The sequence below is a fragment of the Elephas maximus genome, chromosome 26 (assembly GCF_024166365.1).
Source record: "Elephas maximus indicus isolate mEleMax1 chromosome 26, mEleMax1 primary haplotype, whole genome shotgun sequence".
In the NCBI taxonomy this organism is placed as follows: Eukaryota; Metazoa; Chordata; class Mammalia; order Proboscidea; family Elephantidae; genus Elephas; species Elephas maximus.
This window is the reverse complement of record NC_064844.1, coordinates 8,360,516-8,648,873: the sequence shown is the minus strand read 5'-3', so window position 1 is coordinate 8,648,873 and position 288,358 is coordinate 8,360,516. Positions and strand designations below refer to the sequence as shown.

Sequence of the window (288,358 nt, the reverse complement as noted above, 5' to 3'; positions counted from 1 at the left end):
TTCCAGCACTATATGGGTGTCATGGATTGAATTATGTCCCCCCAAAAATGTGCATATCAAGTTAGGCCATAATTCCCTGTATTGTGAGGTTGCCCTCCATTTTGTGATTGTAATTTTATGTTGAGAGGATTAGGTTGGGATTGTAACATCACTCTTACTCAGGTCACTTCCCTGATCCAAGGCAAAGGGAGTTTCCCTGGGGTGGGGTCTGTACCACCTTTCATCTCTCAAGAGGTAAAAGGAAAGGGAAGCAAGCAGAGAGTTGGAACCCTCACACCACCAAGAACGCAGCACCAGGAGCAGAGCACATCCTTTGGACATGGGGTTCCTGCACCTGAGAAGCTCCTCAGCCAGGGGGAGATTGTAGACAAGGACCTTCCTCCAGACCCAACGGAGAGAGAAAACCTTTCCCTGGAGCTGACGCCCTGAATTTGGACTTGTAACTTACTAGACTGTGAGAAAATAAATTTCTCTTTGTTAAAGCAATTCACTTGTGGTATTCCTGTATGGCAGCACTAGGTAACTAAGACAATTGGACAATATTCTGTTGTGATCCACAGCGTTTTCATTTGCTAATTTTCAGATGTAGCTCACCAGGTCTTTCTTAGTCTCTTTTAATCTGGAAGCTCTGCTAAAACCTGCCCAACATGGGTGACCTTCTAGTATTTGAAATATTGGTGGTGTAGCTTCCAACATCATAGCAACATGCAAGCCACCACAGTATGACAAACTGACGGACGGGTGGTAGAAAGTATACTGACAGCCTCTTTTAAATAAAAGAAAAATAACAGAGCGAAGTAGCAACCCTTTTCCCAGCACAAAACTTGCACTAATACTTCATAGACTTTCACCTCGCTCCTTTTGCTTTCTCTGAAGAGGAAATCCACAGATGGGACACAAACAGAGGAGGTCCTGAGCTTGATTTATGCAGCCATGTCTCAGCAGACTCCCATCCAAGAGACGCTTTCAATGTGCCCTTGAATGAGGGACCCAGACGAGATGAGAAGTTTTTGTGTTTCCCTCCGGCTGTTCCACTGCCTCATGCAGGCACCAAATGGTCTCCTAAGTGATCATTAAGAGCTTGGTTGAAATTCTCCTAGCACTTTTGGCAATTAGTTATTAATTGGGCTTGCCACTTCAGCCCCTTCCTAATTGAGGCTCCTGAGAGAAGAACTCAGCAGGGGAAGAACCGAGGAAAGCAGGTCATTTCCTGTTGTGATTCATTCAGCGGGAAACACGGCATCCATCTCTCCTGGGGAGGGCTTTCACACTCACCACACATCAGGTATCCTCACCTCAGTCCAAGTCAGATCACCCAGTCACAAAAAGTTGTGCCTACCAAAAAAAAAAAAAAAAACCCAAACCCATTGCTGTTGAGTGGATTCCAACTCATAGCAACCCTATAGGACAAAGTAGAACTGTGCCATAGTGTTGCCAGGGAGCAGCTGATGGATGCAAACTGCCAACCTTTTTGACTAACAGCTGAGCTCTTAACTACTGCGCCACCAGGGCTCCTAAAGCTGTGCCAAGGCGATAAGAAATTTGTTTTAACAAACGTTCCTGAGCTTGTCATTGTTTTTGTTGTGATTATAATAAACAATAGCACATTCAACCACTCCACAGTTTAAAAAACAACTTTGTATATACTATCTCATATAATCTCAGCACCATTTTACAGATTAGTAAACCAGGACTAGAAGTCCCTGGATGGTGCATATGGTTAACACGCTCGGCTGCTAACCAAAAGGTTGGAGGTTCGAGCCTACACAGAGGTGCCTCGGAAGAAAGGGCTGGTGAAATACTTCCAAAAAATCAGCCACTGAAAACCCTGTGGAGCACAGTTCTACTTTGACATACATGGAGTTGATTTCAGTCAGAATCAATTCAACAGCAACTTTTTTTTTTTTTAAACGGAGATTCAGTAGGGTTAAGAGGGTGACCCAGATTCATACAACTTAGAAGGTGCCAGTACATGCCGAGCTGTGCAACCCCAGGCTAGCTGGGCTAGCTGTCTTCAGGGCCAGTAATCCGTCCACCTCCCCACACGACTTCAGAGTATGACAGCTGACTCCAGACACATTGAGGTGCCACTTCTCTATAGAGTCACAGTCTGTAATTACAGGACTGCACCAGAACACGTGGTTGTTGTTGTTAGGTGCCGTCAAGTCGGTTCCGACTCATAGCGACCCTATGCACAACAGAACAAAACACGGCCCGGTCCTGAGCCATCCTTACAATTGTTGTTATGCTTGAGCTCATTGTTGCAGCCACTGTGTCAATCCACCTCGTTGAGGGTCTTCCTCTTTTCTGCTGACCCTGTACTCTGCCAAGCATGATGTCCTTCTCCAGGGACTCATCCCTCCTGATAACATGTCCAAAGTATGTAAGGCGCAGTCTCGCCATCCTTGCCTCTAAGGAGCATTCTGGATGCACTTCTTCCAAGACAGATTTGTTCATTGTTTTGGCAGTCCATGGCATATTCAATATTCTTCACCAACACCACAATTCAAAGGCATCAACTCTTCTTCGGTCTTCCTTATTCATTGTCCAGCTTTCACATGCATACGATGCAATTGAAAATACCACAGCTTGGATCAGGCGCACCTTAGTCTTCAAGGTGACACCTTTGCTTTTCAACACTTTAAAGAGGTCCTTTGCAGCAGATTTACCCAATGCAATGCGTCTTTTGATTTCCTAACTGCTGCTTCCATGGCTGTTGATTGTGGATCCAAGTAAAATGAAATCCTTGACAACTTCAATCTTTTCTCCGTTTATCAAGATGTTGTTCATTGATCCAGTTATGAGGATTTTTGTTTTCTTTGTGTTGAGGTGCAATCCATACCGAAGGCTGTGGTCTTTGATCTTCATTACTAAGTACTTCAATGCTGGAGATCCAATGATAGAATTTTGCAAGACCAACGACTTCTTCATTGCAAATACCTTCCTTCACCAACATAAACAGCAACTATACACATGGACCTCGCCAGATGGAACACACAGAAATCAAATTGACTACATCTGTGGAAAGGGACGATGGAAAAGCTCAATATCATCAGTCAGAACCAGGCCAGTGGCTGACTATGGAACAGACCATCAATTGCTCATATGCAGGTTCAAGCTGAAACTGAAGAAAATCAGAGCAAGTCCACGAGAGCCAAAATATGGCCTTGAGTATATTCCACCTGAATTCAGAGACCATCTGAATAATAGATTTGATGCATTGAACACTAGTGACCAAAGACCAGACGAGTTGTTGAATGACATCAAGGAGATCATCCATGAAGAAAGCAAGAGGTCACTGAAAAGACAGGAAAGAAAGAAAAGACCAAGATGGATGTCAGAGGAGACTCTGAAACTTGCTCTCTAACGTTGAGCAGCTAAAGCAAAAGGAAGAATTGAAGAAGTAAAAGAACTGAACAGAAGATATCAAAGAGCAGCTCTAGAAGACAAAGTAAAGTATTATAATGACATGTCCAAAGAGCTGGAGATGAAAAATCAAAAGGGAAGAATATGCTCGGTGTTTCTCAAGCTGAAAGGACTGAAGAAAAAATTCAAGCCTCAAGTTGCAATAGTGAAGGATTCTATGGGGGAAATATTAAACGATGCAGGAAGCATCAAAAGAAGATGCAAGGAATATACAGAGTCATTATACCAGAAAGAATTAGTCAACATTCAACCATTTCAAGAGGTAGCATAGGATCAGGAACTGATGGTACTAAAGGAAGAAGTCCAAGCTGCTCTGAAGGCATTGGCGAAAAACAAGGCTCCAGGAATTGATGGAATATCAATTGAGATGTTTGAACAAACAGATGCAACGCTGGAGGTGCTCACTCGTCTATGCCAAGAAATATGGAGGACAGCTTCCTGGCCAACTGACTGGAAGAGATCCATATTTATGCCTATTCCCAAGAAAGGCAACTGAATGTGGAAGTTATAGAACAATATCATTAATATCACACGCAAGCAAAATTTTGCTGAAGATCATGCAAAAACGGCTGCAGCAGTATATTGACAGGGAACTTCCAGAAATTCAGGCCAGTTTCAGAAGAGGACATGGAACCAGGGATATCATTGCTGATGTCAAATGGATCCTGGCTGAAAGCAGAGAATACCAGAAGGATATTTACCTGTGTTTTATTGACTATGCAAAGGCATTCAACTGTGTGGATTGTAACAAACTATGGATAACGCTGCGAAGAATGGGAATTCCAGAACACTTAATTGTGCTCATGAGGAACCTTTACATAGATCAAGAGGCAGTTGTTCAGACAGAACAAGGGGATACTGATTGGTTTAAAGTCAGGAAAGCTGTGCATCAGGGTTGTATTCTTTCACCATACCTATTCAATCTGTATGCTGAACAAATAATACGAGAAGCTGGACTATATGAAGAAGAACGGGCATCAGGATTGGAGGAAGACTCATTAACAACTTGTGTTATGCAGATGACACAACAAAAAGTGAAGAACACTTGGTAGGTAGTACAAACTCTTTGTTCAGCCAAAAATCTTGATGGCTTCTCCCAAAGGAAAGGAGAAGACCCTGGAGGCATGGCCTGGATGAGCTGAGAGGAAGTAGGAGGAAAGAAATGGGTGGAGCAGTGCTAATACACTAAAGAATAGGAAGGAATGATCCAGAGAGAGAGCAGAGTCAGGAGAGAAGTAGACAACGGCTTGTACAGGAGATGATCAATGAGACACTTTGGGGATGAGGATGGCTTGGAGATTTCAAGAACAGGAATGTTTATTATTCAATTTTAAATTTGCTTCTCTGTGATGGGAAGTCATCCCTACAGCCAGGACTAGGGTGAGGTAAGAGAGGTGCCTGGGGTGTAAAATTTCAGAATGTCGAGGAACACTTTCCTTGCCCTAGTTCCAGCTCTAAGAAGTCCTGGTGATGCAAAAGGTTAAGCACTCGGCTGCTAACAAAAAGGTTGGTAGTTTGAACCCAATTAAAAGTTGGGCAAAGATATGAACAGGCACTTCACTAAAGAAGATATTCAGGCGGCTAACAGATACATGAGGAAATGCTCACAGTCATTAGTCATTACAGAAATGCAGATTAAAACTACAATGAGATTCCATCTCACTCCAACAAGGCTGGCATTAATCCAAAAAACACAAAATAATAAATGTTGGAGAGGCTGCGGAGAGGTTGTTACTCTTATAAACCGCTGGTGGGAATGTAAAATGGTACAACCACTTTGGAAATCTATCTGGCTTTTCCTTAAAAAGCTAGAAATAGAATTACCATACTACCTAGAAATCCCACTCCTCGGAATATATCCTAGAGAAATAAGAGCCTTCACACGAACAGATATATGCACACCCATGGTTACTGCAGCACTGTTTACAATAGCAAAAAGCTGGAAGCAACCAAGGTGTCCATCAACGGATGAATGGATAAATTATGGTATATTCACACAATTGAATACTACGCATCGATAAAGAACAGCGATGAATTTGTGAAACATTTCTTAACATGGAGGAACCTGGAAGGCATTATGCTGAGTGAAATTAGTCAGATGCAAAAGGACAAATATTGTATAAGCCCACTATTATAAGATCTTGAGAAAGAGTTTAAACTGAAAAGAACACATTCGTTTGTGGTTATGAGAGGGAGGAGGGAGGAAGGGTGGGAGAGGGTTATTTACTGATTAGATAATAGATAAGAACTACTTTAGGTGAAGGAAAGGACAACACTCAATACAGTGGAGGTCAGCACAACTGGACTGGACCAAAAACAAAGAAGTTTCCTGAATAAATTGAATACTTTGACGGTCAGCAGAGCAAGGGCAGGGGTTTGGGGACTATGGCTTCAGGGGACATCTAAGTCAATTGGCAAAATAAATTCTATTAAAAAAAATTCTAGCATCCCACTTTGAAGTGTGGCGTCTGGGGTCTTAAACGCTAACAAGTGGCCAAGATGCATCAATTGGTCTCAACCCACCTGGATCAAAGGAGAATGAAGAACACCAAGGTCATAAGGTAATTATGAGCCCAAGAGACAGAAAGGGCAACATGAACTAGAGACTACATCATCCTGAGACCAGAAGAACTAGGTGGTGCCCGGCCACAACCGATGACTGCCTTGACAGGGAGCACAACAGAGAACCCCTGAGGGAGCAGGAGAACTGTGGGATGCAAACCCCAAATTCTCATAAAAACACCTGACTTAATGGTCTGACTAAAACTAGAAGAATCCTGGCTGTCATGGTCCCCAAACCTTCTGTTGGCCCAGGACAGGGACCATTCCCGAAGCAAACTCAGCAGACATGGATTGGACTGGACAATGGTTTGGAGAGGGATGCTGATGAAGAGTGAGCTACTTGCATCAGGTGGTCACTTGAGACTGTGTTGGCATCTCCTGTCTGGAGGGGAGATGGGAGAGTAGAGGGGGTTAGAAACTGGCAAAACGGTCACAAGAGAAGAGACTGGAAGGAGGGAGCGGGCTGACTCATTAGGGGGAGAGTAAGTGGGAGTATGTAGTAAGGTGTATACAAGTTTTTATGTGAGAGACTGACTTGATTTGTAAACTTTCACTTAAAGCACAATAAAAATTATTAAAAAAAAAAAAAAAAAGTTGGTAGTTTGGACCCACACAGTGGCTCCGCAAGAGAAAGAGCTGGTAATTTGCTCCTGTAAAGTGACACTCTAGGGCAAGGGAGAACTGCCTCATAGGGTTTCCAAGGCTGCAGTCTTTGCTGAAGCAGACTGCCACCTCCTTCTCCCAAGGAGCAGCTGGTGGGTTCAAACTGCCAATCCTTCGTTTAGCAGCCAAACACTTGACCACTGGGCAACTAGCTTTCCTTCTTTGTAAATGTAACAGTCTAGGAAACCCTATGAGGCAGTTGCACTCTGTCATATGGGGTCGCTATGAGTCGGAATCAACTCGACCACACCTTACAACAGTCCCAGCCCTGGCCGTCTCCTCCACAGCACCAAAGCTTAGATGAAGTCCGAGTCATACACAGCCTTGTGCAGGTGATATATACGTGTATGTATATATATCTTTATATACATATATATATATATATTTTTTTAGTGGAAGCATTAGAACAGTTACCAGCACAAAGCAATGAGATTCGCAATAGAATTGCATAGAGTTTGGTAAAGTAAATCATAAACTAATCAAGCAAAAGGAGAAAAGCAGAACCAGGGGTCAAAGCAAAAATATATGCCGTCCCCCCCAGGAATCCCCAGAAACATAAAGAGGGACACAGGGTGACACAGTTTCTAAGTCATGGTCTGGGGATCGCAGGCAGATGTAATTAACGGGGTGATCCTGGCCAGCTGGAGGGTCTCGGGACCCCCAAGTGACCAGCAATTGGGCTAGGGTTGCATGTTAGTTTTATTGTGCTGTGATTGTTGTTTCTCCACAACTGAATACATTATCAAGCTTCCTGGATGTCTTATTACAATTTCATTATCAGTAAAAGAACCCTGGTGATGCAGTGGTTAATACACTCATCTGCTAACCAAAAGGTTGGTGGTTTGGAATCGCTAGCAGCTCCTCAGGAGAAAGATGTAGCAGTCTGCTTCCGTAGATTACAGCCTTGGAGACCCTATGGGGTCACTATGAATCGGAATCGATTTGATGGCAGTGGGTTGTTTTATGATCAATAAAATTATCTTATTTCCTCTCAGTCTACAGTATCCATCCAGCTGCAGGGGGAAGCGGGAGAGAGAATTACAGCAATAAAAGGGGAAAGGGCCTCAGCAGTGGCACTGGGCTTCTCTAACCCTTTTCTGCTCCCTACTTACCTGTGACCAGGGACAATGTTGCATGACTTAACGGACATCCTGGCACTCGAGTCACAAATTTTAACTCATCTACAAAGATTCCAAGGCTCCAGAACTTGGAACAGTAACCATTTCGGCATTTGGACCAAGAGCCACGCAGTCCAATGGAAAGAGCTCAAGGCTGGGGGCAGGAGACTTGAGATCTTTGTCATGACCCACTCATGTCCTGGTCACATGGGCAAGTCTCTAGAATCAGATCATTCCAGCTCAGCTACTAACTAATTTTATGACTTTAGGCAAATCACTCACCTGCTCCTGGGCTCAGCTTTCTCATCTGTCAAAGAACACCAATCTCATTGGTTTGTGGTAGGATGGAATTTTTTTGTAAGTGAGAAAGGACTTTTCAAAAGTAAAACAATGCTGTAAAGTGATGAAGCATTATTTCTATTGCTCTATTATTTTTACAGTTGCCATTTTTAACAGCAATAATAAATGCCATGGTTGAGACAAAGTGGCATGATCAGGTGATATGAGTGGTCAAAACTGTAGGTCAGCCGATCAAACGTCCAGTCCTAAGCCCTACGTTTCGCCTGTCTGCACTGTAGATGCTGAAGAAAGTAAACACCCACTTTCCCGGGCACTTAGGAAGTTAGGGGTGACCCCACGATGCAGTTCTGGTGAATAAGAAGTAATAGGAAGTCTTTTGTTGAGTTTTTTTGGTTCGGTTTCTGCTTTCTTGATGAACAAAAATCAAGGTAGATAGCACCCTCCATTTTTTCTTCAGTGAAGGTGGACATGATGCTTGGAGTATGAAAGCCATCCAGCAAACAGGAGGTAAACCCAAGAGAGTTAGAAACACTAGAGCTAACGTCATTGAGCTGCTGAACCAACACCTTCAGTTCAGTCCCATCTCCAGAATTTCTGTTATATAAAATAAATAAGCCCTAGTTGTTTAAAGCCTGTCTCTGTTCATTAACCAGTTGCTGTCAAGTCAATTCTGACTCATGATGACCTCTAGTGTTTCAGAGAACTGTGTTCCATAGAGTTTTCAATGGTTGATATTTGAAAGTAGATCCCCAGACCTTTTTCTCAGGCACCTTGGGGTGGGTTCAAACCACCAACCTTTTGGTTAGTAGTCGAGTGCTTAACCATTTGCACCACCCAGGGACTCCCCCTGTTCAATGTCTGCAGCTAAAAGTATTCCTGGCAGATGCAACGTATATTCTATGTACTTTATAGTCTTTTGTCTTCTAATAGAAATCTCTCTCCTAGTGATTCGCTCAAATAAAAGAGTTTAGCTCTAAGACCTACTAACCCACTGCCGTCGAGTTGAATCCCACTCATAGCAACCCTATAGGACAGAGTAGAGCTTCCCCATAGGGTTTCCAAGGCTGTGAATCTTTACAGAAGCAGACGGCCACATCTTCCTCCCACAAGACCTAGTAAGGAGGACAGTATTTTTCTCTAAGGACTTTTAAGAAAAAAAGAGATAATAAAGAAAAATGAACTAACTTCCTCCATGAAGTAGGTTAGGCTATCATTAGGATTCAGACCACTGGATTTCCCCATCTTCATATATTTTGTCTTGCCAAGACTCCCAGGCTATAATGGAACCTTCTCTACCTACTCCACAAGGCTCTAATAGTCAAAAGATATAATGGTGTTAAAGCTCTGTGTAGACTATAAAATGCTCCATAAACATTGGTGTGCCCAGAAGCCCAACCTTGGTTCTCTTCTGATTCTGTAAGATCTGCTCCTATGAATTCTTCTATGCTGCTGACTCATATATCAGCTTTCATCTCTTGCAACTTCAGGGAGCTCTTGGTCTTTATTTACAGCTACCTCCTGAACATCTTCACCTTGATATTCTAAAAGAACCTCAACTCAGAGTGTCCAAAACTGAACTAATCATTGTTTGCCACAAAGCCATCTCTCTGCCTCTTTTCCTGGTTTCCAGTAATAGATGCCACCATCTACCCATTTTCCACAGCTAGGAAACTGAGTCATCTTCAACTCCTTCCTCTCTTCTCCTCTAAGTTCTAACTCAAAAATAACTCCCTCTCCATTGCTCTCATTTTATTTGGACAATAGGTTAGGAAGTGTGTTGATAGCTCTCCCAGCTGCCAGTTTCTCTGAACCCCAGCCTAGCCAGGGGTCCTCCTAAAAGACAAAATGGAAAATATCAGTCTCACTCAAAAGCTTCACAGATTCCATGTACCTAGTACGTGAAGCCCAGAGCCTTCAGATGGCCCACAAAGTCCTTCTGAGCCTGACCCCACTTTCCATCTTCAAGCTCATTTCTTGCCCCATCCCTTCCTAATCAAAGCCCTTCTATCTCCCTAGGCCCATATATCCAAAGGGCACCTGATGATTTTCCCTTCACCCCATTTCTTGCCTTTTTTCCTTCCTTTTTATTTCCTTACCATCATCCAAGTCCAACCCTTAGTATACCACATCTGGACTAGTCCAAGAGCCTCCTAACAAAAGTTGCTCATCTTTCTTTGCTCTGGTTCACCCTATAGCATTCAGCCAAATCACCTTACTTAAAACATCCTGTGATGGTTAAGGTTGTGTGTCAACCTGGCTGGGCCATGATTCTCAGTGGTTTGGCAGTTGTGATGTAGATTGGTACCTATGTAATAATGTAATCACCTCCATGATGAGGTCTGTTATGAGCAGCCAATCAGTTGAAAGGGAGTTTCCTTGGGGTGTGGCCTACATCCAATACAGGTGGACTTCCTGGCAAAGTTCATTGGCTCTTGCTAGCTCAGGATTCTGCAGCTGGCTCCTTTTCATCTGACCTCCGCTTCTTGGAACTTAAGCTAGCAACCTGCTTGCTGATCTTGAGATTTGTCAGCCTTCACAGTCTGTGAGCAAAAGGCCTGCTGTCTGGCCTGCCAATCTTGGGTTTTCCAGCCCTTGCAGCTACGTGAGTCAGGAGAAGCCTCCCACCTGATCCACAGACTGGAGACGTTCCAGCCTGTACAACCAAATACGCCTTTCCCTTGATATCATCTATGTATTTCTATATATTTATACGCTTCACTGGTATTGCTTCTCTAGAGAACCCAGCCTAAGACTCACCCCTTTAGCAGAGGTCTCCATAACCTACTTCTCAGCCTGGCTTTTAAGACCCTCACAGTAATGTCTCTTCTGCCTATTCCAGCTTCATCTTTCACTCTGCCTTACACACACGCTCCAGGGACAGACTAGCCAGATTATGCTTCCTTCCTTGAACTCCACTAGGTCTGTCCCATTCCATGACTTTGCTCACATTATTTCCTAAACCTGGAATGCTGTCTCCATCCAATCTGCCCAGGCTTTAGACTTGGCTTTCCATGGGCAGCTTTCCATTAGCCCTCAAACCAGAAATTAGCTCTACTTCCTCTAAAGTGACTCACCTCTTCATTTAAATTGCTTTTTGAGGGTTTATCACTACCTGCCTTACCTTGTAGGAGTCCCTGGGTTAACGTGCTCAGCTGCTAACCAAAAAGCCGGCAGCTTAAGTCCACCCATTGGAGCCTCAGAAGACAGGGCTGGAGTCTGAAAAATCACCCACTGAAAACCCTGTGGAGAACAGCTCTACTCTGACACATGCAGGGCTCCCATGAGTCAGGATTGACCCAATGGCGACTGGTTTGTTGGTTTTCCTTACATTGTAACCATTTAGACTCGAAAGCCAGGTATTGCATATCATTGCATTACCCACATGTATTATGGATACTAAATTATTAAATACTTGCTGCAAAAAACATACTTTTCAACTGAGAGTACTGTTACATCTATTAGCTTATCCCAACCACCACCCGAGGGAGGTAGAGCAGATATTATTGTCCCTGTAGAACAGGGACCCAAAAGGTTACGTTATTCTCCTTGGATCACTCTACAGGGTTGTAGCAGATGAATAAAACTCACTTCTCCTGGCTTTCAGCCCTTAAGTGGGATTTTTTCTGCTCAACTCCGCTCTCATAGTATTAAGCCTTTCTGGGTCTTTCCTGGCCCCAAAGCAACTTGCATCATCCTCACTTTCCTCTTCGCCTTCCAATCTCACCACGCAGCCTCCTGCCAGAGCGTCTCCTCACCCTCTGTGACATCTGTCTCAGGGACTCGATGAGAAGCAAGGAGCTAATGTGCAGGAAATGTGCTGCCCTCCTGTGATCAAAGGTGCAGTCTTCATTACTCCCCAAGACAGAGCATCCCCATGTCTGTCGCAGAGCAGATGCTGTGCCTTTCTAGCTGTTCCCCGCCAGCAGCAGGAAACCATTACCCCAGCCCACTGTTTTCTTTGTTTGACACTGTCTTAGAGATACCATTTTTCCCATTTTCATTAATAACCCTTCTTTGACACCTGATGCACCTTGCTGTCTGCTCTAGGCTCCAGCCTACTATCGCATTAGAGTTTGGCACTTGGAGTGCAATGAGGCATACATGCACAGGTCGTGCCAATGGAGAAAATGGCTTGAATCGAAGCTTTGTGCACAATGCAGTTTGGGAAATGGGAGGGGTCAGTAAGAACAGAAGGCTGCCTCCACGCCAGCCGCAGGGCACCGAGGCCAAGACAAGCCATGTCACTGTCAGTGGGTTCGGGACACAGATGTGACCTTTTCTGCCAGCTGGTGGTATTTATCAGGCAGATGTATCTCCTAAATCATATGTCTAGAAAGGAAATTAAGCAAGCTGGCTAATGACAAGTCAGTGAGCCTAGAAAAATGTAATTGAATGTGTCTGCTTTTTCAGACTCCAGCTCTCTGGTAATCGGGGCAGCGAGCTACTATGGGGACGTCAGAGGACATTCGCTGGACTTGGTATTGTTCACCAGGCTGACCCTTTGTCAGGTGAGTGGAGAGAAATCATCTGGACTAGAGGAGCCACCAAAACAGAGAGTGACATCACCTCATGTGAGGAATTCAGTGAGTGTATCTCGCGGTTTTCCTTCCTGAGCCCATCAAGCAAAATAACCACTTATATTTTGTTCATTTATTCAACATTTATTGAAGGCTTACAATGTTCCAGATACCACAGTAGATGCTAAACATATCCTAGCCCTCACAGAACTTGTTGTTGTTAGGTGCCGTTGAGTTGGTTCCAACTCATAGCAACTCCATGTACAACAGAACAAAACACTGCCCAGTCCTGCACCATCCTCACAATTGCTATGCTTGAGCCCATTGTTGCAGCCACTGTGTCAATCCCTCTCGTAAAGGTCTTCCTCTTTTCCACTGACCCTCTACTTTACTAAAGCATTATGTCTCTCTCCAGGGACTGGTCCAGGAGAAAACATAGAACTTACAGCTAAGCTTTCCCCATTTTCACTTTCATTCTGACTACAGCTCCTCCACGTGAGAATGAGAAATGTCTTCTTCAGTTCTGAGATGGAGTGAGAATGAAACCTCAGTGAATGTGAAAACTTCAGTTTGCAAGAAATACACATTTCTTAGATTTATAGCAATCAATTTAATTCCAAATCCCCATTTTACCAGAGAAGAGGGAACTTCAGTCTCAAACATCACTGGTAATGCCTCTCCACCCAAGGACGCATCAGAATTGAGCAGCTGGTTGTAGTACTAGGAAAATGGTGGCAGGGACTAACACTTAGCTCACTTTGACTGTCAGTGCCTGATGCAGTGAATTACCTAATATGGCCCTTCTAGTCATAGTCTTTGTGACTCCCACAAAATGACTGAGTGGGTCCATGCAAATAAGGTGCTTGTGGCCCACCAAGGGGATTGGACAGCTTGCTAATGATGCAAATAAGTTGTACGGTACCCTTGTGAGCATGGGACCATGCAATAAAGTATATGGAACTCTAAATGAGGGTGTTAGTCAGTTTTGCCATCCTGCTAGGCTTAAAATGAACCATCCCAGAAGCAGAAAGATGGGACCTCACCAACACCAAGAAAGAAGAGCTGGGAGCAGAGCACATCCTTTGGACCCAGGGTGCCTGTGCTGAGAGCCTCCTAGACCCAGGAGACATAGAGCTGTAATACCAGAGATGGCGCAAGACAGTGAGAAGTGACAGCAAGCAAGACAGAGAACCAGCAGCGGTAGAACCAGGAGACTGGCAGGAATATGGCCCTGTGGGCTTCTTGGCCCACAGGGAGAGAAAGCTGAGCACCTTTGGGCAGGAAGCTTGCTGGTCAAGTGGGGTGCCTCTGGCACTTGTTGGCAGAGCTAAAGAGATTTGTAATACTTGTTTGAACAGGGCAGAGGCTTGGCTGGCCCAACAGGCCTGATGGGCTGAGGAGCTGAAGGCCAAGATGCTGGTGTCCAGGGAGAGGCCTGCCTGCGAATATGGCCAACAAGCTGTTCTGACCGAAGAACTGTATCCTGAGTCATCCCTGATCCAGAATTGCAACCTGTTACTTCCCTAATAAACCCCACAATCATTGAGTATTGTCTGTGAGTTCTGTGTGGCCACTGCAATAAATTATCGAACCCAGCAGAGAAGGAGAGAGTGCCGTGGGAGGGACGACTGATGTCAGAATTGGCAAAAAGGTTGGAGAGAGGAGGTGTGTCTGACCTCTGCTTCATAGGAGTCAGCTTTGGGCTGATGCTGATTCTCTGTCTCCCTCATGAAGTTAGAGTAAGTCAGATGTCCCCATCATGCCATTTTTACAGTGCCATCCTCATTGATCAAGCCCACTGTGGTCCTGTGAGATATGATGGCCCTCTGCTTCTATGTCACAGATAGGGCCCAGGAATCTTTGCTGAGGCTGGCACTCCTGGTGCCTGGAATCCTATCTTCCCAGGCTTGCTACACTGCTACCCCTTCTCAGTTTCTGCAACCTTCCCAGGTACCCTGTGGAGCTGGGTGCAGGTTCATGATGAAGGTGAGACATCCCAATTTCTGGGACTCTTTCCCTCCCCTCTTCCTTCCCTGTCAGGAACACTAGGCATAATCTCGTGAGTTTAGCTGTTCTAAAAGAAGAAAGAGACATTGACTATCCAGCAGCTTCTATTTTCCACACAGCCATAGATTTCTGAATCCTGGATTCCAAGACTCACTAAAGACCCAGCAGCCTGCTTAAAAAGAAGAAGGAAACATAGAGAACGAACACTTACCAACAGTCAAATTAATTATCCTGCCACAGAGATGAAGAACCTGAAATGCTGAAATAGCGTCCATGGCCTTGGGCTCCACCACCAATCGTGGTCCTGTTGCCCAGCTCCCATATCTGGTGGCAAATGTTGGGAGCTGCTGCTGCTGCTGCTCATGGCTCCCTCCTATCCATCAGCAGTTCCTGAAACTTGGGAAAACCTTCCTTAACCTACACAGAGCAGCCACATGAGAAGAGAAACATTCACATGCATCCAACAGTCATTCCCTCCCACTCCTATCAGATCAAAGTGCGCCTTAACCTGACCCCAATTCACATTTCAGCTCTTCCCTTGCCCTATCTTCCTGCATCTCTCCCAAAACTGTTTGACACAAACCAACACATCTATTCTGCCCTTTTTTTTTCCAGTCTCCAGCTCCCTCCATTTCTGGTGAGGCTCAGGTGTACCAGATAATAACAGCTTTATCCAAGACTACTAAATGAGGTGCTCGCTGGGAGGGACCATGGAATCCTGCAGAGCACCCCTGTTTCCAGTCACCTCCAAGACCTCGGTTTCCTGGGACCATAGCACATTGAGAGGGGACGAGCATGGCAAGATGGAGAGCAAGAAGCAAGTGTAAGTGGGGCTCATGCTAAGCTTTCAGGCTGGAGGGAAGCTGTGAGCACCTAAGTATGTGGAAGCCACATTTTTAAAGCTTGAATTGATTAATTGGCTGATGTATTGATTCAAAGACTTTATTAAAAATTGTGTATGGAACTTGTGCTACCACCATGTGGTCACTTCCAAAGGAGAAAAGAAGCATAACACATGTTTTTAGTGTTCAAAGAGTCCAGTTATGGAGACAGGGTATACACACATGTATCTAAATGTCAATAATGATAATACCAACTCTTTGCCATCCAGTCAATTCCTACTCACAGTGACCCTATAGGACAGAGTAGAACTGCCCCACTGGGTTTCCAAGGAGCAGCTGGTGGTTTCGAACTGCCCACCTTTTGGTTCGCAGCTGAGTTCTTAACCACTGCGCCACGAGGGCTCCAATAATGATAATGACAAAAGCTAAGTGCTCAACTTCTTGATAATGACTACAGCCAGTATAAGTTGAGCACTTACAAAGTGCTGAGTGCGGGCTAAATATCGAGCTATTCCCAAACAGTATTTTACTTACTCATCACAGCATCTTTATGTGGTAAGTAATTAACATTAGCCCCATTTGCAAATGAGAAGACTGAGGCACAAAGAGTTTAGCTTCACCAAAGTCCTGTATTAGGGTAGTCTAAGTGAAAGAGTGGAAATTACATACGCAACATCGAAGGAATGTTAAATAATTATAAAGTAACCATATGATAGAATATGCAACTCATCTTTTGAAAAAAATAACACAGGAAAATGTTCGTCATAAAAGTTAACTACATAAAGATCAGGATAGAAAATGTATATGCCATATAGTCCCAGTTACGGTGTGTGCATGTGTGTGTGTGTGTGTGTGTGTGTGTGTGTGTGTCTGCATGTCTGTGTGTGTGTAGGAGACAGAGAGAAAGAAAAAGGGTGATCAGAAGGAAATATATAAAAATACTGATAGAGTGTCCAGATTTATCAATTTATTCACTTCAAATATGTGCATTTTATTTCATTGTCAATCATATCTCGATAAAGCTGTTAAAAATGTTAATTAATGTTGGATTTCTTCGTGGTGATATCACATATGATTTTAATTTAATTTTTTCTTTTCTTTATTGTCCAAATATCCTGTATGGATTATATATTACTTTAATAACCACAGAAAAAAATTCATGGTAATGTAAAAAGTTTCTAAAAGGGGGCTCTGGGAAATAAGATGGAAAAGAAGATTCTGCTCTAGTTGATCTGGGACAGGACCCCTGCATAGGTCTGGTCTGGTGTGGTCTGTTCTGGTCTGGCCTGGTTTGGTCTGGTCTGGTCTGCTTTGATCTGGTCTGGTTTGGTCTGGCCTGATCTGGTTTACTCCCCAGGTGATTCTAACACGCACTCATACTTGGGAAGCATTGATGTACACAGAGCACCCAGCCCCATGACCGGCCTATGTTGAGCTTGATAAATGGTGGCCGTCACTGTGATCATCATCAGTACTGTCGCTGTCATGCTCATCAGCATTATTGGCATATTTACATTCTTACATTAAGTGGAAACAAATGTCTAGGTGGAGCAGATGGCTCCGGCATTGGCAGATTCATTGGAAACTTCAGTGAGTAATCAGGTGTTGGAGCTGGTGCTATTTTCCTGTCATACACTCTGTCAGAGGCTTCCATGTCCCTGGGCCTGTGGGATTAGTAATGCAGAGCACTTCCAGACTATTAGTGTATAAAACTACCACGCAAAACTTTTTGCTAAAATTAATGATGCCGGGCCAGCCATAAAGAAATTCATCTCCCAAGTGACACGCTCAGCAGAGCTGCACCAACTTCTATAACAGATGTCTAGACAATTTGACTTTGAAATACAGACCTGAACCTGAGCAGCCTGAAGTTTCCCTGCCAGCAACCAGCCAAAGTTCAAAACAAGAGACCAAGTAGGAAGGCGGGAATTGGAAAATTATAAATAAACCTATTCACAGGGAAAGCAGAGGAAGTACAGCAAACTAAAAATTGATTGCCAGAGAGGATGACTCATCAATGAGACCATAAAAGATGGTCTTGCAGCGAATCACACAGCAGGACAGTCCATTGTCCTTAAACATTAACTGCTTGTCACACCAGGCCGCCCATCAGCAGCCTGTGCCGCCCAGAGCTGGCCTCGTTAAGCTTTTTAGACATGCCTGTCCAGCAAAGAAGCCATCCATTTCTCCCCACACGGGAGTGAATGAAACCGAATCCCAACCCAGCGCCCCAGACTTCCTGATGAGGCAACCAGTTGAAAGGATTTGGCCTGGGTCGCTCAGCCTGGCCTGTTTGATCATTTTAAGACATTAGACTTTTGATTTGACTATTTTAGGGCTAATGATCCCAACAGGTGAATGGGGTTAGGCCAAGAACCTCAGACAGTCTCCAGCTGCTGTAGCAGTGGGAAAGCCATCCTTCCTGCCTTAATCATGTCTCTGGAAAGGTCACAACAACACAGGACAATCCAACCAGGCCATTTATAAAAGCCTGCCTTCCTGTGGCCTGCTCCTGCAGCATAGTAGGTATGTTTTCGAACACTCAGAGCTCACTTCTAGAGCCTTGAGACTTTACTATGATGGCAAGTCCTAAAATAATCGTAAGGTTCTGGGGTGCTGTTATGGATTAAATTGTGTGCCCCCTTGGAATCCTAACCCCTCTACCTGTGGATGCAACCCTGTTTGGAATCTTTGTTATGTTAAGGTGATCATACCTGAGTACCAAACCAAACCCATTGAGTTGATTCTGACTCATAGCGACTCTATAGGACAGAGTAGAAGTGCCCTACAGAGTTTCCAAGGCTGTAAATTTTACAGAAGCCAACGGCCACATCTTTCTTCTGTGGAGTCGCTGTTTGGTTTCGAATGACTGACATTTTGGCTAGTAGTGGAGTGCTTTAACCACTGCACTACCAGAGCTCCTTTTCCCGAGTACAGTGGGTTCTAAATCTAATCACTTCTGAGTTACAAGAAGAGCAGATTAGACACAGAGACATGCACACCTGGGGGACAACAGATACCATGTGAGGATTGCCAAGGAACCAAGGTACACCCAGGACTACCAACGAGGAAGGAATTGACGTAGCCAAGACCCTGATTTGGATTTGTAGCCTCCAGACCTGTTGGAATATTCATTTCTGTTCTTTAAAGCTACCCACTTGTGGTATTTTGTTACAGCCCTGTAAAAAAAAAAAACCCGTTGCCGTCGAGTGGATTCCAACTCATAGCGACCCTATAGGACAGAGTAGAACGGCTCCATAGGGTTACCAAGGACTGCCTGGTGGATTCGAACTGCTGACCACTTAGTTAGCAGCCGTAGCTATTAGCCACTGCGCCACCAGGGCTCCTTTGCTACAGCAGCACTGGGACAGGTGCCATGAACAGTCATTATGAGGAACACCAGCAGGAACATCATTCATCTCACAAACATCTCCCTGGCTGTGAACAAATACTGTGCTCACGGGTTGGGAGACGGGTCAGACATCAATCCTTTTCTTAAGGATCTCAAGGCCTGGTGAGGGGTGATAGTGTGGGCTAAGAACAAAAAGACGGACAGGAAATGGTAAGGTCGCACAGGAAGTACAGGCAAGTGGCTAAGTTGTTATGATGGAGGAGACATGACTTCCATTTGGTAGAGTATGTCAGAGCAGACTTTGAGCAGTTGGTGGTATTTGAGCTGGGTCTTACAAGATGGGAACATATGTGGACATTAATTCTTCATGCCTAATAGAAGGTGGTGTCCTTTCAGATACCTGTATCTGCATGAGAGCTGCAAAGCTTAAACGAGGTTCAAGAGGATGCCTACCAATAGGTTAGTCAAGAATCATAGGCAAGTCACCAAATTAGACTAAAAGCCACCAGAGAGGAGCCACATTCAGGAATAAGTCATCTGATGTACACACAAGAGACAGCAAGAGCCGGAGTCAAGACTCCATATGAGATACTGGCTGGCAAAGGCTCATAGAGAAGAAAAGGGATTGATTAAAGACATTGTGGTACATCTGTACAATGGACTGCTTATTAAAAGTGATGATACAGATGTGCATTTGTTGGCGAGGAAAGGGGTCCTTCACATGTCCAGGGAAAGAAAGATCATCTACGCATGCAGCAAGACGAATCCTACTCGACTAACTTGTGTATGGAAAAAAAGTCTCATTTCTTCTTGCCAACTTTGGACCCCCAATCTGGCAGAAAGTTCCAGTCGGGTCAACAATAGGGCTCGTTTCACCTCCCTAAGGCTACACAGGAGCCCTGGTGGTGTAGTGGTTAAGAGCTCGGCTGCTAACCAAAAGGTCAGCAGCTCAAACCCACCAGTCATTCCTTGGGGCAGTTCTACTCCGTCCTATAGGGTTGCTGTGAGTCAGAACTAACTCAACGGCACCTAACAACAACAAGGCTTCAAAAGAATCTCAGAGCTTAGGTGGTTCCCACAAAACAAAATACGACCTCTGTTCTTCAGTCCATCATCCTCTCCCCAATCACTCACTGTCCATGCCCGTGTTCTCCTTGAAATTCACCCTCTCTGCTCACCTGTACAAAACATGTGACAGGAAAACCTCAAATAGCAACAGCTTAAACAAGATGGAGATTTCTCTTTTGTATAAAAGAAGTCAGGATGTAGGCAACTGGGCTAGTATGGAAGCTCCACAGCAGGGTCTTGTCTTTCTGTCCCACCACTCTAGAATATGGATTCCATCCTCCAAGTTATCTCATGGTCCAAGGGTGCTACTGGAGTTCCACCATCACACCCTCATAGCAGTTAAGGAGGCAGACAGGCAGAAGAGTAAAAAAACAAAAACAAAAAGCCTCCTCTTCCTTGAAGTATCACACAAAATAACCTCTGTTTATTACAAGGGAGGCTGGGAAATATGCCTTTATCCCAGGTGGGCATGTGTCCATCTGAAGTCATGTTTCTGTACCAAGAATGAAGGAGAGATTAGATGTAGAGGTAAACAACTAGCTCTCTCTGCCACAGCTGTATAAGTTGAGAAAAGAGTTGACAACAGATCCTTGAGAATCATCTATGTTTGAGTACAGACAACCCACAGAGAAGATTGAAAAGAAACCATCTGTTATGGGTTGAATTGTGCCCCCCCCAAAAAATGCATATTGGAATCGTAACTATACCTGCGGATGTGATCCCGGTTGGAAATAGAGTTCTCTCTGTTACGTCTATGAGGCCATTTCAGTGAAGACTGTTCTAAACCTAATCACTTCTGAACCATGGAAAGAGCAGAACAGCCACAGATTCGAGCACAAACTGGAGAAGACAGAGGCTATGTGAGGATCGTCTACAAGCCAAGGAGCCAAGGAATGCCCAGGGCTACATACAAGAAAGAAATCCACGTGACCAAGAAGCTGATTTGCTCATCTGGCCTCCAGAACTTTGAGAAAATAAATTTCTGTTCTTTAAATCCACCACTTGTGGTGTTTTGTTACTGCAGCACTAGCTAAGTCATCATCACAGAGACAAAAGAAAATCCAGGAGAGAATGGTGTTAAGAAAGGCAAAAAAAACAAAAACCCATTGCTGCCAAGTCAATTCTGACTCACAGTGACCCATAGGGTTTAAGATAGGCAAGGGGAAGAGTTTTCAAGGAAAGAGAATGATTGATGTGTAGTATTAAAAAAAAAAAAAAATGCCATCGAGTCAATTCTGACTCCTGGCAGCCCTATAGGACAAAGTAGAACTGCCCCATAGGGTTTTCAAGAAGCAGCTGGTAGATTAGAACTGCTGACCTTTTGGTTAGCAGCCAAGCTGTTAACCACTGCACCACCAGGGCTAGAAAAAAATGTTCTTTAGAGATAATCCAATGGTCTGAAGGAAATAGATCTCTGGAAAACAAAACTTCAGGGACTATTCCTTTCATTACACTCCTCCTGGGTGCTCAGGAGCACCCTAACTCAATAGTTAGATAAATTCCACACTGTCAAAGAGGCAGTGCTGCAGATTAGTGTTCCAAAGGTGGCCATCATGCCTGCTTGTCCACAGGAGCCAGAGCCACACAGTTCTCGTGAATTCTTCATGGCTTTGCCTGAAGTTTTCCTTGGATTCTCTTGGTTTCAGTGGCTGAGGCTTCGCGTTAGGGATTATTGAGCTACTTACTCAGGGAGAAAGCCACTCACCTATTCATAGTGTAACATAATAAGGAAAACACCTAACATTCGCTGAATGCTCATTACATGCCAGGAACTGTGCTAACCGCTAATAACAGCTGTGTGTGTGTGCACGCGTGTGTGTGCATGTGTGTGTGAGTAATCCTCAAAAGTCTCTGTGAAGCAGATGCTCTTATCCTCATATTACAGGTGAGGAATGAGAAAGTCAGAAAGGTTAAATGGTTTGCCCAGGGACAGAGGTCCATTGCTGCTCCTGTGCACACTGGTGCCTTCGTAGCAATAATACCTTTCAGCAATTTTGTTTTTGTTTGTTATTTTTAGGTACAATTTCTTTCTTCCACACTCCAACTTTGTCTTTCACTCCCTGGGCTATGATGAGGTGGAAATGTAATTAATGAGCTAGAGACAACGAGGGTTTACACAGAGCAGATCATTATTTTCTTCCCAGTGGGAAGCAATTCAGAGGGACTTAGAGGTCAGGGGTTCTCCAAATCCCCTGGATTCTCAGACATCTTTGGTCTAATCAATCTGAATGATGATGATGATGATGATGATGATGATGATGATAGTGGTGAACTTCTATTGGGCATTTATATTCTAAGCATTTAACTTGTATTAACTCATTTAATCCCCTCCCAGAGACCTTATGAGGTGTTGTTAGGTGCTGCCAAGTTGGTTCTGACTCACAGCAGCCCTATGTACAACAGAACAAAACCTGCCCGGTCCTGTGCCATCCTCACAACTGTTATTATGCTTGAGCCCACTGTGGCAGCCACTACATCCATCCATCACATTGAGGGTCTTCCTCTTTTTTGTGGGCCCTTTGTCTTATGAGGTACCCAGCACTAGACATTGATTTTATCACTATTTTACAAATGAGAAAACTGAGGTACAGGAAGATTAAATAACACATCCAAAAGTCAGAGTTAGTGAGTACTAAAGCTTGAATTTGAACCCAAGTTGAATAGCTCTAGATCCTGAGCATTAACCTCTCTGGTGCTTTTTTTTTTTTTTTTTTTTTTTTTAATGGGTGAGAGAGACTAGGGTAAGATCAGGTTATTTGAAAGGGCAACATGTCTGAACCTCTCTATCACCCCTCGACAAACCTAAAGGATCAACTCCTTGCAATTCTCCCAGGGGTTCTGCTTCACTGCCAAGCAAGGGACACTCTAATTTCACCACCTTCCCAAATACAGTGCTTCCAAACCTCCACCGGCCTTTTAACATTTAATCTCCCAATCACGTTAGCAAATGCTGGTTGCAAGGTCTGAAGACCCAGACAGCCATGAACCATTAACTGGGGCTATTTTCAGATTCTAGCAATCAATTCCAACCGTAAGAGGTAATAAAAGCCTGAGCACTCAGCTGGAATGGGGAAAGGGCAGATTTCAGAGCTCAACAGGAAAAGATAGCCTCAAAACATTCAGGCCAGAGGAAACATGCTGGATGGAATGAAACAGGATCTGAGAACACGTTCATTCAGTCGATCAACAACCTCAACTGAGACCTCCACTTCTCCTGCCAAGAGGGCAGGCATAGGTGTTGAGAAAGAATAAAAGAGAAATAAAATACATACATGGTCTCCTCCCTCTAGGAACTAATGATTCACTATAAACCTCAGTAGCCCAGAATAGCAGTGGAACACTGATATAGTGCTGGAAGATGAGCCCCTCAGGTTGGAAGGCACTCAAAATACAACAGAGGAAGAGCTGCCACCTCAAAGTAGGCTCGACCTTAATGACGCGGATGGAGTAAACCTTTCTGGACTTTTTTTTGCTGATGTGGGTAACTCAAAATGAGAAGAAACAGCTACAAACATCCATTAATAATCAGCACGTGGAATGTACAAAGTGTAAATCTAGGAAAATTGGAAGTTGTCAAAAATGAAATGGAACTCATAAAGATTGATATCCTAGGCATTACTGAAATCGACTGCTACTGGCCATTTTAGTGGATGATCACATGGTCTGCTATGCCAGGAATAACAAAATGAAGAGTAACGGCATCACGTTCATTGTCAAAAAGAACATTTCAAGACCTATCCTGAAGAATAATGCTGTCAGTGACAGGATAATATCCATATGTCTACAAAGAAGACCAGTTAATACAAGTATTATTCAAATTTACACACCAACCACAAATGCAAGATAAAGAAACTGAAGATTTGTTACTAATATCTGCAGTCTGAAATTGATCAAACATGCCATCAAGGTGCATTGATAATTACTGGTGATTGGAATGGGAAATTGGAAACAAAGAAGGATCAGCAGTTGGAAAAATATGGCCTTGGTGATAGAAACAACATGGGAGATCACATGATAAAATTTTGCAAGACCAATGACTTATTCATTGCAAATACTTTTTTCAACAACATAAATGGCAACTACACACCTGGATCTCACCAGATGAAATACATAGGAAACAGATCAACTACATCTGTGGAAAGAGATGACAGAGAAGCTCAATGTCATTAGTCAAAACAAGGCCAGGGGCTGACTCCAGAACACAGAATCAGTTGTTCAAATGCAAGTTCAAGTTAAAGCTGAAAAAAATTAAAGCAAGTCCACAAGAGTCAAATAACAACTTTGGGTATATTCCACCTGAATTTAGAGATCAGCTCAAAAACATATTTGACACATTGTACACTAATGACTGAAGACCAGACTAGTGTGGCATGACATCAAGGACGTCATACACGAAGAAAGCAAAAGATGATTAAAAAGATGGAAAGAAAGAAAACACCAAAATTGATGTCAGAAAAGGCTTTGTAACTTGCTCTTGAATGTAGAGTAGCTAAAGCAAACAGAAGAAATGATGAAGCCAAACACCTGAAAAGAAGGTTTCAAAGGGCAGTTCCAGAAGACAAAGCAAAGCATCATAATGAAATGGACAAAGACCTCGAGTTAGACAACCAAAATGTAAGAACATGCTAGGCATTTCTCAAGCTGAAAGAACTGGAGAAAAAAATCAAGCCTTGAGTTGCAATACTGAAGGATTCTATGGGCAAAATATTGAATGACACCGGAAGCATCAAAAGAAGATGGAAGGAATACACAGAGTCACTGTACCAAAAAGAATTAGTCAACCTTCAACCATTTCAGGAGGTAGCATATGATCAAAAATTGATGGTACTGGAGGATGAAGTCCAAGCTGCACTGAAGGCACTGGTGGAAAACAAGGCTCCAGGAAGTGACAAAACATCAATTGAGATGTTTCAGCAAATGCATGCAGTGCTGGACGTGTTCACTCATCTATGTCCAGAAATTTGGAAGACAGCTACCAGGCCAACCAACTCCAACAGATCCATATTTGTGCCCATTCCAAAGAAAGGTGATCCAATAGAATGAGGAAACCGTCAAACAGTATCATTAATATCACATGCAAGTAAAATTTTACTGAAAAGAATTCAAAAAATGGTTGCAGCAAGACATCAACAGGGCACTGGCAGAAATTCCAACTGGATTCAGAAGAGGATATTGGAACAAGGGATGTCATTGCTGATGTCAGATGGATCTTGGTTGAAAGCAGAGAATACCAGAAAGATGTTTACCTGTGCTTTATTGGCTATGCAAAGGCATTCGACTGTGTGGATCATAACAAATTATGAATAACACTGAAGAACAGGAATTCCAGAATACTTAATTGTGCCTATGCGGAACCTGTACATAGACCAAGAGGTAGTCATTTGAACAGAACAAGGGGATACTGCATAGTTTAAAACCAGAAAAGGAGTGTGTGAGGCTTGCATCCTTTCACCATATTTATTCAATTTGTATGGTGAGCAAATAATCCAAGAAACTGGACTACCTGGAGAAGCATGCAGCATCAGGGTTGGGGGAAGTCATTAACAACCTGCAGTATGCAGATGACACAACCTTGTTTGCTGAAAGCAAAGAGAACTTGAAGCACTTACTGATAAAGATCAAAGACTACAGCCATCAGTATGGAAGAAAACAAAAATCCTCACAAATGGACCAATAAGCAGTATCATGATAAACGGAGAAAGTATTGAAGTTGTGAAGGATTTCATTTTTACTTGGATGCACAATCAGTCCCCATAGAAGCAACAATCAAGAAATCAAAGGACATCTTGCTTTGGGCAAATCTGCTGCAAAAGACCTCTCTTGGGCATTAAAAAGCAAAGATGCCACTTTGAGGACTTAGGTGCACCATGGTATTTTCAGTTGCATCATATACATGTGAAAACTGGACAAGGAATAAGGAAGATTAAAGAAGAATTGATGCCTTTGAATTACGGTGTTGGTGAAGAATATTGAATATACCATGAACCGCCAGAAGAATGAACAAATCTGTCTTGGAAGAAATACAGCCAGAATGTTCCTTAGAAGCGAGGATGGTGAGACTTCATCTCACATACTTTGGACATCTTATCAAGAGGGATCCGCCCCAGGAGAAGAACATCATGTGTGGTAAAGTAGAGGGACAGTGAAGAAGAGGAAGACCCTCAATAAGATCAATAAGATGTGTTGACACAGTGTCTACAACAATGTATTCAAACACAGCAACAATTTGTGAGGATGGCACAGAGCCCGGCAGTGTTTTGTTCTTTTGTACCTAAAGTGACTATGAGTTGGCTATGAGTCAATGGCAACTTGCAACATGGAATTTAGGCTCAAAGAAGTTAATTACCCATATTCACTTAGTAAATGATAGACCTGGGATTTCGTGGAGCAGGGAGGTAGTCTGATTCCAGAATTTGCTCCCAAGTATTACATCTGAAAATTTTTAAGAAAATTCCTCTTAACACCTCCATAAAGCTGTGTTCACATGATTCTTTCTGCCCAAACACTCTTCCCAACCCCCCTCACCTAAATGACTTCTATTCTTCCTTAGCTCTCAAGTACAGGCTTTCCTGACCTACAAGTCTAGGTCTGGATCCTTCATTATGTGTGCTCACAGATCCTGGTACCCTCCTTCCAAGCACTTTCATGATTATGGTAATCACATACCCTCAGGTGTGTGACAAGTTACTTAGTATATGTCTCCCAACTAGAATAATGTACGTGAGGGCAGGGATCACTTCTGTTTTTGTTCAACATTATATCCCCAGCACCTTGAAGAATAAAGAACTGAATATATAAACAAATGCATGAGTGGACAATTTAAGCTTCTGAAATATGGCTTTAATATTTTTTTTCAAGACAAAGGACTGCCCTTTATGGTCCTTGTCATTTCTAAGAATCTAAGCCTCTGGCCTCTCCAGGGAGGTCAGTGAAGTCAACCTTGGTAATGGGAACCAACACACTCTTCCAAAGAAAAACGTTCACCTGCCTACACAAATGAAGAAGACAGCTTGTTTGGTGGTAGTGGTTATTTGGTTTGGTTTTTAATGAGACCAAGTGGTTAAGGTTTATTATGAGTAATGAAAGAAACCGGTATTCCCTGACCTGGGATTCTCTTGTACCTTCCCAATATTCTAGACATGTGTCTCTAAAGAAAAGGAGATGCTGATTATTGAAAGAAGATTATTCGGCCACTGAAGACAGATTCTGAACTCTAGTTATGAGAAACTAGGGAACAGTGGAAGAGAAAGAAAGGAGATAGAATGATTGAATCATTCACATTTCAGCTAGATGCTTTGGTATTATGTACGCAGAAATTTCCATTACTTTTACCTACCCTATTTCCATTGTGAAAACAAAATGAAAAACTCCTCCACACTGGTTAGTTGATTATAAACCAAGGAATGGAAACAGTTGGTTAACTAAAATTTTACTTTTTAAGCAACACCAGCAATAGCATCATATGTCTCAGCAAGGGTCACATGTCCCCACATTTAAGCATTTGGTCTCTGGAGGGCCTTCTCTGTAAGGCAAAATTTGTCAAAATTTGTCTTTAGGTGACTCTAGTTACATGTCTGGAGAGATTAGCGTATCTCTAAGGTTGCCCATTTGACTAATAGAAAACCCATTTCCATCATCATGTCATTTAGTCCCAGACAACTGGTCTTCCCTGGACTGGTACAAATTAGGACTCCCTGGCTGGTACAGATGATTAAGCTCTTGACTACTATCTGAAAGACTGGCAGTTCAAATCCACCCAGAGAAACCTCAGAAGATAGGGCCTGGGGATTTGCATTGGAAACATCAATGAAGACGCCATGGAGCAGTTCTCCTCTGCACACATGGGGTCGCCACGAGTCAGAATGAACTCGACAGCAGCTGTGCTGTTGCTTGTCTCTTTTTAACTAGCCGGATGCTAAATCTATGCCTCTGACAGACACACTTCATTCCGTATAACTTAATGAATGCATAGAAGATCTGGTAACATCTCCCTCATCAGTGGCGTCAATGAGGCTGCGTACGGATGTAGGTGTCTTGTCTTCCGTGGTGTCACCACTAACAGAACTCAAAGGCAGCGCTTTTTGCTTCTTTGGGTCTGCTTTATAGCAGCATCCTTAGGCTGACGTGAAGAAGATTCATCAAAGGCGTCGTGATTCCATGTTTCCCTGCCCCGACTGCTCTCTTTCTCATCTGTCAGCCTCCCGGAGATCTAAGCCCCTGTATTTCTGGCTGCACTTCTCTCATTATCTGACATTCCACTCTTGTCCAACGCCGATGAGCACTGCTCTTTGTTCTCTGGTTCTTTGTCTTTCATCCCCAGAGCCAAATATCAATACTGCTCACACAGCTCCAAATGATCAGAATCAAGTCACGTTAGTGATTCTTTCTTAATATACTGTCCACTTTCAAAGTTTTGTTTTTATTTACTTTGACCCTTTTTCACATTTAAAAAATATACACACATTTGCTTGAAGAGGCGGGTCCCCTTTGATCCTCCAAGAGGCTGAAATGATGCCTTTGGGCCCTGCCAGCTCGTATTTAATGGCACATACAGATTTGACTTTCACTTTGTCCCATCTTCTTTTGGATCATTCATATTTAATGTTACACAGATTCGACTCCTTGACTTTTTTTTTTAATCTCATATACTGAATGGTGCACAAATTAGTCCCCTATTCCACCATCCAGCGACTTGTCACTATTTATCAACACTGACTATCATTGTCATCTATTCATTCACTTTTGAGAAATTTAAGACTCTTCTTGTGTATAATCTAGCTGTGTTATTTATCATATTCTGTCAGTAACTTCTCTTTCCAGGGTATCAGCTTTACGGCAATAGATCTTCTTCTGGGACAAATCCTCATGAATTCCAGAACTGCCACACTTTAGCCATTAACGTCAACCTTGATGGGTCTCACTGCTTGGACTGATCAAACTCTGTTGTCCTCATACCCCAGTAATGGCTTCTCATCACTAAATAGTCTTGCAATAACAATCTAGTTTCTGTTATTCCCACCAAAGAGAGCTACCAACTGCCTTCCAAAAAATGTTCTAGGAGAGCAGACCCAGCCCTTTAAGGAAACTGGATTCTGTCTCTTTGCAGGATACCCTCATTCCATAGAATATTCAGAGTACATGGTAGGGTAGGTGCCAGCTAGCAACACAGCCCCATTTCTTGACATTTCAAGGTTTTAAACAGAGAGAAAGGCCTGAAATAGTAGTTTTATTGTGTTCCTTTCCGTGCTGTTTTTGAATCTCCTGAGAAGTCTGTCCTCTTGACTGAGTCTGACTCATCATACACATGAACAATCAGCATTCACCCTGACTTCTTAATGGCATCAGACTCAAATCAGGCTTCCGAGGTGCTGCTCAACCCATGGCTGAACACAGAGTATACATAATCAGAGCATGCTCTCTGAGCACTGTCAATAGCATGGTGTCCTTGAACTAAGGGTATGATGCATTTCCAACGCTTGGCTTCTTCCCGTGCCATGCTGTTGTCTCTTGGCATATTTCCCCATGAGCACCCAATTAGCCCTTGGGAGAGGGAGATAAAGCAGGGCCAATGGATAGGGTAACCTCAATTTAAAAATGCCCACATATCCTTTAGCATGAATCGTAGCAAAAAACGGGTTCCTCTATTTGCCAAAAAAAAAAAAAAGAGAAGAAAATGCAAAAAGGAGAAGAAATCGAATATTGAATTTAAAACAAAAAAAGTCAAGGCTCTGGAAAGAAAATAGAACACAGTCTAATTCTTATGGTCACTGTTCAGTAGTCATGGAGTGGCGCAAATAGATAAGCATTTGGCTGCTAACAGAAAGGTCGAAGGTTCCAATCTACCCAGAGACATCTCAGAACAGAGGTCTGGTGATCTACTTCCAAAAAATCTGCCACTGAAAACCCTATGGATCACAGCTGTACACATGCGATCACCATGAGTTGGAATCAACTCAGTGGCAACTGGCTTATTTTTTTTTAATCAGTGTTCAACCAACATTTGTTGGATTGTATCTTAAAAACTATATCTTTGCAGCCAGAGTCATTTTAAGGATAAGAAAAGCAAGATTCCACACAGCTCAGCAGGTCCAGCTCCTTGAGGAAGGAACCATGTTTTGTGTTCCCTCAATGTCATGTAAAAGGTAGGTGATTGATAAATACGCGTTGAATGAACAGATGAGTGAACAGATGAACATCAAAACCTTGGGTGACCTACAGCAATGCCTGTAGGAGACCCCAGTGATATAACCACAATGAAATGTTCCGTTCTGACACCACTATAAAACCTGAAGTTTTCTATCATAAACTTAGTTTTTATGCTTCAAGCTGAGAGTGATTTGATTGTAATGACAGCATCTCCTCTGGCCTTTTTCTCCCTTGCGTAGATGTTTTGGTTAGTGTTTAGCATCTACAATGTAGCAGACACAGGTGCTGTTACAAATTTCCTGTTACACAGCACTGCAGGACTTACAGCATGTTTTATCATGGAACCACGTTTTGGCCTTAATAAAACACAGCACTGCACAGCATGACACCCACTATAATCTAATTACATACAATGCCAAGGGAAATATGTCACTGTGAAGGCAAAGCACACACGCTATTTCCTTCTCCTTTCTATGCAAGGGGCAACAAAGGCACCGCTGAGGAAGAAGGTATTTAAACACAGCGAGGGTCTGCAGCTTGCCAGCAAGACCAAAAAAATAAATAAAGAATGAGGATATAGGGGACAGGACATAGAAAAGAAATACAAACGTGGAAAGGAAGATGTAATAAGTGAGCAATAGTATTTCAAGTACTTTTTCTACTTAAACCAAAATCTCAGATAATGTCCGTACTTAAAGATTAGAGAGAAGCAGAAAATATCACTGAGCAATGGAGAAAAGACAAAACAGGCCTGTTCATACCCTGATTACTGGCCAGTCTCTAAAAGAATTGGTATAAATAGACCCCACCCCACAGGGAGAACTCATTTTGTTTCTTCAACTCTTGTGTGACAATAGACAGCTGAGGCAAGACACATCACCACCAGGCAGTATATCTGGATTGCAGTCCTGGTTACATCTTTAATTTACTGTAACCCATTGTTGTATCAGTTGCCGTTAAATTGGATCTGACTCATGACTTTACAGATGACAGAATGAAATGTTACCTGGTTCTCCTCCATCTTCATGTTCACCAGCATGCTTGGGTCCACTGCTGCCTTCCAACCTAGAAGGCATACTAGCAATATACTGGGCAATCTTTTGTTGTGATCCATCCACATTGTTATGTGACCCTAGTTGCCCTCTCTATAATGTGACAGCACACTCCTCCTTTCCACCCCGGATTTTCTTTGTCCATTCAACCAGCTCCTATCCCTTTCTGCCTTCTCATCTCGCCTCCATACAGGAGCTGCCCGATTAGTCTCATGTACCTACTTGAACTAAAAAGCACACTCTTCATGAGTATCATTTTATGTCTTATGGTCCAGTTTAATCTTTGTCTGAAGAGTTGGATTTGGGAATGGTTTTAGCTCTGGGTTAACAAAGAGTCCTGAGGCCATGTCCTCTGGGGTAGAATATATATATTTTATATATATATATATATTTTAAAGAAATGACAGACAATGAAAGGAGAGCCCAATACAAAAGAAAGAGAATAAAAATAATTTACTTAATTTTTTAAGAATAGTATAATGAGCACTATTGAATAAACAAAATAAATTTATTTTAGATCTAGATTTTGGTGAAAGAAAAGGGCATGAAAAAAGAGAAGACAAAATAGACAAGGAAAAGGATAAACAAAGAATGACAGACAGAAATGAGTCAGAAGGGGAGTAGCAGGAGAGAAGGGTGGTGCCATCAATAAACTATTTCCTCCCAGAAAGAGGCGCTGCTAGACAGATTGGTATGCAGGTATGCAGGACATTTAGTAGAGAGAGCTCTTGGGATCAACACACATGGATGCAACAGGAAGAAAGGAGCACTGGGCAGAGGGAATTGAGCTGTAATGAAGGACCAACAAATGCTTCTGCCTACCCTACAAGCAGCTCTGAAGCTTGAATGGTCCTTCTGAGTTGTCCTAAGTTGGAATAAGAGAGCCAGGTTTTTATACTCCAGAGTCAGTCACTTACTGGAAGTGGGCTGCTCCTGCAAGGGGGCAAGACTCTGAGTGAGGCAGATTTCTTCAGCCGAGGCCATCCCCAAGGAGGGCAGAAGGCTGAGGGCCATCTTCAGTCACACTCCCAGCACCTGGGGGGAAGAGCCTTCATTCCAGGGGGAACAAGATTGAGGCAGCACATTACAGAGTCCACACGGAAGTCTAGTATCCAGACAGGTCATTTTCTTTCTTGCTTTTTCCCTCTGCCTATGTGTGTGGGCTTCCGCATATTTCTGTTCTTCATTTTTATGCAAGTGATGAAAGTGTGTATGTAGGCTAGCTTCTCAATATTTCCCTTGACATATCGTTTTGGGTTAAAATATCCTTGAGGGTACAAGTCACACTTTTTCCTTACTGTTTTAGCCCAGTATCTACTAAAATAAAACAAATTTACATGGTAGATGTTCAGTAAATAGCTTTTGGGAATCAAAATGGCACACAGTCTGACCTCCAGGGTTTTTCAGAACCTGGAGCCAACTGCATGTGCCCATGTTCTTCCTTACATTAACCTTGGCTGAAAGAACTGCCCATATTTTCCTTGAATTAATTAATATCCTCTTCTGTTGCCTAAATCATCATTCTTTTTTTCATGGCTGCCCCTGCAATGCTGGTAGCAATGCAGTTCTCTCAGCCTTTGATCTTACCAATAAGAATATACAAGTATCCCTTGTTGCTCATATTTTTAAGAGAATCATAATAGTAATAATAATTAATGACTACTGTTAGAAAAGTTAAACTCCCTCCGAACATTCTAAATATTCATGCTTACATTTTTCTATTTATCTTTCACCTATTTTTCCAAAACTTCAGTAAGTTTACAGCACTTAAAGAAAATGATCCGAAAATGATCCCTAGACAAATTATAATGTAAAAAGCTGTTTGTCTAAAATATTCATTCTGTCCTCTTCTTTCTCTAGGAAACTTGTTACAAATGTATACTAAGACCCATTGGGAAAAATATAAGTCTATTTGCAAATTGTCACTGAAGCCTGACAAAACACAAAAGGAAGCTTAGATTTTTAAGTATTTGCAGTAATTTTCCTAAATCACCATTTTAAAAGCCACTTGGTTTTTAGCTATGTCCGGAGAATGGGTTGTCTAACGTGCCTGGCTGTTAAATGAAAAGTTGGTGGTTTGAGTCCACCCAGAAGGACTTGGTGTTCTACTTTTGAAAAATCAGCCAGTGAAAACCCTACAGAGCACAGTTCTACTCTGACACAGATGGGGTTGCCATGAGTCGGGATCAACAATGGCAGCAAGTTTTACTGGTTACATATATTACATAATATTTATTAATTCTTCTTATTTGATGAAGTTTGTTGGGGTTTTTCGTTTGTTTTTAAAATTTATTTTTTGTTGCCGTTGACTACATACGCTACAGAACATACACCAATTCAATCATTTCTACTTGTAAACTCAGTGACACTGGTTACATTCTTCAAGTTGTGCAACCGTCCTCACCCTCCTTTCCTCCCACATTAACAGAAACTCACCGTCCCCTAAATTTCCTGTCTAATCTTTCAAGTTGCTGATGTCAATTTGATCCCATATAGATAGTTCTTAAGAGAGTACAATGCTCAAGACAGACATTCTTTACTAGTTAAGCTAAACTATTTTAAAACACTTCCGGAATATTTTTGGCTTAAGGTTTAAGGTTTGAAGATTATCTCAGGGGATAATCTGAGATTATTACTTTGTTGGATTGTAATAGTTTCAGGGGTTCATCCAGCCTCCATGGTTCCAGAAAATCTGGACTCCATGAGAATTTGAAATTCTGTTCTGCATTTTCACCCTTTTAATCAGGATTCTTCTATAGAATCTTTGATCAAAATGTTCTGTAATGGTAGCAAAGCACCATCTGGTTCTACTGATCTCATGGCAGAGAAGGTAGCTGTTCATGGAGGCAGTTAGCCAAACATTACATTTCCTCCTGTATTTTTGACTCTACTTCTTCCCCCGGTGCTCCAGGCAAATAGAGAGCAATTGCTGTACCGTGAACGGTCACTTTCAAGCTTTTAAGACCTCAGGCACTATGCAATGAACTAGGAGACAGAACAGAAGCACCAAATACGATACTAGGCCAATTAACTGGGATGTCTTATGAAACCATGACCCTAAACCTCCAAACCAGGGAACCAAATTCCACAAGACATTTGGCTGTACATAAGCAGCCTCACCAGCTGCTCTTGTTTGTTTTTGTTGTTGCTGTAAATATATCTATCACACAACTTTAGCCAATTCAACTTTTTAAAAACAGGTATACAATTTACTGATAGCAATTACATTAATTAGCTGTGCAACACTACCCTTAATCAATGTGATTTTTCCATCATGGTAAGCTGAAAGTCAGTGCTCCATAAGCAATAACCGCCCCCCTTCTTCCCACATATATAACCAAAGTTCTATACATTTGCCCGTTCTTCCCTTTTTACATAAGTGAAGTCATATGGTATTTGTCCTTTGTTGGGTTTTTAAAATTCATAACTTTGTTTACCTTTTTTTCTAATGACTTCAGATATTTGTGACAATTAATTAGATTTTCCAGTCTCCTCTTAGAAGTTTTAGCTTCCTCTTCAATGCCTTGCCACCAGCTGAGAAGAGTCACTAGGTATTTTAGGATCTTTGACAAAACAGGCCAACACCTTCAAAAAATCTAAATGGAGGCATGAAATGTTCAAAAATAAAATTCTAAATATTTCCAGCTATAAGAAAAGTAAACTTCTATGTTACTATGCATAAAAAATTTAAAGTAAATTTTCAGTCATGGACTGAGGCAGCCTAATGGAACCAAATAGATCTGAGTTCAAATGTGCTGACCAATAGTATTTACTGCTGCAAGCCTGAATTTCCTCATCCATGAAATGATAATCTCTAAGGTCACCCTGAGGATTCAGTACACATGAGATAGTACCTGGTACAGATTAAGCAACTCAGAAAATAGTAGCCATTAATACTAACTCTATTATTTAGGGTAAATCCTTAAAACACATGAAATGTCAGTTATGAACATATACAATGTAGTATACTTACATTCCTGAATTGAACACCAAACTATGATTTATAACTATGGACTCCAGACTCATGGTTCCCACCACTAGGAAACACCTAGTTCCTTTATTTACACCATGTCTTGGGCTCTACCAAAAGCTAAGTACAAACTAGTTAATTATTTCTACACCTGTTTATCTTGTTCTTCCTTAAAAGAATAAAGGAGTTCATTTCCTTTTCCCTTGAGAAGTATCAGGCCAAGAGCAGGGCACACACACCTAGGAAGAAACACAATCATAATCAATCTGTGACAAATTACGCCATTAATATGTACAGGTGATTCTTTCCATGGTGTTGTTGGTAGGTGCCCCTGGAGTCCCTTCTGACTCATAGCGACCCTATGTACAACAGAACGAAACACTGCCCGGTCCTGTGCCATCCTCACTATTGTTGTTATACTCGAGCCCATTGTTGCAGCCACTGTCATTCCATCTCGTTGAGGGTTTTCCTCTTTTTCGCTGACCCTCTACTTTACCCAGTACGATGTCCTTCTCCAGGGACTGGTCCCTCCTGATAACATGCCCAAAGTATGTGAGACGAAGTCTCGCCCTCCTTGCTTCTAAGGAGCATCCTAGCTGTACTTCTTCCAAGATAGATTTGTTGACTCTTTTGGCAGCCCATGGTATACTCAACATTCTTTGCCAACACTATAACTCAGAGGTGTCAATTCTTCTTCAGACTTTCATTCGTTGCCCAGCTTTTGCATACATATGAGGTAATGGAAAACACCATGGGTTGGGTCAGGCACACCTTAGTCCTTAAAGTGACATAAAGTGGTCTTTTGCAACAGATTTGTCCAATGTAATGTGTTGTTTCATTTCTTGACTGCTGCGTCCGTGGGTGTTGATTGTGCATCCAAATAAAATGAAATCCTTTCCATAGACAGTTTTAATCTCCCTCACTAGCCATTTGTCTTACATCTTTTTACTTTATCATGCTCCAAAATACTGAAAAATGCATGCATTTTCCCACATATCTGTGGCAAAGACCAACGAGAATATGTCCCTGGGCATGCACTTTAAAATACCAATTAGTATTTTCTTTTTGTTCTTATTAATGAACGTATTTCTTTAATTGGCTCTCACATTTTTTTATGCATGATACAGGCTTGTCAACACTAACAACCAGATTAAGAAAAGCTTTGCGCTATCTGGTTGCTTGCTTACCTCATATAAAAATTGTCTGCCAACTTATTAAGTTAAATTATGACTGAAGCCTTGCTGAATAGCTACAGAACATTAGCTATTTCAGATTCAGTGAAAAATGGGAAAGTTCGAGAAAAGTCTGACCTGCACACCAACCAACTGAGCATCTATTGATCTGGCTGTTTTTCTGCTTTTAATTAGAAATTGACTTCTGCAGTCATTTTACATTAGTAACAGATTAAAGGGAATGGGAAGATTTGGGGTATTCTGACATTTACTAAATACCTGAGATTATATGATGTTTCTACAAACGCAATATTAAGTGGGGCACTGAAGTAATTATCTGGGTAATTAAAAAGCTCATGGTAAGCTATTAAAGGAAAAGCCTGGGAAGTAGGGAATGGAGGCTGAAATTATCCATTAAAAAAGCATTACCTCTATTTTAACCACTATTAGTTTCAGAACGAAATGACTCATTTTGGTGACAAGAATCTCCAAAGCAAAGAAAATATTTCAATGGGATTATGTCTAATTGTTTTTCAAAGGATTTGATGTCTAATTGTTCTTTCTAAATCCTTTGAAAAACAATTATTCACGTATTAAAAAAGAACTCATTCTGTGAAATCACAATTAGAACTTTGGCTAAATTATTTACGCTTTCCCACAATGTTACCTTTGCCCAAATGCAAGTTCAAATAAGAAGCAATAAAACAAGGTTATCATCATGTCTGAAATCCCACTGGAGTAGTTTTCCCTCCTATGGCCCCTCCAATAAGATTACTGTGGGCATAGAAGACATACAGAAGTTAAACAATAAGACCCCCTGAAATTGGCTTGGAAGTAAAAGAGAAGTTGGAATCACTGATACAATGATCGTTGACATCATCAAAGTATTTTATTTTAGACATGACATCCAAATTTACTAAATCTTTCCACTGATGTGGAACTTGGTAAATGTAAGCTAGAAACACAAGCCCAGACCTGCCTTTCTATCTTCCAATCAATGGCCTTTCTATAGGCACTAGCCTGGCTTCTTAGAACAAGATGGCGAAGCCAACTCAGGGGACTGGTCATTGCCTCGCATATCCCCAAATCATTCTCTTTGAGGGAACCATGCATCAAGCTTTCTTCTGACAATTTAACATGAAAAGTTGTGCCCTGCTGATCTGTCCCCAAGTTCACATCCCTTGAACAGGTAGAATGAAGTAAAATAAACACACCATCTGTTCCTGACACTTGTTTAATTTTGGAGAGAATCTAAAATTTGACTCGCTCTGTAAGAGGAGCTGAGAAAACGTAAACAAACCCTCTTAATTTAAAATTGACTAAACGCGTGTTTTTCCCGGCTCCTGACAATCTGCTGTCTTCCAGCTGTGCTTGCTCAATTCCGCATTATTCTGGGAGCTCTGGTGTCACCACCATGAATAGGCAGGGTTCAGCGGGGATGAGACTGTGCCAACCTGGCCTCCCCACCAGCATACAAATGAGTGGCCCTACGAAGGCATTAATAATTCAGAGCACACCAAGTTAGACAACTTGGCACGGCCCCATTGCACATCAACAGAAGCAGCCAGGACTCACCAGCCAAATGTGTCTGCACAGGCTGGCTCTCTGTGTCTATGCCTGGTCTCCTAATCGCCAGTCTCCTTTCCCGTCACCCTCAAGGGCTTCATGAATAAAGATGAAGGACAAACACTTCCTGCCTCTCTGTAGTACCTCAGCAGGCAGGCACTTAATAAACGTTCTTATCTCTTTGGGTATGAAAGGCCTCAGAGATTCTGCAAACCGAAACCTGTCAATTTTTTTTTCTTTTTTCTCCTTCCTTCCTTCCATAAAAATATGCCCAATGCACTGAAGAAGAGAAGAAGACAATGTATGGGCGTGACAATGGTAAAAGAAATGAACCAATCTCAAAGAGATGCGAAATGTCCACACAGAAAATATCCACCAGTCGCAATTGTGTCTTATTCCTTAGCACCCTATTTGCTGTACTTGCCAAGACAGACTACCACACTGAAATGTTTTCATGTGTCAGCAAGGTAGAAAGAGTTCCCAGTGTCTCCAAGGAAGATTTCCAGACATCTCTGGAAAGAGAAATTTGGATTGTACTAATTTTATTGTTTTTGAAGAGCTGGCCAACCCCAAGCCCCAGGACTGAATGTAACCCATGCAAACTTTAGGTGCGCAGTTGTTATGCTATTGTTAGGTGCCGCTGAGTCGCTTCTGACTCCGAGTGACCCCATGTACAACAGAACAAAACACTGCCCGGTCCTGCACCATCCTAATGATCGTTGTCATGCTTCAGCCCATTGTTGCAGCCACTGTGTCAATCCATTTCTTTGAGCGTCTTCCTCTTTTTCGCTGACCCTCTACTCTACCAAGCACGATGTCCTTCTCCAGGGACTGACCCTCCGGATAACATGTCCAAAGTATGTAAGGCACAGTCTCTTTATTCTTGTTCTAAGGAGCATTATTCCAAGACAGATTTGTTTGTTCTTTGGGTAGCCCACAGTATACTCAATGTTCTTCGCCAACACCATAATTCAAAGGCATCGATGCTTCTTTGGTCTTCCTTATTCGTTGCCCAGCTTTCGCATGCATACAAGCATAGCCACCATAAAAAGTGTACAGGGGAAATACTGACATTACAGAGTGCTTTCACATTGCGACTTATAATCAGATTTTGACCTTTAACAGATAAACAATAATATTAAAATAGAAAGGCACAAATCCATGCATAAACAAAAACCCAAAACCAAACCGGCTGCTGTCAAATAAATTCCAACTCATGGAGACCCCATGTGTTACCGAGTAGAACTGTACTCCATAGGGTCTTCTTAGCTGTAATGTTTATGGAAGCATATCATCAGGCCTTTCTTTAGCGGTGCCACTGCCAGCAATTAAACACCGTTTTTGAAAGTGACAACTATTAAAGTGGACGTGATTTTACATGTGCCAGCTTCTTTTATTCCACAGAAAGCAGCACATTGTAGGCCTTTGCTAGATTTTTGAAATGAATGGGAGAATTAACACTGATCAGCTGTGGCTCTTGTCACGGACTGGGTCTTTCCTTCTTCCCTAAGTGCTGACAGCCTCTTTCCACCAAGCAGTTGAGGTGGCTTCCTAAAAACACACACACAATCAAACCACAGTAAAATATAAATAAAAGGACAGAGCATCCAAATCAAGGAAAATACAAACTAAAGTAGAAAGACAAAACAAGGTAAAGACAAAAATGCAAATACATGGTATACAGTTGGCACATACCAAAAAACAAAACCAAACTTACCGCCGTTGAGTCGATTCTGACTCATAGTGACTCTGTAGGACAGAGTAGAACTGCCCCATAAGGTTTCCAAGGCTGTAATCTTTACGGAAGTACCAAGGGCCCATAAAGTTACTTCCATGCTTCCCAAGGGTCAAAGGAAGAGAAGACTTCACTCAGCTATGTGCACACTGGTGTTACCAGCGAGGAATAAACACCCCAATTCCTCAGAAGAAGCCAAGTTCTAAGCTAGCATTCAGCGTTAATTCTCACATGCAGTTCTCTAGAGATGGCACCCCTAGAGATGGCACCCCGTCCTGCTGTTACACACTCATTGGGACAGCTCTTGCCTTGGGGTCTTTGTTGTAACTACTCGCTCTGCCTAGAGTGCTTTCCCCTTCTTATCTATATGACTCAGTCCCTTGCTACCTTCAAGTCTTAGTTCAAATGTTATTCTCTCTATGAGGCCTTCCCCAACACTCCCACCTGAAGCTGCAAATCTCCACTCTGACCCCAAACACGCCCCATCTGCTTTCCCTAATGTGATTTTCAGTGTAACACTTGCCATCTTCTATTATACCATATGACATATTTATTTTCTTTATTGTCTATAGCCCTTTGCCCCATCACCAAGTAGAAGATAAGTTCCATGAGATCAAGATTTTTCTCTGTTTCGTTCACTATCGTATCCCAGGGCCTAGAGCAGTATCTGGCCAATTTATTGAATGAATAACTAAATGAGTACTATTCTCAACAACATTATTTATGACAAATGCAATGCTTTCCCATGATGAAAGAGTTCCATGGGACAAGATAATCTGGTACTATGAAGAGGGTGTCTAATGATCCAGCTTGATAAAAGAGCAGATTTAAACCACCCATAGTGTGGATCTTAACCATATCTTTGAGGCTCTCAAGAAAAAGATAGGCCCACTAACCCAGTGTATCCAATAGAAATATAACGTGAGCCACATATATAATGTTAAATCTTCCAGGAGCCACATTAAAAATTAAAACTAATTTAATAATATAATTTATTTACCCAAGTTATCCAAAATAATACATTTCAACGTGTAATCAATATAAAATATTATTGAGATTTGTATTCCTTTTTATAGTAAGTCTTTGAAATCCATTAACTATTTCAATTTGAACTAGCCATATTTCAAATGCTCAATACAAAAAAAAAAAAATTCAAACTCCCACTGTCAAGTTGATTCTGACTTACAGCGACCCTATAGGGCAAAGTAGAACTGCCCCATAGAGTTTCCAAGGAGCAGCTGGTAGATTCAAACTGCTGACCCTTTGCTTAGCAGCCAAACACTTAACCACTGCACCACCAAGCCTACAAGTGCTCAAGAGCCACATGTAATTAGGAGGTGCTGTATTGGACAGCACACCTCTAACCTGGCAAATTCAGACATAATTCATACACAGAAAATTTCAAAGACAGATTTGGGTTCTCATCCTTTTGGCTATTGTGTCAGTCCATCTCACTAAAGGTCTCCCTCCCCCTCGCTGGCCCTCTACTTCACCAAACGTGATGTCTTCCTTCAGCAACTGATCCCTTCAGATGACATATCCAAAGCAAGTGAGTCAGACAGTATTCTACTGTGATCCATAAGGTTTTCATCGGCTAATTTTTTGAAGTAAATCTCCAGACATTTCTTTCTAGTTAGTCTTAGTCTGGAAGCTCCACTGAAACCTATCAGACATTGGTGACCCTGATGGTTTTGAAATACTGATGGTATAGCTTCCAGCATCATAGCAACATTCGATGTACAGCACCACAATACAACAAACTGATAGACGGGTGGTAGAATAAAATACTACTCAGCAATGAAAAGAAGAAAAAGAAAAAACTAATGATTTCTGCTAGTACATACATGAACTTCATAAAACAAAACAAATGCCATTGCCATTGAGTTGATTCTGTCTCATAGCCAGACCCAATAGAACAGAGTAGAACTGCCCCCACAGGTGTTCCCAAGGCTGCAGTCTTTACAGAAGACTGCCACGTCTTTTTTCAGCTCGCAGCTGAGCTGCTTAACCACTGCACCACTAGGGCTCAAGAGAAAGAAGCCAGATGCAAGAGACCAGTTATGGTATGATTCCATTTATGTTAAATGTCTAGAAATGAGACATTTACAGAGATAGCAGATCAGTGGTTGGTAGGGCCAGAGGTGGGAGCAGAGGTTGACTGCAACAGGCGTGTGTGAACTCTCTGTGGTGATGAAATATCACCTAAAGCTGGACTGTGACTCTGTAAATTCAGTAAAAATCACTGAACTCTACACTTATAATAGGTGCACTTATAAGTGATGTAAATTATACTTCAGCAAAATTGTTACAAAAAATAAAAAAGTCAAAATGAACAGACACCTGCTTTCCAGAAGTTCATAGTCTATGAAGATACAGATAATATTTTTTAAAAATGATGGATACTTGTTAAGTCAGAGTAACAACAAAATGAGCACTTCCATCTACGTCAGGGTTACTGGTATCAGAGCAAGATCTCTGAGGAAACAGTCAGCTGAACCTGACATTGTCTCCTGCTTTTCCCTGGAGGCATTCTCCAACTCTTTGTCTAGGTGGGTCCCTCGGAAGAAAACAATAGCTCAAAGCTTTCAACCAGAGTCTGAGAAACCAAGGTCCCAGAAAAAGGAAACCACAGGCTAACGATCCAACAATCCACACAGCTTTTCTCTAGAGACATTTATGAAGTTCTGAGGTGTGTATAAGGGAATTTTAAAAAATTGAGGTACGTACTAAGATCTGAAATGGCCAGTTTGAGAACTGGGTGCAATTCCTTGCTGGCTGGTTCCATTTTCACCCTAACAGTAGCCATCTTCCGTACTGTTTCTAAAAGAGGAATGTCCAGCAATGATGATGTAATTACCCTGTGATCCCCGCCCCGCCCCCCCGTCACATACCCTTGTAATTGCCACACTGTAGCCAATCTAAGAAAGAGACGTATACCCTTTTAAGCCAATTGCCTTACAGGGCTTGGCACAGGATGCCCTCCTTACAAGTTCCAACTACCCGAACCCAAGCTTCAGGAGTTCCCACCACCAGAAGCCCTGTCTTAAAATGATCTACAAATCAAGTAATGTCTTTTGGTGATCTAAGCTTATAAATACCAATCAAGTAACACATTTTGTAGCCATTGTTTCCCTTCCTATAAAATGTTACTGCTGAGTTGCCATTTTGAGTTATTGGATCCCACTGCATGGAGTTCAGTCTATTCCCAGCTCCAACTGTCTCTTTTCTTTCAATAAATCTCTCAATTGTACATTAATCAGAGTACAGGTGGTTACTCTATGACAGGTGTGCAGGACAATAAGCTGAGAAACAAAGCAGAAAACAGGAGCGAAGAAGCTAAAGATCTAAGGATAGCTCATACCAAAAAAAAAAACCTAACCCATTGCCATCGAGTCCATTCCAACTCATAGCAACCCTATAGGACAGAGCAGAACTGCCCCACAGGGTTTCCAAGAAGCATCTGGTGGATTCAAACTGCCGACCTTTTGGTTGGCAGCCATAGCTCCTAACCCCTGCACCACCAGGGCTCCAGTGTAGCTTACAGCAGACAAATTTGGAGTTCAGGACCCTCAAGGATGAATAGCCTTAATAAACACTGCAGACTTTCAGCTGAAATCCTTGAAAGGCCACAGGACTGGAACCCAGCCTTAAACATGGTCATCACTGATTGATCAAGGTGATCTGCCTCTACTCTACAAGAGAGTACCTGCTGGCCAAAAGAAAATATCTTCCCTGGAAGGATAAGGCACCATCTAGATTACCTACAAGTTTTGATTCACAAAGTCTGGTAACCAATGGAAGCTTTACAGGCAAGTCAAGAGGAAGGATTAAATAAGCAAAAAACACGTGAAAACACAATAAAAACAGGCCCACTGGCAATCTGGATACTGGAGTTATTAAATATGTTCAAGACTATACATAAGAGCTCTGGAGGATTTCACCAGAGAACTGGAATCTGTGAGAAGTAGTCCATCATTTAAAACCTTTCCACAAAGGAAATTCCAGACACCTTCACCAATGAATTCTCCCAAATATTTAAGGAAGAAGTAACGCCAATAATACACAAACTTTTCTAGACAATAGAAAAAGAAGGAACACTTCCCGATTCCTTTTGCAAGGCCAACGTAACCCTGATACCAAAACCCAACAAGGACATTAATAGGAAAAAAATTACATGCCAATCTCTTTTATGAATATGGATGCAAAAATTCTAAACAAAACATTGTCAGATGGAATCCAGCAATGTATGAGAAGGATAGTTCATCACAAGCAAACTGACTTTACCCCAATAATTTAAGGTTGGTTTCACATTTGAGAATCAATCAACATAACTTACCACAGTTACAGAATGAAGGATAAAACTCATAAGTTCATATCAATAGATGCAAAAAAAGCATTTGATAAGAGTCGACATCCATTCATAATAAAAACTCTCAGGGAAATTAAATCTTTCTTAATTCAATGAAGGGTATGTTATTAAATCCTACAACAAACATCGTACATAATGATGAAATATTTAAACTTCTCCCCTGGCACCTGAAACATAACAACAATGTCATCTATCGCCACTTTGATTCAACCTTAAACTAGCCAAGGGGGGTGAGGGGGGGCAAGAAAAAAGAAATTAATGGCCTAAGAAATGGAAAGGAAGAAATAAAACTGTCAATATTAATAATCTATTGAATTGAGTTTAGCGAAGTTACTAGATACAAGGTCCAAAAAATGTATTTCTATATGCTACCAAAAAGAATTTGAAAATCAAAATTTTTAACATAGTATCATTTGCAGTAGGATAAAACACTGAACATCAAGAAATAAACCTAGTAAAAGATGTATAAAACTCAATAAAAAAAAAATTGTTGTTGTTATTTGCCATCGAGTCAGCTGACTCATGGCAACCCCATGTGTGAAGAGCAGAACTGTGCTCCATAGGGTTTTCAAGGCTGTGACATTTTGGAAGCAGATCGCCAGGCCTGCCATCCAAGGCACCTCTGGGTGGGTTTCAACTGCCAACCTTCCAGTTAGAATTCAAGCACTCAACCATCTGCACTATCCAGGGACAACAAAACATTACGGAGAGAAAACAGAGAAGACTTAGAAAAATTCCATGATTAGGTAATAGAAGATCAATATCGCAAAGATGTCAGTTTTTCTCTATATTGATCATGCAATTCCAATCAAAATCCTTGCTTGGTTTTCTCATGGAAAATGACGAGGCGATTCAAAATTAATGTGAAAATTCAGAGGGCTTAGAATAGCCACAGCAGTCTTAAAGAATAGCATTGTGGGAAAATGATAATCTTTACATTAAATGGTTGTTCAGTCAATCAGGTATCCATAGTTCAAAAAATTAATCTTAATCCCTGTTACAGATTAAATTGTGTCCCCCCAAAATATGTATTGCAAATCCTAATTTCTATGCCTGTAGTTACAATCCCATTTGGGAATGGGTTGTCTTTGTTTATACCAGTGAGGCAGGATTAGTGTAGCGTGTGTCTTGAGTTGATCTCTTTTGAAATATAAAAGAGATTAAGCAAGCAAGCAAGGAAGCAGAGATGATGGCTGATGGATCCCAAGGGAAATGGAGATCTCCAAGAAACCAGGAAAAAGATGCTGAAGAGACAAGGATCTTACCCCAGAGCCCACAGAGTGAGAGCCTTCCCCAAAAGCCAGTGCCCTGAATTTGGACTTCTAGCCTCCTAAACTGTGAGAAAATAAATTTCTGTTTGTTAAAGCCACCCAAGTGTGGTGTTTCTGTTACAGCAGTACTAGATAACTAAGACAATCCCTGTCACATTGCTCACACACACACACACACAACAATTGTAGGTAGCTTAGATCCAAATGTGAAGGTAAAATGAAGCTCCTAGATGATAACACAGGAACATATCTTTATGTCCTTTTTTAAACAGAACAAAAAAAGCACTAAAACGTAAAGGCAAATTGGACTACATTATTCTGTTTATCAAAAGACAACTTCTGTTCATCAAAAGACAAATTTAGGAAAGCAAGAAGTGGGAGAGGATACTTGCAACATATATATATTCGGCAAAGGACTTGGATTCTGAGTACATAAAGAGCCCCTGTAAACAAATAAGAAAAACCAGGCAACTGATTTTAAATAATGGGCAAGAGACTGATGAAAGAGACATCCAAATGGCTAATAAGCTTCTGAAATAGTATTCAACATTGTTAGTAATTAGGAAAATCCACTTTAAAACTACAGCGGAATGCTATTACATACCGCCGGATGGGCTAGGTTTTATTTTAGAATAGACTATACCAAGTGTTGGTGAGGATACAGCATGAGAGCAGTGTAAACTCCCCAACACTGCTGGTGTGAGAGCAAGTTGGTGCAACCACTTTAAAAAATAGTTTATCATTATCTACTAAACCTGAACATACATGTTCTTTGACCTAGCATTTCCACCTGTAGTTACATAGATAACAGAAACGCATGCTTATATGCACCAAAGACACGTGCAAGAATGTTCATAGCATATTATCTGAAAAACCAGAAACCCAAAACAACAAATGTCCACCAACAGGAAAAAAATACCTTGCTGTAGAGTCAATTCTGACTCATAGCGACCGTATAGGACAGAGTAGAACTGCCCCATAGGGTTTCCAAGGCTGTAAATCTTTACAGAAGCAGATTACCACATCTTTCTCCCATGGAGGGGCTGGTGGGTTGGAACTGCTGACCTTTCAGTTAGCAGTCAAGCACTTTAACCACTGCACCAACACAGCTCCCCATCAACAGCAAAGAGGATAAATAAACTGTGGTATATTCATAATGAAAATAAACTAACTAGAGCTATTTACAACAACGTGTATAAATCTTAAAAACGTAATGTTGAGAGAAAGAAGTCAGACACAAAAAGGTACCTTTTATGGAGTCACTGAGTCAGTTCAGCGCCTAACAACAATGATAGAGCTTGATCCAGGAGGCTTACGGGATGGTGGTAATGTTCTTTTTTTTTTAACTGAGTGATGGTTACATAGGTGTGTTAACTTAGTAAAAATTCAAGCTTATGATTTGTGCACCTTTATATATATGAACGTAAATATGTACATATGGAGCATCGGTGGCACAGTGGTTAAGAGCCCAGCTGCTAACCAAAAGGTTGGCAGTTCGAATTCACCAGTCACTCCTTGGAAACCCTATGAGGCATCTACATTTTCTCACCTTCCACTCCTGCCACCCACTCACCCATAATCATGGCCACGTATTTCACGCCGCTCAGGCAGAAACAGGGCTGCAGTCTTCGTACCTGAAACAAAGGCGACTGGTCCCATCGAGTTTGAGGTCCAGCTTTCCTGACTCCCAGTTCTACTCTGCACCACTTTGGGAGAGTGGTCTGGACTGGAGATAAAGCCATGGAAGTCATCATCACATGGATGATTGGTGAACACCTGGCTCTAAAGGAGCTCACATCCAAAGTGTGAGTGTAGCAGCAGAAGAGGGCTGAGGCTAGAACCTAGACAGAAGAATCCCAGCTTAAAGGGGAGATAGAACTAGAAGTACTAGCAAAAAAAGCCTGCAAAGGGGTCCTGAGAGAGGTGGAAGGATACCATAAAATTAGGAGATGGCTGTTGTAATAATTACACACGTTTGGGCAGAAAGACTCTGATTCTATGACGATGAGCCCATAGAGGCATGAAGCAGTGAGAGAGGCGGGCCCGGGATCCACATCCCAGCCCCCCAGTGACGGAGAGGAAGAGAGGCAAACACTCTGCCCTGGTTCCTTGGACCAGTTCTACATCAGCAGAGACACTGTTCCCAACCCTCAGCATAAGTGCAAACCATCACTGAGCACGTACTTCCACTGGGTCTCCCTTCAGCGGCCCTGAAGCCAAGCCCAACTCCATTCAAACAGAAGCAGTTCTCTGTGCATCCGTGGGAATGGCTGCAGAGAGTTAGAGCTGCGGGGACAGTGGCTCATGAGAACAAAAATTAGCCCACAATCGCAAATATTCATTTGTCATATGAATGCAAGCTTTGATACACCCACTGGATGCACAGGCCCTGTGGGATCCTCTTGAAGGAAGGTGGAGAAAGTGGCTTTTCCCTGCCTTAGCATTCAGGAAACCTCAATTTTTATTTTGGTCTTTTCTCTTCTATCCTGCTTGAACCTCAGACAATCCATAACCACGTGACCAAAAGAAAAGGAAGATGGCATTAGCATCTCAACCTCTTAATTTCTATTCTCAAGTGTCTGAATTTATTCTCCTGAACCTCCCTTCAAGCACAGTACTCTCTTTCCCAAATCACATTACCAGGCACTCCTACCATGGGCATCTCCCTTAAACATCCCTGTCATCTTGACATTAGCTCCTTAGTATCTCCAGCACGAGATGTGAATTCTCAATTCCCACCATGGTCCAGACTCTCATTTGCTCACCTGTTCTCCCTCTGCTTTAAGGTAACCAGGCTCTCCACATCCATCCTCTCTCACCCCTTCCAACCTTCACTTCATCCTCTTCTCTCACCTCATTCCATCCCTTTCCATTCAAACACCTCCACCTACATGAATTTGGTGCTAAGACTTCTCACCCTGACCTCCTTCTGGGACCTTGCAGCACCAAGCCTGCAGCCAGTAATTTGCACTTCATTGTATCTCATACAGTTGAGCTTAATGTTTTAAAATATAGCCACTTGTAGACCCAGGGGTTATCTCTAGAGAATCCAGCAAGCTGTCTCCGAAAAAGCCTCACAGGATGACATTCATTGGATTAATGAGTATGACATGGTTCAGGGTTTGTCTTCTGGGCTTGCAGGATCAGGAACCAATTATGCCGTCATACCATGAATAGACAGTTTTCCCAGGAAGAACTTACATGACCCAGTCTCATAAGACTCACTGTCTCAGAGCCAGGACAGGAGAGCGGTTAGGAGCTCAGATTTCAGCCCAGATGGCCTGGATTCAGACCCCACTGCTTGCTGACTGTGTAAACTTTGCCCAGGTAATGAGCCTCTCTGGGACTTACTCCCGCACTTGTAAAGTGGCCTATTAATAGCAACATTCTAAAAGATTGGTGTGATGGACCAATGAGTGAACACATGTAAAGCGCTTAGGATGAGGTCTGGCATGCGGTAAGCACCCAATAAAGGTTATTAAATCAGAAGGATAACTTATTAATTTATAATGAGAACCGTAAGTGTCACAAGGAAGTTATACTCACAAATTCTAGCCAGTTAATCCCTGCTCGGTAAACATGGACCGAGACCACACAGATCTTGTTATAGAATTTAAATAATGAGAAGCACTAGAGGGTGATGATGAAGAACTTGGGCTTCTAATTCTGGCGCCAGCACTCGTTAGCTGTGTAATCTTGGCAACTCGTGTAACTTCTCTAAGGCTTAGTTGCAGCAGAGAACTACCGGAAATTCAAGAAGGATTCAGAAGAGGATGCGGAATGAGGGATATCATTGCTGGTGTCAGAGAATAACAAAACGATGTTTACTTGTGTTTTATTGACTATGCAAAGCCATTCAACTGTGTGGATCATGACAAATTATGGATAAAGTTGCGAAGAATGGGAACTGCAGAACTTAACTGTGCTCATGAGGAACCCGTATATGGACTAAGAGGTAATCACTGAAACACAACAACTTTAAACCTGTGAGGTTTAAAGTTGAGAAAGGTGTGCAACAAGGTTGTATCCTTTCACCATACTTGTATCATCTGTATGCTGAGCAAATAATCCGAGAAGGTAAAATATATGAAGAAGAACGTGGCATCAGGATTGGAGGAAGACTCATTAACAACCTGTGATATGCAAATGAAACACCCTTCCTTGCTGAAAGCGAAGAGGACTTGAAACACTGATGAAGATCAAAGACAACAGCCTTCAGTATGGATTATACCTCAACATAAAGAAAACAAAAATCCTCACAACTGGGCCAATAAGCAACATCATGATACGTGAAGAAAATATTGAAGCTCTCAAGAAGTTCATTTTATTTGGATGCACAATCAACATGCATGGACGCAGCAGGCAAGAAATCAAATGATGTAGTGCACTGGGCAAATCTGCTGCGAAGGTGTTAAAAAGCAAAGATGTCTCCTTGGGGACTAACCATGGTATTTTCAGTTGTCTCATATGCATGTAAAAGCTGGACAGTGAATAAGAAGACCAAAAAAGAATTGATGCCTTTGAATTATGGTGACGGCAAAGAACACTGAATATACCATGGACTTCCAGGACAACGAACAAACTTGTTTTGGAAGAAGTAGAGCCAGAATGCGTCTTGGGAGTGAGGATGGCAAGATTTCATCTCACATACTTTGCACACGTTATTAGGAGGGATCAGTCCCTGGAGAAGGACATCATGCTTGGTAAAGTACAAGGTCAGAGGGTCAAGGAGATGGACTGACACAGTGGCTGCAACTGTGGGCTCAAACATAGGAACAATTGTGAGGATGGCATAGGGCTGGGCGGTGTTTCATTCTGTTGTAGGTAGGGTTGCTATGAGTCGGAAAAGACTCGACAGCACCTAACAATGTCAACAGGCCTTAGTCAGGCGTCCCGGCATGGCTCAAATGGTGAAGCACTGACTACTAGCCGAGAGATTGGCGGTTTGAACCACCCAGAGGCACCTCGGAAGACAGGTCTGGTGGTCCGCTTCTGAAAGCCCTATGGAGTAGCTCTACTCTGCACGTATGGGGTCAGCAACAAACAGCAGTAACAAGAAGCTGTAGTTTCCTCATATATAAAAAGGGGCAGATAACAGGCTCTTTGTCAAAGAGTTGTTGCTGAGATTAATGGAAAGATGCCACATGGATCTTTCCACTGTGCCTAGTACATAAAAAGCCCTCAGTAAATAATGGCTCTCATTGTTAATATTTGTCCCTGAGCGGTGCACTTGATACACTCAGCTGCTAACCCAAAGGATGGTGGTTTAAGTCTACCCAGAGGCACCTCGGAAGAAAGGCCTGGTCATCTACTTCCAAAAACTCATCCACTGAAAACCCTGTGGAGCACAGTCCTGCTCTGACACACGTGAGACGGCCACGAGTCAGAACTAACTGACAGCAAGCAGTTTTTCATTGTTAATATTCAGCTCTGGCCCGATGTTCATTTGACTATACTCAGCTGCCTCTTGAAGCAATCAGCCCCTCCTTCTCTCTTTTCTTGTTTTATTTTCTTCAGTATCCAGACAGCATCTTCTGATCCCATGATTCTTATGGAAACTCATAAAAAAAAAAAAAAAAAAAAAAACTCTCACAGAGCCTAGACTATCAGAGAGAAGACACGCCAATCTACCAGCCAAAGGCAAGTGTCAAGTAAGAAGACCAGTATCTGCATGTGATTGTGACATATTATCTGTGTTCCCTTAGGCTGGAGACTTACGATCTCTCTGCCTCATTTTCCCCCATCTCAAGGGCCACTAGGTAATGAACAGGGAAATGATTTGGAAAGTTGAAGGTCCTAGGGATATTAAGGGATAGAGTTCCATTTCCCTAGAAATCCTCCTGTTGGCTGATAACCAGCATCCTACGACTTACCTTCAGGCTATGACGGCTCTTGAAATGCAGAGAACTCCAGGTGGAACGTATGCTAAAGTTCTCCGACATATGCAGCTTAGTGTTAATAAGGGTCAGGACTCTGGACAGGAGATACCTGGAGAGAAGGAAAAATACACACTGGATCAAAAAGCAGTGGACACCAGCCACTTTAAATTTTGCTTAGGTCAGGCCTCAGTCTGTGGCTACTGAATCCACTGATCAAAGAGGACCACTCCATATTATGGAACCACTTCACCACGGCGAGAACCTTCCACGTTATCTCTACGAGGAATGGCATCACAGTTTTGAATGTGACCACCTGGACAAGATGAAAAGGAATACATCCATTTATTTGAAAATCATTACTTGGAAGGAAAAATATCTTAAGAGAAAATCTAGTGTCTTCATGAAAATGAAGGATCGTTGCCGCCCTTCAGAACACTGACGAGACAAAAGAAAATCTGAAAAGCCTAGAAAGGTCAGTTTAATTCCCTTAATTGAGGCAGACAAATTGTTTTCCACAACCCAGAAGGTACAAGTGACCATGAAATATATTCTGAGGGGCACGAAGTAGTTCTTTGCGGGGCGGTAGGGGGGGAAGAAGCTACTTAAAGAGCTGGGGTTTATCCAAGGCAAGGGAAAATGGAAAGCAATTATAGGTGTGGTATTTCTGGGTTCCTCACCAAGCAAGGCTTGACTTGGGTGGTGGCAGCTGTCTTGCTGCCTGACTGTGATGAGCATCGGCCAGCCCAGGCCTGGAGGAGCCCTGCTGGGAGAGCCACAGCATTAGAAAATGCACCGGAAAAGTTCCAAAGAGAAAGCCTGATGTTTTGTAACCGGAATAAGGTTCTTGCCTCTCACAGGTCAAGAAAGAGCAGGTAAGGCAGTCGGTTTTCCACACGAGCAAAGCTTTATTGAAGAGGCTTGCAAGCGGAGACGAGGAGGGCCTACAGCAACGCTCACCCCCGTCTCACAGAACAAAAGGCCACCCGAGTTTCTAAAAGTTCTTGGGTGGGAAAAGATTCATGTTTATTCACAGACGCAGGCGAGGATATGCTAACTACGGTGTTGCGCAGCAGCTTTCCAAGATGGCTCTTGTCCTGGAGGCCTCCGGGATTTGTAGCAGGACTTATTATGGGGTGTCGTGCCTGCACAGTCTCTCGCTCCCTGGGTTTGATTCCCTGGCTGGGGCTGTATTCCCTCACTGCCCCGGTAGAAGGTCACACAGTGGTCACAGGTAGATGTTCTGCACATGTCCCTGGGCCTGGTCTTCTCCAACTGCTTCTGAAAGGCAGCTTTAAAGAAGTTTGCCGGCTATTTTTAGATACCCTGCCCCATTGTTCTGGGGAATGGCTTTGTTTCTGTGCCCTGGCCCATTTCTTGTTACTTTGTTCGCAGATTTGGGTGCCCCTCTGTTCTCTGCCTTACTAAGTCTCTAGGTTCCACACTCAGCCCCCTATTACCTCCCTGATAGCACAGCCTATTTCTGTTTTACTTGCTTCTCCTCTAACCACACCAGTCTCTTCGCTATTTCTCAAACAGGCACCCTCCGATCTCAGGGCCTTTGCTCCCTGTCTTAGTTTTACCCACGTGACAGGGGAAACCATGGCCTTTTCCTTCTAAACATCTGTTCCAAGGGAACTCTTGGGAGGCCACTTCTTGAGAAAACGACTCTAACACAAGCTGTTAGCAGCCTCAGGAAGGTGAAAAGCTTCCCATGTCTGTAGCTACCGCGGTAAGGGTCGTCAGTAAGTGTTCACTGAAGCCAGGAAGAGTCAGCTGACATTACGCATGCGAAGGAGGAAAACAAGGTGTTTATCTCAGGCATTCTCATTCCCAGATGTTGTTGTGTTGTTATGTGCCATCGAGTCGGTTCCAACTCATAGCGACCCTATAGGACAGAGCAGAACTGCCCCATAGGGTGTCCAGGGAGCAGCTGGTAGATTTGAACTGCCAACCTTTTGGTTAGCGGCTGAGCTCTTAACAACTACGCCACCAGGGCTTCTCATTCCACGCAGGAGGTTAAAAAAAAAAAAATCCTCCCAATTATAACAGGATTGAAGCCTCAGAGCCAACATAAGCGCTCTCCACTATGAGGAAGAAGACAAATTGAATTCCACCTAAGGACAACTGGTCAAGTAGTTATACAGCAAACCAGTCGCCATTGAGTCGATTTTGACTCATGGCAACCCCGTGTGTGTCAGAGTAGAAGTGTACTCCACAGGGCTTTCAATAGCTGAGTTCTTCAGAAGTAGGTCACCAGGCCTTTCTTCCAAGGTGCCTCTGGTGGACTTGAACAGTCAACCTTTCAGTCAGCAGCCAGGCACGTTAACTGCACCATCCGGGGACTCTAGCTGTACAGTGGTGGCTATTAAAAAAATAAAACTTCTCAGGTTGCTGAATCATATTCTATGTAGACTTTTCATTTTCAACGTTCTAATTTGGTTCTCTAAACTGTATTGTATGTTTGGCACCTGCCATCCTGGGTAGAGGTTCCCAAAGCTGACCAATCACCAGAAGAAAGTTTCAAGTTGTACAGAATCACCCATCCCTAGGTTGGTGCTTGGGAATGAAGACTCGCACCCCCATACTATGACAGCTGTATTCCTAATACCCCAAACTGAAACCAATCCAGCTTTTCAGCAATAGGGGAACGCATCAACAAACTGCAACACAATGAAATAACACCCAGTGATGGAAAAGAACAAATCCCTGATACTTGCAATGGTATGGATGAATCTTGGAAGCATTATATTAAGCAAAAGAAGTCAGACACAAAAGAGTACAAACTGAATGATTTCATTCTTCTGAAGTTCACATAAAGGCAAAATAAATCTATTTAAAAAAAATCAAATCCATTGTCATCAAGCTGACTCCGACTTGTAGCAACCCTAGAAGTACAAAAAAAAAAAAAAAAATTCAGAATAGTGGATACTTCAGCACAGAGGTTTTGATTGTACGGGGGCATGAGAGAACTTTCTGGGGTGGTGAATATATAAGTGTATACGTACACAAAAATTTATTAAACTATATACTTCAAACCAAACCAAACCCATCGCCACTGAGTCAATTCCAACTCATACCGACCCTGTAGGACAGAGTTGAACAGCCTCATAGGGTTTCCAGGGAGCAGCTGGTGTATCTGAACTGCCATCCTTTTGGTTAGCAGCCGAGCTCTTAACCACCGCACCACCCGGATTCCACTATATACTTTTCCCATATATAAATTATCTCTTCATTTTTTTAATACATTTTTTTAAAGAAATGTTAAAAAAAAAAAAAAAAGTTAGGGACTATCTATTCCTTAAAAGTTCAGTAAATTCTTTCCACTACAAAATTTTTTTTTCAATTTTTTTTTTTTTTAAGGCACACAAACACTCCAATTTTCCACCTTCCTACTGGTTATAATGTTTAAAGGCTAAGTTAGTCTACGATAATTTACGTCTGATTAAATAAGCTGTGCGATTTGAAATCCGTTGAATTTACTAAATTATATTATTTGTAGTACTTTTGCTGCGTTCAAATTCTTAACAGGTATGTCATCATCTCTTACCAGGCCTTGTAATAAAAACAAGCGTCAGTGTGTAAACAAGTACCGGCCAGTTCCATTCAGGAAAAGCATAAGCTCACTCTTAACGCTGTTGAGAGTTATTGCAACTGCTTTTGCATGTTAGAAGTTATTCTTGCACAAATGTTTTAAAGTAAGGCTTTTCTAATTGCAATTCTTTTAGTCTTCTTGAATCACTGCTAAAGTTTTCCACATTTATTGTTCTCCAAAAATTGAAGGGCCTGAAGCTGCAAGTTGCTTGTGTAACCAATCGCCACAATGGTTCGATTTTTTAAATATTAGAAAGCTTCTGGTGTGTCTGGGGCGTTGGCCTGGCCTCTGTCTACCTGACCACCTGTTCCTTGGCGTGTCCAGGTTTGTGTTGCCTCTAGGGTATTCAAGTCTCCCAACCCCTCCCTACTCATCTGCTCCAGCAAGTGGAGTTCAGGTGAGCTCTGAAGAACCACCGCCATGTTTTACAATCACCCTACCAATGCTATTTGGTAATCATTTTGAAGCTTTAAAAAAAAAAATGAGGTGGCAATTACACAGTTTCCCATAAATATTTTGCTCCCCCATCTTGTTACCCGAGGAGAAGGTTGGCTGAAAACATGCATTTTCCATTTGCGAGGGGTCAGTTCTCTGTATGCTGTAATTTAGTGGCTGCCTGGCTCTCAACTCACACCTGCAAATCCAAATGAAACTCCTGAGCAGACTAATAAACGGTTTCATGAAACAAGCAGGAAAGAAAATAACTGAGCAAATCTTCCAGAGCCCAATAGAGTCTCCAAATATATAACCTTGTTTCACTGAGCAGTACATTCAATATTAAATAAGGAGTCAGAACGCCTTTAAGTGTTCAAGAGAAGGCACTCCTATTCATTGCAGCGCCTCATCTCTGTAGAACATGCACACGTCCTCAGTTCTCCTCTTAGGATTCTGAGCCACCCAGACTCACAGACCCCGAACTTAAACACAGCTGAAACTTGCTCTCGCCTCTGGTATTATAGTCCTAAAAAACCAAACCAAACCCAGCGCTGTCAAGTCAATTCCTACTCATAGCGATCCTATAGGACAGAATAGAACTGCCATAGGGTTTCCACGGAGTGGTTGGTGGATTCGAACTTCTGGCCTTTTGGTTAACAGTTGAGCTCTTAACCACTGCACTACCAGGGCTCCATTACAGTCCTCAAAAAACCCAAAAGCCCAAACCTACTGCCATCGAGTCGATTCCAACTCATAGTGACCCTACAGGACAGAGTAGAACTGCCCCACAGAGTTTCCAAGGAGTGCCTGGCAGATTCGAACTGCCAGCCTGTTGGTTACCAGCCATAGCACTTAACCACTGTGCCACCAGTGCTCCATTGCAGTCCTAAATTTCCTTAATCTCATGAGGCTAAGAGGATCACTGCCTGGATACATTTGCTCAAGGTAGGACCAAACACTCTGCATAATTCCTACCGGCCAACACACCCAAAGTTGCATTTTCAGACATGATGTCCATAATTCCAAGCACAGGAGCAGTACAGATGAAGAGTGAAAAATAGCATGTTCCTGTCAGCCCATCTACTCTCAACACATTAGAAGATTCCTTGCATCTAAATCCTATTTTGGTCGGCTGATTAACTGAACTGATGGTTCCTGGGTTTATCAAAATAGTCCCTGTCAATCCCACCAAAAAGATTAATTGTGTCTGTGTGTCCTCTCGAAGCACTAAAACTAATTATTGGGTTCCAAATATCCTGTTGATGGATTAAGAGTTCCTGGTGAGCCGTTAAACAAGCCACCAGGTGGAGAACAAAATTGTCCACACTGCAATGATCTACTCATGAGCTGGATGCTGCCATACATGAATCAGTTGGAGGGTCTGAATAAATAGAAAATCTGAACTATACTTGTTTTTTGGTTTTTTCTTTTCTTTTTTTAAATTGAGGTATAGTTTACATACAATAAATTAATGTATAGATTTTAAGTGCATATTTGATGAGCTTTGACAAATGTACATATCTGTGTAACCATAACCCTGATCAAGAAGTAAAATATTTCCATCATCCTAGAAAGTTCCCTCATGGCCCTTCTGGTCAACCCCATCACCACCACCAGCAGAGGCAACCACTGCTCTACTACCATAGATTAATTTTGCCTGTTCTAGAGATTCCTGTAAATGGAATCATATGATAGGTCCTATTTCGTATCTGACTTCTTTTGTTCAACATGTTTTCCAGCTTAATGTTCATCCATGTTGTTGTGCCTACCCCTATTTTATTTGTTAATTAAGTGCTATACCACAATTTGTCTATCCATTCTCTGGTCATGAATGCTTGGGATGTTCCCAGTTTTAGGTTATTATGAACATTCTTTCATAAGTTTTTCAGTGAACCTATGTTTCATTTCTCTTAGGTAAATATCTAGGAGTAGACTTGCTGAGTCATGGGCAGGTACGTGTTTAACCTCATGAGAAATCGCTTAACCATTTATTTTTATCATCAGTCACCTCCTCTGATTTCTTCTACTGGTGCCCACATGCCAGGCCCCTACCACAGGACAGGCCCTTTCTGAAGAAGATAATGCATTTACTTCTGTTACGTCTTTCTCCTCTGACAAATAACTTTGCTTGTCTTTGCCAAGAGCAGTCTTAAACACTTAATTCCAACCACCGAATGGGTATGAATGACCTGGTTACCGAAGGTAAGAAGAAGAGCGCTCCAAAGAAGCATGAACTGCCTGGACCAGGCCCTCAGAGGCTCTACCAATAAGGAGATGTTAGGCTCGTTGTTGCAAGGGCATCAATTCCTGGGTTATCCTCATAGGTCGTTGTTGTTAGCTGCCCTTGAGTGGATTCCAACTCACAGCAACCCCATAGTAGGCAACTGGAAACATTTTTTTTTTTTCATAATGCCACTTCGCTTCTAGCAATGAAATCTCTGCTAAAAGGGAGGGCACTATGCAAATTAACGCTATAATTAATTGCTTGTTACTAAGGTAATCTTGGATGAGTCTTTCTGTTTGTCTCTGTTTTGTCGGGTTCCCCAAACCCATTGCTGTCAGTCTTTCCAACTCATAGGACAGAGTAGAACTGCCCCATGGAGTTTCTAAGGAGCGCCTGGTGGATTCTAACTGCTGACCTTTTCATTAGCAGCCTCTTAACCACTACGGGTTTCCATTGTTGGGTTGGGGCTCCCCAGATCTGTTTGGGTGGCTTTCAAAGGCACGAGGAGAAGGAAAGCAGCTGCTCATGTTAACACAGCTCCAGCTTGGTGCCATCAGCAGCCAGGTTCTTCACAAGGATTAAGATCCACCCCTTTGATAATATGAAAAACAAGGAAAGAAAAAGCATGACTCAAAAATAATGATTTCACCACAGAACACATTTTGCTTTAGTCGAACTTTTTTTTTAAGGAAAAAGTATGTGGGCTTATCTTTTGAAAATGCCAGCATGGCTGTGAATACTGGGGAAATTAAAAAACTGAATAGAATGGATTTCTCAGGAAAAGTCAGTGTGAGTGTGAGAGGGTTACATGGCTTATTTACGACGTCCTGTGCTAGGGGAGGATTATCACCTCAGACCTACCTATTACTTCGTGGCAGTGGTTTTTAAATATACGGGGTTTTTTTGCATTGCACAAAGCTCAGTTCAAACGGAACCTAAAACGTAGTAACTTGGGCAGCTTTGGCTCTGACACAGAAATCAGAGATATAAATACTGTCTCTACCCCCAGGCCTCACCTGGAAAAGGAAAAGCTTTGTAGAAAATTTGGTTTCCTCTTCACTAAGGGTCAACTATTTTTTCTTAGAAACAGAGGTCAATAGAACACTAATGGAAGTGTCTAGAGTAATGAATGCCGCCTGACAAGACTGGCAGCTGGTATATCTTCCTTTGGTGCTGTGGCCAAAAAGAACCAAGAGAGACATCTCTGTCAAGCAGAGGAAGAGAGTCATACTTTGGGATCGCATGCTACCAAGCGGGAACAACTAACACAATTATGAATACTGGTGAAGCTTCGAGCCCAGTTCAAAGGTGAGAGTGGTCTCGTCTATTTAATGCGGTAGTTCTGGCTTGGTGCCTTGAAGTTCCTTGCAGCCAGTTAATTGTATTATTCTGCACTAATAATGCTTTCTGTTGCAATACGAAAAGTGCTTTGCAGCTATTAGTCAATCTTCAGAATATTCCTCAGAGACTGAGTCAATGCTCTTACTCTTGTCTTATTTAGGGTGGGGAGATGATCAGCTACCTAAAGGTCACACAGAGAATAAAGGCAAATATTGACCTTCAAGAACAACTGTTCCCAGTCCTGACCAAATTTACCACTTTTAACCAAAAATATGAATCTCTACAAAGGGTCTGTGAAATGCCCTGATATTATTCTTCAAAAGGACATTTTCAAAATAAGCATCCATTTTGGACCAAAAAAATTACAATATGGGACATTAAAAATACAATGGGCCTTGACCTTTTATGGCCCCCAAAGTTACACCTGCATATGTGACATAATACCACTATTTTTCCCAATGTAGCACTTTAAATTTGAGTGCCCTTGAGAGCAAGCCTTGTGCCTCTTAGCAATAACCCAGGTGAACTAGATAGCTGATTAGAATTTCTTCCTGAACCAGATGGGCCTCTTGCTATTAGAAAATATTTTCTGATTGAAGAAAACTTTGTACTTCACGTCAAAAAGAACAAGTGACCTATTATTTCAAGGCAGTGTCCTTTGTTCCCAGGTTTCTGCACGGTACAAACGGTTTGTGCTCAGCTACTAACTTAAAGGTTGGCGGTTCAAACTCACCGAGTGGCACCACGGGAAAAAGGCCTGGTGATCTGCGTCTGTAACAATGACAGCCAAGAAAGCCCTATGGAGCATTTCTACTTTGTAACACATGAGGTCATCACAAGTCAGAACCGATGCGTCCGTAATGGGTTTGCTTTTGGTTTTAGTTTTATCCTTGGTTCTACAGATACCCTGGTCACATTTATATTCTCTCAAGAATGGAAATTCTTACCTAGCACATTCTCACAAATATGGTCATGATTGAGAGACACTAGAAAAACACAAATATAACACAATTCGTTCTACAATCAAGTTCACCGTGAAGACAGTGGAGCTTCAAGTCCAGTCAAAGTGGTTTGGATCCTGTGATATAACAATTTCATCAGAAGGCAGTTACACCCAAAAAACATAAAAATGGCTCTCTGAATGAGACTCTGCGAGAAGTGGCCCTTCTCTACCATGTGTTCAAACCTGCCGGGGGTCCTGATTTCTGTCACTGCTCATTCATGGAATAGAAACCCTGAGGTTCCTCTGCAGTGACCTCGTGTTTCTCAGAGGAAGCTTTGCTGGCCTGACAGACTGTCAGCCTCCTCCTGAGTCCATATCTAGCTCCTGAGTTTCACTAGAGACAGGAAACAAAGAAGAATTAATGGCTCACCTTTGTAAGGTTTATGTAGTGAAAGAGATGCCGTTACTTCCTGTTCATAAAGACCAAAAATAGCACACGGGTTTTGAACACTGTGACTGTTCAGGAGTCTCCAAGACCACTGTCACTCTGACAGTAACTGTAAGTTTGGGGGTTCCCAAGACCACCCTCAAGTGTGGTGATCCACTGGAAGGGTTTACAGAACTCTGAAAAGCCAGTATACTCAGAGATACGGTTTATTACTGTGAAAGCACAGATAAAATCTGTCACAGGAAGAGATGAGTAGCAGAGGGTCCAGGAGTCACCAGGGACAAGTGTCCAGTCATTCTGACCCAGGGGAGTTATGCAGATAGCACCTATTTCTTCTAGAAATGATGCATGAAATATTGCCAGCCAGGGAAGCTCCCTGAGCCGTGGTGTCCAGGGTTTTTACCAGGGTTAAATTGCATAGACATGATTGACCTCCCAAAACTGACTTTAGTCTCCAACTTCTCCAGAAGTTTAGCTAACACTATGTGGCCCAAGGCCACCATAAATCACAGTGTTAGCATAGACTATCCAGCATAGCCCAAAGCCCCCCGATAAACAAAGATACTTGTATTAAGCAGGGCATACGAAGGGCTTAGAGGATCCCTCCTAGGAACCAAGGCGAAAGCTAATGCTTTGAGCAGGGTTAATCCTTCACTGTGCATACACACAAGTCCAACCTTAGAAATAAAATACCAGAGCCAAGAATAGTTCAGAACCATTTGCTTTTAACTTGGTCACCCCATAAGTTGGGTCCAGATGTAGGGAAACCCATAAATTTAACTGCTGTTATCCAGGACTCATTGACACTGTTTGATTTGACAAGCATCTGTCCTATTTGGAGTGAACAATTTGTCCTGGCTTTCCCAGGATTTTCCTAGGTTTAGCACTGAAAGTTCCACATCCCCAGACCCTCTCAGTCCTGAGCAAACTGGTATGGTTGGGCACTCTAATTACTTTAACAACCAGCAAGGAAGCAAGAGTCCCAAATTTCTTTCTAGAACTTCTTTCAAAAAAAAAAAAAAAGAACAGTTGCTGTGAAGTTACTTCTGACACGTAGAAACCCCAAGCGTGTCGGAGTAGAACTGTACTCTCTCCAAAGGGTTTTTGATGGCTGAATTTTCACAAGTAGGTTGCCACGACTTTCTTCTGAGGTAACTTCGGGTGGACTCAAACCTCCAACATTTAGGTTAGCAGCCAAAAGTGTTAACTGTCTGCACCACCCAGGTACTCTGCAACTTCTTTCAAGGTCTAACAAATGTTAAGAGGAATCTTCTTTTAGTGTCTCTTCTGTGAGTTCATACCAGACTTTGAAATGATGGAGAACAACGGCTTACCCCCATCTTCTTGATTCAAGTAGTTCCCAACTATACAGATTAGAATCACTTGGGGGAACTTATAATAATAAAACAATGCTCCTTCCATTCTCCCCACTGCAGCAAATTAAATTTGAATATCTTGGGGAAGCCTGGACATGAGTAAATTTTAAAGCTCCCCAGGTAATTATCACATGCGTGGGGTGGGCAGCCAGTGTTAATAAACCCTTCACGGTGCTGAAGAATGATGCGTATAGCAGTCATGGGTTGGATTGTGTTCCCAAAAAGATATGTTGGATTCCTAACCCCTGGTACTTATGAGTATGACGTTTGGAGCTGGGGTCTTTGCAGATGTAGTTAGCTACTTTAACACGAGATCATACTGCAGTAAAGTGGGCCCTAGTCTAAGACAACTGATGTCCTTGTAAAAGAAGAAAGGACACAGAGATGGAAGCAGAGAGAAGAATACCACATGAAGATGGAGTCAGAAATTGGAGCTGCGCTTCCAGAAGCCAAGGAATGTCTGAGACAGAAGAGCCAATGAGGGATCCTCCCCAGAGCCTTTGGAGAGAGCACGGCCCCGCAACACCTTGATTTCAGACTCCTAGCCTCCAGAACTGTGAGAGAATAAATTCCTGTTGTTTAAAGCCGTGCAGTTTGTGTTCCTTTTTATAGCAATCCTAGGAAACCAATATAACTAAAGACAAGAACTACTAAAAATGGCTTTAACTCTGACCTCTTTTCCTCAAAATATCCTACTTCCACACCCAGCCTAGACTGATTTTAAGATGTAACTCAAACTCTAGTGGTTCACTCAGTAAGTTTTGAACCAACAGTAAAAATGTGTATTTCAATAACACAGAAAAAGCTCCCAACAATTTATTTCACCCAAGAGAAAAAAATATCTGGCAATTTCATCTCTCAAGTCACAATTTTTGTTTTTTTAATGTAAACTTAATCTAGATACATGTTTGGCTGTTTTTACTGACCTGAAACTTGTCTTTGAGCAAAAGATTTCCATGTTGTTCATTCCTGATATCCTAATAAATATTTCCGGCCAGAGGAAACTGTGACCTTTCCAAGACGAATGTCAACCAGGAACACAAAATTTTTCACAATAAATGATTTGGGAGAAAAAAATCCTTGGTTTCAGATAGGTAGTTTTTTTTGTTTTGTTTTGTTTCCTGTATTTTCTTATTAGTATTTTTCTCTCTGCTTAAACTGGGGTTAGGAAAACATTTCTTCGGGGGGGGGGGGATTTAAGTGAAATTTACAAACCAGGTCAGTCTCTCATACAAAAAATTATATACACCTTGCTAAAAAAAAAATAAGAAAATAAAAAAAAATTTTTTTTATATACCCCTAGTTGCTCTCCTTCTAATGAGACAGCACACTCCTTCCATCCACTCTGTTTTCGTGTCCATTCAGCCACCTTCTGACCCCCTCTGCTCTCTCATCTCCTCTCCAGACAGGAGCTGCCCACATAGTCTCATGTGTCTACTTGATCCAAGATGCTCACTCATCACCAGTATCATTTTCTATCCCATAGTCCAGCCCAATCCCTATCTGAAGAGTTGGCCTTGGGAATGGTTCCTGTCTTGGGCTAACAGAAGGTCTGGGGACCATGAGCTCTGGGGTCCTTCTAGTCTCAGTCAGACCATTAAGTTTGGCCTTTCACAAGAATTTGGGGTCTGCATCCCACTGCTCTCCTGTTCCCTCAGGGATTCTCTGTTGTGTTCCCTGTCAGGGCAGTCATTGTTTGTAGCCGGGCACCATCTAGTTCTTCTGGTCTTAGGCTGATGTAGTCTCTGGTTTATGTGGCCCTTTCTGTCTCTTGGGCTCATAATTACCTTTTGTCTTTGGTATTCTTCATTCTCCTTTGCTCCAGGTAGGTTGAGACCAATTGATGCATCTTAGATGGCCGCTTGCTTGCGTTTAAGACCCCAGATGCCACTCTCCAAAGTGGGATGCAGAATGTTTTCTTAATAGATTTTATTATGCCAGTTGACCTACATGTCCCCTGAAACCATGGTCCCCAAAGGAAAACATTTCTTGCTATTGCTTTTGTACTCCCATCACCAGTTTTTAAATTTACATTTTCAAGAAATAGGATTTTCTAGAGAATAATCATGCTGAGGTGATGAGCACCTAGTGTACATGAGGTTCCAATAGCCGAGGCCACCAAGGAGAAATGAAGCAAGATGTTCATTTAAGCAAGTTAAAGGACTCTGTGGGTTGCGCAAACGGTTAAGCACTTGACTACTAGCTGAAAGGTTGGTGGTTCAAACCCACCCAGAGGTGCCTCAGAAGACAGGCCTTGATCTAATTCCAAAAGGTCACAGCCTGGAAACCTCTGTGCAGCACAATTCTAGCCTGATACACGTGAAGTCACCATGAGTCGGAATAAACTGGACAGCAACTTACAACAACGATAGCAATGAATAGCAGTAGCGTATTAAAACACCTACTGAAAGCAGCTCAAAGATTCTCTATCACAGCCCCATCTCACTTCCTTTCTCTGGGTTCTAAACAACCACAAGCCCGCAACGCATTCATCAAGGCACTCTGCTTTCCTGCCAGATCTCTAAGGGGAAAGATTCACTTCTGACCACAGTGTCAACCTTTGTTATTGATGCCCAGAGCCTACAATTACTTGATGAAGCTAATGGGTAAAAGCACTTAGAGGATTATGCTTTGTGGTTCCATGGTCATAATCCTTGTAAAACAAACCAAGCCCAGCACAGCCTGACAGGCTTTCAGCCTATTATTATTTGGGGCTTATTTATATTATAGGCTTGATTACATCTACAATTTCACCATTGCACTCAGCACACTTTCTTTTCCTCTGAAAACTGACCCCAAGACAGACATTTACAAAATTCCTTTCTCTGAGCTGTCAGATGAGGAAAAATGTCAAGTGGCATGGGTGGCCAGAGGGAGGGGTTGGAGTGTACTTAGAATAATCAACGTAAATACAAATGGAATTTCACAGCTAACTACTTTTTACAGTTTTGTCAATGGATACAGCATATGTGTTCATCCTGGTTTTAACTCCTCTCTTAATCATGGCAATCACTGGAAAAGAGTGGTACCAAACAGAGAACCCTGTGGAGTGCCATCCTGCCTTTCTTACCCCTATTCAGTCAGAGAAACATGAAGTTATTGCATTAATTTTTTTTTAAAGTTTCAGCTCAGAAGTAGGGGTTTCGCTCCAGATGTCTCTCTTTAGAGAAGAGGCGTGATGTCGTGAGAGCTTGGCAACACACAGATACTTCTAAGACTGGGCAGTTAAATTTTAGATCATTCAAAATGTGCATCACATAAGTGATCATCAATACCACTCTTAGACAAATATTTTATTGCAACAAACATGAAGGTACCTTGCAAAGAAAAATTAAACTTAGCAAATGGGTGGTACATAGTGAATTTGTTTGTTCATTGATTAGACAATAGTTACTGAGCACTGGCTAAGGGCTGGACATGGTGCTGCTGACTGCTGGCATGCAGAGCACAGCCTCTGCGCTGAGCTCAAATACAGGTTTACAAGTGATAAATTACAAGACACTGATAAATTTTTTAAAAAGGGTGTATACTTTGCTCAAAAAAACACAGTGAAAGGCAATACTGTATCTCTGCTTGGTTGTGGGGTGGAAGGGGTGTTGCTAAAGACTTGAGACAGGAGATGGCTTTGGATTGGATTTTTAAGAATGAATTATTTCATTGTGGTTTTGATTCCCCTAATGACGTCGAGCACCTTTTCGTATGCTTGTTGGTCGTTTATATTTCTTCCTTGGTGGAATGGCTGTTCAAGTCCTTGGCCCATTTTTTAACTGAGTTGTTTGCCTTTTTGTTGTTAGGTTGTAGAAGTTCTTTACATATTCTACATATATAAAGAACTTTATATATATCAAGCCCTTACCAAACATACAGCCAATCTATAGGCTCTCTCTTAACTTTGTTGATAAAATCCTTTGATGAGATATCACTTCACCCCTAAGATGGCTATGATCAAAAAAAAACCAGGAAACAACAAGTGTTGGTAAGGATGGAAAGAAATTAGAACCGTTATTCCTTGTTGGTGAGACTGTAAAATGGTATAGCTGCGGTGAAAAACACTTGGGCGTTTCCTCAAAAAGTTAAACATAGAATCACCATACCCGTTGACACCAAGTGGACTGGGACTCACAGAGACCCTATAGGACAGAGGAGAACTGCCCTATAGGATTTCCTAGGCTGTAAATCTTTACGGAAGCAGACTGCCACATCTTTCTCCCATGGAGTGGCTGGTGGGTTGGAACTGTCAACTTTTCAATTAGCAGTGGAGCACTTGACCACAGCACCACCAGGGCTCCTAGACTCACCACACGACCCAACAATTCCATTTCTCTGTCTATACTCAAAAGAACTGAAGGCAGATACGTGTGCACCATCGTTCAATGCAGCACTATTCACAATAGCCAAGTGACAGAAGCAAACTACGTGTCTACCGACAGATGAATAGATAAACAAAATGTGCTGTTACAAAAATGGCATGGGGGAGGTGTCTAACCTCCTCCAACCCAAGGGGGAAGGAGGACCAAGATCAATAACCCAAGGCTGATTCCTGTGAGGTGGAGGTCAGATACACCTCTCTCCGCCATCTCTACCTGTTCTGACACCAACTCTTCCTCCCACAGCACTCCCTACTGGGTTCCGTAATTCATTGTAATGGCCACACAGAACTCACAGACCACACTCATGCTTATGGGGTTTATTAGGGAAGTAACAGTTAAAATTCAGGCTCAGGAACACTCAGGATACAGCTCTTCCATCAGGATAGCTCTCTCCAGGATAGCTGTGCTTGCAGGCACGCCTCTCTTTGGCCCTCAGTCTCTGCCCAAAGGCACTCAGCTTTCTCTCTCTATGGGCAGGGAAGCCCACCATGCTTTCTGCTGCTGGGTCTCTCATTCCTTGGTGGTGGTGGTGGGCTCCTTCTCCCTACTCTGGAATTGGCTCTCTTTTAGGGCAAAACTGACCAGCCCCCTTGGTAAGCCACAATTACCCTATCACACGATCACCTGGGTGGGAGTTACAAGACCATGGCTAGGAAAAAAAATCAAACAAACCAAACCTGTTGCCATCAAGTGGATTCCAACTCATAGTGGCCCTACAAGGCCACACACAAAAGTAATTAATCGCATCACAGGTATACACATAGAATGGAAGATTGCCCAGCCATACTGAGAAATGAAGTTCTGATAAATGCTACAACACAAATAAATCTTGAAACATCACGCTGAGTGAAATAAGTCTGTCACAAAAGGACAAATACTGCGTGATTCCACTTATATGAAATATCTAAAATAGGCAAGTGTACAGAGACCAAAGTCTATTCGTGGTTTCCAGGGAGGGAGGGAGGAGGAAAGAAGGAGTCATTGCTTCGAAGGCACCAAGCTTCAGTTAAAGGTAGATGACAAAATTCGAAAACAGATAGTGGTGATGACTGTAATTAACATCACTAAATTGTGTATGTAAAAAAATGGTGAAATGGCAAATGTTTTGTTATACATACACTTAATGCAATTAAACCAAAAAAGAATGAATTATTTATAAAATTAAACAAGCCAGGGAAGGACATTCCAAATAACAGTGTGTACAAAAGTATGGAGTCATGACAGGGCAAAGGGCACCTAGGAACAAGTATGAAGTGTGGAGTACCTATGGAGTATCTGAAGAGGAGTAGAAAATGAGGCAAGGGGGCAGTGCAGGCGAAATTGGCACATTCACGTGTAAGTTAAGTAGCTTGAGCTTCATCTTCTGAGCCAGAAGTCATAATCTGATGGCTCCCAGGCATTTTTAATTGATCCACACCATACTGCTGTTGTTGTTTTAACTTTGAGCTAATCTTTAAAACTCAGAAGTTTTCTCCAAAAAGGTCTGGATGTCTGGTTTTTCTTGCAAATGTAGAACTTCTGGCTCGACTGGGCCTGTATTCCCAAGTGGACTTAATCAGCCCGATCTGAGTAGCAGCTGTGCACTCACCCATTTGCCACAGTCCCTACCATTCCCTATAGTCTTCCCAGTACTAAGGACAGTTGTCAGCTACCATTTCTCATTGAGCTTACCCTTGTTTTCCTTGTAGTATAGAACTGTCAGTCTATACTCATGTCTCCATCATAGATGGGAAGACAAGAGATGGTGGGGAACACATTACTCCCAGTCTGCTTTGTTCAGTCATGGTACCTGCCTGGTTTCCAAAGGTTACAAACTTGACTTGGTAACTCCTGCTCTAAAAAACATTGAAAATCAAGGTAATGACAAGACAAAATAGCCTTTTCTAGTAAGCGTTAGAGCTCTGAAGTGCCATGGAGGATCATTAAGTTTGACGAGATAAGTCAGAATGTCTGAGTCCTGTCTCGGATTGTCTTCCCTGTGATGTTCTTGTGGAAGGTAAACATCCACATGTCAAGAGCAAATGGAAAACATGACCATGTCATTATTATGGGAAGGGCTGATGCCCATCACCCCATTGCAAAGCTCTTTAGTAAACTCAGCTATAAAGCACATTGTTTAGGCTTAACGCCTAAGTGGGCCTCTGTTACAGGTTCAGTTATGTCCCCAAAAAATGTGTATCAACTTGGCTAGGCTATGATTTCTGGTATTATGCAGTTGTCCACCATTTTGTCATCTGATGTGGTTTTCCAGTGGGTTGTAAATTCTAACCTCTATGATGTTAATGGGCAGGATTAGAGGCAGTTATGGTAATGAGGCAGGATTCAATCTTCAGAATTAGGCTGTATATTGAGTCACTCTTTTTTGAGATATTAAAGAGAGAGGAGAGGGGCCTCATAACACCAAGAAAGAAGCACCGGGAGCAGAGTGTGTCCTTTAGACCCAGGGTCCCTGCTCTAAGAAGATCCTAGACCAGGGGAAGATTGATGACAAGGACTTTCCCCCAGCCACTCCTTGGAAACCCCATGGGGCAGTTCTACTCTTTAGGTTGCTATGAGTCGGAATCGACTCGATGGCAACAGGTTTGATTTTTTTGTTGGTTTTCTCAGAGACAAGTGGAGACCAAGAAGGAGCCTGTGGTACAGGTTCTTCCAGATCTCCCACATACGTACGTAGCTCAGCTCCTGCCCGTGCTCTCCAGACCACACCACACACACCCAGTACCTTATAATAAACGTGCTTTGGTTTAGTTTTTCTTAAACTGGCTCATGTCCACTGCTGTTCCTTGCAGTTTAAAAAAAAAAAAAAAAAAAAAAACAGTTCAATCTAATGCATTCATGAGGTCAGGTTCACCTGCTAAATTGTACAGACCTTTCAGTGTTTATGTGCCCTTTCAACTTTATGTTGGCAGTTCACTTCTAAGCATTTCTATAATTATGATTAATGGCTTACACAATAATATAGGAAAGGCAGCAATTGTTCATAGAGCATGGACTGCATGCCAGGCACTGTATTGGGCATTTTACATTTGTTCTTGTCATCCTCGCCCAGCCCTGCCGGGTGAATGTCCTTATACATGAGGGCATGGATGCTCAGGGAAGTAACTTCCCTGAGGCCACGTGGCTACTAATGGCTGGAAGCTAGGTCTGCCTGACTCCAGAGCTCATTCTACTCTCTAGGGTTTCCTAAAATGTGACCTGAGAACATCTGCATCAGATTCACATTGCGGATTACTGAAAACTCAGGCTCCTGAGTCCTCCTCCAGACAGACTGTATTAGGATCTTTGAGGTTAAGACTGGAAGCTAAAGTTCAGGAATCTGCAGTTTATACAAGTTTCTTGGGTAATTCTTCTAAATCCTGCTAAAGTTTGGAAAGCACAGCCTCTCCTCGCTGAGGTTCTCCTGGAGTTAGTTTCTGCTGGGATTTTTTCACTGGAGTCAGTAGTAGCAACATTCCTATATTGTAGGATGAAAAAAAATTTTTTTGCTAATTTTTCCTAAAGCAGCTAGGTAGAAAAGGTCCTTTTGAAAATGGTATTATTCATGCCTATACCAGGGATAAGGAGTCCCTGGGTAGTGCAAATGGTGAACATGCTCAGCTGGTAACCAACAGGTTGGAGGTTAGAGACAACCCAGGGGTGTCTTTGAAGAAAGGTCTGGTGATCTACTTCCTAAAGGCCTCAGCCATTGAAAACCCTGTGGAGCAGTTCTGCTCCGACACACATGGGATCACCGTGACTTGGAATCGACTCAAAAGCAACGGCAACAAGAACGTATCAGGGACACCGGTAATGACATCAAGAGCAAGAGACAGACGTATCACAACCCTCACATCACATTTGCTGCATCTTCACCCTTACATTGTGGATAAATTCCCCCCAAAAGAACCTGCGCCTCAATTTTCTCATCTGATCAGTGGAATTCCATAATGACATAACCAGCTCATGGGTGAAGGCACTTCCTCAACAGAAGCTTCCTGTGAAAGCGGTTATCCATGAAAACGGCAAGTTAAAATGATTCTGGAAACCACACTTATAAAAGCACATTTCAGGAAATAACATACAGCAGAAATAAGATACCCGAGACTACAAAGGTTAAAACTGACAACTTCCACCCACAACATCCTTTCCCACAGAGCCCTGGGGAGACTTGCCTGTGAACACTGAGCAGGCCTGCACTCCTGGCCTCAGTGCACACAGTGGATAAGAGCCAGAGGACTTGACCCACAGGAACTGAGGGGAAGCTGAGTCGGGGCACGAAGGTGGGGCACACACTCAGTTCCATCAGGGATGCATGCTTACTTCCTCTAGAATTACAAGAAGAGGGCTCCTACCTTCTGTCATCCTAGCGCTGTCACCTGAGGCAAGTAAAGGAACGCTTGGGTGAAGGAACTGAGAGAAACAAGAGTCAAAAGAAGGCATGGGTTACCTTGCCTTTGAAGCAAAGGAAAACTGACATGAGAGCATAGTTTTCAGAATTCCACCAGACGACAAGCGAGATGTGTTACTTATGTTTATAATAAAAATGTTCACACAATTCCATTAAAAAAAAATTTGCGTATTCTTTATTAAAGAAACATTTATTCGCATGCCAACCACGTGCCAGGCACTGAACTAGGCAGTGGAAACACAAGAATAAAGAGGGTGTATACAATTCTACCCTCATCAAGCTTTCAGTCTAGTGGAGAGACAAACATTCCAACAAATGCCATCATCACCAGTTGCGGTTAAGTGCTCTGAAGAAAGAACAGAAGGGCCGAAGTGACAATACCTGTAGCCCCTCCATAAGTTAGGGTAGCTTGGAAAGGCTTCTTTAAGTGATGGCTCCAGTGGTAAGACACGTTGGTAGAATGTACCCCTGATATGGGGTGATAGGAGCAGCATTTTACCTCTGTGGTCTTCCATCCCAACACCCACAACCCCAGTCGAAGTGTGAGAAAAACAACAGACAAACCTAAATTGACGGGCATTCTACGAAATACTTGACAAGTACACCTTGACATTGCCAAGGCCGTGAAAAAGAAAGTCTAAGAAACTATCTCAGCCAAGAAGAGCCTAAGGAGACAAGACGACTAAATGCAGTATGGTATCTGGATGGGATTCTTGAGCTGAAAAAGGGCCATTGGTATAAAACTGGTAAAAAAAAAAAAAAAAGAAAGAAAAAGTTAATTTCTGCATTTTGACAAACATACATTATAGGGGATGCTAGCATTAGTGGAAACTGTGTGAAGGGTATATGAGATTCTCTGAACTATCTTTTCAACTTTCTTGTTCATCTAAAATTATTCCAAAACAAAAATTTTATTTAAAAGATGTGTAGTCATACTCTGCACACAATGCTTGCCAATTTTGAGCCAGTGCGATAGTTAATTTTATGTATAAACTTGGCTGGGCTATGATTCCCCAAGGTTTGGCCAAATACTAGATTAGTTACTGTTCCATAATGTAATGTAATATAATGTAATCACCTTCTATAAAGTAATTTAATGTAATCAATCAGTTGAAAGAGGAGTTTCCTTAGGGTATGGTCTGCCTTCAGACTATAAATAGATGTTTTGGCAGATCTCTCCCTTTCTCTCTCTCTCTCTCTTTTTACTCTGTACTCTTCACGTTGCCTGACCTTTAGATATTGGGATGGCAGTTTGCAGGAGTCTCCAGCCTGTTGTTAGGTGCCCTTGAGTCTGTTCTGACTCATAGTGACCCTATGTACAACAGAACAAAACGCTGCCCAGTCCTGCGCCATCCTCACAATTGTTGCTATGTCAGAGCCCATTGTTGCAGCCACTGTGTCAATCCATCTCATCTTTTTCACTGACCCTGTACTTCACCAAGCATGATGTCCTTCTCCAGTGACTGGTCCCTCTGATAACACGTCCAAAGTACATGAGATCAGTTCTCGCCATCCTCGCTTCTAAGGAGCATGCTGGCTGTACTTCTGCCCAAACAGATTTGTTCGTTCTTCTGGCAGTCCATGATCTATTCAGTACTCTTTGCCACCATCACAATTCAAAGGCATCAGTTTTTCTTTGGTCTTCCTTATCCATTGTCCAGCTTTCACATGCATATGAGGCAATTGAAAATATGACAAACAGACAAGTGATGGGTCTTCACATATATAGTATCATATATATATGGTTTTTGGGTTTATATATGATTCAGATATACATGATTCGCTTCTCTAGAGAACGCTAAGACAGCCAGCCAAAGGTAAAATATCCCTTTTTTTTTTCTTTCATCTTCTAAAATAAGCTGAATTAACCAAAAAAAAAAAAAAAAACCCAGTGCCGTCAAGTCGATTCCAACTCATAGCAACCCTATAGAATTAATACAGGTCTATTTTCTCAAATCACCTATTTTATTTCACTTATTTTCCACACTGTAAATTAAAAACTCTTAAACCTATATGCATACTACGGATCTTAGGAAGGGAACAGCACCAATTTCATTTTTCATTTAAAATTACCTGCAGTGAAAGGCAATGCATAAGTCCCATATTCTTCAATGTTTTCTATTAAATGTATAAAAGACATAACGATAATCAGAGCTTCTTTACTAAAAATCCTGAGTTTGCATTTTCACTCACTTGCAAGTCAATGAAAGCATAAATGCTGACAGCAAATGTCCTCTATCCTTTTAACACAGGAGTGGACCACTTGCCCAGAGCCTGGGGAATGCTCCCAAATCCCTCATTCATTTCTAATGTAAGTGTAAGGTCTGGGTCTTTGTCATCAAGTATACAGCTGAGAGCTCACCTTAGATCTCAATTTAGATGAATGTGCTTTCTCACCTGAGAAGGAGCATCCAGCCCAGCTTCATCTAATGCTTCTGGTTAATCCTGAGCAGCCCCCTGACTGACTCTCCAATAGCACATGATCAAACTGTCCACTTTCCTCTCCGGGACGTCAATAACGTGGCTACTTTGGGCATTTGGAATATAACTGCATACCTCAGTCACAAGTCAATAAAATTCTTTATCCAAAAGAAAAAAACCCCGGTTGCTGTCAAGTCGATTCATAGCAACCCTATAGGACAGAACAGACTGCCCCATAGGGTTTCCCAAGGATTGGCTAGTGTATTCAAACTGCCGACCTTTTGGTTAGTAGCCAAAAGCTTACCCACTTACCACCAGGGCTCTGTTAGGTAGAAAAGTCAAGGACTTGTTACATAGAGCTCTTTTGGGTGAGTCCAACATGGCTGCCCCCAAAGGGGATGGGAAAACTACATATGGAAGGGGACAAGATTTAATGATCCTTCCTTGAACTTGAGAAGGCTTTTCTTGATACTGAATGCATGACCCACCTCCACTCTGGAAGGTAATGTAGACAGTAAGACTATTTCAGCTTTAATAACTGTCAAACAGCCAACGATGTGCAGCACACACCAGATGGCAGCTTCCTCCTTCACTGATGCGAGTGTGGTCCTGGGTTGTGGTGTCCCTCGGAAGGGCAAGGTGACATATTGTGACTTCGCTATCCTCTCTCTGTCTTACCCTTCCCAGTACCTCTAGCCCCCACACCCCGAAGCAGTGCTGCAAACCAACTAACCATAACTCAAATCTATTGCTACCGGGGAAGGAAACACTCTGGGCCCAGAGAACATTAACATAAGACAAAGCTGAAATAAAAAGTCAATGTGTAGGTACTCTACTTATCTGCCACAAACGATAAAAACTGTGCTTCCTCTCTGCTCGGTAGAGCTGTGATACTAACTTTAAATTCTTTCATCATGCATTATCGCCGGATCTCTGATGTTTTAGGGTTTGGAGATTTGTTTTGCTTTTCATTTTAAACACAGACAGCATCTGTTGGTTGAAATAGTCATCTATTACTAACATTACCCACTTCCCCTATTTTCAGCCCAAAAAATGTGTGTGTGGCTGTGACAGGCAGAGAAGCTTGGCTGTTTGTTCTGCAGCTATCAAAATATTCTGGAAGCTAGCTTGGAGGGAGGTTGGGAAATGAGATAAGTCTGTTGGTCTTCATGGAGCAGTGAACTTGGAGAGATATAGACCATAACATGAGAACATTTCCCTTCTTACAAGGTGGGTGTCCATGGTGACACACCCACAGCGAGGGTGAAGTCGAAAACAGTGTTCCTCTTAAGTGCTTCCAGACAGCCTGTTCTGTGGGCCTCTGAAGGCAAAAATGATAGGGAAAATGAACTATGGGGTATACACCTTTAGCTGTCTAAAACCAAAACAAAAAAACCAAACCCAGTGCCTAGCTGATATTTATCCTCCCCCTTTTTTTTTTCTTCTTGCTAATTAAACCCTAATTTTGTCTGGGGTGAAAATCCATCCCATTCCAGGGAATGACCAGTTTTGACTGGTCTAAGTCAAGCATGATCTCCCCCTGCCTTGCCTACTTTCCCATATATTCTTATATTAAGGGATTGGCCATGTGACCCCATTCTGGCTAATGACCTGCCAAGAGAAGCCGGGCAGGGGGATTTCGGGAAAATTTTGCTTTCTTAATAAGAGAGAGATGTGTTTGCACTGTTCTTTTATTCTTCATTTCCTTCTGTCTTGAACACAGATGTGCTGTCAGAAGCTGCAACATCTTCCTACCATGAAAAAGAAAAAAGGCCAAGAAAGTCCTAGAGACGCCAGCTTTAAATTAGCATCATTGAGCCACTGAATTAATAATACCAGCTTGTTATATGAAGAAAATAAACCTGTAGTCAGGGCTCTGTGTTCACAGCAGAAATCATTCCTGAATTAAAATATTAGCTCATCTTCTATTGCTTTAGGGTCACTATGAGTCAGAATCAACTCAACGGCAATGGGTTGTTTGGGTTTTTTCTATCGCTTTGATAGGAAGGTACGAAACAGATGAGGATTCTGTCGAGGAATACCGATGCTTAAATTGTCTCTGTTTATTTGGGATTCATTTTGTAATCCATTATTTATAAGCTTTAAGACTCATATTTGTATCAGGCCACTAAAGCCTGTTCTAGTGAAGAACTATCCCATAAAGAGATGTTAGTAGTGTTTTATATTCACAGCTCAGAATGGTCTTAATCAAGACAAAGAAATCAGGTTGGGTTTATCTGCTGGGGTCTGCTTTGGCCGTACACAGAGAAATGGTTTTCATAGCCTGTCAACACCATGGTGTAGCGGAAGGCTCAGGTACCAAAGGAAAAATTACTTTCCATAAAAACAAAAATTCAAAGAGCTGCCAATAAGAAGGTGAATCTTAAAATCATGGTGTTCTAATAGGAAATTTGTACAAGAGTATTCTCTCATAAAGAAGAAAAGTCTGCCTAACAGAATGAAAGGCAATATCTTTCAGGAATTGACAAAATCCAGGAAAGATAGCTAAACACTCAAGACCCAGCAACCTATCATAGGCCAACAAGCTGCTCGTCTGGTGGCTAGTTACAGACAGTCTTACATCAGCTACAGACGACTATCAGTGGAAGCCTGACTCCACTTCCCCTCAGTGCGAGGCATTAGGAGAGCTAAGTGCCGCGGTCTGAAAAATACCTCCAAGCACACAGTAGGTCCTCAGTAAATATTTGTTTAATAAATGAATATTTCTTGACATTTAAGGGACAGAGAACCCTCAGCTTCTTCAAAGCACCACCAGCCATATTTAAGCTTATCTAGATTTTTTTTTTTAGAAGAAACACTTATCTTAGGAGAAATACAACTGGAATGCTTCTTAGTAGTGAGGAAGGTGAAACTTCCTCTTGCTTACTTTCCACACATCATCAGCAAAAACCAATCACTAGAGAAAGACATCATGTTTGGTAAAGTGAGGGCCAGCGGAAACAAGGGAAACCACCAATGAGATGGATTGAGACAATAGCCACAACAATGAGCTCCAACATACTGGCACAGGAGCAGGCAACATTTTCTTCTGTCATACGTAAAGTCGTCTTGAGTTGTAGCCGACTCTATGGTAGGTATCAACAACAATAGAAGAAAGAGATAAGCGAGTGGAAAAGAGTTTCACGCAGACCATGACGACATGACCTGGTTTCTGATGAACATCACCAGTGGAAGGCTAAAGGGGAACCCCTGGCTTTGTAAATCCAAGCCTCCTGGACTGAATGACTTACAGCCCAATATACCTAACTTTCTTCTGAGAGCACCAAACCAGCGCCACTCATCTTTCGGAATTTTTCATATCTCAGTGGACAAAATCGTTCATATTAAAATTAAAAGTTTCTTTTAAAACAATCATTCTAAATCCTTGTTCACTGCAATATTATTCAAAAGGCGGAAACAACCCAAGTGCTCAACAACAGATGAATAGATAAGTAAGAAGTGTTACGTACAAATAGTGGAATATTATTTCGCCGTAAAGAGAAATAAAGTCCTGATACATTCCACAACATGGATGAAACTTGAAAACATTATGCTGAATGAAATAAGCCAGACACAAAAGGACAAATAGGACATAAGCAAGGCCCCTGGCTCCTATTTTTCCTCTTTGCCCATTCTGATATGTTGTCTTGTTACTTCATAGTCACAAAATGGCAGCTGTTCCTGTCAACATCCTATTAGCATTCAAAGCAAAGAAGAGGAAGAAGAGCTAAGGACTGTGCCAGCAAAGTCTGTCCTCCTGAATCGTGAAAACAAATAGTTTCCCGGAATTCTTCCAACAAACCTTGCTAAAAATCTCATTATCTAGAACTGTGTTACATGGCCACGCTCAGCTGCAGAAGAGGCGTCCACAATAGAAGTTGGAAAAGAAAAAAGAAGACAGAATAGCCCCAGGGTCAACCAACCAGTAATGTCAGCCAGTCAACCATCCACAGCTACTTTCATTTTCCCAAAATGGCGGTGCTTGTTCTCATTTCCAGATCTTTACACATGTTTTTCCTTCTCTTCTCTTCAGCTCAAGGTAAATGCTTCCTCTTCTTGGAAGTATTTGCGGACTCAGACACCTCCTACCACTGAAATGGGTAAGTGTTTTTCCATTAATTCTCTTAGCACCATGGACTTACCTGCCATTTTTCTTGTCTATATTCTCCACTGGACCCAGCTCTTTGAGGTGGTGCCCAGGTCTTCTTCATCACCACATTCCAGGCATCTATCACAGTGCCTGGCATAATGAGTCTTTACCGAGTGATCAAAGTCACAAAGCCAGGGATCAGACTCAGGTCTTTCCAATTCCAAAGTCCATGGTCTGTTCACTAGACAACACTGACTCCTGGAAACAAAACAACATTAAAAAAAAATTCCATAAGAATTCTCCAGTATCCCCCTCAAAAGCACCACAGTTTTATTGTTGTCATCATCGTTCTTATAATCATCGTTATCACATTTCTCAATTGCTCTCTAATAGAGGACCCAGAAGCACATAAAAAGCATATCCAAAGGCTGGATAGGAGGGCAACAGAGTCTGAAAAATACCCAAAGTGGATGACCAGTCTCTGAAAAATTTAAAGCTGAAGAAAAATATTTCAAAATTCAAGCAGGATATTCAGGTGGTAACCTACTAGCTCTAGTATTCACTGACATTCACTTTCATTTTTCCAAGTGTGTTTTGTATTTACAGACCACAGCTCACGTTCCATGATTTTTTTTTTAAATTGACTTCCAAATATGTTGCCATGGCTCAAAGGTAACTGTTCATTCAAGTGAACATATACCTAACAGCCAGAACTCTCAAGCCAACCAGGAATCAGAGCAGGCCCCTCAGAGATGACTGAGAAAATGTGAAGCACAACCTGTGCAGTGCTTTTAGAAAGATAGGAAATTTCTTGTCATCTTCTGGCAAGATACCATGTCTCTACCTGCTCCCTCTGGCCCCAAGTGAGCTGCCACACCAAATGCTCTGGCCACTGCAATGACAGAAATAATTACCCTCACCTGGAAGAAGAGGCTTGGTTTTCTTTGGCATTTTAATGTGATCACTATAGGTCATCTCGTCTCCTTTTTACATAATCCCCCTCAACACTCATACCTCACACATGCTAAGTGGGCCCTCCACTTATCTGTTTCATAATGTTCTTAATGGAAAGAAACTTTAACTACTGTGGCGATTTTAAATATGTTTGCTTTGATACTCCTCCCTTTAAAAGGTGGAGGCTAATTCTCCTCCTCTTGGGTGTGGACTTAGTGATTTGCTTCTGAGAAATAGAATGAAGTGGAAATGATGGTGCATGACTTTGAGAGTAATCCATTAAAACCTGTTGCCGTCGAGTTGATTCCAACTCATAGCAAACCTGTAGGACAGAGTAGAACTGCCTTACAGGGCTTCCAAGAAGCAGCTGGTAGATTTGAACTCCCAACTTTCTGGTTAGCAGCCATAGCTCTCAACTACTGCGCCACCAGGGCTTGGAGACTTGGGTCATAAAAGACACTTCAACCTTCTCTCTCTCAATCTCTTTCATCTCACTCTATAGGAGAAGCCAGCCACGATGAGGACACTCAAGAAGCCCTATGGAGAGACCCATATAGCAAGGAATTGAAGCCTCCTACCAAAAGCCAAGTAACCCAGCTTGGAAGCAGATGCTGTTGCCTCAGTCAAGGCTCAGATGGCTACCGTGGCAGTCTACGTGATGGACAGCAACCTCATGAGAGACCTTCAGCCTGTTAAGCTGCTTCCAAATTTCAGATGCAGGGAAACCCTGAGATCATAAATGTTTATTTTTTTAAGCTACTAAGTTTTGGGATACCTTATTACATAGGGATGGAAAAAAAAAATACAGCTGCATTAAAGAATTATTTTATACAACTGAGATACCACCAATAGCCCTTCATCCTGATATGGCATGTCCATTTTCACATGTTATTTTCCACATGAACATGTTTAATTTTATCATAAAGCAAATACAATTCTGAATTCTACCATTTTCTCATATTTCATCATAACCATTTTCCCTTGTTGTTATGGTGTTTTCATATTAAGATTTCCAAATGATTGAATATTTGGTCATGTGGATATACAATAATTTATCAATGATTTCCATAGTATTGCACATTTCAGTGGTTTCCAGTTTTTTCTGCTAGAGCTGTTCTTGCAGTGAATATCTTTGAACATACAGTTTCTTGATCCTCTTGGTTTACTTGGTTCGAATATTCTATATTGACATGCTGAATAAAAAGAGCATTGACATCTTTGTGGTTCCCACGACCTAATGTCATATTGACTTTTTTATAAGAAATACATACCAATTTATCAGCAATTTATAAGATTACCAGTTTTACCACAACCATATTATTTCATAATATTGTATAAGTTTTACTAGAAGATGCAAAGCAGCTTCTCAAATTTGATTTAATTTGAATTTCTTAGATTCCTAGTGAGAATGTACTTTTTTTGTGTCATTACTGTTTGTTTCCTCTTTTGTGAATTATCTCTTCCCATATTTTATGTTTATCTTAGTCTTAATGTGTAATTTTTCTTATAAATTTGAACACAGAATTACAGATTAAAAATGTTAGCCTTGGCAAAAAGATGGAAACAACCTAGATGCCCTTCAACAGGTGACGGGATAAACAAACTGTGGTACATACACACAATGGAGCATTACACAACAATAAAGAACAACGATGAATCTGTGAAGCATCTCATAACATCAGTGAATCTGGAGGGCATTTAATGCTGAGTGAAGTAAGTCAATCACAAAAGCACAAATATTGTATGAGACCACTATTGTAAAAACTCATGAAAAGATTTACATACAAAAAGAAACAATCTTTGATGGTTACAAGGAAGGGGAGGGGTGGGGATGGAAAAACACTTAATAGACAATAGATAAGTGGTAACTTTGGTGAAGGGTAAGACAGTACACAATACTGGGGAAGCCAGCACAACCTGTACAAGGCAAGGTCATGGGGCTCCATAGACACATCCAAACTCCCTGAGGGACCAAATTGCTGGGCTGAGGGCTGTGAAGACCATGACCTCAGGGAACATCTAGTTCAACTGGCATAACATAGTTTATAAAGAATATGTTCTACATCCTACTTTGGTGAGTAGCGTCTGGGGTCTTAAAAGCCTGTGGGCGGCCATCTAGGATACTCCACTGGACTTACCGCTTTGGGAGCAAGGAAGACTGAAGAAAACTAAAGATACAAAGGAAAGATTAGTCCAAAGGACTGATGGACCACATCTACCACAGCCTCCACCAGACAGACTGAATCCAGTACAACTGGATGGTGCCCGGCTACCACCACTGACTGCTCTGACAGGGGTCACAACAGAGGGTCCTAGACAGAGCTGGAGAAAAATGTAGAACAAAATTCTAACTCAAAAAGAAAGACCAGACTTGCTGGACTGACGGAGACTGGAGAAACCCTGAGAGTATGGCCCCTGGACACCCTTTCAGCTCAGTAATGAGGTCACTCCTGAGATTCACCCTTCAGCCAAGGATTGAACAGGCTCATGGAACAAAACAAGACTAAAAGGGCACACCAGCCCTGGGGCAGGGACTGAAAGGCAGGAGGGAACAGGAAAGCCAGTAATAGGGAACCCAGGGTTGAGAAGGAAGAGTGTTGCCATGTTGTGGAGTTGTTAACCAATGTCATAGAACAATGTGTGTGCTGTTTGATGAGAAACTAGTTTGTTCTGTAAACATCTAAAGTATAATTTTTTTTTAAATGTTAGCTTTTGTAATCTTCTATTAAAATGTTTTTGCAACCTGTTTTCCATTTTTATTAGTTTTCTTTTTTTATTATACAGAAATTCATTATTTTTTACATTCAAATATATCACTTTTTTGTTATTCTTCTATCGTTTTCTGTTGCTCCAAGGCTAACACAATTGATATTCTTCCTTTAATCTGAATTGCTGTTTCTTCTAATTTCTGTCGAATTTATGAAAAGGGTTTTGTTTGTTTGTTTCTATTTTCTTAAAATCTATCTGGAGTTTATTTTGGTGTTTAATGTAAAATGTAGATTTCTTTTTCAAAATTGTTCTCCAGCTTATTTATCTTTTTAATTAAAAATAGTTCACAGTAACTTGGCCTTAAAAATTGCACAATGTCCCTAGGGCTAACTGGAGATAACCAAAGTGTCACCAAAAAAAAGAAAAAAACAGCAAGGAATGACAAACATGTTGAAACTTCTTCCCTTTTGGTTTCATAAATATAGGACAGCAAGTGCTTCTGGGAGACTGGGCTTCTCCTCAAACCCAGGGGATGAATCATGATTTGTCTTGTTGTTGTTGTTAGGTGCCGTCATGTGGGTTTCAATGCATAGCGACTCTATGTACAACAGAATGAAACACTGCCCGGTCTTGTGCCATCCTCATAATTGTTGTTATGCTTGAGCCCATTGTTGCAGCCACTGTGTCAATCCATCTCCTTGAGGGTCTTCCTCTTCTTTGTTGACCCTCTACTTTACCAAGCACGATGTCCTTCTCCAGGGACTGAGCCCTCCTGATAACATGTCTAAAGTATGTGAGATGAAGTCTTGCCATCCTCGCTTCTAAGGAGTATTCCGGCTGGACTTCTTCCAAGACAGATTTGTTTGTTCTTTTGGCAGTCCACAGCATATTCAGTATTCTTCGCCAACACCATAATTCAAAGGCATCAATTTTTCTTCAGTCTTCCTTATTCATCATTCAGCTTTCACATGCATATGAGACAATTGAAAACACCATGGCTTGCTTGGGTCAAGCACACTTCAGTGTTTAAGGTAACATGTTTGCTTTTTAACAGGGGCCTTTTGCAGCAGATTTGCCCAATGCAGTGTGTCTTTTGATTTCTTGACTGTTGATTCCATGGGTGTTGATTGTGGATCCAAGTAAAATGAACTCCTTGACAACTTCAATCTTTTCTCCATTTATCATAATTTTGCTTATTGGTTCAGTTGGCCTAACTCAAGTATTTCCTTACTTTCTGTGGTTGGTTGAGGATTGGGTTTGTGTCATCATTTTGGTCAATAGTATGTGAGGGAAAACCTGCTGGGAGCCTTTGGGAAGACTTTTTCCTCACTGAACAACAACAAAAAAAACTTACAGGTAGAAAGATTCCCCTTTCATCAAAGTTGCCACCTGCATATGATGCCTGGAGCATGACAGGGACCGTACAACCATGAGGGGACAAGTCTGAGCATAAATACTGAAAGTGGAAAGGCAGACAAATGGCAAGACTTTTGTCCTAGTGATGTTGTTGATCCATGGAATTAACCAGCTCTAGAGTCACCCTGGGTGGTACAAACAGTTAAGGTGCTCAACTGCTAACCAAAAAGTTGGCAGCTTGAGTCCACCCAGATGCACCTCGGGAAAAAGCCCTAGTGATCTACTTCCAAAAACTTAGCCACTGAAAACCCTGTGGAACACAGTTCTACTCTGTCACACATGGGGTTGCCATGAGTCAGACTAGACGCCACGGCAATTGGTTACAGGTTAGAATTGACCTACCTAAGAACACGCTGTGTGAAAAACTACGCACCCTCACTTTTAGATGCCTTTTGTGCTATTTTCAGCTGAAAGCGTCCTAACTTAAAAGAACCTCTTTGCTATTGCTCCACTTGCTCATTTATTTCCCTTAGACCAATCAGGAATCATGGTACAGGTTTAAGAGTCTGGTTCCTAAATTGCAAGGGGTCAAAAGCCAGAGCATGTCTAGGAGAGGGTATGATGCAAACCTCGGTGTGAGCAGGTGCATCAGTTATTCCAGGCCAATGACTTTACAGCAAGGACCTTGAGAACTCTGTTTTTCTCCCACATTCCAAATGGCTTTGTGCTCAGGGCCCTTTGCCTCCTTTTTCAGTGACAAAGCACACCTATCACAACCCTAAGTATTTACAGGCTCCAGCTTTCACGAGGATAGGTTGCAGTGAACTCCAAGCATTCTTTTCCACTGTCGTTAAATGCAAATCTCCAGACACCTCTTTACCAGCAATGATACACTGAAAACTGAGCACTCCGTTAACAAGATCTTGGATAGTAAAGACTCCTAAGCGGCAATGTTCTACAGATCTTGCCACAGAGGAACAAGGGTTGGCCCTATTAGCAACCTTCTTAATAAGGACCGCAAATATTCAAACAACCAGAGGCGAAGTGAAAGCTTAAGTAAATCCGAGGACCGCTCTACACCAGTGGTTTTCACACTGATCTCCATGGAACTTGAGGGCTCTAGAGGTTCTGCAAAAATACCTCGGGTGAAGGTGGGGATTTCAGCAGGCAGAGCTCTGCTTTGGGACTCTCTTCAAACACAAGGCTCTTCCTTTTTTTTTTTTTTTTGTCTTTCTTTCTATTCATCCATCCATTATCTATCTATCTATCTATCTATCTATCTATCTACCTATCTATCTATCTATCTATCTATCTATCTATCTATCTATGTTTTCGTTAGCTGCTGTCGAGTTGGCCCTCAACTCATAGTGAACCCCTGCACAACAGTACGAAATGCCGCTGGGTCTTGCACTGTCCCCATGATTGGTTTCAGTTCAGACCCTTGTGATCCACAGAGTTTGCATTGACTGATTTTTGGAAGTAGGCCATCAGGTTTTTCTTCCTAGTTTGTCTTAGTCTGGAAGCTACACTGAAACTTGTTCAGCACGATATCTATGTATATATGAATATCACATACATACTATATATATGCATATACTTATATACACACACACATATATATGGTCTTCTACAGAATATTCCATGTAAAGAAAAGGCTTTTTGGGTTTTTTTCTTTAAGTTTTAAAATCACTAGTCAACACCTTTGATGTTTGGAGCCTTCCAGATGCTTGCAGTCAGTAATCAGTTGGGTCAATAGGGAGAGACAGAAGATACATCTCTAATTATCCTGTTATTTTAAGTATAATAAACCAGACTCTTTAATAACTTACATACCAGCATTTTACATATGACAACTGAAAAAAATGAGGCCTTCAGCACTGGATCCTGGCTCTGTATCTGGTCATCTTGATACATGTTCATGGGGTGAGGGGCAGTGTGGGGCAGGGCATGGAGAGGTGGGATCTCATTGTGCTGTTATAATACAGTAACCCGACAGCACAAATTACTGGCAGAACTTTAGTCACATTGGCACACAAAGGCTGTTTCTATTGATTCCGAAACATAAAGAGTCTATGACTTCATCAGAAGTATGCGTTTTAATAATTCACTCCATTAAGGGTCCATTAAAATGTCAGAACTGTCATAACGCTTGTAAACACTTAGTTACCTCTAATGTCTTCGACATAATAATGCATTATTGATGCAACGTTGGTTTGCAATCACTCTGCTTCCATCTGACAAAGCCCACATAGCACTTGCTGTCCCTACAGCACAGTACGTAGCTCACCTCTTCAGCATGGATGCTTTGTTCCTGAGCCCCCAGGCTTCTTCAGGATCTTCTCTTATGCCAACCCAGGAAGATTAACTTATGGGCTGACTTATTTCAAAAGGAAAACTAGCATAATTGAAGTGATTATAGAGTTGCCTGGATGAGCCACCAATCAGAGCATGTAAGAGGGTTCTGAGCAATTATCCATTACAAGTCGAAATGTTGCTTCTTTAGATGTGCAAGACTATCACCCACAGAGATTTCTGGAAGGGTTTAGGCTCACCGGCTTGATTTTCCATGCCTTTCCAATGGAGGATGAGCACAAAGAACACCGTTAGCTTGAATATCAGTCAAACCAGGAAAATGAAAGACAATATCCAGTGTATGGGGATTCCCCCCTAAAAGAAGAGTTGCCAGGTAAAACACAGGATGCACAGATAAATTTAGATTCCAGATAAGCAATGAATAATTTTTAGTATAAATATATTCCAAATATTGCATGCGACACACTTATACAAAAACAATTTCATTGTTTACCTGAAATCCAAATTCAAGTGGGCCTCTTATATTTTTATTTGCTAAATCTGGCAATCCTGCTTATAAGGCAAATCTTAATGCCTCATGTCTTAGTCATCTAGTGCTTTATAACAGAAATAAAACAAGTAGATGGCTTTAACAAAAAAATTTATTCTCTCACAGTCTGGGAGGCTAGAAGTCCAAATTCAGGGTGCCAGATCCAGGGGAAGGACTTCTCTCTCTGTTGGCTTTGGAAGAAGGACCTTGTCATCAATCTTCCTCTGGTCAAGGAGTTTCTCTGTGAAGGAACCCAAGGCCCAAATGATGCACTATTCTCATGGCTCTTGTTTCTTGGTGGTATGAGGTCCCCATATCTCTGTTCACTTCTCTCTTTTATATCTCAAAACAGATTGACTCAAGATACAGCCTAATCTTGTAGATTGAGTCCTGCCTCATTAACATAACTGCCACTAACCCCATATCATTAATATCATAGAGATAGGATTTACAACACAGGAAAATCACGTCAGATGACAAAATGGTGGACAATCACACAATACTGGGAATCATGGCCTAGCCAAGCTGACACATATTTTGGGGGGACACAATTCAATCCATGAGACCTCACCTAACATTAAAAATGCTGATGATGCTAGCTCCCTGGTTCCCAGTCCTGGCTATACAGTAGCATTGCCTATGGTGCAACCTGGAGCCCTGGTGGCGTAATGGTTAAGTGCTATGGCTGCTAAACAAAACGTCAGCAGTTTGAATCCATTAGCCACTCCTTGGAAGCCCTTTGGGGCACTTCTATTCTGTCCCATAGGGTCACTATGAATTGGAATTGACTTGATGGCAATGGATTTTTTTTTAATCGTCCAACCTGGAGAGCAATTAATCAGAATCTCTGGAGTGGAGCCCAGTCTTTTAGCTCCCAGGGGATTCTAACGTACAGCCAGATTAAGAACCACTATGCTAGAGGACAGTAATGACCCAAAAGATCTCAGAGGGGCATATCAGAGGCTCCTCAGGGGTCTATCAGGATGTGGTGTGGGCAAGCGCATGTATTTTCAAAAGCATATTTTATATTTGAAAATTAAAAAGCTTTTTTTTTTTAATATTACAAACTACAAAAAATGAAAGATAGCCAAGTGATTCAGACCTGGTGAGCTAAAACAGAGAATGAATCACAGGGTCCAGGACCTGGGGCAACTCCTGGATGAGGCAGAGCACCTGGGGATGGAGAATGGGGTCAGGAGCCCAGAGGCAGGCAGGGTTGAATGGATACACAGGCATCCCGATCAGAGGATAGCACAGACCAGAAGTTCTGGACAGCAGACAAGAATGGGGACCTCTAACCTAGAATCTAGACAGTCACCAGCCAGGCACCAGCGTCTGCACTACTGATCACGTATTCCCACCAGTCACAGGACGTTGGAAGGCACTGATCCCTGCACCTCCCTGGCAGGGGGCTCATCGGTGACATAGGTGTGAATGTTTGGAACAGGAGTACACAGAAGGACAACTGGTAAAGTCACTTGTTTGAATGTGATGCCAACTGACATGCACCTCTGGTGAGCTGAAAAGGGGTTGGCACTTAGAAGGCACAGCTTTTAGTCCTGAGTGACTCTAAGTAAGTTGGGTGATGCTTCTCAACCTCAAAGTTCTCTTCTGAAAAAACGGAAACCCTGGTGACGTGGCAGTTAAGAACTACGGCTGCTAACCAAAAGGTCAGCAGTTAAAATCCAGCAGGTGTTCCTTGGAAACCATGTGGGGCAGTTCTACTCTGTCCTATAGGGTCGCCAGGAGTCGGAATTGACTCAACAGCTACAGGTTTGTTTGTTTTTGGTTCTTTGCAGGGATGCTGCCTAGGCGGTATTTTAAATCGTTAGATGCATGCAAAAGAAATAGGCTGTGCTCTGTTGTTGTTGTTATTGTTATTGTTAGCTGCCTGGAGTCGGCCCTTGCCTCATGGCAACCCCATGCACGACGGGATCAGACCATTGTGATCCGTAAGCTTTTCATTGCTGATTTTCAGAAGTAGATCGCCAGGTCTCTCTTCCTAGTCCATGTTCATCACAGCGACATGCAAACCTCCACTGACAGATGGACTGTGCTCTGCAGGCGTCTTAGTCAGAGCTCATCACTCCCCCGTGACGGTCACTGCACATGTGCCCACGTCCTCCCTTGTCCTCCTCAAGGCTCCTCTGTGCTGTTCCTCATATAGGTGATTTGTTCCCAGGACAATGGGGACCCCAGTGCCTGTCACAATGCCCTGCATGGTGTACGATCAGTGAATACTCAGTACCTTAATTGGACTAAGAAATGTAAGCAGCTGTTCCTCCTTCTATAACACTTTTTGGTATTCCAAACTCTGTATATTTTTATTCTCTCTTCTGTCTACATCTGTTTATGCCTTATATTTACCAGCTGTGTATTCTTGGACGTAACTTCCCAAACCCTCAGTATACTCATCCTGTAAAAGGGAACCTTAGTGCTACCTAAGTAGCCCTGGTGGCACCACGGTTAAGCCTTGGCTGCCGACTGCAAGATCTGTGATTGGAACCCACCAGCCACTCTGTGGAAGAAAGACCTGGTGAGCTGCTCCTGTAAAGATTAAAAAAAAAAATCCTGTGGGGAAGCTCTACTCTGTCACATGGGGTGGCTGGAGTAGAAATCGACGCGACAGCACCTAACAAGTGGCACCTACCTCACAAGGTGATTGTGAGACTTAATTCAGATTATGTATGAAAACCCTTAGCCCAGCACCTGACTGGTCATCACTCCATTTGGCCATAGTCCTGGCAAGCAGGGGTGGATTATTCAATACTGAAGGCAAGCACGGCACTCACCTTGTTTGCCAGTCATACGTAGTGAACAATTTCACATGTTTTTCACCACATCGAAAATTCTGCCTCTAGGTATGGTTGGCTTCTGCCTCTCTCCCAACCCCACAGCACCTTCCTACAGGATCAAAGCCTCTTTTCAAATATACAATCCCTGACGGGGTGGATGACCCAGCAAGCCAGGAAAGCACAGGCTTACCTGTGTTTATTTACTCATTTGTAGTGAACAATTTCACATGTTTTTTACCACATCAAAGATATAATCTGAAGCGAACCATCAAAAATGTGGTGAAACCCATGTGAAATTGTTCACTGCAGATTAGGAAGTAAGCACAAGTAAGCCCGTGCTTACCCTGTTTATTGGATAATCCACCCCTCCTGGCAAGGTTCTTGCTCCAGACCTATCCATTCCATTCCAACCCCTAATCTAACTACCCAGAGCCAGGCTGCACTGAACCCGGGGCCCCGCGGCGGCGGCTGGGCGCTCTGAAGTCGCTTGCTGCCTCAGGAACCATGGAAAGAAGCTGTAAATATTCCACAGCTTTCACTGACTGTACGGTAATAAAATCATCTCGCATTTGCTATGCCCCTCTCCATCTTCATTTTCTGTCTTAGATCTATATTTTACTAAGGTTTCCATTCTCCTAATCAAATAACATCATGCTTTTACAATCTTCTCTATGCAAAAAAAAAAAAAAAAAAAAAAAAGAGCCTCAAACCACCTCTTCCAAGCCACAAAGGCATAAAAGTAACCCTAAAGCCATATGGCACGGAATTAAAGTCAGCATATTGTTGCGTTGTATAATTCACATCATTATAAGTGATTTCTTGATGATATTATGGTATTAACGAGCTCTGGTGTGCAATGATTCATTATAGCTCTGAGTTTTCCTCTGCAACCCAGCCGGCTATCTTTCAAATGGAGCTCAGCTGCATTTAAGCCACACAAACATGTTATATTGCAGTACTGGTCCCTAGCCCAGACAGCTGCTTCATAGAAGCTGCCCATCCACCGGGCTTCTGGCTTTTAGCACACAAAGAATGCTGCAACTCTGTATCTGAAATGTGCCTTCTGGATTTATTGAGGTCTTCAGTTCCTGACATCTGAACTACACTAGGAAATTTGAAGTCACGTGCCAAGCTTCCTAACTTACTAATTTGCAAGTCTGAGGACAGGGAATGGGATTGACAAGAATGACTGGGGAATTTTCCCCAATTAAATGAGGATGAGAATGTCCCTTTCAAGGAGAAAACTTAGTACCTAACATACATGTCAACATATATTACACAGCTATCTAGGTAACCTTTATGTATATATAAAATACGTCATATGTGTATGTGTACAAATGAAACCCAAGTGTGTGTCATCTTGACAGTCCCCTGGGTCCACCTTGTCCTTTGATATTTAAGAAAAATGATTCAAACTGACCAACCCACTGAGAACAGAAAAACAACCCCTGACCTCCAGGAGCCAGCCTGGCACTGGCAGTGAGCCCTTGGTGTTCTCTGGTTGAATATAAACAATTTCCCAGAACAACAATATCAGACAAGGCTGCTCTGTGGCCATGATGGATCATGACGAAAACAAGAGCACTCTGTATTTCTCAATGTGGACAAAACATGAGCCTTGTCCAACCCACAAAATACCAAACATCTCCCTCTCCTGGCCAACATGAGTAACTGCTGCTTCTTTACCAATTACCGTTTCAGTCTCATCGTGGTCTGCCCTCCCTGCAGGTAAGATTTAATAAGATACAGTCGTAGAAGTACTCCCACTTCCGAAGAGCATGCAATCCAGAGCAAAGCCCTGCTTCCTTAAACCCTCTCACAAATTACCTAACACAGGTCCAAGTCCTATAAGTCCTTTTGAACACCCCCTCTCGCCGAGATGCCCCACGGTCCCTCCACAGTGTGAGTGCTCCTTTGCAGCAAGAGTAACAAATCCAACTTTTTGGGTGGTGCAAACAGTTGATGCGCTCAGCTGCTAACCAGGAGGCTGGAGGTTTGCGTCCACCCAGAGGCACCTCAGAAGAAGGTCCTGGCAATCTACTTCCAAAAAAATCTGCTATTGAAAACCCTGTGGAGCACAGCTATGGAGCACAGCTCTACTCTGATACACACAGGGTCTCCATGAATCAGAGTCGACTCAATGGCGACTGGTTTTCTTTTTTTTTTTGGTTCAACGACAGGCGTGTTCCGGTGGTCTCTGGCTGGAGGACATTGTCACCACAAAATTTCAGTCCCTATCCTTCCTGCTTTTTCAAACCTCATCTTCCCCTGGAGGATTGAAGAGAAAGAGGTTAATCTAGCTTCCACACCTGGCTCACTCCTGTTTTGTGGCTGTTCTCTGGATTCTAACTGGCACTCTGAGGAGTTCTGGGACCGTCTTCTGTCTTCCTTCTGCAGAGCATCACAAACACAAGGCTGTGGGCAAAATAAGTATTTGTGATGTGGTATGGACGGGAGCCCTGATGGCGGCGCAGTGGTTAAGAGCTCAGCTGCTAACCAAAAGGTTGGCAATTTGAGTTCACCAGTCAGGACTTGGAAACCCTATAGAGTAGGTCTATTCTGTCCTATAGGGCCACTATGAGTCAGCAACTTTTTTTTTTTTTTTTTTGGTTTTATGGATTGAATTGTGTCCCCTCCAAAAAATATGTATTGAAATTATAACTCCTCTACCTATAAATTTCTTTTTTTTTTACCTATAAATATGACCCTGTTTGGAAAGAAGTTTTTCTTTTGTTACAGTAATGAAGTCACACCAAAGCAGAGTAGGTCCCAAACCTAATCACTTTCTGAGTGATAAAAAGATCAAAATAGACACAGAGACGCACACAGGAGGGAGAGAAAGACAGACAATGGAGACAGATGCACACAAGACGGGGAACACCAAGGATCGCTGGCAGCTACTAGAGGCTGAAATAGACAAGGAAGGGCCTCCCCCTAGAGCCACAGCCTGAATTCAGACTGAACTGTGAGAAAATTAATTTCTACTCTTTAAGGCCGCCCACTTCTGGTATTTCTGTTTACTGAAGCACTAGGTAACTAAGACACAAGGGTTTGGAAGTAACGGAGTGCAATTTAGAACAGGGAACTTCAAACACCAATGTGTGAAAGTTTCTCAGGTAACTCCCTCACAGCACCCCTACACTGCCACCCTCCTCCCCCGCACCCGTTAAAGAACTTCTCACTATCTGGGTTCTCCTTGTTCTCTGTACCAGCCTTGTTTATGTGTATGTCCATCCTCCATCCATCTGTCCTCTTCTCTGAACCCCCAAACCTCAGCCTCCAGCAACCTCTCCCATATTCCTCTCTTATTTATTTGCAGAGACCCCAAACCCTGGGCTCTCTTTCCCATGGGGGAGAGGGGGTGTGAGGTTAGTGGTGGTGACTCTATTATGCCAATCACTTTCTCTCTTGAACACCCTACATTAAGCAATTGGGATGGAATTGGGGAGAGAGGGCAAGGAAATCACAATTTCTATGAAATCATCTGTTTTAGTGCTGCTATAATACCACAAGTGGATGGCTTTAACAAAGAGACATCTATTTCTTCACAGTAAAGTAGGTTAGAAGTCCAAATTCTGGGTGTCAGCTCTACAGGAAGCCTTTCTCTGTCAGCCTTCTCATCAATCTTCCCCCACATTAGGAGCTTCTCCACACAGGGACCCCGGGTCCAAAGGACTCGCTCTGCTCCCAGCACTGAGGTCCCCACTCTCTGCTTGCTTTCCCTTTCTTTCTTGTAAGAAAAAAGATGGTGCAGGCCACACTCCAGGGAAAATCCCTTTACATTGGTCAGGGATGCGACCTTGTTACAACTCCACCCTAATCCTCTTAAACATAAAATTACAAGCACAAAATGGAGGACAACCACACAATACTAGGAATCATGGCCTCACCAAGTTGACATAGGTATCTGGGGGACACAATTCAATCTGTGACACCATTCCAAGAAAACCCATTCAAAAACCCATTGCTGCCGAGTCGATTCCGACTCATAGTGACCCTACAGGACAGAGTAGAACTGCCCCATAGAGTTTCCAAGGAGCACCTGCTGGATTCAAACTGCCAACCTTTTGGTTAGCAGCTGTAGCTCTTAACCACTACGCCACCAGGGTTTCTTATTCCAAGAAGATATTCATAATTTTAAAACAAATGAAAAATGTTTTTCCTGGGCAGAATTTTGCTCTAATTCTACTAGAATGACGGCTGTCAAACTCTCTTGATTGAGAACCTCAGTAAGAAACATGTTTACATCACAACCCAATATATAAACCAACCAGTAACCTTCAAGTCAACTTCGACTCGTGGCGACCCCATTTGTGTCAAAGTAGAACTGTGTTCCATGGGGTTTCAATGGCTGAATTTTTGGAAGTAATTCGCCAGGCCTTTCTTCTGAAGCCACTCTGGGTGGACTCCAACCTCCAACCTGAAGCCACTCTGGGTGGACTCCAACCTCCAACCTTTCGGTTAGCAGCTAGGCACGTTAGCTGTTTGCACCACTCAGGGACACCAATCTAATATTCGATTGGTTGCTTGGTAGGTTGGTTGGTAGGTAGGTAAGTAGGTAGGTAGACAATAGATGCTAGATGGGTAGATAGATGAGAAATGGATAAAGGGAGAGATAGAAAGAGAGATGATAGATGATTGATAGAGAGATGATAGAGACAGAATTCATAGAGAGAGATGATAGAAAGACGATTGATAGAGAGGTAGAGAGAGGTGGAAAGATTGATAGATTGATAGTGGGCTAGAGAGAAAGATAATCTTACCCTTACTAAAATGCTCTCTGATATTTTCTTTTTCTTATTCTACTTCCTTTTTTAATGAAAAAAAAAAAATTTCTAGTTGGCTAAAACCTATTACACTGATTCCCTGACCCACTAATGGATCTCAGGCTGCAGTTGTAACACACTCTCCTAAAGCAACCAACATTTACAATGGCAAAATTGTCCTCCTACTACAGGTAGAGAGAGAGACCTTACACACACACACACACACACATACACACACACATGCCTGACTCAGGTATCATCTGGCCCGTGGAACAGGTTTCTGGGATAGAGGAGTCATTCAATAAGAAAATAAAATAAATGGACTCTTCCACTCTGTAGGTTTCATAAGCAGCTTGGATTCACTTGACTGTGGAGAGGCTCAGAACAGAGCATCAACCCACGTGGTGGCCAGTTCACCTGAGTGGGTCTCAGGTGGTGGAACTTGTGGAAGCCCAGTCAAAGGTGGAGCAGCCAAGGCCCTGGTGAGAGGCGCCTTAGAATGTGACAGTAGTCGCTTCCAGGGACAGAGGCAAAGAGCCCAGTGGCAGGGGAAGCACAGACGGATGCAGGCTGGGAGAAGGCAGTTAGGCAAAATGAAGAATGAGACAGCAATCACAAAAAGGAAAAGTGCGGGGCCAACAAAAACGAGGGAAATGCTCAGTGAGATGGAGTGAGACAATAGCTGTAACAATGGACTCGAGCACAACAAAGATTATGAAGATGGCACAGGGCCAGGCAACATTTCGTTCCAATTCATAAGGTCACCATGAGTTGGAGCCAATGCAACAGCAGATAACAACAACAAGGAGTCCCTATTGATATAGGCATGGAAAGGTGCCTGACGGAAAGTTGGGAGTAGAGAGGAAAGGGCCCCAGGACCAGGAACCAGCTGGGAGGAAGGGAAAGAAACGGCAGGGGTGAAGTGGTACTTACCCTACCTGCTACCAGAACCAGAAACGTCCTACAGGAATGGAAGCAGCTGACGGGTGCTGACGTACTTTCAACCAGTCAACAATTCTCCCTAAGCCAGAAAATCCACTTGTGAGTTTAAAAACCCCGGATATTTTTCAAGGTGGAGCCTCATTTCTATTGAGGCCAAAGACGAATTATGATACATTAAGCCAGGCAAGCTTAATGATGACGGTACATATTGTTTTTAGCCAGAATTTGAAACAGCTCCCTACTTTGGCTAGTCACTTCTTATTCCTCAAAAGCGCGTCTTCTCAAATGGGTTTGAGGTGTGCCTACATTATCTTTCCCTGAAGTTAGATTTATTCCCACTGATTTTTAAACTCAAGACAGTCTTGTGGGTATGTTTACACTGTAGTATTTATTTTCAGAGGTAGAGAGCTGCAATAAATGAAAAATATTTTCCCTTCAGTACAAGAGGAAATATTGCACTTGGATATTTATAAGTATGACTGTTTATTTTTTTAAAATGCTAAGTCAAAAGTAGTATAATTATTATACATTGCTGGCAATTATTTTCTGAGTGCTTCTAGCATAAAGACCGGAAGTAATACTTGTGACACGAACTATACTTCAAACTCTATACGGAATAAAAATGGATTTAAATAACCAGAGTGAAGTATATATCTAAGTAGTACACGCAAATCTGTTTAACTTTTATGTTAGAGTTACTACGACAGGAAAGAACCATAATAAAAATAATAAAAGCTACTATTTTTTTGAGCACCTATTTCAATATGGGAAACCCTGGTGGCGTAGTGGTTAAGTGCTACGGCTGCCAACCAAAGGGTTGGCAGTTCGAATCCACCAGGCGCTCCTTGGAAACTCTAGGGGGCAGTTCTACTCTGTCCTATAGGGTCGCTATGAGTCGGAATCGACTCAATGGCAGTGGGTTTGGTTTGGTATTTCAATATGAGTCGGAAGTGACTCGACGGCATTGGGTTTTTGTTTTTTTTTTTGGTTATTTCAATACCCTGGTGGTTCAGTGGTTAAAGCGATCAACTGCCAACCGAAAGGTTGGTAGTTCGAAACCACCAGAGAAAGACATGGCAGTCTGCTTCCATAGAGATTTATAGCCTTGGAAACTCTAGGGGGTCACTTTGAGTTGGAATCGACTTGACGGCAGTGGGTTTAATATCAAGTATTGTGATGGCTATTTTATGTATTCTCTTATTTAATACTAACAACAACCCCAGGTAGGTATTTTATTCCCTATTTTGTAGATGAGGAAACTGAAATGCAGACAGATTAAGTAATCTGCCCCAGATCACACAGGTCATAAGTGGCCAGACTAGGATTGAAGCCTGTGACCTGGCACAGTCTGCATTCGTTCCTTCCCCCGACACTGCCCACCCCACCCCCCACCCCCTGCTCCATTTCAAGCTTTAGGGGGAAGGTATGGAGGCCTTCATTCTAAGGACAAGGCTTTGCCCAGTCAAATACTATCACCTTTATAACCTACCAAAACGTACAGAAGCAGAGACAGGAGAGTTCTATCACTAAGAGGCAACCAGACAGTATACTCATCCACGTGGAATGAAAGATAAACCCCTGTGGTACGTTCTCCGCAGGAGCCTTCTACAACAAGTGCAATGTCTCCGAGCCTGGTTCAGCCAGCTTTGGGTGTTTCCCCGGAGCAGAATGGCATGGGTCGCCCACTGAGGACACTTAATAAATACTGTTTTTTGGGGCGCGGGGGTCCTCGGTAATATAAATGGTTAACGTGCTCAGCTGCTAACCCAAAGTTTGGAAGTTTGAGTCTGCTCAGAGGCACCTCAGAAGAAAGACCTGGCAATCTACTTCCAAAAGGTCACAACTGAAAACCCCGTGGAGCACAGTTCTACTCTAACACCTGAGTTCGCCACGAGTTGGAGCCAACCCAACAGCAGCCGGTATCTGTTCAGGGTCCCACCCAGTAGAGCACTGCGGAAGGGTTGTGTCCTGCAATGACTCAGAAAGACCCCTCACACCCTCCGCCTGCCCATCCTTTATTTCCATGATTTCCCCTTCCCAGTCTCCCTTCCAGATTCCCTGGGAACGCCCGGTCACTGGTCTGCATTAAAGTTCACATGCTTAAATGAGCGCATCGTGGTGAAAACCGTGTGCTTCATTACGTTTTTCATTTGTGGGGGGAAGGGGGAAGGACAGGAAGGCTGAGGAAGGTTCTCCATCTGCGTAACTTCCACAGCAGAAGACAGGGTGTTCCTTGATAGGAAGGAAAACGGATACCTAAAATGTGCTGGCACAGTGTTGTGCCTTTTCACCAAGACAGCGCTTTGTGTTGCAAAGCTTTTTGTTGCAATACTGAGTCTCACATTTAATGAGCTCCTTGGATTTGGACCCACACGCACTCTTTAATGGACACTGTCCTGTCTCAGGACATAAAGCTGTCTCTAGCTTTTTGTCATGAGGATGCAGCGATGTGAACTAATCGTGATTTTTCGTACTGAGAGTGTAAAATTTTAACGGGGGACAGAAGAAACAAAACAGAGGCCAGCCTTCTAAATTTAACGTAAATGGAACCCTAAACAGCCATGAGGGGAATTTTGATGATACAAAGGTTTTATTAGCTTGATGTGCTGACTGAGAAAAGAAATAGCATCCATTTTTAAGAAGTGATTTTTAAGGAAGGGTTATTTGTTTGCATAAAATATGATTACTTACCCTCATAAATTTTATTTGAATTTTTCGCACTATAGCCAAGCCAACTGCGCCAGCCACAGCGGGAAACCAAATTCTGAATTGCAAAATGAACCAAAGGTGCGACTGGGACACATCAGCACCCAGTGCTGACTCAGAGAAATTTAGGCAGTCAAAATTCTGCTGATTTTTCAGGACCAGAGACTCCAGTGGGGCCAAATCCTTTAGAAACAGGAAAAAAAAAAAACCCGTAACTCAGACTGAAGGCCAACCCAGTGGCTTTGCCCAGTCAAATACTATCACCTTCACAACTCATGTTATAACCCCCACCCCATGCTATTTACCACTACATTGTAGCTAAAACACCAGAAAATTTGACAAATCACCGACTATGAAACACTGGCAGCAACAAAGATCACAGCGCATGCTTGTAGCACGTACGGACAAAAACACGTGATCTGAAGCATCACGCTAATCGGGCGATAGTGACAACTCTGACCGGAGTTCATTAGAAGGTTCAGAAAGTCAATCAGCATAGAGTTTTAGCCTTGTAGGTGTATGGCGGGAGCCCCGGTGGCGTAGTGGTTAAGTGCTATGGCTGCTAACGAAGAGATCAGCAGTTCGAATCCACCAGGCCCTCCTTGGAAATTCTACTGGGCAGTTCTCTGTCCTATAGGGTCACTATAGGGTCACTATGAGTCAGAATCGACACAACGGCGGTGGGTTTAGGTATATGAATGCATGTAAGCTGGGCTTACGAAAAAAAACTTTTTCGTCGTCATAACTAACTACAGGGATATTTTCATTAAGAAATGATAAATTTCTACTGAAATATTGCACAAAAGTTTTATAGACATTTTGATGTCACCCCCTCTGACAGAGTCACCCGGTATGGTCTGCACCCCCCACACCCCCTTAGTGACACCACTGGCCCAACCTTAGGAAAAAAACCCACTGTTATCCAGTCAATTCTGACTCACAGCAACCCCACAGGACAGAGTAGAACGCCCCATAGGGTTTCCAAAGCTGTAATCTTTCAGTTAGCAGCCGACCGCTTAATCACCACACCCCCAGGGCTCTGGACTGGAGCCCAACTGTCACAGGAGTAAGGTTCTTGCCTCTCACTGGTCAAGAATGAGCAGGTAAGGCACGCAGTTTTCCACTCGAGCAAAGCTTTATTGAAGAGGCTCACAAGTGGAGACAAGCAGGGCCTACAGCAACGCATACTCTCGTCTCACAGAACAAAAGTCGGGCTGAGTTTTTAAAAGTTCTTGGGCGGGAAAAGATTCATGTTTATTCATAGACACAGGCGAGGGTATGTTAACTAAGGTGCGTGCGCAGCAGTTTTCCAAGATGGCTCCTCTCCTGGAGGCCTCTGGGATTCGTAGCAGGACTTATTATGGGGTGTCTCGCCTGTGCAGTCTCCTGCTCCCTGGGTTTGATTCCCTGGCTGGGGCTGTAGCCCCTGGCTGCCCTGGTGGAAAGTCACACAGTGGTCACAGGTGGATGTTCTGCACATGTCCCTGGGCCTGGTCTTCTCCAACTGCTTCTGAAACGCAGCTTTCGAGAAGTTTGCGGGCTATTTTTGGATACCTTTCTGCCCCGTAGTTCTGGGGAATGGCTTTGTTTCTGTGCCCTGGCCCATTTCTTGTTACTTTGTTTGCAGATGTGGGGGCCTCTCTGTTCTCTGTCTTACTAAGTCTTTAGGTTCCACACTCAACCCCCTGCTACCTCCCCAATAAAAATTTAAAAAAAAATTGTATAGTCTATTTCTGTTTTACTTGCTTCTCCTCTAACCACACCAGTCTCTTCACTATTTCTCAAAAAGGCACCCTCTGATCTCAGGGTCTTTGCTCCTTCTCTTACAACCTTCCCAAAAAGAACACCACCTAGAAGAGGCTACTCAGCACCTCTATCAGCTTCGCCTGGGTCTCCACCCAGCTACCCACACTAGGGACTGTTAACTGGGAACTGGAGGCCAATATAACTGCAGATGCCTTTTTTATAGGTTTGAATTTATTAGAATAATTTAGTCTCCACCATTTTTTGCTCTCTCGTGCCCCTACCTTCCTTCATATACCTGCCCGCCCCTTGGGCCACTGTGACTCCTGACACATACACCTTACCTCACAAGGACTTGTGAAATGCTACTTCACTGCCATCACCAAAAGGAGTCCTTTTGGCGCAGTGGTTAAGCGCCCAGATGCTAACTGTCATGGATTGTGTGATTTTCCTGTATGTTGTAATTCCTGCCTCTATGACGTTAAGGAGGGAAGATGAGAAGCAGTTGTGTTAGTGAGGCAGGACTCAACCTACAGGATTCGATTGTGTCTTGAGGCAATCTCTTGAAATATAAAAGATAGAAGCAAGCAGAGAGACAGGGGGACATTATACCACCAAGAAAGCAGCACCAGGAGCAGAACATTTTCTTTGACACCAGGTCCCTGCATGAAGAAGCTCCTAGTCTGGGGGAACATTGATGAGAAGGCCGACAAAGACAGAATGTCTTCCCCTGGAGCTGACACCCTGAATTTGGACTTTTGGCCTACTTTACTGTGAGGAAATAAATTTCTCTTTGTTAAAGCCATCCACTTGTGGTATTTCTGTTATGGTAGCACTAGATGACTAAGACACTAACCAAAAGGTCCTCGGTTCCAACCCACCAACTCCCCCATGGGAGAAATATATAGCAGTCTGCTTCTGTAAGGATTTACAGCCTTGGAAACCTATGGGACACTTCTACTCTGTCCTCTAGAGTTGCTAGGGGGCGGAATCAACTTGATGGTAACAAGTTTATGGGCTATCACCAAGCTGAGACTGGAAGCTCTTAGAGGACGTAGGCTCATGTTGTCTCCATCATTGGTCAGAAGGAGAAGAGTACAAAAAAGAGGAGGAAAAGAGCTTTATCTTGACAAATGCTTTTACACTACTTCTTACTTAGTCCTCAAAACAATGTGAGGTGAGGCTGCCCAAGGAACCACAGCAAGTCAGAGGTAGAGGGGGCCCCAAGACATGGTCTCTCCATTTCCTAGGGCCAAGCTTTCCCAAAGATACTCAAGCTACATCTACTCCTCACCTGTTGGGTGGTCTGTAAGCAATTATTGATAAGGAATCAAATTTACTAAGCAATGTCATAAAGGAAGTACAGAAGATAGGCAAGGCCTTATGAGGCAGACCAGGACATGCAGAAACCATGCAACCACACAAAAAGAAAACTTAGTTTTATAGTGATGACATAGGTGTTTGGACAACTTATTTTCATCAAGGAACATCTCTTTAATGCTGTGATTTGTGATATTTAGATAAATAGGAAAGCCTGGTTTCTGATGTCACCTTGTTACTTCTACTGTTTAAATGTGGCAGACTAAAAGTCATATAAAAGAGGAACATGAAAAGGGATGAAAACAAAAAGGTCAAAATATTGAACACTTACGGCGGAGCCAAGATGGCGGACTAGGCAGACGCTACCTCGGATCCCTCTTACAACAAAGACACGGAAAAACAAGTGAATTGATCACATACATAACAATCTACGAACCCTGAACAACAAACACAGATTTAGAGACGGAGAACGAACTAATACGGGGAAGCAGCGATTGTTTCCAGAGCCTGGAGCCAGCGTACCAGTCAGGTACGGCACAAGCACAGAGAGCGGCTCCACCCCCCTGAACTAACCCCGGGAGGGGAACCAGCCGGTTCCACGGGCGGCGTGGGACGCAGCCGGTAGGAGAAGTCCCTGGGAGGCAGCGACTGGTATTGGAGCGGGGAGAACAGCGTCCCAGCCGGGACACTCAGTCACGGCACAAGCACGGGGACCTGCTCCACCCATCTGAACTAACCCCGGGAGGAGGCCCAACTGGTTCTCGGAGGCGGCAAGGCCACGCGGCTGGAGGGACGAGAAGTCCCCGGGAGGCAGCGACTGATTTTGGAGTAGAGAGTGCACCGTCCCAGTAGGGGAGCCTTGACGCTGGGCGTGGGGCTGGAAGCGGAGGATCTGACCGTGACTCCAGCGGGCCAGACCCCCCAGGGGCAAACTCCACACAGCCAGCACACATAGGCGTCGCGCCCAAGGGAATCTCAGATATAATAGTCATTGCAAGCAAGACAAGCAACTCAGGCTATATTCTGAGGTGCTACTCTCCTATCTCTCTGTTCCCTCCCCCACCCTCCCCAGGCGGCTTCATTAACATCTGAATAGCCTGAGCCAGAGGGAGAACTCTGATAGGGATCTGACTGCATTTTTTTTTTAGCGGATTTTCTGGAAAAACTAGTTTCCCAGTGATGGCTCAGAGACAACAATCCATATCAAACCACTTAAAGAAGCAGACCATGACAGCTTCTCCAACCCCCCAAACAAAAGAATCAAAATCTTTCCCAAATGAAGATACAATCCTGGAATTATCAGATACAGAATATAAAAAACTAATTTACAGAATGCTTCAAGACATCAAAAATGAAATAAGGCAAACTGCAGAAAAAGCCAAGGAACACACTGATAAAATTGTTGAAGAACTCAAAAAGATTATTCAAGAACATAGTGGAAAAATTAATAAGTTGCAAGAATCCATAGAGAGACAACATGTAGAAATCCAAAAGATTAACAATAAAATTACAGAATTAGACAACGCACTAGGAAGTCAGAGGAGCAGACTCGAGCAATTAGAATGCAGACTGGGACATCTGGAGGACCAGGGAATCAACACCAACATAGCTGAAAAAAAATCAGATAAAAGAATTTAAAAAAATGAAGAAACCCTAAGAATTATGTGGGACTCTATCAAGAAGGATAACCTGCGGGTGACTGGAGTCCCAGAACAGGGAGGGGGGACAGAAAACACAGAGAAAATAGTTGAAGAACTCCTGACAGAAAACTTCCCTGACATCATGAAAGATGAAAGGATATCTATCCAAGATGCTCATCGAACCCCATTTAAGATTGATACAAAAAGAAAAACACCAAGACATATTATCATCAAACTCACCAAAACCAAAGATAAACAGCAAATTTTAAAAAGCAGCCAGGGAGAAAAGAAAGGTTTCCTTCAAGGGAGAATCAGTAAGAATATGTTCTGACTACTCAGCAGAAACCATGCAGGCAAGAAGGGAATGGGACGACATATACAGAACACTGAAGGAGAAAAACTGCCAGCCAAGGATCATATATCCAGCAAAACTCTCTCTGAAATATGAAGGCGAAATTAAGATATTTACAGACAAACACAAGTGTAGAGAATTTGCAAAAACCAAACCAAAGCTACAAGAAATACTAAAGGATATTGTTTGGTCAGAGAACCAATAATATCAGATATCAGCACAACACAAGGTCACAAAACAGAACGTCCTGATATCAACTCAAATAGGGAAATCACAAAAACAAACAAATTAAGATTAATTAAAAAAAAAAAATACACATAACAGGGAATCATGGAAGTCAATAGGTAAAAGATCACAATAATCAAAAAGAGGGACTAAATACAGGAGGCATTGAACGGCCATATGAAGAGTGATACAAGGCGATATAGAACAATACAAGTTAGGTTTTTACTTAGAAAAATAGGGGTAAATAATAGGGTAACCACAAAAAGGTATAACAACTCTATAACTCAAGACAAAAACCAAGAAAAACGTAACGACTCAACTAACATAAAGTCAAGCACTATGAAAATGAGGATCTCACAATTTACTAAGAAAAACGCCTCAGCACAAAAAAGTATGTGGAAAAATGAAATTGTCAACAACACACATAAAAAGGCATCAAAATGACAGCACTAAAAACTTATTTATCTATAATTACCCTGAATGTAAATGGACTAAATGCACCAATAAAGAGACAGAGAGTCACAGACTGGATAAAGAAACACGATCCATCTATATGCTGCCTACAAGAGACACACCTTAGACTTAGAGACACAAACAAACTAAAACTCAAAGGATGGAAAAAAGTATATCAAGCAAACAATAAGCAAAAAAGAAGAGGAGTACCAATATTAATTTCTGACAAAATAGACTTTAGACTTAAATCCACCACAAAGGATAAAGAAGGACACTATATAATGATAAAAGGGACAATTGATCAGGAAGACATAACCATATTAAATATTTATGCACCCAATGACAGGGCTGCAAGATACATAAATCAAATTTTAACAGAATTGAAAAGTGAGATAGATACATCCACAATTATAGTAGGAGACTTCAACACACCACTTTCGGAGAAGGACAGGACATCCAGTAAGAAGCTCAACAGAGACACGGAACATCTAATTACAACAATCAACCAACTTGACCTCATTGACTTATACAGAACTCTCCACCCAACTGCTGCAAAGTATACTTTTTCTTCTAGCGCACATGGAACATTCTCTAGAATAGACCACATATTAGGTCATAAAACAAACCTTTGCAGAGTCCAAAACATCGAAATATTACAAAGCATCTTCTCAGACCACAAGGCAATAAAACTAGAGATCAATAACAGAAAAACTAGGGAAAAGAAATCAAATACTTGGAAAATGAACAACACCCTTCTGAAAAAAGACTGGGTTATAGAAGACATTAAGGAGGGAATAAGGAAATTCATAGAAAGCAACGAGAATGAAAATACTTCCTATCAAAACCTCTGGGACACAGCAAAAGCAGTGCTCAGAGGCCAATTTATATCAATAAATGCACACATACAAAAAGAAGAAAGAGACAAAATCAGAGAACTGTCCCTACAACTTGAACAAATAGAAACTGAGCAACAAAAGAATCCATCAGGCACCAGAAGAAAACAAATAATAAAAATTAGAGCTGAACTAAATGAATTAGAGAACAGAAAAACAATTGAAAGAATTAACAAAGCCAAAAGCTGGTTCTTTGAAAAAATTAACAAAATTGATAAACCATTCGCTAGACTGACTAAAGAAATACAAGAAAGGAAACAAATAACCCGAATAAGAAATGAGAAGGACCACATCACAACAGAACCAAATGAAATTAAAAGAATCATTTCAGATTATTATGAAAAATTGTACTCTAACAAATTTGCAAACCTACAAGAAATGGATGAATTCCTGGAAAAACACTACCTACCTAAACTAACACATTCAGAAGTAGAACAACTAAATAGACCCATAACAAAAAAAGAGATTGAAACGGTAATCAAAAAACTCCCAACAAAAAAAAGCCCTGGCCCGGACGGCTTCACTGCAGAGTTCTACCAAACTTTCAGAGAAGAGTTAACACCACTACTACTAAAGGTATTCCAAAGCATAGAAAATGACGGAATACTACCCAACTCATTCTATGAAGCCACCATCTCCCTGATACCAAAACCAGGTAAAGACATTACAAAAAAAGAAAATTATAGACCTATATCCCTCATGAACATTGATGCAAAAATCCTCAACAAAATTCTAGCCAATAGAATCCAACAACACATCAAAAAAATAATTCACCCTGATCAAGTGGGATTTATACCAGGTATGCAAGGCTGGTTTAATATCAGAAAAACCATTAATGTAATCCATCACATAAATAAAACAAAAGACAAAAACCACATGATCTTATCAATTGATGCAGAAAAGGCATTTGACAAAGTCCAACACCCATTTATGATAAAAACTCTTACCAAAATAGGAATTGAAGGAAAATTCCTCAACATAATAAAGGGCATCTATGCAAAGCCAACAGCCAATATCACTCTAAATGGAGAGAACCTGAAAGCATTTCCCTTGAGAACGGGAACCAGACAAGGATGCCCTTTATCACTGCTCTTATTCAACATCGTGTTGGAAGTCTTAGCCAGGGCAATTAGGCTAGACAAAGAAATAAAAGGTATCCGGATTGGCAAGGAAGAAGTAAAGTTATCACTATTTGCAGGTGACATGATTATATACACAGAAAACCCTAAGGAATCCTCCAGAAAACTACTGAAACTAATAGAAGAGTTCGGCAGAGTCTCAGGTTATAAAATAAACATACAAAAATCACTTGGATTCCTCTACATCAACAAAAAGAACACCGAAGAGGAAATAACCAAATCAATACCATTCACAGTAGCCCCCAAGAAGATAAGATACTTAGGAATAAATCTTACCAAGGATGTAAAAGACCTATACAAAGAAAACTACAAAGCTCTACTACAAGAAATTCAAAAGGACATACTTAAGTGGAAAAACATACCCTGCTCATGGATAGGAAGACTTAACATAGTAAAAATGTCTATTCTACCCAAAGCCATCTATACATTTAACGCACTTCCGATCCAAATTCCAATGTCATATTTTAAGGGGATAGAGAAACAAATCACCAATTTCATATGGAAGGGAAAGAAGCCCCGGATAAGCAAAGCACTACTGAAAAAGAAGAAGAAAGTGGGAGGCCTCACCTTACCTGACTTCAGAACCTATTATACAGCCACAGTAGTCAAAACAGCCTGGTATTGGTACAACAACAGACGCATAGACCAATGGAACAGAATTGAGAACCCAGACCTAGATCCATCCACGTATGAGCAGCTGATATTCGACAAAGGACCAGTGTCAATTAACTGGGGAAAAGATAGCCTTTTTAACAAATGGTGCTGGCATAACTGGATATCCCTTTGCAAAAAAATGAAACAGGACCCATACCTCACACCATGCACAAAAACTAACTCCAAGTGGATCAAAGACCTAAACATAAAGACTAAAACGATCAAGATCATGGAAGAAAAAATTGGGACAACCCTAGGAGCCCTAATACAAGGCATAAACAGAATACAAAACATTACCAAAAATGATGAAGAGAAACCCGATAACTGGGAGCTCCTAAAAATCAAACACCTATGCTCATCTAAAGACTTCTCCAAAAGAGTAAAAAGACCACCTACAGACTGGGAAAGAATTTTCAGCTATGACATCTCCGACCAGCGCCTGATCTCTAAAATCTACATGATTCTGTCAAAACTCAACCACAAAAAGACAAACAACCCAATCAAGAAGTGGGCAAAGGATATGAACACACATTTCACTAAAGAAGATATTCAGGCAGCCAACAGATACATGAGAAAATGCTCTCGATCATTAGCCATTAGAGAAATGCGAATTAAAACTACGATGAGATTCCATCTCACACCAGCAAGGCTGGCATTAATCCAAAAAACACAAAATAATAAATGTTGGAGAGGCTGCGGAGAGATTGGAACTCTCATACACTGCTGGTGGGAATGTAAAATGGTACAACCACTTTGGAAATCTATCTGGCGTTATCTTAAACAGTTAGAAATACAACTACCATACAACCCAGAAATCCCACTCCTAGGAATATACCCTAGAGATACAAGAGCCTTCATACAAACAGATACATGCACACCCATGTTTATTGCAGCTCTGTTTACAATAGCAAAAAGCTGGAAGCAACCAAGGTGTCCATCAACGGATGAATGGGTAAATAAATTGTGGTATATTCACACAATGGAATACTACGCATCGATAAAGAACAGTGACGAATCTCTGAAACATTTCATAACATGGAGGAACCTGGAAGGCATTATGCTGAGCGAAATGAGTCAGAGGCAAAAGGACAAGTATTGTATAAGACCACTATTATAAGATCTTGAGAAATAGTAAACCTGAGAAGAACACATACTTTTGTGGTTACGAGGGGGGGAGGGAGGGAGGGTGGGAGAGGGTTTTTTATTGATTAATCAGTAGATAAGAACTGCTTTAGGTGAAGGGAAAGACAACACTCAATACATGGGAGGTCAGCTCAATTGGACTGGACCAAAAGCAAAGAAGTTTCCGGGATAAAATGAATGTTTCAAAGGTCAGCGGAGCAAGTGCGGGGGTCTGGGGAACACGGTTTGCGGGGACTTCTAAGTCAATTGGCAAAATAATTCTATTATGAAATCATTCTGCATCCCACTTTGAAATGTGGCGTCTGGGGTCTTAAAGGCTAACAAGCGGCCATCTGAGATGCAGCAATTGGTCTCAACGCACCTGGAGCAAAGGAAAATGAAGAACACCAAGGCCACACGACAACTAAGAGCCCAAGAGACAGAAAGAGCCACATGAACCAGAGACCTACATCATCCTGAGACCAGAAGAACTAGTTGGTGCCCGGCCACAATCGATGACTGCCCTGACAGGGAGCACAGCAGAGGACCCCTGAGGGAGCAGGAGATCAGTGGGATACAGACCCCAAATTCTCATAAAAAGACCAAACTTAATGGTCTGACTGAGACTGGAGGAATCCCGGCGGCCATGCTCCCCAGACCTTCAGTTGACACAGGACAGGAACCATCCCCGAAGACAACTCATCAGAAATGAAAGGGACTGGTCAGCGGGTGGGAGAGAGACGCTGATGAAGAGTGAGCTAATTATATCAGGTGGACACTTGAGATTGTGTTGGCAACTCTTGTCTGGAGGGGGGATGGGAGGATAGAGAGAGAGGGAAGCCGGCAAAATTGTCAAGAAAGGAGAGACTGAAAGGGCTGACTCGAGAGGGGGAGAGCAAGTGGGAGTAGGGAGTGAGATGTATGTAAACTTATATGTGACAGACTGATTGGATTTGTAAACGTTCACTTGAAGCTTAATAAAAGTTATTAAAAAAAAAATAAATAAATATTGAACACTTACAATGTGCCAAGCACTGGCCTTATGCATAGTCTGCCAGGGGATCCTCACTATTCTTCATTTTAGAAATCAGGAAACAAGCAGGCATTAATTAACATGGCCAAGGTCACAGGGCAAGTAAGGCAGTAGCTGGCTAGCCCATGCTTGATCCTTTAGAACTTCTGGCCAATGACCATTTAGACTTGCTGCCTCATTTTTTTTTCAGGTTATATTGCATGGGTTACGCTTTAATTTTTCAGGCTGAAATAAAAACCCAGCATAACCTACTGTGACATTTTCATTTGCCTGGGCAATTTCCACTTCCCCTTAGCACTCCTAGTTATGGTCTCAGCTGTCCATAGTTCATTGGATAGCCACAGTTTCTTTTTTTTTTTTTTTATTGTACTTTAGATGAAGGTTTACAGAGCAAACAAGCATCTCATTAGACAATTAATACAGATATTCTTTTCTGACATTGGTTCCCAACCCCACTACGTGTCAACACTCTCCCCTTCTCAACCTTGGGCTCCTCATTACAAGCTTTCCTTTCCCCTCCTGCCTTCTTGTCCTCGCTTCTGGGCTGGTGTGCCTAGTTAGTCTCGTTTTGTTTTATGGACCTGTCTAATCTTTGGATGAAGGGTGAACCTCAGGAGTGACTTCAGTACTGAGTTAGAAGGGTGTCCAGGGGCCATACTCTCAGCATCTCTCTAGTCTCTGTCTGACCAGTGAGTCTGGTCTTTGTGTGTGTGTTCGTGTGTGTGTGAGTTAGAATTCAGTCACGATTTTTAAACTCAACTCCCAACATTGTTTCATTAGAAAGCAGTTGCAGAAGACAGAAGGGGCTGATGCCAGTGTTAATGCCACTGCACTGAGACAATTATTGGAAATGTAGCCTACAAGGGGATTTTTCTGAACTCTTCTGACCCCTGCTTCAAATTTCTCACTCCCTTTGGCTGTAGAAGGACTGAGTTTTGGTGGACAGTTTCATGTTCCTCTTGTGAAGAGCTCTTCAGCTGGTGTATCTCTCCTGCATCTAGAGCACCAGTAAATAGATCAAGTGTAAGGACGGATAACTGTAGTTCTAGACTCCATGTTATGATGGCATCCACCCTGCAAAGTTGGTTTTTGTCTTTTTAAAAAAATCATCACTTCAAATTGACAACAGCAACTCAAAAGATTAGATAGGAAACTTAGGGGGCAATGAGTTTATGTTCATGGGGAACAATTAGAAAGAGGAGGGTGAGAATGGTTGCACAACTTGAAGAATGGAACCAATGTCACTAAATTGTAAATGTAGAAATTATTGAATTTGATGTGTGTTCTACTGTGTATATTCTCAACAACAAGAAATAAAATAAATTAAAAATCATCATGAAAAAGTATCGTCACAGCCCAAGACCTGACAAAGAGAGCTGAACACCTCACGTGCTGTGTCAAGAGAAGACTTAGTGAAAAAATTACAAATATTTTATCTCCACATTATTTTCCTAAGATCTTCTGTTGTCCAGACCTTTCTGGCTTCTTAAACCACAGGTAGTTGCTGGTGAAGCTTGAGGCAGATGGTGATGTGAAGTTCTTGGCAACCAAGATAAATGTGCGCAATATCAAGCACCCATCTTAGAGCTTCAGAGGCTCACGACACCCCACCCTGTCTGAGGCCTCAGGAAGGTTCGCTTGCTAAAATAATTTTCTGGTTAACAAGAAATCTATGCAACATTTCATGCCTGGGTGTTTCAGAGGCCCCTCTGAGGCTATGCATTTTAATTTAGGTTTTACACATTTCCTTTTTTTAATGGAATGAACTGTGCACAACACATTTCACAATATGAAATGAAAAGCCCTCGATACAGTTCATCTACTTGAAGGTTTTAACTCTAAATCCAAAACAAATAAAGCAAACAAACACAGCAGGCTTCCAACTTTCCCCTTCCAACACTTGGTAATTTATTTGGGCCTGGGTTTGGGGGGGGCAGGGGTTTGGGGTGTGGAGGAAAGGAGAGGAAGGGGTGAGGCACAGGAATGTTCCAGACTTGCTAAGGAGTCCTTAATCTCATGTGGTGTCAATGACCTTTCATGGACCATCACAGTGCGTGAGCTGCCATCCCAAATCCCTCCTGGTCATTTTGCCACCTTCGCTGGAAATCAATCCTTTAGACACCAGCTCAGATTTCAACTAACCTTTGAGAGGCTTTTTACCACTGTGGCTCTGAATGGACGTTTCAGATCCATTTGAAAACACTGTACGAGGGCTAATTTGGAGATAGTAGACATTTTCTATTTATTTGTGTTTAAATCCACAACATTTCGTAGCGTTCCAGGAACTTGTTGATTACCACAGTTTCTAAAAGAAACACGGTCAGGAGCTGGCATGGGCCTGGGAGAGCATCCCTTTGCGCCAACGTGGGACCCATGAGAGCCAGGCCCAGAGCACTTGAGTGATTTGCCTACATTCACACAGTGTACAGAAATGGTATACTTCCAACATTTCTGCAGAAGGCTGTGCTTCACATTTGGCATCTGATTCTCAGCCTCTGTCCTAAAGACCCTGAAAAAGCCAGGACACAGAGGCTGAATATGCTGAGTCGTTCCAGGAAGCTGCTCAGCTGGCAAGACTCAAAGGCACCAGTGTCTCTTTAGCAGACTGACCCGTTGCTCCAAGGACTTGGAGGAGATTGATGAATGGGTCTGAGCCAAAGGCACTTCTTTCAAGGGCTTTTGCAGATAGACCAGCCATGAACATAATCTTGTTTCCTTCTAGAAACCTGGGAATGTATGACAATCTGAAATTTGCCTCTCAATTCTTTTTCCTTCGTGATATTCATGAAAATCCTTTCCCTGGCCCCATAAGGTCATATGCAATAGGAGAAAAATTGCATTGTTTCTCCCCACTTGGTGTGCCTAAAAATTAACCAGACTGTAAACAAGACCAAAAAGACTCTGTTCCTTCTTGTTATTTTCTGAATCCTATTCATTTTTCAAGACCCAACCCCAGTGAATCTTCATGAGGTCTTCCTGAACCATTCATAGCCCATGCCAACTTGCCGTGGACATTAACCTCACTATCAGGTCTCTTCCTAACTTGATTTCAGTAAAAATTAAGAACTAAAACAAAGGATAATTATAGAGGCCAAAATATAAACTTTATCAATAAATGGGTTTGCCAAGACTAAATCCTAGATGTAATCAGACTTACCCCAATCTCGAAATGCCTGGGTAGTACAAATGGTTAAGACTCTAAGCTGTTAACCAAAAGGTTGGAAGTTTGAGTCTACCCAGAGGTGCCCCAAAAGAAAAGCCTGACAATCTACCTCTAAAAAATCAGCCATCGAAAACCCTATGGAGCACAGTTCTTCTCTGACACACACGGGGTCACGACGAGTTGGCGTTGACTCTACAGCAGGGTGGTTTTTACTGCCCCCAATTTCAGCAGCCCTGGGTCAGGGCAAGAGGTGGACCTGTGCCAGGTGAAACACACGCCTTGGAAAAGGAGCACTGAGGAGAGCCCCTGCTCTGTGTGGATAGGCTAGCTCCCAAGATGACAAGGAGGACGGAACTGCCCCAAACATGTTTCAACAATCACACGGGCCACTGTCGCCTGGGGGTGGGAGGGTGGAATGAATAAAAGAGAGAGAGAAACCAGACATGTGCACAAGAAAATTCCTCCTCAAAAAAGCCAGGAGTGGGGAACACATATTCTTTAACACATAGTTTTGTATCAAATTTCTCCATTCGTGTTAGTTCTGTCATTCTATCTGAGTTTTTAAGCTTTTCTGGAACAACAACTATGTCTTAAATGTTGTGTATACCTCACGGAAGCAAACACAATCCTAGGTAAATAATGAGGATTTAATAAATATTTGTCTTTTAAAGGGTCGATAATAAGGGCAGAGGCCGTGCAAAGTTGCTTGTCCCCATCAGGGAAAAACAACTAAACCTTAGATATTCTGCTCTGTTTCATCCCCAGGTTGAACAGCTTGGATATGGGCTGTCTTCGTTATCCAGTGCTGCTATAACAGAAATACCACAAACGGATGGCTTTAACAAATGGAAATTTATTCTCTCATACTTTAGGAGGCTAGGAGCCTGAATTCAGGGTGCCAGCTCTAGGAGAAGGCTTTATCTCTCTGTCGGCTCTGAGGGATGGTCCTAGTCTCCTTTCAACATCTGTGGGCCCGGCTTTCCTTGGAGATCTCCATGTGTCTTGGCATCAATCTTCCCCTGGATCTAGGAGGTTCTCAGCACAGGGACACCAGGTCCAAAGGACATGCTCTGCTCCCAGCACTTCTTTCTTGGTGGTAGTGAGGTCCTTCCCATCTCTGCTTGCTTCTCTCTCCTATTATCTCTTGTAAGATAAAAGGTGTGACTGCAGTAAAAGTGTGATTTGAGTAAGGGTGTGTCTCGAGTAAGGGTGTGACTTGAGTAAGGCTGTGACTCAAGATATACCCCACACTGATTCTGATAAACCAAAAATAACTCTTTGCTATCATGTCAATTTCAACTCATAGTGACCCATATAGGACAGAGTAAAACTGCCCCATAATGTTTCCAAGGAGTGGCTGGTGAATTCAAACTACCGACCCCTTCAGTAGCAGCCAAGCTCTTAACCGCTGCACCACCAGGGCTCTAACAAGAGGTTAGGATTTACAACACACCACAAAATGAAGGATAATTACATCAGATCACAAAATGGAGGACAACCACACAATACCGGAAATCATGGTCTAGCCAAGTTGACACATATTTTTGGGGGGACACAATCCAATCCATGGCATGGGTCCAAAGACAAATCCGCATATCTAAAAGCTCTGACTTATAACTATGCACCTTACTCTCTGTTGCAAAACTCCCTGATTTGATTATTCAGGACACATTATCACCCTAAGACCGTAAGTATAATTTGTCCTAAGGTCATTCTTCACACACTCACAAGCTAAATGTCTGTTCTACCTTAATGAAATATCTATAGAAACTATTGCAAGATTTCATTGAAAGAAAAAAAAGAAATACATACCAAATTGTAAGAAACAGGGACTGGATATTACTACTTACGGTGCAAAGGTGGGTAGGATATACCCAAATTCACCCCAATTGGTTGTTGAAAACCTTGCAATATGCTATAATCAGAACAAAGGAAAACTGCTTGGAAGAAATGTCCTACCAGCTCACCATGCAAACTGTGGGTGTAAAATTCCTGAATGTTTACACACCATCTGCCAAGATATTAAAAATGCAGTTCCAGGCATAAAGGGAAGCATAACAAATTAAAGACGCTTCTAAACTGGAATGTCCTGAAATTCAAGCTCTAAAAGTCCCCCCAGGTGGGAACTGATGAAGTGAAGCCTTCTTTCTGCACAGATACAGATCGCTACAGCGTTAGTGAAACCGTAGCATATATAGTGGTCAATGTCCTCCCCCAGGAAGAGGTAATTTTTAAATATTCCTAGAAGCAAAAAAAACTCCTCGGTTTGCCTCTGTGTTGATCTGTACCTAACCAAGAAACTACCTTCTGTGAAAGAACATCTACAATTCTTAACCATCATTAAAAAAAAAAAAATTGCCATCGAGACAATTCTGACTCATAGCGACCCTATAGAAGAGAGTAGAACTGCCCCACAGGGTTTCCAAGGCCGTAATCTTTATGGAAGCAGACTGGTACATCTTTCTCCCATGGAGCGACGGTGGGCTTCAACCACCCACCCTTCTGTTGGCAGCAAGTGCTTAACCACTGCTTCGTCAGGGCTCCTTAACTGCCATTGTTGTTGTTGTTGTTGTTGTTGTTGTTGTTAGGTGCCATCAAGTTGGTTCTGACTCATAGCAACCCTATACACAACAGAACGAAACACTGCCCAGGCCTGTGCCATTCTCACAATCGTTGCTATGTTTGAGCCCAATGTTGCAGCCACTGTGACCCTCTACTTTACCAAGCATGATGTCCTTCTCCAGGGACTGATCCCTCCTGATAACATGCCCAAAGTTGGTGAGATGTCTCACCGTTCTTGCTTCTAAGGAGCATTCTGGCTATACTTCTTCCCAGACAGATTTGTTTGTTCTTCCGGCAGCCCATGGTATGTCCAACATTCTTCACCAATACCATAATTCAAAGGCATCAATTCTTCTTCCGTCTTCCTTATTAATTGCCCAGCTTTCGTATGCATATGAGGTGATTGAAAATACCACGGCTTGGGTCAGGCACACCTTAGTCCTTGCAGTGACATCTTTGCTTTTTAACACTTTAAAGAGGTCTTTTGCAGAAGGTTTGCCCAATGCCATGTGTCACTTGATTTCCTGATTGCTGCTTCCAGGGGTGTTGATTGTGGATCCAAGTAAAATGAAATTCTTGACAACTTCAAACTTTTCTCCATTTATCATGATGTTTCTTATTAGTCTAGTTGTAAGGATTTTTGTATTCTTTATGTTAAGGTGTACTACATACTGAAGGCTGTCATCTTTCATCTTCATCAGTAAGTGCTTCAAGTCCTCTTCACTTTCAGAAAGCAAGCTTATTGTACACTTTCTATTGTTAGGCACTATTTTATGTGATTTATACATGTTAACTCAATCATTACAACAACTCTATGAAATATGCACTAACATTACCCTCATTTTAAAGAGGTACAGAAGTGAAATAGTTTGCCAAAGTTCACAAGTTACTTAACCTCTCTCTGTAGAGGTGAAGTTTGAACTCAAATCTTGGAATTCTGGCTCCAAAGCTTGCGCTTATAATCACTATCCTCTACAGCTCCTTCATCATCTCCTATGTGACACAAAGTTCCACGTGAGATGGGAACCAGGTGAGTACTGTGCATAATTGTCCAATGCTTTTCTCAGTAACCTTTCATCTCATGAGCTTGTTCCAGACATCACATAATTGTTCCTTTTCTATAGTTGGCTTAGGGGATGTCTCAAGACTCTGCCTCTTGAGCTCATACTCCATCTTGATTTAGTTCTTGCTCTCTATGAACTCCCAGAAACTTGATTTGCAACATGCCCCTTGCTTCCTGAGGCCTTCCTACCAGACATTTGGTCTTTGGTTTTCTTTGCTCGACTAGGAGTCACACATACCCGCCCGCTCTCCCCTTAGCTCAACTCTGGCTCCCAAGGCACCCAATACAAGAGAAAGTACTGGTCACCGTTGTTTGTCTAAGAGGAAACTTAAACAGTAGAAGTGGAAATTACCCTTTTTCTATTTTCCCAGACCTTTGAGCCATGGAAGGCTTCATAGAGCTGTTTGGAAGACAGTCACCCTGAATAATGGATTTCTAGACCATACTCCAGGAACACATTTCCCATGCACAGGAGACCTAACAATCAGTAAGGGGAAGGAAAGCAAACCTGGCACACTCAATATCAGAAGACTTGGGTTTAAGTCCCAGTTCTGCAGTTTAACAGCTAGGTGACCACTCAGTCAAGCCGCTTAAACTCCCTGGGCCTCAGTTTTCTCACCTATAAACATCATGTGGTTGGAGATGATTGTTAAGGCCCTTTCCAGACGGCATCCTTTGCTTCCGTGGTTCACTAAAGAACATTAAAATAAACACCACAACCACATGAATATTTGGGCAAGGTTTTCCAGCAAGATTTGTTTACTGGACTTTTAGATCCTCCATGTGGTTTTAAAGGAGCCCTGGTGGCACAATGGATAAATCACTCGGTTTCTAACCCAAAGGTCAGTGGCTCAAATCTACAGCTGCTCCATGGGAGAAAGACGTGGCAGTCTGCTTCCTTAAAGACTTCAGCCTTATGGAGCACTTCCACTCTGTCTTATAGTGTCTCTGTGAGTTGGAATCTATTCGACAGCAGTGGGTTTGGGTTTTTCTTGTTTGTTGGCTTACATCATTTTAATTAATTAGAACATTAAGTCATGGCATTTATAACTGATTTCACAGCTATTATGCAATTTTACGGTAGGAGGGAATTATTACAAAAGTTATAAAAATTCACCACATTGCCTGACTCTGTCCCAACTTTCTAAGGCCTGCCTCCTTTCTACCATGATGTTCTTTAATTCTTCTCTCCTACAGCATACGCCGGTACTTCTACTTGGTTCCTTCCTCTCTCCCACAGGAAGTCTGGCTGACAAGGAAGCCTGCACATTCCAAGGCTCTCCCTGCACCCAACTACAATGCTGCAGTACAGATGTGGAGGCGGACAGGACACAGCACTCAGTTTTTCTGGAGCCAAGATAGCCTGGAGAGGTAAGCGGGCGCCAGGTGATAAAGTTGACCTGGGCCGGAGGGATTCAGTTCGCAGGACTCAGCATGCACTTCCCTTGCAGAAACCCCCAGAAACTCAGAAACTTCACAGCAAGAAGAAGAACGCAGCAGCAATATGCAGGCTGGATTTCAGTGTTTGTGGTGTGTGTGTGTTTGCGTGCATGAGTGTGTGCGTTTGAGAGAGAGATTTAACGTGTCAGGACTCTCCTTGTGTGCTCATCAAACCATGGATTTAGACAGGGGGCCCTGGTGGTGTAATGGTTAAGAGCTCAGGCTGCTAACCAAAAGGTCGGCAGTTCAAATCCACCAGCCGCTCCTTGGAAACCCTATGGGCAGTTCTGCCCTGCCCTATAGGGTTGCTATGAGTCGGAATCAACTTGACAGCAGTGGGTTTTCCTGAAGCACCTCAATTTTGTAAATTATCTAAAAAGTCAGGACATTAACATAGCCTTGATAACAAATACTGACCTATGTGGCCATGACCCAAGGGAAAGACTTAATGAAACGCCACACATGAAAAATTGAATACCGTTAACCTTGCAGGTTGGGTTTTGGGGAGTCCGGTAGACAGGGAAGGAACTGACAATGTATTTGCTATTGACCGTTGAGCATTTCATTTTTAACTTTTTTTTTAATGACAGATTTTGCTCATTTGAAAAAGCAAGAGACAAAGGATAGGAATCAAGGATAATAGAGTGAACACCATGTCCCTACCACTTGGCTTATGAAATAAAACATTAGAAATACAGGTAAGGCAACTTACGTACCCCTCATTTTCAACATTCCACTCCCTCCCACCCAGAAATAACCGTAAGTAATATGGTGTTTATCACCCCCAACCATTCCTTTATGTTTTAACTACATAGTTGTGTATCCTAAACAATGTATAATACTGTCTTATATGCTTACTTAAACTTCAAATAAATGCTATCCTAGTACACATATGGTGTCATTTACAATTTTCGTTTTATTCATCATTATGATGAGTCTGTGACATGTATTCATGTTGATAGCCTTAACTCTATTCGTATTCTCTGCTAACATACCAAGATTATTCATTCATTTGTTGATGGGCATTTAAATTGCCTTTGGGTTTTCATTATTATAAATAAAGCTACAATGAGTATTCTTGTACTTATCTTCTTGTGTAAGAATTTATTCGTCCAAAGTATGTAACTATTTATATAACATAAGTAGGGATAGCATTTGCTGGGTCATAGCACACATGTTGTTGTTGTTAGGTGCTGTTGAGTCGACTCCGACTCATAGAGAATCTACGTACAACAGGATAAAACACTGCCTGGTCCTGCGCCATCCTCAAAATCGTTGTTATGCTTGAGCCATTGCTGCACCTCTGTGTCAATCCATCTCACTGGGGGTCTTCCTCTGGTTCACTGACCTTCTACTTTACCAAGCATGATGTCCTTCTCCAGGGACTGATCCCTCCTGAAAACACATACAAAGTATGTGAGATGAAGTCTTGCCATTCTTGCCTCTAAAGAGTATTCTGGCTGGGCTTCTTCCAAGACAGACTTGTTCATTCCTTTTGCAGTCGATTGTATATTCAATATTCTTGGCCAACACCATAATTCAAAGCCATCAGTTCTTCTTCGGTCTTCCTTATTCATTGTTCACCTTTCACATGCGTGAGGCAATTGAAAACACAATAGCTTGGGTCAGGCGCACCTTAGTCCTTGCAGTGACACCTTTGCTTTTTAACACTTTAAAGAGGTCTTTTGCAGCAGATTTGCCCAATGCGATACATTGCTTGATTTCTTGACTGCTGTTTCCATAGGCATTGATTGTGAATCCAAGTAAAATGAAATCCTTGACAACTTCAATCTTTTCTCCATTTATCATGATGTTGCTTATTGGTCCAGTTGTGAGGATTTTTGCTTTCTTTATGTTGAGGTGTGACCCATACTAAAGGCTGTAGTCCTTGATCTTCATCAGTAAGTGCTTCAAGTCCTTTTCGCTTTCAGCAAGCAAGGTTGTGTCATCTGCATAGCCCAGGTTGTTAATGAGTCTTCCTCCATTCCTGAGACTGCGTTCTTCTTCATATACTCCAGCTTCTCGGATTATTTGCTCAGCATACAAACTGAATAAATATGGTGAGAGGATACAACCCTGACACACACCTTTCCTGATTTTAAACCACAAAGAATCCCCTGTTCTGTCCAAACAACTGCCTCTTGGTCTATGTAAATTAGCCAGTGAAAACCTTATGAATAGCAGTACGCATGCGTCTTCAAATATACTAGATGTGGCAAAATTGCTCCAAAGTACTTGTTCTAATTGGCACTCCATCAGCAGCACTGGGCAGGACATGTTGCTACACATCTTTGTCAGCACTTGGTTTTGTCAGACCTTTTAATTTTTGCCATTCTGAAAGGCGGGAAATGGTACTCGGTTTTGGTTTTAATTTGGGAATTTTCCTGATCACGAGTGACACTGAGTTACTTTTTATATATTTATTAGACTGTTCGGGTTTCTTCTAGGATTTGTTTGTTCATCTCCTGGACCCAAGGAGATACGAACACATGACTCTTCCTGGGAACAAAAACCGGCAACTCAGAGCTCAATATTAAGGATGCTCACATCTGGTAGGCCAGACAGACAAGGACCAACAACAGCAGCTCTGCAGACTAAACGCTATGGAAGCCCACCAGAAGGATGGAGTCAATGGGCAGGGAAGGCTTTTTGAAGAAGACTATACCCTTGAGCTAATGGCTTAAGAATCCATAACAGCCAGGTAGAGAAGGGGGAAAGAGGGCTCTAAAGTGAAGAAACAGTATGTGCAAAGCCATGGAGGTGAGGAAGAACTTGGTGTGTCCAAGAATAGAACCACTAGCTCTAACTGGCTGGAGCAGAGGCTGCTTGAGCCAGACATGCAACTACAGAGGGAGAAGGGGCAGCCAGACCTTGGAAGCCTTGTGTTCTACACTAAGAGACGCGTTGCTCTGCAGCCGCAGACAGTCACTGAGGGACTGTGAGCAGGGGAGTGTTGAGATCAAATGTGCATTCTGGGGCTGAGATGGGGACACGGAGGTGGAGAGGGATGGGCTGATAGAAGCAGGACTGTCAGCAAGGAAGACAGAAAGCTATCGCAAAGCTGATGAGAGCCCAAACTAACGCAGTGGCAGCGAGGCCAAAAGGAGGAATTGGATATGGGAAATACCTAGGTCAGGGAAGAAATAGAACTTGACAGCCTGCTTAAAGGATACTAAATTCTTTGGGAACCCTGGTGGCATAGTGGTTAAGAGCTAGGGCTGCAACCAAAGGCAGTTCGAATTCACCAGGCGCTCCTTGGAAACTCTATGGGGCAGTTCTACTAAGTCCTATAGGGCAGCTAAGAGTTGGAAGTGACTGACCAGCGACAGGTTTGGTTTGCTTTGGTACATGCGAAAATTGTTGAACCAGTAAATGTTTTGTTACCTATTTACCATAATAATTTTTTTAAAAAAACTGGTTTGTGGTAGTAAATGGTGTTTATGCTTATTCTTTCTCTCCAAGGAATTATTATTGGCCTTTTTAACTACGTTTTAATGGACTGAGCAACCCAATCCAAGACTGCACATTAACAGACCCTAAGTGGAGAAGTGTCAACATATACACACTGCCTGCTAGCCTAATATAACCGATCAACTATTGGATACCCACTGCATGCTCTGTGCAGGCTGCTTACCACATGTCATCTCTAACCTTGCGTCAGCTGACCGGAGTTTTGTGACTAACAGAAAGAAGCCCAGAGAGGTGAAACAACCTGCCCCATGCAACACAGTTAATACATGCAGAATGGAGACATGACCGCTGACTTCCATGGGCTTGTTCAGGGAGTTAGAGCTAATTCTTCTCCAAAAAAAAAGCCAAAGCAGTTGCCACTGAGTCAGCTCTGACTCACGGCGGTCCCACGAGGTGCAGGGCAGAATGGCTCCATAGGGTGTTCAAGGCTGTGACTTTTCAGAAGCAGATCACCAGGCCTTTCTTCCAAGTTGCCTCTGGGTGGGTCCAAACTGCCAACCTTTGGGTTTGAACTGCCAACCTTTAGGATAGAAGTCAAGCACTTAATCATTTGCAGCACCCAGGGACTCCTTCATAACTGTTTGCACCACCCAGGGAGCTATATAATCCTCTCTTTTTCTCAGGGATTATCATCAAAGGGATGAAAACAATTCTGAGGTCACACTTCTTAGAGATTAGAGTGCACTTGTAACACTGCCGGCCAACACGTATTTCCTCTCTGGTGGAATTATCTGACTACGAGAGCCAACCTCAGGACTGAGCCTCTGAATTAAAAAGCAGCCAAAGAGCTGCCAAGAGAGGTTAAGCACCACGTCCTTTGTTTTCATCAAGCAGGTTTCAAGGAAACAAAGTTCACACCTTTTCAACAGGTCCTCAGAAACCCAGGGCGGTGCATGGAGGCCCACCAGGAAGAAAGCTGAGGTGGGGGAAAAAAATATCTCTTATTATCCCCTCAAAATTAGGAAGGAGGCTAGGGAACACTCGCAAATGAAAACTAGCGAAAAAACTCAGCCTCTAAATCCACTTGCGAACCAGGAGGCTTGAGCAGTAGGGGCTTCTGACGACCCAGATGTTGTCTCATTCTCTTTCCGCCGCGCAGTCTACTTGGGATTTTCCTATTTTTCCCTCCTAGTGCTTTACCGCTGATGATATTGTTTGAAATCAGCCTGGGACTGGAGACAAAAATGCAGATGCGGTTATAGAAGCATGAACAGCTGAGGCGTGAAGCTTAATGCGATCAAGAAAATAGAAAAATCCAACAGGCTGGCTTAAAAAAAAAAAAATTTAAAACAGGACAATGCTGAATAAAAATCTTGACTGCGGGGTAAATGAGCTGGAAGGACCATTGCCGGGGAAGGTGATAACTACCCACAAACAGTAGCTGGGACCTGGGGAGCTTTCTTGAAAGCCCTCAGCCAGAGGCAGGAGACCATGTGCAGCTTTGCCATGACAGCCCTCTGTCTTCCACCATCCCTGTGGATTGGTCAGAAGGGATTTCTAGGACTCAGTTCCAAGTCTGGGATCAGATTTGGAAAGAACTTCCTGCCATTTTCTGAGATGTGAGGGGCCCAGCTGGAAACCCCGCGGCTCCATAACAGCCGCACATTGGGCTTGCTCTGAGCCACCTCCTCAGTAGCCCCCAGGACACCAGCCAAGGCTGCCCACTTGGAAGGGAGGTGAGAGGAGGATTAGAAAATGCACGGCAGGCTGCACCATTCTTCCCTCCTGTGAACTCAGAAAAATAAGGCAGAACAAGTATCAGCCAGAGGTTATTTGGCATTCTGGGCAAACTCGTGCCAGGGGAGAACATCAGACAGCAAAATGGGCCCTGCAGGCATCAGTGAAATCTGCCATAATGGGGCTGAGGCGGAGGCATGAGCAGGATTGAGGCAGAGGCATTCGCCTGGCTGTCTGGGCTGACTCCAGAGGTCACTGCCTAACCGTGAGGAAGGAGGCACAGGTGAGTGCCCCTAGCAGGGCCAGCTTGCCCAAGAAGGAAGGTACGCATGGGCACAAGTGTGCCCTGGCACCAATCTGCAGTGCACAATTTCATTTGTCCCGTACCACAGCAAAGACATGAGGAAACCCTGTGAAACTGCTCACCACCGTTAGCAGGTGAATACAATGAAGCCTGTGTGTGCCTTGCTCCATGCAAGCTGGTGCATACAGTGCTGACTGGTTACTTGGCCCATGGGCCCCTACGTGAATAAATTCTCTTCACCCAGCCTCCTATTCCACACACTCCTCGCCAGTCAAACACCCACCAGATCCCCTCCAGCACAGTTCCTCTAGGTCCTGTAATATTTTTGGCAGATGAGGGCTTTCTTCCCCACTCAGGCTTTGCTGAACCAAAACCCAAGCCCAACCCATTGCTGTTGAATCAGTTCCGACTCATAGTGACCCTGTAGGACAGAGTAGAACTGCCCCACAGGGTTTCCAAGGAGCAGCTGGTGGATTTGAACTGTGAGCTTTTGGTTAGCAGCTGAGCTCTTAACCACTGTGCCTCCAGGGCTCCCAGGCTGCGCTAAGACCCTACTTTATTAACTTGAAGGCAACGAGGGGTTAAAGAGGGAGGTCTTGAGAACTAGCATCATCTTGTGAGGATCTGCCACAGGTGAGGTCATTGCAGTCTCTATCCAGGGGGCTCAGGAGAATTTGGGGGATTAATGTTCTCAGGTGCATCCACCAAGCGTCCCCATGCCATGTTCCAGGTCCCGGTCTTTTCAGGGCCTTGACTCTGACACAAACGACTTATTGCATTGGGCGAATCTGCTGTGAAAGACCTCGTGTTGAAAAGAAAAGATGTCACTTTGAGGACTAAGGTGCACCTGCCCCTAGCCATGGTGTGTTCAATTGCCTCATATGCATGTGAAAGCTGGACAATGAGTAAGGAAGACTGAAGAATCGATGACTTTGAATTATGGCTGGTGAAGAATACTGAATATACCATGGACTGTCAGAAGAATGAACAAAACCATCTTGGAAGAAGTACAACAGAATGCTCCTTAGAAGCAAGGATGGCGAGACTTTGTCTTACATACTTTGTTCATGTTGTCAGGAGGGACCAGTCCCTGCAGAAGGGCATCATGCTTGGTAGAGGATTAGCGAAAAAGAGGAAGACCCTCAATAAGATGGATTGACACAGTGGCTGCAACAGTGGGCTCACACATAGCAGTTGTAAGGATGGCACATGTCTGGGCAATGTTTCGTCCTGTTGTGCAAAGGGTCATTAGGAGTCGGAATCAACTCAATGGCACCTAACAACAACAGCAACTCTGACCCAGGAGACCTGACAGGGACTTTCTTTCAGCCTCTTTTGCAGATCTGCCACCCTCATAACAAAAACCAGTTGCTGTCCAGTTGATTCTGCTCATGGTGGCCTCACATGTATCAGAGTAGAACTGCCCCACAGTGTTTCCAAGGAGCAGCTATTGGATTCAAACTCCCGATCTTTTGGTTAGCACCAAGCTCTTAACCACTGTGCCACCAGGGCTCTTCTCTAATATTAGTTATTGTCTAAACCAGTGGTCAACAAACTACAGCCCACGGGCCAAAACCTGCCACCACTTTTTTTTCTAAATAAAGTTTTATTGGAACACAGCCATGCTCATTCATTTCAGTATTCATTTCAGCCTGTGGCTGTTTTCCTCACAACAACAGCAGGGTTGGGTAGTTGTGAAAGAGACCATATGGCTCACAAAGCCTAACTTATTTACTCTCTGGTCCTTTACAGAAAAGGTTTGCTGACCCCTAGCCTACACTGAAGATCCAATGTGAGATTTCTCTCATGGGTAGGATTTCCAGTTCAGCAGTAAACCAAGGCTAGTACCTGATGCCTCAGGCAATAACAACAACAAAAAAAAAAGGTTCATTTCCTAATCAGTGTGTGTCAAAACTGGGCTATTTCTTTCCCTTTCTGTCATGATTGATTCAAAAGCTCTAAGATTATCCACTCTGATACCACAGAGACCAGATTCATGTAGTGAAAACGAGCACAGAGGTGGGGTGCTGGCTACCCTTTCTTTTAGCCAAGAACACAGTTCTCAGATTCTTCCATCCAAACCCATGTTAAAAAAGTCACTTCATACACTCAACACTGATTAAACTCAAGTCATACCCAGGCAATCCCAGGAATTGTGATAAGGTGAGGTAGGTGCTGGGAGTGAAAATGGAATCTCTTTTTAACAGGCTCAATAAATAATAATTCTCACTCTACCTCTGACTCTGAGTCTCAAGAACCTCTATGTTTATTACCCTCCATGAAGGTGAGCCCAATTCTGCCAGCTTCTAACATCCTTCCTGGGTGTAATTTAGGTGTTTTGATAGATAAGCCAACTCATTCATGGCACCAGAGGCCCATCTTGTTAGCACTTCTCAGTAAATCATGTTCCAGTGTATTTCTATGTAATTCCAACTGAACGGCTACAAAAACAGGGTAACCTAAAATGTTCCTTTTGGCAAAGCACAAAATATAAGGAGATGCAATTCTGACAGGTCACAAAACCCCAGGGTTTTAATTTGTTGATTCATTAACAGGCCTAACTAACCTCAAAACTTACCGAGCTATGATGGAAATACAGAAGAATTCCGCCATTTTGCATGTTCAATTGCAGCATGGGCCAAATTGCATCCCCACAAATACAATAGGTAGAAAAATCCTGACAAATCACCTGTAGTCCTTAGAACTGCTCACTTGGATTACTATAACGGCATTCTTTCTGGTCTCTCCGCTTTCCGTTTTCTTCTCCAATTTCATGCGCATTTTCATGTCATGTTTTAAGATGTGGGCAGTGGTGGTTCGGTGGTAGAATTCTTACCTTCCATACCAGAGACCTGGGTTCGATTCCTGGCCAACGCACCTCAAGCCCATCCACTACCCATCTGTCGGGGTGGCTTGCATGTTGCTGTGATGCTGAACAGGTTTCAGAGGAGCTTCCAGCCTGAGATGGACTGGGAAGAAATCCCTGATGACCTACTTCTGAAAATTAGCCAATAAAAACCTATGGATTCCAACAGTCCAATCTACAATTGGCCATAGGGATGGTACAGGACCAGGCAACATTTCACTCAGTTGTGCATGGGGTCGCCATAAGTTGGGGGCCAACTTGAAGGCAACTAACAACAACAACATGTTTCTAAAACACACACCCAAGAATTTCACTCCCCCTGCTTTGAAACTCAGCAGTGGCTCCCTCCTCACTACCTAGGGAGACAGTCCAAGCTCCTGAGCAAACAAGGCAGTTCACAATATGACCCAAACCTAACCCACCAGCCTCATCTCTATTCTTTCCTAACCCCACACAACAGGATGTGGCTTGATTGCTATCAAGTGTGGCCTTTGTCCTGAGTGTAGGTCACACTGTTCTTTGCTTGGTCCACAAACATGGTAAATGGTCTGTCCCAAACAGGTCACCAAGCCACATGGCTAGCATCTGACCACAAAGTATAGGTGAAAGCTTAATTTTGTGAAGGGACTGTTGAAAGCTAGTATGGGGTCTCATCTCTCAGTCAGTCCCCCTAAAGCCCCAGTGGCCTGGACCAAGAAAGCAAGTCTAGTGTTGTCCTCAAGCTGCTGCTAGATCACTCACAGTCCTTCAAGCCATCTTCTCTGCCTGCTGTGACTCACAGAATCCTTGCTCACCCACTCTGTCCCCAAATGCTTTCTCTTGACGATATAGTCTGATGGGTATTGGTCACTCTCTCTTTTACCCCCTATCATTCTGTCTCACTCTCAGGTGCTGAGGGGTCCAGAGAATCTGCGGGAAATCGGTCGGGTATTCCACAACATTCACTTACTCGTTTAAAATTCAACAAACATTTTAAAGCACTTACCACTGTATTTCTACACAGATAATGCAGGCCTTCTACATTTACTTGTCAACTACGCCCTCCCCCCACCAAGGTCTTTTTGTAAATGCGCTATGCTAATTTTTTAACAGCAATATATGAGGGGATGGAACAGTTGGCAAACAAACATAGACGAGGTGCATTATTTGTGTAGAAATATGGTATATCACAGACCTTATGCCAATATGGGAGCCCTAGTGGTGTAGTAGTTAAGAGCTTGACTGCTCATCAAAAGGTCAGCAGTTCAAATCCACCAGCTGTTCCTTGGAAACCCTATGGGGCAGTTCTACTCTGTCCTATAAGGTTGCTATGAATTGGAATCTACTCGATGGTAATGGGTTGGTTTGTTTTTTTTTACCACCAATATGAGTGAATAAGATGAAAATTCAATGTGCATAATATTTGTGCCCTCAGGAGGCTCATAGTCCACTGATTAGCAGCTCTTACTTAACTTGTCAACATTTTTTGCTGTTTTCCCAACTTTCCTCTGTGCCCTGGGAACTTCAGGGCAAATCTCCAAACAGCCAGTATCTGGGGAGCTCTGACCATCGTGTGAGTGTGTGGCTGACCAAAGACATGACAGACTCACTGGACTATAAGCTCTGTGAGGGCAGCCCCAATGATGCCCCAGCATCAAGGCCAAACCTGGCAAGTGTAATTAATTTTACAATAACATCTTTCAAGTTTCTGCCACAAGCACTGTGCTGCCCCTCACTCACAAGAGAAACACATCCAGGACCATGCAGCCTGCTCCTCACAGTGGCTTCTCATTTCAGAGGTTGAGAAACTGAGCACATGACTATGGTCCACCAGGAGGAAAGCCTACCGACTTCCCCTACATGTACTGGTCATCTAACTGTGGCTATAGCTTCTCATCTGGCCAAGTGGTGGGGTCACTGAGCAGGTGAATATGCAGCATTCCCCCCACCCCCCCATCCCAGGCAACACTTATTCAGTGATGCCCGCCCATTGGTGGGTTTGAGGGGTTCTAGAGGGGCCTCTACATAAATATATTGACATCTTTCTACTCCTGGCCTGTGTTGGTGCCTGTGCACCCATATTTCACAATTTTTGAATTTGTATTCTTGCTTGCCATCTCTTTTTGGTGTTTTAAAAATATGCAAGTCCTCCTAAGAGTAAAATACCAAGTCTTGGATGTCTTGGCGTCAATCAATTTTTGTAGAGGATAAAACACTAAGGGAAGACTCAGTCAATTGGCATAACATGGTTTCTAAAGATAATGTTCTACATCCTTGTCTGGTTAGTAGCTTCTGGGGTCTTAAAAGCTTGCGAGCAGCCATCTAAGATACAACTAATTGGCCTCTTCCCATCTAGTGCAAAAGAAAATGATAAAACCAAAGACTCAAAGAAGAAACTAGTTCACAGGACTAATAGCTTACATGAATCATGGCCTCTAGCCTGAGACCAAAAGAACTAGATGGTGCCTGGCTACCACTACTGACTGTTCTGACCAGAGATACAATAGAAGGTCCCGGGTAGAATGGGAGGAAAATGCTAACAAAACTCAAATTCCTAAAAAAAGACCAGACTTACCGGACTGATAGAGACTAGAGGAACCCCCGAGACTATCTCCGTAAGATACCCTTTAACTTGGAACCAAAGCCACTCCTGGAGGTCTCCTTTCAGCCAAATAATAGTTTGGCTTATAAAAAAATATGTCACCCATGAGGAAGGTGCTCCCTTAAACAATCAATTATACAAGACCACGTGGTCAACATTTACCCAAAAGCAAAGATAAAGAAGGCAAGGAAGGGCAGGGAAGCTAGATAAATGGAAACAGAAATGGAAATAATGAGAATGCTGACACATTGTGAAAACTGTAACCCATGTCACAGAAAAATTTATACAAAAATTGTTAAATGGGAACTCAAATTGCTGAGTAAACTTTCACCTACCTCCACCACCCATTATCGTCGAATCAATTCCAACCCATAGCGACCCTATAGGACAGAGTAGAACCGCGCCATTGAGTTTCCAAGGAAAAGCTAGTAGATTTGAACTGCTGAGCTCTTAACCACTTTGCCACCAGGGCTCCAAACTTTCACCTAAAACACAATAAAATACTTTTTAAAAAATCATTAAGGAGAGTAAAGCCAGACGATGTGCAAAAATAGACCAGGTGGGTGAGAGGGCGCAGAATGGAACCTTCACCTCCCCCTTCCCTCTCTCGGCTTTCCCTGACAGCCAGTCACCAAGAACTGTCTGTTTTCTCCTTCGTAAGTTCTCCCAGTGCAAACCCTGACTTCCTCTTCCCTCTCCTGCATTCTTCCCAACATCCTTACAACCTCACTTTCCCAGCAACCTTGGAAACCCTGGTGGCACAGTGATTAACAGCTACAGCTGCTAACCAAAAAGGTTGGCAGTTCAAATCCAGCAGGTGCTCCTTGGAAACTCTACGAGGCTGTTCTACTCTGTCCTATAGGGTTGCTATGAGTCAGAATAGACCCACTGGCAGTGGGTTTGGGTTTGTTTTTTGTTTTTGTTTGTTTTGGTTTACTGACTGTGGATGCTGCCGCTGCATTAATCATTGAAAAATGCCGTTGGATCATGCTGCGATGCCTATCAGAAGCTTTCAAAGGCTCCCCACTGCCTTCAGCCCAGATGCCTTACCCTAGGTATTATGGATTGAATTGTGCCCCCCCAAAATATGTGTTAACTTGGCTAGGCCATGATTCCCAGTATTGTGTGACTGTCCGCCATTTTGTCATCTGATGTGATTTTCCTGTGTATTGTAAATCCTACCTCTCTGATGTTAATGGGGCCATTATGTTAATGAGGCAGAACTCAATCTACAAGTTTAGGTTGTACCTTGAGTCAAACACTTTTGAGATATAAAAAATAGAAGTGAGCAGAGACAGGGAGACCTCCTACCACCAAGAAAGCAGAGCCGGGAGTGGTCCCTGAGTTGAGACACTCCTAGACCAGTGGAAGATTGATGACAAGGACCTTCCCCAAGAGCAAATGAAAGAAAGTCTTCCCCTGGAGCTGGCACCGTGAATTCAGACTTTTAGCCTCCTAAACTGTGAGAGAATACATTTCTGTTTGTTAAAGCCATCCACTTGTGGTATTTTTGTTATAGCAGCACTACATAACTAAGACACCAGAATTCAAGGCCTCCATAATGTAGTCCCAACCTTATCTCCCTTGTTGAGGCATGACAAACCTGGGTTTGTCAACTGGAATCCTCATTATTACCTTATAGGCCATGTCCATTCCCACTGTGAGCCTTTTTAAATGGCCTCTCCTTTTCTCTTCATTCATCAATATTCCCTAAATTACTCAAAACCTCCACAAAGTCCCATTGCCAAGCAGCCTTCACTATGCACTCCAACATGCAGTGACCTCTTCCTCCCATGAGCACCTGCTTTGCCACTGGGGCACTCATTATGGACTGCTCTGTCCTGCTGGTGATTTCTCGTGTGTGTCTGTCTTATCTCCTAGTCAAACTGTAAGGTCCTTTTGGATGCAGGAACCATGTATTCTCATTTCACTGCTTAGCATCTAAAATGTTGTCCTACTGACATTCTTGAGAGAAAGGGAGGGTCTATAATGCTCATAGGAAGAGATGGAAAAATCCCGACCTTTATGGACTGAATTGTGTCCTCCGTAAATAAATGTTGAATTCCTAATTCCCTATGAATCCTTGGAAACTCTGTGGGGCAGTTCTACTCCATCCGATAGGGTGTCTATGAGTTGGAATCCACTCGATGGCAACAGGTGTGTGTGTGTATATTATCAATGTGACCTTCTGCAGAGGAATGGGATCTTTCTTTGAAGAGATCATCAGTTAAGTCACACAGGAACAGGGTGGGTCCTATTTCTAATCCCTTCTGAGTGGTGTCTTAGAAAAGGGGAGAGCACACACAAAGAGGTTTACATGCAGGGGAAGATGCCACGTGAGGATCCATCTGCAATCAGCAAAGTGTTGCCAGCAGCCGCTAGAAGCTAGGTGAGAAGCACGCAGCAGTTTCTCTCTCAGAACCCTCAGAAGGAATAGACACAGCCGATAGGAGGAATAGACAGTTGATTTGGACTTCTGGCCTCTTGAATCACTGTTCTTTAAAGTCACGCGCATTGTGGTATCTTGTTATGGTGGCTGTAGAAGACTAAGACACCGGCTGTCCCTAATAAAGGGAAATAGAGACTGTGGGGTCAGAGTTCACACGGAGCTTCTGCAGGCAACTCTGCTGACCACTTCTCCAGGTCTCCCGACCCAAAGTACAGCACTCAATGCAAAGCCCCAATTGCTAGGAGCCTCACCATGGCCCACATGACAAACGGACCCCAAGCTCGCAATCTGCCCATTCATTACAGATTCCACCCACTCGGTGAAGTCAAGCCTCTTGTTTACTCAGGGGAGACAAGCCACTGAGTAGACACGTGTCCAAACAAGCTTATTGAATTAAATGTATACACAGTTCATTTCCCTCCACGCAAAGGGGCACGGGCCCCTCCTGACCCCTGAACTCATTCACTAGGGTCTTCACTGCATTTGAATCCTGGCAAAGGAGACAGCTTCATAGGATATTTTCCTTTAATGAAGAAAAAAAAAAATTAACCTTTGCACATCAACTAAAAATTTCCCAAAGCTGCGACCTGATTATGCCTAAAGCCATATTAATTATGCATTCTGCTTCAAGTGAGAGAGACCGGATTTAATTATGTTCTGGGAGGGGGCGGAGATCTTCCCTAAAATTAAATGGAAAATATCCTCATTTGTCTACTGAGCTGTTTTGAGAACAGGTTACTGTGGGCTTTTATACAGCGCTGTATGTGCTAGAAACAAAAGAGGGTTCACAGGATTGACATAAGGGAAATAAATCTGAAACCAGAGATAGTCCTTTCCATGACTACACAGAGCCTGCTCTAAATTAAACCCAGACAAGAACGACACCAATACCAACACATGCAACCCTAATAAATTAGCTGCACCCAATTATTAAGGAGGCAGCCTTAGGTCATTTTGTAAAATTGATCTTAAATGAAAAATGTGTAATTACACTTAAAGCAGTTACAGGCTGCTAGTCAATGAAAAATTTATATCTCCTGTGGAGTTGTACCACTTTCTGTGCATATAAAATTAGCTGGACTCATAGAACTTATATTACAGTCGGAAGTGGTTCAAGAGACAGAAACATTTTTCAATATACTTTTGTAAATGAGCCCACAGTCTGGCCAGCCATGCACCCAATGTGTACGTTATAATTTTATTGCTTTTGGCCAAAAGCCACCATAAGACCAAGTGTTCAGAATTCTAAGCAAGAGCTTCACAACGTTTTTTAAAGCCATGACTGCATTTTTTGTTCCTATTTTCCTTTTCTTATTCTCTCTTCTAGATTTGAAAGGCTTATTTTTAGTAAAAGCAAAAATAACCTAGAGGAGAGGGGTACACACAGAGGAAAAGTCATGGGATTCATCCTTGGTTCGTCCCTTACCTCACCCCCATACAGCCTCCATCACACGTTCCTTAGGTTTCAGCCCCAAATTCAACTCAGCCTTCCATCACACATTCCATAGGTTCCAGCCCCAAATTCACCTCAGCCCTCCATCACACATTCCATAGGTTCCAGCCCCAAATTCACCTCAGCCTTCCATCACATATTACACAGGTTCCATCCCCAAGTTCACCATCACACATTCTATAGGGTCTCTTTCCAAGTTCACCTCAGCCCTCCATCACATGTTCCATAGGCTCCATCTCCAAATTTACCTCAGAACCCCACGCCTCTCTCCGTTTCCACAGGCTCAAGCTACCATGGCACTAACTTCATAACTGGGCTTTTTCCTTCTGCTTTTGACCCTTCTCACAGTAGGCTGAGAGATCTTTTTGAAAATGTAATCAGATCATGTCACTGCTCTGCCTCAGACCTTTCAAAAGCTTCCCATTGCCCTTTAAATGAAACCCAAACTCTTTTTTGGCCCACAAAATATATATATATATATATATATATATATATATATATATATATATATATATATTTGTAGTGGTTAGTGGTTAAGAGCTACGGTGAACTAGAGCTGATAACTGAAAAGCCAGTAGATCAAATTTACCAGCTGTTCCTTGGAAATTCTACGGAGCAGTTCTACTCTGTCCTGTAGCGTCCCTGTGAGTCAGGATCAATTCTATGACAACGGGTTTCAACAGGTTTACGGCTTGTTTGATCTGGCCTCTGGTCTGCCCTGCTCCTCAGCCTCACCTCTTTCCATTCTTGCACTCCTTCACAATGGCTCATCACACAGGCCTCCTTTCATTCTTCCAAGACTTTATGCTTAGGAGTCTTTTCCTCTGGAAAGCTCTTCCCCTGGTTCGTGATATCGTAAAAAAAAAAACAGATCTGTTGTCATTGAGTCGACTCCGACGCATGGCAATCTCATGTATGCCAGAGTAGACCTGTGCTCCATAGAGTTTTCAGTGTGTGATTTTTCAGAAATAGATCACCAGGCCTTTTTCCAAGGCAACTCTAGGGGGACTTGGACCTCCAACCTTCTCAGCAGCCGAGCGTGTTAACCGTTTGCACCACCCTGGGATTTCCATGATATCTTAGCCCCCTGCTTATTTCCTGTAGAATAATCAATTTATCAATTTGTTTGCTTTAGCGTTCAGTGAATGTAAAACAAATGAGGGAACGAAATGACATATTTAGGAAATGGTAAATCCCTGAAGAAATAACTCGCGTACATAAGCAAATGATTTAAGGGAATCTCAGGTTTAAGCATACAAGTGTCTGCCAAAAAAAGAACTAACCCTTTCAAGGAAAAACAAATTGCATGCTAAATTATAAATACTACACTTCTTCTTTTTAAAGTTGGTTGAGCACTAAAAATTACACTGTATTAGCAATTTTGCATTTCTTATCTGTGTAAAGACACTTCTAAAGATGAAATTCATGCTACTGATAAGCACATGCAATTCTACAGCCTCTTTTATAGTGAACATTTCAAATTTTACATTTACCCATTAATTTGACCAGAGCTATCCATTAAAATGGAGCCCTGGAGATGCAGTGGTTAACAGCTCAACTGCTAACGAAAAGATTAGGGGTTCGAATCCACCAGCCACTCCTTGGAAACCCTGTGGGGTAGTTCTACTCTGTCCTATAGGGTCACTATGAGTCGGAACCAACTCAACAGCAACGAGTTTGGTTTGATTTTTGGTTAAGTTCCAGTTGGGAAGGTGTTGGTGAGTATTCTTTTGTGAGTGTTTTGGATAAACTGCTTGATTCCATGCTGTAGTTTTGGGAATAATGTTTAAAATTTACCTAAAAAGAACATTTCTGGCCAGTCATGTAAGATTACCACATGATGCCCAAAAGATGAAACAGATGCAAAAATAGAGTTTTACTCATTGTGGATCTCAGCATCCAATTCTGGAGACAAAAAAAAAGAGGGGAGAAGGGTGGGAGGAGGAAAGAGTGGGGCTCCAAAGAGGAAGAAATCATCCAAATGGTGGAGGTCAGGGAAGCCTTGAGCTGTGCTTTGCGTGATGGGAAGGTCTCAGCTGCAAAAGGAGAGCAGGAAGTATCCCTGGGTGGCCACACGTGTCAGACACATGCACAGAGCAATGAGTAGTTTAGTCTGGCTTAAGCAGAGATAAAACTGGTCAGAAATGGAAATTCAACAGGAGCTTGTGAATATCTTGTGGTGAAAAGTGAGATTCATCTGGCAACAGCTGATGGGGTTTGGGCTCTAGAATACTGAAGAGTGGTGGAGGGCTATGGTGAGAGATAAATACTTCTGTGGTGAGAAACTGGGCATTTGGGGACCTGCCCTTACATAGTGGCAAAACATCTCTTATTAACTCATATAATGAAATCAGTACTCAGAATAAATACATACTTTTTAACCTTCAAAGCAACAATCAGTACACTGGTTTGCACTCTTCACAGTCTTTAATTTAGAGAAATAAGGATTTTAGAAACCTGCCGTGAAGCTTGTTCAGAAAGAGGGAAAGTAGTCCAGAGAAAACTAAATCAGGCTGTGACACAGTGACCATCTATGACTGGCTTCTAAAATAAACATCCATGTTATGACTCATCATTTACCTAACACTTTATTTATCAATGTAATTTGCAATTATTAAGTCTTCAAAAAACCCCTGTGAAGCACAGCTTCTGATTTTTCAAATAAGCATGAGGAACCGGGTGACACATTCAAGGTTACAGAAACAATGTAAACAAATAGCAAAGACAAGAACTTTCTGAATTCCTGCAACTTGCTTCCCTCTCTGGACTATTTTACAGAGAGTGGCTAAGATGAGTGGTCATTATTATGTGTAACGCAGAGATAAAATTCTGGCCTTGTAACCATTAGAGGAACATCTTAGATAAAGATGGAGACTGCGAACACTCACAACAATATGGATGTAGGCTCTTGGGTAGTGTCTTAGTCATCTAGTGCTGCTATAACAGAAATACCACAGGTGGATGGCTTTAACAGGGACAAATTTATTCTCTCACAGTCTAGGAGGCTAGAAGTCCAAATTCAGGGTGCCAGCTCCAGAGGAAGGCTTTCTCTGTTAGCTCTGGGGGAAAGTTCTTGTCATCAGTCTTCCTCTGGTCTAGGAGCTTCTCAGCACAGGGACCCCAGGTCCAAAGGACGTGCTATTCTCCTGACTCTTGTTTCTTGGTGGTATGAGGTCCCCCATGTCTCTCTGCTTGCTTCTCTCTTTCATACCTGAAAAGAGATTGGCTTAAGACACAACCTAATCTTACAGACTGAGTCCTGCCCCATTAACATAATGCCTCTAATCCTGCCTTATTAACATCATAGAGGTTAGGATTTACAACACATAGGAAAATCACATCAGATGACAAAATGGTGAATAATTGCAAAATCCTGGGAATCAAGTGGACAGGTATTTTGGGGGGACAAAATTCCATCCATGATGGGTAGATTTATACATGTTCCATATCTTGTAACCATTCTACTTAGTGCTGTGCAACTGAAAGAAATTTGTTCTTTCTAGATTATTTGTAATATGTCCCCTTAAGACATTAAGACCTCAAAAATTTAATGGTATCTTCTCTGCAATGTAGCCATTCATCTCAAACATACTAATTAGTTGTCATGAGAAACTGTAGTCAACCTGGTGTCTGTCTGTAACACCACAGAAATTTCTATCATTTCTTTGTTAGTAAGAAGAGCGCCAAGTCTCTGTGTCTGACTCTTTCTCCCTAGGGCCTGACTGAAGGAAATAAATCAGGGGCTCCAAAGAACCATTTTGAAAACAATGGCATGTGAAAGATTTTGTCAGTACAGACACACACAAACACGGACACCCCAACATCAGAGCACAGGGTAGCAGCTCAGACAGAAAGCACAAGCTGACCTCAGATAACCCCCTTGTGCTCTTTTCATTCAATCTCATCATTGCCAACCCTCGCACTGTATTTGCCTGTGTAACAGATGCACACTTGTGTAACATACGCCTTATCCTTACAAGGACATTTTCTGGGGAAAAAGCATTCGAGCACTTTTCAACATGTGTATATTTGAAAACAATTTAAAGTGACTTTAGAGAGGAAAAAAAAGCGTTTTGTTTGTAAAATAGAGTATATTTTATGCCAGAATACTAATTCTTAACAACAACAAAAAAAAATTTTATAAAATAGCCAAAAGAAATTCGTTGGTATCAGCAAATACTGGTACATGGTTAAGGTTATACTAGTAAAATGTTTACATTGAAATTTTTAGTGGAAAAACCCAGACAGCCTTGATCAGCTGTGTGGCCTGTGGCCCCTTGCTTTTGTTGAGAGTATTGATTGGGTCTGAAAATTCTACCTTTTGCTGCAATGCTTTTATAAGATGGGGCACTAGATACAGGATAATGTTTGGCTACATTGTTAGGTGAGAAGCGGGTGGCAACCTGCCTCTTATACACCAGCAATTACGATACACTAAACGGAAAGAGGAGCCCTCTCCCCTTCCTTTCCTGGCAGGACCAAAGAAGAGCATGGAAACTTAGAGAAAGCACCCCACGCCCAGGGGCCTTCTTTGTTTCTACATTCTCCCCTCACCTATCCCTGTCAATGGAAAGAAATGAGGAGGAAGTGGTGAAATAAATGTTTATATGGCTTCTCTTCACGAGCCCAGTAGGACTCAGACTACTGTCAAGTATGCTGTGAGGCAGCAGCAGCTGGGGCAGGCTCTTTCACTATTACCAGTTATGGCTTCTTCTTCTTCTTGTTAGGTGCCGTCGTGTCAATTTCGACTCATAGCGACCCCAGGTGACAGAGTAGAACTGCCCATAGTGTTTCCAAGGCTGTAAATCTTCACAGAAGCAGACTGCCACATCTTTTTCCCACGGAGTGGCTGGTAGGTTCAAACCACCGAACTTTGGTTAGCAGCCAAGAGCTTAACCACTGCCCCACCAGGGCCACTTAATTCATAGGTAATAGCACACAGCTAGTGAATGGTGAAGGAGACCTTGTGGCTTCTCAAATTCCTAGCCATTTTGTAAAGAAGCATAGTGCTTCAGTGTTCTGTAGCCTTGGTCACTGAATGTTTTGTGTAGAACATGGCATATGGACAAGTGTGGGAGCCCGAGGTGAAAGGAGGAAGATAGAAGCTGTTTATCCATAATTAGGTTTGCCAAAACAGTAGTTTGCAATTTTTCCCTTTCTTCTGGAAGTTTCCTTCCTTCTGGCTATCAATTCACAATACACCCTCACACTTTAGTTCTTCCTATTGTGCTTGCATGTGTACTTGTCTTCTTTGGCACGGTGAAAACTCTTAGTGAACAGATGCTACTCTCCCAGCCTCTTGAGGATCTTACTGTATACCCTGTCAGCAGTGCCAAGTTTTTACACAGCAGACATTCAATATTTTCATGTTGTTGTAGTTGTTAGGTGTCATCAAGTCCGTTCCAACTCATGAAAGAACACCGTCCGGTCCTGAGTCATCCTCACAATCCTTGCTATGTTTGAGCCCACTGTTGCAGCCACTGGGTCAATCCATTGCATTGAGGGTCTTCCTCTTTTTTGCTGGCCCTCTAGTTTACCAAGCATGATGTCCTTCTCCAGGGATTGGTCCCTCCTAATAACATATCCAAAGTACATAGGGCAAAGTCTCGCCATCCTCCCTCCTAAGGAGCATTCCGGTTGTACTTCTTCCAAGATAGATTTGTTGGTTCTTCTGGCAGGTCATGGTACATTCAATATTCTTCGCCAACACCATAATTCAAAGACATCAGTTCTCAGTCTTCCTTATTCGTTGTCCAGCTTTCCCATGCATGTCTATTTCAGCATCTAGTCACTGCCAGCAATCCTTGGTGATCATTGGCATTCCTTGTTGTCTGTCTTCCCCGTGTGTCTCTATTCTGCTCTTTTTATAACTCAGAAGTAATAGGTTTAGGATACACCTTACGCTGGAATGACCTCATCAACATAACAAAAACAGGAGCCATCAAGTAGATTCTGACATATGGAGAACCCATGGCTATCAGAGTAGGACTGTGCCTCACAGGGCTTTCAGTGGCTGATTTTTTTCATAGATCGCCTTTTCTTCTGAGGCACCTCTGGGTGAACTTGAACCTCCAACCTCCAGCAGCTGAGTGCATTAAGCACCCAGGGTCTCCAACATAACCAAAGAAAACACCTATTTCTAAACAGGGTCATATTTACAGGTACAGGACTTTCAATTTCAACACATATTTTGGGGGGACACAATTCAATCTATAACAGGTAACTAAGAAGCTTTCAATTTTGGGGGTGGTAAATGTGACATTTAAAAAGTGAGAACAGGACAAATTAATGGATTAGTCACATCCTGACCTTTAGATAAAATTAAGGTGCCAGTGAGCAAGTGCGTGGGCTGTCTCAGACCCCAGGGCTGATCCTATTTGGACTCAAAGACCCTGGAAACAAGTTCTGACTACATACACCTCCCCAGAGCCTGGGTATGCTATTCTGTAGGTTTGACAAGAAATAGCCATTTGATTCCCAGCACTCATTCCGCCTTATCCTCCTCTGTATCCCTCCAAAGCCCACACCATTAGAAGAATATAAAAAGGAAAACCACCACTGTAGGGTAATTGCTGTGAAATTGCAGATACCACCAATATCTAATATCTTCCCAAGGCTCCTAACATATAAAAATGAAACAATCATGCCCTCTTACATTTTTACTAAAAGCAGGTCATTCATTTTCACCTTGATCAACAGGATGATCACATGTGTAAATCTCCCATTCTGACCCCAAAATTGTCTTTAAATAAATTTTGAGCAATTTTTATGTCTAACAAGCCATTACATTTTTATTACTGAAGCAGTAATAGCAATTTATTAGATTTTAAAGATGCCCGACTGACCATGGAAGGTCTTACTCCTTCCTCAAGTAGCTCTTAAATGAGAAAAGTCATTGTCCATCATAATTGCTAGGTATTAGTCACAGGTCATAAATATACCCTATTTCTTGCAGTAAGTCTTTAGGGGATTAAAATAGGACACGATGAATAAACTACCTTCTGAATCAGTTAAAACTACCTCATTTAGGTTTATAAATACTCTGGAGATGTTGTTAAAGGATTGTCAAGACCAGTAGTATTTGTGTTTTTTGCAAACCAAGAAATCAATAAGCTTAATTTTGATCTTGCATACATTACCCAAGAAATCGTACCACCAACACAGAATGGGCAAAAATGCCTTGTGCTGAGGTTTCCCCCTTTCAGTCCAAATCTCACTTAAAATACTTATGCTTGCTCTTGTTATAGCAAAACTCCTCTCACATCCCTCTTCCCCTGGAGTAACATCTCAGTTTCATAGGTCTCCTTTGTCATTTTGAGAGCCTGTGATGCAAACCATTTTAGGAGCTTTTGCACCTGGATAACTGAGTACTGTGAGAATGAAAGCTCAAGCAGGCTGCAAGGATCAATAATAATCTCAAGTGGAGTTGTTCTAAGGAAAACCATGAAAAACAGAGATTTCACTTCTTTGCCTTGCTCTTCTTGACATCTGTAAAGTCCCCTGGAACTTCGTGGAGGTTTCCGTTCTTTCCATCCTTTATTTTTGTCTGTTTTCTGCCCTGCAGAGACCTCTCCAAATACCACAGTCATTTATGGCCTGGAGATGATAAAAGTTTTCTCTTCCTTTTCTCAAATCTTTATTTGTCCAACTCTTAATCACATTATTCTTTGTTTCAAAGGCTCTGTGTATACACATCTCTTTCCCACTAAGCTATCTAAGGCTATACGTTCATCTTTACAAACTTGCTAAAGTCTTACGAAGCAGAGCCTTGAAAGTGCTGGGAAGACTTGTAGATTTTTTAAGAGATTGAAAGACACATTAATCAATTATAATAAATTTCTTTAATTGGATCTTGATTCAAGCAAATAAAAAAATATTAATAAGGGAAAGCTGAACATCCACTGGTTATTTGGCAATATTAACGAACTGTAGATGTGATAAAAAAACACTGTGTTTATGTTGTTTTAAAAGAGTGTGTATGTATTGGTGTATAAAATAAATGGTATGATGTCTGGAATCTGCTTCCAATTAGTTGGGCGGTAGGTGGGGGTATAGATGAAACAACGTTGGCTACGGGCTGAACTACATAATGTGTACTTGGTGATGGGTACTGTTACTTCAAAAACCACCCCAAACTTAGTGGATTAAAACAATGACAGCACTTATCTTCCTCACATATCTGAAATTTGGGTAGAGGCGGATGGCGATAACTCAAAACAGGAATTGTTTTCTTCATGTAAACTGATGTTTCTTCCACTGACCACCTGGTCCCAAGACCATGGCCATAAGCATTATCCTTTTTGCTATGGTAGCATGCCATTTCTAGATACTAAAATCTTTTCCAGTTATCTAGTGCTGCAGCAAAAACCACACACAAATGGAGTGGCTCACACTAAGGTACAATCTTTATTTGGCTCATAAATAGGCAATTTAAGCATAGCTTAGTGGAGAAAGGTCATCTGTTGCCCACACGAAATCAGCTGAGATGATTCCAACTGGGAGTTGGAATCATCCACAGGCTAGCTGGTGGTTGTTATAAATTAATTGTAACACACAGGTTAAGCACTAAGAAAATAACTCAAAAACATATGTAAAAGAAAAAACAAAAGGAATTAAAATGGCATACTAGAAAATATCCATTAAAGGCACCGAAAAAAAAAAAAAAGCAAGAGAGAAAGGTTGAATCTCATAAAAATGTTAAGGTAAAAATAAGAGAGAATAAGTAGCCAAAGAACATCTTTATGGATAATAAAAGCATGCCAGAGATACATGCCCACAAAAAGGGGAGAAATGTAATAGTTCTAAATGAGCTAACAGAGATTAAGAAAATGATGTTGTTGTTGTTAGGTGCCGTTGAGTCGGTTCTGACTCATACTGACTCTACGCACAACAGGAGGCAACACTGCCAAGTCCTGTGCCATCCTCACAGCTGTTGCCATGCTTGAGCCCATTGTTGCAGCCACTACGTCAATCCATCTCACTGAGGGTCTTCCTCTTTTTCGCTGACCCTCTACTTTATCAAGCATGATGTCCTTCTCCAGGGACTGATCCCTCCTGACAACATGTCCCAAGTATGTGAGACACAGTCTCGTCATCCTTGCTTCTAAGGAGCATTCTGGTTGTACTTCTCCCAAGACAAATTTGTTCATTCTTTTGGCAGTCCATGGCATATTCAATATTCTTCGCCAGCACCATAATTCAAAGGCATTAATTCTTCTTCCGTCTTCCTTATTCATCGTCCACCTTTCACATGCATATGAGGCAATTGAAAACACCATGGCTTGGATCAGGCACACCTTAGTCCTCAGGGTGACATCTTTGCATGTGAATACTTTAAAGACATCTCTTGCAGCCCATTGCACAATGCAATGCATCTTTTGATTTCTTGACTGCTGCTTCCATGGCTGTTGATTGTGGATCCAAGTAAAATGAAATCCTTGACAACTTCAATCTTTTTCTGTTTATCATGATTTTGCTTACTGGTACAGTTGTGAGGATTTCTGTTTTCTTTATGTTGAGGTGTAATCCATACTGAAGGCTGTAGTCTTTGATCTTCATCAGTAAGTGCTTCAAGTCCTCTTCCCTTTCAGCAAGCAAGGTTGTGTCATCTGCATAACGCAGGTTGTTAATGAGTCTTCCTCCAATCCTGATGCCCTGTTCTTCATCATATACTCCAGCTTCTAGGATTATCTGCTCAGCATAGAGATTGAATAGGTATGGTGAAAGGATACAACCCTGATGGACACCTTTCCTGACTTTAAAACACAAGTTAAATCATAATTTTAAAAACTCAAAACTCATATGTGGAAACTGAAGAGATTTGACAAGAGAAAAGAAAAAAATTAGAAAAAAATATTTTTAAAGGAAAAAATCATTTTAGAAATAAAGACTAAACTGCAAGGAACACAACAGTCAACATACATAATGTATAATATACCTTAAGAGAAACACACATAAAAAAGAGAAAAAAATTAGTTCAAAAAGAAATGATGGGGTGGGAGCAGGAGCAATTTCAAGTTATTAATTAAAAATGAACTAGCTATTTCTGCTGTTGGCCTGGGTGGTTACTGTTGAAATGGGCAGGTTCATGAAACCAGGACAGGTGGTGGTGGTCCCAGTGGGACGATACTCTGGACACAAAGCCATCATCATGAAGAATATCCATGATGGCACCTCAGACTGCCCCTGCTGCCATGCTCTGGTGGCTGGAACCACTGCTATCCCCACGAAGTTACAACTGCTATGCCAAGAAGAAAATTGCCAAGAAGTCAAAGATCAACTATTATATGAAAGTTTATAACTATAATTACCTCGTGCCCATAAGGTACTCTGTGGATATCCCCTTGGCCAACACTGTCGTCAACAAAGATGTCTTCAGAGATCCTGCTCTTAAATGCAAGGCCCGGCAGGAGGCCAAGGTCATATTTGATGAGAGGTACCCGACACACAAGAACAAATGGTTCTTCCAGCAGTTATGGTTTTAGATTTCTTTTGTTTCTTCAGTCATTAAAAATACAAATAAACAAAAAATGAACTAGTACTTTTTACCTGGTGACTTTATGGTACACTCACCTCTGATAGTGACTTAAACGGTATATAACGAAGAGGTTAGTGATATTTCATTGCAGCTAAAAAATGGCAACTCCCTTCATGCCCTATGTTTTTTTCTTAAAGGTCTTAGTGCACAAGTGGAAATTCAAATACACGACCTTCCTGTAACAAATGAAAAAGCCTATCTTATTTGAAACATGTTAAATTGGATATGAAGCTCTACTCTTAAAGAGTTGACCTAACCATCTACTTATGCAATCTATTAAAACAACTTAATTTGGCTAATATGCCTTGATCTGACTGCAACTTATTTTTCTGATTATAAGATTTTGTCTTCATTGTTTTTATCCTGTACCTAGAAAGCATGTGAAATGCACGCTTTTAAAAATTGACATTTAACACCTGCCCACTCCCCTTTCTACATCTCTCCCTACCCTTGTGTTGATGATGGTATCTAATCTTTTCAACTAGGAGGTGGAAGCCACACGGTTCCCTCCGAAAACCACTACTGATACCACTGCAAGTACAAACCGGCGACAAGACAGTGTGTAGAAGTTCGTTTGCTCCCCTTTCTCCTAATTCCATGTTCCAAAATAAGCCTTTATTGATCTTAAGAATCTGTCAGATCATATGTTGGGTTTTTTTTTTTAACATAAATAAATACATACACACAATGTTTCCAACTGAAAGCAACATCTCTTAAGGGATTCAAAATCAGTAAATGCCATTGTCTAAGACAGCTAGAAAGTTTATAACTGTAAAAATGAAATAAATAAATGCACATAATGATATTCAAAATGCAAAATTAAGAAAACCCATTGGTGTTGTGTGTTTCTTGTATACCAATAATTAAGCTACTACTGTTGGCACTGTCTGGTTTTCTTTTTTAATGGTGAAGAAGTATATTTCCTATATTTATGGATTCACTACTAAAATCTCAGCAAAAAAAAAAAAAAAATGAATTGTCTGCCTAAAATGTGTGGATAAAAACTGTTAATCAAGTATGTTTTTACTTTCTTCTTCTCTGAGTTGGACACCATCTGTATACCATAGTTTGCTTAAGGGGATTTCACTATTATATGAAGTCAATAAAATAAAAATGGAGTAGTTGTATATATACAACACTTGTACAGAGGTGAGCTATTTGAGTTTGAAGAAGAAAGATTTTTGCCATCCTTTATCTTTAAATCCCTGACATTATCTTTTAATCCCTTCCTAATACATAGTCAGAGCCCTGGTGGCACAATGGTTAAGAGTTCAGATGCTAACCAAAAGGTTGGCAGTTCAAATCCACCAGCCATTCCTTGGAAACCCTATGGGGGGTTCTACTCTGTCCTATAGGGTGACTATGAGTCGAAATTGACTCCATGGCAATGGGTATGGTTTGTTGTTTTTTAAATACCTAGTCTACTTTCTAAAATTTTAGACTTATTGATCTTTGAATTGATAATTCCAATTTTCAGATTATTGTTACTGAAAAGCTGTATCTAACAAAGGTTCTGGTTATTCCCATGCATTGTGTGAAAATTCTTGTTTGCTGACATTTTGTTTGAAGAAAATGTACTGGCATATTTTTGAGAATAAGTGTTATTGTCTTCTTTCTTGTATGATCCAAACTAATCTCCATTTATAGATTCTAATGTGAATTAGACCTTATCATTAAATTATATTTAATATTAGTTTTTGAATGGCAGTTTCTAATGCATCAAATATATACCTCAATTATTTTCAGTATTTCCTTAAATTTAATATCAAATTTAAGTTTCTTATAAGTCATGGATCTTAATATGTGTATTTCCAGATAACGTTGCAGGACTTTCGAAAAAATTCTCGAGAGTGTTTACAAAATTGGAATTACTTATTTATATTCTTTTCTTTTTTTAACATACAGCTTTTCCCAGTTTGAAGCAACTGTTTTACTAACTATAACTTATTTTTTAATTTATAGAAGTTTATTCAGATTTTGTGTGGTTTCCTTTTTTTCTTTGTTAATGGCAGATATAAACATAAAACTTTCACTTTTTTTGTAAACTAGAGCCACACAACCTATCCATTTATCATGATTATATAAAAGGAATTAATCTTTCTTTGCAGGTATAAAATGGCTACTGCTAATAGTCCAGACAGGGACTGCTATGCTCACCTCTGGAAGATACCAAAGTGTAGAGCAGGGGGTCAAAACCACAGCCCTAGCTAGGACTTTATGCTGCTATTCAGCCCAAGATGTAGTCCCTGAAGCAAGCATGAGGAAAAAAGTCACTCAGAATTGTATTAATATGACTGAGCCATGTCTTTAGGAAGACTAGCACAATGACATAAGAAGAGCAAGCAATCCATAAGTGTTTGTAAAATGAATGACCTAAAATTACATTAAAACATACCAGTAGTAAAAACTGAAAAATATAAAAAGAAATGAAAAAAATTTGCAAGACAGTGATCAATATAGAGGTAGACAAATCAGATCCAAAATATATATAATGGGAGTCATTAAAGAAGAGAACAAAAGAAACAGAACTCAAAGACACTATTACACAATTTAAATTAAAAAAAAGAAAAAACTAATCTGTGTATTGAAATGTCACACCACATACCTGGGAAAATCAATCCAGAACTGCCAATATGAAACTATAGTCTAGTAAACAATTAGACTGCATAGAAAAAGGGGAAAAAAAATCCTTTGAACACCCAGGCCAAATGACCAAGTCACATATAAGGAAAAAATCAGGTTGACAACAGATTTCATGACAATAATGTTAAATGTCAAAAAATCAATGGCATAATATATATAAGATACCCAAGGAAAAAATCATGTAAGCCAAGAATTTTATATCCAACATAGCTTATCCTTAGATATAAAGGCCACATATAAACTTTAAGGAACATGCAAGAACCCAGGAAATATCCTTTCCATCAGCCTTTCTTAAGGAAGGACTTAAAAAATCAAAATGACTGGCCTAAGAACTAATGAGGATCACTAAGTATGTACTTACCTAAAGAACCAAGACTAAAGGATTGTTATAAGGGACTCAGTATATTATGTAAAAGTTATATGCTGTCACAATACAAATACATACAAAAATAACAAAAAATGGAGGGGGGAGAAAGGAGTAAATATAAGAAGTATTTTTAAAGTAGAAAAACAAATCACTTCAAACGAGGTGCTTGGAAAGGGAGGGGAAGGTAAGAAGAAGTTGTTAGGTAATTTCAATATTGTTCATGGTAGGAAATCAAAAGAAAATAAACTTAAAATACCATAGTGAAAGACTGGAGCCCTGGTGGTAAAGTGGTTAAGTATTTGGCTGCTAACCAAAAGGTCAGCAGTTCAAATCCACTAGCCGCTCTTTGGAAACCCTATGGGGCAGTTCTTCTCTGTCCTATGGGGTCAATATGAGTCAGAATCGACCTGACAGCAAGGACTTTGTGTTTGGCTTTAGTGAAAGACTGTATGTATATCTGAATATGTATTTCTGTGTGTGTACGTGTTTAGCAATAAGACAGAACTGAAGCCAAACATAAAGATCATTTCAATAAATGTAAATGAACTTAATTCACCTATGGGCTTAACTCATCTGATGAACTTGTCTACAAAAAGAAAGTATTTCTGGACTGGCTAGCAAAGAAAAATCCAACCTTATGCTATTTAGAAGAAACACAGCTACCAGATTTAGAAAAAGGTTAAAATAAAAGGTGGAAAAGATACATTTGGAAAATTCAAATAAAAAGAAAGCAGCATCTATAATCTTGATACTTAAAGAGTAGAATTCAAACAAAAAAGCACTGGAAGAAATTTCTAAAAGACAGTAAATTAGACTAAAAGCTACCATGTACACTGAAGATGGAATAAAAAATAAAAATAAATTTTTTTTTAGATGGAATACTTATGAATATTTATGTACTCAATATTAAAATAATAACTACAGGAGAGGGAGGGAGGGAGTTGGTGGGGATAGAGTAAGAAGGTTGGCCCTCAGCTGACAGTTGTTAAGGCTGGGTGATGAGAATATGGAAGCTTACTACGCTGTTGTCTATATGCCTGAAATTTTCCATAATAAAAAGATCAAAAAGAGTAGGTATGCGTTTACATCACCACGCATAAGCAAACAGCACACTGCAACATTTAAGAACGGGCTTCATAAAGCTAGATGAAGCCCATAAGGGTTTGAATGTTTTGTTGCCTAAAATAATGCAAAGTAAACAATTTTTAAATGTATCAGAACCCAAATTCAGAGTACACATCTACTTAAGAAAATACTCTGGCTTAGAATCGATATTTTTGGCACCTATCTTTTGATCCAGTAGTCCAAAGTAACCTCAGAAGTATCGTACCATTTTTTTAAATTGTTTCACTCAAATCATAGTCATATTTAGTCACCAGATGGACCTTCTTCTTCACCTATTCCATCATGTTAAAAGAAGAGAGTCAATTAGAACCTTATAATGACTCATGATAGACTTTTATCATTCACATAGGAAGGCAGTGAGTAGAAGGTTATGCTAACCATTTGATGGTAAGAGATAAACAGATGCTATTCCCGAGTCTCAGTGCGCCAACGGCAATTACCACCTGTTCTGCTTCATCTATTAGTGCTATGCGTGAAAAAGAAGCCGAGAGAGAGAAATCCTGCAGACACTAATCTTTACTGCAACAATTGGTGCTTAAATCCCTTCATGAAAAATACATATCATACATAGTTATAACAGAGTAAGGCAAAAGACACACCATTGCTTGACTGCTCCGGGCTGAGACCAGACGACTGGAGCAGGTTCACAAAGGTCTCACATCCATTCCCTTCTTTCCTTTAGAAACTGAAGAGCGGGTTCCTCTGCTTTACGCAGATGTGATTAGGAAAAGAACCCACTCAGAATTGATTCTCGTTCTTACCCATCCAGAAATCTGTGATAACTCGTGGCTTGAGCTTGGTTGCACTTATCATTAATATGATAAAGGAAAAGTTGATCGGAGTACAAAATTATGAAAATGGTATGATTTTAACAATGAAAACAAAGTCCTCAAGTTTACATGCAGATTAAAAAAAAAAACTGAAAGAAAGTATTCTGATACATATGTTAACATTAACACTGGGTCTGGGTGCTGAAGCCACAGTTCCATCTCCCTTCCTGTCTTTTTTTCTGAGTTCATAAAAATATTTTCCCTTGAATATCATGTATTTCTTTCATAATGAAAAAGTCAGACATCTAAAATGTGCTATTCTTACTCCTATATGAGAATTTTTAAAGATTTTTATTAGCATAGAAAGAAGTAAATAGATGCTCTTTAAAATTTAAATACATTTTTATCACTAAAGTTAACTGTGGAAGATAGTTATTTTAAATCTGCATCCAAGTTATTTCAAAGTATATGTTTCCATAAAAATATAATTCAGACTGGCCTCTTCTCAGTGTGAATTACAGAAATGTTGTAAATAGAAGCTATACATTTTTCTACCAACATGTCACAGAACTGCTAAGCACAATCAGTTATCTGTCTCATTAAAATCAGAGGTTTTTACCGATTTGGACAAAACATAGTTTACTTACTGCAAGGTCTTACCTGTTAATGGCCATTTGTCATTTAATAATAATAAATATAGATGAGGATAAACAGACAATTCGGTGTCAAAGAGAAAAACAATGAGAAAGCAAAACAAGAAACCTAACCAGTCACACACAGAAAAAGTAAATTTTCCTTAAATGTTTATTAAGAATTAAAAAAGGGACCCTGCTAATTCAGAACTGAAGCCTTTCCCGAAGTCCACCTTGCAGTCAAAGATTAGACAGGCCTATAAAACGAACAGTAACACATGTAGGGAACGTGCTTCTTAGTTTAATCAAGTACATGAGATCAAATGGGCAATACCTAGCCAAAAGCAAAGGCGAGAAGGTAGGAAGAGACAGGAAACCAGGACAAATGGACGCCAGGAACCTGGAGTGTAAAGGGAAAGGGGGAAAGTGCTGACACATTGCAGGGATTGCGACCCATGTCACAAAAACAATTTGCGTATAACTTTTTGAATGAGAAGCTAACTTGCACTGTAAGCTTTCACCTAAAGCACAATTAAAAAAAAGGTTCTTACAAAAGTATCATGATAGTCGCTTGGCCCTCAAATATGAGCCGTATTTGTCTGAAGTCATAAACACTACCTTCTCCTATAGGGAACGTATAGGCAAACGCTCAGAGATCCAAAATTACCACTTAATAGAACACAGAACTCCTTTCCCGATGTAGGCAAACCAACTCTCAGTTACTTGCAGATACCTGACCCAGGCTGTACAGAGGTATGAGCAATGGAATCTCATGGTGTGGCTTTCATCTTCATGTTAGTCTTGATACCCGAGTTATGTGTGACTCGATGCTTGGGCAAGAGAGAAGGGAGAAGACAAATGCTCTAGTACTGGAAATTCAGGGGAAGTAATAGCACCCACCTGTGATGCGCAGATGACACAGCCTTGCTTGCTGAAAGTGAAGAAGACTTGAAGCACTTACCGATGAAGATCAAAGCCTTCAGTAGGAAGTACACCTCAACATAAAGAAAACAAAAATCCTCACAACTGGGCTAATAAGCAACATTATGATAAATGGAGAGAAGATTGAAGTTGTCAAGGATTTCACTTTATCTGGATCCACAATTAACACCCATGGGAGCGGCAGTCAGGAAATCAAATGATATATCGCGTTGGGCAAATCTGCTGCAAAAGACGTCTTTAAGTGTTAAATTGAGAAGATATCACTTTGAGGACTAAAGTGCGCCTGACCCAAGCCATGGTATTTTCTATCGTCTCAAACGCATGTGAAAGCTGGACAATGAATAAGCAAGAGTGAAGAAGAATCGATGCCTTTGAACTATGGTGTTGGTGAAGAATATTGAATATACCATAAACTGCCAGAAAAACGAGCAAATCTGTCTCGGAAGAAGTACAGCCAGAATGCTCCTCAGAAGCCAGGATGATGAGACTTCGTCTCACGTACTTTGGACATGTTATCAGGAGGGATCAGTCCCTGGAGAAGGACATCATCCTTGGTAAAGAAGAGGGTCAGAAAAAAAGAGGAAGACCCTCAGTGAGATAGACTCACACAATGGCTGCAACAGTGGGCTCAAACAGTAGTGACTGGGAGGATGGCCCAGGGCGGGGCAGTGTTTCAATCCGTTGTATATAGGGTCACTGTGAGTTGGAACTGACTTGACACCTAACAACAACAACAACAACAACAGTATCCAAGTGCTATTACTATGTCTCCAGCTCACAGAAGTTTTAAGGATCCTTGAGCTTTTAGATGCTCTTTACACTGAGTATTTACATGAAGCCAATAAGCTGAATTTCATTTGCTCTATAGAGAAGATCGATTCATGAAACTGGAAAAGGCAGTGTGTAGTTTTGCTGGTTATTTCCTCAAATTGTTAGATGTAAAACACTTGACCACAAAATTTTAAAAGGCCACATTACTAGCAGCATCACCGACCCTTCAGCCATTCCCCACCATTTAAAATCTTTCCCCAATAGCAGCAGGCACCTGCTGGCAATAATTATACAAAGAATTCACCTTCAAATAAATATTTCTGTGACTAATCAAGGGATATAATCAGGCAAATATGCCTCTGAAAATATAGGGAAGCATAAAGTTGAAAGGGCAATTTTAGATGAATTTTCCCAACATCTTTCTATGTCCTACCCTAATAGAAGCATCAAGTCTGTTCCAGAGAAGACAGTTATTTATAAACATTCTTATTGAAGTTACTACTCATGATGTAAGCTTTTGAGGACCAACAAAGTTAGAGCAGAATTTTAGGGAGTAAAGACTCATATGTGTCCCAATTGTACCTTAAGCGACACTCGCAAGTCATTTATAAAACATCACCATTCTCATACTGGTTAACAGGTTGAGCTTAGGTGGGAAGAGCACACCTGAAGTTAAGAGATATCAGCTGGTCATGCAACATGAATATGACATCTCGGTTGCCAACCAAGGATTATCACTGCCTTAGGTGGTCATGGGCACAGGAAGAGGGCAAGTGATCTCTGGGAAGAAGGCCACCGGAACGCTGCATATCAAGACACTTGCTATTTGGCAAAATGAGGAGGGAATTAAAACAGTGTCCAAGGTTACCAAAATCGTATCAAATGTTCAGAGAAAGATATTCAATGACAGGTAGGGTCAGCAGGGAATATACTCAAAAGATGTTTACCGGATCAAGGAAAGGTGAATTCTTGGCTGCTGTTATGAACACTGATTGCGTGTATCTCAGCTGGTCTGCGTTCTACTTGGTGGTCATATGTGCACCATGGAAGAACTACAGCATTAGGGTGCTCTCATTAGCCTCACCAGACTTTAAACCGAGAGTATTAAAGCAACACTGTGCACTGGACAGGGCAGTGCCTAAAATTCACATGAACTCGATGGACCATTTTGATCAGCAGCTGTAACTGTAACTCCTAACTTTAGATATTTCTAGGTAGACTTCTCACTGCATCTTCGCTATAAGTCAGGAGAACCATAACATTTCATTATAAATGAGTTCTCTAAAAAGACAGACACATTTTATGCACTACGGTAAAAATGAATCATTTACCGGTATTAAACACGGAGGGCTTTTAAATGTTTCTGAAATGCCAGTATTCAGATTTTTAAGAACAATTGCTCAATGGTAAGTTCTGGATAGTTGAGTTTACTGTATTTTTGAACATGAATAAAACAAAGGAAAATATGTACCCTCAAATATAAACATTCTATGTACATGTGGCTTTAACAAAAACAAAAACTGGTCTTAATTTAAAAATCAGAGACTTAACATTTGGAAAAATAAAAATTACAACATTAAAAATATACTACATGGAACATACAGACTTTGATTTTTTAATTTAGTTATCAGAGTTTGTACCTGGTTTTGCATATACCACCTTACTTCTGCCTGTACACCCACATTCGAACTCCATCTCTGCCCCACAGGCAGCAACTATGGCTGTAATCTAAGAGCTCAGTCATCCCTCTGGACCTTAACAGCGTCCATCATATGGTTCACCTTCATCATGGCTCTTGTCAAACAGACAAGGCCTATCAGAGATGCAGCCAGCTGGCCCATTCCCATCTATTTTAAGCCACAGAACCCCACAAGGACAGAAGATTTGCCTCCTTCAGACACCCCATCTCTGGCTGACTATTGTGACAGTAATGCCTTCGTATCCTTTCCCTCCAGGTTGGTCCCTGCAGCCTGTTACCACATCTCACTTGATCCAGTGATTTGTTCTTCCTGACTCTAGACTCAGATTGAGCAACCATAAAGCCAATGAGGCAGTGCCTCACAAACCTTGGGTTTTGAGGTCTGTGTTTCCTGGATTGTTTGATAACCTCTAGATAATAAGGGAAAGCCACGATATTCACAGCACTAGCCATCAACTGCTTTATAGGATCAAATCTGCCCTCTGATTCTGGGGCTGAATGGAGTTTGAATCTTGTATTTGATACTACATAGCTCATAACATAAACCTGTTTTTCTTGAAAGATGGTGTCATAGGAATGCCAGTCACAGTCTCCTGATTAGCATTATGGCAGAGTGATTGTTTCTGTCAATACTGACCTAATTTTTTTTTCCAACTGAGCATGTCTTTGAGTTCACATCTGTTCCTGCCTTTACAGACTACAAATGGAGTGTCCTTTGCCAAAGAGAGCATAAAGGAACCCCCAAAAAAAGAAAAATCAGCAAAAGAATTGATTTTCTATATTCTTTAAAAAAAAAAAAAAAAAATTCTTCCCTGAGTTTACATGTGAAAAGCCAATGAAAATCAGTTCTTCACAAGTGACTGAATTAACAGATGAGAATGAAATATGGCAAGATAGGAAATCTTGTTCCTTTATAAACAAATAAGGTAATAATCATAGTCCTTTACAGAGATTCAACCCTACGGTTTTGTACACTTCCAGTGAGGTTCTACGCATTCCATTCTGACCTGCTAGCACCAGGTAAACACAGAGCCACAGGTGGAAAGGAAATGTGTCATGTTTAGCACTAAGGCAGCATCATGCTTCATGAACAGAATGAAGCAGAAAATCGTCAGGCAAATGAATATTATAGCATAAAACCTACTGGCAATAAAGTTGCAATAAAGTAACGTGAGTGAGGTTTACAATATTGCTTTCTGGGAAGCCCAGTTTGTAAACATTTTTATTAAACCACTGCTCCTCAAGACCCAACCGACCATACAAACAAAAACCTTCTTCTGTGACTCTGAAATCATGAAGAACTTGGCCTCCGTGGCTCTTGCGTCTCGGTAGTTCTCAGAGTCAGAAATGAGCCGTGCTAAGGAGTTTCACTGACTCCTCCATCTTGAGTAACTGGCAGCTCTGGGACCTCGTACATCCTCAGGATGTCTGCATAAAGCAGGTAATGGTGAAGGCTTCTGGGAAGTGGCAACTGACAGATAAAACCATCAGATCGTAGGTGTTCTGGTTTTAGACGGGACCGAATCTCCAGACGGCAAAGGTGGGTCAAGGATGGAACGGAGGCTGGAGAAAAACACAAAAAAAGATGGAAAAAAAAAAATTAAACAAAGTAACAGTACCAAAAAAAAATGTAAATGACATTTGTTAATCTGTGTACTAAAAGGGATGTGATGTGTTGCTTTGACAAAAAAAAAAGAAAAGTTGCTTGGACCAGGACAACCACAATTAACCTTATTTATTCTTTCTACAGCCTTCACCTGGCTCCTCTCCCTCCAGCTGTCAGGCACACATTCAAAATTAGTACCCAGAACCACGTCAAACTAAATGTCCAAATTTTAAAGATCCGAAAATTCCAACGTGTACTTAATAATACCCAAACCCAGCTCACTGCTGCTGAGTGGACTCTGACTCCTAGTGACCCTACAAGGCAGAGCAGAACTGCCCCACAGGGTTTCCCAAGGAGCAGCTGGTGGATTCAAACTGCTGACCTTCTGGTTAGCAGCTGAGCTCTTAACCATATCTTCATTACGTACCTAACAATGGGCCAACTAGTTTTAGAAACGATGGGTGCTCACGGCAGCAAACGTGACCAGCCCTCTTTCTCTGCACCGTTGCAAGTGGTCTCCAGACCTGCCACAGCAAGTGAATGGATGTGTGCTTGCCATAATTTTCCTTGTTTTGTCTTAGCAACATAGAATAACATTTTAAAATTGGCATAGAAAGGCACATTTATTTAGTATCTACCAAGCTATATGTCAGACACTTCACGGTTACTCTCTTTTTGTCTTCACATTACCCCTGTGAGGTAGATGTTGTCATGCTATTACAGAGAGAAAAAAGGCAGAGGTTTAAAAAGAGGCTTAAATAACTTTCCAGAAGTCACAAAGTTAGTAAGTGGCAGAGTGAGGATTCAAACTCAGGCCACCTGACTCCGAAAACGGCGTGTGTGTGCCTGTGTGTGTGTGTGTGTGTGTGCGCGCGCGCGCGTACACACGCGCACTTACAAAAAAATTTTTTTTTTCTAGCCGTCAGCTAATTAACGAATAAAGGATAATCCACATGCATGTAATTAAGAACTGTATGATTGCGGTTTCATTTTCCAAGATGAAAAGTATTAACTAAAGAGGTTAACGTCCATGGAAACTGAGAGCCTTTAGTTAGTCCCAGAAATCGTTTATAAATCCCCGTGAAACAGAACAATGATTAACAGACTAGAACCAGCGCAGTAAAGACAAGCACTATCAAGAGCACACCTGACAACAGGCCCAGCTAGTCTGACTCCAACTCTAGGGCTCTTCAAACTATAAAACCTCACAGGGCCTGAGACAAACTAATTCTTCAACATCTTTAACATCTTTCAAACCAACGGAGTTAACCCATCATCTTAAATTTTAGAAGGAAACGCTGGTGGCATAGTGGTTAAGAGCTACGACTGCTAACCAAAGGATTGGCAGTTTGAATCCGCCTAGGCGCTCCTTGGAAACTCTATGGGGCAGTTCTACTCTGTCCTATAGGGTCGCTATGAGTCAGAATCGACGTGATGGCACTGGGCTTGGGCTTTCCTTTCACTAGAAAAAACGGCATGGTCACTATAAAAAATTTTAATGAATGTAATAATTTATTCCAAGTTCAAAAAACTCCTTAAACTGCAGTGTTTCAAGATGTCAAATAAGAAAAGTAAAACAGCTATTTGGTTTTATACACAAAATCTGAGTCTAAGAAAAGAGGGACATATTCTGAAACTATCTGGGTCACAGACTCTCTATTTTAAATAATAAGACTACAGCACCAATGATACATGGTACATTTATTTCTATAGTGTTTCATATCTGTATCATTTGAATTTTACCATTTTCTGTAAACTCATGGGAGGAATTATCATTTTCATTTCTAAGATGGAAAAACACAGGAAAAGAAAGCACCAGAGGGCTTAGCAAGAATACATACAGCCAGTATGTCCAAAATGCAAACCCCACAATTTTCCAGAGTGTAAGTAGATAGGCTGTGTTCCACCACCAAGTTCAGGAAGTCTTGGCAGCCAGTGAGACCAGGACCAATAATTGATCAGTTAATTGGAAGCTGCTTTAAAGTAGGTGACTGAACCCACATATACTTTAAACATGAACCACATCCACAATGCATCATCTATGGTTTGCAGTTTTACTTTCTTTAAATCACAGCATGAATTTAAAGACATCTGCAAAGCAAAGTGAGTGCATTATCCTTCTATATGGTTATAATTTTTTTCCTATCTTTCAGTTTCTCACTCACACCTAATTCAACATCACTTTCTGTTCAGGGCTCACCTTGATCAAGTCTTTTTAAAACTCACTAGCTTTAACAGAAACGATCATCCCTTCACAATCGGATTTCAGTGGCTTATGCAATTCAGAGTTACAGTACTTAATTACAACAGTGGAGCCCTGGTGGCACAGTGGTTAAACAGCTCGGCTGTTAACCAAAAGGTCAGCAGCTCAAATCCACCAGTCACTCCTTCAGAACCCTAAGGGGCAGTTCTACTCTGTCCTACAGGGTCGCTGTGAGTTGGAATCAACTCCACAGCAAAGGGTTTTTACAGTTCCTTCAGATATTGGTTCCAATTTTAATGTCAATATTTTGGCTTTCCTACTGGGAACACAAGAAATCACTAACCTGATGAATGATTTGAGCTCAGAACAGTGCTCATTTTAACTGAGGGAGTCTTTCACCTGTAGATTATTAGCGTAGACAATACCATACCCATCAGTGCGTTTCAGTTTAACATGCCCATGAATACTAACGGAATTTTACAACCATACATGCGGTGTTTCTAAGCACGTAAAATTCCTATGAAAGTTTTAATGATGCATAGTATTTCCAGATGTGTTGCCATTAGGCTGAGAGAAGATCAAACATGAATCGAATTTATAATATGAAAATGCCCCAGAAACTGTAGATAAAACATATTTTAATGGAAAAGAAAAGAAGAAGAAGAAAAAAAAACCCTGCTGATACCAGGTTTTCAGTTGTTAAATAAGTGTCTCTCTTCTTGGATTATGGCTCTTGATCTTAGCCTAGAAAACAGTGTCTATATTGATGCTACGCTTTTAAGTCACTTTTTTTGGCCAATTATTTTCTATTAGCCATTTAAAGCCAGTTTATCTACAGATCTATTAGCAGACAAGCAAACTTTAACTTTTCATTCCTATAGAGAATTCAATTTTGTTCATTTTGTTGCCTGAACTTACAGAACAGCCAAAATAGAAGGCTATATGTTATATAAAGTTTTAGTAAAATCAAAAGCAGACACAATGATTGTTATGGATTGTGTCCCACCAAAAAGTGTGTGTCAACCTGGCTAGTCCATGATTCCCAGTATTGTGTGGATGTCCGCCATTTTGTCATCTGATGTCATTTTTTCTATGTGTTGTAAATTTCTACCTCTATGATCAATAATTAAGCGCTATAGTGAGCTTCAGCTGCTAACCAAAAGTTGGTAGTTCAAATCTACCAGCCACTCCTTGGAAACTATGGAGCGGTTCTGCTCTATCCTATAGGGTCACTATAAGTCAGAACAACTCAAGGGCAATGGGTTGGTTGGTTATGATGTTAATGAGGCAGGATTAGAGTCAGTTACGTTAATGAAGCAGGACTCAATCTACAAGGTTAGGTTGTGTCTTAAGTCAATCTCTTTTGAGATATGAAAGACAGCAGAGAGACATGGGGACCTCATATCACCAAGAAACAAGAGCCAGGTGAATAGTGCATCCTTTGGACCCAGCATCCCTGTACTGAGAAGCTCCTAGACCAGGGGGAGATTGATGACTAGGACCTTCCCCCAGAGCTGACAGAGACAGAAAGCGTTCCCCTGGAGCTGGCACCCTGAATTCAGACTTCTAGCCTCCTAAACTGCAAGAGAATACATTTCCCTTTGTTAAAGCCATCCACTTGTGGTATTTCTGTAATAGCAGCACTAAATGACTAAGACAATGATCAAAATAAACCTCACAATTACTAATGGTAACTTTACTACAGCACAGAACTGTATCTACTCATATACACCACTGACCATATTTCCCACAATCATTCATCTCAAGCCTGCCCTCGTGCCAATGCTCAAAGAATCTTTCTGCCTGGGTTGTATTCCTCTGGTTCCTTTGTATGGCTTTCCACATGCAATGTATTCATTTGATTTCTAGGATACCTACAACAATTTATATTTTCATCATTCACATATTGTCTTTCTGGTTTGCTCCCAACCTTTTATTTACAATCTTTCCTAATTTACTTGAAGAGTCTTCTTTTGGGACAGAAAAAAAATACACTGCTTATATAGGGAACTTCCGGTGTCGGCCAGGATGGAGTAAGCCTGCTATGGCCTCTCTCTCACACTAATTACAACTAAAAACCCTAGACAAGGTACAAAAAGCAACTACCTGAGGGCTCTGGAAAATAAATAACAGCAGACAGATTGAGGACGGAGGTCAAAACTTGAAGAGAAACCAGTACAGTGACAAAGAGTTTCTTCTTCTTATTTTTTTCTCCTTTATCTCTTGGCTTTGACCCAAGGTCCAATCAGGGAGCATTACAATAGGCATGGAAAGCAAAAAAATCTGAGAGAAACCCAGCCCCACAGCCAGAGCCACTAGAGCCAGAGAGTATGGGGGAATTTGCCTTTTTTTTTCTCTTTCTCTCTTTTTTCTCTTTGGCCCTGCCCAAAAGCCACACTAGTTGAAGAAATGCACTAAACTGCCTCAGGAGCAGTGGTGGCACAAGCATCTAAAATCCCAAGAGAAAATTCATCTCTCTGGATGAAAGAAACAGGAAAAGGGGCCCCTGTTATGTGAACAGTGTGTGGTGGTAGGGTGGACCCACACGGAACTGTGCAACAGCATGGGGCCTAAATCTCTGAGAGAACCTCATCTTTCTGGCTAGAAAAACAGGGAAATGAGGTACCTGGGAGCCAGAGAGCACGGGAAAAATCATACAGAGAACTGAACTGACACAAGTCCCAAGCTGTACATGCATGAAACACACCCAAAGAAGCATAGCAAAGGCTGTACGAACTCAACTATGATATAAACAGCTGTCCCAGTCCCAGACATATCCCTCACTGGCTCAGGTGAGGGACAGATCTAAAAGCAAAGAAAGGATTTTGAAAACTGAGCTGACATGGAAGCACCACCCTTGGAAAGAAAGACTTCTCAGTGTGAACCTAGCTAGGTTGACTGATTTAAAAAAAATTAAAAAACAAAGTATTCCAGAGGATTTTAACAGGACAGTCACACAACATAATATTCAAAATATCCAGGATACAACTAAAAATTAACTGACATACAAAAATCCAGGAAAATCTAATTAATAATTAAGGGAAAAGAAAACCCATAGAAGCTACCCCTGAGATGACCCAAATGTTGGAATTATCAAAGGCTAGTTAAAGCAGTTACTATAACCGTCCATCATGAGATAAAGGGAATGCTAGAAATGAACGGAAGACAAAAGTCCTCAGCACACAAACAGAAACAATAAAGAAGAACCAAATGGAAAGTTCAGACAGATTCAAGGAGTTGAGAGAAGCCAAAATAGTATAAACTCAAAGAAAGCCATGTCGGAAATATCATAATCAAACTGTTAAAAACCAAACATAAAGATACAACCTTGAAAGCCAACAAAAACAAAAAACCCAACACATTACACACAAACAATTTCATGAATGACTATAGAAACAATTGAGGCCAGAAAATAGTGAATACCTCTGAAGTTCTGAAAGAACTGTCAACCTAGAATTCTATTATCCATACCAAAAAGGTCACAAAGCAAATTAGAAAATAGTCTGAATTGAACGAAAATGAAAATACAATGTATCAATTTGTGGGATGCAGAAAAATCAGTGCTTAGCAGAGAAGAGGAAGACCCTCAAAAAGTTGGATTGACACAGTGGCTGCAGCAATGAGCTCCAGCATAACAACGATTTTAAGGGTGGTGCAGGACCAGGCAGTGTCTCGTTCTGTTGTGCATAGGGTCACTGTGAGTAGGAACCGACGCGACGGCACCTAACAACAGCAACGGAGGGTAATTTGCAGCATTAAATGTTTATATTAGAAAAGAAAAAGTCGTAAACCAATAATCTAACTTTTCATTTTAAGAAGCTAGAGAGTAGCAAATTAAACTCAAAGCAAGCAGAAAAAAAGAAAATACAGGTAAGTTAGATATCAATGAAAAACAGAAAAACGAGAGAAAACCAACAAAACCAAAAGTTGTTTTTTGAAAACATCGAGAAAATTGGTTAATTCTAGACAGACTGATCAAGGAAAAAAGAGGAAGAAGAGGAGACAAAGACAAGACACAAATTACCAGTGGAGCCCTGATGGCGCAGCAGTTAAAACTCAGCAGCTAACCAAAAGGTCGACAGTTTGAATCTACCAACCGCTCCTTGGAAACCCAACGGGGCAGTTCTACTCTGTCGTATAGGGTTACTCTGAGTCAGAATCAACTCGATGACAACGGGTTTGGTTTGGGTTTTATCACTATAAGCACACAGACATTAAAAGGATACTAAGGGAATACAAGTGAACACCTCTAAGCCCCCAAAATTGTACACCCTCACTGAAACAGATCAATTCCTTGAAAGGTACAAATTATCAAAACTCATTACAAAACGAAATAGATAACCTGAATAATCCTGTATCTATTAAAGAAATTGAATTTGTAGTTTAAAACCTTCCCACAAAGAAAACTTGAAGCCTAGATTTTTCACTGGTGAATTCTACCACACATTTAAGGAAGAAATAACACTAATTTTGAACAATGTCTTCCAGAAAATAGAAGGGAACACTTACCAACTCACTTCCAAAGGCCAGCATTACCCTAATAACAAAGTCAAAACTATTATCAGAAAACTAAAGACATGCACAGCCACAAAAATCCTCAACAAAAACTAGCAAATCAAATGTAGCAATATATAAAAAAGGAAATACATCAGGACCAAGTAGTATTTATCCTGGACTTGTCTAAGACTCGCTCAACATTCGAAAATCTATTAGTGGAATTTACCATATTAACAGATTAAGGAAGAAAAAAATATGATAATCTCAGTAGATACAGAAAAAGCATTTGAAAAAAACTTTCAGCAAGCAAGAAAGGGAACTGAACCTTATAAAAGGCACTACAACAAAACACAGCTAAAATCATATTTAATGTTGAAAAACGAAATGGATATCATGGGTCACATCTTCCATGACTTCTATTCAGCATTGTAATAGATGTCCTTGCCAGTGCCATAAAGAAAGAAAAAGAAAATGCGTGCAGTTTGGAAAGGAAGAAGTGTACCTATTTGCAAATAACATGATTGTCTATACAGGAAATCCTATGGAATCTACCAAAAAAGCTCCTAGAACCAATAAATGATTTTTGCAAAGTCACAAGATACAGGTCAATACATAAAAATTAATTACATTTCTATATACTAGCAATAAATAATTAGAAATTAAAGTTTCAAAGAAACCAGTACTATCTACACTAGTACTGAAAAAAATGAATTACTTAGTTATAAATTTAACAAAATATTTGCAGAATCTGTATGGTAAAAAGTACCTAAATGGAGAAATGTACCATGTTCATGGATTAGAAGACAATATTGTTAAGATGTCAATTCTTCCCCAAGTTAATCTATAGATTCAACAGAATCTCAATCAAAATCACAGCAGTTTTTTTTTTTTTAATGTACATGAACAAGCTGATTCTAAAGTTTCCATGGAAAGGCATATAATAATTATGCAAAAGAACAAAGCTGGAGGACTTACACTACTTGATTTCAAGACTTGCTAAAGAAATCAAGATGGTGTGGCACCAGACAAAAAGGCAGACACGAAGATCAATGGTATAAAAAAGAGTTCAAAAATAGACCTACTCGAATACTCTCAATTGATTTTTCATATGGGTGCAAAGGGAAGTCAACGGGAAAAGGATAGTTTTTTTCTACAAACGTGCTAGAACAATGGGATAGCTGTATGCAAAAAAAATGAACCTCACCTTCAACCTCATACCTTATACAAAAATTAATTCGAATGTAGAACTATACGTAAAACTTTTTTAAAAAAAATTTTAAACTATAAAACTTCACGAAGAAAAAAAGAAAATCTACCTAACCGTTGGCTCGGCGAGGGGCTCTTAAATATGACACTAAATGCACAATTCATCAGAGGAAACTTTGATAAGTTCGTCTTTCTCATAACTAAAATTTTTTGTTCTGTGGGGGACAAACCACAGGCTGAAAGAAAATACTTGCAAATCATTTATCTGACAAAGTACTCACCCAGAATATATAAAGAACTCTCAAAACTCAATAAGAAAACAAATGAACTTTTTTTTTAATGGGGGAAAGATTTAGATAGATACGTCACCAAAAAGAAACACTGATGACAACTAAGCACGTGAAAAGATGCTCAACATCGTTGTTGCTGTTGTTGTTGTTGTTGTTGTTAGCAGCCCCCGACTTAGGGTGACTCCATGCACAATGGGATCAGACTATTGTGACGCACAGGGTTTTCACTGGCTAATTTTTTGAAAGTAGATCGCCAGGCCTTTCTCACTAGACCATCTTAGTCCGGAAACTCCACTGAAGCCTGTTTGCCATCACAGTAACACGTGAGCGTCCACTGACAAACGGACGGTGGCTGTGCTTGAGGTGCATGGGCCAGGAATTGAACGTGGGTCTCCTGCATGGAAGGCGAGAATTCTACCACTGAACCACTACTGCCCTCTCAACATTGTTCGGGAAATGTAAATTGTAACTACAATTTTAGCACTATATGCCTTCTAATGGGTATAGAGTGCTCCATTTGGCTGTATAGTTCTAATATGGCTAAAATAAAAAATACCAAGTGCTAGCAAGCATATGAAGCAACTGGAACTCTTATACATTGCAAAATGATACAGCAATTTTTTTAAAACTGGCAATTTCTTACCACATGACCTGGCAATCCTACTCCTTAGCATTCACAGTGCGCCAGCATAAACGCTCTACGTCAATCAGACCAGTCTCTTCCTTCACTCTCTGCAAAATATGCTTTTTCCAACTCCAGCATTTTCTCATGCTGTTCTCCCAACCTAGAAACCCTTCCCCCAACGTAAAGAAAACAAGAATCTTCACAACTGGACTGATAAGCAACATCACGATAAACGGAGAAAAGATTGAAGTTGTTAAGGACTTCAGTTTACTTGGATCTACAGTCAATACCCATGGAAGCAGCAGTCATGACATTAAAGGAGGCATTGCACTGGGCAAATGTGCTGCAAAAGACCTCTTTAAAGTGTTAAAAAGAAAAGATATCACTTTGAGAACTAAGGTGTGACTGACCCAAGCCATGGTACTTTCAATCATCTCGCATGCGAAAGTTGGACAGTGCGACCCTACGCACAACAGTACGAAACACCACCTGGTCCTGCGCCATCCTCACAATCTTAACTATGCTTGAGCCCACCGTTGCAGCCACTGTGTCAATCCATCTCGTTCAGAGTCTTCCTCTTTTCCGCTGACTGTGTACTTTACCAAGCATGTTGTCCTTCTCCAGGGACTGATCCCTCCTGATAATACGTCCAAAGTATGTAAGACGCAGTCTCACCATCCTTGCTTGTAGAAATATTCACCACCAAACCTACATCTGCAGGTAGGTGTATTCCCTTATATCTAATATATTTTAAAAGCCATGTTTTTATAAAATTACCCATAACGGCATTATTTTGTACAATTTTCGTTTCAACTCCTTTCCTGTATTAGCCTGACTCATGATACAATAATTTCATTCCACAAGTGAGTTACCTCCATTGCCACAGACTTACAGAAGAGGCAGCTTCTGCATCAGTGCTCACCCTTACACAGGAATTAACGGATGTAACGGCTAGATCTGTAAATCCAACCTGCAGAAATACTGACAGGATAGTCTCTCTTCACCAAGGACTTCTGCCTGTGGTCAACATTTGGAACAAAGTAAAATTACAGACTGAATGGTTAGATGTTCTCAAATGAACAAGCTATCACAAGCTAAAGATTCCACCTTCAGTTCAGGTCTATTATAGCTTAATCACAGCAAACTAAGTTCGATATTATTTTTTAAATATTCTTTCATATTCTTGAGAGCGAACATTTCCTAACTCATGCATAAAGGAGATTTTGAGGATTAACGTTGGATGAATAGTTTTAGGGGGTTCCCATAATTACTCTCATGGTCACTGGACACTGGCCGGAGGTGAGCCCCCACCGTCCAATCTTCAGAAGCTTGTTGGATCAACCGAGTATATCCCTGGGTAGTCTCCCTACAATCCTGGAAGGTTTGTAGGGAGTTAGGTTGATAAAGGATTTTTATGATCAGATGCGGAGTCTGTGAAAAGTGCTCTTCTGTTTTTAAGGGGTGTTCTCTCGAAATCAACAAATGCAGCACTGTATGAGAGGTGTGCATCAGGTATTAGAAAACCACATGAGAGGCCCCTAACATGGCCTGGAGTTAGAGGAGAGAGAACATGGCTGGAAGAGCCACCTCACAATTGTGGTTATGCTCGAGCCCATTGTTGCAGCCACTGTGTCAACCCATCTCATTGAGGGTCTGCTTCTCTTTTGCTGACCCTCTACTCTACCAAGCACAATGACTGGTCCCTCCGGATAAATGTTCAAGGTATGTGAGAGGACGTTTAGCCATCCTCACTTCCAAGGAACATTCCGGCTCTACTTCTTACAAGTCAGATTTGTTTGTTCTTCTGGCAGTCTGTGGTATATTCAATATTCTTTGCCAAGACCATAACTGAAAGGCATCAGTTCTTCTTCAGTCTTCCTTACTCATTGTCCAGCTTTCACTTGCATATGAGGCAATTGAGAACACCGTGGCTTGGGTTTGGTGCACCATAGTCCTTAAAGTGACATCTTTGCTTTTTAACACTTTAAAGAGATTTCTTGCAGCACATTTGCCCAACGCAACGCATCGTTTGATTTCGTGACTGCTGCTTCCATGGGCACTGATTGTGGATCCAAGGAAAATGAAATTCTTGATAACTTCAATCTTTTCTTTGTTTATCATGATGTTGTGAGGATTTTTGTTTTCTTTATGTTGAGGTGTAATCCAGGTGAGGCATAGTATTTGGGAAAACAAGTATTTCATTAAGCATCACAACACTTGTGGTGGGGTATGGAGACATTGCAGGGCCTGATTATGAAGGGCCTTTGATGCCTTGTTACAGAGTTTGACCATTATTTTCAAAGAAATGGAGTTTCTGTGATATGTTTTTTAAAGGGGTGTTGTATATTTAAACTTGTGTTTTAGAAGGATGATTTAATAGTGATTCTGAGAATGTTATTACTGTCAGGGCACTCAGGAGGAATACTAAAATCAAGAAAGCAGGAAATTGTAATGGTAATAAACTAACGCAATAGCAGAAGGGATGGAATGAGGAGAATGGAGCTGGCGAATATTTAGAAAGTAGGGGATCCCCTGGGTGTTGCAAATGGTTAATGTGCTCGGCTGCTGCCCGAAAGGTTGGAGGTTGGAGTCTACCCTGAGGCAACTTGGAAGAAAGGCCTGAAGACTTATTTCTAAACGATCAACCATTGAAAGCCCTATGGAGCACAGTTCTACACTGACACACACAGGGTCACAGTAAGTCAGAATCGACTGACAGCAACTGGCTTTTTTTTTACTGGTTAGAAAGCAGAGCTGACAGGGCATGGTGACTCTAACTGTAACCAGTGCTTCTCCAACAATGGAAGAACTCTCTCATCTATGATTGAAGCAGCTGATTAGGATCGCTGAACTAGGAAACAGAGAAACTGAACAAGGTCATCATAAAAGGCAGTCTTTTCATGTTTCAATTTAATTTCTAATTTTTAGCACATTGTAACCTCCTAACTTTCCCTTTTTATAATTTCGTGGCCTGTTATCTTAACAGCCACTAAGAAGAAAGTCCGCTAAGGAAAATATGTGGTATGGAAAGACCACACTATAAAAAGATAAGGACTGTGGCTACTTCCTTCCTTTCTGTATCTGCATCTACTGTCTGGTTCCTCCAAATGAATTCTGCACCAACTACGGATCTCCATCCATACCTCTATCACTATTCAGGCTACCAAACACTGTGAGCCACGTTACAAAGAACCCTCCCCAGAATCACATACCCCACAGTGCAGATCATACATTTAACTGACTTTTCATGTCATCCAGTCCTTCTTTATGTGAGAAACTGTAGGTCTGAAGAGTCCACCACCTCCAAGTACATGCCAGGATCCAGGAGCAGATGATATGTTCAGTGGCGCCTCCATCTAGGGGCCCTGGCCTGATCCTGATGATGAGCTGCCATCTACAAACTCCTCCCAGAGGCGCCCATGGCAGGGAGGAGAGGCAGGAGGGACTCAACAGCCAGGTTCTGACGCTACCTTTACAACATCCTTTTTCCTGCCTCCTCACCCGGAACTCAGTGCCCCTGCCCTTTCTGGGAAGTCACAGTAGACCCTGAGGTGCGGCTTTCTGCAGCCTCCTTCCATCATCTTAAGGGCCAAGAGGAAGCTCAGATAAAAGGAAGGCTCTCATCAATAGGGCCAGTTCTTCTACTTCCGGATGGTTCTTTTAATTCTAAGGTGCTCAACTTCACAATTTAGGCCTATCAAAAAGGACAGGCCATAATGTCATAATGAAAATGACAAGTATAGCTCATTTCCAAATCAAGGGCCATGACTTCTGCCTCAAGCCCCTAATAATCACCCACCCCAAGCTCCAACAACCTCTTCATATCCACGGTCTTAAGCCTTCTATTAGTAGATATCTGCTCATCAAGGAAAAACTGGCCCTCCTTATCTCTTTGACTCTCAAAAGGGCTGATGTTTATGTACCTGTAATAAAATCCCCTACATGTCTGTCAGTTTGGCATGCCGTGGGGGCTTGCATGTTGCTGTGATGCTGGAAGCTATGCCACCGCATTCAAATACCAGCAGGGTCACCCACGGCAGACAGGTTTCAGCTGAGCTTCCAGACTAAGACAGACTAGGAAGAAGGGCCTGGGGGCCTACTTCTGAAAAGAATTAGCCAGTGAAAACCTTATGAATACTGCATGCAAAAACTGGACAATGAATAAGGAAGACCAAAGAAGAATTCGTTCTGTTGTGCATGGGGTGGCTATGACTGGAACCAACTCGGCGCCGCCTAGCAACAACAACAAAGAAAAACTGATGTCTTTGAATTGTGGTGTTGGTAAAGAATATTGAATATACCATGGACTGCTAAAATAATGAACAGATCTGTCTTGGAAGAAGTACAGCCAGAACGCTCCTCAGAAGTAAGGATAGTGAGATGTCTCACATACTTTGGACGTGTTATCAGGCGGGACCAGTCCCTGGAGAAGGTCATCATGCTTGCTAAAGCAGAAGGTCATCAAAAAAGAGGAAGACCCTCAGCGAGATGGATTGGCACAGTGGCTGCAACAATGGGCTCAAACATAGCAACGACTGTAAGGATGACGTAGGACTGGGCAGTGTTTCATTCTGTTGTACATAGGGTTGTTACAGATCGGAAATGACTCGACACCACCTTACAACAACAACAGGAAATCGTTCCTTCTAGTCTTGTTCAGTCCCCTAACAAGCTGGATGATACTAGCCTTGTCACAATACTTATTTCAGCCGGGAACCTAGTAGATTTGGATAAACATTCACATTTTTAATATTCTTTACATTTTTATATCATTTACACAAAGTTTATACAGTTCCTCATTTTGGAAGACCTGAATGAAAAGGTTAGTAGTAGGTCTACTGGGATACCATCTGGAACTAGTAAGGAACAAATAAACTGTTGCCCTATAGGGAATATCTTTAAGATAGCTGCATCAATTTTAAGAGGAAAATTCTAAATGAACTAATTTACAAATAGAACATAAAGGTATTAAAAGTGGAATGAATCTGGGGGACTTTTACTCATTCAATTACAGGGATAAGCAAAATAAACTCTATTACATTTAGTTCTTCTTTGCTCTCTACTATCCTTAGAGTGGATATTTTAGGTCTGGAAAATAATTTCCATTGTTTTGGCTGGGATACGGCTGTCCCAGGAGTCTGCTTGCACACATATCCGATGCAGCAGATGAGTGCGAAGAGTAGGATGGGCTTTCAAACAGTAGGGTAACCTGACACAACACTTTCAAAAAAGTGTTTTAATTGCTGTAAGGCAACATTTTCTCTGCTCTTAACCAACAGATTGCTGATAACTCCAAGACAGTCTTAACAGCAAAATGCCCCAGAAAACGTGTGTATAGCACACTAGTCGCTAGTTTGATAAGGATTTCCCTACCAAAAAAGGAAAAGAAAGCTTGGATTGCTAAGAGGCTGTGTGAAGCTAAAATTACAAGTGGCCAGAAGGACCCTTGTTAAAATTTTAAGTTAGCTATAAATTTTCTCGTTAAAAAAAAAAGTTTGGCTCTTAAATCTAGTCAACAGGGCAGACTACAGGACCTTGTTTTAACCAACACGCGATTCTGCGGAAGTTGTGAAGGCTCAGAGCACAGCTGACGGCTGGGAGGCTGAAAGCTTCCCACTCTACAAATGCGAGGTCCTGTGCCCAGTTTCTGAAGCTGACAGGCCCTTACTGATTGGCTCCTTAGTAACAATGCCTCATCCTGAACAGCATCCAGAGTTGACGCCTTTACGGTTAAGAACCGCTGTTGAGTAGTGGGCTCTGATCTTCACTAAATAGTCTTCTTAACTCTGTGTTCACCATGGCTAGACATACAGTGTAATTTATTTTCCAAAAAGCAACCCTTTAATCTCCCCTACCCACTGCCCCATCCTCTGCCAAATTTCAGAGACTTTTTGTTTATTGAACGTTTTATCTAAAAATGGTGTTAGAGTTTTGCAGACCACTGTTTAGAATAACCAGCAGGTAGGCTTCTAGTTGAGCTATTCCACCACACGACATCTCATATAAATATCCTCATTACCAAGTATACTACTACATTACATGTAGCTTTTATTGACCTTTCCTTGGTTATTGACCCTGGGATAGGATTTGGTTATAGGTTAAGCTTGGTTATAGGCTAGGTCATGCTGTGGTAAAAAAAACAAATCCTAAAAACCAGTGTCTTAACATTACAGAGGTTTACTTTTTAATTAGGCAAAATCATCTGCAGGTCAGATGATTCTCCAGGTCAGCTGTCCTTTAAGTGACAACTCAGTGTTCCAGGGTACTTCCATCGATGTCACCGCCATTTCAAACAATGGCTTTCAGATTTCCTCAGCAAGGGAAGAGGGAGCTAGAGAACTCACAGACCAGTGGCCTATGCTTTGGCCACTTACCCTAATCACATGACAGCAAGGCTGAAAAAATGTAGCCTTCCTGTATTCCAAGGAAGAAGCAATGAAATGAAAACTCAGTCAACTGAGGTCCATCTCTGTCACAAGGGCAATACCTGTGATGAAAATGATGTGAGGTAGGTATTATTATTACCCTGCCGATGAGTTGATTCCAACTCATAGCAACCCCATAGACTTTTCCAAGGTTGTAAATCTCTACAGAAGCAGACTGCCACATCTTTCTCCCGTGGAACGGCTGGTGGGTTCGAGCCCCCGCCCTTCCAGTTTGCAACCAAGAGCTCCTCATTGCTACCTACTACTATTAAAAGTTGAGTTGAGAGAAATAATATTTAAAGAGAATTGCTAAAGGGCGCACAGGTCATCCATTCCTCCAGAAAGTCCGAAACCTAGCCCAGGGGTCAAGGAGTCCTGGTGGTGCAATGGTTAAGCACTTGGCTGCTAACCAAAAGGTTTTCAGTTCAAACTGGGAACTTTGTAGGAGAAAGACCTGGTGATCTGCTTGCACAAAGATTATAGCCAAGAAAACCCCACTGGGTGGTTTTCCTTGGCTTTGTTTTATATCCATTCTCACCTTTATTTTCCATGTTTCTTGTGCTTCCACTTTCAAATTCTATTTTAGTGTTTCATGATAATACTCATATATAAACTGTTTTAAATTCTTTTTAGAACAAAGCAGGGAACACTGAAATAAATAGATGAAGAGAGTTTTCTCTGGATCCTTGCAGGACTCAGATCCAAACAGAACGCTGGAGAGAACCGTTCATGTCTGATAATTAAAGGTTCAGGATGAGCTGGAGCCAAGTGCTTTATCCATAAGCATTTCATGGGCAGCTGGCTAGGGTTGGTGAATTTTTTAATTAAGAAGTCCGCTGCTATGTGGTTCGGCTGATATTTCTAAGAGACATATATAAGGCAGATGATTTAAAAAATATTACTAGAGCTGCAATCACTCAGTAAATTTTACCTGCATACATTTTCGTTCTGATGCAAGAAACTTTTCGAAGACAAATCTGACTCAATGATTAAAAGATGAGCAGCAAGGAGCTGGTGGTCTTTTTTGTTTATAAACTGCTAAGGCAGGTAGTCTACTTCCTGGGAGGAAAAAGACGAGGAGAGGAAGATTTTGACCAAGTACACGGCATCTCCAGGACTTGAAAGAGGATTAGAAAATAAGTGGAGAAATCTTTCCCTAGGGAGAGGTACTGGCATGCCTAAGAAGCTGGGGAGAGCTGAGAATTATCTAGAGCTTACAAATGGGGTGGAGCTGCGAGAAGCGTCTTTTCAAAGAAAAATTTTGTTTGAAATTTTTTTTTCTCTTTTTTTCATTGTGCTTTAAGTGAAATTTTACAATTCAAGTCAGCTTCTCATACAAAAACTTATAAACAATTGTTATGTGACCTTAGTTGCTCTCCCTACAACGTGACAGCATACTCCTCCTCTCCACCCTGTATTTCCTGTGTCCATTCAACTAGCTCCTGTCCCACTCTGCCTTCTCATCTTGCCTCCAAACAGGAGCTGCCCACATAGTCTCATGTGTCTACTTGAGCTAAGAAGCACACTCCTCACCAGTATATTTTCTGTCTTATAGTCCAGTCTAATCTCTGTCTGAAGAGTTGGCTTCGGGAATGGTTTTAGTTTTGGGCCAACAGAGTCTGGGGGTCATGTCCTCTGGGGTCCCTCCAGTCTCAGTCAGACCATTAAGTCTGGTCTTTTGACTAGAATTAGAGTTCTGCATCTCACTTTTACCCACTCCTTCAGGGACCCTCTGTTCTGTTCCCTGTCAGGGCAGTCATTGGTGGGAGCTGGGTACCATCTAGTTCTTCTGGTCTCAGGCTGATGGAGTTTCTGGTTTATGTGGCCCTTTCTGTCTCTTGGGCTCTTATTTTCCTTGCATCTTTGGTGTTCTTCATTCTCCTTTGCTCCAGGTGGGTTGGGACCAACTGATGCATCTTAAATGGCCTCTTGCTAGCTCTTTTCAAAAAATTTTAAAGAATTCTATTGAGAAGGCAGTCGTTAACACCATGGTAAGTTACTGAAGAAAGCAGGGTGAAAGAAAGACTGTCAAACGTCTAGAGAGGTAACCGAAGAGTGGTCCTTCTGGGCTCATGCCCTTTTATGCTAAACCTGAATACCTTGTTTCTGTTTACTAGAGATCCTGATTCTGCAGCTCAAACCCCAGGTGTAGGAGAGAAGAATGGAGATAACGAACATGCAGAAACTGAATGTCCTGAAAATCAAAGAGAAAAAAGAGAACTGGGTACCCCAAGGGGGCCCTGAACTATAGAAAGGAAGAGAATCACAATCTGATTGTAAACTCAGGCAACTGAGTACACAGGTAGATTCTTTCCTCCCACCCCTACTAAAATTCTAGCAGCATAATGACTCCATCTCTGCAGAAAAACTAAAAGACTACCCGAGAGGCCAATATAAGCAGGAGGAAGAACACAGCTTTTCCTAGGTAGTTTGCAGTAAAGAAAGGGTTAAAAATCGTTCCCAGGTTAGTGTTTAAAAGCCTTTTCAAGACGGGGAAACAAGGCAATAGTGGATGAGGGTTTCTCAAATTCTGTATTATTGAAATCTGGGGCTGGATAGGAAACCCTGGTGGCATAATGGTTAAGTGCTACGGCTGCTAACCAAAGGGTCAGTAGTTCGAATCCGCCAGGCGCTCCTTGGAAACTCTATGGGGCAGTTCTACTCTGTCCTATAGGGTCGCTATGAGTCGGAATCGACTCGTCGGCACTGGGTTTGGTTTGGTTTTGGGTTGGGGCTGGATAATTCTTTGTTGTGGGGGGTTGTCCTGTGTGCTGTAGGATGTTTAGCAACATCCCAGGCCTCTATCCACTAGATGCCAGTAGCAGCCCTCCCCTCATTGTGACAATCAAAAAATGTTTCCAGACATCGCCAAATGTTCCCTGGGGCGAGGAGCAAAATCACCCCCATTAAAACCACTGCGGTGGATAAAACAAATAACAAAAGGCTGCCAAGGATAAGTCACTCTTGGTAAACGGCACTCCCAAACCACCTCACCTCCCGAATCAGAACAGGCAAAAGGAACAATAGGATTTGTTAAAAAAAAAAAAAAGACATGTTCAATTTTGAGTATGTCAAAATATGGGATACCAACCGGAAATGTCCAAAAGGCGGTTGGATATCAGGGTTTGGAACCAGGGAAAGGGGTCTTGGCTAAAGAAACAGACCAGAAAAGCAAGAGCTGGATTAATACCTCTGAGAAAAGCTTTTTCAAATCTTCAGCCAACATAAAATCCTCTTAAGAGATGATAATTGTAACACTCCACAAGCTCTACCTAGTGCCCCATTAAACGAGAAGCCCTTGATGGAGTTAGCCTCTTGGAGGGTAATGTACTCGTGCATAGTTTTTACCTCCATCTGGACAAACGTGCCATAACATCAAAGTCTTCAGAGGAAACCCGTACTTTTCTTTACTAATTGATAAGCTGCCAGACTTTTCCCATTTGGCACATGCTCCCTCTTTCGGCTCTTTGTTCCCAAATCTACTGTCCCACATTCTATCTGCTCTGAATAGGTATTTGTTCTCTACGGCTGCAGGTACAGAATTAGTAAAAGCAGGTGCAATTTTCAAGATTAAGAATTACACGCAAATGAGTTTTCTAACATTATCATTAAAGAAATTCTGTACTGGAGGGTGCAGAGACGCCAAACAGATTCCTTTTTTTCTTCAACAGAAATCTGTATGAATATACCTCAGTGCAAGAGTGTATTTTCCGGAATGTCTGTTTTTGATTGAGAAAATCTACTTAAATGTAATTTTCTAAGAGATTAGAAGATATAGTTCTACATACGCATAAGATTACTTGTTAAAAACCTAGTCAAGATGTTTTATGAAGAGTTACATTTTATGTAAAAATAGCAGTGAAGAAGCAAGGTTTCTCACTTAAGGCGTATAATCTGCTTAACGAAACAGAGTCACAGTAAAATAAATTGGAATAAGTAAAACAGGAATACTTTCCATGTATTATGGTTAGCTTAAACAGGTTTCCTCACACAAAATCTGCCCCCCCACGGTGTGTTCTTTACTTTTTTTAACTAGCTTAAAACCTTTTTAATAAGTGAGGATAAGCTAAGAATTGTTTTACAGTCATTTAAAATATCAGTCGATTCACCAAACTTTCACCCAGTTCATCTCCACAGCCATACTACACGAAGGGCAAGCACTCCGTAAGCACAGGTACAGATCAAGGACAGGACGCTTTTTAGCGAGGATAAAACGCTGCAGAGGGAACGCAACTCCAAACAGGAGAATTAGGTTTCACATCTGTCTGACCACAAGCTAAATATTCCCCAACCGAATTTTTAGGACTCACTTTACATCAGCTGTATTAAAAACAAAAAGATGTCTTTAAATAAAAATGTCAGCAAACTCCTGATTTTCTTCACACGCTCCCAAGGCTAAACTTCTGAAACCAGATACGATTTCTGCTGAAGGAATTTCTGTCATCCCACCCTCCCCCACAACCCCACCTTCTCCCTGTGGAAGAAAACGCAAATTATAATTCAATTTAACTTCTGTTCTCTAATGAGTCTTTTCACATAAAATTACAATATAGCTTGGGAAGGAAGAAAAGCTAACCGTGTTAAAAAATTATAGTGTCTTACCAATATGTTGCTGTAAGAGCCAAGAGGAATTTGAGGCACGAACAGAGAGCATCTTATCAACAGTTGGCGGAAGTCTCTTCCAATTAGTAAACTCCAAAGTGAAGATTAGCACATCATCGCTGACTGAGTCAGTCCTATGTTAGCAAGACACAAACATGCCATTAGATACGAAATATACCGAGGGTTTGTCCTAGCAACAGACACCGTAGACCTGTTCTCACAACATCTTAACAAGGAAGTTGGACTGAAAACTAGGATGCAAAATATTCGGGCAACTAGAGGCAAGTCCGGTGGATAGGAACAACCACCTAGAGGTTCCTGCGAGAAGAAACTCAGTTGAACCTGTGAATATTTACCCCGTAGATTACAAGATTACAAGAGGAATCTCTATGCTCAGGGAGGCTAGGGCTTTCCTTCCCATTCCCCAATAGCAGTGGTGAGAAGAAACAGAGACAGTGTCCACGTCATCACTGGATTCCTGATTATCCCCTTCCAACTGGACCATTTTGTCGAATCTACATCTGTCATCCCTACAGACACATCATCTAACAGTCCTGAAAAGATAAAGCTCAAACACCCAAAGTTTTTTCTAAACTTAGTGTACCGTTGTTGTTAGGTGCTGTCAAGTCGGTTCTGACTCATAGCAACCCTGTGTACAACAGATCAAAACACTGCCTGGTCCTGTGCCATCCTCACAATCATTGTTATGTTTGAACCCGCTGTTGCAGCCACTGGGTCAGTCCATTTTGTTAAGGGTCTTCCTCTTTTTCCCGGACCCTCTATTTTACCAAGCATGATGTACTGCATGTAATAGTTTATTTCTGCACAACACCCAGGGATGTATAACTGTTCTCCTATAAAAATGCTCTCCATTATAGACCCAGCCCTAAAGAATAGAGTGAAATTTATCTTTAAGGACTGAAAGAAGGGGTTCAAGACAAACAGTTCTTCCTCTGTCCTTCTGAAATAATGTCAGATTTCCTACAAGCCACCCAAAAGAGGCTTCCCCAGATTTTATAAGCACTTGAATCCTAAGGGAAAGAACACTGACCTAAGAGAAGTTCTGATTTCCAACATTACCTCTGCTACTTACAAAATAATTCTGAAGTTCTTTAAGTACTAGATCCTGGTCTCTAAAACAAGAATAATACTTAGTTTGCCTACTTCAGAAGACTGTTGCTGAAAATACAATAAGATAGTATAGTAAACATGCTTTTAAAACTATAAAAATGTTATATAAATGTTTACTATTACTAGAACTGGTTTGAAACCTTGAGTATTATATGTTCAGTAAGCCTCATAACATTATACACAAGAAATTTAGTCAAAGCTTAAAGAGAACTCTAAATTCTAACAAGATTACCCATCTTGTACCCAATCAGTTACTCCCCTACCACTGTACTGTTTGGAAAAAAAAAAAGATCACAACGCTAGTTGTTATTATAGAACTTCTTCTCAAGGCCTTTAAAAAACACCATCATTTTTGGGGAAACATGACTCAGCAAGTACTAAAGAAGGAAAAAAAAAAAAAAAAAAGGAAAAAAATGAATGATACTTTAAATGTGTCATCTGAAAAACAACTTAATTTTGGTAATTTAGAGGCAAATTACCCTTGATATGACTGATTAGGGAGTACGAAAATTATTTCCCAAGTTCTTAATTCTCCAATAAGTAAACATATACAGGGAAGAGCTTAAAACTGTAGCACAAGTGCCTTAGAAAAACATGTTACTTCTCAGGAAGCTCGCTCGGTGAAATCACAACCGACCAGAAAAGACTAAGAATAACGACACAATAAAAAATATTCCATGGCAAACAATCTCCTTGGCTCTCTAGGAGCCCTACACCAAAGGTTACTTGGTCCAGGGTCCTTATTTCTCTTTCAATGGTTTCATTTTTCGGCCTTAATGAGCTTTTAGGTCGGATGTGAGACCAAACACAGGTGATTTTTATGCAGTTATCTGAACACAGTGAGAAGCGAATCTGTTTGCACAGCTTCAGTTAATACAATGGTGAGTTTATTTTACCAACGCTGATAATGCCATTAAAAATGTACTGTGACTGTACTAGCCTGACCATTACATCATACAGAGCAGTCGTGTAATCAGAGACCAGTGACAGTTAATCAACTAAATGCACGGATGGCATTTACCTTCTATTATTCTCCCATTACATTCCAAGGGAAGGAAAGCCTAGCCTTGCATTTAATTGGAAAAACGGTTCAACTTTCTAGATTATACTGCGACAGGCAACTATTCAGCCCAATACATTTTTAAGACTGTTTAAGACAAGCAATACCTAGGAAAGACATTTATAAACTTACACGACAAGATCAGGCAACAGGCTTACATGTGACGTAAATAAGATAGAACCAAATCCACTTTAACAACATATTGGGATTTTCATAGGAGGGATTTTCTTCTAACAGCTCTCTGAATGCAAATTTGATCAAAGAAAGCAAAACATTGACACTGGCTTCAACCATTCAATAAAAGATCAGTGAATAAGAATTTGACCATGTTAAGCATTTTTTCTGTTGAAGTAAAATTTCCCCGTTGTATTTTTTTCTAATGAATATAAAGTGGCTGAAGATACTCCTTCAGACTAAAATATATGCAATTTGCATTCTCATCTCAGAGATGGCTGAAAGCATTACTATTTGTTCGAAATAATCTGTAGTTTACTGGTTCTCAAGTCTTTTCTATCACAACACACACACGCACTGGCTTAGTACCTCAGAAATTCTCAACTGGGTTCTTCGTACCTGGGGGGCGTACCAGAACTAGGGATGGGAGGGTACGCTTTACAAAACTTTCCAGAAAAATAAAGCTAAAAAATTCCCTCTCTCTACTAGAGGACCCTGTAATTGGCTGGGAAGGAAAGGAAAAGCAGCAATGTTTAATTTTTTTGTTTATTTGTTTTGTTTTAAATAGCTTTGTAGGTAGCCAATGATACAGCATCTCTGACCTGAGAGTTTGTAAGTGTATGTGCGTGTGTGGGGAGCAGGGGTTGTTAGGAAAAATGAGCTTATACAAATAACTTTTAAAAAGTGTTCACAACGAACTGTCAATAATCTTTATATTTCATTCAATTACCTAATAAAATTAGAATGGCTTTTAGTGAAAATGAATTGAAAAGATATGGAGAGAATTACAACAACGAACATTTGCTGAATAACTACCTATCAATCAGCTGCTGGGGTAGACACCATCAGTGACGCAATCTGTTGTAAAGCATGAACTAAGAGTAAGGTGGAAGCCTGCACGTGTGTCTCAGCTTCGCTTTTACTTCTTTACTCCCCAAATCATCTACCAGAAAGAAGTGTTTCCCGACAAATCACGTATCTGAAATAATAGTTACTTAAGCTTTCTATTTCAGAAAGAGATGACGGTTCTGTGCATAAACCCTCTGCTTAGTGAAAATTTCTGAATTCCATGTGATGGCAGACAAGATGGGGTACTGCCAAATAAAAACACATTCCTCACTTGAAGATAGCGAATCTACCTGACACTCAAAGAGGACCTCTTTTGAAAGGAAATATTCAAATAACAAGACATTGAAGAACTTTTCTGCTGAAATGTAAAATCCCAGTATTTGTCTAAACACTATTTTAGTGAATAGTAGTTTCTGAAGCACAAGAAAGAAGCCTTCCAGATGTTTTATGGAAAAAGTTCTATAAAATATCCGTATCCTCCATTTTCCTAGAGACTTCTATTTTCTCACTTGACTTGAATGATCAAGTAGAGAGTTCTCTCACTGCTACAATTACCTTCTCAGTAGTTCCATCTGGACACTAACAACTTTTGCAAAGGCTGGAGGCTGGTAGGAACAGTCTTTGTTCTTGCTCAAGAAAAATCCTGACTCGACATTCACAAAATCACTCTTAGATGGCTGCTCATCTAAGAAACTAAGTCAACAAGTCATGTCTTCAGCTGCATGAGAATCAGTATTTACTTAAGGGAGACAAATTTCAAACAGAAAAGATGTTGTGGGGCTGGAGTGTTCAGTCTAGTTGACTGAGGGATAACAGAAATCTCCAAAGTGGCTCCAACAGTTCTTTTTCTGTCATAGGCATCTTAAGAGAGCGTGAGGGATGGCCGGAAGTAGAAAAAAATGGCCCTCTCAGAGCAGTTCACAGGTATCCACCTCTTCCTATTCCCTTCCAGCCACCTCTTACCTTTTCAGAAGACTGTATCCTGACACTCAAGCTCACCGTTAGCAGCCCGCCAGCTCCTTCACCCTCATCCAGCCATCACCCACACATCCTTCTCCCAACAGCGATCTCAAGGAATCAGGGACAATTAAAGGCAGTACATTTACACAAAGACTAAGATCCGCTGTGGTGTGATTTCTTACCAAGAGCCACACAGCAGATTCAGTGGGTCGAATCCAGCAAGCAGCAGATGCGGCAACCACTCCTTATATTTTGTTTGTGCTTTGATTGCGTGATTGATAAATTCAGATATATGGCTCCATGATGCCAATGGGCAACCTTTCTTCAAAAAGTAGCAAAATACTGAAAACTTCTCATACTTCAGGCAGTAGGCCAAATGAAGTTCATTGAGCTGGGCTCCATATTTCAAAAGGATATTCACGATCCCAAGGAATTCACAGCTGCACCATGAAAAAAATACATAAACAAAAAAGTAAAAAGAGGAAGTTAGAATCTGACATCAGAAGTAATTCTTACAAATTGTTAACAGTAGTTACTGATGGAAAAAAAGAATGGTACATGAGAACGTGGACGGCTGAGATTGAGATTAGAGGACAAGGAGGAGGGGGCTTTTACTTTTCATTTTATACCCTCCTGCATGGTTTTTAATTTTCAACTATGAGCAGATATTACACGCTTACAATTTAGAAATTCATTTTAAATAAATGTGTAATTTTAAGAATTATCATTGATACATAGAAAGCTTCTCTCAAATTGTGATTTTTGAGGGGGGCGGACGATTTAGTATCTCTCATATAAAGTACTTGTCAAAGTTATTAAACAATGTGATCAGTCCCTAATGTCAGACAATTCATTCTAGGACTCTCCAAGATACCATATTTCTTTAGCAATTGTTGTTAGATGTCGTTGAGTCACTCCCCACTCATAGCGACACTATGTACAACAGAGTGAAACAGGGCCTGGTCCTGTGCCATGCTCATGATCCTTTGATCGTTGTTATGCTTGAGCCTATCATTGCAGACACTGTGTCAGTCTATCTCTTTGAGGATCTTCCTCTTTTTCACTCACCCTCCAATTTACCAGCCATGATGTCTTTCTCCAGGGACTGGTCCCTCCTGATAACATGTCCAAAGTATGTGAGACAAAGTCTCCTCATCCTCACTTCTAAGGAGCATTCTGGCTGTACTTCTTCCAAGACAGATTTGGCTGTTCTTCTGGCAGGCCACGGTATATTCAATATTCTTCACCAACACCATAATTCAAAGGCATCAATTCTTCTTCAGTCTTCCTTATTCATTCATTGTCCAGCTTTCACATGCATATGAGCCAACTGAAAACACCATGGCTTGGGTCAGGCGCACCTTAGTCCTCAAAGTGACACCTTTGCTTTTCATCACTTTAAAGAGGTCTTTTGCAACAAATCTGCCCAATGCAACGCAACTTTTCATTTTTTGACTGCTGCTTCCATGGGTGTGGATTGTGGATCCAAGTAAAATGAAATCCTTGACAGCTTCAATCTTTTCTGTTTATCATGATGTTTCTTACTGGTCCACTTGTGAGGGTTTTTGTTTTCTTTATGTTGAGGTGCAGTCCATATTGAAGGCTGTGGTCTTCGATCAGTAAGTGCTTCAAGTCCTCTTCACTTTCAGCAAGCAAGGTGCGTCATCTGCATGAGTCTTCCACCAATCCTGATGTCGTGTTCTGCTTCACACAGTCCAGCTTCTAGGATTATTTGCTTGGCATACAGACTGAATAAACATCATAAAAGGACACAACCCTAACACAGGTATTACACACTTATAATTTATAAAATTTAGAAATAAAATTCAGAAAATTCATTTTAAATAAACACGTAATTTTTAAAATTTTTCATTGACAAATAGAAAGCTCCTCTCAAATTGTGATTTTTTTTTTTGGTATGATTAAGTATCTCTAATATAAGTACTGCCCAAGTTATTAAACAATGCTATCAGTCCCTAAAGACAGATGATTCATTCCAGGACTCTCCAAGACATCACTTTCCTTCAGCAATAGCCTCTGTCAATTTCCCTCTTACTTTTAAATTTCCAGTGGTAAAAAAATGTGATATAGAAAGCCTTTCTTTTTTTAAAGAACAAATATTAACTCACACTTTTTTTTTTTAATTTATCTTTCTCAAATGCTTTATAGAGGACAGGTATTATCATTTTATACCTAGTAAATTACTATTGTTGCTGTTGTTTTAAGATTTTATCATCCCATACTGGGAAAGCTGTGATGAAACTTACTGAAAACTGGTATACCCTTTTTCAAGAGAGCTAACTGGTAAGGTCCATCAGAAGAAGAATCACAGCAAAGCCATAAAGAGTACAGACTCCGGCAGCAGCCTGCACAGCCACTTACTAGCTGTGTGACTCTGAGCAAGTAAGCTACTTAATCTTTCTGGTACATACGATCAGCAGTATATAAGTATTGGTAAAATGCAATAAAACAAGATGTAAAACAAAATATAAAATATAATAAATAGAAGTATTTAAAATGTTCAGACTCCTTTGATTCAGTAATCCAATTCTTGAGAATTTTCCAATGGATAAAGCTCTCCAGAATTTAAATCCTATTTGCACAAATACGTTTTATCTGTAACAACACAGTATTGTCCATCACAGACTTTTAAGAAGAAACGGCCTAAATGTCCAACAACAGAGGGACAAAGAAGTATACAATATTCAAATAATCATTTAAAACCGTAATTATGACGGCTGAGTAACCATGTTTCAAAAACTGCTAATAGCATGCTCACTGTAACAGAATTTAGTAAACATGTTTGTTTGCTGTGTAGAAACTGTGAAAGGAAATATGGAAGAATAAAATTATTCTGCCTTTAAATTGGCAACAATGTCATTACCATAATTTTATACACGAAAAAGAGGTATTTCATTAATCATAGTTTCACAGAACCTAAGTAAAAGGCACGGAAATTTTAGATAAAATAAAAATGTTTACCTCAGCATCATGTGAGACCAATTACTTCTGAGGACTTAGGTTTGGAGCTTAAAATCAAGGTTTTAAGCAATTTCAACACTACACACATAAGTAATTATGTCACCTAACCCGGGCAAAAAACCATTGCCGCAGAGTCAATTCCGACTCATATCGACCCTATAGGACACAGGAGAACTGCCCCCATAGGGTTTCCAAAAGGCTGTAAACCTTTATGGAAGCAGACTGCCACATATTTCTCCTGCGGAGTGGCTGGTGGGTTTGAATCTCCGATCTTTTGGTTCGCAGCCACACGCTTAACCACTGGGCCGCCAGGGCTTCTACCTGAAACAGACATATCTTTATAAGTCTATTTATTCTTCAGTTCGCGCTCTTTTTCTTTAGCTAAAAGAGGAAGCATTAATCTCTTCACAATCACTTCCACAGCAATTGGAAAAAATATATCTATAATCCCACAATTTATTAAAAAAATTCATTTTGTTGCCTGTCTGACCTCTTGCTATCTGTTCCTGATGAGAAAAAAATCAGTGTCGTCAAGTCGATTCCGACTCATAGCGACCCTACAGGACAGAGTAGAACTGCCCCATAGGGTTTCCAAGAAGTGCCTGGCGGATTCGAGCTGCCGACCTCCTGGTTAGCAGCTATGGTATTTAACCACTAAGACACCAGGGTTCTCCCTGATGAGAAGGCCGTCCTGAATGTAACGTGCTTTCTTCCCCAGCTGCTTTCAGACACACAAAAGCTGAGAGAACTGGTTGCCAGAAGATCTGCGCTATAGGAAATGCTAAGGGATATTCTTCTGACGGATGGTTCTGACCAGTTACTACCCATTTATTTCACCCACTTTGACTTCATTTAACTAGGCTCTCACTGTTCACCTGCAGTTACTACTTGCTGACGCTGCTACAGAACAGACAAGCTACACGTGGACTGCTGAACGTGTTCCAATAATCTGGCAGGGAAACTGTGAGAGAGGCTCAGGACACTGTCTCATTACAGACGTGACACACAATTTGCAGGAAGTCGGGTGATTTGCCAGGTGCGTGTATTCCCAGGTGCAACTCAGGGACTGGTGGCTTCTGCCCTCCAGCCATCGGAAACCATCAATAGCCCAACCGTAGAAACATTAGGGCTTAAAGATTGAGTCCGCAGGACACGCTTTTGCTACAAAATAAAAAGGTGAATGTGTGCTGTTGACAGCCTCCAAATGCCCCGTTAGGCTAAGTGCTGCAGGAGGTACCTCGGCCGTTTTCCATTTGGACAAAAACTACAGATCCAGCAGCTTTTTTATTAAAATTTCAGTGTAGCAGCTAGGCTTGGGGCTCGTACTAAGAAAACTGTTAATTGTGGCAATGCCGAAAGATAAACCATCTATCTCTAAAGCTACAGGAGGAATGTGTGCACAGGTAATTTCCTGTAACAGCAAGACTGACTGAGTACTTATTCCGTACCAGACACTGTGCTAAATGCATTATATTCATGGTTTTCTTTTGTCCTCACAGCAACCCTAGGAAACAGGTTTTATTATTATTATTATTATTATTATTTTAGACACAAAAACGGAACTTGAGTTACTGCCCCATAGTTTCCAAGGAGAGCCTGGTGGATTCAAACTGCCAACCTTTTGGTTAGCAGCTGTAGCTTTTAACCACTACGTTGCCAGGGTTTCCAGTAACTGGAATAATAATAATACCAAAGCAAAATCTAACAGTGACTGTGATACAGCAAATATCTGAAACATCTCTTCTCTAACACTAAGCTGTATGCCTCAGGAATGAGTCAAATTGAGGAATATGTTAATGCCAAGCCTACATTTCCCAAAGTACGTTCCATGGAACTCTAGTCCTGGAAGATGTTCCATGTAAGACGACTGTATAATGAAATAAATTTGAGAATCTTTACACGCTCTACCGTAGCACTGGTAGCACAGTGGTTAAGCGCTCAACGGCTAATTGAAAAGTCAGCGGTTTGAACCAATCAGCCAAGGGAGAAAGGTAGGGCAGTTAGCTTCCGTCAGGAGTTACAGCCTTGGAAACACCAGGGGGCAGTTCTGCCTGGTCCTGTAGGTCGCTGTGAGTCAGACCCGACTCAACAGCCATGAGCTTGCTTTTGGGATATACGACACAGGGAGTCCTAAAAGGGGAGAAATACAGGATGAAATTATTTTTAAATAGCACGCTAGTTACTTTTTCAAATTATACGTTCGATATACATACGTACTGCTCAACCTCCAGGCACCTTTTCAGAAGTCTCTTTAAAACTAAAGCAATGGGTCCAACAGTTAAACGGAGAAAAGCAAAACAGAGTGTGAGACATCTGCAAAGCGTGTAAACACAGGGAAAACAGTGTATTTATTGCAAACATACGCTGGTCTGATGTCTCCCAAACCTTTGTAGATCCACTCCCTTCGCAGGAACTGAGAAAACATCACCATAAAAAAAAAAAAAAACACTCTTAAAAGCCCTCCAGGAAGGAAACCTATTTGACGTCGTTTAACCCTGTTTTCCAAACCTAATTAACTATGCAACTCCTTTTACTCGGTGTAAGATTTACTAACAATCTATAAAATTAGTATTTGAGAAAACGGACTTTGGAAAACCCAGCTCGAAATTTCCAATTACTCACACTGCCTTGTGTTAGAATGGGCAAGAAGGACACGCATTCCCGGAAGGCTGACGAAGCTGTCCAGCGCTACGATACAGACAGACGCTTTCCAACAAAACTACCAGTTACACGGAGAATCACAAACGCAGAATAAGCTGGAGGATCCCAGAACTTTGTCAGCACGTCCTGAGCTTCTGGGTCTCCGTCAAATGTGGAAGATTACCAAGAGAGTCTCAAATACACAAGCTCCAGAAACGCAAGCAACTCCAGGGCTCTGTATTACCTTGATTATTGCGTGTCACTGAGCACACAGCAGACTTTAGGGTTTGACCCACCACCCCAGTTGCCATCTAGTCGATTCTGACTCATGACAACCCCATGTGTTTCAGAGTAGAACTGCACTCCATAGGGTTTTCAGTAGAACTGCACTCCTTTCGGAAATAGATCACCAGGCCTTTCTTCCAGGGCTTATTAAAACCTTTGGTTAAAATATAAATGACATGGACACATGTATGTATTTCCCTGAATACTTCCAGATTTTCTCTCAGGCCCTGATAGAGAATCAGGAAACCTCATGAAGTGCAAGAGATTAAAAAGAAACAGTGCATCATATTTAACATATACATCAAGAACTATGACACATTAAGAACTACACATTATATAAAAAGTGAATATCATCAGATACTGAGAAAGAGGAGAGGTTTAAAAACTAAAAAAGGAATCAATGTCGAGATCTTTGGAAACCCTGGTGGCTCAGTGGTTAAGAACTACCGCTGCTAACCAAAAGGTCAGCAGTTCAAATCCACCAGCCGCTCCTTGGAAACTCTATGGGGCAGTTCTACTCTGTCCTATAGGGTCGCTATGAGTCACAATCGACTCGACTGCAACAGGTTTGGTTTGGTTTTGGTACATTTTCTGCCATTTCCCTCTTTGCAGTTCAAATACGCACAGAGAAAACAGTCCACAATAAGGAAATTCAACATGAAAACAAAAGTTATTTTAAACGAAGAGAGACAAGTGGGTAAACATCCTGAGTGTTTTATGTTCAATAAGCCAATAAATTATCTAACCGACTATTAGCTGAATTATTAAAAGGCCACATAATAAGTTTTACTGAATGTTTTCTGTCAGCCATCAGCTGAAAATAAAATGAAGACATTAGGCTCTGTCAGAGGTACCATGTATGAAATGATGACTACAATGGACACAACGATTTCTCGAAGCAAATTTGATTAAAATGATCAGTGTCAATTAGAAAGGCAGACAAAATCAGATCAGCTAAGCCATGGTCCCTCTCCTACACAGCCATATATAAAAGGCATTATTAATATTTGTTCAAACTGAAATTCCTCAGCGTCCCTCCTCTTTCACCCGTCCTAGTTGAAGGAAACCTTTTCTCTCATTTTCTCCTTTGAGCTGAATAGCTCAACTGTGCGTTTGAAAGACAGGTTTCACGTCGCTGCAGCTGTTAACTTTTTAGACCCAGAGGACAGGGACGGCATTTGCTGCAGACCTGTACAGTGGTGGAGACACCTTTCCTTCATGCCTCGGAAGGGTGAGAAGAGCCAAAGGTCGCTGCTTCAAAGGGAAGCTCACCCTCTCCAGGGGATGCTCAGTAGCAATGTTTTGGAACGCTAACCCTGTGCTGAAAAGTCGAGTTACCGGATAAAATAATAAAGGAAGGAAAATTTAAAACCCAGAGCCGTTATTTATATTTATTACTTTCATCACTTTTTGATATTAATTGTACTCTCTGTAAAAGGAAGGAGCCCTGCTGGCGCGGTGGTTAAGCGACTGACTGCTAATCGAAAGGTCAGTGTCAGTGGTTCAAAACCACCACCGGCAGCAACTCGGGAGAAAGATGTGGCCGTCTGCTTCTGCAGAGATTTACAGCCCCAGACCCTACGGGGTTGCTATGAGTCGGAATCTACTTGACGGCACTGGGTTTTTGGATCTGCAAATAGGTGTCCTAGAAGACAACAGGCAAACAGTGAAAGAAGGGCCACAAACACTGAATTTATAGATCTGAAAGAAACACCAGAAAATATGTTACAAATGAGAAAACAAAAGTTTTTGACTCATTAACACCTCAAGTCTGGTAGGTGTTGATTATCTTTTTACACAACAATCTTACACCAAACCCATCTTGCTTTAACAACATATTGTTGCTATAAACATAAAATTTCAAAACTTATACCACAAAATATATTATCTATCACCCAATCTGGAAACCCTGGTGGCGTAGTGGTTAAGTGCTACTGCTGCTAACCAAAGAGTTAGCAGTTCGAATCCACCAGGCGCTCCCTGGAAACTCTATGGGGCAGTTCTACTCTGTCCCATAGGGTCGCTATGAGTCGGAATCAACTCGACGGCACTGGGTTTGGTTTTTTGGTTATCACCAAATCTGTAAAAATCCAAATACTAAATAATTAGTATGGAAAGCAGAGTCTTCCAAGTTCCCTGGTACCAGTTTTGTAACCAGAATTTAAATTCTTATTATTAACTAGTAAATGAAATATAGGAAATTCATACATTGTTTCATTAACAAAAAAATAACACAATAGTTATTTTTAAATTATATTTAACCATTCTTGCTGTTTGAATGTTAATTCTAATTAATTAAATTAATTTTTAGGTATGTAATTGTAGAGAATCCAAATTTTAAGATTATCATCTATTGAAAGAAATAAAAAAATGCAACCATTTTTTCAGCTTTGATGCCTTTTCTTCAGTCACTGGCTATATTATGCTCTTGATATATCGAAACAAAACCCACTGGGAGAATGAAAGTTTTCTTGCCTGATCAGCAAGCTTTAGAGTCCCACAATAATCTGAATGATTTCCACATTACTCACATCAACTGACATGCAAGCTAACAAGCCAGATTTCAGGTACTACAAACGCAGCAGGTGACAAGACAGACAGCTGCCATCACGTTGACTGGATCTCACGGTGACCTTATACAACAGAATGAAACGCTGTCCGGTCCTGTGTCGTCCTCACCATTGCGGCACGTTCGAGTCCGTCGTTGAGGCTACTGTGCCAGTCTATCTCACCAACGGCCTCCCCTGTCCTTACTGGCCCTCTGCTTCACCAAATATAATGTCCTCCTCCAGCAAGTGATTCCTCCTGACGACACGTCCAAAGCAAGCGAGTTGGACAGCGTTCTGTCGTGACCCATAAAGTTTTCACTGGCTAATTTTCAGAAGTGGGTCACTAGGCCCTTCTTCCTAGTCTGTCTCAGTCTGGAATCTTCACTGAAACCTGCCCATCATGGGTGACCCTATTGGTATTTGAACTACTGGTGGCACAGCTTCAAGGATCACAGCAACACACAAGCCACTATAGTACGACAAACTGACGGATGGGTGGCAGAAATGTAGTATGGGGACTAAAAAATTTAATTAAATGTTGTTTTCTGGATAAATGGAAGATGGCAGGGTGAAGAGAGCTAATCTTGGTAGCTTCCTAGTACACGCCAAAAACTATGCTGTGTACTATATATAAGTCAGCTCATCTATACATGCACATTAAACAGGAACATACATAATTATTATGCTACCAGGTTTTAGAATTAGTCCCTTGGGAAAAATCCCCCCCCCATTAAATTCATCACAAAACAGATAATAATGGCACCTGTTAAACCAAACAAAACCTATTGCTATCGAGTCGATCCCAACTTACAGCCACCCTATAGGAAACCCTGGTGGTGTAGTGGCTAAGCGCTATGGCTGCTAACCAAAAGGCTGGCAGTTCGAATCTACCAGATGCTCCTTGGAAACTCTGTGGGGCAGTTCTACCCTCCCCTATTGGGTCACTATGAGTTGGAATTGACTCAACGGCAACGGGTTTGGTTTTTCGGTTTTCAGAGGACAAAGCAGAACTGCCCCACAGAGCATCTAAAGAGTGCCTGGTGGATTCGAACTGTCAACCTTTTGGTTAGCAGCCTAGCTGCACCAGCCACTGCACCGCCAGGGCTCCAATGACAGCACAGATGTATTAAACTTTAGTGTATTGCCACGGGTCCCATGTAAACAAATGAAGATCAGTTAGAAAGACTAGGAGAATGTACCTCAGGAAACACTCATTTTGATGCTTTGACCCTTTTTTTCTACAGGCTAAGATAGTATTTCCCAATGACTTTTCTCAGTGAAAATTCATCTTACTAATTAACACTATATCTGATCCAATTACAACAAGCTCCCACATGACACGGCAGAGAACAGCTGATACACTGTTTTGAAGGCCATCAAACCAGATTTCAGTTATGCTCTCTAGGACCTCTTCAAAACCCATGTTACCAACAGGCACAAAATACAAAGTTTGTTAGCTCGTGTCTATGATTCAAGACACCACACTGCTGCTCTATTATCTTTGTTTTTCAGTAGTTTGATTGTTTTCAAGCCTGGTTTTCTTTGGGTTCATCCTATTTGGGTTCACTGGGCTTCTTAAAGCTGCAAATCTGTACCTTTTTCCAACGTTAGGAATTTGCGGGGCCAGTACTGATTGACACACTATCTCTGTACCAATCTCTTCCTCCTGTCAGGTGTTTTAAGATTATCCCGTAGTTCCTCCGGTCTCTGTTCATGTTTTTCCCCATCCTATTTTTCTCTCTTCTGTTTGGATAACTGCTATTGGTCTATCTTCAATTTAACAGACTTCTTCCTCTGTCGTTCCATACTGCTGTGGAGACCATGTGGTGAATTTTCATGTCAGATATTGTATTTTTCAGTTCTGAAATTTCCATTTGGTTCTTTACTGTAGTTTTTATTTCTCAGCTGAGAGTTTCTGTATTTTGATCTATTTCAAGTGTGCCTACCTATAAAGGTAACTCACGAGCACAGTTATAATAGCTGCTTTCAAGTATTTGATATTTCCAACAACTAGGCCATCTCAGGGGTGGTATCTGCTAGTTGCCTTTTCTCTTGAGATTTGGTAATATTTTACTGGTTCTTCATATGTTGAGTAATTTTAGACTGTCCTATTATAATCCTCTGGAGAATGTTGTGTGTGTGTGTGTGTGTGTTTTAGCAGGCATAGATCTTAGTCAGGATCAGACCATAATCTCAATTTCACCTTCTAGAGACAGTGGGTCCAATGTCACTTCAATTCTCAAAGCCTTTGCTATGCTGTTTTTGGCCTGTCCCATGAACGTGCCACTCAGGGGTTAGTCTGAGACTTTGGTAATAATTTAAATGTTGGTTCCATTTTAAAGCCGTTGGGTCTGTCCAGTGCCTTCCAAGTTTGGGGTGAGCCAGTGACAAATGTAGGTTCATACACAGAATTAGGGGAGCCCCTTCTCCAGCTCTCTCCTTTCCAGGATTCTCCTTATACACTCTCTAGTCCACAGATCTCTCTTTACCTGATTCCTCAGGCCATAAAAACAGGGTTTCTGTTGGGATTTTAGCAGCTGGTACCACTGTTGCTACCCAACTCCAGACTATGGCCTGCCCTCTGGGTAACATCATGAAAAAAAAGAAAAAGAAGAAGAAACTGGGAAAATTGCCTACATATAGGCCACTCCACCAAGTGACCACTCCATTCCACGACATGCCTGCTTCTGTTTATGTTACAGAGTCCTCAGAGGTTTTGTATTTTGAACAGAGTTTTAGCTGTAACTAGCAAGAGAGAGTAGCTGTGGTGGGCTTACTCCATCCAAACTAGAAGTAGTCCCAAGTTGCTTCTGAAGAATTTTTTAGCAGCACTGAAGTTTATACAGGAAAAAAAAAAAAAATTCTACAGTAACTTAGATATAAGAGGTAAACCAACCATGAAGCGCCTTAAGATACAACTTTGGAGTATTTGTGAAAGGAAAATAAAACTGACCATTTACATGTTTTTACTGAATAATGGGACAATAGTTTATATTTATAAGTAGCCTAGACACAGCAGGAAAAAAATGGGATCCCTGCCTTCCATGAGTCAATACATTAACAAACACTTCTTTGCTATAGGCAGCAGAAAATAATAGAGCAAATACTACTAAAGATTACTTTTCCTGTTAGGTTTTAAGCTCTTAAAGGATAGGGCCCATGTTTCCAGTTTCCTCAGTAATTTAATAGGATTTGTTTATTGCTCGCTATAATAATAAAAGAACGAACAAATCTGTCTTGGAAGAACTCCAGCCAGAATGTTCCTTAGAAGCGAGGATGGAGAGACTTCGTCTCACATACTTTAGACATATTATTACCAAAAAAACCAAACCCATTGCCATCAAGTCGATTCCAACTCATAGTGACCCTATAAGACAGAGTAGAACTGCCCCATAGAGTTTCCAAGGAGCACCTGGTGGATTCGAACTGATGACCTTTTGGTTATCAACTGTAGGTTAAGAAATTTATTTTTTCAGGGTCTAGTAAGCTGGAAGTCCAAATTCAGGGTGTCAGCTCCAAGGGGAAGCCTCTCTCTCTCCTTCACCTCTGGAGGGAGGTCCTTCTCATCAATCTTCCCCTAGACTAGGAGCTTCTCTGCACAGGAACCCTGGGTCCAAAGGACACGCTCTGCTCCTGGCACTGCTTTCTTGGTGGTATGAGGTTCCCCACTCTCTATTTCCTTCCCTTTCCTTTCATCTCTTGTAAGATAAAAGGTGATACAGGCCACACCCCAGGAAAACTCCCTTTATGGTGGATCAGGGATGTGACCCCAGGCAAACTCCCTTTACAGTAGATCAGGGATATGACCTGAGCGAGGGTGTTACATCCCACCCTAATCCTCTTTAACCACAGACAGAGATTATGATGTACAACACACAGGAAAATCACAAAATGGAGGACAGCCACACAATACTGGGAATCATGGCCTAACCAAGTTGGCACATAGTTTGGGGGGATACAATTCAAACCATGATAGGCATCATGCTTAGTAGAGGGTCAGCAAAAAAGAGGAAGACCCTCAACAAGATGGACTGACACAATGGCCGCAACAACGGGCTCAAGCACAGCAACGATTGTGAGGCTGGCGCAGGACTGGCAGTGTTCCATTCTGCTGTACACAGATAGGGTCACTATGAGTCGAAACTGACTCAGTGACACCTAACAACAACATGTAACAAACGGTCAGTTAATGTTGTGGACTGCTTTTGTAGAAATCAAAAAAGAAAAGAAACTGCCCTAGAATTTCAGCTAATCTTGGAAAATTCCGCAGCCTATGTAAGACCATTCCCACCAAACTAAAATTACCTGAATCTGTAAATGGCATAAAACAGACGGACAAATTCTCACGCAGCACCATTAATTTTAAGGTGCTTCAGGGTTAACAGGGGACTGTGTGATACGGTTTCATTCAAGTTACACTTAAAGATGACAAGACACCAGCTTAGCTGCTGGGACAAAAAAGACTGAGAAATCATTCCTAAGATGAGGGCCAAGAAAGACCACCATTACATTGCAGACACACATTCACAAACTATCCAGAACCATTATGTCAATCCAATAAAAAATATTCAACTCTGATCTAATAAAAAATATATACATAACGGACTTAGATATGGCCCTTAGAACGACAACTGAAGACAAAGTCAGCGATGCAGTCTTACTGAAGGCAAACAGAAAGTAGTTAGTGCTCTTCATTTAGAAGGACAACACCTGAGGGGTATTTGATGAAATTCTCTGATATCATGAAAATTATGCATAGGGTAAGCATATCCTTGTTAACCAAATCCTCAAATACGCAGAGTAAAATGTGTACCTGGAAGCTTAGATTCAGGACAAATAAAATGAGCTCTTATTTTACACAGCAAATGTTTAAGTTTTGTACGGGATTACTCTAAGAGATGGTGAAGACTGAAAAGCCTAGCAAGTAAGTTTTCAATAAATATTTAAATTAAATTTCAGGAAAGCCAATGAAATGTGAGGTAGGCCTGCAACCTTTTTTATATCATTAAAAACAGCAGGAACTACCTCCATGACTTACTCCATCACTGAACAGACCAGAGGTATTACTCAGTATGCATTTTCCTAAAAGCTTTATTCTTACTCTTGTAAGAAGTTAGAGACCTTAGAGACAAGTTGTTGGCCAGAAGGTAGTAAAGCAGCAGTGAATCATCATTTCATTTATTCTTACCCCGAGGGATCATGTCCAAGTGGTAAAACAAATATTTCTTTTTATTTCTTAATACTCTAACTCACATAAAGAAATGCTACACGCCAAATACATCAAAAATGCAATATTATCTACAATAAAAACCCAGACCCAGAGCCATCGAGTTGATTCCGACTAATAGAGACCCGACAGGACAGAGTAGAACTGCCCCATAGAGCTTCCAAGGAGCACCTGGCAGATTCGAACTGCCAACCCTTTGGTTGGCAGCCATAGCACTTAACCACTATGCCACCAGGGTTTCTACAATACTAAATTATTATTCTAGATCTGAACATGCCTTATAAATACATATTGTAAATAATAATTAATAGCCCAAAATATCGTCACTGCCTTACTTGAAAAAGTCCCATTTTTAATTCTTAAACTGTTTTGAAGGCCAAGGATATCCCAGAATTTCTGCATTTACTTGAATACATTGAAAGTATTCCTAAAATTGCTAAAAATGTCATCCAGATCCAAATAGGGAAGGAAAAAAATCTTGATATGGCCACCTCATTTCCTATAGCTTTACTGAACAAGGTGCATCACAGTGCTTTTTCTGGTTTGCTTGTCCGTTTTCTGTTTTTAAGTTAATAATTTGGCACCAATAAAGACACTTAGTTGCACCATGAAAGATGGTCACTTAGAAATACATCTCCATATCTGTTGTGGTTGTGAGTTACTGTGGAGTCAAGTCTGACCCGTGATCACCCCATGTGTGCAAAGTAGAACTGCTCCAGCTTTTCAAGGCTGTGACCTCTCAAGACGGATCACCTGGCCTGTCCTCCAAGGCACCTCTGCGCTTGCACCACACAGGGACACTCATCTCCATATACGAAAAGGAATAAAAAGATAGCAAATATACATACTCTTTTTGGAAAACCATACACATGGGAGAATTGAAGCCAAAGACTAGACACTTCTGGGCATCTGGGCTGTAGCCGTTCTGGAGTAGTATTTCTAGGCAATCTTCACGCCCTCCAAACACTGCTGAGTAAACAGGGCTCACTTTGTCTGGCCCAGTGTCACAGGCCCGGTTAGTAAATGGTATTAACAATTCCAAAATTCTGCAAATACATAAATTCAGAAGTATTTAATGTTTTTATATGTATATGAGGGTAGGCAAACATTTCTACAGCACATTTTTTTTTAATTTTTATTGTGCTTTAAGTGAAAGTTTACAAATCAAGTCAGTCTCTCATACAGAAATTTATATACACCTTGCTATATACTCTGAGTTGCTCTCCTCATCATGAGACAGCACACTCCTTCTCTCCACTCTCTATTTCTATGTCCATTCGGCCAGCTTCTGACCCCCTCTGCCCTCTCATCTCCCTTCCAAACAGGAGCTGCCCACAGAGTCTCGTGTGTCTACTTGATCCAAGAAGCTCTCTCTTCACCAGTATCATTTTCTATCCCATAGTCCTTTTTTAGTCCAGTTCAATCCCTGTCTGAAGAGTTGGCTTCAGGAATGGTTCCTGTCTTGGGCTAACAGAAGGTCTGGGGGCCATGATCTCCAGGTTCCTTCTAGTCTCAGTCAGACCATTAAGTCTGGTCTTTTTACGAGAATTTGGGGTCTGCATCCCACTGCTCTCCCGCTTCCTCAGGGGTTCTCTGTTGTGTTCCCTGTCAGGGCAGTCATCAGTTGTAGCTGGGCACCATGTAGTTCTTCCAGTCTCAGGCTGATATAGTCTCTGGTTTATGTAGCCCTTTCTGTCTCTTGGGCTCATAGTTACCTTTTGTCTTTGGTGTTCTTCATTCTCCTTTGCTCCAGATGGGTTGAAACCCATTGATGCATCTTAGATGGCCGCCTGCTAGCGTTTAATACCCAAGACACCACTCTCCAAAATGGGATGCAGAATGTTTTCTTAATAGATTTTATTATGCCAATTGACCTAGATGCCCCCTGAAACCATGGTCCCCAAACCCCCGCCCCTGCTACGCTGGCCTTAGAAGCATTCAGTTTACTCAGGAAACTTCTTTGCTTTTGGTTTAGTCCAGTTGTGCTGACCTCCCCTGTATTGCGTATTGTCTTTCCCTTCCCCTAAAACTGTTCTTGTCTACTATCTAATTAGTGAATACCCCTCTCCCTCACTCCCTCCCCACTCTTACAACCATCAAAGAATATGCTCTTCTCTGTTTAAACTACTTCTCGAGTTCTTATAATAGTGGTGTCACGCAATATTTGTCCTTTTGCAACTAATTTCACTCAGCATCATGCCTTCTAGATTCCTCCACGTTATGAAATATTTCACAGATTCATCATCGTTCGTTATCGATGTGTAGTATTCCACTGTGTGAATACACCATAATTCATTTACCCACTCATCCGCTGTGTGAATACACCATAATTCATTTACCCACTCATCCGCTGTGTGAATACACCATAATTCATTTACCCACTCATCCGCTGTGTGAATACACCATAATTCATTTACCCACTCATCCGCTGTGTGAATACACCATAATTCATTTACCCACTCATCCGCTGTGTGAATACACCATAATTCATTTACCCACTCATCCGCTGTGTGAATACACCATAATTCATTTACCCACTCATCCGCTGTGTGAGTACACCATAATTCATTTACCCACTCATCCGCTGTGTGAGTACACCATAATTCATTTACCCACTCATCCGCTGTGTGAATACACCATAATTCATTTACCCACTCATCCGCTGTGAGAATACACCATAATTCATTTACCCACTCATCCGCTGTGTGAATACACCATAATTCATTTACCCATTCATCCGCTGTGTGAATACACCATAATTCATTTATCCACTCATCCGCTGTGTGAGTACACCATAATTCATTTACCCACTCATCCGCTGTGTGAATACACCATAATTCATTTATCCACTCATCCGCTGTGTGAATACACCATAATTCATTTATCCATTCATCCGCTGTGTGAATACACCATAATTCATTTATCCATTCATCCGCTGATGGGCACTTTGGTTCTTTCCAACTTTCTGTCTACAGCACGTATTTTAAGAGTCTACCATTGATTGACTCTTAAGAAGTCATTCTATCTTCAGTATACCTTCTACCTACATTCAAATTACTACATGCTATATAACCAGAAAAAAAAACAATAACCATTGCCATCGGGTCAATTCCGACTCATAGCGACCCTGTAGGACAGAGTGGAGCTGCCCCGTAAGGTTTCCAAGGAGTAGCTGGTAGATTCGAACTGCCGACCTTTTGGTTAGCAGCCAAGCTCTTAACCCCTGTGCCAACTACATAAAAAAAATTAGTTACTCCCAAATGTTACACTTATTATTGTTGCTTAACACAAAGATCCTTAAAACAGAATTAAGTTATGCTTCTATAATAGGTAACATGTTTTCCTTTAGATTTTTTCCCGTTAATTGTTTACCTTCCCACCACCAGTATTTAAAACTTCATTGCACTAAATATAAACTTGCGTCAAGAAAATATTTTCCTTCTTAAAGTACCTTTAAAGCTTCATTTTTCTAATTAGTAGGAATTTTTAAAGACGGGGAATGACATGAAATGAAGAATGACATTTTCATCAGGAAGACATAATTTCTGCTTATGCTATTCACAATATTCTAGTCTCTGAAAAGAATATGAACTCTTTAAATGTTGACACCAATTTGTAAAGAAGTGGGTTGCTGGGTAGAGAAAGTTTTAAAGAAAATCATTATTTGTTTCTTTACCTCCAGCAGTCAGCTAGAGAAGCGACTTATATAAAATTAAAAATAAAATAAAGCTCTAAGGATAGCCACACACACAAAAAAAACCCCACTGCCATCAAGTCAATTCCAACTCGTAACGCCCCTATAGGGCAGAGTAGACCTGCCTGTTAGGGTTTCCAAGCCTGTAATCCTTAGGGAATGGAAACCCTGGTCATGCAATGGTTAAGAGCTACAGCTGCTAACCAAAAGGTCAGCAGTTCGAATCCACCAGGTGCTCCCTGGAAACCCTATGGGGCAGTTCTACTCTGTCGTATAGGGTTGCTATGAGTTGGAATCTACTCGACAGCAACGGGCTTGGTTTGTTTTTTTTTTTTAATCCTTATGGAAGCAGACTGCCACATCTCCCTCCTGCAGAGCGGCTAGTGGGTTCAAACCGTAGACCTTTCAGTTAGCAGCCAAGTGCTTAAAGTAACGAGGAAATTCCCTCTCTTTCTGGGAAAAGACAGGCAGGGCTACTCCAAAGTATCTTTATAACGTTATCTGTCTCTCTGCCACTTTTGCGTATGTAAGGCAGGTCTAAGGTAATAATATCTAAGGAGAACTTACATTCACGGCGGGGGGGGGGGGCTGAGAAGTAGGCTGTGAAGAAAACATCAGTGACAAACATAATTCTCAAAATTGAGGACAAATTCCCAAGATTTCAGTATCAATTTAAAGCTCAGAGTGCTATTTAAAAAATCGTATACAAGATTTATGTTTAAATAAATGACCAAAAATAAGAAAAATAGCACATTTTGAAACCTAAGTATTTTGTTAAAATGGTCTGTTTAACAGCGTCTTAAATTTAATAAATGCATTTAATTTTTTTTAATGGGTTGGAAAAGTCTATAAGGAACAAACTATGGAGGAAATAACAAAATAACGTGCCATCTAGTGGCATAATAACCACACTGCAGAATCTGTCTTCCTACTATGCAAAACATACTAAATGTTTTGTTGTTGCTGTGTGCCACAGGGAAACCCTGATGGCATCACGGTTAAGTGCTATAGCTACTAACCAAAGGGTCGGCAGTTGGAATATACCAGGCGCTCCTTGGAAACTCTATGGGGCGGTTCTTCTCTGTCCTATAGGGTTGCTATGAGTTGGAATCGACTCGACGGCACTGGGTTAATCTTTATAGAAGCGGATTGCCAGGTCTTTCTCCCACAGATTACAGCCAAGAAAATCCTATAGGGCGGTTCTACTCTGTCACGTGGGGTCGCTATGAGTTGAAATTGACTCAACAGCACCTAACAATAACAAACATGCTAAATAACAGCCGTTATACTATTACTTTTAAAATTAAATAATACTATTAATATGAGTCCGAATCGACTTAATGGCAATGGGTTTGGGTTCTTTTGGGGGGGTTATTAATAGATATAGAAATTATTGCAGAATTATGACTCTAAAGACTTTAAACATATATCTTAAAACACTGTTCAGTGTCAATTTATGTCAAGATAGGCAGTCATATTCTCAGAGGTATAACCAGGTTACTATACTAGCTTCTAAAGGAGTCCTGGTGGCAGAAATGGTTAGGCGCTCAGCTGCTAACCGAAAGGTTCAAACTCAGCCATTGGCTCCATGGGAGAAAGACCTGGAGATCTGCTCCCATAAAGATTATAACCTGGAAAACCCTGTGGGGCAGTTCTACTCTGTCACATGGGGTAGCCATGAGTCAGAATCAACTCAACAACACCTAACAAGAACATACTAGCTTCTAACAATACTAGAACCCCCAGTTTCAGGGAGCCCCAACTTTTCTTAAGTCCTTCTCTCTCCAGAAAATACCAATAATTTCATGGGAACTATTAGCTAATAAAGAAGGTAACAGAGGCAGGGAAAAATACTGGGTTGGACTTGAGACTAAATAGAGAAGTCCTGACAAGGGGTTCAAGACCGGGAGGACTACCCAGCACATAGAAAAGAAAGACTCGACTCCAAAAGGAGTTACAAACTCACAAATATTCCAGGGTCAGGGAGGTAAAGTAAATAAGTGACGAACACCATCAGACTGCTGCCTAAAGACGTCTGAGATAAAGCTGGGAAGAAGGGGGGCACCATGGCCATAGCCGGGTAAACCAGAGGGAAGACTCTTAAAACTCGGAGAAGGTCCCTGGTGCTACCTCATCTCTAGCCACAGGGGCCAGATTAGGGGTGAACAGTCACCCAGTGGAAACCCTAATGGCGTAGTGGTTAAGAGCTATGGCTGCTAACCAAAAGTTCGGCAGTATGAATCCACCAGGTGCTCCTCGGAAACCGCATGGGACAGTTTTACTCTGTCCTGTGGGGTGGCTATGAGTCGGAATCCACTCGACGGCAGTGGGTTGGGTTTGGTTTGGTTTTTTAGTCACCCAGCAACTGGTAGGGAATAGAATTCCAAGACTTTTGCATGGAGGTGAAGGGTCTGGCCCAGAGTATTTCTTACTAGCTTTTAACTATGAGCCCATTTTTATTTTCTGTTTTTAACACTTACTTTGTATGGCCCATTTGTGCAGCTGCGTGGATAGGTAACTGCCAGTTATCCTCATTACAGTAAAGATCAGGGTCTGCCCCACTAGACAGCAGAAGCTCCACACATTTTGTGTGGCCCTCTTGAGCAGCAATGAACAAGGGAGTAGCTTTGTCCAAGGCTTGACAATTGACATTTGCACCTAGGACAAAATAAAGCACGTAACAGGTAATCCTCATTTATGCACGCAGGAGACCATGAGGAGTCAACATAAATTTCCAAGCACACAAGGGTTTCACAGGACAATAGTTTCCCCCTCGGTGGATATTGTTGAATACACATACTTATTTTGCTAGCTTGTTGGTAATCATTTAAATTGTTTTTGCTTTTATGTCTGCAAGAAAACAAGTGACTAATGCTTTAGAATTCATTTTTAAGCTAAAACAAAAATCCTATTCAATGAAGGGTTCATTTCATGCTAATCCCTCCTCCAGTAAGCACTCTTTGGATCCCATAAGTAACTGTTTAAAAAGGAAAAAATGCAAATCATCAACGACGGATAAAGTTTCTGATAATTACTGAAAAAGATTAGAATTCTAAATTATGACACTTTATAGATGCAACTAAGACACTTTGGACTAAGATTTATGAAAATAAAATAGTTACCAGCAGATATGACACATCATGGCAGCTATGCCTTAAAACTCCTATTGACTGTACTGTCTATGACATCCCTTTCTTTCATCACCATTAAATGATAAGTAAAGCCCACAATAAAAGGAAACGGTCTATTTCATTGGGTCTCTGAGTTGATTGTAAAAAGCTTAAGTCCAGAATCCCTGATAGAGCAGGAGAAAAGTGGGACGCAGAACTCAAATCCTAGTAAAAACACCAGACTTTATGGTCTGACTGAGACTGGACGGGCCCCAGAGGACATGGTTCCCGGACTCTCTGTTAGCCCAAAACTAAAATCATTACTGAAGCCAACTCTTCAGACAAAGATTAGCCTGGAGAAATGATACTGGTGAGAAGTTAGCTTCTTAGCTCAAGCAGACACATAAGACTATGTGGGCAGCACCTGTCTGGAGGAGAGATGAGAAGGCAGAGGGGGACAGGAGCTGGTTGAATGGACACAGGGAATACAGGGTGGAGAGGAAGCATGTGCTGTCACATTGTAGGGGGAGCAACTAGGGTCACACAACAATGTGTGTGTAAGTGTTTGTACGAGAGACTGACTTGAATTGTAAACTTTCAGTTAAAGCACAAAGAAGAAAAAAAAAAGCTTAAGTCCAATCAAGTTGCTCAGACACCAGCATGTAAAGAAAATCTGAAAAATTAAAAATGACCCAAATTTTTGTGAAGGTTTTAAAAATGGACATTCTCAAACATTTCTCAATGACAAATAATGTGCCAAACATGGTAAGTATGGTGTTATGACGACCATGTGAATTCTAAATTTTGTAGGCTCTATCTCAGTGAAAAAATTATTATCAAGGGGAAAAAGGACTATCTTTTATTTAAAAGGATGTTCCATAAATGCACCTTGAAAAAACCGAAGTCCTGAGCTGGGTGAAAACTATGCAAAATACGTACGGTGAGTTTCAGAGTTTATGGAGCCATCAGAGCAGGAACGGACAGGAAACCTGGATGAATGGACACGAGGAACCCGGGGGGAAACGGAAAGGGGGAGAGTGCTGAAATGTTGCGGGGATTGCAAACAATGTCACGAAACAGTCTGAATAAGAAACTAACTTGTGCTGTAAACGTTCACCTAAAACACAATAAAATTTTTAAAAAAGGGTTTATGGAGCCTTCAGAAATCCCCAGTGAACATTTACCACATCTAGACAACTAAGATCTTCTTGATTTACTCCAGGTTCAGCTTCCACCAGACTCAGAAAAAAAAGTGAGCACTATTACTGAGAGGAGATGAAACCAAGAAAGAAACCTTCTTAACTTTGTTGTTAATCGATGCTTCATTTTGATGGATAATTTCAAAGTATCAGAAAAAATAAGGAACCAGGCCCTTTAAGACTACATATGAAAAGGCTGGGAAAAGGATGGATAATTAACTGAAAGGAAAACTATTTTAAGACGTTGGAAAGGTATATAGTTAAATTATAAACCAACCTTTTTAAACTGACTATTCATAACTCTTTAGAGTGTGGCCAAAACCCTCCTTAGAGGCAAGGATGGCAAGACTGCATCTTATATACTTTGGACGTGTTGTCAGGAGGGATCAGTTCCTGGAGAAGGACATCATGCTTGGCAGAGTACAGGGTCAGCGGAAAAGAGGAAGACCCTCAATGAGGTGGACTGACACAGTGGCGCAACAATGAGCTCAAGCATAACAACGATTGTAAGGATGGCACAGGACTGGGCAGTGTTGCGTTCTGTTGTGCATAGGGTTGCTCTGAGTCAGAGCCGACTCAACAGCACCTAACAACAACAACAATTCATAACTCTTTAGAGAGGAGAAAAGAAAGCAAAAATGGAGAAAACAGGAACTTAGCGTTCCAGGTAACAGGAGATGAATTCAGCATGAGGAGAGAGCCCTTAAGGTACAGACTAACTTATTTTATTCTAAATATTAGACAGTAATAACTGATTGAATGGAGGAGCCCTGGTGGCTCAGTGGTTAAGAGTTCAGCTGCTAACCAAAAGGTCAGCAGTTCAAATCCACCAGCCACTCCTTGGAAACCCTATGGGGCAGTTCTACTCTATCCTCTAGGGTTGCTATGAGTCGGAATCAACTCGACAGCAATGGGTTATGGAACTAGAAATCAGAGATTAAATTAGGATAATCCTCAGGAACGTATAACATAGTAGGGAGAGGAAGATCAGAAGTCAAAAACCCTCAGTCTAAACCCGAATTCTGCCAGGAAATAGTCTCTAGATCTCTGACAAGGCATTTAAACTCTCAGGATTTAGAAGTCTTAAAATTAAAAAAAAAAAATACATATTTGAATAAATCATTTTGGATATTCCTCTCAACTGCAAGGTTTATAGACTCAATATTTATAACAGATGCCTTAAATTGGCACTTAACAAATGTTTGTTTCTTTTATTTACCTCATCTTGAGTATTGGAAGGTTGGTAGGGAGACAGCAGAAATAAGAAAATATAAGCCCTTCTTCCTAAATAAACTTTGCCTTGTATACTTGGAGGTGGTTTATAAAAAGCCAAAATCACAAAAACAAACAAAAAAGCCACCAGCAATCTGGAAGCATCTCCCCGCTTCTCTCAACAATCCATCTTCGTCAGGTTAGCACTGTGAGTGCCTACACAGTGTCTGGGGAGAGTTTAAAAGTCCCTTTGGAACAAAATATTTGTGGTCACAGAAGTGTCACAGAGTCGGGATGCCACCTCAACGCCATCTTCTCTGGCAACGCTGAATGTGTAATGGCTGTCATGGAGGGACCTTTAACAGGTTTATGTTCTATTAACATAATAAAGCACAAACACGCATTGAAAGAAATCCATTTAAATAAACACACAATTGATCCAAACATACAACTCAAAGGCTTAATATACAAAATAGCTTTCAAATAAATTAATTAAGCCTAAAATAGTCTTGCACCCTGGAGAGCTGGAATTTCTCGAATCCCTATAAGAAAGGACAGCCCCATCATTCAACTTGCCAATGAACCTGCTTTAGTAATAGATCATTATATTTCTGTTCAGATAAATTAGTAGCTGTGTATTGCATTATGTTCGTAATAGACACTTAGTAACCAAGCCTATAAATCAACCTGTATTTACTCTTACTTACCACTTACATAAAACCATTAAATTTCACAACCTAATTTGTATCTGGAAACCCTGGTGGCATAGTGGTTAAGTGCTATGGCTGCTAACCAAAAGGTCAGCAGTTCAAATCTACCAGGTGCAATTATTCTTTCTAGGAGTATACAAAGTACAAACTCATGATCTTAAACAGTACAAAGGCTAATGGATTAATCTTACCTGATGAAATAAGTACGGTCAAGCTTTCTAGTTTGCCATACTGAGCAGCCACAAATAAAGGCGTGATTCCAAAGTCATCCTGATATTCCTTGTTTGCTCCTTTTTTAAGAAGCAATTTTATGACCTCAGCATTTCCCTAAAGCACAGATTCATGTTGCAAATTAGAGAAAACAAAGAAAACAGAAGATAGCTTTTTTCTTATTGCTGTGTTTTTTGTTCATTTTCTTTTTTATCTTTCTCACTAAAAAAAAAAAAAAGCTTTTAAAAAAACGTTTTGCTGTACTGGATGGGAAGACAGTGGTCAAACAATCAGATTATCCTATACCTCCAATCAGCCCCTAAATGTACACAGACAAAACAGTGACCTCTAGAAATTCTAACCCTTATAAATCCTGCCAAATTAGCTTGCTGACCAAAGCACTAAGGAGCTCTCACAGTTTCTAAACAAACTGTTATAAATAAAATAAACCACTGCACTCCATCAATTTATATCCCAAGTATTCTGATGGTTGCTTAACTATGCTATCGACATTTGGAAAACGTAGATAATCCCTGCAGCCCCAAGCCCACTGCAACCACTAGAGCAGCTCGCTCATTCAGGACCATCATTAGCATTTAGACTGCCTTCTCTGTACTGGACTAACCACCATAAATCACAGGCGGGTAGGAGGCACAAACCGTATGGATCCGTCATTTTAAAAGGGTATGACACACAATTTACATGGAAATGAAATAATAAACGCAGAGGTTACCTGAAAAGAGGCCTGGTGCAAGGCGTTCCATCCACACATAGAATGGGATCCGTTAACATTTGCTCCGTGTCGAAGCAACAGCTTTAACACGTCTATCTGTCCATTTTCAACAGCTGCAATACAGCAGTCAAAAAAAACCAAAACCTTATTGTCAGCAAAAAGGAATGTCTGTAAGACTGGACACTTTGGTGATGTTCTCACCATGTATTCACCTAGGCACTCGCAATGCTGTTATCATTCCTAAAAGCAAATCAAACTATCAAGTCCTTGTGCAATGCTAAAACATTTATCACAATTGTCTTAGCCCAAACCCACTGACATATACCTAATCCTTTCTGTGAGCATACAAAATTATTTTCAACAGTATTTTAAAAGGCACAGAGGAAACGGAAGCAAGAGGCAGACTTTTATTTTCAGATACGCGATTGGGTGAGAGGGGGAGAAGCGGGCGTTTCAGAAGAAACAGGACCAGTCTGCAGGAACAGTCTAGGAAGGATTGAGAGGTTTACATCAGTAAACAAATGGCAAGTGAAAAAGCAAGTTCTGCATCTTAGAGAATTTTACCATCATAAATGACAATTGTTGTTAAAATGATGTTTTCATATCCATGAATGAATATGTGGTAAAACCTTCCTGTTTATTTGAGCTAAAAAGGGTCTCCAGACTCAAGAGAGCTGCTAAAGAAATGCATATTACTTAACTACAGTAACTGAAACAAATGACTCCCAAGTGGTTGCTAAAGTAGATACTCCGAAATTCAAAGCTTCTATCCAAAGCCACGGATACCTGAAAATCGTGTGCTCCTTTGTAATTTCCCGAAGTTACTTTCTTACGCATATCTAATTTCACATTAGGAAAAGGTATGTTTAGCTTGATATCACATACATATAACATGTTCATAAATCCCATCTGTGAGGATGAAGATGGGTACGCTCGTATCTGGAGAACATGTTATGAAGTTGATACAACAAGCAAGTGGACTAAGCTTCGTGAGCTACGCCTGCACCAAAACTTGGCTATGAAGATGGCTAAAGCCAGAGTTTAAGCACAGAGTTAATGAAAGGACAAAATGCCAGAACTAAATAAAAATTTGTTACTGTGGAGTAGATTCCAACTCATAGTGACCCATGTGTCACAGAGTAGAAGTGCTCCATAGGGTCCAGAGGACCGGCAGCAGCAGAACCAGGAGACCAGGAGACCAGCTCGAGGTAGCGCTGGAGCCGCCTCACGGAGCGAGAGCTGCCTGCCTGTGTACAGGAAGCTTCCTGGCAGAGTGGGGTGCCTCCAGACACTTAGCAGTGGAGCTAGGCCTGCCAACCCACGGAGCAAGAGAGCTGAGTCGTTAGCACCCATGAAATAATTTGTTTCTCCTCCTCCTCCTCCTCCTGCTCCCCAGCCTTCTCTTTTTCGTCTTCAAAATATTCTATAGGGTATGCCTTATACATAGTCATCTCAGTATCGTGTGGAAATTTGTTCTGATGGTATTTGCCAATCACTTTTTCTCTGCTTAGCATCACCTGAATTGTGGAAACATCTCTAAGCTTAAGAAAGTTGGTATTAGCACAATGTTGAGGAAAAGAAGAGAAATTCCAATTCAGTGTCTAAACTGCATATAAACACACAGGTATAATATACAATCAAGTTTAATAATAATATCCCCTCAACTAACTGTAAACACTTCTCCAGCCTCACCATAATGATTGGGTTGCTGAAGTATTCTGCCATCAAACATGCCATTAGGCTTCCAGGATACTCGGTTATGATTGACGTTGACTGTAAACACACTTAAATTATGGCTGCATATTCCAAATTCAGGTGAATGGAAATGAACGTCTAATAAAGAGTATGCTAGGGTTGGATTGTGGAAAGCATGGAAAATCTGCGAACGCTGATTAGTGTAGGGGGATCTTTTATTGGATTGGGAGGAAGGCATTTGTGGTGGCTGGTGACTGTTGAGTGAAGTCAATGACTATAGACAACCCCAACATGGTCAGACAAAGTATGTGGTCTGTTGTCTCGGAATTTATAAAAGAGAGTCTGTCAAGATTTTTCTTCATCACTAACTGCAACCTACTCTTACCAGAGTCATGAGAGAGCAAACAAATGGCACTATTAAAAGAGTCTAAGGAATGTCTTTAGGGACTGTGAAAATCTGGACAGGAAAAAGCATAAAGGTTTTGTGTTAACAGCTTCTGTCTATAGGCCCAGTTGTGTTTCTGGAAGGGAGAGGAAAATTGGGCAAGTAAACGGCTGGCTGTAGAGATAGTGACCATGGAAAGATAAAGGGTTGTATGTTCTTTACTTTATATTATTATTATTATTTGAGGATGGGAAATAGTGTATTTGATCCATATGGCTGAGAAGGAAAGGTAAAAATATCCCTTTAAACCAATAAAAAAAACCAGTCATATGCAGCTATCACTGGAGGAAGTCCACTGGGCAATGACAGGGGGAAACCTAAGAGGCTGGACTCTCGCTTCACAGGGGCACCTGGTTATACACTGCTTGTGGTGCTGGACGACGGTGCAGCTCACTGAACTACTGGTCAAAGGGGCTGATCCTGCAAAGGGGAAAAGCCGCCCTTGAGGGTGGGGACTCAAGGTGACAAATGTGAAAAGTTTAGTCACAGGGAACTGTATTTAATCTTGAGGGAATTGTAATTATGGCCTAAATTCTTACAATTGAGTATTCAACCCTTAGAGTGTCCTATCTATAGAGCTTAATAGGAAAAGAAGTTGACTAGTACCAGCAAGGGGTAAAGGGTAGGAAAGCATTTATTATTAAGTACCTACTATCTTTACCTAAGAGGTTCCTAGGTGGCGCAGACGGTTAAGCACTCGATCACTAACTGAAAGGCTGGTGGTTTGAACCCACCCAGAGGCACCTTGGAAGAAAGGCCTGGCAATTCTACTCTGCACATACGGGGTCACCACGAGTCAGAATCGACTTGACGGCAGTTGGTGGTGGTGGTGGACCTTTATCTTAATTAGCTTATTCAATCAATACACATTCCCACGAGATCAGCAGTATCCTCATTTTCTAAGTCTGTAAATGAGGATCAGAGAATAAGTAACTTGTTCAAGGCTAGACAGTGTCTGACTACACAATCTGGATTTTTTTTTTTCTGTTAGAGTTAGGGCACCAGCTTGATCCTGAACTGAGATTCAAACTGTGCCTGATACCTGAGCACTGGGTCACGGAACTGTAGGTGGCATATTCAGGGGTAGAATTAATTAACGGTTTTCAGGGGGAGGCTTTCACTTGGGTGACTGGGTGGTGGAGGGTTTGTGGAAGACAAGGGTGGGGAAGAGCACGTTGTCCCAGCTACACAGGTTCATATTTGAGCCCCGTAGGCAGAGGAGATGAAGGCAGAAGCTGAAGGACGAGTGTCTATGAGCAGCTGTGAGAGACACAGGGATACGCGCAGCCCTGCTCTACAGGAGACACAATGACAGCATATTACTGGCTGGGGGAGGGTGCATTCTCTCCACGGCTGCTGAGATGATAGCGTGTTGCCTGTGCAGTGGGCACTGCGTGGAACTCAGACCAGTTTGCCATCATGAGCATTCAGAATTGGGAGGCAAACAGTGTCGAAGGTCCAGATGACATCATTCTCAATGGCACCACGCCAATTAAGAGCCCTCAAGTAGTGTTTACGGTTACAGACATCAAGGCAGGTGTCTCAGAGCAGAAGACGACGACAGAATTGTTTAGCAAATCAGAAACACTTGGTGGGGTAGAATGCGCCGGGAGATTCAGCTTCAGTATTATGCAAGCGGAGCTATGAACTGGTCAAAAACATTAATAACTTTTTTATTGTGAAACATCTAAAGTATACACAAAAGTAGAGAGCAGACTATAGTGGCACTCTCATGCAGGCAGCAGCCAGCTACGACTATTATCAAATTGTTTACTCTACAGTCCCTCTCCGAGGATTGGAAATTTTAGCTTACAGTTAACATGACTTAATTTGTGTCCACATGCTAGTGAGTCCCAAAGGAACTCAAGATAAAGACAGTATTATACTACTGCTGATTTATTTATATCTCATCTACTTCCAAAGAGAACGTGGAGGGACTAATAATAAAGGTTCAGAGTAAATATTACATACCCACCAGGATGGCTAAAAAGAAAAAGATTAAAAATGGCGAAGTGTTTGTGAGGATGTAGAAGAGCCAGCACTTTCTATATTGCTGGTGGGCGTATAAATGGGCACAATCACTCTGGGAAACGGTTCAGAATTTACTACAGTGGAATATATGCATGGCTTCTGTCCCGGGAAGTCCATTCCTAGACAGATATTCGACACAAGTGGGTAGCGGCGTGCACTAAAAGACGTGTACTAGAACGTTCTTCCTGTAGAACTCTTTATAGTAGCCCCAAACATGAAGCTATCCAAACAGTATCTACTGATAATAGAATGGATAAATAAATTTTGATATATTTACACAATGGAAACTATACAGCAATGAAAATGAATGACCTACAACTTCAGGCAACACTACGGATAAATCTCACAAACAGAATGCTGAACCAGAGAAACTGGATGTAAAAGAACATATAAACTTACACGGTCCCACAGAGAATGAATCTGGGCTCCGGGTGCATACTATGTGGAGTTTGTGGAAATGCATCGTGCTTACAATCTGCATTTTTTTGGCATGTGTTATAGTTAAATTAAAAAAAAAGAGTAACGTCTTAAAACTAAAGAATGAGGACTAACCAATACATCATTGTGCCAGAAAATGGAGGCCAAGAAAAACCATGGTAATTGAATCTAGAATTTAGCTCTGCACTTCCTGATAGCCAAAACAAAATGGGAAAGCATGATAAGTACTTGATGAGTAAAAATAAACACCTGCAATAGTGAAATCAAAGAGGAATTTATTGCTTTTTTTTTTTTATATAAACATTAAATGACTCAACGGTGTAGCTATTTATTATGCCAATACCTGTGCTTCCAGAAAATGAAGGCTCTGATGATGACTGGCAGAATCTGTTTACCCTTGAACTTTCAAAGATGTAACAATAAGGACAGAAAATTTAAATACCTGCTGGGGCCAGAAGGTGGACTACAGCCCATCTCACAGAACTTGTGTATGCGGACGAGAGCACAGGACCTACTGAGGAAAGTTTAGTCTAAAGTGGGAACCACTGCTTGCTCCAGCCCAGTGTTGCCAGGTTTCCAGAGACTTCGAATATGGATATCTGTATTTTTAAAATTGTGAAATCTCCCAATTTTTAAATGTTACCTTGATTACAAAATGAAGCCAAGTAAAACTGTGTGGATCAAATTAAAATACATTTGGGGATAAAATCCAGCTGGTAAGCTGCCAGCTTGTGACCATAAGCAAAACCAAAAAACCAAACCCACTGCCGTCAAGTTGATTCTGACTCATAGCGACCCTATAGGACAGGGTAGAACTGCCCCATAGAGTTTGCAAGGAGCGCCTGGAGGATTTGAACTGCCGATCTCTTGGTTAGCAGCTGAAGCACTTAACCACTACACCACCAGGGTTTCCTGACCACAAGCAGAACACATTTATTTGTTGTTTACAGAACACACACTGATAGACAAAGGCATACTTTTTTCTCTCTCTGCAAGGTGGCTTCCAGAACCATGGCCCTTCCTACACACAGCAGATCTCTGCTCATAAGGAGGAAGCTGGACTGGTGTTAGCAGATATTTGAACCATCTGTCTGCCCTACGGTGTTGCTTCACTTGCTTCATCTATCATCTAGGATCAAAAATCTCATCATAGGGAAATACTGTGAGAAGGTTGATGCATTACACGGATACTATACAGTACTTTTTATCTTCTATGCAAATGTAATTTTGAATTGCTCTTCAGGCTGAAATTCTGTTTAAAGGCAAATATTAAAATTGAAGCATGTGATGTTGGGTCACAACAGCAAAAGTGACATCTTGAGATGAAAAATTTGTAAACTTTGGAATAAACTAACCACACCAGACTCTGTTAGCTCAAAACTGGAACGACTCCCAAAGCCAACTCTTCAGACAGGGATTGGACTGAACTATAAGACAGAAAATGATACTGGTGAGGAGTGAGCTTCTTGGGTCAAAGTAGACACATGCAGCTATGTGGGCAGCTCCTGTCTGGAGGCAAGATGAGAAGCCAGATGGGGACAGAAGCTGGTTGAATGGTCACAGGGAATGCAGGGTGGAAAGGAGGAGTGTGCAGTCTCATTAGGGGAGAGCAGCTAGGAGAACACAGTAGGGTGTATGTAAGTTTTTCTATGAGAGACTGACTGAATTTGTAAACTTTCACTTAAAGTACAATGCAAAAAAAAAAAAATACCACCACACACATTTTTGAAGTACCATACCCAGTAGACAAAATTATTCTTAAAAGTGAGACAGGTTAGTAAATATAAGACAAAAGGGAGATAACTATATGATCGGCACAGAAATCTCTAATTTTTTTCATTGTATAAACCACAATGGAATAAATTTTAAAGAAAAAATTATCCCTTACCATATGCATTATTTTTATCTTTCAGAGATCCTTGAGATTCCTCCTGTGTGTAGACATTTTATGTAGTTCATATGGAAACATACAGGTACATTCTATAACTCAAATATGCATTTTTATATTTTAAGTAACATCATAAATCATATCCTATTTACATTTTTCCTTTAATCTACTATAAGCATTTTTTACATTCTAATATTACTATGTAGTTATAATTTTAGATATTATCTAATAACCCACTTAAGTTATTGCATCATAATGTTGAGGATTTAGGTTTTTTAATATTCTATTGCTAGTAACTTCGTGTTTTTAAAAACTACCTACGAAATTTCTCCACGTAATACATTTTCAATTGAACGATTACTAAGTCAAAAAATATGAGCATCTTATCACTGTTTCATATTGATATTGTTAAGGTACTTACCAAAAAGTTGGTAAATCATCACAAGGACGCCACTTTTATAACAGAGTTACTAATTTAAGAAATGTGAAATATTACCATGTTGTTTTAATATTTCTCCCTTTTTATTTGTATCTTCTACTTTCTCTTATAAAATCATCTGTTTATATCATTTGTTTACTTATCTATTACATTTCTTCATGTCTTCTTTATCGATTTTTATAAGTTCTTTATATTATTAAATTCATTGTTATAATTCGGGCAAATACTTTCTCTTGAGCATTTGTTTCCTTTGGGGGGGTCAAGAGTACTCGTTTCCTTTGTATTTTTCTAATTGCCCCATAACATAATTTTTTGGGAGGTCAAATCCTTTTATTTTTTACTTTCTGACTGTATCTATGGCTTTAAGGTTTAGAAATTATACAAATCGGATAAATGTTCAATTTCTTTAAGTTGCTTCCTCTGTTCTCTTAAATATTTTCTTTTAGATTATTATATGGTGAAAAGTTTGAATCGAAATTCATTTTTACTTTAAAAGTGCTAATCAGTTAATCTAACATCTTTTACTAAATCCTTTCCCCGTTATCGTTCATATTTTAATTAATGCTAATAAGTCAAAGGGTGCTGATGACAACATTCAAGGTGATGGCTTTTTGTGTGTGGAGTAAGAAGAAAAGCACTTTGAAAAAGCAAATATGAGAGGAGAGAGGTAAACTAAGGGAAAGATTTTTATACATGAAGGATGACTTTATGGTTTTGAAAACTCTCAGCCTTCCATGACAGCAAAAAAACAAAACTTAAGAAGTAATTTCCAAGCAATATGAAGAAGAACGTGGCATCAGGATTGGAGGAAGACTCATTAACAACCTGTGATACTCAGACCACACGACCGTGCTTGCTAAAAGTGAAGAGAACTTAAAACACTTATTGATAAAGATCAAAGACTACAGCTTTCCGTAAGGAATGCATCTCTACATAAAGAAAACAAAAATCCTCACAACCGGACCAATAAACATCACGATAAACAGAAGACTCAAGTTGTCAAGGATTTCATTTTACATGGATCCACAATCAATACCCAAGGAAGCAGCAGTCAAGAAGTCAAATCAAATGATGTATTGCATTGGGCAAATCTACTACAAAAGACCTCTTTAAAGTGTTGAAAAGCAAAGATGTCACTTTGAGGACTAAGGTATGCCTGACTCAAGCCATGATATTTTCAATTGCCTCATATATATGTGAAAGCTGGACAATGAATAAGACCACCAAAGAAGAACTGATACATTTAAATTATGGTGTTGGTGAAGAATACTGAATGTACCATGAACTGCTAAAAGAACAAACAAATCTGTTTTGGAAGAAGTACAGCCAGACTGTTCCTTAGAAGCGAGGATGGCAAGACTTTGTCTCAAGCACTTTGGAGAAGTTATCAGGAGGAAGCAGTCGCTGGAGAAGGACATTATGCTTGGTAAAGCAGAGAGTCAGCAAAAAAGAGGACAACCTTCAATGAGATGGACTGATACATGCGATCAAACATAGCAACACCTGTGAGGATGACACAAGACCAGTGTTTGGTTCTATTGTTCATACGGTCGCTATGAGTCGAAACTGATTTGACAGCACCTAACAACGACAACAGTGGGTGTATAATGGTATCTCATGGTGGTTTTAATTTGCATTTCCCTGATGAATAGTGATGTAGGGCAATTTTTCATGTTCTTTATTATCCATTTCCTATTTTCTTTTGTGAAGTATCTGTTCAAGTCTTCTACCCATTAAAAAAAGTTTTGTCTTATTGAGCTGTATGTATTGAGAATATTTTCTCCCAGTTTGTGGCTTGCTTATTTATTTTCCTGATGGTAGTTTTGATGATCAGAAGTTTTTTATCTTGCTTCTGAAACATTTGTTGAAAGAACATTCTTTTCCTCCTTAATTTGATGCCTTTGATTTAAATAATTTGACCATATGCATTCTATTCAATTGACATATTTGACTATCAATACTACATTGTCTGTATTACTGTATAGCTTTACTAAAAAAACCCCAAAACCAAACCCTTACTGTCGAATCAATTCCAACTCATAGCCACCATGTAGGACAGTGTAGAACTGCCCCACAGGATTTCCAAGGAGTGGCTAGTGGATTCAAAAACTGCTGACCTTTTGGTTAGCAGCCAAGTTCTTAACCACGCTGCCACCAGGGCTCCTATAGATTTATTTATAGTAGTCTTAAAGTCAGGGCAATGTAAGCCCTCCAACTTTTCTTTTTCAATGCTGCTTTGACTATTTTTAGGTCTTTGCTTTCCAAACATATTTCAAAATCATCTTGCCAACTTTAGAAAAAACCTGTTGGGATTATGATTCAGATTGCATTGAATCTACAGATCAACTTGCCTTCCTAATAATATTGAGCTTTCTATCCACAAACATGGCATATCTCTGCATATATTTAGATATATTTAGATCTTTTTAAATGTGTCAGGAGTATTTTACAGTGTTCAATGTAAAGATCTTGCATATTTTTTGTAAAATTTATCCAAAATATTTGATGCTTTTCATACTTTCATAAAGAGTATTTTTTAAAATTTCATTTTCTAATTGTTTCTTCCTAGGACACAGATATGCAGGTGATTTTTTTTTAGTCTTTTTATGCTGTGACATCATTAAATTGTCTTTTTAGTTCCAATAGCTCCTTGTAGGTTCCTTCAGATTCTCTTTACGTATAGAATCATGTCATCCGAGAATGAAGGCAGTTTAATCTTCTTTTACAATCTATATATCTTTTATTTCTTTTTCTTGTCTTATTATAATGGCTAGTGTCTCCAGTATAGTACAGCATTAAACAGAAATGGTGAGTGGACATCCTTGTCTTATTCCTGATCTTGAGGGAAAATCTTACAATACTTTTCAGTTAAGTTGTAATATGAGCTGTAGGTTTTTCTTAGATGCTCTTTATCAGGTTGAGGAAGTTTCCTTCTATTTTAAATATGCTGAGAATTCTTTCTAACAATAAATGGTGCTGTATTTTGTCAAATGCTTTTTCTGTATTCATTGAAATGATCATATATTCTACCTTATCTTTTAACGTGGTTACACTGATTGCTTTTTGTTTTAATGTTAAGCCAACTTTGCATTCTTGTGACAAGCCCGATGTAATCGTGTTGTATTTATTGCTTTTTATATACTGTTGGATTGATTTGATAATGTTTTTTTTTATGGATTTCTGCATCGATGCCTATGACTTATTACTGATTTGTAATTTTCTGGTAATGTCTTTATCTAGTTTTGATATCCAGGGTTATAATGTCCTCTTAAAGTGACGTGAGAAAGTTATTCTCTCCTTTTCTGTTTTCCAAAAGAGTCTTTATAGGATTTGGTATTATTTGTTCTTTAAATATTCACCAGTGAAACCATCTGGGTCAGGGAGTTTTCCCTGTGGAAAGTTGTTTGATTATGAATTCAATTTCTTTAATGGATATAGGGTTTATTTGATTTTCTATTTCTCCTTAAGTCAGTTTTGGGAATCCATGCCTTTCAAGGATTTATTCATTTCATCTAAGCTGTCAAATATACTGGCATAAAGTTTTTCATAATATCCCCCTTCATTACCCTTTTAATGTCCATAGAATCTGTAATGATGTCTTTTTCAGTCCTGACACTAGTAATTTGTATTTTCTCTTTTCCTTTATCAGTTTTGCTAGGAATTTGCCAATTTTATTAATTTTTTTCAAAAACTTACTTCTAGATTTTGTTCTTTGTTTTCTACTTTGATTGATTTTCCTTCTTATTTGTATTATTTTCTTCCCTTTCTTCTACTTACTTTCGGTCGAATTTTTTCTTATTTTCTTACTTTTAAGTTAAAACAGAAGTCATTGATTTCCACTCACAGTGTCTGAACATTTCTAAAGTCTTAGTATACATTACCTCAAAAACTCACTGCCGTTGAGTCGAGTCTGACTCATAGCGACCCTGTAGGACAGAGTAGAACTGCCCCATAGAGTTTCCAAGGAGCGCCTGGCGGATTCGAACTGCAGACCCTTTGGTTAGCAGCCTTAGCACTTAACCACTACACCACCATGGTTTCTATATGGTTGTTTATTAGCTTAGCTAGTTTTTGTTTTAACAGATTATCAGATCCTATAGGACCGGAGAGAACTGCCCCATAGGGTTTCTAAGGAGCAGCTGATGGATTCAAACTACTGTCCTTTCAATTAGCAGCCAAGCTCTTAACCACTAAGCCACCAGGACTCCATTTAACAACTTATTTCTTAATTATAAACAGAAATCCACTTGATGCTCTATTTTAAATTTTTCAATCAATGCTTTTGCCATCATTTTGTTGTTTATTTAGGTTCCTATTTTCTGTACAGAAACATAATAATTTTTTAAAAATGTAATCCGTATTGAAGTTTTTTATGACACTAAAGAAAAACTACTTTTCCTCACTTTGATTCTTTAATGCTACCGAAGATGAGAAGCAAAACTGGAGAAGTAATTTCAATAACACTGCTTAATTTTTTTTTAATAGAGATATAATTCAAATGCCATAAAATTCACCCTTTTAGGACTAATGGACCACAACTACTACAGCCTCCACCAGACTGAGTCCAGCACAACTAGATGGTGTCTGGTTACCACCACTGACTGCTCCAATAGGGATCACACTAGAGGGTCTGAGACAGAGCTGGAGAACAATGTAGAACAAAATTCTAACTCACAGAAAAAGATCAGACTTACTGGCCTGACAGAGACTGAAGAAACCCTAAGAGTATCGCCCCCAGACACTCTTTTAACTCAGTAATGAAGTCACTCTGGAAGTTCACCCTTCGTCCAAAGATTAGACGGGTCCATAAAATAAAACAAGACTAAAGGGGCACACCAACCAAGGGGCAAGGACTAGAAAGTAGGAGGGGACAGGAAAGCTGGTGATTGGGAGCCCAAGGTCAAGAAGGGAGAGTGCTGACATGTCGTATGGTTGTTAACCAATGTCATAAAACGATATGTGTACTAATTGTTTAATAAGAAACTAGTCTGTTCTGTAAACCTTCATCTAAAGTACAATAATAAAAAAATAATAAATAAAAAAGTATGCCTATAAACAACTCAAAAAGATTAGATAGGAACGTTAGGGGGCAGTGAATTTATGTTAATGAGGGAAGAGCAACTCAGAAAAGGAGGGTGAGAATGGTTGCACAACTCGAGGAATATAATCAATGCCACAAAGCAGTACATGGAAACTGTGGAATTGGTGTACGTTTTGCTGAGTATATTTTCAACAACAACAAAATAAAATGTAAAAAAAAAAAAATCACCCTTTTAAGGTGGACACTTCAGTAGTTTTTAGTCTATCCACAAAGCTATGCAGCCATCACCACAATGTAAACCTGAGATAAATGAAGTAGAGATTAGAAAAACAATAGTCAATGAAACTAAAAGTTGGCTTTTTAAAAGATCAATAAAATCAAACCTAACTGAAAAGGAAAAAAAAGCAATGCAAATAACTAAAATCAGAAATTAAAGTGGGAGATTAGTACCGACATTACAGAAATAAAAATGATTATAAAAGATTGTTACGAAAAACTGTATAACAAATTGCATAACCTAGATAAAACGGACAAATTCTTAGAAATACACAAATTATCTAAATTGATTCAAGAAAGAGTCAATGAAGAAGAATCTTAGGGCACGCACTATGTCCTGCCTTGAATTCTGGATATTATAATATCCCCAAGTAGATGATAAGCCCTTGACAGCAGAAATTAAGCCTAATATAGTATTTTAAACAGTGTTATTGTTAGGTGCCATCATGTCAGCTCTGATTCATTGCTACCTTATGTATAACAGAATGAAACTTTGCCCAGTCATGTGCCATTCCTACAATCTTTGCTATGTTTTAGCCCACTGTCGCAGTCACTGCGTCCATCCATCTCATTGAGGGTCTCCCTCTTTTTCACCGATCCTCTACTTTACTAAGCATGATGTCCTTCTCCAGCAATTGGTCCCTCCTGATGACAATGTGTTCAAAGTAAGCAAAATGAAGTCACACAATCCTTGCTTCTAAGGAGCATTCTGGCTGTACTGCACTTCTTCCAAGACAGATTTGTTGGTTCCTTTGGAAGTCCATGGTATGTTCAATTAAAATATAGTATATTAAACAGTATAGAAACCTGATAATCACCTAAGCAACTGAGGATAATGAGAGCAATCCAGCTGCTATTTTTACCATCCCACCGATAAGTAAGGTCGTTTGGCTAAGTGCGTGTCCCTTTGCTCCCTCACTTCTCTGTGTGGGACCCACATAGTACCTCATGCAAAGGAGACAAATCCCTCACAGACAGAAGGGGGCTACTGATCAGCTGGAGCCCTGGTGGCACAGTGGTTAAGAGCTTGGCTGCTAACCAAAAGGTCGGCAGTTCAAATCCACCAGCCACTCCTTGGAAACTCTACGGGGCTGCTCTACTCTGTTCTATAGGTACTGTGAGTTGGAATCGACTCAATGGCAATGGGTTTGGTTTGGTTTTTTTTGGTTTACTGACCAGTTAAAGATGTCTTTAGAGCCACACTCTCCAATAAAGAAGCTACTAGCCATGTGTGGCTGTTTAAATTAAGTTTAAATGAAATCAAATTTAAAAATCAGTTCCTCAATCACACTAGGCTCATTTCAAGTACTCAAGAGCCACATACTGGACACCGCAACGAGGTTTGTTTTTTTTTTTTTGGTTATATGCAGTCACAGCTAAATCTAGGTACAAACAGTATACAATTCTGCCTTGTTTAATGCAGCACTCATTAAAGAACAAATTTTTAAAAGTGGGACTTTTTTAAATGCTGTAATTACTAAGTGCCCTTTTGGAAAATGCCTAATGTAACTGTGTTCCAGAGAACTACTGTAGAAAAGTTCTAGACCTAATGTAAATCACAGCAAGCTAGGCTTTACATCTCTAAGCTAGAAAGACACGCTTCCACTCCGAGGCTCGGGTTTTGACGGCAATTCCACTGGGAAACAGCACAGTCGGTGAGGCTGAAATGCACAGTGCCACCACAGGCTGTCCCTGTCCCCCCCCCAATCACAGCAGCAGGCTGGCAATCTCTGAAATGTGCAGCCTCTGAGAGCACCTGTAGATCCTATTAGCATGTCTGGATTATACGTGAATTTTAAAACTGAATGTATCTACGCTTTCTAAGTTCAATACGTACTCCGTTCTCTGTTATACGCTTCATCTTCCCATACAATACACAATTCAGCAGTAAAACAACCTTTCCATTGTACACCTAATCTCAGTAAAACTTTCTTCCCTGCCTCTTCTATGAAGCAAAAAAGAACCTACAGAAGCTGTTGATTTACTGCAGCATTTTTCTGGTCCTGTGCTGACACCTGGTGGCACTAGCAAAGAAACGCCACTGTGATGACAAGGAATTGTATTTTCCAGTGTTGCTAATTTAGTCTACGTGACCTCAGATTTTTTTTTTTTAAGGGTCTACCTATATGTAGGAAACCCTGGTGGCATAGTGGTTAAGTGCTATTGCTGCTAACCAAGACGTCAGCAGTTCAAATCTGCCAGGCGCTCCCTGGAAGCTCTATGGGGCAGTTCTACTCTGTCCTATAGGGTCGCTATGAGTTGGAATCGACTTGATGGCAGTGGGTTTGGTTTTTTGGTTTGGGCCTATATGTAAGACGGAGCCCTGGTGGCGCAGTGTTAAGAGCTATGACTGCTAACCAAAAAGGTTGGCAATTCAAATGCACCAGCCGCTCCTTGGAAGCCCTGTGGGACAGTTCTAATCTGTCCTATAGGGTTGCTATGAGTCGGAATCTACTCAACGGCAATGGGTTTGGTTTCTTGGTATATGTAAGATGGCAAAAACTATTAAAGTACCATCCTAATTCCAACTGATCTCATATTTTAGTTGTAACCCTTCTCTCTGGCAATGTGACTGGCAAGGATGTAGAATCTTCCATTATTCTGAGAACGTCACCGAGTAACCAGGGCTGCCCACAATTAGGTATCTCGTAACTGAAGTTTATAATGACAACGGTTATAAGGTAAACTGACCCATCACGGATATATACAGAGTCTCAAACCACTAACAATATATTCAGATGGATTCCTATAACGTTTCCTGGCCATGAATCTTTAATCTGAAATGGGGTATTTTATAGATATTAAGAAATATTTTTCTAAATTTGTAATGAAAGGTTACACTTCTGTCTTACAAGGTCTCTCATGCCTGCCCAGTAACTAACAATTTTAAAGATGTATACTGATGAAAAAATCAACCATGGCCCCATGGGCAACATTCATTACATTAGGAATGTAACAGAAAGTTTGTGGTGAGCACGCTAATCCAATTCTACTTGCTGTCACCGACACAGCTTATGGTTTCTAACCAATGAGGAGAAGTCTAATGGCCAATTAGACATTAGAGACCATATCCGAAAAAGCAAATGCTTCAATCACATGCATATCTTAGAGACAAAAACCTACGATTCCACTTATCACATATTATTTTCCCACATGCCTCCCCAACAGCAGAGTCAAGAGTAACATTTGATTTTCATAACACACCCCTAAACTGACACCTTCTCCTAGGGTTATAACATTGAAACCTACCATTTTCTATAATTGTTCAAGCTTTTGAAGCATTCATATGACAGGATTCTCCTTACAGGAGCTACCCCTGCAAGTATGATTTCTACATTAAGGCTTACAGAAATAAATTATTACTTTGAGGAGTCCCTGTCAGAGAAAAAGGGTCTGGACTAACTACTCTTAATCCCAAGGGCCTGTTTATATATAAGCAAAAGTTGTGACTATATCAGTCATACGGATCAGAGATCATCATATATTATCAGTTGGCCAATCATGATAACAATTATGAAGAATCAAGAGACAACTGGATTGGCCACATCATGATCCAGCCTGGTAGACAAACTTTACAAAACAGCATGCTGTCCACAGACTGGCTGTCAATCTGCAAGCTGTTTGTTACCAGGTCTCAACAAGGCAAGGTGTTTTCACCAGAATGTAAACTTACTAGCTCGCTAAGTACAATGTTTAGTTCAGATGACATTTTTCTCGAAACAAGACTATCTTCATAAAAGAAACAATGCACTGATTTACATTCTGGCTCAAGCTTATTGTATCAATAGACTGACATTTTGAGTAGTTCTGCTCTGAGGTACCTAAACAGAACAGAGATTGTACCACAGGGGGCCAAAAGGAAGGGGGCAGTGAGGGGAGACTTGTAATTACTAAATTGCTGAAAAAAATACTGTTAAGGATTGAATTGTGTCCCCCAAAAAATGTATGTCAACTTGGCTAGGCCATGATTCCCAGTATTGCGTGGTCGTCCACCATTTTGTGATCTGATGTGATTATCCTATGTATAGTAAAGCCTACCTCTATGATGCTAATGAGGCAGGATTAAAGGCAGTTATGGTAATGAGGCAGAACTCAATCTACAAGTTTAGGTTGTATCTTGAGTCAACCTCTTTGGAGGCACAAAATAGAGAAGCAAGCAGAAAAGAGAAGGACCTCCTACCTCCAAGAAACAGAGCCTGGAGGGGAGTGCATCCTTTGGATCCAGGGGGCCTCCTAGACCCAAAGGAAGATTGATGATAAGGACCTTCCTCCAGAGCCCACAGAGACAGAAAGCCTTCCCCTGGAGCTGGCACCCTGAAATTCGGACTTCTAGCCTCCTAGACTGTGAGAGAATAAATTTGTTTGTTAAAGCCTTCTACTTGTGGTGTTTCTGTTTAGCAGCACTAGATAACTAAGACAAAAACTAAAACCAAGATTGTTTTGTTTTATTTTAAAAATTAATGTGGACTTCCAATTTTAATATTGTGGCCCAAAGCAAGCATTTGCACCTCTCCTCTCAGAAATCATCTAAAACCCATTAATTCAAAATCAGCAAGGAACAAGGGAAACAAAAACATACCCTCCATTTTCAACAAAACCAAGATCCAGCTAAAACTCCAGGTCAAAAATAGGTAAAGGGACTTCTAAAAGCACTGGAGATCATCCTGGGTACTGGTGGGAAGGATTGCAGAGACGATGGCTCAGCTGCAAATATCAGAATGAGCAAGCAAAGTATACTTGTCAAAGGTGACAAGTTTCACTGGGATGCAAGACATATACTTCCAGCAGCAGAAACGTCTATGGGTCCAGTGGAAATCTGAAAGTCAGAGAGTTGAGTCTAAACAAGAATTGCACAAAAAAAATCTGTATTTGCATGAATAATCTGTCTCTGCTACCACAGAAGGGAACTGCATTGCAAAAACTCCACAGCTGCCTGTCCGCCTTGGCTGGTGAAAGACAACAGCTAAATAAACTCAAACCCAAAAACACTAAGTCAAAAGGGAAACTCAGGCTAGTCTGCAATGGGACTCTAGCCCCTGCAGAGTTACAAACCTCATGAAAATAGCTAGTCCAGCAAAAACTCACGTGTTCCCAAGACATCTTCTCACAAAAGAGCCAACACAAATCCATACACAGAGACAAGAAAAGGGGGAAGAAAGGCACAAGAAAAAGTATAAATAGACACCCCCCCCCCCCGCCAAAAAAGACTCTTACTGTAAAAATATTGCCACAAAGTGAATTGTGGCTAAACCTTTCGATGTGAATTTTTTTTTAAATGAATGAAGTACTTACCTGTGAAAATGGCACAACACTGAGATACAAGTACTCAAGTAAAAGATGGTTAGATGATAGGAAATGATGTAATGTGAGCTTGGAGAATTCAAAAAAGACCTGGAAAAAAAATGCAAGTCAAATTGGAAGAAACACTAGAGAGAGCAGACATTTCCGAAAACAAACACAGAGGACCAAAAGGGGAAGAAAAAAAAACAGGAAAAGTAAAATAAAGAGAAAGAGAATTAGAGAGAAAATGATAGTTACGGACAACAGATAAGATACCCAACAAATTCATAATTAGAGCCCAAGGAAGAAACCATAATAATAGAATGGACACATATTTAAAGATATAATTTCAGAAAAATTTACTAAAGAAAACTTGAATCTACATATTGAAAGGACATGTCTCAGAGGAAACAGAGACGGACAGAGCAGACACGCTAAAATACTGTCACAGATAGAGAAGAAAATTAGGTTGGCCTTATGCTTTGACTCTAGAACAGAATGGGTCACCATCAAAAAAATTTACAAGGAAAGAAAGTGTAAGCCAAGGATAATATCATTACTCAGTTTTGAACATACAAGAACTCAGGGAATATTGTTTTCCATAGGCTCTTTTTGAGGACCGTGTTAAAGGAAAATTTAGTTAACCAAACTATACCTAGAAAAACTATGGCAAAGTAACTGGTCATAAACTTCTATGCTATTTAACAAGAGCTAAGAATAGAATAAATGAGGGAGTTAAGACGTCAGAACAGGATATAAATGCATTTCCACTGACAATGCAAAAATCATGTAATTAACAAAAGGTGGGAAAGAAAGGGAGAAAGGAAAGAGAGCCATGTAAGGACAGCATAAGGTGCTAATTTCCTCCTCTTCACAAGCTAGGGGTTTAGAAAGTCTATCAATTGAAACTGACTTAAAAAATGACAAATTGTATAAAGGCAAACACAATAACTAGAAACAGTAAGCAACATCACCATGAACAAAGAAAATACTGAAGTGGTCAAGGATTTCATCTTACTCAATCAACACCCACAGAAGTAGCAGTCAAGAAGTCAAAAGACTACTGCATTGGGCAAATCGGAAGCAAAAGACCTCTTTGAAGTATTGAAAAGCAAAGACATCGCTTTGAGGACTAAGGTGCTCTTGACCCAGGCCATGGTATTTTCAATCACGTCATATGCATATGAAAGCTGAGCGATGAATAAGGAAGACCGGAGAACAACTGACGCCTTTGGATTACGGTGTTGGTGAAGAATATTGACTATACCACGGGCTGCCAGAAGAACAAACAAATTTGTCTTGGAAGCAGCCCAGCCAGAATGCTCCTTGGAAGTGAGGATGGCGAGACTTCATCTCACGTACTTTGTACATGTTTTCAGGAAGGACCAGTTCCTGGAGGACATCATGCTTGGTAAAGTAGAGGGTTAGTGAGAAAGAAGAAGACTCTTAACGAGATGAACTGACACAGTGGCTACAACAATGGGCTCAAACGTAGCAACGACTGTGGGGATGGCGCAGGACTGGGCAGTGTTTTGTTCTGTCGTACAGTGAGCCGCTGTAAGTCAGAACCAGCCTGACAGCACCTAACAACAACAAACATAAGATAATAAATAGCTTAGTTTCATAACTGCTTAGATTAGGAAATTAAGATACTGCCTTAAAACATAGGAGGCTGTGACATATGTAATATATAAAATGACTAATAAAAGTTATATCAGTAAACAAATCTATATAAGAATAAAACAAGACCAAACCCACTGCCACTGAGTCAATTCTGACTCCTATTGACCCTACAGGACACGGAAGAACTGCCCCATAGAGTTTCCAAGAAGCGCCTGGCAGATTCGAATGGCCATCCTCTTGGTTAACAGCCATAGTACTTAATCAGTATGCCACCAGGGTTTCCTATCAAATTAGCACTTTTGAAACATAACTTTTAGTGAACTCCATACTTTTGACCTCGGGAAATTCAAACTCATATTTTCAAGAACTGAAATGTTATTGTTGTTGTTGTTGTTGTTGGGTGCCGTCGAGTCAGTTCCGACTCATAGCAACCCTATGCACAACAGAATGAAACACTGCGCCACCCTTACAATCATTGTTATGCTTGAGCCCAATGTTGCAGCCACTGTGTCAATCCACCTCATTGAGGGTCTTCCTCTCTTCCACTGACCCTGCACTTTGCCAAGCATGAAATCCTTCTCCAGAGACTGATCTCTCCTGATAACATGTCCAAAGTATGAAAGACGCAGTCTCGCCATCCTTGCTTCTAAGGAGCATTCTGGTTGTACTTCTTCTAAGACAGATTCGTTCGTTCTTCTGGCAGTCCACGGTATATTCAATATTCTTCGCCAACACCACAATTCAAAGGCATCAATTCTTCTTCGGTCTTCCTTATTCATTGTCCAGCTTTCATGTGCATATGATGGGATTGAAAATACCACGGCTTGGGTCAGGCATACCTTAGTCTTCAAGGTGACATCTTTGCTCTTCAACACTTTAAAGGGGTCCTTTGCAGCAGATTTACCAAATGCAATGCGTCTTCTGATTTCTTGACTGCTGCTTCCATGGCCGTTGATTGTGGATCCAAGTAAAATGAAATTCTTGACAACTTCAATCTTTTCTCCGTTTATCATGATGTTGCTCATTGTTGTGAGGATTTTTGTTTTCTTTATGTTGAGGTGCAATCCATACTGAAGGCTGTGGTCTTTGATTTTCATTAGTAAGTGCTTCAAGTCCTCTTCCCTTTCAGCAAGCAAGGTTGTGTCATCGGCATAAGGCAGGTTGTTAATGAGTCTTCCTCCAACCCTGATGCCCCGTTCCTTCCTCATAGAGTCCAGCTTCTCGGATTATTTGCTCAGCATACAGATTGAATAGGTATGGTGAAAGAATACAACCCTGATGTACACCTTTCCTGACTTTAAACCAATCAGTATCCCCTTGTTCTGTCCAAACAACTGCCTCTTGATCTATGGAAAGGTTCCTCATGAGCACAATTAAGTGTTCTAGAGTTCCCATTCTTTGCAATGTTATCCGTAGTTTGTTATGATCCACACAGTCGAATGCCTTTGCATAGTCAATAAAACACAGGTAAACATCCTTCTGGTATTCTCTGCTTTCAGCCAGAATCCATCTGACATCAGCAATGATATCCCTGACTCCACATCCTCTTCTGAAACCGGCCTGAATTTCTGGCAGTTCCCTGTCGATACACTGCTGCAGCCATTTTTGAATGATCTTCAGCAAAATTTTGCTTGCGTGTGATATTAATGATATTGTTCTATAATTTCCACATTCGGTTGGATCACTTCTCTTGGGAATAGGCATAAATATGGATCTCTTCCAGTCAGCTGTCCAGGAAGCTGTCTTCCATATTTCTTGGCATAGATGAGTGAGCACCTCCAGCGCTGCATCTGTTTGTTGAAACATCTCAATTGATATTCCATCAATTCCTGGAGCCTTGTTTTTTGCCAAAGCCTTCAGAGCAACTTGGACTTCTTCCTTCAGTACCATCAGTTCCTGATCATACGCTACCTCTTGAAATGGTTAAATATCGACTAATTCTTTTTGGAATAATGACTCTGTGTATTCTTTCCATCTTCTTTTGATGCTTCCTGGTAATTTAATATTTCCCCCATAGAAACCTTCACTATTGCAACTCGAGGCTTGAATTTTTTCTTCAGTTCTTTCAGCTTGAGAAACACCAAGCATGTTCCTCCCTTTTGGTTTTCCATTTCCAGCTCTTTGCACATGTCATTAGAATACTTTGTCTTCTCGAGCAGCCCTTTGAAATCTTCTGTTCAGTTTTTTTACTTCATCAATTCTTCCTTTTGCTTTAGCTGCTCGACGTTCGAGAGCAAGTTTCAGAGTCTCCTCCAAAATCCATCTTTGTCTTTTCTTTCTTTCCTGTCTTTTCAACGACCTCTTGCTTTCTTCATGTATAATGCCTTGATGTCATTCCACAACTCTTCTGGTCTTTGGTCACTAGTGTTCAATGTGTCAAATCTATTCTTCAGATGGCCTCTAAATTCAGGTGGGATACACTCAAGGTCATATTTTGGGTCTCATGGACTTGCTCTGATTTTCTTCAGTTTCAGCTTGGACTTGCATATGAGCAATTGATGGTCTGTTCCACAGTCGGCCCCTGGCCTTCTTCTGACTGATGATATTGAGCTTTTCCATCGTCTCTTTCCACAGATGTAGTCAATTTATTTCTGTGTGTTCCATCTGAGAAGGTCCACGTGTATAGTCATTGTTCATGTTGATGACAGAAGGTATTTCCAGTGAAGAATTCGTTGGTCTTGCAAAACTCTATCATTCGATCTCCAGCATTGTTTCTATCACCAAGGCCATATTTTCCAACTGCTGATCCTTCTTCATTTCCAACTTTTGCATTAAGATCACCAGTAATTATCAATGCATCTTGATTGCATGTTCCATCAATTTCAGACTGCAGCAGCTGATAAAAATCTTCTATTTCTTCATCTTTGGCCCTAGTGGTTGGTGCGTGTATTTGAATAATAGTCGTATTAACTGGTCTTCCTGTAGGTGTATGGATATTATCCCATCACTGAAGCACTGTACTTCAGGATAGATCTTGAAATGTTCTTTTTGACGATGAATGCAACACCATTTCTCTTCAAGATGTCATTCCCAGCATAATAGACTATACGATTGTCCAATTCAAAATGGCCAATACCAGTCCATTTCAGTTTACTAATGCCGAGGATATCGATGTTTATGCATTCCATTTCATTTTTGACGATTTCTAATTTTCCTAGATTCATACTTTGTACATTCCAGGGTCTGATTATTAATGGATGTTTGCAGCTGTTTCTTCTCATTTCGAGTCACGCCACATCAGCAAATGAAGGTCCTGAAAGCTTTACTCCATCCACATCATTAAGGTTGACTCTACCTTGAGGAGGCAGTTCTTCCCCAGTCATCTTTTGAGTGCCTTCCAACCAGGGGAGCTCATCTTCCAGCACTATATCAGACAATGTTCCACTGCTATTCATGAGGTTTTCACTGGCTAATACTTTTCAGAAGTAGACTTCCGGGTCCTTCTTCCTAGTCCGTCTTAGTCTGGAAGCTCAGCTGAAACCTCTCCTCCATGGGTGACCCTGTTGGTATCTGAATACTGGTGGCATAGCTTCCACCATCACAGCAACACGCAAGCCCCCACAGTACGACAAACTGACAGACACGTGGGGGAAGAACTGATATATTCTCAAGTAAAAATACTTATTGTTACAATCCCTGAGGGAGATGATTAATCTTTCAGTTTACAAAAATAATACCGAAAATAAAGTTTAATATATATTAATACATACGACTGTTAAACCTCAAAATGCCTAGCACTTCAAAAAATACCCTTATCACTGATCCATGAAGATAGTAGTAAAAATGAAAACTCTGGTGGTTTGTCATATTTTGGAATATATTAGCAGTGTCAGAGTTAAAGGCTCTGTTGTATGAGCTCAAGTATGACACATTTTATAGTTAAATATTGACACAGGCAGCCTCCTGCAATGCTGTTTATAAAACAGTTTGTTCTTACTAAAGATTACCTCTGTGTTTAATACTGAAGGTTACACTGAATAAGCAGAGACTCAGAAAAACAGAACAGGAACAAAAAACAACCTATCAAAAGCCAAAGCTTCATGCTGTGCAATTCCCATGACAATTGTTCTATGAAGTCACATTGGGTTGGATTTAAGCCTCTAATTTATTAACACTGTTTTATAAAACAAAATAAGAGGAAAACCTAGTTCTTAAATAATGAGCTGGATTTTTACTTACAATCTACTATATTTATAAGTATATTCTCATTTCCAAAGTAGCTTTTTACAAATCTATCCCTAGAATATTTACTGTGTCTGTGTGTGTGTGTGTGCGCGTGCGTGTGTGTGTTTGTGTGTGTAGGGCCAGGGAAAGGGAGGAGGGACAGGAGGAGGCAAGGGTAGAGAAAAGAAATATGGGGGCAGACTTCTTGTTAAGACAAAACCCAGTCATCCAGTGCCCTCAGTCGATTCTGACTCATAGCGACCCCTACAGGGTGGAGTAGAACTGCCCCATAGAGTTTGAAGGAGTGCCTGGCGGATCCGAACTGCCGATCCTTTGGTTAGCAGCCGTAGCACTTAACCACTACACCACGAGGGTTTCCTGTTAAGACATAAAGCTCTAAATTGCATGTTAGCAGAAAGGTGTTCAGGAAGGACAATTTTCAGGTGGGAAGAGAACAGGGAGAGGCTTCCTGAATTTCCCCTTTCTGGTAGGGTTTTCTCATTTTGATTCTTACTTCAGTCAAACTGAAGAGTTCCCTTCCAAAGCTCAACTTTATTAAAACCTTGACGCGTCTGTATAAGGAAGATGTCCCCATGACGGATGGTACAGCAGTAGATTTTCTAACTCCCTGCATTCAGCCTCAAGTTCAATCATAATCATACCCAACGCATCACTGATGTCAGTAACTTTCTCAGTAACCTAGGAAGCCTTCATAGTTCTGTATTCATTTTCTACTCCTGATCCTCTGGTTTTATATTCTCTAGCATCTGGCAACAGTCTAGGTGGTAAGAGGGCCATCAGGACAGGTCTCACAGCTTCCTAGGGAATATAGATTCTCTTAGGGAAGAAGGTATCAGTGTACTCTAAAGTTTCAGTGAAGAACAGTTTCTGGACACAACTCTACAGATGGGGAAGGAACCTATACCAAATGGTTGGCCCCCCTTTCTTACTTTAAGTCCAGTTGGGCAAGCTACTCTTCCTTGCCTAGAGATTAAAGAAAAAAAATTAGTTTGCTACAAATCTTGAATTATCCTGGATTTTGTTTTAACAAAAGAATCTCTCCCATTAAAGACTGAGGCTTGGATCACTATGCTCATTTAAAAGAGGTAGAAAAGACACAGGTAAGCAAAGCAAATTGCCAAAGCTTCTCAGATTATTTACAGGGCAGAGCAGACACCTGGAACCCAGGTCGTAACTAAAGAGTCATAAGCCCATTTTTCTACATTATGTTCTTCCCAAAGCTAGGGCTGTACTTTTTCCTTTCTTTTCTTTTTTTGAAATACCCTATCTACTTCCAAACAAGCATCTAATACAACTGATGTAGTACCTGTGTACTTAAAAGTACTACATGTGGCCCATCTCCTTGGGCTTAGAACCACTGCTTGTACCAAAATTTTTTTTTGTATTAGTCAATACAAAACAGAATTAGGATAGTAAATTTTACACCAAAGAATCTAAATAAATTCTATTACCAAAAACAAGCAATTTAAAGTTATTCACGAGTTTGAATTTTCTTAGCAACTCTTCCCTTGTTAGTATAAAAAAAATCACAACTATATCTGGAAATACAACCCAAACCAAACCAAACCCTTTGCCATTGAGTGAATTCCAAGTTATAAGCAACCCGACAGGACAGAGCAGAAACGCCCTGTAGGGTTTTCTATGTTGTAATCTTGATGGGCGCAGAGTACCAGGTCTTTTCTCCCATGGAGTCACTGGGTGGGTTAAACCCATCAACCTTTCCGTTAGCAGCAAGCCCTTAACTGCTGGGCCACCAGGGATCCTTTACTGGCAATTAGAGAAATGCAAATTAAAACCACAAGATCTCTAAACCCGTTAGAATGACAAAAAAGGAAAAGGGAAGAAAAAAAAGCACCGGCAATACCAAGTATTGGCAAAGATGTGGGGCAACTGAAACTTTCAAACATGACTGGAGGAACTAGAAAATGTCAGAGCCACTTTGTAAGAAACTTCTAAATTATTTTCCAATGTTAAACATATGCTTATCACATGACCCAGCCATCCTACTCCTAGTCACCCAGAAGAAATGAAAACGTCTATTTACATGAAACCTGTATGCAGATGTTTATAGCAGATTCATTCATAATCACCAAATACTGGAAACAACTCGAATGTCCTTCAGCCGGTGAGTGGATAAACTAGCTGTGACATATCCATGTAACAAAATGGTATTCGGTAATAAAAAAAAATGAATTATTAATACATACAGCAACATAAATGAATCTCAACAGCATTCTACGAAATGAATGAAACCAGTCTCTAAGGTTACACACTGTATTATCTTACACACACACACACACACACACACACACACACACATATATACACGACATTCTAGAAAAAGCAAGCTACAGAGAAGAGAGCGGGTCAGTGACTATCAGAGGGCGAGCTGGACAGAAAGCGGATCACAGACGGTGGGAACAATAAACTTTTGGAGACTGATGGAAACGTTCTAGATCTTAACTATCATGGCCACCACACAATTTTACGCATATGTCAAAACTCACAGAACCATAGACCAAAAAGGTGAATTTTAGTGTACATAATTTTTTTAAAATATGCATTTTAAACTCAGGAAGAAAAAAGTACTTTCACAAACATTTCATTTTATTCTCAACCCCATAACAAAGAATACGCAGCTACTGTCGCTCTCATTTTATAAGTGAGGAAAGTGAAACACGCAGGAAATAAACGTACAAATTACACGTGACAAGATCAAAACTGTAGTCCAGACACACTGAGTCTATACCAAATGTTTTACTGTCTTTACTTTCCCATGTTCCACTGAATGTTACATGCCACAAGGGCCCTGAAGAGGAATGGGGTGCAAGGGACAGGGGGAGGCAAGGAGAAAAACAAGACCAGGGTACGTGTGCCATTTAGAGTTCAGCTGTTGTCCTGAAGGGATTAAAAAAGAGTCCATAACTGACCAAGTCCGAATAGTGATCCATATAGCTAGCAAATTAACTGACATTAAAGGATTAGCTGGTGATTTCTTCCATAAAAGCTTTCTAATTTCTTAAAGCTAAGTAAAAAAAAAAAAAAAAGCAAACATAAAATACACACAGGTAACCTTGTAACAAATGCTCCAATGTAAGCACTACCTGGTCTTCAGAACCGCACTGAGAAAAAGAATGGTGGTGACTACAGCTCAACAGATGTGACACCTTTAAATAAACACTACAAGCTGTTCCCTGAAGTTACCACCTAAGAGTGGAAAACAATGGGGAAACTTAAAAATACCTTTTCAGTTTCAGAATCAAAGAGAAACATACCAAAAGAACATCCTATAAGTACAAAAAGTTCACAGGCAAATCGAGCTATTTCTTTAGCAAAAAAAACTTAAAAATTGCATCTTTGCCAAAAATAGCGTACCTCACCTAAAAACAGTGGCGTGGTTTCCTCTAAAGTGGTTGCATTCGGATCTGCGCCAGCTTCTAAAAGAACCTGTATGACCTTCCCGTGTCCTTGACTTGCAGCGAGATGTAACGCGCAGAAGCCCTCAAAAGTCTTTGCCTTAATGTAGTTTTCAGATGAATCTATGGAAGAAAAAAAAAATCAACTCAAAGATTATCACTTTTATTTCTTGGGCTCAAAAGGCAAAGATTCCAAGAGGAATTTTCTTAAATTCCTTAATTTTCTTAAATGTAATATCTCCAAATAAGTTTAAAATTCCCTGGAAAATCAAGAAAAATTTCTTTCAGGGGTCATGGTGTAAATAGCTATTTGGTATTTTTAATACAACCGTGCCCACATATTTTCTCTTCTCTCTAATTTCTGAGCTGTTGTTTGGTGGGTTGGTTAGTTGGTTTACACTTGGTAAAGTGATTCAAACCGATAGGGCACAGCAGGTAAGAATAACAAAGAATTTTAAACATAAACAAAGTAAGCACTGAGGGGAGCCTAGACTTACTATACATTAAGCCAAGTCTTCAAGTTTAGTGGTGTAGTGGTTAAGTGCTACTGCTGCTAAACAGGAGGTCAGCAGTTCAAATCCGCCAGGTGCTCCTTGGAAGCTCTGTGCTATAGGGTCGCTATGAGTCGGAATCGACTCGACGGCAGTGGCTTTTTTTTTTTTTTCAAGTTTAAAGTATGGTAAGATAAAAGTCCAAACTTAAGTAACTTTGAAAAATGATGTTCTGACTAGAAACCGTAAGACTAAAGAGAAGGAAGTACACAAACACTGTAATCTAGTTGGCAAAGTTATTTCTCACAGAGGGCTGATTAACAATTCTGAAACCACTATACATGCTGTATACAGGATTCAACAAATGAGAAAATGGATGGTAGACGGACGGTGGGAGCCAGGTTTCTCACTGTTGGAGAGGGAGGTTGCAAAGGAATAAGGCTAAAATGAAGCACGTGGTACTGGGTTAGAGTCCAGACACCACAGACAAAGAGGTACAGATATGGAAATAATTACAGGTGCCATAACCAGGGGCTGTGACAATGGTCTCAAACACCGTAAGGATGGCACAGGACTGGGCAACGTTTCATTCTGTTGAACTCCACTGCACCTAACAAAAAACAACAACGCGTATATAACAGGAGTCCCTGGATGGTGCAAATGGTAAAGTGCTCGGCTGCTAACTGAAAGGTTGGAGGTCAGAGTCCACCCACAGGTGTCTCGGAAGACACCCTATCGAGCACAGTTCTACTTTGACCCACATACGGTTACCATGGGTCAGAATCGACTCAATGGCAACTAGTGGTATGTATACATACATGGATGAGTGTAATACATGGCTTACTATACATACATACTTCCCATCTCTGTCTGATGAAAGGGCTTAGAAACGTTGACACTCCAGTAGCAATGAGCACAGCCGGTGACTGTATCTTGGTTTTGAATATCGTTCTCCAATAAAAAAGAAAGAAAGAAACCAGAGTTCCTTGGAGAATGGCTGATTCTAGGGTTGGGCAGGAAATATACAAGATAAACCTGGAGCGTCTTGTAGGACCAGAAAGTAAAAATTGTTCAAAAAACAAAACAGTAAAATCTATCTGGCGATATCTTAAACAGTTAGAAATGGAACTACCATACAACCCAGAAATCCCACTCCTTGAAATATACCCTAGAGAAATAAGAGCCTTCACACAAACAGGTATATGCACACCCATGTTTATTGCAGCTGTTTACAATAGCAAAAAGCTGGAAGCAACCAAGGTGTCCATCAACGGATGAATGGGTAAATAAATTGTGGTATATTCACACAATGGAATACTACGCATCGATAAAGAACAGTGACGAATCTGTGAAACATTTCATAACATGGAGGAACCTGGAAGGCATTATGCTGAGTGAAATTAGCCAGAGGCAAAAGGACAAATATTGTATAAAACCACTATTGTAAGATCTTGAGAAATCGTATAAACTGAGAAGAACACATACTTCTGTGGTTACGAGGTTGGGGGGAGGGAGGGTGGGAGAGGGTTTTTTACTGATTAATTAGTAGATAAGAACTGCTTTGGGTGAAGGGAAGGACAATACTCAATACATGGAAGGTCAGCTCAACTGGACTGGACCAAAAGCAAAGAAGTTTCCGGGATAAAATGAATGCTTCAAAGTTCAGCGGAGCAAGGTCGGGGGTTTGGGGACCATGGTTTAAGGGGACTTCTAAGTCAATTGGCAAAATAATTCTATTATGAAAACATTCTGCATCCCACTCTGAAATGTGGCGTCTGGGGTCTTAAATGCTAACAAGCGGCCATCTAAGATGCATCAATCAGTCTCAACCCACCTGGATCAAAGGAGAATGAAGAACACCAAGGTCACACGACAACTAAGAGCCCAAGAGACAGAAAGGGCCACATGAACCAGAGACCTACATCATCCTGAGACCAGAAGAACTAGTTGGTGCCCGGCCACAATCGATGACTGCCCTGACAGGGAGCACAACAGAGAACTCCTGAGGGAGCAGGAGATCAGTGGGATGCAGACCCCAAATTCGCATAAAAAGACCATACTTAATAGTCTGACTGAGACTAGGGGAATCCCGGCGGTCATGGTCCCCAAACCTTCTGTTGGCCCAGGACAGGAACCATCCCTAAAGACAACTCATCAGACATGAAAGGGACTGGATGGTGGATAGGAGAGAGATGCTGATGAAGAGTGAGCTAATGATATCACGTGGACACTTGACAGTGTGTTGGCATCTCCTGTCTGGAGGGGGGATGGGAGGATAGAGAGAGTTGGAAGCTGGCAAAATTGTCACGAAAGGAGAGACTGGAAGGGCCGACTCATCAGGGGGAGACCAAGTGGGAGTATGGAGTAAGGTGTATATAAACTTATATGTGACAGTCTGACTTGATTTGTAAACGTTCACTTGAAGCTCAATAAAAGTTAATAAAAAAAACAAAACAAAACAAAACAGTAGGGGCATGTCAAAGGGACGCTGGAAGCAACCTGAAGGGGTAACCAATGGCTAAAGTTAGAATAATTTGACAATAAAATAAACAATGTAGTACTGGACTATAACCTAAAGCATAAAGTAATATCCACAAATCAATGGATATATATGACTGAATAAACAAATAAATGGAAGAGAAAAAACATTTCCCACAAAGAAGAAAAACCCAGTTGCCATCGAGTCGATTCTGACTCATGGCGGCCACATGTGTGTCAGAGTAGAACTGTGCTCCACAGGGTTTTACATGGCAGGTTTTTTGGAAGTGGATCTCCAGGCCTCTCTTCTGAGGTATATATGGGTGGCTCAAACCTCCAACTGTTTGGTTAGCGGCAGAGCACGTTAAACGTTCGCATTCCCCAGGGACTCCACACAGACAAAATCCAAGTAATCTATGTAGTTACTCTCCTGCTCACAGAGGTGGAGTTTAATTCCCACCTCTTGAATACAGAAAATAAAACAGAAAAAGGATATTAGGGAAAATCTAGAGAAATATGAATAAAGTGTGGAGTCTAATAAATAGCAATGTAGCAACACGGGTTCCTTAGTTGTGACAAATGTGCCATAAAACCCACTGCCATCCAGTCGATTCCAACTCACAGTAATCCTACAGGACAGAGTAGAACTGCCCCATAGTTTCCAAACAGCAGCTGGTGGATTTCAACTGCTCACCTTTCTGGTTAGCAACCAAGCTCTTAACCACTGCACCACCAGGGCTCCAAATGTAGCATAAAAATAGAATATGTTAACGGGAGAGGTAACAGGGTGAGGGGTAAAAGGAGAACTCTCTATAGTAATTCTGCAACTTTATAAAATAGAAAACCAACGCAGACTCAATGGCTAAGCATTATGATTAAGTACGGTTTTGTAACAAGCAAAGAAAAAAATCTGGAAATTGACAGAGGATTAACTGTAGTCCATTTCAAAACACTTCTAAAACAGTTGTAGTTCATTGTCATTTACTAAGTACCTCTACTCTATAATCCTTAATTCTAAGAGGTCTCTAAGCTATGTAAATTAACAACTTAATTAACTGAATGGGATTTTCATATTATTTTCCCAAAGTGCCATTTGTTCAATTAGTAATGCTAATATCCAATCTTTAATTTTCAAGGGGTTTAAGGCCACTAGGGTCATGGACTTAAAAAATTTCCAACGAACACCATAATTCAACTTTAAGTAGGATTTAAAATGAAATGAGTAATTTTTAAAACCTTGGACAGTAATGAATTACAGGAATAGTCTCTCAAATCTGTTGGAAGCAGTAAGATTTAAAAGTTTTGTAGGGACTACCGTGCAAAATGGGAAAATCCTCATTAGCAAAATATCTCAAAAATAGAATTCTGTCACTAAATTTTGAACTGTGTTAAAAAAAAATAGAGAAAGATGTTACAAAGAAATACGGTAAAATGCTTGCATAGTTTAAGTGTAGGATAACAGGTGGCACAATGGTTAAGCGCTCAGCTGCTAACGGAAAGGTCAGTGGTTCAAACCCACCAGCTGTTCCACAAAAGAAAGATGTGGCAGTCTGCTTCCTTGGAAACCCTACGGGCAGCCCTACTCTGTCCCATAGGGTTGCTAGGAATGAGCTGGAATCGATTCACGGCAAGAGGTTTCGTTTGGTTTTGGATCAAAATTTCAGGAGTACCTGTGTAATGGGTTGGGGTGGGGTGTGTAATGTAAATCATTAAGCACCCAGCTGCTAAAACAAAGTTTGAGGTTCGAGTCCACCCAGAGGCACCACAGTGTAATTTCAATATATTAAAGAGATTTCTAAAAAATATCTAAGTCAGATCATCTCTCCTGCTCAGAACTCTGCAACGCCTCCCCGTCTCATTCTGAGTAAAAGCACTGTTGCGCGATATCGCATAGTATACATGGAATGTAATTTACTGAACCATCCTTCCCTTGATGGACATTTCATACGTTGAAGTTTTACAAGTCTAAGCAGCGTCTCAGTGACCATCCTCATACGTCTCTGGGCAGTGGATGAGCATTTCTACAGGACAGTGTCTCAGAAGTGAAACTGCTGGTTCGAGAAGTATACAAAGTTAAAATGTTGATAACAACCACCTGCCATCAAGTCGACTCGGACTCACAGCGACCTCGTGTGTTTCGGAGTAGAATCCTGCTCCAGAGGGCTGTCAATGGCTAGGTTTTGGGGGGGAAGTAGATAGCCAGGCCTTTCTTCCTAGGTGCCTCTGGGTGGACTCGAACCTCAAACCTTGTTTTGAAAACCTTTAAGACTCACCCTTAATACCAAGTTAACTGATATTGGAACAAGAATGCTATTCTCATTAAGCAGAAGAGACCTCACTTCACTCTCCAAGGCTAGAAAACATTTGTACTTCACCATCATTTTAAAATACCTCCTCTCATGTACCTCGATGCTAGCTGGACCTTGTACAAAGTAGTCAGCTACCATTCAGGACTGGTCAGTGTTCTTGAACTAAAATCATCCAAAAAGGTTAAAGCATGCTCTTTTAACTTTATAGCCACCATGTGACATTGGTATTATCAACCCAATTTTACAAAAAAGAAACTTGCCAAAGGTTACTCACCAGTAAGGAGAGGAACTAGGATTCGAACCCAGATCTCATCTGACCCCAAAGCCCGTACTACACTCTCTCTCTCAATCTGTTAACCAAGGCAATAAATATTTTTTCCTAATTATTTTATTAACTTCTGAAAGATATGGAAAGGGTATGTACTACCAATACAAAGTCCAGGTAATTTAAAAAAAAAAAAAAAATTTTGGAAAGATTCCCAAATTTAAAAAAAAGAAAAAAAAAATGACTACTTCAAACAAGACACATCCTTGATTTCAGCAATACTGCTCCTTTTGTTTGGGAAAGGAAGAAAAGAGTAAACACGACCAGTGACTATCAAATGTTGAAATTGAAACAGCAGGTTATTTTGCCACATCACCTAGCTCAGGCAGTAAAACTAGGGCAGGCAGAAGCACTTCCACCTCGCTTACAGATACCCACCTGCACACCATACTGAGGTAACCCAAGGTAGGCAGTCTTACCATCCTCAGTAAACAAAGGCAGGCAATTGTTTGACAATTATTGAAAAGGAAGAAAACGCTACTGTTAGTAAGTCATGTTGCCATTTTTTTTTAATGTTTTACTAATCCGATTTGTAGGCCGAGCCTCCCACGCCTTGTATTCACTTTACCTGCATGAATTAACATCTGCAAGCACTCCACGGAGTTGTGATAAGCTGCTTCATGGATGGGCATCCATCCCCTGTTATCAGCAACGTCAACACTCCGTCCCTTTTTGAGCAGTTTCCTCAAGACTTTGGCGTTTCCTTCCCTGGCGGCAAGTCCAACAGCGGAGCATGTGTCAGAGTAAGCCTCTCTAAAATCCATTCTTCTGATCAGTCTAAAAGAAAAGATACAGTCGGTAAGACAGCATTGCACTCCTGGAGAGCAGCAGCTGACCCTGGGCCTCTCCAACATCTCTCCCGTGACTGCCAAGCGGGAGCCCACAGTGCAGAAGGCGGCCTGCCAAGCCACAGCTCCTGCGACCACCTCAGCCAGGAAGTCTCTGTCCCTCTCTCTCTGGAGAACCAGGATTCCTTGAAATTTTCAAATTAAAGATACCAAGGGAGTTTTAAGCGTTCTTCTTTCTTTCCTCCTCTGGAAATGCTGATGAGCTCCTCCCTGCAGGTTTCTTCTCTTCCTTCGCCACCACAATGCCCTCACCAGAGCTCTGCTAAAAGGAGAGCTAAACTCCTTTAATTAATCCATGTGCATGCTCCAGTGTGCAGAGATGGCCATTTAACTGCCAACAATGCTTAGTCTCGAGAATTTGTTTATAGCTCTCTATCGCCAGTTCGAATCTACCAGCTGTTCCTTGGAAACCCTATGGGGCAGTTCTACTCTGTACTATAAGGTCGCTGTCAGTTGGAATGGACTCAAAACCAACGGGTTTGGGTTTTTTGGTTTATAGAAAACAGAGGAGTTCCTTGGTGGTGCAAAGGGTTAAGCACTTGACTACTAACCAAAAGGTTGTCAATCCAAACCCACGCAGAGGCTCCTGGCAAGATACGCCTGGCAATGTTTCCAAAAGTTCACACAGCCTTGAAAATCCTATGCAACACAGTTCTACTCTGCATACACGTGGTCGCCATGAATCAGAATAGACTCAAGGACAACTACTAACGATAACAAACAGGAAACAGCTAAGTCCAAAAAGGCTAGAAAAAAGAGCGAAAGACTTATGTACAGGAACAAAGATAAGTAATAATTCTGGTTTTCGTGTGCAGAAAAGGTTAGCCACTCAGGCTTTCCGCTTTTCATCCCTGGGAAATAGTTTGACTGACTGAAGACACTGAAACCAACAAAGAGCACCATAAAGCTTTCCTACACCAGCCCGGAAAGTTCTTCACAGCATTATCACCTTCCTCCTGCTCCTCCTATTGCTTCAAAGCTTATTTCAAGTTCTCTTGGAGTCAACATCCAGTCTAACTCTTGGTTTATGACTTCTCAGACACAGTTTCTTGTCAGTCACACTATGAGGCAGGCAAGGCTGAGATTCAGGATTCTCAGAGGGTTGGTTATTTCCTAAGTGGCAGTCCTACTTAAGGAGCCTTAGTGGTACGGTGGTTAAAGTGCTTGGCTGGAAGCCAGAAAGTCAGCAGTTGGCACTCACCAGCCACTCCATAGGAGGAAGATATGGCAGTCTGCTTCTGTAAAGATTCACAGCCTTGGAAGTCCTATGGGGCAGTTCTACTCTGTCCTACAGGTCACTATTTAAGTCAGAATTCACGGGATGCAGTGGGTTTGGTTTGGTGGGTTTGGAGTCCTTATAAGTAACATGCCCACCCCACCTGCTCTTAGTTTTTCTATCATAGAAGGTGGTTCAAAAAATACTGAAACAGCTACATTCTGAATAATTCATCTAGAAAAAGATTTTGTGGAAATAAAGCACACAACATCTTCTGTAGTAAATTTAACCCTATCCACCAAAAAAAAAAAAATTGCCATCAAGTCGATTTGGATTCACAGCAGCCCTACAGGACAGAGCAGAACTGGCCCATAGGGTTTCCAGGGAGCAGCTGGTGGATTCGGACTTCTCATCTTTTGGTCAGCAGCTGAGCTGTTAACCACTGTACCATCAGGGCTCCAATTATTCCATTAGTAGTTATTTACTGAGCACCAACTAGATGACCAACAACTTGGAGTACACAAACAAGACACAGACATGGAGTCTCTCAAGACTCAAGAAAGTGCCATGAACCAGGTACTAATAAAGAGCCATGCATAGTCAAAGAAGGGAGGGCCCATTTCCATGGGCAGAAGGGCAGTCCTAGGCAGAAGGAAGAGCATAACCACAAATGTGAAGATGAACAAGAAAGGGTACAGGAGAGTAAGGGAAAGATTAGTTCACGTTGGCAAGAGGATTAGGTAAACAAAGAAGGACAAGGAAATGAGGCTGGAGAGGTGGCTGAAGGCCAATCTGTGGAGGTTCTTAAAAGCTAAGCTATACCTTTTGAGCCATGCTAACTTCTAAGCAAGGCTATTATATTCAAGCTTCATAGAGAGGGCAAATCACACATACTTTAGAGCAATTTATGAGCACATTCATCTAATACAAGAAAATTTTTTTCCATGTAGTAAAAAGTGGACAAGGCACACGCGCGCGCGCACACGCGCACACAAACTCCAAAGACATTAAAAACAGCATTCAGGTAAAAACAGGTAGCATTCCTGTTACGGATGATGTTAATGTATGCAGATTAATAAGCAATAACCCAAGAAAAGTATCAGAAATGGGTAATATCTGAGCTTCTTAAGGCAAGCAGAAGAAATGTACTACAAGAGGGTTATTTTCTTCAGCTCCTAATGTGGACTAGATAACAGAGTGAACTGTTTATTAAGAACTTCTTTTATAAAAAACCTTCCTGTTTTAGATTAAAATAGAGCAGACACGTGTAAGACCGGAGAAATGGCAAGTGTTCTGTTACCTATACACTTACCACAATAAAAAGAGAGCGAGAACAAAGTCAAACAACCAAATACAATATATAAACCTCAGTTTTATCCTGGATTGGTGAAAAGGTAGCAGCTACAAAAACGATTTCGAGATTAAGGAAACAAATATGGAATACGTATTTGATGGTAGGCTTATTGTTCACTTTCTTAGTGAACAATAATGTATTAATGATATTGTGCTTACTAGCAGAACGTCCTTATTCTTAGAAGATGCACACAGAAGTATGTAGGTGAAATACCACAATATATAAGCAGTCCCCGGGTTACTAACATCTTCCATTGGCAACCCAGGGGGAAGCCTGTATACCAACTTAAGAGTGTTTTAGAAAAAAACATATGCAGAGAGAAAAGGAAAGCCACGGCAGCAGAAATGTTAATTACTGGATCTAGGTGGAAGGGTGTATGAGTGTTCACTATTGCCTTTTTTTCTAACTCTTCTGTATGTTTCAGATTTTTCAAAATGAAAGGTTGGTGGGGGTGCCTACTAACTATCAGGCATGTGAGAGTATGTGAAACTAAAACCTGGGGAAAGTATGAACAAAACCTGTTTATTCTTAAACTAAGTTTCTTTGTAGCAAAGTTCCCGGCTGATTTCAAGAGCAAGAAAAACTCTCTGAGCCTGGAGGTTGTAGCAGCCTTATAAAGCCAAAGGCCGTGAAATATTAGAAAGCCTCGAGAATGAACAACGATTTGGTAAGGCGGACATACGCAAGCACAGACATGGCGGTCCAAGGGGGCTTCCCAACCAGCCGACTTTAACATGTTTTAGGACCCTTGACCCCTTGAAGAAACTCATGAAGGCTATTATTTCTCCTCAAAAAAAAAAAAAAGCACATACACCTCAAACTTTGTATGCAATTTTAGCTTACTTCCAAAGCCTGTCCACGAGCCCAAATTAAGAATCTTGCCTGAGCTTTTCTGAATGAGCAGCTGAGAATACTAAATACAAATAAGGTCGTTTCGCACGAAAATTTTAAAATACAGAAACACTTCCCACTGAAATCACAGTAAACTCATTCACAGGCGTGAAGTCTCCTCTTGCCAGCGTTCAGCTTTTATTTCAAAAGCAAAAACACAGAAGAGAAAAAAATAGTTGTGAGCAAACATATTGCACTCCTCTGGCTCCTGGATCTTCCAAGGGCAGAAAACCTGACTCCCCACGCCAACACCACGCTCTTCCGGGCGCCAGCTGCTTGCCCGCCGGCCCGCCCGCCGGCCGCTCCTCCCTATCTGGGCGGCACAGCCGCGCCCCAGCCTTTGCCTCCTCCCTCCCCTCCCCGTCAGGAAAAAGCACGGCTCCAACGCCGGAGCCCGGACTCTCCGAAAAGGATTGTGGGCATTGTAGTCTCCTGCCCACGCGAACCGCTGACGGCTCCGGTGACTTAACGGAGACTGCGGATGAATCCGTTGCTTAATACACAGAATAAAGTCAATGCTTCTTGACCCTGAAGCAAGGATACAAAATAATAGTAATGTTGACTGAGACAACGTCGGAAACACGGTCCTCGTACTACAAGTCCCAGCGTTCTTTGCGCCCAGCAGCAACCAGCCACTGCGCCTGCGCCCGCACAGCTGGTTTCTTGGGTCGGGGAGACTGCAGTCCAGGCGGACGCGGCTGGGACCACCGCCGAGGATGTGGGTGTTTGGTTACGGGTCCCTGATATGGAAGGTGGACTTCCCCTATCAGGACAAACTGGTCGGGTACATCACAGGCTACAGCAGACGCTTCTGGCAGGGCAGCACGGACCACCGCGGGGTCCCCGGCAAGGTGAGGCGCCAGCCAGCCCCCCATGCTCTCCCCGACTCCGGGCCCAGCGAGGGGACCCCACCCCAGCGCGTCCTGGGGCCCGAGCACGTGGGGGTGCTGGTGTCCCGGGAAGCTGTAACACCTGTGCGCCCCCCTCGCCCACCTGCCCTTCGCTTCTCCCCCAAACCAAGCCGCAGGCTCGCCAGCTCACAGGGGCCTGACGTGCTGGGAGGGGGACCCACTTCTTGGCAACTTCCGCACCCCCCCCAAAAGAAAAAAATAAAGCGAATGGAGAGATTTATCTTCGTGTCGCCACGGAGCTGAAATACAAAAATCAATTTGTAAATTCAGCTTTTTAGTCCTTAAATTTGTTGGCGTTTCTGCAGTCTGGCACTTTGGTTGGTTTGAGTTCAGACGTGCGTGTTATTTCTGGGATTTCTTTAAAACTCTCCAAAGGCTTTACTTTATGACACCTAAGGTCACGGGAGAACTAGTTTCCAGAATTATCTCCAAGTTACTAAGGCGCTTATTTTGATTACTTAGGTTGCGAGGTACTAGTAAAGATAAAAGAAGGTCCCAGTTTGTGACACGAGTGAACACAGTTCCAAACCCATATACTCCGTATTATTTTAAGGTAATTTTCTCCATGTTTGTCCTAAATTACGAATGCGAAATTTAAGATATCTGATCTGGTTTTCAGCCAGTCACCCAAGACATTCATTTCAATTCATGTATACACAGAATTAGCAGCAGCTCACTGCTTATGCTAATCAGCCTTGTATTGGCTGAAAAACTAACTTCAATTCCTGAAGAAAACTAAGTTTTGCTTAAATAATTGAGTAACTCGGACACTTGTTTTAGTTAACATTCAAACCTTTGGAAGAGTTAGGTTTTTTTTTTTAAATAGTATTTTGTTGTCGTTGAGAATATACACAGAAAAACATACACCGGGTAAACAGTGTCTACATGTTCGATTCAGTGACATTGATTGTGTTCTTTGAGTTGTGCAGCTGTTCTCTCTCACCCTCCTGTTCTGAGTTGTTCCTCTGCCATTAACATAAAGTCACTGCCCCCCTAAGGTTCCTATCTAATCTTTCAAGTTGCTATTGTCAATTTGATCCCGTATAGTTTTTAAAAGAGCATAATGCTGAAAGCAGATATTTTTTGACTAGTTAGGCTACCCTGTTGGCGTAGTGGTTAAGGGCTACGGCTGCTAACCAAGTGGTTGGCAGTTCGAATCCGCCAGGTGCTCCTTGGAAACTCTATGGGGCAGTTCTACTCTGTTCTATAGGGTCGCTATGAGTTGGAATCAACTTGATGGCACTGGGTTTTTTGTTTTTTTTTTTTAAGGCAACGCTGTTGTTTGGTTTTAAGATCTCAGGGAATATTTTTGGTTTAAAGTTTATCTTAGGTCAGCAGTTTTAGGAGTTCATGCAACCTTCATGGCCCCAGGAAGGCTGGAGTCCCTGAGAATTTGAAATTCTTTTATGCATTTCCCCCCTTACCCCCTTTTGATCAGGATTCTTCTATAGGATATTTGATCAAAATGTTCAATAATAGTAGCCAGGCACCATCCAGTTCTTCTGGTCTCATGGCAAAGGAGGCAGTTGTCCATAGAGGCCATTAGCCATACATTCCATATCCTTCTCTTATTCCTGGCTCTCCTTCCTCTGTTGCTCAAACCAGATAGAGAACAATTGTGTGTTGGTGGCGTAGTTAAGTTTGTCTGCTAACCAAAAGGTTAGCAGTTCGAATCCACGAGCTGCTCCTTAGAAACCCTAGGGGGTAGTTCTACTCTGTCCTGTAGGGTCGCTATGAGTCGGAATTGACTCGAAAGCAATGGGGTTTTTTTTTTTTTGGATGGCTGCTTGCAAGCTTTTAAGACCCCAGGCACTACACGAGGAAATATGAGGTAGAACACAAGCACTAAACAAGTTATTAAGCCAGTTAAGAGTTAACAAAAGTTTTGACTGCTTATATGTTCTCTGAAATACTCTGTGAAGACTTATATGGGCTTTATTACTGTGTTTATAAAATGAATATTAATCCAAAATCACAAAATATAAAATGCTAAAAATCAGATGTAGGACAAGATGGGAGCCCTAGTGGCACAGTGGTTAAGTGCTACCGTGAGCTATGGCTGCTAACCAAAAGGTCAGCAGTTCGAATCCACTAGCCACTCCATGGAAACCCTATGGGACAGTTCTACTCTGTCCTATGGGGTCAGGTGTTACTTCCGAAGAAACGCCTGCAATCACAGAAAGGGGAAGGGATGAAGGCTCCAGAGCAGTTTGCACCTGCTCGTAAAAGGGGCATAGGATTAAAATCATGAAAAGAACCTGAGTTAAAAAGCCATTCTTAACTAGAGTTGGTCAGTTAAGATGTTGGCATTAAGGTAGACTATACTGGCCTATAGCCTTGGTGGCACACTGGTTAAGAGCTCAGCTAACCAAAGGGTCTGCAGTTCCAATCCACCAGCCACTCCTTGGAAACCCTATGGGGCAGTTCTACTCTGTCCTGTAGTGTCGCTATGAGTCAGAATTGACTCGATGGCAATGGTTTTGGTTTGGTTTTATACTGCCCTACTGAGAGACTGGACAGAATGACTTGAAAAAAGGTGGAGTGATTCAGAGCAAACAGTTCTGAAATGGACGCATAAAATTGCCATTATGAAGGGAAAAGCCTTTGCCCAGGCTCCAGTTTTAATAACTGTTAAATACTTATGTGGCTATTTTTACTACTCTAGTCTCAACCAAAATGTATGATGTGTTGGTTACCTAGCATGCCAAGATATGTTCACTGTCAGAACCCACTGAGGACAAGAAATTGTGAAGTCATACAACAGTGCCTGATACTTTAAAAGAAGAAAAAAAAAAAAAAACCTCACTGTTGTTGAGTCAATTCTGACTCACAGCAACCCCATAGGACAGAGTATAACTGCCCCATCGGGTTTCTAAGGAGCAGCTAGTAGATCTGACTGCCAGCCTTTTGGTTAGCAGCCGTAACTCTTAACCAGTGCACTACCAGGGCTCCTTAAAAGGAGAAGAGAACTATAAATTTTTACTTAAATTTACTAAAATACAGCAAAGGAAAGTTAGAGGAAGAAACTGTAATGGCTGATAGTTTTACATCTACTTTTATTTAATCTTATCATAGCAAATTAAAGGAAAATTGAAGTACCAAACATTTTCTAAATATACCGTTCTTTAAAAAAAAAAAATGGAAAGAACATAGTTTCATTTTACATTTTTCATTATTATGAGTTGCCAGCCTTATATAAATGTTAACTGTCTGACAAAGAACACAAAAAGTTGTAGAAATACTCAGCAAATTAGAAAACTGATGTATATGCGACATCAGACTGTTTTAATAGAAAAATATGCTCCTAGTCAGTGAGTCACCACAAATGCCTCGTCACTGACATAGGAAATGAGATACTATTAACAAGTGTCTGGCTCCTGTCCCACAGTGCTGTGTGACATTTGTGGGAAATACACTGAACCTGCGTGCTTTATTAAATTGTGCTTTTTTTTTTTTTTTTTAGCTTCGTTAAGCTTTAATTTCTTCCTAAACTTAATTAGGAAACCCTGGTGGCGTAATCTGCTAAGCAAAGGGTTGGCAGTTCGAATCCGCCCGGCGCTCCTTGGAAACTCTATGGGGAAGTTCTACTCTAAATCCTATAGGGTCGCTATGAGTCAGAACCGACTCGACGGCACTGGGAGTTTTTAAGCTTAATTAAGCATCTCTTTTATATTTCACTGGCAGTTTCTCACAGAAATTAGGATTTTTTTTTAACGTGAAAGATTTTTCAAGGATCAGAATATATTACAGTTTCAGAAAGAGGAACCAGTTTAGTACTGGAGATGATCATGAACATTTATTAAATTTCTAGCTTTTCTAGCTCTAGATCAGAGACATTACTCATCACCCCATGAAAACGCCCATCATGACTCAACCATTTCAAAACATCCTCTAATCCCATTCAGCTTGAATGTCTTTTTAAGTTTCAATGCCAAAAAAAAAAGCATTTAATGTATTTACAGTCTTACATTATTTTTCAATAACATATTTTTTAGGGTCAAAGAGCAGGTATTTTAGAAAATATTTCCAAGTACATTCATCAGCAGTGCCAGCATTGTTCCATTTCTTTATCATCCCTAAGCAGTCACAGGAACCTGTTGTGTTTTCCCTTAAAATGACTCCCTACATGCAATCTTTTTCTGTTTCAACTGCTACCACCTGTAAGTCCAGGGCTTCCTGACCCCTCCTCCTCCTTTCAGCAGCATTTACTACGGAGCACTTATGCAGGTGGGAGACGCCTAAGCAGACAGCAGTATGTGGGAAGTGCTACAAGGGAAGTGAAAAAAAAAGAAGAAGAGAAGAGAACTTGGGCAAAGGAACCCACAAGCCCACCTGGGAAGTCAGCCAAGGCTTTGTGGAGGGAGTGGCTAGAGAACATCCCAGTGATACAGGGGGCAGGGCAGTCCCCGGTAGGCACCGGCATATTAAAAATAGGAGGGTTGGTAAGAGTTATAAATAATTCAGTACAGCTTGAGAGGGAAAATGGTAAGAAATAAGATCCCATAGTAAACTCATGCTAAGGAATTTTTATTTTGTCCTGTAGCGTATCACAACCTTGAAGAATTTTAAACTCAGGAGCGAGTGGCCCCGTTTTTGTACCTGAAAATTATTCTGGGGCCACTGAAAGGAAGCCAAACTGGGAGCATGCAGGGAAGCCCCTGAAAGGGTCACTATAAGTCGGAATCCAACGGACGGCAGCGGGTTTGGCTTATTTGGTTAATTGACTTTGAAAGGAGCCCTGGTAGTACAACGGTTAAGTGCTTGGTTGCCAACCTTAAGGTCCATGGTTCAAACCCACCAGCCTCTCCAAGGGAGAAAAAACCTGGAGATCTGTTCCCCAAAAGATTTCAGCCTAGGAAACTCTATGGGGCAATTCTACTCTGTCATACAGGGTCACTATGAGTTGGAATCAACAGCACTCAACAACTGACTTCGAAACTGAAAGTAAAAATGGCAGTACCTCCATAATTCTCTATTGGAATTCTCTCATATTGCCTAATTTATCAATACCATTCTTTTAAATAGATTTAGAGTACCAGAAAAATGTTATTTTTCTGATAATACCTGTGGATAACATGATCCGCACCATATACTATACATCCTTTCTGTAGCGTTAAATAGAAAAGTCAGAAATGTAAACGTCCAACAACACAGGAGTATTTCTAGCGCATCAATCTCAGGCCATTACACAACTACTTAAGTTTCTGATTCTAATATAGGAAAGGAAACCCTGGTGGTGCACTGGTTAAGTGCCACGGCTGCTAACTAAAAGGTCGGCAGTTCGAATCCACCAGGCACTCCTTGAAAACTCTATGGGGCAGTTAAATGAGAAATCATAATCCAATATCCCGTGTGTTCCTTGCTTGGACAAAAACTAGAAGGGAACAGCAGCAAAGGTGACACACGTATCTGAATGAGCTGCACTCACTATGGACCAGAGCACTGGCATAAAAGCACTACAAGTGTGGCTTACACCTCAGCGTTCTCACTTGTAACACCACAAAGTCAGCAGACTTACAGCCGCTGGCACCAGGTAAGGATTGTATAAAGACAAGCTTGCAGCCATCAGTTTTAATCCCTTTTGTGGCTTAAATTATAGAATATGCCAAGTCTCAATTTTCTTCTAAGATTTTCAATTTATAAGCAAAGGTTATTTTTTCAGCCTTTGAAAGAAGAAAACAAAAGTTTGTTTTGGCTTGATAATATCTCATTCCAGTGTCAAGCTGCGTGATACAAAGTCCAAGATTCTTTTCATACAATGGTTTTTTCTTCAATAAATGAGAACATCTAAATAACTAATACCTAAATAATAACTGTTAACAGACCTGCGTTAAAACCAAAGTAGAAAAATAAACAGCCTAGAACACCAGGTGGTCTGACTGACCACATAGGAGGAAGTCTGAACAGGCTAGTTCTAACATTAACCCCTCGATACCCGTTGCCATCGGGTGGATTCTGACTGATAGCGACCCTATAGGAGAGTAGAACTGCCCCATAGGGTTTCTTAACCACTGCACCGCCAGGGCTCCGGCCCCTTGATAGGGCAACGTAAAGTCCATCTGTGAATGTAGAAAGGAAAGAGGTCTAACCTGAGCCATCCATTACCATATACAGGACGGTTAGAGCATTTCTCTCGTGTTTTAAGATCCCTTAGGAAACCCTGGTAGCATAGTGGTTAAGAGCTACAGCTGCTAACCAAAAGGTCAGCAGTTCAAATGCAACAGGCGCTCCTTGGAAACCATATGGGGCAGTTCTACCCTGTCCTGTAGGGTCACTATGAGTCAGAATTGACTCCATGGCAATGGGTTTGTTGTTTTTTTTTTTTTTAGTATTCCCTAGTAACAATGGTTCTCAAAGTGTGACCCCTCAGGCCTGTATCGTTGATATCATAGGGGAACTTGTTACAAATGCAAATTATCAAACAACTCCAGCCCTACAGAATCAAACTCTGGGGCTGTAGCCTAGCAATGTGTGTTTATCAAGCCCTCCAGGTACTTTTTATCCAGCTAAAGTTTGAGAACCACTTCCCTATCAGGAAGCCTCCTGGAGTTTGATGTTGTGTTCCCTAATAGTGCAGCAATCTTTTTCGGGGGCGGCGGGGGGGGGGGACTTTAATTGCTGCTTCATTTTGCCTTTCATTTTAGATGAGCCTTAAGTTACTGGTATTTTTTTTATTGTATCCAGTTAAAGTGAACATAATATACCCAATATATATAAATTGATGGAAACCTTTAGAAAGGCCATGATAGTTTGGATAAGGTACATGCTCTTAAATTCACTTTGAAGAAGTGCTTAGTATGAGCAAATGTAGTTAAAATATTTCATGTCAACATTATGTTGCTAATGCTCAATTACTTAATGAACTTTCATTCAGAAAGAAAATTTTTTTTTTTTTTACTTTTTTTAAAACAGCCTGGAAGAGTTGTGACTCTTGTTGAAGATCCTGGGGTATGGTATAATTATTCTTTTTGTGTAGTCTTTAATCATATATAAAATGCTAAGAGATGTTTCTCAGTCTCAGTGATCAGAGAAATTTTATTAACAGTTATCATGGACAACTTGAACTACCTACGTTTAGAATTCCTCTCAACATTCACTGTTTCTTTTCATCTGTTTGTGGGAAAAGCTGCCGATGTGGGACACAGGATAGAGAACAAAATAAAACCAGACGGCACAAGCATTTTGCAGTGCCCGGATGATCCTGGAGACAGCCTGCTGTAGCCAGATTAGTATGAAGAATCTAATGGGTCCCTTAAAGCTCGCCTCACGTTTGCCAGGACTCTTGATGTTTTCAACAGCAATCCCAGTTTGGAATTCTCTATTTCGTAATTTTATCAGCAGCATCTGACATGGAGTGCTTTTTAAATAGGTTTACAGTACCAGGTAATATTCCCATTCACCAGATAATCGTCAGTTTCTTAACTCTTTTCTGCCATTTTACTGGAATACAGATTGACACGGTGAAAGATGTTAACGCTGGGAAAGACTCTGACACATAAAAATCAGGCAGCTGACAACAGCAGATGAATAATGGTGTCAATTAGGAAATGCTTTCATAATTTACACTGGAAAAAGCATTAAAAATGGCTTGAAGTGGTAACTATAACTACTAAATTAAGTGGTTAATAAACAAAGCGCACTTTGTTTCTATAGAAATTTAATTCATTCCAGAAGATGCTATGGACCTAATAGTTTATAATTAAAGCTTGTCAAGAAACTAGAAAATCTGTATTATATACCATTAAGTCTTGCTTATATCACATTTTCTTAATACTGAAAAAAAAAAAAAGATTTCAATTAAGTTTTTTGCAGCCAAAGTATATTATTGATTCTTTGTTCATGGACTTTCTCCACAGAAGAGGCTGCCATTTAGTTTTCTGGATGAAGTAATTTACAAAGGATATTTGAAAGTTTAGACAATTAAGAAATGAACAAAATAAAATCAGTCTGCTATAGGTAGCTGATTATTACAGAGCTTTTAAAACACAGAACCCTTTCTTCAAATGAGGGAACTACCTAATATGTCAAAAGACAGAAGGGACACCGAGCTCTAGCTGAGGAGGGTGGGCTATCAGAGCTTTTCCAGGCAGCACCTGAGGTAGGTTCCAGGGTGACTAGAGTGCTGCATGAAGCAGCCTGGATACCACTGCCCTCTACCATAAATGTTTACGCATTTAAAGCTACAGAACTGTATTTTTAATGACCAAATGAAAACCTGCATTTGTAGCTGCAGTCCTATTAGTTAAAAGAAAAAAACCTAATTAAAAAATGTAAGTAAAGACAACTATCCTGCTGTGTAATGACACACACACAAAATATTCAGAATAAATAATTGAAAATGCTTTTCTTTATTATTTAGTATGTGGGATGTGCCTCTTCAGTGTACTTTTAAGTGAGGCAAAGCTGCATTGGCTTCTGAAAACATACAAGGTATCTCCCTAAATCATAACACAGTGTCACCTATTTTAATTAGCCTTGTAAATTCTAAATGACGTGCTTTGTTTTCCAGCAGGGGTGTGTATGGGGTGTTGCTTACAAACTGCCAATAGGAAAGGAAGAAGAAGTAAAATCGTACCTTGACTTCAGAGAGAAAGGAGGCTACAGGACTGAAACAGTCACTTTTTATCCGAAAGACCCCACAACGAAACCATTCAGTGTGTTGTTATATATCGGAACGTGTGATAATCCTGACTATCTTGGTCCCGCACCTCTGGAAGACATTGCTGAGCAAATTTTTAATGCAGCTGGCCCAAGTGGAAGAAATACGGAGTATCTTTTCGAACTTGCAAATTCTGTCAGGAGCCTTGTGCCAGAAGATGCGGACGAGCATCTTTTCTCTTTGGAAAAATTAGTAAAAGAACGTTTGGAAGGAAAACAGAGCTTCAACTGCAATATGAAGACCTGATCATTGGCTTCTCCAAACAAGCAGAGCTATTCGTCTCAGGGAATAGCTTCACTCACAGTGGCAGTATGACTGGAAAACGTGTCTACTTGAAGGTCTTATCTTTCTGTTGTATTCAGATTGCAGGTGTCGTAAAACACATACGAAGTCAAAGACTGGGATATCGCTAAGAAAAAACATTCAGGTTTTAATAACATACATGATCTAACTACATGATAAGGAATTGTTGCTCACTGGAAGTGAGTTCTTTAAAAAATACAGTGAAAGGTTCAGATTGGTTCTGGTTTTTATCAGAGAAAATCATTCTGTTGTTTCATATCACAGTACTGTTTCAAAGTTGTAAAGAATTAATCGAAAAGTCAGGTAAACATAATAAGGTTATGCCTTCAGTATAATCCCATACAATGTTTCTGTAGCTGGGGCTTAAAATACAAAAACGTAAAATAATGTCTGATTAGAAATGTACAGTAATATAGATGAGACTTCAGCCTTGAATGTGAATGTCCTTGTTATTCACGTATTAAATGGGATTTTCAAATGTAAGCCAAAAAAAATTGGCATTTTTAGTATAAAGGTGTCCTCAGAATTATAATGTACATATCTCTCCTTTCTAAATAAATACGTTTTAATTACTACATGGAACAAACTCATTATGCCTAAAAGAGCACAAATTACAGTATATAAACCACATCCACTAGTAATGTAGTCTGTCATTCACTTTGTATTAATCTTATACAGAAACTGGAAGAAAAAGGGGGGGCATTTCTGAGATTACAAATTAACAGAAACATACATATAAGAAAGTTGAGCTTTTTAAACAGCTTTTGGAATTGTTAATTTTTATAAAGAAATGGTATTATCCGATCATATGCTACATAGGAGCTTCCCCCCGCACCCCTCCACCACCTGGTATCTGACCACTTAAAGGTATCAGCTGAAAAGTGTTTATGTTGCTATTCAAGTAGGAAACAAACACGAATTATTAACTCATGTGGAATTAGCCTTGATTCACACTAATCAGATTATTCCTGATTACAGGTGATTCCTTTCTCAATAGAATGTACAGTCTCTCCAAAATCTTTCAACATGAAAATTTTAGTATCACATTAAACTTAATACAAAATTTACTAAAAACTCCTCAAACCCAGGCATGGCTAATAATTAGTACAGAAGTTTTGCACATAAAACAAAGCTGTCCTAGAAACTCTGTGGGGCAGTTCTACTCTGTTCTGTAGGGTCGCTATGAGTCGAAATCGACTCAACGGCAGTGGGTGCGTGGGTCCTAGATAACAGGAACAAGTCCTGTCATGTTTTTCTATTTATTAACACCTTACTTGGTAAATTAGTCGGCTACGTAACTATATATGGTCCAACATTTTAAATACAGGTTTCCCAGAAGGCGTTTCACTTGTCCTGTATAACAGGAGGAGCCCTGGTGACACAGTGGTGAAGAGCTCAGCTGCTAACCAAAAGGTCGGCAGTTTGACTCCTCCAGCTGCTCCTTGGAAACCCTATGGGGCAGTTCTACCCTGTCCTGTAGGGTCGCCATGATCAGAATTAACTCGACAACAATGGGTTTGGTAGAACAGGAAGGGAAATAACACTTATTGATGAGTATCGCATAAGAATGTGCCAGGCATTTTACACACAGAGGCAAACGTTCCCATTTTCTGCGTAACTCCTCTGACCTCGTGGCAGTAAGCAGCACGGTTACACCTCTTTTAAGTGGCAGAAGTCTAGGCCTCTGACTCTAAAGCATAAGATCTTTCTACCAAGTTATTAAAAACTCATCTTTTTCACTACCTTGCATCTTTTGTCAGGAGGTAAGATTAACTTTTTTTTGTATAATGAAATAGTGTGTAATGTGTTACATGAAGGTGTTAGAATTTTAACAGATGTATTTTTTTTTTATATACAGTCCCACAGATACAATGAGCTTATCCAAGATTCACATTCTGCATATACCTGAGAATCGTGTAGATCAGAGAATCAGCCCTTCGTTTTTCACACAAAACCCAGGTCCACAGGAGTTTGTGACTCCCCAAAGTGATTCTTCTACCATTTAATATATAATTAGGTTGCAAAATATGAAGAGGGAGGGCTCATAGTGGGGTCCACATTTGTAAGTCTTTCTAGGCCTTCAGTTGGAAGGTACATGAGTTAACGTGGTATGCTATCCATGGAGCCCTCGTGGCACAGTGGTTAAGCGCTCGGCTGCTAACCAAAGGGGTGGCAGTTCAAATCCACCAGCCACTCCTTGGAAATCCTATGGAGCGGTTCTATTCTGTCCTATAGGGTCGCTGTGAGTCAGAATCAACTGGACAGCAATGGGTTTGGGTTTTTTTGTTTATACCATCCATACTAATGGGAAGACCATGTTCCAAAGAGCCTAAGGGCAGAGATAGACTGGTTTTCATTAAGAAGCAGAGAAACCTGACTAAAATGAAGAGGTCAAACAGTACTGGGTTAGAGAGAAGCAGAGGTTTGAAGCCTCCAAGGATCATAACTCTGGTACGAAGTTACCTAAAACTTCGTTTCCTTAGCAGAATTGCAAATCTCTTTACACCCTCAGATCTCACTTTCAAAATATCTTGTCTCATTTTCCCCTAATAACATACACGCACACAAAACTCAGACTCTCATGCCTCAGAAAAGAAATATTAGCTAGGTATTAAGTTTTATGACTCTAAGAAAATTTTAAGTGTAAACCTTACATTTAGAAAAACTTTTAATATAAACTAATCTCTAATGGAGTGGGTTGTTTAAAGTAGGTCTTTCTACTCCAACTCCAAGCTACCATCGTATTTCCTTTCCCCACTCCCAGACACACAACGTATTCAATCTACCAGGAACCACGCCCATAAATAAAAAGCTATCGCTTAGGAACGCACAGGTGGCTGTGACAATATTCAAATTACAATGTGTGAAAGCACGAATGGGACCCATTCCTTGAAGACTTACTTTAAAAGTCTGACCGTTGTCTCTAGATAGCAGTTCATCTCAAATAGGAAAAAGTATGTATTTTAAAATTTGTACTAATAAAGCACCTGATATTATACATCTTGAAAGTGCCCATTTAATTTCAATATACGTAAAGCATATGTTGAGATAGTATTTGGTAAGTACTATCTAACATTATATATTCAGAATACCATGAATTCAGTATCTCTTCTAGATTCATAGAGCTTACAATCATGCCTATAGTTTAAGAATCATTTTTGGTCTTTTAAATATTTTTCAAACATTTTCCAGTAGACATTTCTTTCCACTATATTAGATTTCTCTTTTCCATAGATACCTATTTTTTTTAATTTTAACTTCAGAGTATAAACTGCTGTCTCAGTAAGTACACATCCCTACATCCTGAACAGTTGTGAATATCGACGTGAGCATTCACACTCCTATAACTTACCATAATTGATTCTTTCAAAATCAATTAGGATAAATGTGCTTTCAAATTCTATTTCATCACATCATGTTAAAATTTACTTGTCAAGTGTTGCAAGTGTGCCTGTTGTTTTCAGCAAAAATACTGAGTACATTTACTTTGAATTAATTCAGCTTTTAACCATCTATTTTTATGTATTTCTAAAACCTTTAATCCTAAGCATACGTGAAAGACTCAAGAATTAGCAGGATGATTTTTTAATCATGTGGCTACTCTATCAAAGAATTTTAACATCTCCACAGACAACTAATAAAATGGTGCTTTATGTCAAATTAATACAATGAAAATTATTTTTAACTTTATTAAATTTCAGAGCTTTTTCATTCTTCTTAAGGTTGATTATATCCGTTCTAAAATATTATCATTCACTAACACTCTCGGTTATTTTACTTAATTGTATTGAACTGCCTTGTCTTTATGGAATGGTTTGCCTACACATATACACACACACTTCATAACCAGAAAAACCTTCATTTAACCATACATTTATCCTTCCAAACTTGTTATGCTTCACAGAAATTTTTTAACTAGTGTTCCACTTCCCTATCGACTTAACGGCCCTCCATTCTAGCTGTACTTGGCCATCTCCAGCAACCCCCTTCCTGATTCAACCCAAACATCTCAGTTTTCATCCTCCTTACCCCTCTGATGCATCGGACACTAAGGGTCAAGCACCCCGAGTCAATGAAGCCAACAGAGCGGAACACTTCATTATATTTCTACGCACAGCTCTTATACTATTCCTCATCAGATGCAAACTCGTCAAATCACAGGTTTCACCTGCCCTTTTCGTTTCTATAGTTTCCCATCTCTAGCCTACACACTCAACCTCTTTACAATTCCAAATCTCTGTATTTGTAAAACATCTTCAGTTCAGCTACATGAACACCTGGAACTTAATATAATAAAAACAGAACTCCTCTCCTTTCCCAGTTAGAAATGCTTTGTCCTGCATTGCCTCCTTGCACACATAATACACATTAAATGTTGAATACCGGTTAGAACGGAAAAAGCAACCAACAGCTTTAAGATACTCATATCAGCTTAAAAGCTTCTGGAGAAAATGATATTTTTGCAATATATACAAAATGTGGTGCCTTGTTTACATTCAATTTCAGCTTTTATTTTACTAAAAACTGTAACATTTCCTAATGACAAGTCAAAACAAAGCTAGCAGGGAAGCCCTGAAGCCCATACGGCTTAATAAGAGATTCCACGATGGTAAGATCTAACCTTCAGGTATAAGCTGGAAGATTGCTCAGCTCAAGTAAGAACCTCATAATGCAACAAATCTGTACCAAACCCATAGCTGTCAAGGCGATTCCGACTCATAGCGACCCTGTAAGACAGAGTAGAACGGCCCCATAGGGTGCCTGGTGGCTTCAAACAGCCAACCTTTTGGTTAGTAGCCAAACTCTTAACCACTACAGGACCCGGGCCCCTGGTTTTTATAATGCAGTAAGAACAGAATTTCTTATCTCTTCTTGCCTCCAATCTCTTTTCTTCTTGCTAGTATCTACTCTGCACTTGGGATTATCTTCCTAAAGTGTGGACCTAATCTGGTCAGTAATCAAAAATGCGCCCCTACTGTATACAAAATAAAGTCCAAATTCCTTCATCTGGCATTCAGTTATTTACATCTTAGCGTATTTGTCGTTTCATCGCCTACTAATGCACCCCCCTCCATACTCCAGTCACACCATCCTTCTCCCTCATCCTTCAGACCCAGAGCAACTGAGGACTAATGACGGGAAGCAATGACCACGCACCAAGACTACCAAGATGAGTAAGGTAGGTCCCAACTACCACGAATCACATTTGGTGGGGAGACACATAGGCAAAAAAAAAAAAAGTTACTCAGCATAAAGAATGTGGTATGAAATATAAACAATACAGATAGATGAGTCATTAATTCAAACTAGTAAAATCAGGAAAGCTTCATAGAAAAAAAAGTAGATATTCAGGGATCAAAAAATAACAGTTAAGACGTAACACTATATATGCCAGATTCTACTCCAAGTGCCTTACATATATTAACTCTTTTAATCCCCATTTCCTTAGGTGATGAAATTGAGAGACAAAAAGAGTTTAAATAAAACATAATAATAATAATAAACCCAATGCTGTTGACTCTATTCTGACTCATAGTGACCCCAAAGGGTTTGCAAGGCTATAAATCTCTACGGAAGCAGACTGCCACATCTTTCTCCCACAAAACCGCTGGTGGCTTCAAACCACCAGCCTTTCAGTTAGCAGTACATCGGTTTCACCACTGTGCCACCAACAAAAAAAAAAGCCACCAGGGCTCCTTAAATAATAATTATAGCTACCTTTTTTTGATTATTTACAATGTGCCACACAGTGGACAGTCAGTACATGGTTTTACAGACTCGAGGTATAAATTTGGGATAGTTCATGATTTTAATATATTTTAATATATTAAATACATACTACAGAACGAGGGAGTTCTTAACCTCTGGAACTCGAAGGAAAAAATAACCCCTTCGTAACAGGCCTCTATAACCCCTCTTGCTCCCTTCTGAGATCACTGTAATTAAAATTTAGGACCATCAATAGGGGTTCCACAAACAAAATAAATAGAACAGCTAAATAAGACTGCTTCCCAGCCGCTCCCCAAGATTAATACCCTCATTCATGATTGTGATGATCTTACTCATCACAAAATGACTCCTTATGAAATTACTGCTGGGCGGCCAATGGCCCTCTCCTATTGAGCAACATGACCTGAGTCAATATTTAATTCAATCTGACTTATTCCAATATTGTAAATCCTTAATTGAATATTCTAAGGAATACTTTTCACAAGTTAAAGTAGTTTTCAATAACCAAAAGGAAGAAGAGTCTAACTTACCCAATATCCAAACCGTAGATTATGTTTACTGGAAAAGACACCAATTAAAAGATGCTATTCAACTTCAATAGAAGGGACCCTATCTGGTCCTTTTCACTAATCCTTGTGCCACTTAATTAAAGGGAATTAAGACTTAGATTTATCTCTCCCAATAAAAGACGAACACGGCCCCCACCCTGACTATCCAACCAATCGAAAGACTCAAACTGAAATCCAAATGTCGCAGGGGCCAGAAGCAGTACCTGAGGTGGACAGCACCTCCCAAGACCATGGAACAAGACCTCACGAATATCAAAGTTGAAGACATCTTTGGACTGTGTTTTCTGGTCTGAGGTTTCCTTCCAGTGACTGATACAATACATAAAACCCCCACTGCTGTCAAGTCAATTCCGACTCATAGCGACCCTATATGACAGAGTAGAACTGCCCCACAGAGTTTCCAAGGAGCTCCTGGCAGATTCGAACTGCCAACCTTTTGGTTAGCAGCTGTAGCACTTAACCACTGTGCCACCAGGGTTTCCACAATATATAAAGTAGGTCTTATTACCTGCTAACGCAGAGTACTGAAATTAATACCTTCTGCTTAATGACCAAAGCCCTCGGAACTGCGCTATGCTGTAAGTTAGGCCTCACTGATTGACAATAATTGCAGTCATCCCTGTGTTTTAGAGCACCCATGACACATGCATTCGTTGAAGTATTTATATATTTGTTTGCCTTTAGGTGGCACAGTGGTTAAGAGCTCGGCTACTAATCAAAAGCTCAGCAGTTCAAATCCACCAGCTGCACAGTTGAAACCTTACGGAGCAGATCTACTCTGTCTTGTAGGGTCACTGTGAGTTGGAATTGACTTGACGGCAGTGGGTTTGGTTTTGGTTTTTTTAATTTTGCAACTATCCTTCTTACCCTTTTCCTTCTTTCAAGTATTGTATTCTCATATATGCCAATAACTGAAGAAATGTGTTATGGATGGAACCATGTCCCCGCCCCCCCCCAAATGTGTCAACTTGGCTAGTTCATGATTCCCAGTATTGTGTGATTGTCCACCGTCTTGTCATTCGATGTGATTTTCCTACGTATTGTAAATCCTACCTCTATGATGTTAATGGGAGCCCTGGTGGCACAGTGGTTGAGGGCTACAACTGCTAATTAAAAGGTTAGCGGTTTGAATCCACCAGCCGCTCCTTGGAAACCCTATGAGGTAGTTCTACTCCGTCCAACAGGGTCACTATGAGACAGAATCTACTCAATGGCAAAGGGTTTGGGGTTTTTTTTTGTTATGTTAACGAGGTGGAATTAGGAGCAGTTATGTTAATGAGGTAGGACTCAATCTACAAGCTTAGGTTGTGTCTTAAATCCATCTCTTTTGAGATATAAAAGACAGAAGTGAGCAGAGAGACATGGGGACCTCATTTCCACCAAGCCAGAAGAGCTGGGAGCACACATCCTTTGGACCCAGGGTACCTGTGCTGAGAAGCTCCTGGACCAGGGGAAGACTGATGACAAGGACCTTCCTCCAGAGCCGACAGAAAAAGCTTTCTTTCCCCTGGAGCTGGCACCCTTAATTCTGACTTCTAGCATACTAGACTGTGAGGGAATAAATCTGTCTTCATTAAAGCTATCCACTTGTGGTATTTCTATTACAGCAGCACTAGATAACTAAGACAGAACCTATTTCACGGTGGCTGTAATTTGTATTTTTTTTTTGCTTTTATATATTATTTTTGAGCAGTTTTCCTTCACTATGCAGCTTTTCTCGAAATATCTTCTCCTCATAATCATAATCTCCATTAAGGCTTGGCAGGAAAATGCCCTTGTTAAACTTGCCCAGCCAGCGGTGAGTGCCGGTAACCTAAGTGAATGCTGGATCTGTCACCTTCTCCATAAACTCTACATGAGAATTCTGATCCATTAGCGTTGCCCATTTTCACCTATAACCTCATACCTTCTGCCACTGTTAATGTCAGCGTCGTTGCCAGAAAGCCATCTGTTATAGCAGCCCTCTAACTTCCCTGTTCATCCTTCAGGGCCTTGCTTTTGTCTTACTCATGTATTCACACATCCCAGTGTGGTTTATGATGATGGACATCCCATTCCTTTTGTCATCAACAGGTTTTACACCACTTTAGATTTTTGTAGTTACCAAGATTCAAAGACCTTGCTCTGCTCCCATCTTTAAAAAAATCCAGAATTAGAAAGCATGCCTATTTGTAATGACTCCCTTACTGAAAAATGGCTTGAAAAAAGCAAACCAGATTATTCCTTTTCCCTCTACTTCAAATACAATGGGAGTGGTACGTTCCCCTTATGGGTACATGTCCCTATGTGGAGGATCAAACTATCTAGAAAGAAATTGTGATGTTAAATCTTTTACTTGGGCTTTCCCTTGTTTAGATGGATGGAGTATGGATGGCCAATGAACTGTGGGGACCCCTGGAGACCCATTAACCCTCCATTCCTATAATGAAAGTATACATTGAACAAATGACTTAAAACTCCTCTCTCCATCTTGTAGAGAAATTACTGGATTTGATAAAAATCCTATAATGGAAAAGTCAGGAGACAGACAGGTCTTCCTCCAAGCCCTTCTATCAGTCTATGGTATCCCTGAGCTTGGAAGGGCTGTTTGTAACCTATCAGCTCCTATGGAAAAGATAGCTATTGATGTTGCTGACAGAATGGCAACCCAACAAAGGTCTTTAAATTCCCTAGTCAAACTAGTGCGAGATGATAGAAAAGTTCTTGATTTTCCACTGGCACAGCAAGCAGCCTATGCCATTGCTAACACCTCCCGTTATGCATGGATAAATCCATCAGGAGAGGTGGAAAAATACATTAAATGGATATGCCAGAAAGCTGCTTGGCTATGTGCCCCCTATACCCACTCCTCCCTTTCTTGATATCTCAGTAGGTTACCCAAGGGAGTGAGATCTGAAATTTACTCCGTTTTGTTCCCTGGCCTGCTAGTACTTATCACAATTGTTGTTATTCCAGGAGTAATTGAATGTTATATAAAATGCTTTACAAATATTATAACTCAAAAATCCAACATAATTAACATAGTTTACAAAGAAAATGTTCTACATTCTACTTTGGTGAGTAGTGTCTGCGGTCTTAAAGCTTGTGAGCAGCCATCTAAGATATGCCACTGGTCTCACCCTGTGTGGAGCAAGGGAGAATGAAGATAATCAAAGACGTAAGGGTTAAGATTAGTCCAAAGGACTAATGGACCACAACTACCACAGCCTCCACCAGACTGAGTCCAGCACAACTAGATGATGCCTGGCTGCCACCACCAACTGCTCTGACAGAGCATCCTGGACAGAGCTGGAAAAAAATGTAGAACAAAATTCTAACTCACACAAAAAGACAAGTCTTACTGGCCTGAGACTGGAGAAACCCCGAGAGTATGGCCCCCAGACACCTTTTGAGTTTAATAATGAAGTCACTCCTGAGGTTCACCATTCAGCCAAAGATAAGACAGGCCCATAAAACAAAACGAGACTAAAGGGGCACACCAGCCGAGGGGCAAAGACTAGAAAGAAGGAGGGGACAGGAAACCCTTGGTAATGGGAACTCAAGGTCAAGAAGGAGAGAGTGTTGACATGTCATGGGGTTGATAACCAATGTCACGAAACAATACGTGTACTAAGTCTTTAATGAGAAGCTAGTTAGTTCTGTAAACCTTCATCTAAAGTACAATTTTTTAAAAAATCCAACATAATGCCTATGAAAATAACGTACAATAAGACTACTCACATGTCATATGGGCTCAAGCTCACTACTCGAGCAGGCCTTCTTTAAAAGCCAGGTTATTTCTCCGATGTGGTCTTGCGTTACACCAACTCTCATGTAAAGAAACCAAATAAGCGAGAGACTAAAGCTACGGCATGGTGAAGACATCAGATGTTGCCCTGCTACCTTTTCACATCCGTAGCGCCCAGGGTTTTAAAGCCTTGAGAACCCGCCATCCAAAATCATTGCAGGCTTGCGATCCATACAGAAGAAAGCCTTCTTCCAATGATGTTGTTGTTGTTAGGTACCATCAAGTCGGTTCCGACTCAGAGAGACCATATGTAGAGCAAAAATGAAACATTGTCCAGTCCTGCACCATCCTCACAATCATTATGCTTGAGCCCACTGTTGCAGCCACTGTGTCAATCCACCTCACTGAGAGTCTTCCCCCTTTTCCCTGACCCTCTACCTTACCAAGCATGATGTCCTTCTTCAGGGACTGGAGCCTCCTGATAACACGTCCAAAGTAGTGAGACACAGTCTCTCCATCCTTGCTTCTAAGAAACATTCTGGCTATACTTCTTACAAGACAGATTTGTTCATTCTTTCAACATTCTTTGTTAACACCACAGGTGTCGATTCTTCTTCAGTCTTTCTTTTTCATAGTCCAGCTTTCAAACGCATATGAGACGACTGAAAACACCATGGCTTGGGACAGGCTCACCTTAGTCTTTGAAGTGACATCTTTGCTTTTCAGCACTTTAAAGAGGTCTTTTGCAGCAGATTTGCCCAATGCGATGCGTCTTTTGATTTCTTGACTGCTGCTTCCATGGCTGTTGATTGTGGATCCAAGTAAAATGAAATCCTTGACAACTTCAATCTTTTCTCCTTTTATCATGATGTGCTTATTGGTTCAGTTGTGAGGACTTTTGTTTTCCTTAGGTTGAGGTGTACGTAATCCATACTGAAGGCTATGATCTTTGATCTTCATCGTAAGTGCTTCGAGTTCTCTTCACTTTAAGCGAGGTTGTGTCATCAGCATAACACAAGTTGTTAATGAGTCTTCCTCCAATGCTGATGCTGAGTTCTTCATATAATCCAGCTTCTCCAATTATTTGCTCAGCATACAGACTGAATAGGTATGGTGCACGGATATAATCCTGATGCACACCTTTCCTGACTTTAAACCTTGCAGTACCCCCTCGTTCTGTTTGAATGACTGCCTTTTGATCTATGTACAGGTTCCTCATGAGCACAATTAAGTGTTGTGGAATTCCCATTCTTCACAATGTTAACCGTAATTAGTTACGGTCCACACAGTCAAATGCCTTTGCATAGTCAATAAAACACAGGTAAACATCTTTCTGGTATTCTCTGCTTTCAGCCAGGATCCATCTGACATCAGCAGTGATACCCCTGGTTCCACGTCCTCTTCGGAATCCAAATTGAATTCCTGGCAGTTCCCTGTCTATATACTGCTACAGCCGCTTTTGAATGATCTTCAGCAAAATTTTGTTTGTGTGTGATATTAATGATATTGTTCGATAATTTCCACATTAGCTTGGATCACCTTTCTTTGGAATAAGCACAAATATGGACCTCTTCCAGTTGGTTGGCCAAGTAGCTGTCTTCCAAATTTCTTGGCATAGATGAGTGGGAACTTCCAATGCTGTATCCATTTGTTGAAACAACTGATATTCTGTCAATTTCTGGAGCCTTGTTTTTCGCTAATGCCTTCAGTGCAGCTTGAACGTCCTCCTTCAGTACCACTGGTTCCTGATCATATGCTACCTCCTGAAATGGCTGACCATCGACCAATTCTTTTCGGTATAGTGATTCTGTGTATTCCTTCTATCTTCTTTTGATGCTTCTTGCGTCGTTTAATATTTTCCCCATAGAATCCTTCAATATTGCAAACTCAGGCTTGAATATTTTTTTGGAAGCTCAGCTGAAGCCTATCCGCCATGGGTGACCACGCTGGTATTTCAATACCAGTGGCATGGCTTCCAGCATCACAGCAACACACAAGCCCCCACAGTATGGCAGGCTGACAGACACATGGGGGCTTCTTCCAATAGTGGTCAATAAAATCATCAAAGAATTTCTATCAAAATCCTTAATCAAAAGGAGGAAATGTGTAAGGGATTTTAAAATTAGGGTGCCTTGTACTTCTGTGGAGTCCTGGTAGTATAGTGGTTAAGAGCTCAACTGCTAACTCAAAGGTTGGCAGTTAGAATCCACCAGCTGTTCCTTGGAAATCCTAAGGGGGCAGTTCTCCTCTGTCCTATAGGGTCATTATGAGTCAGAATCAACTCAAAAGCAAGAGGCTTTTTGTTTTTGGGGGGTACTTCTGAGGGGGACTGGCTCAGGTTTAAGCCTCATCCTATCTTGTATCTTTAAAACTATACTTTTAGGAGCAGCTTATCTAATTTCACATAATTGTATTCAAGTGATCAGGCTCACTAAAACACTTGAAACTTGTTGGGGGAATGGTCCACCTCACCACCTCCCATCCAGGCTGCCTAAGTAAAGGCCTTGGGCCCCAGAACATTCTCTGATAAGGAGGCTTAGAACTGGGTCACCTTCTTTCTCCGGTTCTGTCTCCTTCTCAGAGAAGACTTCCTCCTGTTCTTGGCACATAGTAACTTTCTCTGTCTCTCGCACATGCACCATGTGGCCGACCCCACTTTTATTATGTGTTTCCAGCTGGGAGGGAATAGGGTCTCTCATACTATAGCACAAGAAGGGGAGCATGCCAGATTGTAAGAGCCAGCCTTGGGGGGATGATGGATTGAAGGGGAAACAAGCTTTGCGAGGCCAAACATGAGTGCCCTCACGCAGTCAGTTAGTTCACTATAGTTTGCTAAGTCATCCTTATGTAAGTCCCTGGCATGTAGCCACTAGTGTCCATCAGCACCGTAAAACCTCTGCCCTCCCACTGCGGGGTGCAGAGATCTGCTTTGGTCCTGCAGCAGCCCAGGACTTGGTCTCATACGGAAATCTTCCTAATAAAACTACTTCACAGTCACACCGGAGCTGCCCACCTCTTTCTTTGGTCTTTCAGCACCCTCCATTTTTGGAGACAAATTTAGAGTTACTGGTCCATGCCTGGACACTTGGACTTTCAGAAAATAATAGAAGATTAACAAACATGTCCTGTTTCTAAGACTCCAGAGATCTGATAATCATGACCCACTGATCTTCGACTGTCTTAGCAAGATTTCTACTTTTCTATTCTCTATAATGTTTGTCCACATACTGCTCACTTATAAACGGTAACTAGGCCAGCAATGTCAGAAGTACATCATGTGAAACCAGGGGCAAGGAGCTAATAAAACCCATTGTGCAAAATGTTCTCAAAAGAACTTTCCCTTAAGCAAGTTTATCTTTACCACCTGTTCTCAAAACAAAACCCATTGCGTAAGATGTTCTATCATTTGTTCTCAGAAAGTCCATCATGTAAGCAACTTATGACTGCCTTGTGATCCCCCTGCAAGATGCACTACATCCAATCTCCATAACTCACGTATACTTTACAAACCAATCATAGCCCACCCTTGACTATCTTACTTCACCAAGCACCAGTCAGAATATTGTACCTTCAAATTCTTAGTTTTACTGTATAAATATTTTTTTTTTTTATGGCTGATACTCCCGTACAGTAGAGTATGCTGAATTTCACTTAGTGAGATGCAGTGCTTCCCCAGCTCAAGTAGTCTTTCCTTTCAATAAATCTCTATTGGTTTTATTTTAAATTGAGCCTGCTATGTTACTCTATGACAGGAGTTAATCTTTGCATACTTGAGAAACGGGTTACCTACTGGATAAAGGTCAAACACCTCTGCAGGGCATACACAATCTTCCCTCTTTCTACAGTACCAATCTCCTGCTGATGACTCCATCACACCCTCCCCTCTGGCCAAAAAGTCCTAATGGAACATTCAGGAAGATTATGCTTGAAATGCAGTTCCCTATCCACCTGATGAACTATAATTCCTTCAAACCCTGGTTCTAGACTCATCTCTCCTGGCAGGCATTTCCTGGCCTCACTTCTTTGTTTCTATCTCCATTCTAACATCCCTCTACTTTATAATCTATAGTACCTGCCTCATAAATATTGTGACCTGGCACACATGAAGTACTTAGGATGACACAGAACAAATGTTAAGGCAATATTAACTATTATTATTATAATCACAATAGGCTGTAACAATTTGTTTGTGTAACCTCCCTCTCTAGACAATGACAGAGACCCACTTATTTACCAGTTTACCCATCTCTTGCCTGACACACCGTAAGCATCCAGTAACTATTAAATAAACTAATGAATGATGCCCCAATTCAGGAACAAAGTAATTTTCTGAGTCTATCAATACCATACAATATATTCCTTATACAGAAAATTTTTAAGATGAAAAATGAACTGCTCTTCCTACTTCTTGATTTGGTTCAAATTTGGAGGGGAAAAAAGTTCTAGCAAGATAATCTCTAGCTTTTCCCACCTCCCTGAAAGAGAATGATCACTGCCCTATGGGAAACACTATGACACCATATTGGAGATTTTTTTTTAATGTGGTATTTTTTTTTTTAAAAGGGGGAAGAGGAATCCAAAACTTTTTCTGATTTTGAAATGAAGTCAGACGCGTCTGAGTTCACAACTTCACCTTCACCTAGTCCCAAGCCTCACGTAAGGAAACGTGTCGGCTTCCTTAATAAAGTAACACCCTAACACTTCAACCCGGGATAAGGAAGGAGCCCCACGGCGTGAGGAACGTAGGGGCTGTTCCGGCCGGCTGCCCTCCTGACGAGGAGGGTCTCCGTCCACGGGAAGCGCGGAGCATCACGATATTCTCACACCCGGGGCCGGGGGGTTCTGTCAGCCCTGGCTCCCCGGACCCAGCGCTGCAGACGCCCTGCCTTGGGGCAGAAGCGAGCTGCTGAGCACCGACCGACAGCAGAAGAGGTGCAGAGGTGCTCCAGGCGGGAGCGACGAAGTGTGCAGATGCCCGAGGGGGCGAAAGGGAAAGACGGGAAGCAGCGAGAGGGCATATCAGTCAGGAACACCGACCCTTCTCGCTTCTCATCGCTACCTCAAATCTTCTCACCTCAACACGCGCCCCGCTGACACTCTCGTCTTCCCGCTCTCACGGAGGGCCCGTCGAGGCGGCGCGCGGGGCGGGACGGAGCGGCCGCCGCCTCCCCGACTCACCTGCCCTGAGTCACCTCCGCCGACTAGGCCGGGCCGAGGCGCGGCCTCCTGGCGTAGCCTCCCGCGAAACCGCGGGGCTCCGTGCCGCCCGCGAAGCTTCCCGGCTTCCGTAGGCGGACGGTCCGTGGCCCGGATGTTGACAAGCCGCCTGCCCCGGAAACGGTGGCGGGAGGCCCAAGGGGGCGGAGACGGCGCTGCCCGGCTCTCCGGAAGGAGACGTGGCGGCGGTTGGGCCCCCGGCTCCCTCTGCGCTTTGTAGCCCCGCCGCCTCCTCCTCCTCCTCCCCCTCGTCTCCTCTGTGGGCAGAGGAGATTGTGGCGGCGGCGGGAGAAAGCGGCGGCGGAGGATGGAGGAAGGAGGCGGCGGTGCGCGGAGCCTGGTGCCCGGAGGGCCAGTGTTCCTAGTCCTCTGCGGCCTCCTGGAGGCGTCCGGCGGCGGCCGGGCGCTCCCGCCGCTCAGCGATGACATCCCTTTCCGAGTCAACTGGCCCGGCACCGAGTTCTCTCTGGTCAGTACCCTGGCGAACGCCGCTGCCGCCTCCCCTCCTGGCGCTAGGGTGCGGCCCCTCCTCTCGGTGTTCAGTTTTTCGCCCAGGACCTCCCCTGTAGGGTCCTGCCTCCTCCCCGGTCCAAACTTCACTTACTCTGCGTTTACCCATGCAGCAGGTGTTTACCGGGTACCTGGGGTGGATCGCGGACCATGCTAGGCACAGGGGACCCCGCGGTCACCGGCTCTCTGTTTTAAGCCTGTCGCGCCAGACTTGGGCTCCCCACGCTCCCACCCTATGGAAGAAGCTTTCCTAGAAGCGCGTCAGGCGCACACATTCGGCGTCTCCCTTTCGTATCACACACCACCCTGCCCGCACGACGGTACTGCCGCAGGGTCGTGTCATTTTCTCATATTCCTTCTCCTCCTTTTACATACACGCGCTTTCGTTTAGCTCCAGAGGACTCGCTGTCCCTCAGAGTCGCTTCTGAAAAGGCTGTCTGGCCCGTGAGATGTTGACGACATAACAGAATAGCTTTTACAGCTTAGATGTATTGTGGCCGGTATTTGAGTCCCCAGAACGTGAGCTTTTATTATCCGTTTTCCCATGTTAGAGAACTTTCATATCCTCGTGGGAATGAATGAAAATTTGCCGCTCTGTCTTTGGGGGGCAGATTGCTGAAAAGCTTTCCTTTCCACGGGTGGTTACTGCAGGGCAATCCAAGCAGTGAAATTGTTCTTTTGTGAGATTGACCTTATAGTAGTTAATTCACTTATTTCAAACTGAAAGTCTGGAAATGTAAGTTTAGTTTTGTTTTTTAAGGTCTTAATGCAGTTACCTAGAGTCATTCAACTTGGGACGGTCTTTTATTATATCGTTAAATTATTGTTTCTTTGATACCATGATGTCTAAACGGAAGATTTAAGAGGATAACAGATGTCATCATTACCACGGTAGCTCTGTATTTGCAAACGTTAGTTTCTGCTTGTATTTCACACCTGGTTTGTTTCTCTAGTTTTCTATTTTCAGTTCTCATATTCTTGTAGTTTAGTAGTTCTCTAATTTGTTTAGGTGAATGTTTCTCTGGAAAACCAGGGTTATCTTTGCACTGGGCCATGAAATAGTGACAAATTAAAAATACCTATGTAAAGTTTTGTTATAAATCAGATATAACTTCAGCAGGCTTAGGGCGAGAATTAGTCCAACTCTGTTGTTTTCAAAGAGCACATTTGGAATGACCATGGCAGATGTTTAAAGATGATGATCGTTAGAATTTTTTCCTCTTGAACGTGTGGTGTTTTTATATATACATAAATGTAAAATCTGCAAAACCTGGAGCCTGTGTAATGTAGAAACCTGTCAGAGAAGGGAAACGCAAATATTTTCCACAAAAATGAGCGACAAAAAAGAGGTAAGACTGCAGAAACCTAGTGAGAGCCGGAAAAACAAGACAGTCCTGTCAAGTTCCAGCTCTCACAGGTACATATACATACATACATTGATGCATATACGTGTACATATATGTGTGTATATATGTATATATATACACAAGGTGTCACTATATATGTTCTTTTGCATTGCCAAACAATAATTAAAAATGAAGTTTCAAAATAAATTGATAGCCTGACAGAGACTGGAGAAACCCTGAGAGTATGGCCCCCAGACACCCTTTCAGCTCAGTAATGAAGTCACTCCTGAGGTTCACCCTTCAGCCAAAGACTGGGCAGGCCCATAAAACAAAACAAGACTGAAGGGGCACACCAGCACAGGGGCAAGGACTAGAAGGCAGGAGGGAACAGGAAATCTGGTAATGGGGAACCAGGGTTGAGAAGGGAGAGTGTTGACGTGTCATGGGATTGTTAACCAGTGTCATAAAACAATATGTATACTGTTTAATGAGAAACTGGCCTGTTCTGTAAACCTTCACCTAAAGTACGATAATAAAAAGAAAAGAAAAAATAAATAAATTGAAAGATGTGTGAAGGATTGGTGTAGCATGCACTAAGGCGGGGATCTCTTCAGTCAGCAAATGCCAGTGCCAGAAAGAAAACTGAGCAAAAATCTGGCAGTGACCTCTAAAAAGGCAATTTTGGTTCCCAGCTTATAGGATGGTAATTTTTCAGGGTGGCCTATCAGCATACTTTTATTAAAAAATCTCACATTTGTTTTGCTGTGTACACTTTCACCAAAAATGAAGTAGAAGATTACATATATATGCATGCTTATACTGCATATATTTTTATACTGCATATATACATATACGTATGGGTAATATTTTAAACATTTTTAAATGTATGTAATGTTCTTAAATATTCTGTATATAATATCTAAAAATATTTTTAAATATATGTAATTTTAATTTTTAGCTTTAAATGGTTCTATGCTTTAAATTATTATATGTATGTATGTAATATGTATTTTTTATACATATATATGAAATATTTTACTCTACTTTTGGTGAAAGGGTACACAGCAAAACAAATGTGGGGTTTTTTAATTTAAAAATGTGTGCTGGTTTCCTACCCTGAAAAATTACCACCCTATCAGCTGGTAACTTAAATTGCCTTTTTAGAGGTTACCACCAGGTTGTCGCTCAGTTTTCTCTCTGGCACTAGCGTTTGCTGGCTGCAAAGAGATCCTGTCTTCTTGTAAGCTACAACCAACCCGTCACGTATCTATCAATTTATTTTGAAATTTCGTTTTTAATTATTTTTTGGCAACGCAACATAATCTAAGATTTGGGGAAGAATTTCTTTTTTTAAGTTTGAGTTATTTTGAGAAGAATCTGTAGATGTTTTTCTATGAATTTCCACAATGATCTATGGCCCAGAAGTAAAAATAAGCCGCTGAAGTCCTTGTCATTGTTCTTGGTTCTGTTTTTGTTTTTAACTACTTCTATAATTGTAAGGCTTCCCACCCTACTTGATTTAATTGAAACAACTGCCATCCTCACCTGGTGCTGCCATTTTCTTTTTTCTGCCAGTTGGTTGGACATTTATGTATAACTAAGCAGCTGTTTGAACTAGGATAAGGTTCTTGGTCTCTGCAATCTGAAAACGGGAGAGACTGGATTAGAAGATCTGACCATTTTTTCCAGCTTTAAATTCCTCTGTGCTTTAAATTATCTTCCCATTCAGATTAAGCAAAGCAATAATCTTTTAAACTCTTGCTTTCACATTTACTTAGAAAAAGCACTCCTTTCTGTCTACTTGTATCGTTAATATATAGAAAAGCATTCCCACTAAAAAATCTCCCAAACTCTGCACCGGGGAAGAACGATGGCCAGCTCCATTGGCAGCATGTCGTACGCATTCACAAGTTGGGCCACTGTTCGCGTCCTCTCTCGGGACTGTTCTGCCTCTCATCCTCTGACTATCTCAGTCTCTCTAGACCCATGTCGAACATTGGAATTTCTCGCTTGCCAAGGTATATTTAAAATTCTTTAACCTTAAAGTGCCCCACCTCCACTGATTAGTTTAATTCTATTAAAATTTGACTTTATATCAAATCACTAGTAGATATTACCTCTTATGGTGCCCAGCAATGGATATGGGTATCATAGTTGTTCTGGGGATAAACGAGGTAATAAATGCGAAGCACCTCAAACACTCCTGCCATGGAGCTAATGCAGCTAGCACTGACTGCTCTTCTGTTTTATTGTATTGCCTTGGGAACGCGTTGCCCTAAGTTGCATTTGTGTTTAAGGTTTTGTTGGTGCCAAGTAGTGCTGGTTTTATTTATAAGGTTAAGAGTTGTTAAATTGAGAAAAGAATGCTTAATAGGAAGTGGTTCTTTCTTTGCCAGGGATGCGTAAATAGTGCAATGGCAGTGGTTAAGCGCTCAGCTGCTACCCGAAAGGTCAGCAGTTCAAACCCACCAGTGGCTCCACGGGAGAAAAGTCCTGGTAACCTTTCTTCCGCCAAGATTACAGCCTAGGAAATCCTCATGGGGAAATTCTGCTCAGTCATAGGGTCTCTGTGAGTCACCATCAACTCGACGGCACACAAAAACAGCATAAAATTGATGAGAGAGTTATAGGACACGCAATAGTGTGAAAACCTCTGCCTAGTAGTTAGTATCACATTTGCTGTCCAAGCAGTGCTTTCCTTGTAGCAAAATATCAGCCCTATTAATTGAAGGAGCCCTGGTGGCACACTGGTTGAAGTGCATGACTGTTAACCGAAAGATGGGCAGTTCAAAACCCCCAGTGGCTCCACGGGAGAAAGATGTGGCAGTCTGCTTCCGTAAAGATTTACAGCCTCAGAAGCCCCGTGGGGCCGTCCTACTCTGTGCAGCAGGGTAGCTGTGAGTCGGAATCAGCTCCACAGCAAAGGGTTTTATGCACTTACCGTATGCCCACTCTCCAGCTACAACGGCAGACTAGAATAGTTGCCACAGAGGCCATATGGCCCACAGAACCTAAAATATTTACTATCTGGTCCTTTACAGAAAGTTTGCTGGCCCCTGATATATGCTTAATAAATAGTATAGTTTAAAAACTTAAGTCAGCCCAGAGGAGCCATAATAATTGTTCTTTTAAAAGGAATTTATCCATATGTTAGTCAAATGAGAAAAATACCGAATCATATTATGTTCAAGTGCCCCGTCCAGCACAACGAAGAGTAGTAAAGTGCTGTGGCTTCTCACACATAGAAGGTAATTGTCAGTAGCATTAATTTTAAGTATTACTTAGGTGTTAATACTTAGTATTACATAATTACTTAAAACTAAGAAATTCTTAATAGGAGTGATTGTGTATCTATGAATGCTTTTTATTGGTATTTTAACTTCATCCTATTATTACCACTTATTTCTTTATGCTCCAAACTTTATTTTTGTTCCTTTTTTGTCTGTTATATGGTACACCAGGATAAAATTTGTCTTTGATATTAAAAATACGTAAAATCTATTCCTTGCCTCTGGACATACGTTTTAAAAATCCCTCTGTTGAGAGAACCCCTGAGGGAGCAGGAGAGCAGTGGGATGCAGACCCCAAATTCTCGTAAAAAGACCAGACTTAATGGTCTGACTGAGACTAGAAGGACCCCAGTGGTCATGGCTCCCAGACCTTCTGTTGGCCCGGGACAGGAACCATTCCCAAAGCCAACTCTTCAGCAGGGATTGGACTAGACAGTGGGTTGGCGAGGGATGCTGGTGAGGAGTGGGCTTCTTGGATCAGGTGGACACTTGAGACTATGTTGGCATCTCCTCCCTGGAGGGGAGATGAGAGGGTTAGAGGGGGTTAGAAGCTGGCGAAACGGACACAAAAAGAGAGAGTGGAGGGAGGGAGCGGGCTGTCTCATTAGGGGGAGAGCAATTGAGAGTATGTAGCAAGCTGTATATAAGTCTTTATGTGATTTGTAAACTTTCACTTAAAGCACAATAAAAAACTTTTTTTAAAAAATCCCTCTGTTGAAACGATAAATTAGTTTGAAGAACCTTTGTTTTAGCTAGAACTCCCAAGTTCTTCCATGTAGTGTAATTTCACCAAAGTAATGTCTATTTTCTGTTCTGTTTCTAGCCCACAACTGGAGTTTTGTATAAAGAAGATAATTATGTCATCATGACAACTGCACATAAAGAAAAATATAAATGTATACTTCCGCTTGTGACAGGTGGAGATGAGGTGAATCTCGTATGAATGTGTTGATAATTCCTGTTACCAAAGATAACCTGTTTAAAACAGCAACAACTACTTTAAAAATTGAATGACAGGTTTCTCAGTAACCCTGTGTTACCATAAAAATATTGATCACTTTTATTAATCCTGAATTCTTTGATTGATTTTGTAGTTCAACTTGGAAAAATTAGCAATCGGTTATTAATGTTTTGAATAAAAATGTAACTCCAAGCTTGCTTTCTTTCGTAGAAATGAGGCTTTCAAAACGAAATACAATTTTAAATGGTCACGTGAGCTTTTTTATGAAGAATGTCTAAGATATACCTATAGGTAGCTTGTGCTTTCTCACTGCCTTAGCTCATGCCCTTTTCTTCCTCCTGAAATGCCCTAACTGCCTCTTATCCATCCTTCAAGGCCATGACTTCTTTCAAGATGAAACAGGAGAGGCAGCAATGTAAAATGGAAAGGACACCAGCGTAGGAGCCAGGAGGCTGAGGTAGAGGCTATAGTTAGCTGCGGAACCTTGAACGCATTTGAAACTCACTTCCTTCACGCGATACATTTATTAGGCCAATTACATCGTATTTTTGTGATCTATAAAATGGAAATATTAAACTCAGGGCTTTCTTAACGTTTTGTTCAGATTTGAAATCTGTGAAAGAGAGACGTCTGTTTCATTTTGTTTTAAACCTCCTTAAGACACACAAATACACAGGCAGAGAACCACACACATATATAGCATTCAAACCCAAAATGTCAAAATATGTAGAAAACTGAGAATTACCTTAAAATGCTCCAGTATATTCTAGAAAATCCAACTTTTCTGGGCTTTCATAGCTAGATTCTGTTCAGATACAAGCATTTAAAAACTCTGAAATAGGTTTATAAGAGTTGTTCAGGAAATTGATAGTTAAAAACCTTTTTGTGAGAGAAGAAAGAACGAACACTGTTGAAAGATTATCCTCTGGCTCCATGTTTTATATTTCAGTTCTTTTAAAAGACGTTCCATACCACAGGATCTTGTTAAAAGTGTTGGCCTGTTCCTCTCTTATTTCCAAGCATTTGTGATTTGACCAGTGAGGTGGGTGACGTTCTAGAAAAGTTGTGTTAAACTTCAGCTCTCTCTGCAGGAAGAAGAAAAGGACTATAAAGGCCCTAATCCAAGAGAGCTCTTGGAACCACTATTTAAACAAAGCAGTTGTTCCTACCGAGTATGTATTTTGTGTTTACTTAATAACTTAGAAAGTAAATTTACGGTAGCCAGTAGAGCCTTAAAAATAATTCTGCGTTTCTTCTTACTTTATTATGTTGTATCAAATTTTAAGTTAGTTGTAAATCTAAGTTCTTGCTTAATATTTTGCCCATTTGCATCATGTGGCATCTATTGCAAAGTATTTTGGGAAATCAAAATATATAGCAGATATCCATTAATACTGATATGAAATAATTCATTTAGCAAACTGCTTTGAATGTTTTTCAGATGAAAAGACAGTTTATAGAATTTTAATTTAAAAAATGCTAGTTTTTATTTTTTTTTTTTTTTAGCTCTGTAGAAAATGATTCCCAAGCCCGATGGTTGTTACAGACCTCAGGTGTATTCTAGACCCTTCTCATTCACAGAATTCTCACACAGCGCTCAATAGCGAAAACAATGACTATTCACGTTTTTCTAAAGCACAATAAATAACATTTAATGAAAACTTACTCTAAATCTTAGAAGAAATCCACTCAGCTACTTAGAACAGTAAAAAGTAATTCCATTATGTATGTAACTTTGTGACTTTCAAGTATTTAAGTACATTACTCTTTCTTAGATTGAATCGTATTGGACTTACGAAGTATGTCATGGAAAACACATTCGGCAATACCATGAAGAAAAGGAAACCGGTCAGGTATGTTTTTCTTCAAAATTTCAAGTGTGAAACATTATAAAATGAGAACTTTAATAATGATATTGATAGTTTTTAAGTTGAATTCTTAAAAAATGTATTTGCAAAATATTTACTATATTTTTATTTTATTTTTAAATATAGAAAGTAAATATTCACGAGTACTACCTTGGAAATATGTTGGCTAAGAATCTTCTCTCTGAAAAAGGTTTGTTTCTACACAGTGATTTGATAGTAATACAGGAATTTGCTTTAAAGTACATGTTCAAATTGGAATTTAAGAGTTTTTCTTGGAGACTATGAATTTAAAAACACTAAAATAAATTTCGGAACAGCCTAATAGAAAATTTTTTCAAAGAAGTCTTTTTTTCCGTTATTTTCTGCTTTGATAATCATTGCTTTTTTTCTACTTACTGGTTTACATTTTTTTAATCTGGTAGGATATACCTGTTAGAGTTATATTTAGTCAGTGTTCGTCTTTTTCTTGGTTTAAGCAAGATTTTATTTATGGAAATAGACAGATGTATCCCCCAAGTAGTGAAATGTCTAAATAATGTATATTATTATTAATGTTTTTATTAATCTATTTTTATATTATTCATATTGGTCAACTAATTTAGGATTAAACTTTGAAATAAAAATACTTCAAAAGAAAACTATTTTGGCCAGGATTTGTTGCCTCAGATAGAGTATTTCCTAAGTGAAGATGTAAAGATTAAACATGACTGGCCCTTCAAACAAAAACATATCAAGGAAACTGGCTTAAAGCAATGACGTAAAAATTGTGTACGCGTTAGATCTTCTTTAGAAACAAGTTTAAGTTTACAAAGTTGATTGAAAACGTGGTCATTGGTATCTTATCTACATGTTACTGCTCATTCTTTACACTTCCTTCTCTTGTGTTATTCCATAGAACAAGAAGCAGAGGAAAAAGAAAAAGCAAAAGAGGCAAGTAACAAATGCTGATTTTCCACTCTTAACGTTTATTAGTAGCAAAGGCATACATTTATAACTTAGTAATTGACAGAACGTAGCCATGTGTTCTCTGTCAAATACTTTGAAAGATCAGGCCAAAGAAAATTTGTAATATTTTAGGTTTGTCTAAGAAAAATTACAATGTAATCCTTCCATTTATTTTTAAGATCATTAAAAAAAAAATTCCACAAAAGATATATCTGGAAAGCTCAGTAATAGTGTTATATCACTCTGTGCTTACCAGTGGTTCTCTCTGCTTAAACTTGGAAACAGTTGTAGTAAGAACCTTTTGTACTTTCTCTGTTGATAAGTCCCCCATCTCCTGTGGGTAAAACGGATAAACTGTGTATACTTAACAAGTTATCAGACTGCAAGCATCTTAAAAGCAGGGATTGTCTTTATCTCTTTACCCTGAAGTGCAAAGCAGGGTGCCAGACATACTGTAGGCATTTCATAAATGTTTACTGAATGAATAGGTGAAGATGACTTAAAGATAGGATTGCTTAAAAATAGAATGTTTCTCAGTTTGCCTAATCACAATTTTTGCATGCCCATGTAGTTTAAGGAATGCTTTAGAATTCCATAAGAGTTCCCAAGAATTTCCCTAAGTGGTGCAAAGAGTTAAGCACTCCACTAGTAGCTGACAGGTTGGTGGTTCAAATCTACCCAGAGGTGCCTCAGAAGACAGGCCTCGCGATCTGCTTCGGAAAGGTCATAGCCTTGAAACCCCGTTCAGCAGTTCTGTTCAGCACACATTGGGTCACCACGAGTCCTAATCGACTCAGAGGCAACTAACAACGAGAATTTCCATAGAGTTTAAATAACTTATTGAGAGGATGTTTCTGTAGATGGTTTAACATCACAATGATGCTTTTATTAGAAGTAAAGTGAGATGGCAGAAGGCCTTTAAAACTAGGCTGCCTGTAACTAAAAAGGTGGCTCTGGGGGTGGGGGGGGGGGGTTGGTAAGCTAAGCAAGGACACAATAGCATTGGTATCTTAAAAGATTTTAATTTTACAGACCACCTTTGAGATAAAATATTTATTTATGGGGACTCTGGAGGATAGGAGGATAGAATTCAAAGCGTGAAATGATAAAGGAAGAGAAGAGTAAGGGAAGAAATTAACATTTATTGAGCCGCAGATTTTAAGCCAGGCACTGTGCCAGGCATGTAACAAAAGGTAATGCCTGATTCTCGGAATACCCTTAAGTGCATATGTTACTCTACTTTTACTGATGGCAAAACCTGAAATGTGGTCAAAGACTAAAGCTAGTAAATGTCAGAGCTTGGATTTGAACCCAGGATTCTCTGATTCTGGACGCTAGTATGAGCATAGCCTACAAGGAAATCTCAAAATATTTTTTCCTGGAAAGGTTTATTTATTGCCTGCTTTGGACATAGTGCCAGCAGGGTACCAAAGCGATAGAAGAAGAGATTCCTGCCTCCAAAGAGCTTGCCTGGAGTACTATTAACAACATCGTTAAAATCCTTTATGTCAACTTCTTCTTGTGTTTATGTAGGTAAAAGTATGGACCTAACTCCTTAATAATCCTTATCTTCTGAGGTTATGTCCTTTGTTCCCCCACTCCATGAAAACCTCTTACTTTGTCCTTTGCTGGTCTTGACTAGATTTATACAGGAGTTGGTGTGCTGGGAAGTATGTGCTGTTAATACAGAAGAAGCAGGTTTAAGAATCAGTGCCGTAACGATTCATGTTTGACTATCTAGCCCCACGTTTTCACAAATCAGACTTCAAACCTCTAGAATCTAAACTCACACAGCCATTCACTGAGAGTTGAGTGAAGAAAGCTCTCACCAATCCGGTGGAGTGCGTTTTTCTATCTTATCTTAGTCCTTCTTTAGAACTGTTGAAAATAATTATTTTAGCCCTTTATATTCGTGTACGTATACTTGCCGTCTGAGTTTTAGCACTGCGTAATCGTTTTCCTTTTTGCTGTATTAAACCAGCTCTGAAAATATGTATTGGCTCAAATGAGAACTTATGAATAAAAAACGGGAGAGCTTATAGAACATACAGAAATGTTACCTTCCAGTTTATACATTAAAATGTAGTTTTCTTGCCTTTCAGAATAAGTTGCTTCTCCCATCCTCACCCCCAGCTCCTCTTCTAATGAAAAGCCTGTCTTATACTCTTTTTTTTAAGATTCCCACTAAAAATATCGAAGGTCAGATGACACCTTACTATCCTGTGGGAATGGGAAACGGTACACCTTGTAGTTTGAAACAGAACCGGCCCAGATCAAGTACCGTGATGTACATATGTCATCCTGAGTCTAAGCACGAGATTCTTTCCGTAGCTGAAGTTACAACTTGTGAATATGAAGTTGTCATTTTGACACCACTCTTGTGCAGTCATCCTAAATATAGGTAGGATGTGGATTTCATATTTTCAACAGAAAACCCACCCATGCTTGGAAGGGCCGTGCGCTCAGCTCTAACCCTGGTTCTTGCTGCACAGGTTCCGAGCGTCTGCTGTGAATGACATATTTTGCCAGTCCCTGCCGGGGTCACCGTTTAAGCCCCTCACCCTGAGACAGCTGGAACAGCAGGAAGAAATACTAAGGGTGCCTTTTAGAAGACATAAAGAGGTAGGAGAATTATCTAGTGATATTAGCGCTTAGTTTTCCAAAGTTTGGAGCCTATTTCAATATTTAAATGATTTCTGTAGTGTAGTAATAGTAATTTATTTTCTTGATTCAAAATCTTAAGTCCAATTCTTTTATTTGTTCCCTTATTTTAGCACATTTCGGAAACTGCTTTAGCATTCTCTTTCACTGCATATTTTTAATAATATTCTAAAATTTGATATCCTATTCTCTGTAGTTAAATTTTTGGCTTAACTGGACTTCCCAGCTAAGCCTCTTGAAAGAATAGTTTACAACTCATCTCCACCTTCTAACACTTCATTTATTCTTCAACTCGCTATTTGTCATCAAATTGTCATTCCTCTGAATCTGTTCTCATAAGGTCCGTGGTAGTCTTTTGGTTCTAGATTTGCTGGACACATGCCTGCTTGATCTTAGCCAACGTTCATGAATATTCAAAGCTTGAACTTTTCCTCTTCCCTTGACTTCCGGATCACTGCTGTGTCCAGTTCTTTTCTACCTGTGTACTTGTTCTTTCCCTACTTCCTGCCCCTTTAATTGTTGACGTTCCCCATGGCTCTATTCGTAGCTCTTTTTCCTTCTTACTCTGGGCAGGCTCCCAGGTGAGCTCAGCCAGGCGAGCTCAGCCGGTTCTCTCCACTTGCATTATATGCCTGTGAATCCCAGATAACACCTGCAAGGCTCCTGAACTCAAGGCACAGTCGTGATAATTAACCTGTATTGAGTCCTAACAACTGTGATCTAATTCTCACAGCCACCTGTGAAGTAGATACTATTATTATCCTCCTTAGTGGATGAGGAAATTGAGGTTCAGAAAGGGGGCCGTTGATTAGAGTCCCAGCAGTCTAGTTCTAAAGCCTGTTGGCTTAACCACTTACCTCTGCTGCTTTTCCCTTTTAGCCACAGTGTCTTCCCCTTTCATCACTGGACATGTCCATATATAATTTCAGTAATCTCAGGCTGATCGTTTCTTCTTTCATACCGCCCCTTTTCTTGTCTTCCCCATTGTTTTTAAAGCCGTATGCTCTACCTAGTCACCTGTACCAGAAATCCGAGTCATTTTTCTTACCTATCTCTTCATTTATTTCTAACTCCAGTCATTCACTGAGAGCCATCAGTGTTACCTTCTAAATGCTTTTCAAATCCGTCCTGCTGTGAGTTCAGGCCTTTGTTATTTCCTAGGACCAGAAACTGCTCCCCTTATCCATTCCCTTTCTAACCCTTCCTGCACAGCCGATAAAATGCTATCTCTAAAATGAACACTTGGTTATGTATATAATCCTCTGGCGGTTCCCACAGTCTGCATCTCAGGACATAACGGTTGCTCGTGGAATCAAGCCCCTTTGTGATCTGACTCCAGCCTCCTCTCCACGCTGCTCACCCGTTACCTTCTGCCTCAGCTGTTGGAACAGCCTTTAGTTTCCTCCTCTCCTGTTGCCAGCGTCCCCTGCCTCCCCTTCGCCAGGCGAACCTCTGCTTAGACCTGAAGACTTGATCGCAGTGTTGCTTCCTTTGGAAATGAGCCAGGACTCCAGTGGGTTACCCCAGGAAGAGAGAAATCTTTACTCTTCCGTGGGCTTATATTTTATTCAGTCCTCAATTGTAGTACTTACATGGCTAAAATTGGGAGTTTTACCTAGCCCTTTCACACTAAAGTGGAGGGCAGAAGAAACTGCTTTCTTCACGTTGGTGTTTCTACCTCCTTGCATGACGCCTGGCACGCAGTGGGTGCTTCTCAGCCGCCACCTTGCATGACGCCTGGCACGCAGTGGGTACTTCACAGCCACCTCCCTGCATGACGCCTGGCACGCAGTGGGTACTTCACAGCCACCTCCCTGCATGACGCCTGGCACGCAGTGGGTACTTCACAGCCACCTCCTTGCATGACGCCTGGCACGCAGTGGGTTCTTCACAGCCACTTCCCTGCATGATGCCTGGCATGCAGTGGGTACTTCACAGCCACCTCCTTGCATGACTCCTGGCACACAGTGGGTACTTCACAGCCACCTCCCTGCATGACGCCTGGCACACAGTGGGTACTTCACAGCCACTTCCTTGCATGATGCCTGGCACACAGTGGGTACTTCACAGCCACCTCCCTGCATGACATCTGGCACGCAGTGGGTCCTTCACAGTGGTTGTCGAGTTAACTAATAGCTGCGAGGCCTGTTCTTCCTCCTGCTCCTCTTGAGAACTGTTCGCAAAGGTGTCATCAGACTCTGTGGGTACTGTGACGACAGTATCATCCTAATAGGAGAGATACCGATCTAAACTTTAATCTGCGGTGTGGTTTGGAGTGTTGTATTGAAAGACTGGAGATAGAATTCTCTTCCGGTTTGCTCCTTGGTAGGGATTTAAATACCGGCAGGTGCGTAAAAGTAGCTCAATCAGAGTGTTTCACAAATCCCAACTGCTCATTACTTTTCAAGGAAGAAGTGCCAGTTAACTTTTCTTTAATACGTTTGATCTGCCAGTTGAGAAAAATAGATTTGGGGGATAAAGGAAAAGAAACTACAGATGACAACGCTTGTAGACCTTCGGGGCACTTCGAGAACGCTCCATGTGAGAATCTTAGGTGATGCCGTCAGGTGCACGGTTACTTAAAACTGATCCTTTTTATTTTGGGATCATTGTTTTTCAAAAGCTAGTTTATTGTGTGTCATTTTTCTTTTAAAACTTGGTATTGGGCATGTGGTTTGCCTTTTAAGTTTGGGCCAAGCTTTTCCTTAAAGTGTTTTTTTAAAACACAAAATGACAGATTTGGCTATCAGAATTTGGTTTGATGTTCTGCCTGTGTGATTATATGTTACATTAATTGGGAGATGACTGCACTGTAAGGAGTCCATTTTATGAATTTACAAACCATGCTACAAAAATTGCTGTCATCCGGCTCTTATTAGAATCATTGTCCTTGAAAATAAAAGTGAATGTTCTGTCCAAGAGAAGCCTTAAGAAGAAACGGTTGTGATTGTCTTCATCCTGTCGTTCACCTTATCTCGGCTACAGTCTGACTCTGCGGCCTGGTCATTTTTCTTCATCACTTAACATCATTCACGTGTACTCTGTTACTAGTTTGTTAGACCCTGGCTCCTTGGGAGCAGTGGCTGTGCTGCTTCCTGTGTAACACTTAGCCCTTAAAATACTGCCCGGAACGTAGTAAACGCTGAATATAGAATAAGTTAGACCCTAAAGTTTGAGATCTTTCAAAAAGTAGGAAACCATCTTGGCAGTCCTTGTTCTCCCTGGTTTTGAGGGAGCGAGGATAAGGTCATTGGTTTCTGGGGTAACCATCAGTGACACCTACCAGCTGAAGTAGGAGCAGTTGGTCAGCGGCAACTATAGCAGGTAAAAAGGGAGGCATAATATCCAATATACATTTATTGGGAACCCTTTCCTTATACAGTTTTCTTTAATTATTCAGCTATAGTTGTTACACTCGCTTTTTCAGCTCTTGCCTAGATTCGTCCTCTCTCACTGTCAGTGCCCAGTTGCTCCCAAGATTCTAACTCATTAACTCTTCCATAACCTCTTCTCTCCGCCTCAGCTCTGTTGCTCCTCGGCTTTAGGTTCTCTTCGCCTCTGGCCTAGGTTGCTGCAAGAGCCCACCTCCCGTCTGTGCCTGGTCCATCTGTGCCTGGTAGTCCTCCTTCCCTGCTGCTATTAATTACTTCAAAATATGATCACATGACATCCTGGCCCAAAACCTGTAAAATAATACCCACACTTCTTAGCATTATATAGCTTTCCACCATGGTGCCTGCTTCTCTGGTTCATCTTAACATCACACCGCCACACCTTTGCTCTTGCCTCTTCCCCAGCTCTCACACACACGCATGCACACACACACAGGCACACACACACGGACATGCACAGAAATCACAGAGTAGTACTCAGGTATCAGGAACTCACCAAGGGCGTTCTCTGCGTGCAGTCTTCATAGTTCAGCTCTCCGTCAGGGTCTGTTTGAATCACCTCTTCTTCTGTGACTGTTCCCTGCGACCTCCTTAGCTTGTGTCTTCCCTAGTAAACTGCAGGGTCCTCCAGGGCAACAGTCAGGCCCTGTCACATCTGAATAATTAGTAACTAACACTCACTCCCAGCTGGCTCCTGTTCCCCTACTCGTTACGCTTTATCCACAGTGACCACTTTCGCCAAAACCGCATGTGGGGACACAAAGTCTGACAAGGAGCAAAGTACGTAACAAGAATTAAAAAAAAAATACGATGACAAAATATATGAAATGGAAATTATCCCTGTGTGTTCAGGGTGGCCACCGTACCCCTAACTGGTAGATGGAGCTAACATTTGTCTAGAGCTTTCTCGGTAGTATCAAGCATTGCAAAATTCATTTTCTTAAAACACATTAAAAACAAGTGGACAACTTTTATTTTCTAAATTCTCTGTAGTTTAAACATAATAATCATTTAAACCATAACTGGAAAAAAAAAGAGAAACTGTGTGCCGTGGAAGCCCTAAACATATCCATGTTGAATCTTAGGAAGATTTACAATCCGCTAAAGAAGAGAGATTGCCAGCAACCCACAAACCCATTGCTATTGGCTCTCAGCCGCTGCTCACTGTTGGAACCACCCACATATCCAAGCTGACAGATGACCAGCTCATCAAAGAGTTCCTGAGTGGTTCTTACTGCTTTCATGGGGTGAGACCTGAACCTTCGCTTTAAATACATATCTTACAAGTCCTCTTTGTCAGTTATTTCATCAAGGGGCATTTTGTCTGTAGGGAAATGGCGGGATTCTGGAAGCCTCCCACTGGACATTTTCTTTCTGCATCTGGCTGCTAATCTAACGCCCAGCCACTGTGTTCTCTTTGTGATGGCACATGGGTTAAAGCACCCGTCTGCCAACAGAAAGGTCAGCATTTCGAGCCCACCAGCTGCTCAGCAGGAGAACGATGTGGCAGTCTGCTTCCATAAAGATTTACAGCCTTGGAAACCCCCTGGGGCAGTTCTACCCTGTCCTATAGGGTCGCTAGGAGTCTGAATCGGCTCGACCGCTGTGGGTTTGGGTTTGGATGTTCTCTTTACTCATGAGCTAAACTTAATCTTTACTCTGGCAGAAAATATATATAACCAACTCAAGTGTGATGCTGGTTAATTGCTGGAGTGGGCATCAGTGATTGTATATCCTATATTTTGGTTATTTAGCAATCACATTCAAAACTGAAGCTGATGACTACAAAGGTAAAATTTTGCCTCTTACAGCTCCAGTGGGTAATACACTTACAAGTGGAAATTTCATTTTTATTTTTCAAAGACAGTGCAGCAGTATTCTCTCTCTTGTTCTAATCGATCTTATTTCCCAGTAATTTTTAATTTAACTTTCATGCATACTCTTGTGTGTGTATTTCTGTTACTGTCATGTGGCAATATTGTGACAGGTCCCAGTCCCCCTTCTCAGGGCATAACTTGATCTCATGTGTTTTCTGTCCTTTAGGGTGTTGGTTGGTGGAAATATGAATTCTGCTATGGCAAACACGTACATCAGTACCATGAGGTATAAAAGATGGCATTTATATCATCCTACCACTAGATGAATTAAAGTCTCTTAAATCATTTCTGGAAAAAGGAGGGGAAATTGGTGTGACTTCTAATTATAAGATGATTTTAATATGGAAATACTAATCAGAGTGTCTTAAAACTCTGGAAATAGAAAACTTGGTGTTGACGAAGTCAGTCATCTTAAACTTAACGTGTTTATTGATTGCTCAGATCCATTTGTTAGCATGAGCCCAGGGGAATCATAAGTGCCTGTATCTCTAAGCTTTGATCAAGAAATTAATTGTTCTTAGAACTCGTCTTTAAATCAGGAAACTAAACGGTAAGGCAGAACATTTTCACTAGAATTAGTAAAATCGGCAAATAACAGCACATTTCTCAGCTGAAAGAAGAAAGTACTACCTCATCTTCAGTTTCAACTTTTAAGATTATACACATTGACTTGTGTTCTTCCTTTCGTAAATGATTTTGTAAATCAGTAGCATATTCTTCCACACTTGAGCCAAGCTGTTTATATTCTGAGCTTCAAGCCCTGATGGTTTTTCTTAACACTGTTACACTTTGCTTGGTAAGGTAAACTGCTGAACATTGAAGACAAGCTTTAATTAATAAATACTGACCTGGCTGCTTTAAAAAGTTCTTTTTGTTCCTTAAAAGAAATAGGGAGTATAATACAGAAAAAGAATAAATGAAGTACCACCTCATTTCTGCCCAGAAAATACCCAATACCTTTTTTCTTTTTTAATTAAAGGCATATACACCAGACATTAAAAATGAAAAGTAAAATTCTCCTCTGCCATCCTTCCACGTCCCAGAAGTAACTGCTGTTAACATTTTCTTAGTTAACCCTGGACAAGAAAGAAGCGCATACACGTAAATGTGGGTATAACTTCTTGTTTATGCAGGAGAGATCATACTGAACAAATGACCCCACCCTTGTTCTTTTCACTCAGTGTCGTGGAGACTTTTCCAGCAGCCAATCTCATTCTTTTCAGTAGAGACAGAGTACTGTCATTACCCGTGTGTGTTTAACAGACCTCCACTGACAGACTTTTAAGTTGTTTTCCGGTTTCGGTATTATTTTAGGCAGTATTTTAGGGAGCACTTTTAAATAGTTCTGTTGCTGTACTGTGTGTGTGTGTTAAAAGTTTATGTAACAACACATTTGCCTATTCAACAGTTTTTATGTGTACAGTTCAGTGGCGTTGATTATGCTGATCACATGCAGTCATTGCATTGCAGTCACTTTGGCAAGTGTGTTCATAGGACACATTGCTGGCGATGTAGTTGCAAGGTCAGAGTATGTGCATACTGGACAAGTGCCTCCCAGAGCACTGGACCCGTTTACACACCCGTGAGCAATAGCTGTCTCCCATACACTTGCCAACAGTAGATTTTATCAGACTTATTTTGGCCAAGGTCATGTAACCCAGAACTTCCTCAGGGACTGTGCTAAGTGCTTTGAGACAGAAGAGTAGTAATCGTTTACAAATACAGTGCTCTCTGTGTGCTCACGGTTCTAAGTGTTTTACACATATTAACTCATGTAATCCTCCTAACAGCCTAAGAGGGAGGTATCGTCATTCCGAGGTGAAGAGACAAAGAGGCAATAACTTGCCTGAAATCATATAGGTGGTAACTGGTGAGACTGGAATTCAGACCCAGGCAGCCTTGCTCTGTAATCTAGCCGCTTAAACACGTCACTCTGCTGTTCTAAGTAACCCCTGTCTGTCTAGGAGCTGACAGTCTAGTTGCTGAACTAAAAGGAGCCCTGGTGGTGCAGTAGTTAAGCACTCGGCTGCTAACCAAAAGGTCGGCAGTTCCACTGACGGCTTTGTGGGAGGAAGATGTGGCAGTCTGCTTCTATGTAGATTAAAAACCAAAAACCCCTTGCCAGAGTCAATTCTGACTCACAGAGACCTTATAGATTACAGCCTTGGAAACCCTGTGGGGCAATTCTACTCTGTCGCATAGGGTCGCCATGAGTCAGAATTGACTGGACAGCACACAACAACAACGTGTCCTCCACTAGGCAGTGAGCTCCACTAGGCAGTGAGCTCCATGAGGGCAGTGGCCATACCACTTTTGTTGTTGCTATAAGCGTTTTAATTCTACTAATCAGGTGTATGTTAGTGCCAGCATGGTGCCCAGAATAAAATATAAGGAAAGGAGGAAGAAACGAAGGAGTCTTAAAAAGTAATAAAGTAATGCTGTATTCGAAGAGTTCAGTATGAGCTGGAGTTCATAAGAAATAGGCAGAATGGGGAAGACAGGCTTGATACAAAATTAAACACAGTGTCCATCGAGTAGTGTGAAGGCTGACATAACTGGAAGGTTTGTGTTTAAGCAGTAAAAGCAGGATGAAGATAGGCTCAGTCTGGCTGCAGGTTAAGAGGTAGCGGCTAAAAGATCTCATCAAGAATCGCAGTAGTATATGGTTGTATTATCTAGGTAGGAGAGTTGAAACTCTTAGTTGAGAAGTGAGGGGCTGGCAGTGGACATGTTGAGGAAGAGTTGGAAACCAAGACATCTGTCTCCAGGAAAAGAATTGATGGGACTGATAGATGGAGGAGAGGAAGGAGAGAGAGTGGAAAATAACTCTGCACCTGGAGCTAGCATGGCTAGAAAAGTGGATACGCCAGTCATAGAAACGAGAAATAAAGGTAACGAACTGAAATTTCTAGTCATTGAGTTTGGCTAACGTCGTTCTATCTAAACGTTGACATACCCAGTGTGCAGAGGAAGATAGGGACTAGAGCTTATAGGAAGGTCAGGTCACCAGCAGAAATGTCTACTTGATGCTTTGAAACATGCATTATCACAAATATTTCTTCGTGTATTAGGACAAGGATAGTGGGAAAACCTCTGTGGTTGTGGGCACATGGAACCAAGAAGAGCATATTGAATGGGCCAAGAAGAACACTGCCAGAGCCTATCATCTGCAAGACGATGGTACCCAGACAGTCAGGTAAAGACGAATTCCTTCTGCCTTTGGATCTGATGAGCAGACTAAAAGCTCAGAACATTGAAAAACATAAAAATCTAAACACAAGAAGTAGTATCTCTGACCCAGCTTTTTTCAGGGGACATCTTCTAGGTTAGCTTTCTTTTCTTGGGGAAGCAGCACTGCGTAATAGTTAAGAGCACAGTCTCTGGACTCAGACTCCCTGGAGTCAAACGCTGGCTCTTACTCCCGGCGGCAAGTTACGTAATCTTTTCTCAGCCTCACTTTTCTCGTCCAGTAGTATCCGTTTCACAGGGTCGTCGTGCCCGCTAATAGCACGCAGTCAACGTTGGCTGCTGCCTTTAACGGTGGTGGCACGGGAGTGCTGATGTTAGCACTAAGGCACAGTTCCAGGTCTGAGGCTCTTAGACAGCGTTGGCCTCCTTCATGTGTGATCTTAACCTCTTTAAAGTATTTAATTCGATTTCAATATACTCTCAAATCCAAATCCACTGCCGTCAAGTCAGTTTGGACTCATAGCGACGCCATAGGGTTTCCAAGGCTGTGAATCTCTGCGGGAGCAGACTGCCACATAGCTCTCATGCAGAGCCACTGGTGGTTTCGAACCGCCGACCTTTTGGTTAGCAGTTTGTCACTTTAACCACTGCACCACCAGGCTCCATTTCCGTATACTGTAACATTTCCTCTTTTTTTAACCTTTGTGAAGTAGCGGTTGGAAATATTTGAACATTGCAGTGGCTTTTGGGAAAACAGCCTCACATTTCTTTTGAGCTATATAGATATATTTTCTTATAGTTACTTTTCTTAAGTAAATTAACCTCATTTCCCAAGGATAACGGAGCTTTAGCTTGTCCTGCCCAGTGAATTCTCGGTTGTTCCCTTTGTCCTTCTTAGAACAGACAGTATTGAGAGACTGATTTCAGGATATGCTCTTTTCCTGCTAACTGGAATCAAAGTTAGCAAAATTAGAGGTGGACATTTAAGTATTAGAACATACTAAACAAATTGGCTTTTTGTTTTTTTAATGCTTGTATTTATTTCATGTGAAAATAGCTTACGGTGTCATGTGCAATGCATATTGAAGCACAGGTATTGTGAAACTAGCGAAATTATTGCTTTCCTTGGGCTCCTACTGACGTGGAATTCATAACATGGCCTAAGCTGTACCTTTTATACCACCAGTATGGCAGCATTTTAAGGGGAGTAGCTGGGTGGAGGGTGGGAAGAAAGGGAAACGTTGTGTCACAGAATAAACAGTACGCAGGAGCTGGGCAATGGTTCACTTTAAAGAACGACTTTTTTAGAGCACTCTGGCCATAGCTCTGTGTATACAAATAAGTAATACGCAATTTGGAGATCATCATTGTTAAACTAGTAGAAGTTACCTCTTTATATTCTCTCTTTAAAATCTAAAAGTCTTTCTCTGTCCCTTAGCCCTAAAAATATGTATTTTCAAAGAATATTTTACTAATGCAAAACTAATCTCTCTGACCTCCTTCTCACCCCTCCCATTACAGTACTCTGAATCCGCGAGGTTTAGTTTAATAAAGCGTGTGTGTCTCTCTGATTCAGGATGGTGTCACATTTTTATGGGAATGGAGATATTTGTGATGTAACTGACAAACCAAGACAGGTGACTGTAAAACTGAAGTAAGTTGGACCGCCAAATCGCTCTTCGTGCCTTTCTCTTTATCAGCTTTCTGTGGACAGAAGTTTTACATAAATATAAAATGTAATTATGAACTATTAATTACTGTTAAATTATACAGGGTTCACTTGTATGGGATTTTAATTTTTATAGCATAAGAAAACGCTGTTAAAAATAATCTTAGGTTGTCTGATTTGGGCAGTGCCCTAAAGTGCTCTGTGTTTTAGGTGTAAAGAGTCGGAGTCTCCTCACGCTGTTACCGTATATATGCTAGAGCCCCATTCCTGTCAGTATATTCTCGGGGTAAGTAAAAAAGGGATTAAGTCGGCTGTTTCGGGGCCATGTTTTAATTTTTCCATTAAGTTTAGAAAGGATCTTCAGAAGTCTCTCAGACTTAATCTAGCCCATATGACCCAGCAGTTTCGCTCCCACGTGTGTACCCAAAAGATGTGAACGCAAGGACTCAAACCAGATGCTTGTACACCAGTGTTCAGTGCAATACTATTCACAATAGCAGAGGTGGAAACAACACGAGTGTCCACCAACAAATGAATGGAGTGTTATCATAAAAAGAAGTGTAGTTCTTACACGTGCTACGACATGGACGAACCTTGAAGATATTATACTGATTGAAGTAAGTCAGACACAAAAAGACAAAGACTGTGTGATCCCGCTTACAGGAGATACCTAGAATAGGCAAATGTTTGTTAATGGTTACCAGGAGCTTGGGGGAGGAGGGAAGTGGGGAGTTACTACTTAAGGTCCTATCCATTTGGTGTGATGAGAAGCTTATGTAAATAGATGGGGTGATGGTTGTACAACATGGAGTGAATGGAATTAATGTCACTGAATTGTGCACTCAGAATGGTTACGTTGGCAAACATTTTGTTACATACGTTTTACCACAAAACTAAAATAGTCACAGGCACATTTAACAAGTTAGTGATGGCTAACAAAATATCCTATTATGGAAAAATAGGTTTCTGACACCATTAAAGCTGATGAATAAGGTGTTCAGCATACATACCCCTCTGCCAGCTGCGCCATGGGCACGTAAGGTACAGGCACCTTTCTCTAAAACTAAAGTCAGGAAGGAATTGTCTTAATTAACTCTTCAAGCTGAAAGAGGGAAGCCCATTTTTCTTAAGTGAAAATCTAGTGCCGAGGTCGTGAAGAATATAAGTACTCCGGATAAGTTAAAGTGAAAACACTTTGCTTAAAATACATGCCACCTCATACCGTCCCGCGAAGGCTGTAATAGGTTATGAAGACTCTCAGTCCGCGGTCGTCAGGCACAGCTAAGTTGATGGTACCTCCTTTTCCCCCTTTGTCCTGGGTTAAGAACCTAAACACTGGAGCTATCCTTCTAAGACCTCTTCGGGATGTTAAGTAGCAGAGAGTGTGGTTCCAAACTGCCTGGCGAATCCTGGCCTAGTCCTTACTAAAGCTGGAACTTCGGGCAAGCTTTTAACCTCTCTGTGCCTCAGATTCTTCACCTGTAAAATGAGAATTAAAGAAGTACCTGCCTCATAAGTATGTGGGGAAGATTAAAGAAGGTAATACATGAAAAAGTGCTCACAGCCATGTAAACTCTCAGTGAATATTAATCACAATTATTCCAGAGCCATTAAAAAGCCTGCTGTAATGTAATTCTGTTTAAACCCCTTTTCTACTATTAAGGAAATATTAGTAATAAATTACAGTGCAGTATTTTCTGCCAGAGTAAACTGGAAAATGGGCCGTCATCCAGGAAGTTAAGTTGTTCTTTGCGTTTTAATCCAATTGCACAGCCAATTCTTTTGCCATTATTCACTCTCATTTTTGTTGTGTAAGGTCTAGCTGTGTATGCCTTTCTTTTTCCTATCCTTTCCCCGTTTTCTCTCTCGCCCCTTAGAGATAAAAAATACCCTCTCCACCTATCTGATATTTTATATAGATGACAGTTATTTTTCAGAAGTCTCAGTTTGTAGATCAATTATCCAAAACAAAGACCTGTGTACATTCTGCAGGTGTATACCCATGTATTCATTCGGCAGAACGAGACTGAAGGAAGTACCTGTCCTGTCAACTCTTTAATGGTTTCGTTGTGGCTGTTGTTGTTCTTTAGGTTGAATCTCCAGTGATCTGCAAAATCTTAGATACAGCAGATGAAAATGGACTTCTCTTTCTCCCCAGCTAAGGGGGAATAAAGTCGGAGGAGAGAAAAGACCGCCGGAAGCCATGACGATTTCTTTCTTTTGTGACCATGTGTCTCATTAGAGTTCTCAACCATTGGACCTCCTCTAAAGGATTGTACAAAAGGACTCTCAACCACTTTGTGAATATCTGTGTGTATATAAGAGCTTCTTGATAAACTTCTAAGGCAGACGCTTGTCTCACTCCTTTCAGTTGTGTTGTGTCTGATGAAATGACCATGTGTGTTTTTTTCTTTGCTTGGATAATGGGATTCCTAAATAAATCTTGTCCAAGCGATTCAGAGTCCAGCCTAATCAAATGGAATCATCGTTGTACCTGTAGAAATTTTTAAATAACAGGCTTCTTATGTAAATTACAATATCTGTAACTGGTCAATGAAGTAAAGATGAGAAAAGATAGAGCTGAATGAGAGGTTGTTTAAATGAGAGCCCATGTAAAACACGTAAACTTTAGTAGTGGTTAAGTGCTATGGCTGCTAACCAAGAGATCGGCAGTTCACATCCACCAGGCGCTCCTTGGCAACTCTAGTGGGCAGTTCTGCTCTGTCCTATAGGGTCGCTATGAGTCAGAATTGACTCGACAGCAGTGGGTTTGGTTTTTTGGTCTAGTAGTGGTTAACTGCTACAGCTGCTAACTGAGAGATAAGCAGTTCGAATCCGCCAGGCGCTCCTTAGAAACTCTACGGGGCAGCTCTGCTGTATCCTGTAGGGTCGCTATGAGTCATAATCGACTCGATGGCAACAGGTTAGTGCCTGAAATCCTTTCAGCAAAGTTTATTCAGCACCAGCCTCCCAGGCATTAAACTAGACACTGGGCCTACAGGAGACCCTAACACGTAGGTTTTCTTCCGTGCTTCACCTCTGCTAATCTCAAATTCTTGTTTGTAATAGGCTGCTTCTTTCTCAGGCATTTATCAGTTCTTTCTCCCTGGCATTTGTGTTTTCCTGCAGTATGTACCTGTGTTCATGAGCCAGAACTGACTCAACGGCAACGGGTTTGGGGTTTTTTGGTTTTTTTTTGGTTTTGTACCTGCTGTAGACAGTCGGTATCTTCTGTTTGACTTAGAATGTTTGCTCTAACAAAGCACACTGTACTGGCTGTATGTTGTACTCACCCACTGTGTGCCACAGATTTTAGTTCCAGATGGTTTTTCAGCACAATATATATTTTTTAAGTGAATAAAATGTCCACAAGCAGCCTTGTTTTGTAGTCAGTGGCAGAATATTCAGTGTCTTCATTATCTTGCTCATACCTTTTGGACGTTCACATCTGAACAGAGACAGACAGGTGGCCATAAGATAGTTTACTCTTCCTCCTTTTCAGTAGTTCTGGCCACAGATATTTTAGTTGAAGGAAAGGTTAACACAGTCGACTATTTGACATTTGTAGATTTTAGAAGCTTCAGGTTTAGAAAGAGAATGTGCTTTGAATTCAAACCTAGGTTCAAATCCTCTTTAACTTACTGGCTGGACAGATGAGTTAACCTCCTTGAGCCTCACCTTCTCGTTTGTAAAATAGAATGCTTACTTCCCAAGGTGGCTGTATCAGTGTAATAATTACCGTGTGTGGAAAGCCTGGCCCAGTACTTGGCCCTGATTCCCAATAAGTGTTAGTTCACTTCCCAACGTGATCCTCGTCTCCTGTGAACATAACGAGACGTGGCTGTCTGAGATGCTACGTCTAAGGCAACGGGAATAATACAGTGACGTCAGAGACCAAAACCATTGAGATGCGTTTCTTTGAGAACACCCTTGGGATCAGTGAGTTACCGACAACAATTATCCTCACCTTTAGACTGTAAAGGAGGCGAGGGGGTTAGAAGTGAAGGTTAGTGCTAGGAGGAACTTGGAGAATAGTGAGACCAACTTGTTTCTCTTATGAGAGGAAAAAAATACATGAAAAACTATATTGGAACAGTTTACCAAGGAAGATTCTTAAAGACAGAAGAATCATATAATTATTTCAAAACGAAGTTTAGAAAATGGAAGAGTGAGCCTTCTGTCTTGCTAATAGAGCTGCAGCTTCTGTCAGGGCAGGGCCTAGGCCAGGTAGTGCTGCATACCTTCTAACTGTTGGGTCCCCAGTCAGGGGTCTGAAAGTCTCACTTGATCTCCAGATATGTTGCCTCAACCTCCATTATGATGTCAGCCTTCTGTATTTGTCATTGTTAGTTGGCGTCACATCACCTCCAACTCATGGCCACCCCATGCATGCACAGTCGAACTGCTCCATAGGGTTTGTAAGGCTGGGACCTTTTGGAAGCGAATCTCCAGGCCTGTCTTCTGAGGCGCCTCTGGGTGGGTTCAAACCACCTGCCTTTGGGCTAGTACTCAAGCGCTTAACTGTCACGCAGGGACTCCACTCCTATATACCAAAACCAAAAAACCAAACCCATTGCCATCCAGTCAGTGCCAACTCATAGCAACCCTATAGGACAGAGTAGAACTGCCCCATAGGGTTTCCGAGGAGCAGCTGGTAGATTCAAACTGCCGACCTTTTGGTTAGCAGCCAAGCTCTTAACCACTGTGCAACCAGGGCATACACATTTTTAAATAAACTTTTTAATAAATTCTCCAGCAATTGAGAATGACTGACTTAGGAACTTCACTTTCAACAATTTTACGCATATGAACCCTCCTGTCTCTAGATTAGGTTAAGTAGCCCATCTTTCCAGAAGGTTTTCTGACTTGCAGTCATCCTTTTTTTTTTTTTTTTTTTTTTTTTTGTAGCTCTACCTGCTTTTCTCTGAAAAGCCACTAGGTGGGGCCTGTAGCCCAGCCCTGGTTTATATATTTTATTAGAGAAAGGAATGTTGGCGACAAGAGGAGACAAACTGGAAGACAAACTGCCGCAGCTGAAGGGAACAGTGAATAGTGTGCGTTGTGTACAGTCCCGGTGAACTCTGTTCAGCCAACCTGACGGCCAGTAGACAAGGCCTGGCCTGTTCCCTGATGGTGCTTAAGCTACCTAGTACATAATCAGGCCCAATTAGGACCAGTAGCACCAAAGATCTAGCCAAAAAAAACCCAAACCCGTTGCCATGGAGTGGATTCCGACTCCTAGCGGCCCTGTAGGACAGAGTAGGACTGCTCTGTAGGGTTTCCATGGAGCGGCTGGGGGATTCAAACTGCCCACCTTTTGGTTAGCAGCCGAAAGCTTAACCACTGTGCCACCAGGGCTCCAAAGGGCTAAATAGCAAAAAAAAAAAAAAAAGTATTTAAGTTTCGAATAAGTAGGATGTGCGATGAGAGCTTTAAACGAAAACTAGCATCAGCCACCCTAGTATCTGATTTCCAACTCTATTCCTAACTGGGTGATTATACGTAGCAGTGCTTGCACTTCCATTTGAACATAGAAATAGAACTGCCCTTCATATATATGGGTGTTATGTTCCTATGGTGATGTGGCTTAAAGTCCATTTCTCCATTTTTTTTTCCAGCTATTTCGCAGGGATGATAGAGAAACCATGGACCACTACATACCCCAGGCTAGATTCCTATCCCAGTAGCTTCATAAGTGGGTTGTACAAGTAGGCAAGATAATCCAGGGAGTCGTGGGGAAAAGCGCTAGAGAGGAACTCAGCATCAGTTGTATTTAACATGCAGACTGACACTGGTGCCCAGTTATTCATTATCAGAAGGACGTGTGTCAGAGCACAACGCATCCTGACGGAAGAAGAGGAGTGTGTATTACACGTGGAGGAGTG

At 41.3% G+C, this 288,358-nt stretch overlaps 3 protein-coding genes and 1 pseudogene across 10 annotated transcripts; 3 read left to right on the top strand and 1 right to left on the bottom strand.

Annotated features, from left to right (window-relative positions):
* Positions 1 to 139,295: 139,295 nt before the first annotated feature.
* On the top strand, positions 139,296 to 139,799 carry LOC126068143 (60S ribosomal protein L27-like; annotated as a pseudogene).
* Positions 139,800 to 148,503: 8,704 nt separating this feature from the next.
* On the bottom strand, positions 148,504 to 260,916 carry ASB3 (ankyrin repeat and SOCS box containing 3). Of its 2 annotated transcripts, none has more exons than XM_049870529.1 (10): positions 260,623 to 260,916; positions 231,909 to 232,117; positions 225,702 to 225,860; positions 198,981 to 199,093; positions 198,229 to 198,364; positions 194,287 to 194,464; positions 188,961 to 189,158; positions 174,612 to 174,869; positions 170,256 to 170,389; positions 148,504 to 150,364 (listed from the first exon to the last, which is right to left on the bottom strand). In XM_049870529.1, exons 2-10 carry the CDS (start codon positions 232,102 to 232,104, stop codon positions 150,159 to 150,161), a joined length of 1,578 nt encoding a protein of 525 aa, XP_049726486.1. In that variant the 5' UTR covers positions 232,105 to 232,117; positions 260,623 to 260,916; the 3' UTR covers positions 148,504 to 150,158. The 2 variants fall into 2 exon arrangements, with proteins under 2 accessions (XP_049726486.1, XP_049726485.1); XM_049870528.1 differs by having other exon boundaries at positions 260,727 to 260,816.
* Positions 236,290 to 246,035, top strand: CHAC2 (ChaC glutathione specific gamma-glutamylcyclotransferase 2). 7 transcript variants are annotated; one of them, XM_049870536.1, is made up of 5 exons: positions 236,415 to 236,500; positions 237,023 to 237,113; positions 243,473 to 243,508; positions 244,920 to 244,990; positions 245,070 to 246,035. In XM_049870536.1, the coding sequence occupies exons 4-5, from the start codon at positions 244,928 to 244,930 to the stop codon at positions 245,463 to 245,465; spliced, it is 459 nt and encodes a 152-aa protein (XP_049726493.1). In that variant the 5' UTR covers positions 236,415 to 236,500; positions 237,023 to 237,113; positions 243,473 to 243,508; positions 244,920 to 244,927; the 3' UTR covers positions 245,466 to 246,035. The 7 variants fall into 7 exon arrangements, 6 of the variants coding, with proteins under 6 accessions (XP_049726490.1, XP_049726488.1, XP_049726492.1 ...); XM_049870537.1 differs by having other exon boundaries at positions 236,408 to 237,113; positions 245,073 to 246,035; XM_049870533.1 differs by lacking the exons at positions 237,023 to 237,113; positions 244,920 to 244,990 and having other exon boundaries at positions 236,290 to 236,500; positions 245,073 to 246,035.
* On the top strand, positions 260,894 to 285,050 carry ERLEC1 (endoplasmic reticulum lectin 1). Its single transcript, XM_049870530.1, has 14 exons — positions 260,894 to 261,234; positions 266,735 to 266,839; positions 267,964 to 268,044; positions 268,648 to 268,725; positions 268,867 to 268,930; positions 269,636 to 269,670; positions 271,863 to 272,086; positions 272,178 to 272,307; positions 276,824 to 276,985; positions 277,782 to 277,841; positions 280,687 to 280,811; positions 282,381 to 282,458; positions 282,684 to 282,759; positions 284,564 to 285,050. The coding sequence occupies exons 1-14, from the start codon at positions 261,073 to 261,075 to the stop codon at positions 284,633 to 284,635; spliced, it is 1,452 nt and encodes a 483-aa protein (XP_049726487.1). The 5' UTR covers positions 260,894 to 261,072; the 3' UTR covers positions 284,636 to 285,050.
* Positions 285,051 to 288,358: the final 3,308 nt, after the last annotated feature.

Bases quoted from the DNA above. Each gene is read 5' to 3' on its own strand.
- ASB3 (XM_049870529.1), bottom strand. From the start codon at position 232,104: ATGGATTTTAGAGAGGCTTACTCTGACACATGCTCCGCTGTTGGACTT. The intron at 170,390-174,611 runs GTAAGAAATCAC...TTGCTAACATAG, and splicing joins AATCTGCTGTGTGGCTCTTG to GACTGACTCAGTCAGCGATG. The intron at 150,365-170,255 runs GTAAGACACTAT...GTTTTTCTCCAG, and splicing joins GCTCTTACAGCAACATATTG to CCTCCGTTCCATCCTTGACC.
- CHAC2 (XM_049870531.1), top strand. From the start codon at position 236,366: ATGTGGGTGTTTGGTTACGGGTCCCTGATATGGAAGGTGGACTTCCCC. The intron at 236,501-243,472 runs GTGAGGCGCCAG...TTTTTAAAACAG, and splicing joins ACCGCGGGGTCCCCGGCAAG to CCTGGAAGAGTTGTGACTCT. The intron at 243,509-245,069 runs GTATGGTATAAT...TTTGTTTTCCAG, and splicing joins CTCTTGTTGAAGATCCTGGG to CAGGGGTGTGTATGGGGTGT.
- ERLEC1 (XM_049870530.1), top strand. From the start codon at position 261,073: ATGGAGGAAGGAGGCGGCGGTGCGCGGAGCCTGGTGCCCGGAGGGCCA. The intron at 261,235-266,734 runs GTCAGTACCCTG...TTCTGTTTCTAG, and splicing joins CCGGCACCGAGTTCTCTCTG to CCCACAACTGGAGTTTTGTA. The intron at 268,931-269,635 runs GTTTGTTTCTAC...GTTATTCCATAG, and splicing joins GAATCTTCTCTCTGAAAAAG to AACAAGAAGCAGAGGAAAAA.